The sequence below is a fragment of the Narcine bancroftii genome, chromosome 4, assembly GCF_036971445.1.
Source record: "Narcine bancroftii isolate sNarBan1 chromosome 4, sNarBan1.hap1, whole genome shotgun sequence".
NCBI classification, from domain to species: Eukaryota; Metazoa; Chordata; class Chondrichthyes; order Torpediniformes; family Narcinidae; genus Narcine; species Narcine bancroftii.
This window is the reverse complement of record NC_091472.1, coordinates 6,571,045-6,778,104: the sequence shown is the minus strand read 5'-3', so window position 1 is coordinate 6,778,104 and position 207,060 is coordinate 6,571,045. Positions and strand designations below refer to the sequence as shown.

Below are 207,060 nucleotides of genomic sequence, written 5' to 3'. Positions count from 1 at the left end.
ATTATCATTTACCGGTAGTGTAAAAATAAACTGTACACAGTGTGTACATGCAAACAAATGAAGAATGGTAAACAGATAACGAATGTAAGCAAACTGACTCTGCAATAGAGCGAGAATTTTAAAAATCAATAAAGTGCACAAGAGTCCTGAAATTGTTCCCTGATTGAGAAATCTGATGGTGGAGGGGTAGTTGCTGTTCCTGAACCTGGTGGTGCAAGGCTTCTGGCACCTATACCTCTTTCTAAATGGCAGCAGAGAGAACAGGGTGTGTGCTGGGCGGTGTGGATCCTTGATGATCGCTGCTGCTCTCCGACGGCAGCGTTCCCTGTAGATGTTCTCAATGGTGGGGAGGGTTTTGCCTGTGACGTCCTGAGCTGTGTCCTCAAACCTTGGAGGGCTTTACGCTCAGGGATATTAGTGTCCCCCATACTGTGATGCAGCCGGTCGGCACACTTTCCCCAACACACATCTGTGGAAATTTGCCAGGGTTTCTGGTGTTATACCAAACCTCTGCAAACACCTGGGATACAGGCCAGGTGGGGATCCGGTTCCCACTGATGCTGCATGACCATCCAAGTTCCTCCTGCAGGTTGTTTTCTCTAACTGTGATCTTGCTACTTCCTCCTCTCCATCCCCTCTATTCGCCCTCCTGGTAGAGACCATAAGGTATTGGAGCAGAGATAGGCCATTCGGCCAATCGATTCCACTCTGCCATTCCATTATGAGCTGACCTGATCTCAACTCTATTGCAACAATAAGCCAACTTCATACACTGCATAAGCTCTTACAAAAATTTGGGTTTTTCATTCAATATTACAATAATTGCCTAAGCCACTCTTCATTATGTATTACCCCAAATTCACAAACTCATTCCAAAGCCAGCCAATTAGTGTTAAATTGAGGACTGTTTTTTTTTTAACAAAAGAAAACACGTCTCTCTTCTCATTTCCACCTTGAATCATAAAATAATTGAGGAACCAAAATTTCATCCCTAAGGTCCAAAGTAAGAGTGAAGGCGATTTAACCAGAGATCTGAAAAATTGCAGAGGATAATCTTTTTAACTGGGCCTGTGGCCATGATTTGGAACAGATGAGAAGGGTTTGTGAATTCAAAAGTAACTTACAAGGAAATTTTTTGGGATAAATATTGGAAATGGTGCAGGTTGAGAGTGTAGAGTAGGGGAATGGGATGGTTTGGATAGTTGGCCAGTTGACTTGGTATTACTGAGGCAGATCTGTGCTGCAATCTTGACTTCCCCTCCCTTCTCTTAACCTGGATCTGGGCTTGCAATCCAGAGTGCGGCTACTCCTTGTCCTTCCCTCTAGCCATGAACGCCAGATGGAGCATTATTCATCCACGCACCATCTAATAATTCACTTCTGTGTGATATCACGCCCAATCCCTTCTGTATTACAAATTCCTCTGGAAATAAATCACTCCCTCCTTTGTCTGAATCACACAATCCATGACTGAGAATCAGACCATTCAACCCATAATCTTCCTCCCAACGCTTAAGTTTTAGCTTATTCTAAGATGGTGTTCACTTCAAACACAATGTCACACCACTCTCTGGGTAAGAACTATGACCTTGGTTCCCCACAGGGTATTTGGCAATATCCTTACCTAAGTGAGAAGTAACCCTGGGCACGGCTGGCGTAGTCCAGTGCCAGCAAACGGGACCAGGGTTTGAACTGGCACTGTTGGTAAGGAGTTTGCACAAATTCCCCGTATCTGTGTGGGTTTCCTCCGGAGGCTCCAGTTTCCATCCTCTGTTTGGAAATATAATGGGGGAGGGGGGGGGGGAAGGGTTGTTGAAGGTTAATTGGGTGTAAATTGGGTGCCATGGATTCACGGGTCGAAATGGCCTGTTATTGTTTAAACTTAAAAATAATTTAATTTTCTCTTAATTTATCAATCTTCAGATTCTTCAGTATATTATCCCTTAACGTAGTCATACAGTGTTAATGTAAGCTCTTTGGCCCAAACTGCCCACATCAACCAGAATGTCTCATCCTACAACCCCACCTAGAGTGGAGGTGAGGGGGGGGGGGGGAGTGTCACAGCACATTGAAGTAAAAGCCTTGTTTTCTTTTTCACCTTGTGCAACATAAATGTTTTTTTTAAATGTCGTGGTTAGAAGTACAGAAGAAATCAAATCTTGACTCCTTCACAGGGAAGGGGGGCCATAAACTGTGAGCAGAGTCTTAAGTGTCATTCCCCCCCAAAAAAGGTTGAGAATGGCTAAAAATGGAGGACCAAAATGTTGCTTGGGATGAGGTTTAAAGAACCACCTGAATGAGGAGGTCGAGACATCAGAATTCCAAACTTAAGATCTTGGCACCTGGCAGCAAAGGAGGCCAAGATGAGAGGGAATGCTCAGGTCAACAAGCCAAACCCATCAAATGTCCTGACTTGTTTGATTTAGCCTTTTGGAAGATAAATTGCATCATCAACCCTCAGTGTTCAGGTTTGTATGCTGTTTCTTTAGCCAAAATAATACTACTCGATATCTGAGACCGTACAGCTCCATTCCATTCCAACTCCACCTTCAAATTTGCCAACACCACCGTAGTAGTGGATAGGGCATCAAATAACACTGTTTGAATAGGGGAGATTGAAAGTCTAGTGGCCTGGTGCCAACAACCTCTCTCAACGCTGCTAAGATGTAGGAGATGATGACTGACTTCAGGAGAAAGGGCAGAGCAGGGAGTACAAGCTGACAGTTTCATACAGGCTTTAAATAGTCTATGAAAGAGTCAGATGGAGTCGTTTTTTAAAAAAATCCAGAGATTATGGAGGTCTGTGCCAAAAATGGCTTACTACGGGAGGTGTCAGACTCCAGTGGAGCTGTGGACCGGCACAGAAAACCAGGATCGGGGAGGACACCTGCATTTAGGAGAAACACAGGAGGCAACCTTTCAAGACGGTGACCACGGCGGCAAGGGGCTCAGTGGCTGAAGGGCTCACTCAAGCTGCGGCCGCAGTTGGGGCATCTGCACGGGCTGCTGGAGACTGGCTCATGGGGATCAGATATTGGAATTTGGATTTGAGAGGGTTCCGGAAGTGAACCCACACCTGGTGTCTCTGAAAGCACTCTCATTTGCTTCTCTTTCTCATATCGATAGGGGTGTCAGGCAATGCGCCCAGCAACTCTTTGTTTGCCCTACAGCGGACAAAATTGAAGTATATAATTTTTCATGTATTATTACATGACAATAAAAGGAACCTCTGACACTACATGGATGGATCGTCATCTCTTCGTCACACCCCGGACACTCTCTCCTCACTCCTCCCATCGGGGAGAAGGCAGAAGAGTGTGAAAGTGCTCACCAAAAAGCGTAAAGATGGCTTCATCCCTGCAGGATCCTGAATCACTCCCATAACAGAGCACTTGTGCTGCCCTTGCCTGATGCTCATCCATCTTCCTTCTCATTACAATCTGCAAATTGTGCTCTTTCCACGGCTAAATGTAATGTTAGAGATAATCTGCTGATCTGTTGGCAGGGAACCCTCAGGTACCTCGCATTCCTTCTGGGCACACTCTGACTGAATGGCATTGACATCGACTTCTCTCATTTCCATCACCTACCTTTCCCTATGTCCCTTCCTCCAGCTCTGCTTCCAGAGCCAAAGACACAACCCCCACTCCCCCAGTCAATTCTCCTCTCTCCCGTGACCCTTCCATATCTAATTAACACCTGTCTGTTGGTCTGAACTCCTTCCCCTCCCATTTTTGCACTGCAGCCTTTAAAAAAGGCCCCAAATTAATGCAGCACAGTAACAGGCCCTTTTGGGGTGGGCAGAAACTGGAGTTGCCGGGGAAAACCCACGCAGACACAGGGAGAATGTATAAACTCCTTACAGACAGCGTGGGATTCGAACCCTGGTCCCGATCGCTGGTGCTGTAGCAGCGTTCCACTAAGTGCTACTGTGACAGAGTATATAGATATGTTATTTGGAGAGAAATTGGGAAAGGTTTGTTAGTGTAGGTCACATACAAACACTTCAAAACAGATCTTATTTAAAATACTGGAGCTCTGCTCATGCTAGACATGTTGGGGCCCCAGAGACTTTGCAAAACCTTTGGAGAGTGCCCAAGAGACTTCACTAATAGATTGTTGTTTACAAAAAGCCAACAGATGAAAGAACTTGTTAGAGCCACCTTCTGTCTGGAAAGGAATTGCTGTTCTAAGAGGGTCTTGTGGTTTTGCAAGCAGAGAGAGTAAAACAGGCTTTCTCTGAGTGTGTGAGAGAGACAGAAATCAGTTCTACAGTGTGACAGTCAGCAACAACAGCTGGGACTGGAACGGGACAAGCTGGCAAGCTTGTGGAAAACGCCATTTGGAAGATAGGTTTTGAGTGTTTGGTTCAGCCTGGTCAAAGTCCCTGTGGTTCATGCAAGAGGAGAGAAACAAAAAGGCACTCTGTGATGACCTGAAAGAAAGAGGTTATCATCTGGAGAACCCTGAGGAGGGCAGGTTTCATCAGCAAGACATTGAAGTGACTGATTAAAAAGGAATCAGCTGTGGATCTCCTGGAACAACAAATCTCTGAAAACCAACAAGAACCTTCCTGAGCGGTAACCATTTACTTTTCAAGCACCAAAGCCTGGTGAACTTTATCAATGTTAAATTCTGTGCACAGTATAAGAATTACCTGCAAACAGTAAACTTGGAGGAATGAGAAGGAAGATTGGACTGTGAACCAAAGAACTTTTCTGAACTTACACACACCCGACATACACGCGCGCTTAGAATTAGAAGGGGGTTACGTAAGTCAACAGTGATAAGCTAAAGTGTGATTCTGTTTCCATGTTTAAAGATGATTAAGAACAACTTTTGTTTCAGTAATCATGTCTTGGTGAATATCTATTGCTGCTGGGTTTATGAGTTCTCTGGGCTCGTAACACTATGCTTACCGGACCGCTCCGAGATGTTGGTTTTATATCTTAACTTCTTGATGGACATTGTGAGACTTGCTGAGTTGCTCAAGCATTTCTGTGTTTTTAACTGCAATCACAGCTTCTGCAGAGGTTCGTGTTCTTGTGACAGGTAAATGTAAAGAAATAGATAAGTTTATGTGCAGGTGTTCCATGCACTCAGTCCTTTTTATTCACTTAGTTTTAATTAGCTTTATAAATTACACTAAATAAAGTTTGCATTTTCAGTATCAAACATGAAAATAGCAATGGCTCTACTTTCTGAAGATCAGGAGATTCGGCATGTCTATTAAACTTCCACATGTGCTCTGCGGAAAGTGGCCTGACTGGATGCATCACAGCCTGTTTCAGGAATTTGACTGCCTAGGATCGCACTTCTTCTCGTTGCTACCTTTGAACAGAAGGTACAGAAGCCTGAAATCCAGCACCTCCAGGTTCAAGAACAGTTTCTTTCCATCAGCGATCGGGCTCTTGAACCTCCCCTTGTTACACTAATGAAGGGCTGCTCCGACACCACAATCTCTGCACTGTTGCAAGAGACTTTGCTTTTGCACGAGGAGAAGTGTAAATATTTATTACATCTCTTGATCCTTAATTTAATTCAATTATTTACTATTATAAGTTATTTTTACAAATACTTGTTTGGCTGCAGCAGGAATTTCAGTGCATACACACATTGTACAATGTGCATGACAATAAACTCGTGTCCCAATAACATTTTGTGCATTGATATCAGTGTAAAACATGTTTATGTCTGTATACCCCTCTTGAGACTGAGAGGTAGAGAGTGGGGATAAAACCTGTGCAGTGCAAAGGATGTTGCATCCTGCTTTTGGAATTGGGAGACACATCAGGAGGGTGAGATTTTTGATGCATTCTCTTGCAGCCTTCAATTGCTGTCATTTTCCTGTGATTATCTCTGAATTCACAGTTGGCATGAACTGGGTCTTCAATTCCACTGTCAGTCAGTGGAACACTGAACATCACTAAACATCCTGCCCATTTCCTTGTCTTTTAACCAAGTGGCCATTGCCCTGAATGTTTCAAGTCCCGGTGTCGCCACAGCAAGGTTATTCCTTCTTCCGTACTTTTGATTTTGGCGCTGCATTGGAAAATAAATGTTTTTTTTAAAAAAAACTAGTAGTTTGATTAGAACCAGCACAGAAATAACCCCCCTTCAGCCCATCTTGTCTCTGCCAGACCATTACTCTTCCATGCCCTACTGACCTGCACCCAGTCCATATCCCACCCATCCATGTACTTCTCCAAATTGTTCTTGAATGTCAAAATTAAGCCTGCATTCACCACTTCAGTCATTCCACTCTGCGAGAAGCTCCCCCTCATGTTCCCTTTGAACTTTTCTCCTCTCCCCTTAACTCATGTCATCCAGTTCTTTTCTCATCCAACCTCAGTGGAAGTAGCCTGCTTGCATTTACTCCACCTTTGCCCCTCATAATTATGAATATCAAATCTCCCCTCATTATCTGACACTCCAGGGAATAAAGTCCTAACCGGTTTAACCTTTCCCTGTGACTCAGTTCCTCAAGTCCTGGCAACATCCTTGCAAAGATCAAAATAAAGATTAAACCTCTGAAGGACAAATGGGAAATACAAACCATTGGGGTTTTCTGCTTTGTAAAAAGTTCTTAACAGCTCCACAGCTTCCTCTGCCTTGTATCCTCCGATGCACTGCAAGATAATTGGAAGGATATTTATCTGGCATCTTTCAATCGTGGGACATCCCCAAAGCATTATGTAGCCTTGAAGTTTAGAGACTGCTGTAATGTAGGAAATGTTGCAGTCATATTTCTGCCCAGCAAGTTCCCACAAATGTAAATGATCACGTCACAATTTGAGGCACCGTTAAGGGCATCTGCAGAACTCCTTTGCTCTTGATCAAGTGATGGAATGAAACATGAAAGTCTGTTATTGCAGTCAAATCACAGAAATGCTGGAGGAACTCAGCCTGTCTTGCAGCTTCCAGAGGTAAAGATATATTACCGAGGTTTCTGGCTTAAGCCTTTCGTCAAGGTGTGAGGAGAAAGTAGGCAGGTGTCCGAATTAAAAGAAGGGGGGGGGGGGTGGAGAAGAGTACAGACCAGCAGACAAAAGACGATCATTGGATATAGATGGGACAGGAGAAGAAAGGTGAGAATTGATGGGGGGAAGGACTGGGGTGGGGGGGTGAGTTTGGCCCTGTGAATGCAGAGCTGGGGAGAAGGAAACTGATTGATCAACTCAATCGGTCTTATCAGTTATTTAACATGCTGAACAATCTTTCTGAGTTTACTGTAGACACTTCATCCTCAAGGACTTTATGTCTCGTCGCCCCGCTTATTACTGACGGATGCTCTCATCTCACATCCGAAGTTATAAATTCAACTTGCTTGTAAAAGTATCCTTTCCTACACTTGGTAGTGTTCAGCCTTTCTACCAACAAGATCCCACCAAAACTCATCAAACCACTGTCTCACACACTTTCTCTGAATTCATCGCTTCTGGTCATCTCGCTTGCATGGCCTTCAACCTCACTGCCTGTTTCTCCCTCCTAGCCAAGAGCCACAAACCCAATTGTCCTGGCAGATCCACCAACTGGTATCCATTTAACTTGGCTCCTCCCTAGTTCAGTCCATCCCTACCTTCATCCACCATACTGCACATGCCCTCCATCACTTCAACAACTTCCATTTCCCTGAATTTGACTGCTTATCTTTACCAAGGACACCCATAGAACCATAGAACACTACAGCACAGAAAATAGGCCACACAACCCTTCTAGTCTGTACTAAAACATCATTCCGCTAGCCCCACTGACCTGCACCCATTCCATAACCCTCCAAACCACCCATCAATGTATCTATCCAATCTATTCTTGAAACTTAAGAGTGAGACCGCAATCACTATACACCTCCATCTTCCTTACCGAATGCCTCGAAGCACTTTGGTTCTTTCTTGACAAGAAACCCAACAAGTCTCCTTCCACCACCACCTTCCTCTGGCTGGCAAAACTTCTCCTTTGACTCATCCCACTTTCAAGGAAGAAGGGCTCAGGACTGAAAGCTTGGTAATATACCTTTACCTCCTATGGACACTGTGAGACAGGCTGAGTTCCTCCAGCATTTCTATGTTTTGAACAATAAATTAAGCAGCTGGAGAAACTCAGAAGATCAGCCTGTCCACCTGGATCCTGGTCAGAATGTGGACTGAGGAGGGTCATGTGGCCTGTCCACCTGGAACCTGGTCAGAATGTGGACTGAGGAGGGTCATGTGGCCTGTCCACCTGGAACCTGGTAGGAATGTGGACTGAGGAGGGTCATGTGGCCTGTCCACCTGGAACCTGGTAGGAATGTGGACTAAGGAGGGTCATGTGGCCTGTCCACCTGGAACCTGGTAGGAATGTGGACTGAGGAGGGTCATGTGGCCTGTCCACTTGGAACCTCGTAGGAATGTGGACTGAGGAGGGTCATGTGGCCTGTCTACCTGGAACCTGGTCAGAATGTGGACTGAAGAGGGTCATGTGGCCTGTCCACCTGGAACCTGGTCGGAATGTGGACTGAGGAGGGTCATGTGGCCTGTCCACCTGGAACCTGGTAGGAATGTGGACTGAGGAGGGTCATGTGGCCTGTCCACCTGGAACCTGGTAGGAATGTGGACTGAGGAGGGTCATGTGGCCTGTCCACCTGGAACCTGGTAGGAATGTGGACTGAGGAGGGTCATGTGGTCTGTCCACCTGGAACCTCGTAGGAATGTGGACTGAGGAGGGTCATGTGGCCTGTCCACCTGGAACCTGGTCAGAATGTGGACTGAAGAGGGTCATGTGGCCTGTCCACCTGGAACCTCGTAGGAATGTGGATTGAGGAGGGTCATGTGGCCTGTCCACCTAAAACCTGGTCGGAATGTGGACTGAGGAGGGTCATGTGGCCTGTCCACCTGGAACCTGGTAGGAATGTGGACTGAGGAGGGTCATGTGGCCTGCCCCCCTGGAACCTGGTAGGAATGTGGACTGAGGAGGGTCATGTGGCCTGTCCACCTGGAGCCTCGTAGGAATGTGGACTGAGGAGGGTCATGTGGCCTGTCCACCTAAAACCTGGTCGGAATGTGGACTGAGGAGGGTCATGTGGCCTGTCCACCTGGAACTTGGTCGGACTGTGGACTGAGGAGGGTCATATGGCCTTTCCACCTGGAACTTGGTCAGACTTTGGATTGCAGAGGGTCACATGACCTCTCCCCTGCAGCCAATTCGGAGAGGTCACATGATCTGGGTTAGATCTGCTCACCTACAAGGCTGATGCATGATTGGCCCTGGCAGGTCACCTGGACAAGACCTGCATTGAAAAGCCAAGCACGTGCAGTCTCTGTGTCTCTCTCTTTGTTTGCTACTGTCTTCAAACCGTCTCAGAAGCCCAGACTGTAGGCAACTCTAGAGGGCCAACTGCAATGGGCCAGTCCTGGATCCCGAGCTGTGGTCGATGCTGGAAACCAGATTTATATGTGTGCACTTGGTCATTGTGACCATTGCTGAGTTCCAGGTTCTAGAGGGCTGATTGAAAAGGGCTTGTCTTGCATCCCAAGCAGGAGCTACACTGGAGACCAGGTTTAAGTGTATGTACTTCCTTATAAGTTTCTCACTATACCGTCTCTATGGGTGCTGGGTGCTGAACAGGATAAACCCTCGTTTCTCAGTATACCATGCCTGTGGGTGGTGGGTGCTGAACAACTTAAACCCTCATTTCTTGGTATACCTTGCCTGTGGGTGGTCGGTGCTGACCAGTTAAAACCTAATTTCTTGGTAATAGCGTGCCTGTGGGTGGTGGGTGTTGTAAGGTAAAACATCATGAGATGGGAATGTGTAAGGAGTTACCCTGTACAGGGCTGTAACAAGATGTGAATGCATCCTTGTACTTACAAGATAAGAAAGACATTGATGGATTGAGAGGCAGGAAGCTAGCAGGGAAAGGATAGCAACAGTTTTAGTCATTGGACAAGTAATGATATGATGATGTTCTAAGCATGTATCCAAGGGTATAAAAAATCACCATTTTGCTGATAACGGCAGAATGCATTCTCCGACTAACATGGTTAGTCGCAAGTGTTACAATCCGGTAATAAAGAACAAAGAACCCTGATTTCGACTCAGTCTGGTGTTTGTCTCACTCATTCATGAACAAAGCAGACCTAACAGTGTTGAGCAAGTTAAACCCTCCTTTCTCGGTATTACGTGCCTGTGGGTGGCGGGTGCTGAACAAGTTAAATCCTCGTTCCTTGATATACCATGCTGTGTGCTGCGTACATTAGTCTGTCAGTGTGTGCCCTTTTTGTGAATTGCCCAATGTGTAAATAAAGACTGTGCTGGGTAGGTCACGTCTCCAGAATGGAGGACCATCGCCTTCCCAAGATCGTGTTATATGACGAGCTCTCCACTGGCCACCGAGACAGAGGTGCACCAAAGAAGAGGTACAAGGACTGCCTAAAGAAAGCTCTTGGTGCCTGCCACATTGACCACCGCCAGTGGGCTGATATCGCCTCAAACCGTGCATCTTGGCACCTCACAGTTCGGCGGGCAGCAACCTCCTTTGAAGAAGACCACAGAGCCCACCTCACTGTCAAAAGACAAAGGAGGAAAAACCCAACACCCAACCCCAACCAACCAATTTTTCCCTTGCAACCGCTGCAACCGTGTCTGCCTGTTCCGCATCGGACTTGTCAGCCACAAACGAGCCTGCAGCTGACGTGGACTTTACCCCTCCATAAATCTTCGTCTGCGAAGCCAAGTCAAAGAAAGAAATAAAGACCACTGTTTGTTCATACCAAGTATCCAGCCATGATTCTCTTTGAACCCATCGAACCTAATCTTGAACACAACAGAGGGGTAATGGGACATTGCTTTGAAGCCTCATCTAAAAGACGCCACTTTTGACAGTGACACATTCCCTTTCTACTGCAGTTGGACAGCCCAGACTGTCTGCGCAGTAGAAGTCTGAAACCTACCACCGATTCACTTGAAAGCAAGAGTGTTTTGCATTGAACAAATGCTGATAACTGGGGTACAAACAGCACACACAATACTTCACAGGACATTTCTCAACCTTGCCAAGAAATCTCAATTATTTATCTAGAATCTGAACTTAAAAACTCAGCAAGTCAAACAGTGCAAAGATAAAGATACATAACCAATGTTTAGGGATCGAGAACAATGTGGGCAGGTGCCTGAACAAACTGGGGGAAGGGAGAGGCAGGGGGAGAAGCACAGTCCCCTGGGCAGGAGGTAATAAGTGCACAATGGAGGGAGGGCACAAGACAAAACAGAGGGAGGGGGAGGGGAGAGGGCTCTGTGAATGGAGAGAGAAGAGGATGGAGAGCTGGAAGAAAGAAAGAGAGATGGGGAAGAGAGGGAGAATGGGGAGTTATTGAGTAGAAATTGATGTTAGTGCCCAGACAGAATATTAGGTGCTGCTCCTCCAATTTATGGGTGCCCTTGGTTTGACTGTACATGAGGTCATGGACCGACATGTCAGTGTGGGAGTGGGGTGCAGGATTAAAATGGTTGGCCACTGGGAAATTCCTGTCATTGATTGATGCGGACAGAGCGAAGGTGATCAGCAAAGTTAATGGAAAGGAATGAGTAGGTCTTTTTGGGATTGACAGTCAACAACTCGTGTGGTAGACCATCAAATCTCCTCTGCCATTCGAATCATGGCCTGAAGCATTGGTTATATATCTTTATTTCTTCTCTATAAAGTAGACCAATGGTTCTCAACCTTTTTCTTTCCACTCACATACCATGTTAAGTAATCCCTATGCCATCGGTGCTCTGAGATTAGTAAGGGATTGCTTAAGGTAATATGTGAGTGGGAAGGGAAGGTTGAGAATCACTGCTCTAGACCTAATTGTTACTGAAATATTTTGCCTGAGAAAAATTGTCATTGACCCATTTCCTTTGGAGCTCTGAAACCGTGCACATAACGAGTCAATGAGGGACGGTTAAAACAGTGGTTTTCAAACTTTTTCTTTCCATCCACATACGACCTCAAGCAATCCTTTACTAATCACAGAGCATCTATGGCATAGGGACGACTTAAAGTGTATGAGAGTAGAAAGAAAAAGGTTGAGAACGACTTAAGTAGACTGTTTGCGCTGCAGAGTTTCTCCAGCATTGTGCTTTTACTTCAATCACGGCGTCTGCATACTTTTATGTTCTACTTTTGGCATCTGAACTTGTCAGGAAGTTAAAGGATTTGTGGGTTGATCTCCCCAGACCAAGTCCCTGGAGGAAAACCTCATGAAATAGTGCAAGAGTAACAACCTGAGTCTCAACATGGACAAGATGAAGGAGATGATCATGGACTTCAGGAGGACCAGGAACGACCACCCTCCCCTCCACTACACATCAACAACTCTGCAGTGGAGAGAGTGGAAAGCACCAAGTTCCTTGGAGTTCACTTCACTAGTGACCTATCGTGGACCCTCAACATCTCCTCACTTGTCTGGAAGGCGCAACTATGTTTGCATTTCCTGAGAAGACTGAGGTGGGCAAGGCTACAGGCAACCATCTTCTACAGGAGTCCTGGCTGGCTGCATCACAGCGTAGTATAGTTGCTGCAGAGAAATGGATCAGAGGTCAATCTACAAGACCATAAGAGGGGATCACTGGGGTCTCCCTCCCCCAATAGACATGATCTACCAGCATCATTGTCTGAAGAGGACCCCTTCCACCCCATACACAGCATCTCTCAGTTTCTCCTGTCGGCATCTTTCAGCTGCTCCCTTCAGGAAAGAGTATTAGAGGCTGCACTGGACAGCCCGAGGAACAGTTCCTTCTCACAGGCAGTGAGAATGATGAACGACCAAAGGAACTATTCACATTAACCATCCGAGACTCTAATATCCATGAAACAGTATTTATTTATTGTATGAATACTTGTCCAGCAGATGTATTGTATGTGAGTTATGTCTGGTTGTGTGTCTGCGTGTTTTGCACCGAGGACGGGAGAACGCGGTTTCATTGGGCAGTAAATGATAAATAAACTTGATGTGACTTGAAATGACACCGGCAAAGCTGAGTACATTTCTGCAGCATTGTAAATCAGTCATCGGGTTCATTAAATGGCTGTTGGTTTACAGTCACCTCAGCAGAGAGTGAAGCTGGGCCTTTGGCCAACTGGGGAGTGCTGGTGTGTGCCTTGGATGGCTGGACCCTTTTGTCAACCTCAGCAGTCAGATTCAAATCAGCCAGAGCAGGATTTTCCATGCTCTCGGCTAGAATGCAAGTCAGGAAGCAGCTCATTCCCAATGGAAGAAACACCAATTAAAAAAAAAACAGTTGACTGGCTGCTTCAGTGGCTCTAAGGATGCAATAACAACCCCATCCGTTGACTTTGGGTATTGCAACATAGGACAACAAACACATTACACCGCCACAAGTTATCTGAATGTTACTTCTAAAAGTGGAACTTCATCTCCTGGAACTGAGGTAAGCAGTGGAATTAAAGGTTAATAACGCAGTCGGGGATTCTGAGAGCATCAAATGTGGGCATTGAAAATGTTGCCGATTAGTGAACTTCCAGGTTAAAACCATTCATGGGCTCAGATCAGAATCAGAATTTATTGTAATGAATACATGCCACAGAATTTGTTGATTTGAAGTGACATATTAGTTATAAATTATATACATCAGATCGAGTTAACAGTGTTCTCAGGAGAGAGGGTGAGTAGCCAAATGACATGGTCCACGTAGGGTCAAATGATGTGGATAGGAAGGGTGAGGAGATACTGCAAGGAGAGTTCAGAGAGTTAGGTTGAAGGATAGAACCTCCAGGGTAGTGATCTCAGGATTGCTACCCATGCCACGTGATAGGAAGATAATGCAGCTTAATATGTGTCTAAAGGTTTCTGGATCATGGGGCTCTCTTCCAGGGAAGGTGGGACCTGTTCCGATGAGACAGCTTGCACCTGAACTGGAGGTGAACTAATATCCTTGCAGAAAGGCTTGCAGGTGGGCTTAAACTGGATTTGCAGGGGGGATGGGAACCAGAGTGACAGGGCAGATAGAGGAGTGAAAGTGGGAAAAGACAATGTAAAAATTGCATTGACTGTAAGAAGTCAACAGGGTAGGGGTGGGGGGAGCAGGAAATGAAAGGGGGAGAAGTGGCATTGCTCGTCTGGGAAAATATCACAGATGTGCTCAGGCAGGACAGCCCAGAGGAATCGTCTATTGAGGCTATAAGGGTGGAGATGAGAAATGGGAAAGATATAACCATACTCATGGGGTTGTTTTATAGACCACCCAATAGTCAACAAGAATTGGAGGAGCAAATCTGTAGAGAGATAGCACAGTTGCAGAAAACCTAGTAGGAGATTTTAATTTTCCACATATTGACTGGGACTCCCACACTGTAAAAGGGCGAGATGGCTTAGTGTTCATTAAATGGGGCACCACGCTGTTACAGTGCCAGCGAATGAGACCATGGGTTCGTATCCTGCACTGTCTGTAAGGAGTTTGTATGTTCTCCCTGTGTGTGCCTGGGTTTTCCTCGGGTGCTCCAGTTTCCTCTTACCGTTCAAATCATATAAGGGATGTAGATCAATTGGGTGTGATTAGGCAGTATGGGCTCATGGGCCAAAAGGGCCGGTTACTGTGCTGTATGTCTAAATTTAAATGTGTTCAGGCAAGTTTATGAAATCAATATATAGAGGTACCAACTTGAGAGGGTGCAATAGTGGATCTCCTATTAGGGAACAAGAAAGGACAGGTGACAGAAATATGTGTTGGGGAACATTTTGGATCCAGTGATCATATCATTAGTTTCAAGTTAATTATAGAGAAGGATAGGTCTGGGCCTCGGGTTGAGATTCTAAACTGGAGTAAGGACAATTTTGAGGAAATTAGAAAGGATCTAGTATGCATGGATTGAAATAAATTGTTTTCGGGCAAGGATGTGCGAGGAAAGTGGAGGATCTTCAAAAGTGAGATTTTGAGAGCACAGAGTTTCTATCTTCCTGTCAGGATCAAAGGCAAGGTTAGCAGGAATGGGGAACCTTGGTCTTTGAAGGTTATTGGGGATCTGGTCCGGAAGAAATGAGAGGTGTATAGCAGGTATAGGCAACATGGAGCAAATGGGGTGCTTGAGAAGTATAAGTGTACAAAAAAACCTCAAGAAAGTTATCAGGAAGGCAAAAAGAAGACATGAGGTTGCTTTGGAGGCCAATGTGATGGAAAATCCTCAGCGTTTTTACAAGTATATTAATAGCAAAAGGATAGTAAGGGACAAAATTGGTCCACTTGAAGATCAGAGTGGTCAGCTTTGTATGCAGCCAAAAGAGACGTGGGAGATCTTAATTTTTTTTCATCAGTATTCACTTGGAAAAAGGGCACAGAGTTGTGGGAAATAAGGAAAACAAGCAGTGAGGTCATGGAACCAAAATAAATTAAAGAGGAGGAAGTGCTTGCTGCCATAAATCTCCAGGGCCTGACAAGATATACCCTCAGACCTTGAGGGAGGCTATTGTAGAAATTGTAGGGTCTCTGGCAGAAATAATTAGAATGTCCTTAGACATAGGTGTGGAGTTCACATTCTTCCATTGTTTAAAAAAAAGCTCAAAAAATCACGGTGGAGATTATAGGTTGGTGAACCTGTCGACAGTTGTAGGTAAATTATTGGAAGTTGTTCTAAGAGATCGGATATACAATTGTTTGGATTGCCAGAAACTGATTACGGATAGTCAACATGACTTTGTGTATGGTAGGTGACGTTTAAACAATCTTAGAGTTGATGCTCGCATTTTGGTGACAGACATGGCATTTAATTTATTATAATTTTCATTAAATAAAATAAATATTAAGCATTGATTAAAATTGTTTCTTGACAACAGGAAACTGGGGGGGGGGGGAAAGGGGTGGGTGGAGGGGACTGAGGGAACCAGGTGGAGGAGACTGGGAGTCAGAGGAGGAGAGGAGGGCAATCAGGGATCATGAGGGGATTGGGGTCCAGTCTCTGACAACGGGACAACCTCCCTCCATTACCCTTCCACCATCTGCCACCGTCGCTTATTCATCACCAAGCACTGGAGCCTTCAACGCCCGTAGTGCCGTGTCAGTCAGCTCCATGTGAAAGAGTGACAAGTGCTGTCCTGAGTGCAAGGTCCCGCACGACAGCTCAAACTGCCACTCCTCACTTCATAATAAGTATAATAAGTGAATAAATTGTTGTAGCCTAACTGTTAGCGCCAAAATGTACATCACCACACTATGGACGGAAAAATGTCAGGCGCCAAAATGTGGAGGCCAAATGTCCAAGACCCTCTTCAGTGACTCAAAATGGTACCCTGTATTCCAAGTGAGGTCTCACCTTTACCTTATGAAACCTCAACATCACATCCCTGCTCTTATATCCTCTAGATAGGAATGCCAACATTGCAATTGCATTCTTCATTATTGACTCAACCTGGAGGTTAATCTTTAGGGGATCCTGCGCAAGGTCGCCCAAGTCCCTTTGCACCTCTGAATTTTCTCCCCATCCAAATACTAGTTTGCCCTTTTATTCCCTCTTCCAAAGTGCATAACCATACACTTTCCAACATTGTATTTAATTTTCCACTTCTCTGCTCATTCTACTAATCTAAGTCTCTCTGCAGCTCCTCCATTTTTCCTCACTACCTCACCCTCCACCTATCTTTGTATCACTTCCTCTCAAAGAACACTACAGCACAGTACAGGCTCTTCGGCCCTCAATGTTGTGACAACCCATATATTCATACATTATTACCCTCTATTTTTTTCATCCCTGTGCCTAAGAGTCTCTTAAATGCCCCTAATGTTCTAGCCTCCACCATCATGAATAAAGACTTACCCCTGATGTCTCCCCTAAACTTTTCTTCCTTCGCTTTCTAACTAATGCCCTCTGATATTTGCTACACCCACCCTGGGAAACAGGCACAGGCTGCCTACCTTATCTACGTCCCTCATAATCTTGAATACCTCTATTAAGACACCTCTCAATCCTTCTTCACTCCAAAGAGAAAAGTCCCAGCTCTGCTAACCTTGCCTCATAGGACTTATTTTCCAATCCAGGCTGGTAAATCTCCTCTGCACCCTCTCCATACCTTCCACATCCTTCCTGTAATGAGGTGACTAGAAATGAACACAATACTCTGTGTAGTCTCACCAGAGATTAATAGAATTGAAACATTACCTCTCTACTCTTGAAATCAATCCCCTGACTAATGAAGCCCACCATTCCGTAGGCCCTCTTAACTATCTTATCAACCTATGCGGTGACCTTGAGGGATGCCTTATCTGTTCATCCACACTCTTAAGTACCCGACCATTAACCCTGTACTCACCCTTCAGGTTTGACCTTCCAAAATGCTTCACCTCACGCTGATCTGGAATGAACTCCATTTGCCACTTTTCACCCAACTCTGCATCATGTCTAATCTAACCTACGACAACATTCAGCACTATCCACAAGTCCTCCAACCTTCGTATCACCTGCAAACCGATTGACCCATCTTCGTCCAGGTCATTAATAAAAGTCACAAAGAACAGGGGCCACAGAACAAATCCCTGTGGAATCCACTAGTCTCTGACCTCCAGGCAGAATACTTTCCTTCCACTACTACTCTCTGCTCTACTAGTATTCTCCGCTCTGCACGTGCGCCCTGGATTATTGGCTTGCCAGACCTCACCATCCTTTAACCATGTCTTAGCATTGGGGAAAATATTGTGGTCAGTACCCCCATGTTAACTGAAGCTTCGACTTCATCTACTTTACTACTGATTCTTCTTCTCATCCAATCTATGCAATTTGAGTTCACTTGTTCTACCGAATGGACTTGCAACTATTTCAACTGCACTGCTCTATCTGAGCCACACTCTGAACCCTTTGCCCTTTTGGGGGTTAAATGGCCTCTTCTTATGTCATCATAGCTAGATGCAACTCCTCTATCTTTCCATCACCCAGCCTGAGATTTAAACACTTCTTATCAAGTAAATTAGCTCCTTACTACTTACCCTCTAAGCCTCTGTCAGAGAATACAGCACGGAACAGGCCCTTCAGCCTAACTTGTACATGCAGACTAAGCTGGTATCCTGGGCTAATCCCATTGGTTAAATCCAGAGCTTGTTAATCAAGATTCCTTTCATAGTACAGAGCATATATTACCCTCTGCCTACCATAAGAGTCGCCATTAGAGTTGCTCAGTGCCCCATGCCTTAAGAGAGAAAGAGAAGCAAAAGAGAGTCCCTTAAGAGTCAGGGGATTCACCATCAGTGCTCAATATAGACCCCTTCTCAATTCATCAAAAGTAAATCAAAAAAATCTGATTGAACACAAAATGCTGGAGAAGCTCAACAGGTCAAACAGTGTCCTTTATGTCCCAAAGGCAGAGATCCAGAACCGACGTTTCGGGTTGCACCTACCTCATTCCTTGATGAGAGGCTCAAGCCCGAAATGTCAGTTAAGTATCTTTGCCTTTGCGACATGAAGGACACTGTTTGACCTGTTGAGCTTCTCCAGAATTTTGTGTTCTCAATTCAACTGCAATCCAAGCTCTAGATCCAAACCTCTGACACGATCAGGAAGCCTGCAGTGTCCAAGGCCCTTTGGGAGTTCTTGCCCTCAACACCCACTTGAATTCCGGCACCGATATCTGGCTCCCATCAGCCTGCAGGTCAATGTGAGTTCCTGACTGCAAGATGCCAATCGCCTGCAGCCCGAGACGGTCCCTCAGCCCCTGAGCCCCTTGCTGGTCTGCCGCCGTGGTCGCTGTCTTGTAGGGTCCTACTGCAACCTCCACCTGGATTAACACAGCTCCACTCAGACCATTTCTAACTGCAAATCCATAATATTCATGCAATTTAAAAGCAAGTCTTGAAACAAGTCAATGGAACTAGCCCTCGGATGACACTAGTTACTGCTGAAGGTAGCATAATCCTTCCCACGGGTCACCAAAAATGTCAACCCAGGATTAATTGAATTAGTTTGATGGCTTTGGCTCTTTCAGGTCCTTACGAATTACTGACTGGCACGAAGGCATACAAGACAATGCAGGTGAGTTGGTACAGTACTTCTCTCTACAATCTGCACTCCTTGACTTACTGTAAACACCGAACCCTGCTGTACTTCAGAATGGGGTGTTTTGCTCAGCTCAGCAGCTGAAGGACCCACACAGGCTGCAGGTGACTTGCGGTCGAAGGATTCGCACAGGCTGGACACTGGCTCATGGAAGTGAAACACACAAGTCTGCAGATGCTTTTATTGTAGTAAAAAAACACACTGAAATGCTGGAGGAACTCAGCAGGTTTCGCGGCATCCATAGGAGGTAAAGATAATATAACCTACACTTTGGGCCTGAGCCCTTCCTCAAGGAATAAGCAAAGAACAGGAAGGATAACTCAGGTGAAGGAAGAGAGACAGAGGGAAAGAGAGAAAAAGTGTGAGGTGAATCTTCGTTTGTTCAAGATTTCCAACAACAATTCTACTTCTTACACCTTCTGTCCTATCACCACAGGGGTCCTCCCGAACCTTTTCCCCTTCCCCTTAGTCTTGATAAAGATTGAATATGTTGACTGACAATTCCTATCCATGGATGCTGTCACCACTCTTTGCCTGCTCAAGATTCCAGCTTCTGTGGCTTTTGGCATGACTAAGGGAGAATGATCGAATTGAACTGTTTTTTTTTGTCACGTGCACCGAGGTGCAGGGAAAAGGGAGCTCGCAAAATAGTTGCTGCACTCCGGTTCCATTTTGGATTTTCAAAATAATAAGTTCCCAGGAGAGCACAAGACAATTCATGACAACAGTGGGACGTAAACTTTAACAAGCCAATCGAATTTAATATTTAAATCCTCGAGATGGGAAGACAGCAGGATGGTGGCTGTAATTAAAGAACAGGAATGAAGTTGCATCTAGGGAGGTTGTGCATTTGGACTTTCAGAAGGCCTTTGGCAAAGGTTTAACAAAAGATTGGTGTGTCAAATTAAAGCACATGAGATTGAGGTAATATACGAGCATGGTTTCAAAATTGGGTAATGGACATGATTTTAAAAAATGGGTCATTGTGGGCTTGACAGTCAATGACCAGTGTGGGAGACCATATGACACGAGCAGAATTAGGCCATTTGGCCCATCGGATCTGCTGGGATCAGTGCTTGGAATTCAGCTATTTGTAATGATCTCAAGGATCTGGATGGGAAACATTTTGAAGTACAAAATTTATTGTCAGAGTACATTCATGACATCACATTGAAATAGCAGTTCTTTCTTTCTTCAAGTACTGATTTCAGCTACCAGTATAAAGAATTAACCAGAATGATTCCTGGAACGAAGGGATTAACAAATGAGGAAATTTGAACTGTACTCTTTCAAGATCAGAAGAATGAGAGGGGATTTCACACAAGTAATAACAATTTTGAAAGGCCCGGACATAGTAGATGTGGTAAAGTTGTTTCCCACGGTGAGAGGGTCTAGGACAAGAGGGTACAACTTCAGGATCGAAAGGCACCCATTTAAAAGAGAGAATGGGAGGAATTTCCTTATCTAGAATGGTGAACCTATGGAATAAGCTAGGGTGACTGTGGAGGCCAGATTGTTGGGTGTATTTAAGGCAGAGATTGATAGTTATCTGAATTGACAGGGTATCAAAGATTATGGGGAGAAGGCCGGGGAGTGGGTCTGAGTGGGAGAATGGATCAGCTCATGATGGAGAGGACTGGATGGGCCAAATGGTCTACTTCTGCTCCTGTATCTTTTGGTCTATAAACCTAGCCTGCAGAAAAAGACTATCAGGATTGTTTGAGATGTTACATATGCACACTGATAATAAATTGGAACTTTGAAGTCTGTTGATAATGCTAAACTGGAAGGGACTGTTAATTATGAAGAGGGTTCAAGGCTGATTAGCTGGAATAAACAAGTGGGCAAAAATTTGACATGCAAATCATGCAGAATATGGATAAATGGGTAGTTTTCCAATTTAGTAAGATCAAGACGAGGAGGCACATGACTTAAATGTTAATTTTCAAAGACTTGGATATTCTTGTGAACCAGTCAGACACAGTTAGTGTAGGGGTTTGCACAACGCTGTTACTGCGGCAGTGATCGGGACTGGGCTGTCTATAAGGAGTTTGTACATTCTCCCCATGTCTGCGTGGGTTTCCCCCGGGTCTCTGGATTCCTCCCACCGTTCGTAAACGTATCGGGGGTGTCAGTGAATTGGGCAGCTACGGGCTCGTGGGCTAAGATGACCCGTTACCGTGCTGTATGTCTAAATTTTTTAAAAATTATCTTTTAAATTGAAAGCAAACGTGGGTGAAACAAACAGTTAAGAAGACATATGGTAACCAGGTGTTCATAGACAGCAAATGAGGACAACATCAAAGATGTCTTGCTTTAATTATAAAGGACCTTGGTCAGGTTTTACATCGAACACTTCAGCACAGTACAGGCCCTTCAGCCCCTGATGTTGGTGTGACCTATGTAACCCGACTCCACAAAAGAATCTACTCCTTCTGTAGCTCACACCCATAACCTTCAGGAAATAAATGGTGGTGTTGCCAGGGCTGCTGTAACAGCAGCGGTGCCACGGGTGTAGGCCCACAGAGAGCCGGGAGAGGATACAGAGCACCCTCCGCAGGGTTCTACTGTCCAGTCCAACGCCCGATGGCTCCATACAGGCTTTAGAACAGCCTGTTAACAGAGCTGACGCTGGTTTATTTTAAAATCGTGCAACCACGGGGTCTGGGCCCAAGATGGCGGCGCCTGTGTTGGCGGTGGCCTCAAGGGGTTGCAGACTCTAAGGAAGCAGAAGGCTGGCCCAGGGCATTAGTAAACGGGGAGACTACCCCGTGTTTGATGAGGAGCAGCAGGGAAGATGACCATCGCAGCGTTCAACCGAAGGGCTCTGTGGCTGAAGAACACACAGGCAACAGGCTGTTGATGACTCGAGGCAAGGAACCCATTGACTGCGATCAAAGGACTCACACCAGGCTGCAGAATGCTGGAGAATGGCTCGAGACTGACTGAAGGGGTACAAGGTATCAGAATTCTGATGTGCGAGGGAGCCGAGGGTGCTGAAGGCTTCTTAAGCATGTTGGAGGATTGGATTTGAATCTTGGATTGACGATGGTTTGGACTGATGGTTTGTAATATTACATGTTTTATTACATGACAATAAAAGAACCTTGATTATATTTATTTTTACATCCATATGCCAATATAACAGTATTTTCAATGTCCCTATTGAACCAGCCTTCACCACCACCCCCAGCAATGCATTCCATTCACCCACCACCTTCTGTGTCAAAAAGGCTTACCTCTGACAGCTCCCCTAAACCTTACAGATGTCCTCTGGTATTAGCCATTGGCGTGCTGAGTAAATCCTGTCACCTTGGATGGTTTGCCTTTGTGAGTATCGCAAACTATTGTTTGAAGTGCCTCAAAGGGCTTTAGATGTGACCTTACAGCATAGAAGAGCAAGTCTCTAGTTCAAAAAACCCAAGAGCAGAAGTAGGCCCATCGAATCTGCTCAGCCATTCTAATCGTGAGCTGACGTACCTCCCGGCTTTCTCCCCATAACCCTTGGTGCCTTGACTAACCAAATTATGGTCAATCTCTGCCTTAAATACACTCAACGACCTCTTTCCACAGCCGCCTGTGGCAACAAGTTCCACAACCCTCTGACTAAAGACATTTTTCTCATCTCTGTTTTAAACTGTCACCCTTTTAACTCTCTTGTCTGACTACCACGGGAAACAACTTTGCCACATCTACTCTATCCAGGCCTTTCAGCAATTGAAATGCCTCTATATCCTTCTATATTCCAACGAGTACAGTCCAAGAGCTGACAATCATTCCTCATCTTCTCTGAACCCTCTCCAACGTCAGCATGTCTTTTTCTCAAATAAGATGCCCAAAACTGTACCCAAGTGAGGTCTCACCAGTGTTTGATTGCCTCATCATTACAATTTTTAAAAATTTTAACTTTAGACATACAGTACGATATCAGGCCCTTTCAGCCCATGAACCTTTGCTGCCCCAAGTACATTCAATTGGCCTACAACCCTGGTATATTTCAAAATCGGAGCACCTGGAGGTAACTCACGTAGACACAGGGAGAACTCCTTACAGACAGTGCTGGATTTGAACCCTTGTCCCGCTTGCTGGCGCTGTAATACTAACTGTGCCTCCCACTGCTGGGTCTTCTTGCGTTCCTACAGTAGAAAGTTCTTATATTTTGCTCCAGATTCCACCATCCACAGTCCCTTGTGTCTCCAGTACTCTAGTTGGAGAATGTAATAAAGCAAAAGCATTAGGAAACCATTCCAGGTGGAGCCTTGTAATCAGGTTACCTGGAAGGGTGCTCCAGTGTGTTGCAAATCGTCTGCGGGAATGTTCAGGACTGAACCGCAGCCTCCAAAACGCTCATTCTGACAGCCGTAAACAACCAGTGGAATGTCTGCACCGCGGTTCAGGAAAACAAAGTAGTTTTGTTCCACCTCATTACAGGAAGGATGTGGACTATGGAGAGGGTGCAGAGGAGATTTACCAGGATTGGAAAATAAGTCTTAAGAGGCAAGGTTAGCAGAGCTGGGACAATTCTCTTTGGAGCGTAGAAGGATAAGAGCAGACTTAACAGAGGCCTACAAGATTAAGAGAGTATTGATAGGATGAACAGCCAGTGCCTGTTTCCCAAAGCAGGAATATCAAACACGCAAAGACATACGTAAAAGGTGAAGGGAGGGAAATTTAGGGGAGACATCAGGGATAAGTGTTTGGTTTTTTTTTTTTTTTTTTTTTTTTTTTTTAAACACAGAGTTGTGGGTTCCTGGAATGCCTTGCCAGTGATGGTGGAGGAGGCTGATACATTAGGGGCATCATAATGTTGTATACAGATACATAACCATTACAACCAATACATAACCAAAATACATTTGTCTATACCTTGATGAAGGGCTCAAACCTGAAACATTGGTTATATATCTTTGCTCTATAAAGTACACTGTTTGACATGCTGAGTTACTGCAGCATTGTTTTTATTTCAACCATGGTGTCTGCAGACTTTCATGGTTTACGTAATGTTGTATACCTCTATCAAATCTCCTCTCATTCTTCTGTGCTCTGAAATGGTGTGTGAGCACTTGGTAGGGGGTGGGAGAGAGGTGGGTGGGCTCCAATGGATGGAAGAAAAACAGTGGGTTACAGGGTGGGGGTTAGTACTTTTTTTAAGGAATATATAGGTTGGCACAACATCAAGGGCCCAAGGGCCTGTACTGTGCTCTAATGTTCGATGTTCTAAATCAAAGTGGTTGGAGCTCACCCACTCATTTCATAAAACATTTCCTCACATTGCCAATCATTCTGCTCCCTTAGTCAACCAAAATAGGTACCATTATTGATGTTTACTCCATCGGTATTATTGAACTCCCTTCCTTTGAAGGGAATTCTGTGAGATTCTATTTCACTGATCCCCCTCTGTAATCCCTGCTGCTCTCAAGTTCTACAATCGTGTGATCTCTTTTGTTTTCCCCCCACCTTTTTATTCAGGCACCTGCCTGTGTTTGGTTAGACCTGATGAATGGCCCAGGTCCAAAACATTGGTTACCCTTTACCTCCCAAACATGATCTGCTGCGTTTCTCCAGCACCTTTGTGTATTACTAGTTTTGAAGGTTGGATTGGTGCTTGTTGACAGATGGGGAAGTTTCAAAGATCATATCGCAATAAATTATGAGTTAAATGATGTTGGTGAGTTAAATAGTTCACAGTCTTCTCCCCAGGGTCAGGAATCTAAAACTAGAGAGCAATGGTTCTCAACCTTTATCTTTCCACTCACATCCCACTTAAAGTCATCTCTAGGCCATCGGTCCTCTGTGATTAGTAAGGGATTGCTGAAGGTGGATTGTGAGTGGGAAGGGAAGGCTGAGATTCTCTGCTCTAGACCCAATTGTTACTGAAATATTTTGCTTGGGAAAAATTATCATTGGTCCATTTCCTTTGGAGTTCTGAAACCGTGCACATAACGAGTCCATGAGGTACAATTAAAACAGTGGTTTTCAAACTTTTTCTTTCCACCCTCATACCACCTTAAACAATTCTTTACTAATCACAGAGCACCTATGGCATAGGGAATACTTAAAAGTGGTATGTGAGTGGAATGAAAAAGATTGAGAACCAATGAACTAGAGGGGATTGATTGTCAAGTATCAGAAGGGATCTGGTCTGAGTGGAACAAGCCAGAGGGTGGTGGGTGAGCTGCCAAAGGTTGCAGCGAAGACAAACACATAGATTGGAATGTAGGAATTCTTTAAGAGGGAGAGAACCATGAAACACAAGAGTGCAGAAATAGGCCCTTTGGTCCATCTAGTTTGTGCTAAACCTGCTGCGATTGCAGTAAAAACACAGTGACGCTGGAGGAACTCACCCAGTCTTGCTGAGCCTGAGCCCTTCCTCAAAATCTGTGTAAAAGGCTGGGGAAAAAGGGGAAGAATGGGAGGGGTAAAAACACAATGCTGGAGAAGCTGAGAGTACTTTATGTCGCAAAGACAAGGACAACCAAATTTTCAGGCTTGAGCCCTTCATCAAGAATGGGTGGAGTACAGAACAATAGACGAAAGGTTAACGGGATATGATGAGAGAGTAAAGGTGGAAATTGATTTTGGCTCTGTGAAAGGAGACAGAGGGAAAAAAGAGAGAGAGAGGGATGGGAGACATGAGGAAAGATGGGGGTGTCTAACAGAAACTGGAGAAGTCAAGGTTAATGCCATCTGAAGGTGTTGCTCCTCCATTTGGTGGGTGGTCTCAGTCTGGCAGTGCATGAGACCGTGAGACCATGGACAGCATGTCTGGTGCTCTAATAATTTTGTGCTAACAGCCAGGCTTACCCTTCCTCCCATTATTCCAGTACAGACAAATAGGTTGGCCTAGACTGATGAGGCCAAAGGGCCATATTTCCACACTGTAAAACTCTATGGCTCCAGTAGCCTTCCTTCAGAAATACTTAATTGGTAGCAAACAGACTTGGGATGTGCTGACATTCTCAATAATTCTCTTTTTTGTTCTTGGAAATGTTGTACCGCTGAATTCCTCCCAAAGTAGGACAGGAGGTAAAGTAAGCCAGAGAGCTGTGGTAAGATATTCAGATTTTGTTGTGGGAGGAATGGATAATTAGAGCAGTCAGGGAGTTCTGGAGTACTGCACTCCTGGGAAAGAATGAGTGATCGAGATGTAGAGCAGCACAATGTATACTCAAGCTGAATGGCTGAAGCAAGACCTCCTTACTCTAGCCTCCCAGCCCTTGGTGTTTAGGACCCCTCCCTCACTGTCACTGTGGGTCTCATTCGTTCTCCTGAATGGCAGGCGGCTTACACAACGACGTGGATAATTGCTGCTCGACAAATTATGGGTGAGGAGTTTTGCGTCCCACTTAATCATCCCCCAAGTGGCTGCTGTGTCGTGCGACTCAAATGAGTGCCAACACAATGCTGCAATTTATCGCTATAAATAGACCGCTCCGTTCCAAATAGCAGCAGAAAGTGACATTGTGTCAGAATATTTAACAACTCCATAATGAAGTCTCAAGAGCAGGAAAGTGTTCTGGACAAAAGGTAAACATACATTTAATTTTTTTTTAATGTCTTTATCCTAAGAATTCCAATAATTGTTCTTTGGTTTATAAACCTTTAATGCTCACTCTTGGCTCCTGAAGGTAATTAAAGTAATAAAACTCCCTGGGTTAAAAAATATACAGAAAAAGAAATTAAACATGTCTATTGAAAAATAACTAGCTTGAGCCAGTGAAGGAATGGGATCAGAGGTGTTTATAAAGCAAGGAAATAATAGAGTTAACAGACATATCCATTTGATAACTTTTCAATGGAAATAATTAAATCAAGGAATGAAATTGGAAAATTCCAGACGTTTATAACAGCTCATTACCTTGTCAGTAATCATTTGAATTTACTGGGCACCCTTATTGTAAAATGTGCTATCAAACATTCTCCTGTACTTATTAGTGAATATCTCATGGCTTTGGTCACCCACGAGGAATGGAATCATTTTGTTTAAACAATACACATCATTTTTAAAACAGCAATGCACCTCAAACTTTTTTAACAGGAGCTGAAGCCAGAAACAGTTTGACAAGCCCCATACAGTGGCACAAGGAGAGCTGACCAAATGCTCGGACAAAGATGGGTTTTATGAAGCATCCTTAAGGAGGAAGCAGATGGAGTGTTTGAGTTTCATGGAGAGAATTGGGTCTCAGGAGCGAACAGAAAACCACAAAGTAAAGCACACAGTGTTGCACGGACTGAGTGTCACAAGACGGAAGGCTGCAGGAGCATGAGGAAGATAGATGGTGGTGTTGCCAGAGCTGCTGTGACGGCAGCGGTGTTGCGGGCCCACGGAGAGCAAGGAGTGGAGACACAGCGCTCCCGCAGGGTCCAACCATCCAGTCCGACTGCTATCAGTTAGGCTTTAGACAGCCCGTTAATGGAGCTGATGGTGGTTTTATTAAAAAATCCTGGGACTGCGGGGTCTGCATCCAAGATGGTGGCACCCATAATTGGCAGCGGTCACAAGGGGTTGCAAACTCTGGGGGAACAGAAGATTGGTGAGGAGTACCAGAAAATGGGGAGGACCCCCCCCCCCCCCACCACCATTTGAAGAGAAACAGAGGAGATGTCTCATGGGATGGTGACCACGGCGGCGGACCAGTAAGGGCCTCTGCAGTTGAACACACCGGCGGCATTCCAAGGAATGCACGCAGGTTGAGGGCAGATGGAGAGTCCGGTCTAGGGATTCATACCAGGCGGCGCACTGCTGGAAACTGGCTGAAGGGGTACCAGGTATCAGAACTGGCATGCGAGAGGAAGGCTTCCTGATCATGTTAGAGATTTGGATCTGGAGTTAGAGCTGCTGATGGTTTGGACTGTGTGGCTGCAGAGGCTGCAGCAGCGCTTGGAGGCAAATCCACGGACACTAGGTGACTGTGAGGGGACCTCTCTTTTGGTTCTCTTTCTCTGACTGTAAGAGGCGCTTCAGGCAATTTCTGCCGATGGAGAAGCTATCTGCCTTACAGCAGACGAAAATAAATTCCATGCAATATTGCACTGTCTTTATTACATGACAATAAAGGAATCTTGAAGTTAGAAATAAGGAAACGCCAAGAGTATTAGAGGGAGAGGGAGGGTTATTGGGGCTGGAAAGGGTTACAGAAATTAAAATGGTTGTCCCGACTGGAGGAAACCACTGAGGTAGGATGGAGAGAAGAGCGATAGATTTTAACATAGTTTGTATGAATAAAGCTCAATTCTCCTGGTCTGTGATGATCTAAACCACTCAAAAAGGTAACAGATTACCGGTTTACAATTCTGAGAGTTCTTGCTCTCCTTTCATCACAACCCCACGATGGGCAGAAGCGATGCAACTTCATACACAAAGGGAAAGTTCTGCCGGTCATTCCCCATGTCAACACACGACAGCCAAAGGATACTCAGTAGTCGCAAGGCGGCCGCGCACATGATACAGGGTTCCACCGTCACGTACAGCACCGTGTCTTTGAACACCTCCTGCCATCTCCTGCCATTCAAGTGACACCACTCCAGGACGTGGCCAATGGCAACCATCTCCGCATGACGAGTAGCCTGTGTGGACGGAGGAAAATCATGGACCAGGCTTGAAGGACAGAGCCTTACAGGATGGAACACTTTGTTCCACAATCACATTCTCTATATCGTGGACCACTTCCGACACTTGGACCACTTCAGATATCTCTGTCCCCTTTCTGGATCTCCGTCCCCATCTCAGGAGACAAACTATTCACTGGCATTTACTATAAACACGACTTCCAAGCTACCGGGACTACTATAGACTACAGCTCCTCCCCTTCCCCCCACCTTTTTTATTTAGCCACCTGCAGATTTTCTAATTTAACTCTTACACCCCCCTCCCCCCCCCCACCCTGTATCTTGTAAGGGCACCATCCCCTTCTGTTCGTTTCTTCCTCTCGGCCTCATGTCCTCGAATGAGGCATTTCACTCCAGGACATCTACCTACTCAGGAGACATGGTCCTTCATACATGCCTGCCCTAACCCCACAAATAATACATATGCAGGACAAGTATTTTATCTATAAAAATGAATAAATAAATATTGTTTTGTTTTGGCTTGGGAAAGTACCAGAAGAGGTGCAGGTGGGGATGGATTTAACAAACCAATAGAAGAATCATAGAGTTTCTGTGGAAAGAAGACAAGGGTGGTGCGGATAGAATCACATTGTAGGTGGGGCAATGTCAAAGAATGATGTTTTATTTGGAGAACAGTGTTGATCTGATGCCTGGGAAATGGAGGAGATGCAGATGATAGCTCATTCAGCCATTGTGCGCATGTGTGAGCTGATCCATTTTCCCATTCAGCCGAACTCCTCTGCCTTCTCCCCATAAAATCTGATACCTTGACTATTCAGATACCTATCAATCTCTGCCTTAAATAGACCCAACAATCTGGCCTCCACACCTGCCCGTACCAGAGGTTCACCACTCTCTGGTCTTTTCAATGTGGAAACGCCCATTCTACGGTGTTAATGCATTGACTTACATTCTTGGTTTCATTGACTTCATTCCTCCCTTGTCCCAAAATCTCATTGTGGTAAACCATCAGACATCCAACAGGCACCTCACCATTCTCCAAAGCCTCCTTCGCCTGCAAAACAAACAAAAAAATTGGTTCAACTTCAGCATGTGTACTTGCAATACATGTGGTGAAACACTAGCCTGCAGACGCTGTGATTGTAGTAAAAGCACGCAGAAATACTAGGGGATCTCAGCTGGTCTTGCAGCGTCCATAGGAGATAAAGATATATTACCAATGTTTCGGGCCTGAGCCCTTATTCAAGATTTTCATGCCATGAAGAAAGGCTCAGGCCCGAAACATCAGTAATATATCTTTACTCTGTTACAGAGTCCAGAGGACCCCAAAATCCAGCAGCAATAGATATGCACAACCCAGGGTCACTTAAACAAAAGTCGTTTTTAATTATAATTGAACAAGAAAACAGAATTAAACTTTAACTTATTACTTAACCTACCTAACCTCTTAATCCCCCCTCTAATACTAAGTGCGGGTGTCTGTAATGTATAATTAAGATTAGAAAAGTTCTTTGGATCACAGTCCAATCTCACTGGTTGCAGGCAATTCTTGTACTGTGCACAGAAGTTAGTATTAAAGTTCAACAGGGTTTGGTGTTTAACGGAAAAATGGTTACCACTCAGGAAGATTCTTACTGGTTTTCAGAGAGAGATTCCTTTTCCAGGACATCCACAACTAATTCCTTCTCAATCTGTCTTGCTGACGAAATTTGCCTGCCTTCAGGGTTCTCCAGATGATCCTCTTTCTTTCAGGTCACCTTTCAGACTGCCAGCCTTCTCCTTCGACCAGGCAGTCTTCCAAAGTTTGCCAGTTCGTCCCTCTAGAACTGATTTCTGTGACTCCTCTCTCTAGCCAACTTCAGATTGCCAATTGACCCACTTGCAAAGCCGCATATTTTCGCAAAATGCGGCTGTGGGAAGGCCACGTGAATGTGCAGAAGGTGCCTGCAAGGAGAATTTGGTAACCCTCCTCCGAGATGGATAATACCCGCAGCACAGTGGCCTCCCTAGCCATCTGAATACAGCCGCCTAAAAGCGTCTGCATTCGGATGACAGTAAGCTGGCCAGTGCCTGACTGCTCCTCTCCCAGTCCCCACACTGTCGGGTGGCTGGTGCAGGCTGTCAGCGCAGGGACATCCCCACACTGATCCCGCTGCCCTGCTCTCTCCCCACTCACGAAATCAGTCCCCACACTGTCGGGAAGCCGGCGCTGGCTGTCCCCACACTGTTGGGATCGATTTTGGTAGTGGGGAGAAGGGGGCTGGAGTGGCCGGCAGGGGAGAAGGGGTCTGGCCGAAACAATGCCGGTACCTGACTCAAGCGCCTCCTTCTCCCCCCGCTGGCCGCTCCAGCCCCTGTACTCACCCACCAGCCACTCCATCCCCGCACTCACCTGCCGGCCGCTCCAGCCTCCTTCTCCCCCGCTGGTGCTCCAGCCCCCGTACTCACCCGCCGGCCACTCCAGCCCCCTTCTCCCCCGCCGGCCACTCCAGCCCCATTCTCTCCCACCGGTTGCTCCAGCCTCCTTCTCCCCTGCCGGCTGCTCCGGCCCCCATACTCAACAGCCAGCCGCTCCGGCTCCCGTTCTCACCCGCCAGCCGCTCCAGCCCTGTGTGTGGGGAGAGAGCGGGGCAAAGGGATCAGTGTGGGGTCCTTCCACGCGGGACGTCCCCATGCTGACAGCCAGCCATCCTGAATTGACAGCCCAAGGGACAGGAGCCAGAATGCGCTCAGATGCGCATCCCGGCTCAGCTGTCCCTTCAGGTGGTCAGCGCTGCGCTTTCAACGCAGCCACCTGAACTGCAATTTAAAGGGCCACTTCTGCTTCTTCTTAGCGGAGAATGCACCAGAAAAAGCCTTCTGTTTCACACCCTCCCTCTCTGAGAGCAAAACTGTTCTGTCCCTGCCTGCCAAGATCACATGCTCTCCTGGGCCAGCTGTATTCTGCAACTTCGTTGTTCTTTCTGCGAAAAGCACCCTGCAAAATCCTGCAAAAATTGTATTTTAAAATGTTTGTGTGCAACCTGCTCTAACAATTCCTCTCAAACCCCCTCTAAATACTCTGTCACAACTCCCTTTGGATGCTGCGAGACCGGCTGAGTTCCCTCAGTATTTCTGTGTCTTTTTCCTTACAATGCATGCCTGTCCAACATTCCTACTGCAATTGTAAGAGCAAACGAGACAGAAAAGAACTAATAACGTTCCTGGACTTTATTTAAAAAAAAACAAAAGAAAATTACCTTGAAGGAATATGCATGGTTAAGCCCAACCCAACATATCTAATCGCAATACCTCTGGAACCAGCAAATCTAAAAGCTGGTGGGACGGAAAATAAAATCAAATGCCAGAATTTTCAAATACTTTTCAATTTTGGTCATTTTCCAGCTGTATCATAGATAATGAGTTTGAGTAAATAATTCATCCCAGTGACCTCTGTAGAATCCATTACCACTCTTGGCCAAGCCAACAACTAATATTTTGTCAAAAGATCCAGCGGGTAATTCCAATTCTTTCTATTTCTAAAGCCAACACTGACCCCTGCTGAAGGTGCAGTAATTATGTTCCAACACTGCCATCACTTCTCTAAATCTGTTCAGATTTATTGTCAGAGTACATACATGACATGTCGTGCAACCCTGAGACTCCTTTGTACCGTGGGCCCGGCAAAATTACCACTAATTGGTCGTGCATAAAATAAATTGTACACAGCGTAAAATGTAAACAAATAAAAGAACTGTAAAGATGATGAATGTAAACAAATTGACTGCAATAGAGAAAAGAAAGTCAATAAAGTGCACAAGTAAGAGTCCTTTAATAAGTCCTTAATTGAGTTTGTCGTTGAGGAGTCTGATGGTGGAGGGGGAGCAGCTGTTCCTGAACCTGGTGGTGCGAGCCTTCAAAACCCTGCAGAGGATAGTGCAGTCAGCGGAAAAGACCATTGGGGAATCTCTTCTAGCATGAAGGACATCTACTGCACTCAAAGCAGGCGGAAAGCAATAAGCATTGTGAAAGGCTCTGTTCATCCAACAAGTAAACTGTTCTCCCTTCTGCCATCTGGCAGGAGGTACCGAAGCACTTGGGCCTTTACATCCAGAGGGGAAAACAGTATTTTCCCCCAAGCCATCAGGCTCCTGAACTCCCAGTACAGTGCACCATGGACTTTGAGTGTACACGTCTTAATGCCTTAATATTTCAACTGCTTTCCTAACTTCTATCTATGTACCATGCAAGCATGAGTGAAAAAGTTGACTCGACTTTCCTGATGGCAGTAGCGAGAACAGAGCGTGTGCTGGGTTGTGAGGGTCTTCCGTGATTGCTGCTGCTCTCTGACAGGAGCGTTCCCTGTTATGGGGATGATTTTGCCTGTGATGCCTTGGGCTGTGTCAACCAAGGGATTAAGACACGAAGTCACCCTCGCGTGAGGACCCACTGTACAATGTTGCCACGTATGGTACCAGGGAGAGGAATGGCTACATGCATTTAAACAGCACTTTTAATTGTGCAAAAAAAGGATCGAGGTGCATCACCAAAGTACCAGCAAATGATGAAGAATCATGCAAAAGTACTAGGGAAACTCAGCAAGTCAACAGCAAAGGCCGCCGACATCGGGACAGAGTTGTTCATCAGGAGGGTTGAAAATCAGGCAGACACCCAAATAAAGAGGCGGGGAGGAGAAACAAAGGGCTAACAGATAGGTGGTGGGAGGACGGAAGATAAAGAAGCTGAGAAGTGATGGGGAGAGGGCAGAGGGGGCGCTTTCTGATAGGAGAAGGAAGGGAAGGTAGTAGGGAGATGGGTGAAGATGGAGGGGTAGGGAAAAAGAGAGTAGAGCGAAAGTCTGCCGACACCGTGATTGTTGGAACTCAGTCTCGCAGCGTCCATAGGAAGTAAAGGTATATTACTGACTCTTCAGGCCTGAGCCCTTCCGCTGTGAGGCCGGCAGAGTTCCCCCAAAATTTCTGTGTTCTTAAGGAAAAGAGAAGCAGGGACAGGGGGCTAACTGGAAATCGGACGTTGATAATTGGAGACTGCCAAGAATACACGGTGATGTTTCTCAATTTTTGGGTGGCTTCCACTTGGCAATGCACAAGGCCATGGACAGGTATGTCAGAGTGCAATGGGGCGAGGAAATAAAATGGTTGGCCATGGGAGATCCCTGTAGTTACAGCAGACACCTTATATTGTCGGCATCAAAATCATCCTCTTCAATTTCCATTATCCCTCTCCCCGGTCTCTCTCTTTCCCTACCCTTCTGCTTCTTTCCTCAGCTCCCCAAGCCCTTCCCTTCCTTCTCCTATCAGAGACCAACACTTCTTAGCTCTCTGCCCTCTACCCCATCACTTCTCAGCTTTTTCTTTGCTGCTTTCCCACCTGTGTCCATCTACTTGTTAACCTGTGTTCCTCTTTTTCTTTCCTCCTTTCTACCTCCCCCCCATCTTTTTATTCAGACGTCTGTCTGACTTTCGACACTCCTGAAGATGGACCCAGGCTTGAAATGTCCACTGTCTTTTGCTTCCTATGGACGCTGTGTAGCCTGCTCAATTTCTCCAGCACTGTGCTGGATCCCAGGATCTGCAGATTTTCTTGTTTTCCTCAAGATCGAGGCCAAGCCAGCACAAGGCGGCATTTGGGCAATTCAAAACACAGAAATGCTGGAGGAGCTCAGCAGGTCTCACACCGTCTATAGGAGGTAAAGATATAGAACCGCCGTTTTGGGCTTGAGCCCATTTTCAAGGTACAGATGAAAAATAAAAAACACAGGCAGGCACCTGAATTAAAAGGCTGCGGAGAAGGGAAGAAACGGCTGGGGGGCGGAGCACAGACCAACAGACAAAAGGTAAGAATTGAACAAGGATAGAAAAAGTGAGAATTGATTGGGTGACTTCTGTAAATCCAGAGCTAGAGGAAAGGAGGGAAAGGGAGAGAAAAAGAGAGATAGAGACACATACCTGGAGGAATGGAGATAGATGGGAGGCAGCTAACAGAAACTTAGAAAGTGGTCGTCATGGAGGGAGGTACTTTTAATTTATTTGTTCTTGGGCTGTATGTGTCACCGGCAAGTGCTGCATGTTTCCTTCCACAACTTTCCCCTGATCTAAGCAACTTGCTTGGCTACTGGATGTGTAACAGCACTGATTTACAAACAAATAAAGAATACACTCACTCGTTTCTTTCAACACACCATGAAGTTGGCTTTCTTTTATTATTCACTACACAACATTACCTTCTTCAACTCCCCAAACACCACAACTAAACTCTGATCTTCTCATTGACTCACTGCCGCATGGATGATCCTGACACTCTCACTCTCCTCCCGACGAAGGTAAGTATGCGACCGCAACAGCCCCCTCCCCCCTAGCCTCTGAGTCATGCAACGTGGGGTGGCATGATTAGCGCAATGCTGTTCCAGCGCCAGCGACCGGGCTTCAAACCTGGTGCTGGACCCTAAGGAGTTCGTGCATTCTCTCTGTGTCTGCATGAGTTTCCTCCCATCCTCCAAAATATACGGGGGTTGTAGGTTAATTGAGTGTAATTGGCTGGCACAGGCTCATGGGCCTGTTTTATGTCTAAATTTCAAAAGATCCTCCAAAATATACGAGGGTTGTAGGTTAATTGAGTGTAATTGGATGGCAGAGGCTCGTGGGCCTGTTGTATGTCTAAATTTCAATTTAATTATGTAGCATAGAAACAAGTCATTCAGCCCACTGCATCCATGCTGGTTATCAGGTTCCTATTTATACAAAACCCTTTTCCAGAATTTGGCCCATAGCCTTCAATATCATGTCATTTCAAGTGCTCACCTCAATATTCCTTAAATGTTTTGAGAATACCGGCCTCCATCAGCCCCTCAGATACTACATTCAGATTTCAACCACCTCTGAGCAAATAGTCGTTCCTGAAAGTCTCCTAATTCTCATCTTCTAGTAAGAACACAATGCTGGAGAAACTCAGCAGGTCCATGTGCTTGATATAGCGAACATAAAGATGCTTAACCATCAGTTTGGGCTTGAGCCCTTCATCAAGGTACTTCTGCTGAGGGGAAAGATTCTCTCCATCTATCCTCTTGATGCCCCTTAATAATTCTGTCTACTGCATTAAGGTTTCCCTCAGCTTGCTCCATTTCGAGAAAAACAAACCGAGCTTATCCAGTCTCTCATGACAGCTAAAGCAGGCAAGGTCCGGGTGAATCTCCTCTGCATACCTTCAAAGATGGAAAGCATTCAAAAGTGACAAGCTGCCGTGATTGAGCACATTGGCTCTCAGCAGCTAAACTCCTAATCTTACCATGCACGGCTTGGAAACTCCCACCTTGAACTCTGGCAGCCAAACTGTCTGCTTCTGAACTGACGGACTTCCAGTTGTGAAATAGTGCATGCAATCTGAGCTCAACCTCTTGAATGCCGTTAATAAATGTTCAGAATTTAAGAGTCTGAACACATTATTTTAAATCACTGTCCTCCTTCCTCAACAACGTTCAAATGTGATGCCAGAGCATTTATCTGCACTGAATCCTGAGGCAATATTCTGGGCTGATTCATGACTGTTCACACTGCAATCTCTCCTTGGTCACCCTGTGGAATGTCCGCAGTATGGCAAACACAAACCAATGAGCAAGAACTAATAGCACTGACCGAGATGTGGCAGCAAAATGACCAAGGCTGGGAATTAAATATTGCAGGGTACTCAACTTTTGGAAAATGGGGGTGAGGGGAGAAGTAAGTAATGTGGCTATGATAATAATAATTGGGATGAAGTCAAGTAAAGAAAACCATCATGCGTCAGAAAATGGAGCAGAACCGATTTGGTTACCGATTTGATACTCCAAAAAAATTGGAGTATCGAGAGATACTTAAAAAGTAGTATTTGGGAAACATTAGAAAGGGTGCAGAGGGATGGCCCAAACCTCATCATGCTTGAACCTTGAGATTAGATGTAATGTTTTGAAAACTGAAGTTTAATTAAACGTAGCACATTTTTATGGAATATTTTAATATTTAATGAATAAGTGGTTTTGTAGCGGCAGCTCCACTGCTTCTGAAAGAACATACACAACCAGACGGGTTGAGCTCAGTGAGCAGACTAGTTTATTGCAGGCTGCTGGGCTGTACTTGTACTTCCAGCCCCGACCTGGCTGAGAACCGCGCTTGAGGGTGCTGATGTCACCCGGGCATCACGTGGTCCCCCAGCGCGAGCCTCTGAGCCCCGTGCTGGGAGGAAGGGAACACCCCCAATGGCACCATTTTGGCCGGCTGCCCCGCCATGTGGCTTACAAGCGGGGCCGGTTTGCCTGCCTAGTGGTGAGCCGCCACACAGTCTCCCCCCAGAACCAGCGCCAATGTCCTTTTTCGCCAGGTGGCCTCGCTTCTTGGGCTGGGCTACGACCACGGGTTCAATGGGATCGAGGTATGCTGGCTTCAGCCTGTCCACGGTAAACAGCTCCCGCCTGCTGCCAATGTCCAGCATGAATGTGGAGCTGGAACGCTGTACAACCCCTCGTTCGGTCGGTGCAGAGGTGCCGTGGTCGGGCCCTGCTGAACGAAAACGTATTCCACGGAAAGCAGTTTGTCGGGAAAGTGAGATGGGTGGGTGCCATGCCTGGGCGGCGGTGGGGATTCGAACGATGTGAGGAAGTAGTTCGTGCGGCGACCGCTGGGGATTGTGAGGTGAGTTGACAAACTCACCAGGTATTGCCAGCGGCACACTGTAGACCAGCTCAGCAGACAACACCTGCAGATCTTCCTTGGGAGTGGAGCGGATGCCCAGGAGCACCCAAGGCAGTTCGTCCGCCCAGTCGGGACTGGTGAGGCAGGCCATGAATGCCAACTTAAGGTGGCAGTGCAGACGTTCGACCAGTCCATTGGCCTGCGGGTAGTAGGCCGTGGTGCGGTGTAGCTGCATCCCCAACCTGTTGGCGAGCTGTGCCCAGAGTGCAGATGTGAACTGGGCGCCCCGATCGCTGGTGAGGTAACCTGGGGCGCCAAACCGGGCGACCCAACCATGCAACAGTGGTAGGGAGCAGGAGTCAGTGGAGGCGTCTGGCATCAGGATCACCTCAGGCCAGCGAGTGGTGCGGTCCACCATCGTAAACAGGTAACAGTTGCCCCAGGAAACGGGTAAGGGCCTGACGATGTCCACGTGAAAGTGGCTGAAATGTTCCTGGACGTGCTCGAACTCCTGTACGGGCACCCTGGTGTGCCTGTGCACCTTGGATGTCTGGCAATGGGTGCATGTTCTGGCCCAGCCTGCGATCTGCTTCTGCAGCCCATGCCATACGAACCGTTCTGCCACCATCCGGACCGTGGACCTGATGGACGGATGTGAAAGATCATGGATGTGATGGAAGACCTGCCTGCGCCACTGCTGGGGAACCACTGGTCGTGGGGTGCCCATGGAGATATCGCACAGGATGGTGCCTTCGCCGCTCGGAGTCGGGAGGTCTCGGAATAGCAGGCCCATGATGGCGGTCTTGAAGGCCTTCGTCTCCTCATCAGATTTCTGTCCCGGGTGAGCTGGTCGAAGTCGAGGCCGGGCATCAGCGCGCAGATGGCCAGTCGCGAGAGTGCATTGGCAACCACATTGTCCTTCCCTGCCTTGTGCCAAATGTTGATGGTAAACTCCGACACAAAGGAGAGGTGACGCTGCTTGCGGGCTGACCAGGGATCCTTTGCCATCGCGAGAGCCTGGGTGAGGGGTTTGTGGTCGGTGAAGATGGTAAAAGTCCTCCCCTCCATAAAATAGCAGATACGCCGCACCGCCAGGTACATGCCCAGTAACTCGCGGTCGAAGGCACTATACTTGCTTTCCGGTGGGCAGAGCAAGCGGCTGAAGAATCCCAGCAGCTTCCAATGTCCATTCACCTGCTGCTCCAGGATGGCACTGACGGCTGAGGCAGAGGCATTAACAGAGAGTGCCATATGCAGGTCGGTGTGCGGGTGGGCGAGCATGGGGGCCTTCGCAAGGGCATCCTTGGTGGCCTCGAATGCGGTGCAGGCTTCTGGGTTCCAAGCGAGCGTTTTGTGTTTGGCTGCAATGAGGGTGAATAGCGGCTGCATGATGCATGCAGCTCCCGGGATGAAGCAGTTGTAAAAGTTGACCATACCCGCGAACTCACGCAGTCCCTTGAGGCTGTCCGGGCGTGGGAATTCCCTGATAGTGGCGACCTTCGCAGCAGCAGGCATGGTTCCTTCGGCCGTGATGTTATGGCCCCGGAACTGCATGTACTCTTTCCTGAATTGGCACTTGGCTGGGTTGATGGTAAGGCCGAAATCGACCAGCCGAGAGTAAAGGGCCTTGTGTTGCGCCTGGTCCCTGCTGGTGACGAGGATGACGTCCAAATAAATAAAGACGAAATCCAAGTCCCTGCCCACAGAGTCCATGAGGTGCTAGAAGATCTGAACAACGTTCTTGAGCCCAAACAGCATGCGCAGGAATTCGAACAAGCCAAAGGGGGTGATGATGGCCTTCTTGGGTATGTCCTCAGATGCACCGGGATCTGGTGATATCCGCACACCAGGTCAACCTTGGAGAAAATCCTCGCACTGTGCAGGTTGGCCGTAAAGTCTTGGATGTGAGGGATGGGGTAACGGTCAGGAACTGTTGCCTCATTGAGTTGTCGATAGTCTCCGCAGGGACGCCAGCCGCCAGAGGCTTTCGGAACCAGGTGGAGCGGCGAGGCTCATGGGCTGTTGGACTGCCGAATGATCCCCAGTTCCAACAGGTGCAAAAACTCCTCCTTTGCCACCTGGAGCTTGTCAGGCGGGAGCCGGCGGGCCTTGGTGTGAACCACTGGGCCCTGGGTGGGGATGTGGTGGAACAGGCCGTGGCGTAGCGAGGCAGCAGAGAATTGTGGCTTGAGGAGTGTCAGGAACTCATCCAGGATTCGCTGGAACTCGTCTCTGGGCATGCTGATCGTGGTCATCTGCGGTTGCTCCGAGCGGGAGGCGTCAAGGCGAACGGCCTGGAAGGTATGGGCGTCCACCAGGCGCCTACCTTGAATGTCTACCAGAAGCCTGTGTGCGAGGAGGAAGTCTTCACCCAGGATGGCAGTCAGGAGGGACGAGAAGGTGAACCTCCACGCGAAATTTCATTGGCCGATCTGGAAGTGGACTGTCTTGTCTCCATACGTCCGGATTTCTATTGCTTTGGCTGCACAGAGAGGAGGTCCACGAGGTCGGTTCCTGGACTCGACGGCCGTGGCCGGGATGACGCTGATCTGGGCTCCAATGTCAACGAGGAACCACCGGCCGCTGACTGAGTCCCGCAGATAGAGGAGGCTGTGTCCTTGGCCAGCTGCCGCAGCCATTAACAGCGGCTGGCCTGGTTGATTCCCTGGAACGAACAGGGCTGACGACACTTCAAAGCCTTGGCTCCCCAGCACTGGTGGTAGAAGTAGAGGCCTGGAGTGGATGCTGTGGCCTTTGTTATGCTCTTGGGGGCCACTGCAGGGGCCAGATGCTCTACAGCAGTGCTAGGGATGGGTTTGGTGTGGCCGTGCCCATGCCTCATGACCTGCTGGACCACTGAGTCCTCCAGGAATCGTGCAAGCTATAGCTCCTGGGCCTTTGGGCGACCTTCCTCGGGTCGGTGAAGCTCTCCTGGACCAGCAGCGGGCATATGGGCGAGGAAAATGCGCTCAAAGAGTGGGCAGTTGGTGTGCTCACCCATGAGCATGAGCATCTCGTCCATCAGTTCCATTGGGGACCTGTCCCTCAGGGCGTCGAGGTGCAGCACCCGAGCAGCACACTGGTGTCTGGATAGTCCGAGGGACCCAGTAAGCACTCGCTTGATGGTCTTGTATGTCTTCGGCGGGTGGGTGCTGAATGAGATGCAGCATGCGTCTGGCGGTGGCCAGATCCAGGGCAGCGACCACATGGTAGAAATCTGGCAGAGGTGAAACTGAGCCTCCGGGTGGCTGAATCATGTCTCCGGCTCCTGAACCCAGACTTCAGGCAGTTTCACGGTTATAGCGCTGATCCCAGGCTCGCTCATGATGGGTTCAAAGACGTATGAACCAGTCGCGGTCACCAATTGTAGCGGCAGCTCCACTGCTTCTGAAAGAACACACAACCAGACGGGTTGGGCTCAGTGAGCAGACTAGTTTATTGCAGGCTGCTGGACTGTACTTATACTCCCAGCCCGGACCTAGCTGAGAACCATGCTGGAGGGTGCTGACATCACCCAGGCATCACGTGCTCCCCCAGCGCAGGCTTCTGAGCCCCATGCTGGAAGGAAGGGAACACCCCCGATGGCGCTATTTTGGCCAGCTGTCCCTCCGCGTGGCTTACAAGCGGGGCCGGTTCGCCTGTCTAATGGTGAGCCACCACAGTTTATTGTTTTGTATATAATGTACAAAATGTTGATAATCTCTTCTTGAACTTATTTATTTATATATAAGGCAATTCACCAACGTACCGTTACCCTTTTGGCAATTAACAGTGTACCAGCAGTTTTTTTATATTTAGTTTAGAGGGTATAGACTTCGATTTACTTTTTTCTGCTCGATCAAGTGACATAATATTGCTTATCATTAGTTGCAATCATTTTTATTCTAGTATACATTGTAATTACTTTGTACCTGTATGGTATATTTTTCTTGTTGTGTATATATCTAAAATTAAATTAAAAATTCAAAAGAAGGGTGCAGAGGAGATGCATCAAGATGACAGGGTGCAGAGGAGATGCATCAAGATGACAGGGTGCAGAGGAGATGCATCAAGATGACAGGGTGCAGAGGAGATGCATCAAGATGACAGGGTGCAGAGGAGGTGCATCAAGATGACAGGGTGTAGAGGAGATGCATCAAGATGACAGGGTGCAGAGGAGATGCATCAAGATGACAGGGTGCAGAGTTACCAGGACTGAAGTGGTTGAGTTATAGGAAGAGGTTGGATAGGCTAGATCTTTTGGACGGCATGGTTAGTGCAAAGGGGGTTCAAATCCGGCATTGTCTATAAGGAATTTGTGCGTTCTCCCCATGTCCATATAGATTTCCTCCCACCATTCAAAAATAAAACCGTGCCGGTGGTTGCTGGTCAATTGGGTGGAATACGGCGGCATGAGCTTGTGGGCCAAAAGGGCCTGTAACTGGGCTACATGCCTACATTTATTTAAAAAAAATATTCACTGGACCATAGGAGGTTGAGAGGGTGATCTTAAAGAGGTTTATGAAATCATAAGGGGTCAGAGATAAAATGAATGTTCACAGCCTTCTTCCCAGGGGAGATGATTCTAGAACTAGAGGGCACATGCTTAACCAGAGTAAAACTTGAATGTCTGCAGACACTGTGATTGTATGTAGTAAAAGCACACCAAAACGCTGGAGGAACTCAGTTGGTCTTACGCAAAGATACATTGGCGTAGTTTCGGGCCTGAGGCCTCCTTCAAGGAATAAGCAAAATGAGCCAGAAGCAGGAGATCTTCCCTGTCTCCTTTCAAACAGACATAAATAATTCTCTCCCTTTATCGTACCCAATTAACATCTTTTGTTGGTCTGGATTCCTCCCCCAGCCGGCACCGTCTGAATTCTGAGACTTTCTCAGATTCCCCGCTTTTGGTTCATTCTCCTTATTCCTTGAAGAAGGGCTCAGGCCTGGAATGTATCAGCAATGTATCTTTGCTTTTTATAGAGGCAGAAAAGATTGGATGATTTCTTCCAGCATTTTGGTGTGTTTTTACATACTTAAGCAGGTAGGCGAGAGAGTTGAGATGGACCTGACAGGCAACTTGTCGTCTGGATCTGAAATGAGCTGCCAGAGGGCGTTAGAAGCAGATACAATTTCAGGATAGCTGGACAGATAATGCATTTAAAGGTCATGAACTAAATTAAAGCAAATGAGATTAGCCCAGAACAACAATTTGGGCTGAAAGGCCTGTTTATGCCATATAACTACATGAATCTGAAAATGAACAGAGGACAGTGAACCAACGTCAATCTTGCACTCAGTGTCACCAAAACCAAGGAGTTGATTGTTGACTTCAGGATGGGAAAAACCAGAGGTGTATGATCCAGTGATCATTGGTGGAGAGGGTGAGCAAGTGTAAGTTCTTGGGAGTCACTATCTCAGAGATCTTTCCTGGACTCAACACACTAACGGCTTCGTTCAGAAAACACGTCAGCTCCTCTACTTCCTCAGGAGTTTGCACAGGTTTGGAATGACATTGGAAAGCCCGGCAAATTTCTTCAGATGTGTGGAGGAAAGTGTGCTGACCGGCTGCTTCACAGTCTGGTATGAAAACACCAATACTCCTGAACGTAAAGCTCTGCAAATGATAGTGGACACAGACCAGGACATCACAGGCAAAATCCTCCTCACCATCGAAAACAGGGAACGCTGATATCGGAGAGCAGCAGCAAGCATCAAGGATCCACACCAGCCTGTACATGCTCTGTTCACAAGTTAAAGGAGAAGCAGGCCATTAGGCCCATCAAGTCTGTTCTGTGACTCTACACTAAGCTGAATTATGCTCACACCTAGTTCTATTTTCCAGCCTTTTCCCCATATCCCTTGATACCCTTACTAATGAGGTACAGTACTTATCAATTTCCTGTTTAAATACTCCCAGTGATCTGGCCTCCACTGCTTTGTGCGGCAGTGAGTTCCACAAATCCACGACCCTCTGTCTTTCGAAGTTCTTAGACTGTGACCCCTTGTCCTTGACTCGCCCATCAAGGGAAACATCTTCACTCTGTCAAAACCTTTCCATAGTCGAAATGTCTCTCTGAGATCCCCCCCTCATTCTCCTCTACTCCAGCGAATACAACCCAAGAACTGTCAAACGCTCCCCATACGCCAGTTCCAGAATTCCAGGAATCATCCTAGTAAATCTCCTCTGCACCTCTCCAACAACATCACGTCTTTTCTAAGATAGGGGGCCCAAAACCGTACACAGTACTCCAAGTGGGGTCTCACCAGTCTTATTAACACCTCTCTACTCTTATACACAATTCCTCTTGAAATTAATGCCAGCATAGCATTCACCTTCTTCAATACCAATCCCACCTGGGCATTAACTTTTAGACTCTTCTGCACAAGGACGCCCAGGTCTCTCTGCACCTCTGAGGTTTGAATTTTCTCCCCATCCAGATAGTTCTCTGCCTGTTTATTTCCACTGGCCAAAATGTAGAACCGAACACTTCTCAACATTGTACTTCACCTGCCATATTTTTGCCCCGTCTCCCAATCTGTCTATAACCTTCTGCCATCAGGAAAGAGGTGTCGGTGCCACAAGACTCACACCATCAGGTTCAGGAACTGCTGCTCCCCCTCCACCATCAACCTCCTTAACAACAAACTCAATCAGGGATTCGTTTAAGGACTCTTACTTGTGCACTTTATTTGCTCTGTATTGCTGAGTTTATTTACATTATTTGTTTACATACATAGAAACATAAAATATAGGAGCAGGAGTAGGTCATTCGACCCTTCGAACCTGCTCCGCCATTCAACGAGATCATGGCTGATCTTAAAGTTCAGTACCCCGTCCCCGCCTTCTCTCCGTAACCTTTAATACCCTTATACTGAAGAAATAGATCTAATTCGCTCTTAAATATATTTAATGAACCTGCCTCTACTGCCCTCTGTGGTAATGAATTCCACAGATTCACCACCCTCTGGGTAAAGAAACTCCTCCTCATCTCGGTTCTAAATGGTTCGTCTATTATCCTTGAACCATGGCCCCAGGTTCTGGACTCTCTCACCATTGGAAACATCCCTTCCGCATCCATTTTGTCCAGTCCTGCCAGAATTTTATAGGTCTCTATGAGATCCCCTCTCAATCTTCTAAACTCCAGCGAGTACAATCCCAATTTGCGCAATCTTTCCTCCTAAGTCATTCCTGCCATTCCAGGTATCAGCCTGGTGAATCGCCTCTGCACTCCCTCCATTGCAAGAACATCCTTCCTTAGATAAGGTGACCAAAACTGCACACAATACTCCAGGTGGGTCTCACCAAGGCCCTGTACAGCTGCAGTAAGGTATCCTTGTTCCTAGACTCAAACCCTCTTGATATGAAGGCCAACATACCATTTGCCTTTTTAACTGCCTGCTATACCTGCATACTCGCCTTCAGTGACTGGTGCACAAGAACCCCTAGGTCTCTCTGCACTTCCCCATCTCCCAATCTATTGCCATTCAAATAGTAATCTGCCCTCCGGTTTGTATTACCAAAGTGGATAACCTCACACTTATCCACATTGTAGTGCATTTGCCATGTATCTGACCAGTCCCCCAATTTATCCAAATCACACTGGAGCTTCCTGACCCCCTCTTTAGTGCACACAACCCCTCCTAGCTTAGTGTCATCTGCAAATTTGGAGATATTACATCCAATCCCCTCATCCAGATCATTAATGTAAATTGTGAACAGCTGGGGTCCCAGTACAGAGATCCCAACTCTCTGTCTTCTATCTGCCAGCCAGTTCTCAATCCACATCCACTGGCTCTCCACCATCTATTTTACATGTGTATGTTGAGCCTGTTTTTTTTGCACAGCCAATAAGTGGTAATTCTGCCTCGCCCGGAGGAAAACAAATCTCACCTTCTTCAAGGCATGAGCAAAGTGTAGACAGGCGCCTGAACAAAATGGTTAGAGGAGCACAATCCCACAGGCGGGTGGTAATAGGTGGATAAAGGAGGGAGGGGACATCATCAAGCAAGGTGAAGGGGGATGGCTCTGTGAATGCAGAGGGCAGAGGATGGAGAGCTAGAGGAAAGAAGACAGAGGGATAGGGAAAAGAGGATGAATAGGGAGTAGGATAACAGAAACCAGAGTAGATGATGTTAATGCCATCCAGATGGAGAGTGCTCCGATGGAAAATTACTCCTCCAATTTAGGGATGGTCTTGGTTTGACAGAGAATGAGGGTCATGGAGACATTTCAGGTCCCAACTACTGCGCCAACATGCAGGAGATGTATACATATATACACGTACACACAAATAAATATTGTAAAATAAATAAGAGTCTTGGTGGCTTTGTGCAAATAGTTCATCAGTCATTCGGCATTCTCACTGCCCGTGGGAAGAAGCTGTTCAACCTGTTCCAATTAACTTGAGCTAGGTCTCGACATCCCTTCAAAGTTGGACTTGTCCCAATTCCGAAGTTAAACTGGTGTCCTGCCCTGTCTCTCTCCTTTACTATCTTAAACCTAATAGACCCATGGTCATTGGTCCCCAAAGGCTCATCGAAAAACACTTCATTCATTTGCCCTTCCAAATTTCCCAAGACATGATCAATTGTTTCCCTCTCCCTTGTGGGACTCTTTACATATTCCCTGGATTTATTTGAAAAATTCCACAGTCAAAACTTTTTGCAGTACAACTTTCCCAGTCAATATTTGGAAAATTACAACCCTCTAATACAACAACCTTCTTTGACCTACAGCTGCCAGCAATTTTCTGGCATATTAGCTCCCCTAATTCTCATCAATTATTTGGGGGCATGTAATACACTCCCAACAAGGTGATCATGCCTAGCTACTTCCTCAACTCCATCCATCTCACCTCACTAGCCGACCCATCTATATTGTCACCTCTGACCCCACTGCCGTGACATCCTCCGTAACCAATAATATAGCACCCCTACTCTTTTTTTCCTGAAGCGCTTGTATCCTAGAATGTTGAGCTACCAGTTTTTCCCCTCCCTCATGCAAGTTTCTGTAATGGCTACCACATCTCAGTCTCATGTGTTGAATCCATGCCCCAAGATCACCCATCTTAAATGACAATTATTAAATTAAATTGATTTTAAATTCAACACTTTAGATTTAAAATCTTTCCATAATCTCTCTCTCTTTTTGACCTTTGTAAAAACGCTCCTGCTAAAGGATTTCAATGACCCTCCAGTTCTGGATACGAGCATTCAAATATCCCTTACACTACTAACAGCACCGAGCAATATCTTAAGCTACATCTCTCTCCAGTTTTAAGCTTCTCTTTCAACCCTATTTGTTTCATCAAACATTTGATAATGTGCAACACAGAGCTAGATCAGATTTTGTTCAATAATGTTTCTATGAAACAACGTGGGACTCGTTCTGTTAAAAATGCAAGCTCAGAGCTTCCTGAAAGGAACAACATATTGATAGGGTGGTAAAGAAGGTATACAGCATGCTTGCCTTCATAAGCCAGAGGGAGGAATGTAAAAGTCAGGAATTCATGACAGAGCCATATAAAACTCTGAATCAGCCACATTTGGAGTACAGAGAAGAACTCTGCTTCATCAGGTTGTACTTGTGCAATCAGGTAACAATAAACGTGACTTTATATAGCAAAGATAAAGATACATAACCAACATTTTGGGCTTGAGCCCTTCATCAACGTATATGTTTGACCTGCTGAGTTACTGCAGCATTCTGCTTTTACTTCAGTGTCTGCAGACTTTTGCGTTCTACTCTTAGCCAAGATATTGCTTTGTTTATAGTATCATGGTTATAGAAAGGGAGGACACTACAGAGGGAGTGTCCACTGAGTCAGTGTGGGGGAAAGTCAGAAATAGGAAGGGAGCTATCACTGCGCTGGAACAAGTTTATAGGCCCCCAAAAAGCCTTCGGGACACTGAGGAGCAGATAAGCAGGCAGATTTTGGAATGGTGGGAAATACAGGATTGTAGTTATGGGGTGATTTCAACTTCCCTAATATTGACTGGTACCTCCCAACTGCAACAGAGATAGATGGGGCTGAATTTGTCAGGTGTGTTCAAGAAGGATTCCTGACACAGTGTGTGGACCGGCCGATCAGAGGAGAGGCCGCACTGAATCTGGTTCTGGGGAATGAACCTGGTTGGCTGCCAGACCTCTCGGTGGGGGAGCATTTTGGTGAGAGAGACCACAATAGCTATACAAAAGGATAAAAACAGTCAAAATGGGAAAGTGTTTAACTGGGGAAGGGCTAATTATGAAGGGATGAGGCAGGATCGAGGAAGAGTACATTGGAAACAGATGCTTAAAGCTGAAAGCACAGAAGTAACGTAGAGGAAGTTTAGGAACCACTTGTGCAGGGTTCAGGATAGGTTTGTCCCACAAGGACAAAGATGGTAGGAAAAAGGAACCATGGCTGACGAAACCATATATATGTTTGAGGTCCAGTTGGCAAGGAGAGAAGAGGCAGGAGCATGCTGTGCTGAACGGACGTGAGTAGAGTGGTCCTAATTTATCTATTTAAAAACTCAGGGGTGTATTTATTTATTTAAATTGTAAGGGGAAGGGTTTGTTGGTGTTAATTTAAAGTTAAAATTTAAAAGGGGGAGGGGGCTAGTGTGCAGGCGTGTGGTGACGTCAGCAGGGAGGGAGTTTTAAAAACAAATAAAACCTTACCTCAGTTGAGGTCCAGTTGGCAAGGAGCGAAGAGGCGGGAGCGTGCTGTGCTGAATGGACGTGAGTAGAGTGGTCATTTAGTCTTAATTAAGAGTTAGTAATTTAGGTGGGGATTGCTGTTCAGTGCAGAGACAGTAATTGAATAGTGCAAGTGGGAGTAATTAAAGGAAACTGGTTAGGATTGGACAGTACTAGTGGTCACATTGGGTAGCGTATTAAAGTAAAGGAAAGGTTTTTGGGAGCAGCCCAAGCGAGTGAGAGGGAGCACAGATTGAGGACGAGTCACTGCGCATTAAGGTAAGATAGTCTTTATTCTACTTCATTGGGGTAAAGGATGAGTGTTAGGGCTGTGTGTTGTTGGGAGTGCCAGATGTGGGAGGTCCTGGAGTCTTCCAGACTCCCAGATGTCCATATCTGCACTAGGTGTGTCGAGCTGCAGATTCTTAGGGACCGTGTTAGGGAACTAGAGCTGCAGCTCGATGACCTCAGGCTGGTTAGGGAAACAGAAGAAGTCATAGACAGGAGTTACAGCCAGGTGGTCACGCCAGGGCCACGGGAGGAGGAAAGATGGGTAACAGTTAGGAGAGGGACAGAAAAACGTAAGGTGCCAGAGAGGAGCCCTATGACTGTAACCCTCAGCAATAAGTACGCCTCTTTGAGCACTGTTGAGGGGGACATCAAGGTTGGGGGGAGCGACAGTGGCTGTGCCTCTGGCACAGGGTCAGCCCCTGTAGCTCAGAAAGGGAGGGAAAGGAAGAGGAGGGCAATTGTGGTCGGAGACTCCATAGTTAAGAGGACGGATAGGGGATTCTGTGGACGCAGCAAGGAGAACCGGATGGTGGTTTGCCTCCCTGGTGCCAGGGTCCGGGATGTTGCTGCTCGTGTCCCGGATATCCTAAAGTGGGAGGGACAGGAGCCAGAGGTCGTGGTACATGTAGGTACCAATGACATAGGGAGAAATAGAGAAGAGGTCCTAAAAAGTGAGTACAGGCAGTTAGGTAGGGAGTTAAAAAGAAGGACCGCAAAGGGGGTAATCTCTGGATTACTCCCTGTGCCACGTGACAGTGTGAATAGAAATAGAATGAGGTGGAGGATTAACACGTGGCTGAAGGGGTGGAGTAAGGGGCAGGGTTTTAAGTTTCTGGATAACTGGGACCTTTTTTGGGGGAGATGTGACCTGTACAGTAAGGACGGGTTACACTTAAATCCCAGGGGGACTAGAATCCTGGCAGGGGTATTTGCTAGGGCTACTCAGGATCCTTTAAACTAGAATGGTTGGGGGGAGGGAGCAAAATAGTACAGAGCAGTAAGGAGAAGGTTAGAATGCAAACAAAGAAAGTTTGTAGTAAGTATTTGAATATGGATGGGCAGGTGATAGAGAAGGGAAATGCTCTGGAAGAAGATGAAGGGCAATTGGCAGGAAAAGGAAATAATGTTGTTATTAAAGATGAGGGAAAACAGGGATTAAGAATTGGGAAATCTCTGAAATTCATATATTTTAATGCCAGGAGTATTGTAAAAAAAGTGGATGAGCTGAAGGTGTGGATTGATACTTGGAAGTATGATGTGGTAGCGATTAGTGAGACATGGTTGCAGGAGGGATGTGATTGGCAGCTGAATATCCCTGGGTTTCGTTGTTTTAGCTGTGATAGAGTCGGAGGGGCAAGAGGACGTGGTGTTGCATTGTTTGTCAGGGAAAATATTACAGCGGTGCCTAGGAAGGATAGATTAGAGGGCACATCCACGGAGGCTATTTGGGTGGAACTGAGGAGTGGGAAAGGAGAGGTTACACTTGTAGGGGTGTATTATAGACCACCCGGAGGGGACCGAGACCTAGAGGAGCAAATCTGTAGGGAGATAGTGGATATTTGTGATAAGCACAGGGTTGTAATTATGGGAGATTTTAATTTTCCACATATAGATTGGGAAACACATTCTGTGAAAGGGCTGGATGGGTTAGAGTTTGTGAAATGTGTGCAATTTACAATATGTAGAGGTGCCGACCAGAGAAGGAACAGTGTTAGATCTACTGTCGGCAAATGGGATGGGTCAAGTGACAGAGGTTAGTGTTGGCGAGCACTTTGGGTCCCGTGATCATAATGCCATCAGCTTCAATGTCATTATGGAAAGAGAGAAGTCAGGGTCAAGGGATGAGGTTTTTGATTGGGGAAAAGCTAGATTTGAGGAGATGCGAAAGGACTTACAGGGTGTGCATTGGGACAATTTATTTTATAGGCAGGATGTAGTAGAGAGATGGAAGTCTTTTAAAGATCAGATTTTGAGAGTCCAAAAGCTTTATGTTCCTGTTAGGTTAAAAGGAGGGGCAAAAGGTTTGAGAGAGCCGTGGTTTTCAAGGAATATTGGAAACTTGGTTCGAAGAAAAATGGAGGCGTACATTAGGTATAAGAAGCATGGAATTAAGGAGATGTTTGAAAAATACATTGAATGTAAGAGGAATCTTAAGAGAGGAATTAGGAAAGCTAAAAGAAGGTACGAGGAGACTATAGCAAGCAGGGTGAAAATTAATCCAAAAGGGTTCTACAAATATGTTAATGGTAAAAGGAAAGCGAGAGACAAAATTGGTCCCTTAGAGAATCAGAGCGGAAAACTGTGTGTGGAGCCTAGAGAAATGTGGGAGATATTGAACAGTTTCTTTTCTTCGGTATTCACTAAGGAGAAGGATATTGGGAGATGTGAGATAAAAAAAAAAGCAAATTGGGTAAATATGGAGAATATAGTGATTACGAAAGATGTAGTGTTAGGGCTTTTGAGGAATATAAAGGTGGATAAGTCTCCGGAACAGACGGGATCTTCCCCAGGACATTGAGAGAAGTAAAGGAGGAAATAGCAGAGGCTCTGACGGTAATTTTCCAAATGTCATTAGAGATGGGGATAGTGCCGGAGGATTGGCGTATTGCGCATGTGGTTCCGTTATTTAGGTTCAAGGAGGAAGCCTGGCAATTATCAGCCTGTAAGTTTGACGTCTGTGGTAGGTAAATTAATGGAGAAAGTTCTTAGAGATAGTACTTATAAGCATCTGGATAGACAGGGTCTGATCAGGAGCACTCAACATGGATTTGTGAGCGGAAGGTCCTGTTTGACCAATCTGAATGAATTTTTTGAAGAGGTGACTAGGAATGTGGATGAGGGTAGCGCGGTGGATGTTGTCTATATGGACTTCAGTAAGGCCTTCGATAAGGTAACACATGGAAGATTAGTTAGGAAGGTGCAGTCTTTAGGTATAAATTTTGAGATAGTCAAATGGTTTGAACATTGGCTGAAAGGGAGAGGCCAGAGAGTGGTAGTGGAAAATTGTCTGTCAGGTTGGAGGCCGGTGACCAGTGGTGTGCCTCAAGGATCTGTATTAGGCCCATTGTTGTTCGTTATATACATTAACGATCTAGATGATGGGGTGGTGAATTGGATTAGTAAATATGCAGACAATACTAAGATAGTTGGAATAGTGGATAAGGAAGAAGGATTTCAGGGATTGCAGAGGGATTTGGGCTGCTTAGAAAAGTGGGCTGAAAAATGGCAGATGGAATTTAATGCTGATAAGTGTGACGTGCTTCATTTTGGTAAGAAGAATCAGAACAGGACATACGTGGAGGGGCTTGGCAAGATGGCGTAAGGAACAGACGTGCCTTCCAGTCCTCTCCTGACTCTATCTTATTGTTTTGTCTTTAAGTGCCCGTTAAAACTTTTTAAAAAGTTTATAAATAGTATGAGATGTTGAATTAATACCTTATGGTACCTTTGTTTAAAAAAAAGTAAAAGGAAACATCAACAGATTGTTAAAAAATTATATTTTCCGAAATTATCTGAGCCTGCTTGTTTACAAAAAGCCACGACTCAGTGTGAAATGGATCCAGGAAAACAAGCGAAGAATTCGGCCTTGGAGCTCCGTTCTGATTCCGTAAGTCTTTCTGAAGGTCGTTTTCAGCTGCCTTTAGAACAAAGGGCTGGCCGGATGCCAGTATTTCAAACAACGTCTACTGAGACTTTGACTACTGAATTAGCTGGGGCGCCACCAGTTGGAGAGTTAAAGAGTTGTTATTTGACTGCTACACCACCAGTTATAACAACTCTTCCAGATACTGATGTAACGAAGCTTTTAAAGGAGGTTTGGATCAAAGATAACCTTGATCATCAGTCTCCTGATACTTCTGGGGTGGGGGTCTGTGGCAGGGGCTCTTACATGGAGTCAAACTGCAAGAAAAGCTACTAAATTAAAAGAAGGGATAGAAGGTCCTCTGCTTCCACAAGAACAGCAGGATCCCATCATGTCTGGATCTACTGATGTTGATATACTTTTCAAGAGTCTTGAACATAAGATCTTTTCTTCAATGATGCATTTAGGAGATTCTATGAATAATCTTACTTCTAAGATTAATGCATTGGTGGATGTCAATACTCAACAGATGTCTGATTATGGAGCTTTTAAAGTCGAAACTATTGAAAGACTTGAGATGTGTGATCAAGGATTATCTGATGTACAAGATCAATTGCAAGATGTGAATAAAACAATTGAAATGTTACAGATTCAGAATAAAAATTTAGCAAAAAAGGTTGATTATTTGGAGAACCAATCCAGACGGAATAATGTGAAAATGTTGGCTTGCCAGAAGGCATAGAAGGGCCAGATCCAAGAAAAATTTTTACTGAATGGATTCCACAAGTGTTGGGACAAGATAAGTTTTCTGAAGGTTTAATATTGGAACGGGCTCATAGAGCTTTGAGAAGGAGACCTTTTTCAGGACAGAATCCAACCTGTTCTGGTTCGCTGTTTAAATTACTGTGATAGAGAGACTATTTTACGTATGGCTATTAGAAATGCACAGCAAAACAAATCTCCTTTGATGGTTCAGAGTAATCGTGTTTTCTTCTATCCGGATTTGAGTCAGGAAATTATGTTTCAATGACGTGAATTTAATTCTGTGAAAGAATTATTGTGGAAAAAAGGATATAAGGCAACATTTAGATACCCTGCGGTACTGAAGATTTTTCAGGATGGATATCAACCAAAGTTCTTTGATAATCCTAAAGAAGCTATGGATTTTGCTCAGTCTTTACCAATTACGCAATTCCAGGAACGACGTAGTCCTCCACGGTCTCCAAAGAGGGCAGAGCTGCAAGAAGGGAATTTGATTTCTGGAAGAAATGCAAGAAACGGTGGTCGCAATGGCAAAGGAAACTCATTTAATAGATAAGGAACATTTGAAACTCAAACGTGAATGGGTTGGGCACGTTTTTTATTCTTCGTTTAATTCTAAGGCAAAAGGTGTGGCAATTTTGGTACACAAGAATCTACCATTTTAGTTACAGTGAAGAGAAAAATGGTGGAAGATTATTAAAATTAAATTGTACAATCTTTAATGAGGCATGGACTTTGCTTGATGTTTATGCTCCTAATGTTGAGGATACAGCTTTTGTTGTGGATATGTCTTTATTACTTGGACAATCGAACTCTAATGTGATGTTGGGGGAGATTTGAATGTGGTGTTGGAGCCTTTATTGGATAAGTACTCAAGAGTAATTAAGAAGTCTAAAGATGGCAATCCAAGTGATTAATATGATGGCAGATTTGAATTTAATTGATATTTGGCGAAGAGTTAATCCTACAGAGAAAGATTTTTCTTTTTATTCCTCGCGACATAATTCTTTTTCTAGAATTGATTATTTTTTAATATCAGCACATTTGCAGGATAGGGTTACATCTGTGGAGTATAAGGCTAGATTGGTTTCGGATCATTCATTATTATTATTAGAATATTTGAGTTCACAAGATGTTCAGAAAGCTTCAAGATGGAGATTTAATACTATGCTATTACGACGCGAATTTAATTCTGTGAAAGAACGGTTGTGGAAAAAAAAGACATAGGGCAACATTCAGGTATTCTGCGGTACTGAAGATTTTTTAGGATGGAAATTAGCCAAAATTCTTTGACAATCCTAAAGAGGTTATGGACTTTGCTCAGTCTCTACCAATCATGCAGTTTCAGGAACGATGTAGTCCTTCAAGGTCTCCAAAGAGAGTAGAGATGTAAAGTGGGATCCAGATTTTTAAAAGAAATGGAAGCAATGGTGACCGAAGTGGTAACGTTGATTTAAAAAAATAAATCTTTTATTGTTTTTTTTGAGAAGAGTTTAAATAGTTTAAATAATGATGATAGTTTAATGAAATGGGAGTTGGGAGAGGGAACTGGGTGGGCACTAGTTTCCAGAAGTCATCAGCTACCTGTGAGTTATCTCACACCCAATATTTTGGGGGAGTTACCGCTTTGGGCGGTTTCAAAAGGAGGAGATAGTTGTGACCTCCGACCTGTTTTTTTTTCTTTTTAATTTTTGGGTTAAGAAGTGAAGGTGTATTTTTATTATTTTTTTAAAATAAATAATTTTTTTTAAACTCTCTGTTTTGATTGTCATTGAGAGGGAATTAGGAGGTTTTTTTCTCTCATTTTTTTTCTCTTTTTTGGGGGGGGGTTTTTTTCTCTTTTTTCTTTTTTAAGAGGATGATGTCAGAGAAGATAATAAGTCAAAAATTGAGGATGTTGAATTAGATGAAGAGGAAGATGAGGGGAAGGTGATAAGAAGAAGAAAATTAAGTACAAATACATTGAGGGAGAAGAGTTTAATAAAATTAAGTTAATTTCGATAGAGAATTTTGAAGATGTTCTAAATGAAGAATATGGAGAATTTTATAAAAGTTTGATCTTTTTTCCTTTTTTTATATAAGGGGAGGGGAAGGGAATAAAAAGTTTATCTGATTGTTTTTGTTCTCTCGATGAATTATCAAGGAAACTTGGTATTAATGGAAATTCTATATTTATGTATTATTAATTATGATTTTTTGTATAACAGATATGTGGTTGATATATGATTTTAATATTTGAATTTAGTTTTAAAGTGGATTTCATTTGTTAAATACATGAATTATGTTTGATTTAAATATTTGTCTAAGGGTATTATTTTGGCATTGATATTTTTTTGTTAGTAATTTTTTGTTGTTAAGTTTTATCCTTTTTTTGTAAGTGGGGTTTTTTCTATTTTATTTACAACATTGTTAATTAATTCTTCACTCTATTTTGGGGGGGAGGGTTGGATTAATTTTAAATTAGATGATTAATGTTGTGTTATAATTATTGGGGGGGTTAATTTGTGTAGTTTAATGATGTAGTATTCTAATTTTACCTCACTGACAAAAGGCAGAGGAGGAAAAACCCAACACCCAACCCCAACCCACCAATTTTCACCTGCAACCGCTGCAATCGTGTCTGCCTGTCCCGCATCGGACTTGTCAGCCACAAACGAGCCTGCAGCTGACGTGGACTTTTTACCCCCTCCATAAATCTTCGTCCGCGAAGCCAAGCCAAAGATTCTAATTTTTATTATCTTATTTTTTTATTATTTCTTCAAATGTAATTTTTATTTAATTCATGTCATAAAATTTTAAATAAAGTTTTAAAAAAAAGAACAGGACATACGTAGTAAATGGGAGAGCATTGATGAATACAGAAGAGCAGAAGGATTTAGGAGTAACGGTACATCGTTCCCTGAAGGTAGAAACTCATGTGAATAGGGTGGTGAAGAAGGCTTTTAGTATGCTGGCCTTTATCAATCATTGCATGGAATATAGGAGTTGGGAGGTGATGTTGAGATTGTATAAGACGCTGGTGCGGCCTCATTTGGAGTTCTGTGTGCAGTTCTGGTCGCCTAATTATAGGAAGGATATAAACAGAGTGGAGAGAGTGCAGAGAAGGTTTACCAGAATGTTGCCTGGGTTTAAGCATCTAGAGTATAGGGAGAGATTGGACAGATTGGGTCTTTATTCTTTGGAGCGTAGAAGGTTGAGAGGGGATATGATAGAAGTATTTAAGATTATGAAAGGGATAGACAGAGTGGATGTGGATAGACTATTTCCGTTAAGAGGAGGAAAGATTAAAACAAGAGGACATGAGTTAAGAATTAAGGGGCAGAGGTTCAGAGGTAACATGAGGGGGAACTTCTTTACTCAGAGAGTGGTAGCGGTGTGGAATGAGCTTCCGGGAGAAATAGTGGAGGCAAAGTCAATTTTATTATTTAAGAAAAAGCTGGACAGGTATATGGATGAGAAGAAGGTGGAGGGTTATGGTCATTGTGCAGGTAGGTGGGACTAGAGAGGAGTGTTTGGTTCGGTGCGGACTAGAAGGCCTAATGGCCTGTTTCCGTGCTGTAACTGTTATGTTATATATATAAATATCATATCTATATATAACCACTTACACCACAGAACAGGCCAGTTCGGCCCTACTAGTCCATGCCGTAACAAATCCCCACCATCCTGGTCACACTAACCAGCACCCGGTCCATAACCCTCCAGTCCTCTCCTCTCCATGTAACTATCCAGTCTTTCCTTAAATGTAACCAATGATCCCACCTCGACCACGTCTGCCGGAAGCTCATTCCACATCCCCACCACCCTTTGCGTAAAGAAATTTCCCCTCATGTTCCCCTTATAATTTTCCCCCTTCAATCTTAAACCATGCACTCTAGTTTGAATCTCCCCCACTCTTAATTGAAAAAGCCCATCCACATTTACTCTGTCTGTCCCTTTTAAAATCTTAAACACCTCTATCAAGTCCCCTCTCAATCTTCTACACTCCAGAGAAAAAAGCCCCAGTCTGCACAACCTTTCCCTGTATCTCAGACCCTGAAATCCTGTCAACATTCTCGTGAACCTTCTCTGCACTCTCTCTATTTTGTTTATATCTTTCCTATAATTTGGTGACCAAAACTGTACACAGTACTCCAAATTTGGCCTCACCAATGCCTTGTACAATTTCATCATAACCTCTCTACTCTTGAATTCAATACTCCGATTTATGAAGGCCAACATTCCAAATGCCTTCTTCACCACACCATCTACCTGAGTATCAGCCTTGAGGGTACTATTTACCACAACTCCTAAATCCCTTTGTTGCTCTGCACATCTCAATTGTCTACTATTTAATGCATATGACCTATTTAGATTTGTCTTTCCAAAATGCAACACCTCACACTTATCTGTATTAAATTCCATCAGCCATTTCTCAGCCCACACCTCCAGCCTTCCTAAATCACCTTTTAATCTACGGTAATCTACCTCACTGTCCACAACACTACCAATCTTTGTATCATCCGCAAACTTGCTTATCCAATTCTCCACCCCTACTTCCAGATCGTTAATATATATAACAAACAATAGTGGACCCAGGACCGAACCCTGAGGAACTCCACTAGTCACCGGCCTCCAATTGGACAAACAATTTTCTACCACTAGTCTCTGACACCTCCCATCCAACCATTTCTGAATCCATTTCACTACCTCCTTATTTAAACCTAATGCCTCCACCTTTTTTCCTAACCTCCTGTGGGGAACTTTGTCAAAAGCTTTACTAAAGTCTAAATAGACAACATCCACAGCTTTCCCTTCATCAACCTTTTTTGTAACCCCCTCAAAAAACTCAATCAGGTTTGTCAAGCATGATCTACCCCTGACAAAACCATGCTGATTACTCCCTATCAATCCCTGTACCTCCAAATATTTGTAAATACCATCCCTCAGAACACTTTCCATCAACTTGCCCACCATAGACATCAGACTCACGGGCCTATAATTCCCATGTTTGCATTTGGACTCTTTCTTAAACAGCGGAACCACATGCGCCACCCTCCAATCCTTTGGCACTACCCCTGTGACCAATGACATCCTAAATATCTCTGTTAATGGCCCCACTATCTGTCCACAAGCCTCCCTGAGTGTCCTTGGGAATATTTTGTCCGGTCCCGGAGATTTATCCACCTTTATCTTTTTCAACACAGCCATCACTACCTCCTCGGTTATCCTTATATGCTTCATGATCTCCCCACTATTTTTCTTTACCTCAACTGGTTCAACATTTTTTTCCCTAGTGAATACCGAGGCAAAGAAATCATTCAAAATTTCCCCCATTTCCTCAGACTTCTCACTATCTACAAGGGGTCCAATTTTATCCCTCACTAATCTTTTACTTTTAATGTACCTATAGAAACGGAAGGCTTGTTTCTTCTCTGGCCAGGACGGCATTGCAAGGTGAGCCTGGTGGTGATTCTCCCAGAATCACAGTGCGGCTTTCGCGCAAACAGAGGAACTACTGACATGGTCTTTGCCCTCAGACAGCTCCAAGAAAAGTACAGAGAACAAAACAAAGGACTCTACATCACCTTTGTTGACCTCACCAAAGCCTTCGACACCGTGAGCAGGAAATGGCTTTGGCAAATACTAGAGCGCCTCGGATGCCCCCCAAAGATCCTTAACATGGTTATCCAACTGCACGAAAACCAACAAGGTCGGGTCAGATACAGCAATGAGCTCTCTGAACCCTTCTCCATTAACAATGGCGTGAAGCAAGGCTGCATTCTCGCACCAACCCTCTTTTCAATCTTCTTCAGCATGATGCTGAACCAAGCCATGAAAGACCTCAACAATGAAGACGCTGTTTACATCCGGTACCGCACGAATGGCAGTCTCTTCAATCTGAGGCGCTTGCAAGCTCACACCAAGACACAAGAGCAACTTGTCCGTGAACTACTCTTTGCAGATGATGCCGCTTTAGTTGCCCATTCAGAGCCAGCTCTTCAGTGCTTGACGTCCTGTTTTGCGGAAACTGCCAAAATGTTTGGCCTGGAAGTCAGCCTGAAGAAAAATGAGGTCCTCCATCAGCCAGCTCCCCACCATGACTACCAGCCCCCCCGCATCTCCATCAGGCACACAAAACCCAAAACGGTCAACCGGTTTACCTACCTCAGCTGCACCATTTTATCGGATGCAAGGATCAACAACGAGATAGACAACAGACTCGCCAAGGCAAATAGCGCCTTTGGAAGACTACACAAAAGAGTTTGGAAAAACAACCAACTGAAAAACCTCACAAAGATTAGCGTATACAGAGCCGTTGTCATACCCACACTCCTGTTCGGCTCCGAATCATGGGTCTTCTACCAGCATCACCTTCGGCTCCTAGAACACTTCCACCAGCGTTGTCTCCGCTCCATCCTCAACATTCATTGGAGCGACTTCATCCCTAACATCGAAGTACTCGAGATGCAGAGAAAGACAGCATCGAATCCACACTGCTGAAGATCCAATTGCGCTGGGTAGGTCACGTCTCCAGAATGGAGGACCATCGCCTTCCCAAGATCGTGTTATATGACGAGCTCTCCACTGGCCACCGTGACAGAGGTGCACCAAAGAAGAGGTACAAGGACTGCCTAAAGAAATCTCTTGGTGCCTGCCACATTGACCACCGCCAGTGGGCTGATATCGCCTCAAACCGTGCATCTTGGCACCTCACAGTTCGGCGGGCAGCAACCTCCTTTGAAGAAGACCGCAGAGCCCACCTCACCGACAAAAGGCAAAGGAGGAAAAACCCAACACCCAACCCCAACCAACCAATTTTCCCTTGCAACCGCTGCAACCGTGTCTGCCTGTCCCGCATCGGACTTGTCAGCCACAAACGAGCCTGCAGCTGACGTGGACATTACCCCTCCATAAATCTTCGTCCGCAAAGCCAAGCCAAAGAAGAAACCTATAGAAACCCTTTGGATTTATTTTTACTCTGTCTGCCAAAGCCTCTTCGTGCCTTTTTTTGGCCTTTCTAACTTCTTTCTTAAGATTCCTTCTACACTCCTTGTAGTCCTCCGTCAAAATCTCAGCTCCCTGCTCTTTATACCTCTTGTACACCTCCCTTTTTCTCCTAACCAAATTTGGTTAACCAAACAGATCAGGCAACTAGTCAAGAAGAAGGAATCAGACGTTAGATATAGGAAGCAGAAAACAAGAAGGGCTCATGAGAAGCATATGGTAGCGATGAAGGATCTTTAGAAAGAACTTAGGAGAGCTCAAAGTGACCATGAGAAGCCTTAGCATGTAGGATTAAGGTGAACTCCAAGATATGTGAAGAATAGAAGGATGACGAGAATGAAGGTGGGACTGATAAAGGATAAAGGAGACAATGGGGAGATCTTCGATGAATATTTTGAGGTCTTCAATGAATATTTTGCATCAGTATTCACAAGGGAAAAGGATCTTGACCACAGTGAAAAGAAAAAGGTTGAGAACCACTGCTCTAGACCCAATTGTTATTGAAATAACAAAACAAATAACAACAATTACAGCATGGAAACAGGCCATTAGGCCCTTCTAGTCCACACCGAACCAAACACCCCTCTCTAGTCCCACCTCCCTGCACAATGCCCATAACCCTCCATCTTCTTCTCCTATACCTGTCCAACCTTTTCTTAAATAATACAATTGACTCCGCCGCCACTATTTCTCCCGGAAGCTCATTCCACACGGCTACCACTCTCTGAGTAAAGAAGTTCCCCCTCAAGTTACCTCTAAACCTCTGCCCCTTAATTCTTAACTCATGTCCTCTTGTTTTAATCTTTCCTCCTCTTAACGGAAATAGTCTATAGTCTATCCACATCCACTCTGTCTATCCCTTTCATAATCTTAACTACTTCTATCAAATCCCCTCTCAACCTTCTACGCTCCAAAGAATAAAGACATAATCTGTCCAATCTCTCCCTATACTCTAGATGCTTAAACCCAGGTAACATTCTGGTAAACCTTCTCTGCACTCTCTCCACTCTGTTTATATCCTTCCTATAATTAGGCGACCAGAACTGCACACAGAACTCCAAATTAGGCCGCACCAATGTCTTATACAATCTCAACATCACCTCCCAACTCCTATATTCCATGCAATGATTGATAAAGGCCAGCATACTAAAAGCCTTCTTCACCACCCTATTCATGTGAGTTTCTACCTTCAGGGAACGATGTACCGTTACTCCTAAATCTTTCTGCTCTTCTGTATTCCTCAATGCTCTCCCATTTACGTATGTCCTGTTCTGATTCTTCTTACCAAAATGAAGCACCTCACACTTTTCTAAGCAGCCCAAATCCCTCAGCAATCCTTGAAAACCTTCTTCATTATCCACTATTCCACCTATCTTAGTATCGTCTGCATATTTACTAATCCAATTCACCACCCCATCATCTAGATCATTAATGATTTTTCTTGAGAAAAATTGTCATCGGCTACGATTAAGAAAGTGTTTTTCAACCTTTTTTTCCCCACTTACATCCCACCTTAAGTAATCCCTTACTATTATCACAGAGCACCCATGACAGGGATTACTTAAGGCAGTCTGTGAGTGGAAAGAAAAAGGTTGAAAACGATACTCTTGACTGTCAGAATTGTAAGGGCAGAGATAGACTCAAACTGTCTACCTTATCTCAGGGTGGAAATGCCAAATAACACAAGCATAGCTTTAAAGTGAGTGGGGAAAAGTTTAAAGGGGAATGTGCAAGGCAAGTTTTTTTTTCCCACAGTGCCTGGAATGTGTTGCTTGGGGGTTTGGTGGAAGCAAATAAGACTGTGAATTTTAAGTATTTAGATTGGCTTATAAATAAGTAGGGAATAGACAGACATGGTTTGTGTGCAGGCATATGGGACAAGTTTATTAATTAATAGCATATTCATTTGGTATCACGGTCGATACAGGTAGAGGTCTGAAAAGACTGTTCCTGTGCTGTACTGCTATATAGAAACACAACAAAGTGGAGGAACAACACCTCACCATCTCAGCACCCTCTAACCGGATGGGATTGTTAGAAACAATTTCTGTGAAGGTACTTCTGTTTCTAACAAATGGGGGCACGTCCGGGATCCCACTCCCTCCACTGACAGAGTGCCTGACGACGGGGGTAGGTGCACCCCAGCTGATTCAGCTGGACTCATGGACGAAGGGTGACTGGACAGTGGATGAAGCGAGTGATATCCGAGAAGAGGCATTGAGAACAAACAACGAGAGGACGTTAAGGAAGCGCGCTAGAACTAGCTACTGGATCTCGGTAAGAGAAATTTTACTTACCTGTTAGTATGGGAGGTGTGAGTAGTAAGGAAGAGAGTCCTAGTGAAGGATGAGAGGATCAGATAACCAAGCAAAGTCCGTTAGGATTAATGTTATCCTATTGGGGTGTGGGGAGAACCCGTGGGAAGGACAAACAGACCATGGTCAGGTATTCCTGTTTGGAATGGGTTAAAAGTCCGATTAAAGGGAGTTCAGTATATTGGCCAAAGCTCGGATCAGAGGATGACTGGATGTGTCAAGCATTGAACATCTGGCTCTATCAAAACGAAAGAGATAATCTTGAGAGCAGGGAATATGCAGCCTGCTGGCTCAGGGGATCATTTGATCAACTGGTTTTGAATGAAAAGGAATGCAAGGACAAGAAAGATAAGGAACCTTTTGTCCCTGAAACACAAGGATGGGATGTGTTACATTCCCTTCCTCCACCTTGTGCTACTCCTATGCCGGCTCCTATCTCCCCCCTCCCCCTCTATGCTCTTCCCTTCTGCACCTTCCCCTCCTCCCCCACAGCTAAAGAAAGGAGAAGAAAGTAGGGGTGGTATGATGACCCTTCACAAAGTACTCGATTACCACTTCTATTGACAAGAGAGGGCAGAACCCTTTGATTCATTTCCCAGAGAGCAGGAACCTAGACATAATAAGCCAGAAACTAACTTGGTGAGACCTTTACGGGAAGTTCCCATGGGAGGGGTTCTCGGTTTTGTAAATGTGCCCCTAACTAGTCTGGAGGTGCGTAATTTTAAGAGAGAATGCCCAATAAACAGAAAGGAAAGGCTAAGATTTTGATGCAGGCAGTCAAGGAAGTCGTGGAGGGACAGCAAGGAAAGGGTAGGGGCTGTGTGCCAGCTCCTGGACATTGGGAGGAGCTCCAGGAGTGGGAGAGTAGAGCAGAGCAGGGGCAAGGGTAGAGGGGAATTCCGGGGATGAAGACTGTTCCCGGGACCTCGTGGTAATCCCGGTCCTCTTTCTTTGGCTTGGCTTCGCGGACGACGATTTATGGAGGGGATAAATGTCCACGTCAGCTGCAGGCTCGTTTGTGGCTGACAAGTCCGATGCGGGACAGGCAGACACGGTTGCAGCGGTTGCAGGGGAAAATTGGTTGGTTGGGGTTGGGTGTTGGGTTTTTCCTCCTTTGCCTTTTGTCGGTGAGGTGGGCTCTGCGGTCTTCTTCAAAGGAGGTTGCTGCCCGCCAAATTGAGGCGCAAAGATGCACGGTTTGAGGTGATATCAGCCCACTGGCGGTGGTCAATGTGGCAGGCACCAAGAGATATCTTTAGGCAGTCCTTGTACCTTTTCTTTGGTGCACCTCTGTCACGGTGGCCAGTGGAGAGCTCGCCATATAACACGATCTTGGGAAGGCGATGGTCCTCCATTCTGGAGACGTGACCCACCCAGCGCAGCTGGATCTTCAGCAGCGTGGACTTGATGCTGTCGACCTCTGCCATCTCGAGTACTTCGACGTTAGGGATGAAAGCGCTCCAATGAATGTTGAGGATGGAGCAGAGACAACGCTGGTGGAAGCGTTCTAGGAGCCATAGGTGATGCCGGTAGAGGACCCATGATTCGGACCCGAACAGGAGTGTGGGTATGACAACGGCTCTGTATACGCTTATCTTTGTGAGGTTTTTCAGTTGGTTGTTTTTCCAGACTCTTTTGTGTAGTCTTCCAAAGGCGCTATTTGCCTTGGCGAGTCTGTTGTCTATCTCGTTGTCGATCCTTGCATCTGATGAAATGGTGCAGCCGAGATAGGTAAACTGGTTGACCGTTTTGAGTTTTGTGTGCCCGATGGAGATGTGGGGGGGCTGGTAGTCAAGGTGGGGAGCTGGCTGATGGAGGACCTCAGTTTTCTTCAGGCTGACTTCCAGGCCAAACATTTTGGCAGTTTCCGCAAAACAGGACGTCAAGAGTTGGCTCTGAATGGGCAACTAAAGCGGCATCGTCTGCAAAGAGTAGTTCACGGACAAGTTTCTCTTGTGTCTTGGTGTGCCTCAGATTGAAGAGGCTGCCATCCGTGCGGTACCGGATGTAAACAACTGCACGAAAACCAACAAGGTCGGATCAGATACAGCAATGAGCTCTCTGAACCCTTCTCCATTAACAATGGCGTGAAGCAAGGCTGTGTTCTCGCACCAACCCTCTTTTCAATCTTCTTCAGCATGATGCTGAACCAAGCCATGAAAGACCTCAACAATGAAGACGCTGTTTACATCCGGTAATCCCAGTAGGAATTGGGAAACTGGAGCATTAGTTTGCTACCATTGCAAAAGGAGGGACATTTTAAGAGAGAATGCCCAATGCAAGCCAGGGAGACGCAACCTTACGTACTGATGTTTTGGAATATAGGGGTTAATTAATCATAGAAAATATGTAGAATATATGCTTATGTACTATTCAGTTTGTATACATGAATTCAGTACTATGTAACAATTTAATATTTACCTCATGGTGAAGGGAAAGAGTAATGTAAGTAAGGGGCAGCCACAGTATGTAGCAAAGTTGGCTGATTACAGTAGGTTTAGAATTGTCTGCTTCCAAAATACAAGAGAGAAGATATGTATGAAACAATTTAGTAGGAATGTTAAGGAAAAGGAGGTGCTGATTAGCACAAACAAAAAGAATTCTGACAGAGACTGTCAGAAACAAAGAGAATGGAATCAGTAAGAAGCTAAGACAGAAGGAGGTGTTGAGTAGAACAGAAGAATATGGCCAGATGAGAACAAAGAAATAATTAGAAATATCTGGGGTGAATTGATTTCTGATCAAAACAACAGGATATTCTGACCTTGAGGATTAAAAAAAGATGGGAGCGCTACACCCCAGATAACTGCAGAGCAGGAAATTACTTGTGATAAATCTTATGCAAGAAATCTAGCAAAGGAAGCCAACTTTTGTTCTGTATGATAAGGTTGAGCTATATAAACTGTAGAGACTGGACAGTAGAGGTCAGTCTTGGGGAATAGCTCACTGTGCAGGTGACCTATGAACTAATGACTGAACCAGAGCTCTGTTAAGCTTTATTCTTATGCTGTGTAATAAACTGATTCTCCTATCACTTCATTTAACGAACACGCTGGACTCAGATGACACATAGACTAAATTAAGGGTAGGGTAAAGCCAGAGTCTGACAGATGGAAGCAGATTATGAATGGGGGGGGGGGGGAGGTCACGGTTCTCAGTCAATACACGCCGTGGGGCTGCACGGAGAACCATTGGTAAATTTAAGCATAGGACCCCACAGTGACAAGATGACCTTTTTAGTAGGTTCTGGGGCAGCCTGGTCTAGTATTTTACAACCAGCCGTGGGTGTTACGATAGAGGGTAGGAGGAAGAGACTTTACAGTCCCTGTATTAAGAGATGTAAGAATACAAATGGGAGAAAAGATAATAACAGATAATAATTTTACTAGTTCCCCAAGCTGGAGTTTGTTTGTTAGGACGAGATTTACAGGACCAATTGGCCATCGGCACCAGACCACAGGAATCAGGAATCAGGGTTCAATTGTATGTATTAAGCGAGGAAGATCGAGAAATAATAAATCTTGGAGACTCAGACTCAGAGTATGCTTTTGGTGTAGTGCACACCTTTGGGGAGATCTGGAAAGAGCAGGGAATGATAACTGGAAAAGGACAAAAGTTGATCCATGAAAACTTAATTGTCCAATCTCTAGATGCTCTTACATTACCTGAGGAAATAGTTGTAGTTCATGTACGGAGACATCAAAGTGGTGACAGTCCTGAAGCACAGGGGAACAGACAGGCAGATGCAGCTGCCAAACAGGCTGCGCTCATGGAGAAAATAGATATGCAGCTGTTACTGCCCACCCCGGAGTATCCTATTCATTCTATTAAACCTGGTGATTGGGTATATGTAAAAGCATGGCAAGATCACCAACTAAAACCTGTCTGGTATGGCCCCTATTGTGTACTTTTGATTACAGACACTGCAGTGCGAATGAAAGAAAAGGGGTGGACTCAAATACAACGAATTAAACAAGCTGCTGATCCACGGACTAAAGACATTGATAATCTACCCTCCACCGGGCGTGCTGTCCTTCATCCTTCTGATCTGAAAGTTACACTACGCCGGGAAAAAGTGCTGTAATGTTGTTTTTACCATTTACTGTATTGTTTACTTGTTGGTTCCCTGTTTTTGGGACATCCCTAAATTACTCACGATGTATTAAGTCCTCCTGGAATAGGGGCAGCAGAGGTGACAATTATTTACCTTTAGAATGTAGACAGGGCATAGATATAAAGTATAGTCATAGTGGGGTATGGGTTAATATCGGATTCCAACATGGACCAGGGGAACAGAATGGCTCTAGAGGAGTAGATTTGATTTGTATTTTGGCCTCTACAGGTATTAAAAAGAGGAGTTTTAAAGGGATAGCACAAAGGAGATGGTGGGACAAAGAGACAGAATGGTAGTCAGGATTGTACATGTGGCAGAGATAGAGTTAATACATATGCTAATGTTCACAGACAAGCTGCAACTCACAGGTTAAGTGACAAGAAACACCCCTCCTCAACTTGGTCTCCTGTAAAGCATTCTTTGTGTCACACAGACATTCGGAATGTTAAAAAAACCACCAGTGTAAGGGGAGTTCCAGCTGTAAATGAAGTAAGCTGCTCCAGAATATTAAAGATGCTTGGCATTTAAATCGTTTAATCAGACTCCAGGCAGCCTTGGAGATCATCACCGAACAGATAGCAATGGCCCTGAATTTAGGGGCTGAAGAAAAACGACAGATATGAGCCACAGTTCAACAAAACCGCCTGGCTCTCGATTACTCGTTGGCTGCTGAAGGCAACGTTTGTGAAAGACTGGTTAAGGACAATGCTCACAATGGTCAGGCGGTTAAAGACACTTCTTTAGGAGTTCGAAAATCTTCCCATGCCCAGGTTCAGACGTGGTTTGCTCACACCTTGAAGACGGACTCAGGCCTGAAACATAGGTTATAAATCTTTACCTTCTATGGATGCTGTGAGACCTGCTGCAAGTCCCTCCAGCATTTCTGTGTTTTTAAAATTCCTCCAAACTGCTCCTGTCCATGTGCTTGTCTAAATGTCTTCTTAACATTGCCAACACAAGATATTTGACAAAGGGCAAAACAATTATTGGAGTATGATTTAATTTCCCTTGGGAAAATCCAAGAACCAGATGACCAGGCTTGCAAAAGGTTGGGAAAATCTACAAGTGAAAACACAATGCTGGAGAAGCTCAGGTGGTCAAACAGAGCACTTTATATAGCAATTACCAATATTCTGGGTTTGGGCCTTTCATCAAGGTCTGAAAAAAAATGTTGGCAGGTGTCCGAACAAAATGGTGGGGAGGGGAGGGGCAAGGGAAGAAACCCAGTCCCAATAGGTAATAGGTAACAAACGGGGAGGAGGGATGGTTCTCTGAATGGAGAGAGAAGGGTGTGGAGAGTTGAAGGAAAGGAGATAAAGGGAAAGGGAAGGAAGGGAGAGTGGTCAAGCAGAAACCAGAGAAGTCGATGTTAATGCCATCCAGTTGGATTTGAAACTCTATGGGTAAACAGAATTAATCATACTTGAAAATGTACCAGCAAACATTTATATAGGAGACTCCGGTAGAAAACCTGGGCTGCAGCCAGGCCTATTTGCTTATTAAGGAGGCCCCAGTTGGTTTTGTTTGTTGATTTTTTCAATGACTTCTACAAAGAAGACTTCAGTTTTCTTCTGGCCATCAGTGCTAGTACACTGCACTCCATTCGTAGCTACAAAAGCACAGGAGGTAGCAATGATGTGCTGACGTTGGAGAGGGTTCAGAGGAGGTTCACAAGAAAGAATCCGGGAACGAAAGGATTATCACATGAGATGCGTTTGACGGCCTGTACTTGTTGGAATTTAGGAGAATGAGGGGCGATCTCACTGAAACATTTCGAATGTTGAAAGCGTGGATAGAGTAGATGCAAAAAGGTTATTTCCCATGGTGGGAGAGTCTAGGACAAGAGGGCACAACTTCAATATTGAAGGTTATCCACTTAGAAAAGTGTATTTCTTTAGCCAGAAGGTGATGTATCTGTGGAATTTGTTGTCGCAGGTGGTTGTGGTATATTTAAGGCAAAGATTGACAGGTTCTTGTTTAGCCAGGGCATCAAAGGATATGGGGTAAAGGCTGGGCTGTGGGGTGAAGCAGGAAAAATAGATCACCTTAATTAAATAATGGGACGACTTGGTGGGTTGAATAGCCTATTTCTGCTCCTACATCTTATGGTCTTGAACATTTTACTCTCCAACTCATGGGTACTTGACCCTCTGCACTCAAACACCAAAAGAAAATACAGGCATGCAGCACCATCCATACGCTTTATAAGCAGCTGACAGGCAATTAAATTCTTCTGAAGTCCAGACACTCTTGAAATCGAGACATGGAAGCTCAACAAATAATGAGACCATGGGCTGATCAGTGGATAAATATTGACTCCTGACACTGCTCCCCAATGATCTTCAAACGATGCCACAAGACAATAGAGAAATACAAAGACCTCAGATACAAAGAATTGCGAGAGGAATTCTCAGGAGTGAAACATGAAAGTCTGTAGATGCTGTGATTGTAGTTAAAAACACAGAAATGCTGGAGGAGCTCAGCAGCCATAGGAGGAAAAGATGGACAAGAAGTAAAACGTCAAACATAAAACTTTAGCTCCTCTCGATGCTGCTAGACCTGCTGAGTTCCTCCAGCATTTGTGCTTTTTCTACAATCATGGCATCTGCAGACTTCTAATGAGGTCTCAGACCCTCAATAACAGAAAGTCTCGAGACCAGCCATTCTCAACCTTTTTTTAACTATGTCCCTGAGGACTCTGCTTAAAGTTTATGGGCCCCCTTCCCCGTGAAGCAGTCAAGTTTAGTTGGTTTCTTCCATTCTTCTAACTACATAAAAATACATTAAAAATATTTGATGATTTCCATTCTTGCCACCCTCCCCCCCCACCTCAAATGTGCTGTGGCCCCAGGTGAGAGGGGGCATTGAGAATATCTGCTCTAAACTGTGGTCCTTGTGTTAGCTGCACCAAGCCTTAGAGTGTCCCTCTGCATAACCAACGTTTTGGGACTGAACCCTTCTAAACTTTTGAGAGAGAGAGAGAGAGAGAGAGAGGGTAGGGAACAAGAGAGATGGGGGGAGCTAACAGAAAGCAGAGAAGTCGACGTTAATGCCATTGAGTATCTGGACACGGTCTCGTGCACTGTCCAACTGATACCACCAGGAACTGCATCTTATATTCCGTATGGGCACCCTCCAACCATTTGGGCATTACTACGACTTCACCGGTTTATGTTAGCCGCCTCCCTCCCCATCTCTCTTGTTCCCTATCCCTATATCTCCTTTCCTCCAACTCCCTGCCTCTCTCTTTCCCTCTGCCTCTTTTCTTTCCTGATTCTTAGGTTTCCTCTCCTCCCTCCCATCCATGTCCACCTATGGCCTCTTGGCCTTTGCTCCTCCTACCTTTTTTATTCAGGTGCCTGTCAGCTCTTTGCTCATCTGTTTACAAAGGGCTCAGGCCTGAAACATTGTTATAAATCTTTGCCTTCTATTGACACTGCAGGACTTGCTGAGTTTCTCCAGAATTTTTGTGTATTTGCTGGAGGAATTCAGCAAGGGGAACACTATTGATGGGATGAAATGGATAGACATTTTTGGTCCAGATCCTTTATTGTGACTAAAAGGAGATGATATTACATATGTAAAGGTGAAAAAGCTTGGGGAGGGGCAGAGGTGATAGGGTATGGGATGGAAGGTGTGAGAAGAAACACATAGAGTGGGGCGGGTGGGGGAGTGAGGAAAAATTAGAGACAAATAGAATGCAAGAGTAGGTGAAACAGTGAAACCAGGTGGGGGTTGCTTAAATTTGGAGGGAGGGTGGGGTGGGGGGATTGATTCATGCTTTTGGCTTTAAGGCTACAATGCATTGTTCATCCGTTTACATTTGGCCTCATACGACGATGGACTCGCTTAAAAACAGACACATGGGTGTAGGAATGTTTGGGGAAGTTGAAATGGCCGAGCTTCCAACCTCACCCGCCTCCAACCTCACCCGCCTCCAACCTCACCCGCCTCCAACCTCACCCGCCTCCAACCTCACCCGCCTCCAACCTCACCCGCCTCCAACCTCACCCGCCTCCAACCTCACCCGCCTCCAACCTCACCCGCCTCCAACCTCACCCGCCTCCAACCTCACCCGCCTCCAACCTCACCCGCCTCCAACCTCACCCGCCTCCAACCTCACCCGCCTCCAACCTCACCCGCCTCCAACCTCACCCGCCTCCAACCTCACCCGCCTCCAACCTCACCCGCCTCCAACCTCACCCGCCTCCAACCTCACCCGCCTCCAACCTCACCCGCCTCCAACCTCACCCGCCTCCAACCTCACCCGCCTCCAACCTCACCCGCCTCCAACCTCACCCGCCTCCAACCTCACCCGCCTCCAACCTCACCCGCCTCCAACCTCACCCGCCTCCAACCTCACCCGCCTCCAACCTCACCCGCCTCCAACCTCACCCGCCTCCAACCTCACCCGCCTCCAACCTCACCCGCCTCCAACCTCACCCGCCTCCAACCTCACCCGCCTCCAACCTCACCCGCCTCCAACCTCACCCGCCTCCAACCTCACCCGCCTCCAACCTCACCCGCCTCCAACCTCACCCGCCTCCAACCTCACCCGCCTCCAACCTCACCCGCCTCCAACCTCACCCGCCTCCAACCTCACCCGCCTCCAACCTCACCCGCCTCCAACCTCACCCGCCTCCAACCTCACCCGCCTCCAACCTCACCCGCCTCCAACCTCACCCGCCTCCAACCTCACCCGCCTCCAACCTCACCCGCCTCCAACCTCACCCGCCTCCAACCTCACCCGCCTCCAACCTCACCCGCCTCCAACCTCACCCGCCTCCAACCTCACCCGCCTCCAACCTCACCCGCCTCCAACCTCACCCGCCTCCAACCTCACCCGCCTCCAACCTCACCCGCCTCCAACCTCACCCGCCTCCAACCTCACCCGCCTCCAACCTCACCCGCCTCCAACCTCACCCGCCTCCAACCTCACCCGCCTCCAACCTCACCCGCCTCCAACCTCACCCGCCTCCAACCTCACCCGCCTCCAACCTCACCCGCCTCCAACCTCACCCGCCTCCAACCTCACCCGCCTCCAACCTCACCCGCCTCCAACCTCACCCGCCTCCAACCTCACCCGCCTCCAACCTCACCCGCCTCCAACCTCACCCGCCTCCAACCTCACCCGCCTCCAACCTCACCCGCCTCCAACCTCATTTTCTGCAGGAGGTGTGTCTCCTGTGCATCAGAGACCAAATTTAGATTGGGTGACCGCTTTGTTTACATTATCCTCGAATTGATACACAAGTCTCTGCAATGGATAGAAGAGTACCCTGAAAACTCTTGGAGATGAAAAACAGAGAACAAGAACAGATTCACACTTTCTCACCGTGTTCAATGCCTGCTCCATCCAGCAGTGCTGCTCTTGTTGGCTGGGTGACCTGAACTCCTGACCCACATCTCTTCTATCGCAGTAAGCCCCTCGGGTCTCCTCTCTGGGAGACACACTTCCATCCTCTTTCTCACTGCTGTCTTCTCTCACCCGAATCCCAATTTCATTGGGGCATTCAATCCCAAATCTTCCTTCACAAGGATGTGCTCCATCTCCCTAACCTCACGGAGACGCTCTCCTTCCTTCCTCCTCCTTCCCTCACAGGGGCCACCGTCCCCCTCCCTCACAGGGGCCCCGTCCCCCTCCCTCACAGGGGCCCCGTCCCCTCCCTCACAGGGGCCCCGTCCCCCTCCCTCACAGGGGCCCCGTCCCCCTCCCTCACAGGGGCCCCGTCCCCCTCCCTCACAGGGGCCCCGTCCCCCTCCCTCACAGGGGCCCCGTCCCCCCTCCCTCACAGGGGCCCCCGTCCCCCTCCCTCACAGGGGCCCCGTCCCCCTCCCTCACAGGGGCCCCGTCCCCCTCCCTCACAGGGGCCCCGTCCCCCTCCCTCACAGGGGCCCCGTCCCCCTCCCTCACAGGGGCCCCGTCCCCCTCCCTCACAGGGGCCCCGTCCCCCTCCCTCACAGGGGCCCCGTCCCCCCTCCCTCACAGGGGCCCCGTCCCCCTCCCTCACAGGGGCCCCGTCCCCCTCCCTCACAGGGGCCCCGTCCCCCTCCCTCACAGGGGCCCCGTCCCCCTCCCTCACAGGGGCCCCGTCCCCCTCCCTCACAGGGGCCCCGTCCCCCTCCCTCACAGGGGCCCCGTCCCCCTCCCTCACAGGGGCCCCGTCCCCCTCCCTCACAGGGGCCCCGTCCCCCTCCCTCACAGGGGCCCCGTCCCCCTCCCTCACAGGGGCCCCGTCCCCCTCCCTCACAGGGGCCCCGTCCCCCTCCCTCACAGGGGCCCCGTCCCCCCTCCCTCACAGGGGCCCCGTCCCCCTCCCTCACAGGGGCCCCGTCCCCCTCCCTCACAGGGGCCCCGTCCCCCTCCCTCACAGGGGCCCCGTCCCCCTCCCTCACAGGGGCCCCGTCCCCCTCCCTCACAGGGGCCCCCGTCCCCCTCCCCTCACAGGGGCCCCGTCCCCCTCCCTCACAGGGGCCCCGTCCCCCTCCCTCACAGGGGCCCCGTCCCCCCTCCCTCACAGGGGCCCCGGTCTCCCTCCCTCAGGGGCCCGTCCTCCCTCCCTCACAGGGGGCCTGGACGACCTCCTCTTCTCCCCACCTCACCGGACCCTCCTTCTCCTCCCTCGCAGACATGTGGACCACCTCCCAGCCGCTTCCATGCACCGGCCACCGGAAACCGGCCACCGGAAACCGGCCACCGGAAACCGTTTGCTTCACCCGGACCGATTCCGAGATGGACCATCCTGTTGAGGGACGTCCCCCAGCGCAAAGGAAGACCCCGACTCTGACCTCCTTTTATGATGAAGGAGGAAAGAGCCAGGGTAAATATTCTGTCGATGTCACTTCAACGTGTTCGCCGGGTCTATTTTGTTTTGCGTGAAGGTTTGTAGGCGGAACGACTGTTGGGGACGGGGGGAATCCTTATAGTGCAACACAGGAAAACCCGGAGCTGGATCTCACGGTAACGTCGCCATCTCCCTGGATTCACTCGCCATTTCCCGCCGGAGATGCTCAGAACACGATCGAGCGATGCTCCCTGAAGCGATCAATCGCCAAAAAGAGTTGGCACTCGATCCGAAGTCAGCCACACTGGCAGATCCGGATCCGCGGTGCGCTGCGAAACCCGGAGCCGGATCTGCACCCGGAGCGCGGCGCCGCGTCACGCTCGCCCCTCTGTCCGTGCTCGGGCCGCAGGATGTTGCGCTCCATCTGGGCCTCCATCAAACGGCACCGCAGGAAAGTGCTGTTCGTCGGAGCCCTGGTGGGAGGTGAGGGGGGAGGGGAGGGGGAGGGGGTTGGAGGGGGGGAGGGGGTTGGAGGGGGGGAGGGGAGGTGAAGGGGAGGGGAGGTGAAGGGGAGGGGAGGTGAAGGGGAGGGGAGGTGAAGGGGAGGGGAGGTGAAGGGAGGGGAGGGGGAGGGGAGGGGAGGGGGTTGGAGGGGAGGGAGGGGAGGGGAGGGGAGGGGGGAGGGGAGGGGTTGGAGGGGGGGAGGGAGGGGGTGGGGGGGGAGGGGAGGGGGTTGGAGGGGGAGGGGAGGGGTTGGAGGGGGAGGGGAGGGGGTTGGAGGGGGGAGGGGAGGGGGTTGGAGGGGGGAGGGGAGGGGGTTGGAGGGGGGGAGGGGAGGGGGTTGGAGGGGGAGGGGAGGGGGTTGGAGGGGGGGAGGGGAGGGGGTTGGAGGGGGGGAGGGGAGGGGGTTGGAGGGGGGAGGGGAGGGGGTTGGAGGGGGGAGGGGAGGGGGTTGGAGGGGGGGAGGGAGGGGGGTTGGAGGGGGGAGGGGAGGGGGGTTGGAGGGGGGAGGGGAGGGGGTTGGAGGGGGGAGGGGAGGTGGAAGGGAGGGGAGGGGGAGGGGAGGGGAGGGGAGGGGGAGGGGGTTGGAGGGGGGGAGGGAGGGGGTGGGAAGGGGGGGAGGGGAGGGGTTGGAGGGGGGGAGGGGAGGGGAGGTGAAGGGGAGGGAGGGGGAGGGGAGGGGAGGGGAGGGGGAGGGGAGGTGAAGGGGAGGGGGGAGGAGAGGGGGGGAGGGGAGGGGAGAGGAGAGAGGGGGAGGAGGGGGAGGGAGAAGAGAGGGGGAGGTAGGGCAGGAAGGAGGGTGAGGGAGAGGTGGAGGTGGGGTGGAAGGAGGGTGAGGAGAGGTGGAGGTGGAGTGGAAGGAGGGTGAGGAGAGGTGGAGGTGGGGTGGAAGGAGGGTGAGGAGAGGTGGATGTAGGGGTGGGGGAAGGAGGGGTGGGAGAGGTGGAGGTGGGGATGAGGTGAGGAGAGGTGGGTGGAAGGAGGGTGAGGAGGTGGAGGTAGGGGAGGGAGATGTGAGGGAGGTGGGGGGATGGAGGGTGAGGAGAGGTGGAGGTAGGAGGTGGGGAGAGGAGGGTGAGGAGAGGTGGAGGTAGGGGGTGGGGGAAGGAGGGTGAGTGAGGAGGTGGGGGGGTGGAAGGAGGGTGAGGAGAGGTGGAGGTGGGAGTTGAGAGGGCGGGTGAGGTTGATGGGGATGGGGAGGGGATTAGGGGGAGCGGGGAGTGGAGGGAAGAGTGAAGGGGAGAGGGAGGAGAGCGAGGGAGAGGGTGGGGAGGGAGAGAGAGCGAGGGGGTAGGGAGGAAGGGTAGAGAGAGCGAGAGAAGGGGGAGAGAGCGAGGGGGCTGGAGAGGAGGGGTGAGTGTGAGGTGGGGGTGGTTGGAGAAGTTGAGAGAAGCCATGTTCGGGAAGTTAACAAGTGAAGGGGGCTTGGGAGTCACCACCTGCCTCTGAAAGCTGGTGTTTCATCTCCTTTTTTACTGTTTCACTTACCTGTGTGAACACGACCAATACCAATGATATGGGAGGTCATTTTCATCCCGGGTCCTTACCCACCAAGATAGGTGGTTCAGAGCTAATGCGGTTTGCATCGGGTCCAATGGAAAAGGCTTGCCCGCTGTAATGGAGAGATTGTGGCCGCCAAATGGTGGTACTGCCTCCTTTTTGGAGGTGAGGACACATCACCTGCCAATCAAGGTCAGACTCACCCCAAGCCATCAGGGTGACCCTTGCGATTGGCCCATCGAAATTATAAGATGGTGGAGTCCAGGAAGACTTTGCACTGACCTTCACCCAATTGGCCCAGGTTAACCCCTGCACTTGGCTTTGAGCCATTGGCCACAACAAGTGGCCCCAGCCTCCCCCCATGTGATTGGGCCCCCAATACCTGCTACAGGGTTATAAAGGGCTATGCTCCCCTTTGCTCTTTTTCTTTTGGACCCCTCGTGGCACATGAGTATCACCTTTCTCACTGGCTTGGGGTGAGACCTGAGGTTAGGTAGCTAGAGCAGTTTCCGTACCAGTCAGGGGGTGGGGGCATGCAGTGTCACCTTGGTTCTGATCATTGATTGTATGTGTATTTGTGTCATTTCCCCAGTTCTGTCAGTTTTTCCCTTGTTATCCAAAGTGTATATTCACCCCTTGTGTATTGTGTTTAGGTTCATTTAGCATTCCAATCTTGTTGCCCCATTTGCCTCTCCCAAAAGAATCTTGTGCTTTGTACCTCGATCTTGGTCTGGTTCTTAACCTGTGGGACCCACATGAACCCTTCCAACACCCACCTTCCTGTAATGCTGCAGGTCCTGCTTTTTTCTTTTCACTGCTTTTCTTGGTTCAGTGTGAATGCTTAATCACACCCTGCTTTAAACACAGGTCATTGACATGCCAAATTACTGGGATCTCATTGCCAAAGCATCTCCAGGATGTGGGAATTTGGAGGGAAAAAGTTGGTGGGGGTTGGGGGGAGAAGGTGCAGGGTTGTGGGGATGGAGAGTGTGTGGGGCTGCATTTTGTCCATATATCTGTTTTAGTTTCTTTTGAACACTGCAATTGCACCTGCTTCTATTGCTTCCTCTTGGTCCTTGTTCCTGATACCCTCTGAGTGAAACTAGTCTGTTAAATTCCTTTTGAATCTCCTCTCACAATTAAACTCCACTCTGGGTGGGTGGGGGGGAGTGCTCATTTTATCTGAGCCCCTCATGATTTTATATCATGGTAAGGTCACCCCTGACTCCAAAGTCCCAGGAAACAAAGATCTATTCTGTGCAGCCTCTCTCTGTAACTTCATGCACTCAAGACCCAGTTACATATCAGTGAATCCTTTCCAACTTGAATCTGCAGTAAACTGTCACCATCAGATTCAAGTTCTTCTTTCTCTGTAGCTGAATGGTTCCTGGAGTTAATGGATTAGCAAATGAGGAACATTTGACAGCTCTTGGACTATGCTCCTTGAGGGAGATCTCGTAGAAACATTTTGAATATTGAAAGGCCTGGACAGAGCAGATGTGGCAAAGTTGTTTGCCATGGTAGGGGAGTCCAGGACAAGAGGGCACAACTTCAGGATTGAAGGGTGTCCATTTAAAACAGATGTGGAGGTGTTTCTTTAGCCAGAGAGTGGTGAACCTCTGGGATTTGCTACAATGGACTGCTGTTGTGTTCATTTAACACAGAGATTGATAGGGATCTGAACTGTCAGGATATCAAAGGTTAAGGGGAGAAGGCAGGGGACCGGGGCTGAGGGGGAGAATGAATCAGCTTATGATGGAATGGTGGAGCCGACGAGACGGACCGAATGGCCTGCCTCTGCTCATTTGTCTTCTGCTTTTATAGAATTTGAACCTGGAAACCTCTGACTTGGCAGAGAGCAACAAACCTCTGCAGCTTCTGATATGTGAAAACAACCTGGGCGGCATGTTGTTCCTGGGATCCATTTATCTCTGTCAAGCAAACATTAACCACCTGTTGTCTGTAAATTCTGCTGAGCTAAGCCCATTCAGAAAGGAAGTTGATGCTTCAGATCAGTGCAATCAGGCACAGAAACAGCCTGTCAAATAACAAGTGATCAAAGGCTGCTTTCAGCAGAAAAATTTGCGTTTCCCGTTGAAATGTCCCTTGCAACCAAAGAAGCACTTCAGAATATAGCCGTTGTTGAAACATGATTTACTTTAAATGTTGGGAACGGTTGTCCTTTTGGAAGAATAAGGTATGCAGCAGCATTGATTTTGTTACAGAGTTTATAAACCTGATATCGTGTTTTGTTATTGCTCCTAGGTGTTTACCTGTTGGGGAAATATGCACAAAAGAAGATCCGAGATCTCCAAGAGCGTGAAGCAGCTGAGTATATTGCGCAGGCACGAAGGCAGTATCATTTTGAAAGTAACCAGCGCACCTGCAACATGACAGGTTAAAATCTCTCCCTTTTGTTTTTGTCACCTGAAGGAACAGGCAACGAGACTGTCTGCAGTTGTGCAAACATTGCGGCAAGTTCAGGGGTGGGGGGGGGGGGGGGGGGAGAGTTGGTCTCGCAGGAGCAAATTTGCCAACAGGAGTGTCAAAAGGCTAATATTTGATTTCAAACATGTAGCTTGTTGACCATGCATTAAGCTGTGAAAAGTGCACTTTTACAAATAAGGCCATCCCTGTTTCTGTTACCCTTGTTAGTAAGAACGCAAGAAGTAGGATCAGGAGTCGGCCATCCGTTCAGCAAGATCGGCAGTGGGCTCAGCCTCACCATCGCCCTCAATTCCCCGACTGCAAAAATCTATTGATGTTTTAATTCAGTGGTTCTCAACCTTTTTCATTCCACTCACCTACCACTTTAAGTAATCCCTGTGATTAGTATGGGATTGCTTAAGGTGGGATGTGGGGTGGAAACATGAAAGTTCGAAAACCACTGTTCGATCGTACCTCATGGACTCGTTATGTGCACGGTTTCAGAACTCCAAAGGAAATGACAATTTTTCTCAAGCAAAATATTTCAATAACAATTGGGTCTGGAGCCAGTGATTCTCAACCTTCCCTTCTCACTCACGTATCACCTTAAGCAATCCCTTACTAATCACAGAGCACTGATGGCATCTTGATTACTTAAAGTAGGATGTGAGTGGGTTGAGAAAGTTTGAAAACCACTATTTCGATCGTACCTCATGGACTCGTTATGTGCATGGTTTCAGAACTCCAAAGGAAATGGGCCAATGACAATTTTTCTCAAGCAAAATATTTCAGTAACAATGGGTCTAGAGCCAGTGATTCTCAACCTTCCCTTCCCACTCACATCCCTACCTTAAGCAATCCCTTACTAATCACAGAGACCGATGGCATAGGGATTACTTAAAGCGGGATGTGAGTGGAAAGAAAAAGGTTGAGAACCACTGTTTTAATTATATTTAATTAGGCTACTTCCTGAGACCAGAGAATTCCACAGATAGGCTACTGTCTGGGAAAAGCTGTTCATTCTCATCTCCATAAATCTACTTCCCTGAATCTTGAGGCTACAGCCCCAGTTCTCATCTCATGAACAGTGGAAACAGCTTTCTGGTTGCGGAGTGAGGAGCCATCTCTTTGGCCCACCACTCTTTCATGAATGTGCCCTCAAACGACCTCTTCTTGCTCTCCCAAAACTCTGCAGAGTGACATGTTGCAAAAAAACATCTTGCCTCTGTGTTCTTAAAAACAATCGGGTATAGTCAGTAATTGTTGGTGTTTCCAGTTGTGTCCACACATTTCCAGTTAATTTTTAAACGAGTTCATTGACTTTCTGCTTTGATTTTAAAAGGATCAGATGTCATGGCACAGGGACTGTCTTCTTCCATTGCTGACGCAGCACATTTATAAGGGGGGGGGGGGCACGGACTGAAATCATAAGATATTTGTATGTGGTTGGTAGGAGAGAAATACGGGAAAAAAACAACTAAGCTTAGCTGCTTCACAGGGAAGGGCCCTGTTTATAGCCAAAAGAAAGGTTGAGAGTGGCTTTGTAGACAATACTAAAGGGTCATTATCCCATGGGATTTCATGATAAATCTCCGCTTTGCTCATCGTTTTTGGCTTGGATTAGTCAAGAGAAATATAACAGTAGGATGGCTAGCTAAGTTGTTTTTCTCATAAATAAGACTGGCTCCTCACACTTGGTTGCCTTTCCTTCAACAGTCCTCTCGATGCTGCCAACGTTGAGAGAAGCAATCATGCAACAGCTTAATTCAGAAAGCCTCACAAGCCTGCTAAAAAACAGGTAAAATGCAGTCCGAGCAAAGATTTTTCCACGACTGTTGTAAGAATGATCATGGGTTTATTTTCCCATGCAGTGTACCATGTATATATGCCCAAGTGGGCAGTTCTGGTCACCAAATTATAGGAAGGAAATCAATGAGATAGAGAGGGTGCAGGGAAGATTTACGAAGAGGTTACCTGGGTTTCAACATCTGGATTACAAAGAAAGATTGATCAGATTAGGTCTTTATTCTTTTGAGTATAGAAGGTTGAGAGGAGATTTAAGATTATTAGAGGGATAGATAGATAGAGTTGATGTGCAACAGCTTTTTCCAATGAGGGTAGGAGAGATTGAAACAAGAGGTCATGGGTTGATAGTTAACGGGCAAAGGTTTAGGAGTAACGTGAGGGGGAACTTCTTTACTCAGAGAGTGGTTACTGTGTGGAATGGGCTTCCGGGAAAGGTGGTGGAGGCAGGGTTCATTTTGTCATTTAAGGAAGAGTTGGATGAGTATATGGATGGGAGGGGGATGGAGGGTTATTGTGCAGGGAGTCGGTAGGTGGGACAAGAGGAGAGGGCTTGGTTTGGTACAGACTCGAAGGGCCAAAATGGCCTGTTTCCGTGCTGTAATCATTATATGGTTACAAAATCTTTCTTGCTGCAGCTGAGCAGGTACCTGTAAAGAAAAAGTATAATTAGTTAACTAATTGATTAAATTAAAAAGAGATGAGAAGCATGCAAGGTAGATAACAAATAGTCACGGATATTCAGGCCTGTAGCATTTTATCTTTACATCCTATGGATCCTGTGAGACCTGGTGAGTTCCTCTAGCATTCTTGTGTTTTCAAAAAATATACACAGTGATTCTAGTGCAAAAAGTGGCAGAATAGTGCAGAGAGTCAAAGGGGAGGTTCAAGAGTCAAACAGCTATAGGAAAGAAACGTTGAATGTAGAGGTTGTGGTATTCAGACTTTTGTACCTTCTGCCTGAAGGAAGGAGTAAGAAGAGATTGTGATCAGAGTGATGGGGGTTCTTTATGATTTTGGCTGGCCTCTTGGTGGGAATTCAGAGCCTGAGATGGACCTGGCTCTGTTTCTCACCTTCTGGAGCCTTCTGCGTTCCTGGGCATTCAAATTCCCAAACCAGGCTGTGATGCAACCAGTCAGTATACTTTCCACGTTGCACCTGTAGAAGTTTGAAAGAGTATCCGGCAGCATGCCACATCTCCTCAGATTCCTTAGAAAGTAGAAATGCTGGTGTGCCTTTTTCACAATCTCCATATGCACTTCCACCAGGAAAGGAACTCCCAGCAGCTCGAAAGTTCTGACCCTCTCCACCTCCTTTCCATCATTGCAGACAGGTAGTGAGGACCCTCAGCATCTCCTGAAAATCAGCAATAACCTCCTTGGTCTTGGTGATGTTGAGAGCACAATTTTTCTGGCACCATCCAACCAGGTTCTCGTTGTCCATCCTGTATATTGACATCATTTCATTTACTGTGTTGAAGTAGAAACCCCTTGCTATTTAAAGGACACTGATTGACCTGCTGAGTTTCTCAAGCTTTGTGTGTTGTTTTACTTCAATACAGAGTCTGCAAAAATTCATGTTTTACTTTTGACTACTGTATAAATTGGGTGGCACGGACATGTGGGCCAAAATGGCCTGTTGCTGTCCTGTATATCTAATTTAAAAAAAAAATGAAATCTCTCTGAGGAATGCCTACCCTGAAGAAGTTCTCCTTTGCTCTCTGAAGGGAGTTCTGTGTGATTGTCTCTCATTGCACCCCATTGCATAAGTTAAGGGTAAGGGGGAAAATCTTGAGAAATGTTAGAGGATGCTTCTTCACTCAGAGAGTGGTGGCAGAATGGAATGATCTTCCAGAAGAGATAGTTGTGGCAGGGTCCCTTCTGTCATTTAAGAGAAGGTTAGATGTGTACATAGATGTGAGAGGTTGGAGGGTTATGGGCAGAGAGCAGGAGGGGGAAGCTTGTGGAGTTGTTCAAGTGAACCGCAGCAAACTCAAAGGGCCAATGTAGCCTGTTTTCCTGCTGTAATCGGTTATATGGTTATATATATATCTGTAATTCCTGCTGCTCTTAAGCTCTACAACTATATACTCCATCCCTTCTCCACCTATCACCTCCTGCCTTGTGACCACCCCTTCTTTCCCCCCCCCCCCCCCCCGCCAACTCTTTTGTTCGGATGACAACCGACATTTTCCCATACCTTGATGAAGGGCTTGAACCCGAAACATTGGTTATGTATTTTTGCCTTTGCTATATAAAGGACGCTTCTTGACCTGTTGAGATTCTCCAGCTTTGTGTGTGTTTTTTTTTTCATTTCCAGTTATTCAGCCAACAACTGGTGTTGTCAGCGAATTTGTAGTTTAAGTTGGAGCTGAACTTGGTTGTTCAGACATGACTGTACGAGGTGTAGACCAGGGCACTAAGCACGCAGCCTTGTGGTGCCCCTTTGTTGATGGTCAGCGAGGATGAATTGGGGTCTGCCGATGAATACAATATGGGAATAAGATCACAAGACGTACAGTGAAAGCGGAAATGGGCTATGCAACCTATTGAGTCTGCCTCATCATTTAATCATGAGCTGATCCATTTTCTCACTCAGACCCTCTACCTGGCCTTCTCATAACTTTTGATATCCTGGCCAATCTCTGCCTTAAATGCACCAAAGACCTGGCCTCACAAATCCTCAGATTTACCACCTTCTGGCTAAAGAAATTACTCTCTGTCTCTGTTTTAAATGGACACCATAGAACATTACAGCATAGAAAACAAACCCTTTGGCCCTTCTAGTCTGTGCCGCACCTCAATCCTGAAGTTGTGCCCTCTTACCCTAGACTCTCCGACCATGGGAAACAGCCTTTATAACATTGATTCTATTTATGCCTTTCAACAGTCAAAATATTTCTGAGGTTTCCCCCTCATTCTCCTAAATTCCAGCGAGTACAAGCCAAGAGCTGTCAAAATCTCCTTGTATGATAACCCTTTCATTCCTAGAATCATCCTTGTGAATCTCCTCTGAACCATCAGCACATCCTTTCTTAAATGAGGAGCCGAAAACTGTTCAGTGTTCCAAGTGAGGTCTCACCAGTGCCTTATAAAGCCTCAATGTCACATGCCTGATCTTCTATTCTATACATTCATGTGACATTTCTGATACAGCGCGATGAACTGGTCAGATCTCACCTCGATAAAACTCAATGCTGGAGAAACTTGGCAGGTCAAACAGCCTACTTCAAAGATCTCACCTATTTATTTAACTTTTGGGACGTGGTGTTTAGCCTGTGTAACCAATTATATTGTATCATGCGTAACCTCGTGTTTATTGTATTTCTCATAGTTCCGGAGCATAGCTTTTCCCATGTTTCATTCTTTATCTTTATGTTTAGATCTTGTTCCCATTTTTGTTTGGGTTTACCGTTTGTTTCCTCGTTCTCTTTCTCTTGCAGTTTGACGTACATGTTTGTTATAAATCTTTTAATTATCATTGTGTCTGTAATCACATATTCAAAGCTGCTTCCTTCTGGTAACCTCAGCCTGCTTCCCAGTTTGTCCTTTAAGTAGGTTTTCAGTTGGTGGTATGCAAACATTGTACCGTGAGTTATACCATATTTGTACTTCATTTGTTCAAAAGATAATAACTTATTTCCCGAAAAACAATTTTCTATTCTTTTGATCCCTTTTCTCTCCCATTCTCTAAAGGAAAGGTTATCTATTGTAAAAAGGATTGGTTGATTTTGCGTCAATATTAATTTTGGAACAACAGTACATGCAATTTGGGCATGTGAGAAAGTTTTGGGAAGATTTAAATCAGGTATTAAATAAAATCACAAAAAGCAACATACCAAAAAATCCAGAGATCTTCTAAGTAATATAAGAAGTAAAGAACTTGGACTCGATTTGGATGGAGCACAAAAACGATTTATTATGATAGCCTTAGCTGTAGCAAAAAAATGTATTATGTCCACCTGGAAATTAGAAGAGAGCCTGAGAGTACAGCAATGGTAGATAGAAATAAATAAATGTATTCCATTGGAAAAAATAACATATAATTTAAGAAATAACAGCACAGTATTTGAACAAATTTGGGAACCGTACATGGAACACAACAGAGAGGGCCTACCGCAGACCTCCACCCCCTAAAATGACAGAAGGAGAAGACAAAATTAACTGACCCAGTATGTAAAAGTAGATGACACAAATTTCTTGTTTATTTTCATTGTGTGATGACGTTGTTTAATGGGTTTAATGTATCATGTATGTTGAACGTTGAGTGGGTGGGGAGGGGGGGTGAAGGAGGGAGGGGGGAAAAGGGGAGAAAATGACACTGTGTATATTCAAGGGGGAAATGTTTGTGTGTATTTTGGTCAGTGTGGTTCATAGTGTGAAAAATTAAAAAAAATTTAAAAAAGATCTCACCCAGGGCTTTCTTTAATTTTGCTTTCTGCTTTTTGACATCAATTTACAAACTTTGGAGAGGCCATAGGAGGGAAAAATAAGCAGCAGGATTGATCCTTAGTAAAGGTCTGAAAGAAAAGGGAATGGAGTGGGAGCTGTCTGAAGCAGAGGATAAACCTTGGCAAAAATACTGCTTAAATGATCTGATGTACAATTTTAGGAAGCATCAAGGTTATGCAAAATAGTAAACTAGAAAAATAAAGCATCTTTACTTCCACCCCGAACACTCCGTTTCTTTCTCTCTCTCTCCCACATGTTCAGCCCACTGGGTTCACCTTCTCCTCTCCCCTACTGTTCCTATGTGTCCATCCTCACTTCCCCATCTAGTTCCACTCATCATCTTCCATTCTGATCAAATTCCATTATCTGCAACCCTTCATTGCCTCCATGTTTCACCTCCCAGCCACTATTGTTACTTCCACCCTTCCCTCCCCCGTGTGAATCTCCATATTACTGGCCAACACTTGCCTCTTTTCTCTCTCCCTGCATCCTTGCATCTTTATGCTGGCTTTCTCACCTTTACATACTCAGCCGTGATCTACTGTCTAAACCCAAAACCTCAACCGTCCCTTTACCTCTCTAGTTGCTGACTGAGCTCCTCCAGTATTTTTTAGGTATACAGCCATGAACCCCTGCCTTCCAATTGCACCCAAGTGACCTCCAGCCCTGGTACGTTTTCAAAGGTTGGAGGAAACCGGAATACCTGAAGGAAACCCAAGCAGACACTGGGAGAATGTGCAAATTCCTTAGAGTGCCAGATTCAAACCTCATTCGCTGGGGCTGTAACTAACCACTACAATAACCTTGGCACTTACAAAGGATTTAGTTCTGTGAAGGCTGACTGTAGACGTCTTCCCTAGTGCTAGCCTCAACTGAGCCCGAACTGACCTGGCAAGGGAAAGTAGCTGAGCAGAATCAGTCACACTTGAGTGGCAACCATGGCAATGGTTGTGTTCTGCCTGCCTAAATGGATCCACAGTATGCCTGACCCATGGTCATCTTTGCTGAAGGTCCAGCTTCCATGCATATGGCCTCAGCACCATTAACTCGCAGAACACTCCATTTTCTATGAAATCAGAGGGGATTTGGCATGCCCTTGAACACTCTTGTCAAATTTCCACGTCTACCAGTTGCAACATGGCCTGGTATGGTATGGAACACTGAAGGCTAAAGAAAGTGGCAAACCTATCCATGCTTCGGCCTCCCATCCATTAAAAGCACTTGTGTTGACTGCCAACATCATTGAGGTTCCGCTTCATGGTCACAATCCCTTCTTGCCACACCCTTTAGGCAGAAGGTACAAAAGCGAAGTTTTGCACTTCTAGGTTCAAGATCAGTTTTTATTCAACAGCTATTAAGCCCTTGAATCTCCCAGCAGTACCCAAACCATAAACTAGAACAGGAACACAAGGTCTGTCTGTACTATTGAAATACCACTTTTTTTTTCTGCCTGTCATAGTAACTAGGGAATATTTATCGTTGATGTTTATTATCTGTACAGAGTGAAGGGAGGAGCAGGTGGTGACGGCTGGAACAATAGGGTTATTTAAGAGCATCTTAGACTGGCACATGGATGAAAGAAAAATGGGTCGGCACAACATTGTGGTCTGAAGGGTCGACTGTGCTGTAATGTTCTACATTCTGCCTTGACATATTATGGTCATTAAACTTTTGTATTGTTGGCATATCTTGTGTGGCTGCACCAAGCAAGGATTTTGGTTCATCTATACATTGCATTTTTGGACATGACAATAAAAGTACATTGACTTTGAGTGAAAAGGCTACAAAGGGACCTGTGAAATGGGGATTTACTCTCCTGGCAAATATTTATCCCTCTGCCTTAAACAAGGGAATGTCACTGCCTGCTACAACCTATGGCTCTACGGAGCCCATAGCACAGGAGAAGTTATAGTTGCATGCAGGTTAGCTCAGAAAGAACACACTTTTCCCAGGAAGAATGACACAAACCCAGTTGAATGGAGTTTATTGGGCTCACAGCCCTGCTTTTATTCTCAAGCTGAGGGGCGTAGTCAAAACCCTCTCAGCACTGATTGGTGTGTTTGTGATCCACTTTCCCTGATAGATCATTTAAGCTCTTTTGGTTGTGGCCAATTGGAGGGCAGCGCTATGGGCCTCGTGCAGCCTGCTGGACCGTCGCGTTCGTCCTTCATTTTGTAAGGCCCCATGAGGGAGATGCGAAGGGCTGCCACAGGAACATATTTGTCTTGAAGATTATTATCAGAGCTTGCTATGTACAGAAGGACAGTCACAGTTCTTGTGTTATTACAGTGACCATACTGAGTATTTTAATGGGCTTAACTTATTCAAACTATCTTGAGGCTCTGGCCCGCTCCTAATTCTGTAAAAATTTCACACGTCAATAGTAATGTTTCTTTTCCGTCTCTTTTGCAGACCTGCTAACAAGTTGGAGATCTGGGAGGATCTCAGAATTATAAGTAAGTCTGCTTCCTGTTTTGCGTTGTTTTCACGTGAACTCATAACGATTGAGGATTTGCATCTACTGTGATGAAGTGCTTTGAGAGGTTGGTAAGGTACCTAAGTAAAGATCTGGACCCACTGCAATTCACTACTGTCACAGTCGCTCCACAGTAGATGCAGTATCATAGATGATACAGTACACTGGCTCTCCAATCAGCTCTGGACAGCAGCAAGACACAGGTCGGCTACCCTTCGTCGACTACAGCTCAGCCTTTAGTTTTTTTTTAAGGTATGTATGGATTGAAGGACCAGTACTGTGCTGCTGTGTTCGATGCTCGACTGATCTTGCCTCTCCTATCATTCACATATTACAAACAGTGCTGTTCATAGAACATTGCAGTACAGTACAGGCCCTTTGCTCCATGATGTTGTGCCTGCCAACCTCTGTAAATCTACTTCACAACCATCTAATTTTATGAACCTCTCACCCATAACCTATTTTTCTTGCATCCATGTGCTTGTCTAACAGTCTAAAAAGGTGCTCTTTGTTGTACCAGTCTGCACCACCATCCCTGGCAATGCAGTCCAGGCACCCACCACTTTCTAATTCAGGGGTGGCCAAACCGCGGCTCGCAAGCCACATGCAGCTCTTTGACATGTAATGTGCGGCTTACGGCAATACTGTACATGTCATTGAATAGGATTATCGAGTCATCCTATACAAGGGGTCCAAGATCTTACCTTGACGATAAAGTGTCAACACCACCGCCATTTTCCCACCAGCTCTGATGTAACCTTGCACGTACTCTGTTCATTTTCAGTGATCTCAGCCAGTGCTCCTCCACAGGGTCCATCTGACAGTGGTTTATTTTAAAATATCCAAATAAAATTTAAATCTTTAAATTTCAGTGGTTCTCAACCTTATTCTTTCCACTCACATCCCACTTTAAGTAATCCCTATACCATCAATGCTCTGTGATTAGTAAAGAATTGCTTAAGGTGGTATGTGGTGGGAAGGGAAGGTTGAGAATCACTGCTCTGGACCCAATTGTTACTGAAATATTTTGCATGAGAAAAATTGCCATTGGCCCTTTTCCTTTGGAGCTCTGAAACCGTGCACATAACGAGTCAATTAGGGATGATTAAAACAGTGGTTTTCAAACTTTTTCTTCACCCACAGACCACCTTAAGCAATTCCTTACTAATCACAGAGCATCTATGGTGTAGGGATTACTTAAAGTGGAATGTGAGTGGAAAGAAAAAGGTTGAGAACCACTGGATGATAATTTGTTAGTAAAATAGTGTGCTTTGCTATTAACAACATCCACTGGTCAGCGGTAAGTGCCAGATTTGGAAGGGGGGGAGGGGTTCATCTAATTAAAAGGGCCCTGCTCAAAACCAACATTTTAGGTGGAAATTCCATTGTCGTCCTACATAACAGCATTTGTGATATGATATGTTGGCTGTGACAGGAATCATATAAGCTGCTGTTCACAAGGATAGTGGTACTGGGTGTGGCTTGTGATCGCGTGATTGCTACGGCTCTCAAACATCTGAAGTTTAAATTATGTGGCTCTTACGTTAAGCAGGTTTGGCCACCCCTGCTCTAATATCTCCTCTAAACGTTCCTTCCCTCACCTTAAACAGATGTCCTCTGGTCTTTGCTATTGTTATCCTGTGAAAATGGTACTGGCTGCCACCCTATCTATGCCCCTCGTCTTGTATATTAAGTCACCTCTCATCCTTCGTCACTACAAAAAGAAAAGCCTAGCTCTGTCGGCAATGCTACCTATCAGAATGGGGTTTATTGTCATGAACCTATCGTATTGTGCACAACAAAGTGCAAAAAATACTATTTAAAATTTTGTGTAAATAAAAATTTAAAAAAACAAACAAGTAGGGCGAGAAAAAGTAGGGTAGTGTACATTAATTCATTGTCCGTTCAGAAATCTGATGGTGGATGGGAAGAAGCTGCTTTTGTAACACCGAGTGTGTGTTTTTAGGCTGGTATTGTCTGGGTGGTGAGGTTCCCTGGTGATCGATGTTGCTTTCTTGAGGCAAAGCCTCTTAGCAATGTCCTTAATGGAGTGGTCTGATGCATTGGTACCTCCGTACCAGACTATGATGCAATCAGTCAGAATGTTCTCTGTGATACACCTGCAGAAATTTGCAAATCTTTGGAGACATAGCAACTCTGTTGAAGCTCCAAATGAAATGTAGTTCTTCATAATTGTATCAACTTGATGGTTCCAGGATACCGGTTGTCATCAGATATGTCATCACCCAGGATTGAGAAGTTTCTTACCCTCTCCACTGCTGACCCCTCGATGAGGACTGATTTGCGTTCCCCTGGCTTCCCCTTCCAGGAGTCCGCAATCATTTGTTTAGTTTTAATAGCACTGAGTGCAAGGTGGTTGTTCTCGTCGCCATCTTGTGCCCCATGGTCTCTCTCCCTCCTTTCACTTCCTCATTGCCGTCTGTGATTCTGTGGTGTTATTCTGTGGTGCATATTTGTACATGGAATTTGAATTGTGCCTAAACCCCCAGTCATGGGGGTAGTGGGAGTAGATCAGTGGACTGAGCATGCATCATCGAGATGCTTCTGTGTTGATTGTCAGTGAGGAGAAGATGTTTCCGATTCTTCCGATGAGGAAGTCAAGGATCCATTTGCGGAGAGAGGTACAGAGGCCCAAGTTTTAAGATTCCTGACCCATGCTGAGGGAATGATATAGTGCTGCAAGTTGAGCTGTAATAGATTAAAAAGGAGCCTAATATACATGTTACTGTTATCCAGGTGATCCAGGGCTGAGTGGAGAACCAGTGAGATTGCATCAGCTGTGGAACAATTGTGGTGAATTGGAGTGGGTCCAGGTCTTTGCTTAGGTACTAGTTCATTCTGGTCACTACAAACCCCTCAAAGCTTTTAATTACAGGCAAGCTTCTGGAAAATCTCCTCTGCACCCTCTCCAAAGCATCTATGTCTTTCCTGTAATGAGGCAACCAGAACTAAGAACGCTGTGAGACATCACTACTCGTGGCCATTAATTTGAAAAAGCAGTTTTCTCCCATCATTGTCTGTCTCCTATTGCCAAGTAATTTTTGGATGTCGTTTGACAACTTGCTCACAATCCCATGTGGGCCTTTGTCAAAGGGATCACCCTTTCTTTCTCTTTTAACGCACCCGTGGAACCTCTTGCAATTTATTTTTTGAGTTCCGTGTGAGTCTACCCTCGGGTCTTTGCACTAAAATGTCAAGATTATTTTACAAGCAATTAGTGAAATGTTGTTACAAAGCCAGTGATCAGGGTTCGAATCCAGCGCTGTCTGTAAGGAGTCTGTGTGTTCTCCCTGAAGTGCCAGTTGATGAAGGAGACAAAGACGATGCGGTCAGACAATAATCATGGCTTTTATTAGCAGAAACTAACGGTACAATAATGAAAGACAATAGGTGCATATACAGTTATATCCAAGGGGAGTATCCTTAACAGTAGAGATAATACACAGCCATTGAATTCGCCCATCGTTATTGAATGAAGATCTACCAGGACCAATGCCTGAAGAGGGCGCACAAAATCAGTGAACCGGGGCGGACTTGAAAGGCCGTAAATGGTTAGATGGTTAATGTTAGTGCAGCAAGGCTCGCCAGAGGGGAGACAGGCAGCTTGGTGGACATTCACGACAATCCCCATGTCTGATTTCTTACCAGCCTTCAAAAAAATATTGGGGTTAAAGGTCAGTTGGGTGTAATTGCCCAAAAGGGCTTGTTACAATTGCTCTATTGTCTACGTTGATTTAAAAAAAATCTTTCTGCAGCTGCTGATCTAATTAATGGTTCCAGCATTTTCTATTTTTTCTTGCTGTAATATTTAGTCTACAATTTTGAGCGTTTACTGTCTTTTTTGTGTTTTAAAATGCTCGGCTACTATTTCTGGCACTTTTACAAGATTCTAGAGTTAAACAAGAAAATGTCCAGATGCTGTGATTGCAGTTTGCACAAACATGCTGGAGAAACTGCAGTCACGGCATTTGCAGCTTTTCTTGCTAACTCCACTTGCCTGCACCAGTGCGATACTCCCGTCTGCACTTCCTGCTGCTCTCCAGCTCTATGAGCATGAACTCACCCAGACTCGCTTCTACAGCCACAGGTCCTTGGCTACTTGCCTCCATCCGTCGCCATCTTGTGCCCCATGGCTTCCAATTGCAGTTCAGCGCCTCTCAGTTTGACCTTGAGCACCTGCACTGCTTCAACTCCAGTGCCTCAATGTACGCAGCTACTATTTCTGGACCCGACCACCTCATTAGGACATCCATGGCCACTCCCTCACTGTTTCCCACGCCAACCTCAACGTCTGCAAGGCTAACAAGTTGGATTCCTCCGCTGCCAGATCCCTCGAGCTCATAACACAACACCACCACCCCCCCAACACCACCGCCCCTTGCCCTGCCCTATCCCCTCACTCCTCTCCCTCCTCACTCCCCATCTTCTCCTTTGAGCTCCCCCTTTCTTCCCACAATCCGGCCCTCAAACCCTATCATCTCCCTTCCCAGCTCTCCCCCGTCTGGCCTCCCGTGCCACCCCTGCCCCGTCTGGCCTCCCCTGCCTCCCCTGCCCTGTCTGGCCTCCCCTGCCACCCCTGCCCTGTCTGGCCTCCCCTGCCACCCCTGCCCTGTCTGGCCTCCCCTGCCCCGTCTGGCCTCCCCTGCCCCGTCTGGCCTCCCCTGCCCCGTCTGGCCTCCCCTGCCCCGTCTGGCCTCCCCTGCCCCGTCTGGCCTCCCCTGCCCCGTCTGGCCTCCCCTGCCCCGTCTGGCCTCCCCTGCCCCGTCTGGCCTCCCCTGCCCCGTCTGGCCTCCCCTGCCCCGTCTGGCCTCCACTGCCCCGTCTGGCCTCCCCTGCCCCGTCTGGCCTCCCCTGCCCCGTCTGGCCTCCCCTGCCCCGTCTGGCCTCCCCTGCCCCGTCTGGCCAACCCTGCCCCGTCTGGCCTCCCCTGCCCCGTCTGGCCTCCCCTGCCCCGTCTGGCCTCCCCTGCCCCGTCTGGCCTCCCCTGCCCCGTCTGGCCTCCCCTGCCCCGTCTGGCCTCCCCTGCCCCGTCTGGCCTCCCCTGCCCCGTCTGGCCTCCCCTGCCCCGTCTGGCCTCCCCTGCCCCGTCTGGCCTCCCCTGCCCCGTCTGGCCTCCCCTGCCCCGTCTGGCCTCCCCTGCCCCGTCTGGCCTCCCCAGCCCCGTCTGGCCTCCCCTGCCCCGTCTGGCCTCCCCCTGCCCCGTCTGGCCTCCCCTGCCCCGTCTGGCCTCCCCTGCCCCGTCTGGCCTCCCCTGCCCCGTCTGGCCTCCCCTGCCCCGTCTGGCCTCCCCTGCCCCGTCTGGCCCCTGCCCCGTCTGGCCTCCCCTGCCCCGTCTGGCCACCCCTGCCCCGTCTGGCCTCCCCTGCCCCGTCTGGCCTCCCCTGCCCCGTCTGGCCTCCCCTGCCCCGTCTGGCCTCCCCTGCCCCGTCTGGCCTCCCCTGCCCCGTCTGGCCTCCCCTGCCCCGTCTGGCCTCCCCTGCCCCGTCTGGCCTCCCCTGCCCCGTCTGGCCTCCCCTGCCCCGTCTGGCCTCCCCTGCCCCGTCTGGCCTCCCCTGCCCCGTCTGGCCTCCCCTGCCCCGTCTGGCCTCCCCTGCCCCGTCTGGCCTCCCCTGCCCCGTCTGGCCTCCCCTGCCCCGTCTGGCCTCCCCTGCCCCGTCTGGCCTCCCCTGCCCCGTCTGGCCTCCCCTGCCCCGTCTGGCCTCCCCTGCCCCGTCTGGCCTCCCCTGCCCCGTCTGGCCTCCCCTGCCCCGTCTGGCCTCCCCTGCCCCGTCTGGCCTCCCCTGCCCCGTCTGGCCTCCCCTGTCACCCCTCCCCCATCTGGCCTCCCCTGCCATCAACCCATCCACCTCCACCTCTCTGTGGGATCCCCAGCCCTGGTACCCAAACATCCTCCCTCCCATATCCACCTATGATCTCATGCCTGTGGACCTGTACTCCTCTCCCTGTCCCACTGCCATTTTATTCAGGCGCTTGCCGACTTTTTGATCATAACTTGATGAAGGGTTTGGCTGTGTATCTTGATCTTTACAAATGTGTGACCTGGTGTCTTTCTCTGGAATTGTTTTCACTACAATCACAGTGTCTGCATAACTTTCATGTTTCTCTTCATTGACTTGCTCTCTTTGCTTCTCTCATCGACATGCTGAGCTACTCTAGCATTTTTGTGTAAACCTTTCTAAGGTTCATTTGGTGTAATGCTATCTTTAATTTCATTATTATTAACCTCAGCTTTTACTAAATGATGTTTAATAAAAGCTCACATTAATAACTATTAAGCTATCATATTTCAGTGAATCCTAACTTTTTTTTTTACAAGTTCTTTCGGAAAGGAAATCTGATTTATATCTTGTTCAGGCTATTTGCAACGCTACACTCCCAGAAATTGCCAACTATTCTGTCCATGTTGACCAAAATGTCCCACTTGCACTCATCCCACCTGCCAACATAGGCCCATAACCCTCTAAGCCCATCCTATCGATGTTTTTGTCCAAATGTTTCTTGAACGTTCCAATAGTACCTGCTCCAACTTCCTCCCCCCAACAGGCCGTTCCATGCACCCACCACTCTCTTTTTTCTAAAATGTTATTCCTCGAGTTCCTCCTAAATTCCTCCCCCCTCATCTTAAGGGTGAAGGTTCCATTATTTTCATGTAATACTACATTCAGAATGTAACATATATGAAATTTTTTAACTTGTGTCTACCGTAAGGCAGACAGAGAGTTGCCTCTTTGTCCACTGCCCCGTACATAAACCTATAACACCTTGTGTTCCTGCTTGGTCTCCCCTCTAAGTACTGACCAGTCCTGTTGCTGCTTTACCTTCTGGGATCAGACCATCTCAGGCAATTAGGTGCTACGTCTTCTGGTTACCAGTTCCACTACTCCGGGCAAAAGACTATGCATTCACCCAATCTATTTTTTCTGCAGGTATTCAGTTCAATTAGGAACTGACAATCAATATAAAGGCACCAATATTCCTCCAATTTTAAAAATGTTTTCGGAATTTGATTTGTGTGTGTTTTTCGAGGAGTACCTGTCCAAATAGAGCCAGCTTGTGAAGCAATCAAAATAGTACATTACTGTGTACAGGCAAACTGCTTCTGTCTTCACAGGCTGGAACCTTGGTTACTTTTGCCTTAAGTTACAGACAGCTCAGGTAAAAATAGTTGCTCTTTAACTGAAATTCTGACTGCTCACTGTTGAATACTTCCCCACTCAGCTCAGATACTCGATCTATTTTTAAGAGAGACCATAAGGCAAACCATAAGAAATATGGTTCTAAGTTCTCCAGTCCCAACAAATTCTGATGAATCTTCTCTGTGCCACTTCAACTTCTTTCCTGTGTTTATTCATTCACTGCCTTTTCTTTCTCCAGGTTTCAGCCGGAGCATCGTTGCTGTGTATAGTACTTGCATGTTGGTTGTCCTGTTAAGAGTCCAATTGAATATAATTGGAGGATACATCTATCTCGACAACGCGGCGGTTGGCAAGAATGGCACGGTAAGTTGGCTCTTGGAACTTGAAACAAAAAAAAAGCAAACACCTGGAAAACCATGACTGGAAATAACCTGAAAAAGCTGAAAATACCCAGTGGGACCCAAAAAGAACTCAAAAGGAACCCACGAACAACGCTTCACTTGTGAATCTTTTGGGTGTCATCGACTGCATCCAGTGTTCCCGTTGTAGACTCCTCTACATTGGAGAGACTGGATTGGGAGATTGTTTCGTCGAGCACCTTCGCTCTGTCCGCTGCAATTGCAGGGACCTTGGGGAAGAGAGTTAACCTCCCAGAGGCCAACCACTTCAATTTCACATCTCACTCCCGTGTCGACATGCCCATAATCTCGTGCACCCCCACTTGGGCACTCTCCAACTTTGACTCCCCATTCTCCCTCTCTTCCCCATCCCTCTATCTCCTTTCCTCCACATTCCTACTTCCTTTATTTCAGAGACCTATTTCCTCCACCCCTCACCTCCCCCCCATATCCACCTCTTGCCTGTACTCCGCCCCCCCCCTCCACCATTTTATTCAGGTGTCTATCTGCTTTTTGCTCGAACCTCAGGCATGAAAGGTTGGTTATGCATCCTTGCCGTAAAGAATGCTGCATGACCTGCTGAGGTTCACCACCACTTCAGAGCATTAAATAGGCTGACTGCAGTTTGTATTTGGCATAAATAACTGATTCCAGCCACATCACAGCTGTGTTATTTGAAACCAATCCACTGAATGAGATGTTAATAGTGCAGGCAGCCAAAGACAGAGGGGAGATTTAGGGAAGGAGCTGAGGAGCCTTGGACCTTAGCACCTGAAGACAGGGCTGATTTAAATTTACATTTAGATGTACAGCATGGTACAGGCCATTACAGCCCCACAAACTTGTGCCACCGAATTACACCCAATTGACCTACAACCCCTGGTAGAATCGAACGGTGGGAGGAAAGTGGAGCCCCCGGAAAAACCCACGTAGGCACAGGAAGAAATGTAAACTCCTCATAGACAACATGGGATTCGAACCCAAGTCCTGAGAGCTGGTGCTATAACAGTATAATGCTAACTGCTACACCAGCCTTTCTGTTGAAAGGCACACTAGTTCCATGGAAGAAATGACAGGGAGACGTGCGCGACCTTCTGCTGACGCTCACCTCGGCTGCTCATTTGTATAATGCCCCCACCTCCACGCTAATCAGTGCCTTGGCTCGGCCTGATGTCTATCATAGGTTCCAGGGGTAGTTCCGGACCAATTAACAGAATGATTGGTGAGGGGTGATTGTGATGTCGGCGGGTGGATGGACTCGAGGGGGGGGTGCACCTGCTCGCCTCTCCTGTCAAATCACCAACTGGTGGTGGTGGTGATGCTTGATGTCACTTCTGCACGCACAGCCAATCTATGGGCGAAACCCCTATTGTGGCACTCAGTGGGGGTTGTGCCCATCCTTGCCTGTCAGTCAGCAGTCCACTCATCTGCACATGGCCAATCATCTCCAGATGAAGGTTCTCTTCTCCCCCACACCCCCCTAACCATTTTGACATTGGTGGGAGTACAGGCTCCTGCCACCTTGTCTGTCAGTAGCCACCTGGACCAACTACTGAGCGGAGACCACCCCCCACCCCCCACATTGTGACATCAGAGGGGATCCTATTGATTAAGTGTGAATTGGAGGCCACAAAATGATTGCAATGTGGAGAATTGGTGAATGTATTTCCTTTCTTACAATTCTTGTGCAGATACCAGGTCTTTTAAACTAATTGACAAATGGGATTCCACAGTTTCCAAGTGCTCCCCAAAAGGGTTCTGTGAGCTAAAAAGTTTGGGACGCCCTGTGCTACACTAACCATGCTGACCCGTGCTTGTAGTGGGTGATTAAATTGAGGGCAGTTTAATCTATCTGCTTGGATGTCTCTAGAGGGTGGTAGAGCTGGAGGGATGCGATCCTGGAGGGACTTTGTAAACAAGCATGAGGATTTACTGCAACCATGTTCAATTACGACTTTTTGTAGACTGCCTCAATGGAAGGTCTTGCAACTGCGATTTCTAGAATTTTGTCTTCCTTTCATAGATACAGGTCTAAGGATGGATCAGTCTCCAGAAGTAGATGTGTTGCATCCTTGGGTCCTCAAAGAAGCAACGGTAGAGATTGTGGAGGCATTGGTAATGATCTTTCAGGAATCAATAGATTCTGGCATGGTCCCATAGGACTGAAAAATGCCACCCTACTATTCAAGAAGGGAGTGAGGCAGCAGAAACGAAATTATAGGCCAGTTAGTCTGATGCCAGTGGTTGGGATGATGTTGGAGTCGCCTGTAAGCGATGAGGTTACGAAGTGCCTTGCATGGTTTCCTTGAGGGAAAAATCTTGGCAAATCTATTGGAATTCTTTGAGGAACTGACAAGCAGTTTGAAAAAGGGGAATGCGGTGGATGTTGTGTATTTGGATTTTCACAAGGTGCCACACATGAAGCTACCTCATCAGTTCATGGCAAAACAGAAAGCATACTAGTGTGGGTAGAGCACGGACAGATTGGCAAGAAGCAGAGAGTTAGAATACAGGGATCGTATTCAGATTGACCACCCGTCTCTAGTGGTGTTCCACAGGGGTTGGGGTTGGGGCCGCTCCTTTTTATGTTGATGATGGAATGAATGGCTTTGTGGCCAAATTTGCAGATAAATTCCTATCAATAACATTTCTGTGAATACACTATTTAAAAATAATTAGTGGAAAAGAAAAGAAAAAGTGAGGTATGGTTCATTGCCCATGCAAAAATCTGATGATGGAGGGGAGAAAGCTGTTTTTTGTGGGCGTCTTTAGGCTCCTGTATCTCCTTCCTAGTGGTAGCAGTGTGAAGAGGGCATGGCCTGTATGGTTGAGGGTCCTTGAGGGTAGGGTCTGCTTTCTTGAGATACCTCATCTTGTAGCTGCCCTTAATGGAGTGGAGATTGATGGCCATGGTAGAGCTGGCCATGTTCAGAACTCTCTGTAGTCTTTTCCCACCCTGTGCACTGGCACCTCCATCACAGAGAAGGATGCAACCAATCAGAATGTCCTTCTCGGTACTGTTATGAGCCCAGAGGACCCCAAAACCCAGCAGCAATAGATATTCACTAAGACAAATGGTTACTTGAACAAAAGTTGCTTTTAATCATCTTTAAATATGAAAATAGAATCAAACTTTAACGTATCGCTATTGACTTGCATAACCTAACTTAACCCCCTTCTAATTCTAAGCGCACGTGTATGTAATGTGTGTGTAAGTTCGGAAAAGTTCTTTGGTTCACAGTCCAATCTCACTTCTCACTCCTCACTCCTCCAAGTTCACTGGTTGCAGGCAATTCTTATACTGTGAACAGAATTTAACATTTATAAAGTTCACCAGACTTTGGTGCTTAAAAGGTAAATGGTTACCGCTCAGGTATTCAGAGAGAGATTTGTTGTTCCAGGACACCCACAACTGATGTACTTCCATCAGTCACTTAGGTGTCTTGCTGACGAAACTTTCCCCTTCGGGGTTCTCCAGATGATAATCTCTTTCTTTCAGGTCATCACAGAGTTCCTTTCTGTTTCACTTATTCCAAGTGAAACATTAGGCAGCCAGTCCTCTCCTCTTGCATGAACCACAAACACTTTGACCAGGCTGAAGTAAGCACTCACAACCCATCTTCCAAATGGGGCTTTCCAGCTTATCCTGTTCCAGCCCCAGCTTCTATTACTGCCTGTAACACTGTAGAAGTAATCTCTCTTCCCCCCCCCCCCTCTCTCTAAGAGAAAGCCTGTTTCACTCTCTGCTTGCAAAACCACATGACCCTCTTAGAACATCTCCAGACAGAAGGCGGCTCTGACTAGATCTTTCAGCTGTTGCCTTTTGTAGCCAACAATCCATTAGTTAAGTCTCTTGAGCACTCTTTGAAACTCTTGCAAAAGCTGTGGAGCCCATATGTCTAGCATGGGGCAGAGCTCCAGCATTCTAAATAAGATCTGCTTTAAAGTGCTTGTATGTCACCTACTCTAACAAACCTTTCCCAATTTATCTCCCAAAAAACATATTACTCTTGTCACAGTACACCATGTAGAAATTTTCAGTACATGGAGCAATAAACCCTTCGGTAACAGGCCTTGAAAATCACTGGTGATGCAAATGTATTGTAAGCATGACTAAAGATAACCTCAGCAGTATTTTGATACTGCATAATGTGGCACGAGATCACAGTACGTGTACCATACAAAGCCATGCAATATTGTCTGTTACCTGCCCTAGATTTTGCCTCCGCTCCTCCAGCATTTTGTGTGTTGCTCCAATTTTCCAGCATCTGTAAACTTGTTTGCCAGTGAAAACATTATTGCCCACATTCCCTCCCAGTTGTCAGTAACCCTTCCTGAGAAGACTGAAGCGGGCAATGCTACCGGCCGCCATTATGTCGACCTTCTATAGGAGCTCTGTTGAGAGCGTCCTGGCCAACTGCATCACAGTGTGGTACGGTTGCTGCAGAGAAATGAATGTAAGGTCAATCCACAGGTCCATGAGCGTGGCAGAGAGGTTCACTGGAGTCTCCCTCCTCCCATTGACGTGATCTACCGGGATTGTTGTTGGAAGAGGGCGCGCAAAATCATTGAGGACCCCTCCCGCCTGCACATCTTTCAGCTGCTTCCATTGGGCAAGAGATGCAGGAGGATCAGTGCCAGCTCCACCAGGATGAGGAAGAGGTTCTCTCTGGCAGAGAGAATGTTGAACAACCAGAGGAGCTGCTCACACTAACCATCTCAGACGTGTGTGTACAGATGAAATACTTGTTCATCATGTGCATTGTCTGTGTGTTATGTCTGGTTCAGAGTCCAAAGCCAATCCCAGTAAAGAGTGAGCCGCAGGAACTCAGTGGATCAAGCAGCTTCAGTGGGAGAGCAAGAATTCTTGACATTTCGGGCTGGGATCATGCACAGAAAACAGGCCATTTGACCCTTCTAGCGTGTGCTGACCATTATTCTGCTACTCCCATTCTCCTGCCCCCATTCCAGAAACCTTCAGACCTTTCTCGTCCATGTATCTATTCTTAAAACTCAAGATAAAGCCCTCATTCACCACATCAAATGGCAGCCCGTTTCCCCCTCCCACCACTCTTGAGTGAAGATGCTTTCCCCTAACGTTCCCCCTAAACCTTTCCCCTTTCAGCTTAAAACTACGACCTCTTGTATTTACCTCTTCCATCTCAGTGGAAAAAGTGTACTCGCATCCACTCTGTCGATACCCCTCATGATCTTATAAACCTCTATCAAATCTCCCCTCGTTCTTCTTAGCTTCAAGGAATAAAGTCCTAACCTGTAACTCAACTCCTGAAAACCTGGCAGCCTCATCGATGACTTAAACAACTTCAACAACATCCCAACTCCTATACTCAGTACTTTGATTTATAAAGGCTTAGATGCCTTCATCAAGACTCTCCAATAAGCTGGCAGCAAATAAAAAATCAAACTCTGCCCATGCTCGACATGTTGAGCAGGTAGTGAATAGCAAAAGATTAGACTTGCATTGAAAGAGCACTTTGCATGCTATTACTGGAGAGGGCAGCATAACAGTGCAGCTGGTAGTGTCAACTTCTTGATGCCACATTCAATCCTGTCCTCTAGCACTGTTTTTGTGGAGTTTGCAAGTTTTTCCTGCAATCATATGTATTTCCCCCGGGTGCTCTGGTTTTCTTCCCCATTCCAAAGTTGAGTCAAGGGCAAGTGAGGACAACTTCAGGATTGAAGGGCATTCATTTAAAACAGATGCAGAGGAATTTCTTTGGCAGGAGAGTGGTGAACCTCTGGAATTTACTACCACGGGCAGCTGTGGAGGCCAGGTCATTGCGTGTATTAAAGGCAGAGGTTGATAGGTATCTGAATAATCAGGGTGTCAAGGGTTATGATGGAGCGAAGGCAAGGGAGTGGGCCTGAGTAGGAGAGGTATTTACATTTGAGAGTGTAAGTGTAAATGGGCTATTTTTTCCACTGAGGGTAGGTGAAATACAGAGTAGAGGACATGGGTTAAGGGTGAAAGGGGAAAAAATTTAGGGGAACATTAGGGGGGAGTTCTTCGCACACAGTGTGAAGTGAGCTACTGGCTGAAGTGGTGAATGTGGGTTCAATCTTGACAGTTAAGAAACATTGGGATAGGTCCACGACGATCTGGGTGCAAGCCATTGGGACTTGAATGGATAATGGTTCAGCACAGATTAGATGGGCTGAAGGGCCTCTCTGCTGTAGTGTTCTACGGACATGAAGGATATCCTTGACAGATGTTCTGACTTGCTCTGGCAACCCTCCAGCAGTCACTATTACTGTGTTGGTTACTTGGTCCTTTGTGTTGCAGACACCGTTAGCCCCTCCTGAGGTTCAGCAACAATACTTGGCCAGTATACAGCACCTTCTTGGAGATGGTAAGTGTAATCTTTACTTTTATCATGCATCATGTTACTTTCAAACTTTCATGCACAAATCAAGGTTCCTTTTTTTGTCATATAATTATACATTAAAAATGTAACGTGCATGGTTCATTTGAACTTTTGCCTAACATAAGGCAAAGAGTAGCCATTATTATTACCCAGTGCCCCTTGCAGTAAAAAAGACAAAGTTCCTTCAGATGTGCTGAGTGTCCGTGACATTGCCTCCAGCACTCCCACAGCCTCTGCAGCCGAACAGACTCCAGTTCGATCCCTCGGCAATCCAAGCACCAGATCCAAACCTCCAATGTAATCAAGAAAACTTTAATGCCAGCGACCTTTCGGATGCCCTTCTCGCCCACAACACCCTCTTAAAACTCAACAACAATACCTGGCTCCCGCAGCCCATGTGTGTCCCTCAAACGCAAGTCGCCCGCAGCCTGTGTTGGGCGAGTGCCTCAGCTGCAGCACTCCTCACTCACCCACTGCCGTAGTCACTGTCCTGTAGGTGTTTTGTTGGGAAAGTGTCAGTTTCGGGATGGGGGGGGGAGTTCAATCAAATGTAACTTTATTATCACAATAATTAATAAGAGACAATTTATAAGAGAGCTTGGGAACATTCGTGCACAATTTATAAGGGAGCGTGGGAAGAGATTGTAATGGGAAACCAGCGGGAGAACGTTACTACACAATTATTAATTGGCACAGCCGATGCAGACATTCACACACTAAACAGGGGTTATGCACAGCCTCCCGGACCCCTGAATAAGAGGAGGTGGATCTGGTACCACTGTACTCAAAGGGGCATATGCATCCCCTCGGACTCCTGATCAGTTGAGAACTGCGGGTCTGCTGCCAGTATTGATCTATACCTCAGCTCAGCTTCAGTGCTATCACCACAAGACAGAGAGAGGAGTGTCCTCTGTGCTCCAGCCAATAAAGGATGCTAGGTGATTTGAATCAGCCAATGGTAAGGTGTGCACTGACCATTGGTCTGATCTCAATCTTAATCGAATCTCAATCTGCAATTCGTAACTTTGTCTTTAACTTCGTAACTTTGAGCGGAACAAAAAGTATACCACACGCTGACAGGTGATGTGACTTCCAAATGAGTTTCAGGCAGGGAGGCCACGCCTCCTCCAGACACAACAGGAGGGTCATCTTCTCTGATGCCCCTTCTCAACGAAAGTTGGGGGAGGGAGGGTGTTCTTTCCTGCACCGGTTCACCGCTCCCAGGAGTCTGCTCACCCTCGTGATCACTGCTGAGTGCAGACGCCGCCATCTTGGGCCCGGACTCTGCCGTTGCAAGATTTTACTTACCAACCGCATCAGCTCCTTTAACAGGCTGTTTGAAGCCAGTATGGCATTAGGATCGGGCGGTTGAAATCTTCGGAGCAGCACTGTGTCTTGTCTCTCCCGGGTCAATCAAGCGCATTCCAAATCTGCTGATACACAAAGGGTCCATTGGCATTAGAAAACGGCACTCGCAGGAATCTATCAGGTTCGTTGATTGGTTAAGCAGGAGTGGCAGAATTCAGTGGTCTTGTTTATCATATCAATGGAAGCAGCAGAGTGACGGATAGAAGAAAGCAGGATGGAAAGAGGACTATTTATCATTCACATTTAGAACATTGCACGAACGTGAAGTAATAAATGGGGTTATTCAAAGGGAAGATTTAAGTAGACAGATTAAGATGCAGTTACTGGAAGGATATGTGCCATACGGAACGATAGAGATTTAGTTTAATTTGACATCATGTTCAGCACAGACGTAGTGTGCTAAAGGACCTATTCCTGTTCTGTTCAATGAGAAAGTGAAATTAAATATTAAAAAATATGTGAGGGAATCCAATACCTCACTGCTCCCCTTCTGCATACCCTGCTGCTCTCAAGGTATGAATGAAATCCAACCCCTTCCTCCTCCCTCCCCCACCCCCCATCCCCCTCCCACCTTTTTATTCCGGCGCCATTTTGTCCATACCTTGAAAAAGTCCGGATCCAAAACCTTTACTTCCTATCGTTCAGCCATTCATAACGGGGGCCATAGCGCTTTTAAGGGGAGACATGGACTTAAATCATAAAATGTTTTTTATGTAGTTGGAGTACAGACTACTTCACAGGGAAGGGGACCCATAAACTTTGAGCAGAGTCCAAAGCCAAAAGAAGGTTGTGAATGGCTGCTCTAGATCCTGTCCATTACCTGGTGAGTTTCTCCAGCACTTCTGTACATTGAATCTAATGCCATACATTTTTCAGGCAGAAAGGATGTCACAGTTTGTCTAATTTGGTGATTCTCAACCTTTATCTTTCCACTCACCTTCCACTTTAAGTAATCTCTATGCCATAAGTGCTCTATGATGAGTAAGGGATTGCATAAGGTGGGATGTGAGTGGGAAGGGAAGGTTGAGAACCACTGCTCTAGACCCAATTGTGACTGAAATATTTTGCTTAAGAAAAATTGTCGTTGACCCATTTCCTTTGGAGTTCTGAAACCGTGCACATAACGAGTCAATGAGGGACGATTAAAACAGGGGTTTTCAAACTTTTTCTTTTCCACCCACGCACCACCTCAAGCAATCCCTTACTAATCACAGAGCACCTATGGATTACTTATGGTGGTACGTGAATGGAAAGAAAAAGGTGGAGAACTACTGGAACTCCATGTGGTAATTAAAATTCAGTTATTGCTTGTCAAACTTTGGCTTTCCAGCAAGAATGGTTCCCACTGAACTGACGGTTGTCAGAGTGTCTGTGAAGACTGCAATGGTGCACTTTGCGAAGTGGGAAGATGTCACTGACACACCGGCTCCTCTGTTATTACAACCACGAGCAGATGAGTGCCAATGTCACTGTGGGATGTCTTGCCTGGTGGTGCCTGGAATAAGCAGCTGACATTGAGTGAGCCTGGAGTGCAGAATTGGACAAGGCGTTTTTAAATTTAAATTTAGACATACAGCACAGTAACAGGCTCTCCAGCTCTGAGTTTTTAAGGCTGGGAGAAAACCTGAGCTCCCAGAGGAAACCCGCACAGACGCGGGGTGAGCATACAAACTCCCTACAGACAGCACCGGATCGCTGGTGTATCATAACGTGCTGACCGTGGCACCCCAAATGATACCACTGCAGTTAACTTCCCTCCTTCCCCTAACTTTTTATTCAGGTGCCTGCCTGCTTTTTGCTCATACTTTGACAAAGGGCTCAGGCCTGAAACATTGGTTCCAATATCTTTGCCCTGCTATGGACACTGCTGAGTTTTTCCAGCAGTTTTGGTGTATTTAATTCAATCCTGACCCTATATTTAATTCAATCCTGACCCTGAACCCACTGGGTTGTTATTTAAATGCCATCTGATTCACTAGGGTCCTGCGTCGTCTCGAGTCTGACTCCAGATCTAACATGCAGTTCCCTCCTCACTGTCTGATTAAAATGCCCAGATCGAGTGGTCCGCATTCCAAATCTGCTGATACACAAAGGGTCCATTGGCATTAGATGGTTTGCTGCAGCTCGTCCGTGGCAACGACAAATCTTACTGCTATCATAAGATGTGAAGCAAGGCTGTAAACTTGATGACCAAAAAGAAAATAATTAGCAGTAAATGAGAACATCTGCAGATGTTGGGGTCGGTTGCTCTACACAAAAGTGCTGGGAAACTCAGCAGGTCACACAGCATCTGGAAGGTTAAGTAAAAAGCAACTAATGTTTCACAAAAGTGCTGGGAAACTCAGCAGGTCACACAGCATTCACAAGAAGTAAAAGGCAGTGTCAAGATTCCTTTATTCTGCAATAGCACTGACCATGCAATATTGCACAAAATTGCCTTCTGCACGCCGTAAGGCAGACAATATCACTATTCGTGTCACTCCTTACATGTGCGAGAGAAAGAGAAACAGAGAGTCCCTTCAGAATCATTGAATGTCTGTGGATTCGCCTCCTGCAACCTCTGCACAGACTTCTGTTCAATTCACGGGCAACCCGAGCTCCAGGTCCAAACCTCCGACACAGTCAAGAATCCTTCAGCGTCTGAGGCCCTTTGAGAGCCTTTCCTGCCCTCCGCACCCTCTCGATTCCCAGCTCAGATTCCTAGTTCCTATAGGCTAGTCTCCAGCAGCCAGAGCAGGGCCTTCAAAGGCGTGGATCCCTCTGCCACCGAGCCCCTTGCTGGTATGCCATTGTGTAGGGTCATCTCCACCACCTGAGAGCGCTCCTGTGAACAGCAGCCAGCAATGGCAACTTCCAGATTCAGCTACAGAATCTAAGTGCCAGGTACACAAGAGAAGACAGCTGTTCCCCAAGGCAAGAGCAGCAGATGCTGGAGCTACTGCTTAACAGTTCTATCCTTTCAGGGCATTCACCAGACCACACAAACTTCTAACCATGACTTGGTTTTGCTTCTTCCATCCGATTCCCACAGGTTTGAATGAACTGATAACGGTGGTGAAGAAAGCTGTACAGAATGTGATTGGGAGGTAAATATCATGGTACTTGCTACTGTTCCAACTGCGCTGATGGCAGTTTACCTTCACTAACTATTTTTGATTGTTTAATATCATGGAGATTATTGATTCAGCTCTATCATTGTTGTTAAATTAATTTTTAAAAATTAAATTTAAATTCAGAATTTAAAAAAAATTTAGACATACAGCAAGGTAACAAGCCCTTTCCCCCCACAAGCCCGTGCCACCCAATTAACCTAGACCCCTGATACGTTTTGAATGGTGGGAGGAAAACAGAGCCCCTGGGGAAAACCCATGCAGACACAGGGAGAATGTACAAACTCTGTACAGACAGTACGGGATTAGAACCCCGGTCCCGATTGCTAACAGCATTGTGTTAACCGCTATGTTAACCGTGCTGCTCATTTTAGACTATTTGGTGTCACAAGGGCATTTAGCCTTCATGGTTTAGGTGCATGCATTCTTGGCTCTCCTATCACAACTGGGTCTCCGTGTTGACATTCTGTGGCTCTGCTCAGTTAAGCCGCATCCAGTGTGCTGAGGTGTCTCACCACAGAAACTTGTTGATGGTCTCCAACAACAAGTGTATGTTGAATACCTTTGTTCAGTCTATCAATTTCTAGACCACAGACCTGATGATTTGAAAGCACGGTTTAGGACATAAGAATTGTTCTGCACGGAACAGGCCATTGGCCCCAACCCATCTCTACAACCAAATTGGCATTCTCATTCACCTGCCTTTGGTCCTCGTCCTTCAAAATCCATATGTCCAAATGTCTTTTGAATGTCAAAATTATACCTCCTTCTATAGCTTCCTCTGGCAGATGCCGTACCCTATGCCAGAAATGAACCACTCTCTAAGTCCATCTTAAATCTTTCCCCTCAGTGTGAAAAAAAATTACAACATGGTAGAAGCCGATTCCAGCCATTGAAACCCGTGCCCAATTACACCCATTTAAACTACCAACCCTGTATGTTTTTGAGGGTGGGATAAAACCAGAGCACCAGGAGGAACCCCATCCAGGTCACGGGGAGCATGTACAGACAGTGGATTGGAACCTGGATCGCTGGTGCTGTAATAGCGTTGGACTAACCATGTCGCCCCAATGTCTAGGGTAGTTCTAACTTGATCTACTTTGGAGGGAAAATATTCCCAATTCATCCATGTCCCTCATTGTTTTATAAACCTTCAGAAGATCACACCATATCCTCCTAAAATTAAAAAAGCAACAACCATTTCATATGTATAAGTCTTCCAGTTGTGGCAACGTTCTGGTGAATCTTTTTTGCACCCATTATCTTACTGATAAGCTGAACGACCAGAACTACATGCAGTACCACAAGTGTGGTCTCACCAATGCCTTGTACAGCTATACCACAAGGTCCTAATTTTTGTACTCCATATTTGGCACACTTGCAGGGTGTGCCACCCTGTTCACCCGAGTTGCCTTTTAGGGAACTATGCACCTAGTTCTCTTTGTTCCTCAACATTCTCGACGGCCCTGCCATTTGCTGTGCAAGTCCTGTGCTGGTTTGGCTGATCAGAGAGCATTTTAAAAAGTTTTGCACTTTTTTAAAAAGTGCAAAAGCTGCACGTCGCACATCTTGGGGTTAAATTCCATTTACCACTCGTTGGCCCACCTTCCCCATCGATCGAGATTCTGTAAACTTGGATATCCTGCCTCACTGTCCATGTTGTTGGTCCTGGGTGATGGTGTGAAAAAATATTTAAAAGTACAGTAGCAAGGTGGAGAGGATAGTTCTGAGAAAGAGGGAAGGCTATGGATGACGTGACAAGGGGCTTTGGGGCAGTGGGGGTGGAGGGAACCAGAATCAGTGGCCATCCATAAATCCATTCAGGAATTATTGGAAAACCTATCCCAGAGTTTATTAAGAATATGAAGCAAGCACAAAGGGTTAACAGCAGCAGATTTTTGAGTGAATCTGGCTTATTGTTCGAGAGAGAGAGAGAGAGAAATAAAAGACGCGGTGATGCGTGGGAAGAAGCAGGTTTTGAGGATTGTACAGAGCTTGACCATCTGCTACCATTGCAGTGCTACATTTGCTGGCTTTGCTGTGTGTGATGCGGTCGATTGTTAACGGCCAACCCATTTTCCACCACACAGCCTGTCGCTGAAGCAGAGCGTGTCACTGCAGGAGTTGGAACAGTATCTGGGTGAAATCCGGCACCAGGTTGAACGCCCCATCAACTCCACTGCACCAGAGATGGTCGTGACCAAGTCCCCACTGTGCAGCTACTTAATCCCCGATGAGGAAACCACCTTGTCCTCCCAGGTGAGGCTCACTAATTGAGTATTGCTCTTGACATGTTGTACTGATCTCACTGGGAAACACGTACCCACTGTCAGACATTGCTGGTCCTCTCACTTGTTTGCTCTGCTGGAACACCAATCTGTGTTCGATTATCGAGCAGCTAAAGTAACCGTCATAATCCTCCCTGAGGAACTTTAATCCACTGTCATTTCCCTAGCTGGTGGAAAGGATTTTCATACAGTGCAGTCATATAACCTCTGAGAAGCCGAGATCATGCCTACACTTTGACACACATTTACCTTCATCCTGTTTAATTCCCACATTGCCTCCCCTATCCCCAAATTCTACCATTTACCTGCACACAATGACCCAGAAGACAAAGGAGCAAAAGCAGACCATTCGGCCCGTCAAGTTCATTCCGGTGGTTGCAAATTCCAGAATTGCTCCACCGCTGTTTTAAATGGGTGCCCTTTGAACCTGAAACTCCCCCTATCGTGTCTTAGGGATGGGAAAATAAGCCAGAGCACCCGGAGGAAACCGATTTGGTCACAGGGAGAACATGCAAACTCCATATCGACAGCGCCAGAGGTCGGGATCGAACTCGGGTGGCTGAGGCTGTGAGGCGGCAGGCTTAACCACTGTGCCACTGGCTGATCACCAGTTGTGTTCTCACTGAATTACTCAGCTGTCATTGGGGACATCACAGGGAGCGATATTGCACAAATGAGTGATCAGATGCTGCAGCTGCTGTGGGGTGCAGGGGGCTGACCTTTAGCTCTTCCTTCCTTCTGACACAGCATCTTTCCAACCCCCAGCCCTCCTTCCAAGTTTAAACCCAGCCAGATTAACTCATGTCCTCCATTTGTGCTCCCATGCGTTTTCCGCTGAGATCTTGAGTTTTTGTTTCGTACGAAAGAGCAGTGCATTCACCTTGACATCTGAACTCTGCGACATGCACTGACACCTTGAATAGACTTGAGAGAGGTCTACAAGATTTTGAGAGGCAAAGATAGGTTAGAGAGCCAGCACCTTTTTCCTAAGGCAAGAGTGAGGGGAGGAAAGTTTAGGGGCACCTGCAGTGCATTGCCAAGGAGGTGGTGGAGGCTGAAACAGCAGGGTCATTTAAAAGACTTCAAAGTCTAGGCAAGTGGATACAAGAAAAATAGAGGGTTATAGGTGTGAGGTAGGCAAGGTTTAATTTGTTGAATAGGTTTCTATTAGTCGGCATAACATCCTTGGCCAAAGGGCCTGTACTATGGTGTAATGTTCTTGGTTTCTCTGATGCACTCTCCCTTTTTCTTGCTCTTTCTTGATCTTCCTTGACATCAGTACTTGCAGGATACTTTGTTCTTTGAGTATCAGAGTCTTGGTGTGGGTGAGAGAATTTATATTAAAACTCTCCCCCATTTAGCCGAGCCAAGGAAACCTACAGCTTCTGTCTGTGGTCTCCTGCATGGTTGCAAGACCAGCTGGGGGGGAGCACCTTGTCTGTCTGGATGCTTTGTAGCCTGTGGGACGTGATGTCGAATCTTCAAACTTTAGATTACTTTGATTCGTTCTTTTTGCATCAGAAATGGCCCAATTATTAGTTGGAATTTAGGAGAATGAGGGGGAAAATCTCATTGCAATATTTCAAAGATTAAAAGGTGGTTTCCCATGGTGGGAGAGTCCAGGGCAAGTGTGAGTGGAACTTGAGGATTGAAGGGCGTCCACTTTGAACAGTGATCCGGAGGAATTTCTTCTGCCAGAGGGTGGTAAATCTGTGGATTTGTTAGCATTATCAGTTGTGGAGGCTGGGTCATTGGGTGTATTTAAGGGGGAGATCGATAGGTTCTCAATTAGCCAGGACATCAAAAGTTATGGGGGGGGAGAAGCTGGGCAGTGGAGCTGAGATGGATCAGTTCATGATTAAATTGTGGGGAAGACTCGATGGACTGAATAGTCTATTTCTGCTCCTATGTCTCATTATAATGCCATCTTTTTCTTCATACAGTCTGGTGTAGTTGTCAGGTCGCCGTAGGCCAGTCTACACATTGCACAGATATCAGCAACTTCTCCTTTCTTTTTTCTTTTTTCTTTGGCTTGGCTTCGCGGACGAAGATTTATGGAGGGGGTAAATGTCCAAGTCAGCTGCAGGCTCGTTTGTGGCTGACAAGTCCGATGCGGGACAGGCAGACACGGTTGCAGCGGAAAATTGGTTGGTTGGGGTTGGGTGTTGGGTTTTTCCTCCTTTGCCTTTTGTCAGTGAGGCTCTGCGGTCTTCTTCAAAGTTTGAGAGTGAGTGAGGTGGGTGGGGGTTCTGTGAAATGGCAGAGCTGTGAGGACTGCAGCCTCACAGCACCAGAGAGCTTCATTGCTGGCCTCTTCTCCATGTTGTTCTCCTTGTGGGTACCCTCCAGAATATATTCAAACAAGGGGCAAGCTCTTATGTGGAGATCAATGACAAAGAGTATCAGTGTTTGATGGACAGGGGTTTAGGGGGTCAGAGGACAGTCCCGGGAGGGTCTCTGTTGGAGCGGAGGCTGGAGGGGCACTGGTGGCGAATCCACGGACGCTCTGTGTGTCTCTGAAGGGATTCTCTTTTGCTTCTCTTTCTCTCACTGTTCTGGGCACCGGGCAATGCTAATGGTGTCTCTTTGTTTGTTTAACGGCAGGTAAAAGGAAATGTTGTGTACATTTCAGTTTTTATATTATTACATGACAATAAAATTAATCTTGAAACGTGGGAGGGAACAAGTTATAGGGCTCCAGGGAAACCAGTAAAGGTTGATGGGTAATCTGCAGGGAACCGACATGGATTCAGTGAGCTGAATGCCCTTCTGAATGAGTAAATCAGTAAGAACGTTCTTCACTGTACTCGTTCCCCAAACCTGCAACATGGGCCCTTGCACTGCAAGCCCAGGAGTGAGAAGTGATGGACAGACACATTGGGAGGTCCAAACACTTGACCAGGAAATGATGAGTTAGTTATTCTGACGGTCAGTTCCAAGTTCCAGTCACATTCATGGACATCTCCCAGAGGGGAACATCACTCATTCCCTATCAAGCAAGATCAGGGACTCTGGTGACACATGAGAGACGATTGGGGTGGCCGACCTTTTCATTTTTAATTTAGACTTGGAGCACAGAATCAGGCCACTTCGGCCCACGAATACATGCTGCCCAATTAACCGACACCAGCCCCACCCCGGTATGTACTTGTGAATTGAAGTGGCCTGTTTCCGTGCTGTACATCTAAATTAAAATGTAGGCCAACTCTGCTGTAGATGCTCAAATCTGGGATAGCACAGTTAGCTTAACGCAATACTATTACAGCGCCAGCAAAGCGGGTTTGAGTCCTGCTCTGTAAGGAGTTGGTACGTTTTCTCTGTGTCAGTGTTGATTTCCTCCAGGTGCTCTAGTTACCTCCCACCCTTCAAATTGTATGGGAGTTGTACATTAATTGGTGTATTTGGGCAGGGGTTCGTGAGCTGGAAGTCCTGTCTATGTGCTGGATGTCTAAATTAAATTAAGAGTTCCAGCCTGAAGCATTGACCATTCTTTCTCTCCCACTGATACTGCCTGACCTGCTGAGCTCTTCCAGCCGATTATTGCTTTAGAGTCTTGATGTTGGTTTTTGTCCAGAACAGCTACTTCTTGGGTTCGTCTTAATTTCTGCAAATGTAAAGTGCAGACATGGGCCCAGCAATGCCTGCCTGCTTGTTGACTACGTGGAGCAGTCATGTTGATGAGGGAAAGGGAGACTCCATGATACTCCTTGCCACTCTTGTGGTCCATTTGTCTGCAGCAACCGTACCGCACTGTTATGCAGCCGGCCAGGACACTCTAGATAGAAGTCCTGTAGCAGGTTGATACGATGGTGGCCGGTAGCCTTGCCCATTTCAGTCTTCTCAGGAAGTACAGTCGCTGTTGCACCTTCCTGACAAGTGAGATATTGTGTGCCCATGGTAGGTCACTAGTTAGTCCAAGGAACTTTGAACTTTCCACTAGAGTTGTTGATGCGGTTTAAACTAATTTGGCAGGGGGGTGGGAACCTGTATGATAGGGCAAAGGACAGAAAAGATAAAACAGGAAAAGTTAGGTTAGGCAGCAAAAGTAAAAAATCAGAAAGAGCAAGGAGGGTGAAAGAAGCAAATCTGAAGGCTTTATATCTTAATGCAAGAAGCATTCGGAACAAGGTAGATGAATTAGCTGTGGAAATTGAGATAAACAAATATGATTTGATTGGGATTACAGAAACATGGCTGCAGGGTGGGCAAGCCTGGGAACTTAACATCCCGGGGTATACGATATTTAGGAGGGTTCGGCAAGAAAGAAAAGGGGGTGGGGTAATATTGATGGTGAGAGAAGGGACCGACACGATTGACAGAAAGGATATCAACTCGGAAGATGCGGAATCTATATGGGTAGAACTGAGGAATAGTAAGGGTGGAAAACGTTAGTGGGGGTGGTATATAGGCCTCCAAATAGTAGTGTAGAGGTGAGGGAAGGCATTAAAAGAGAAATTAGAGAAGCGTGCAATAAGGGAACAGCTGTCATCATGGGAGACTTTAAATTGCATATAGATTGGACCAGCCAAATTAGTAAAAATACTGAGGAGGAGGAATTCCTTGAATGTTTACGGGACGGTTATCTAGACCAATATGTCGAGGAACCAACTCGGGAGCAGGCCATTTTAGACTGGGTATTATGCAATGATAAGGGGCTAATCAACAATCTTGTTGTACGAGGCCCTTTGGGTAGGAGCGATCACAATATGATCGAATTCTCACTCGACATGGAGAGTGATGAAATTAAAACCGAGACTAAGGTCCTGAATTTAAATAAAGGGAATTATGATGGTATGAGACGGGAGTTGAGTAAGATTGATGGGGTGGTGTTTATGGGGGGGTTGACTGTGGATAGACATTGGAAAGCATTCAAAGATCTAATGGAGAAATTGCAAAAATCGTTTATACCGGTTTGGCATAAAAATAAACCAAAAAAGGTGACTCAACCGTGGATAACAAGGGAAATTAGAGACAGCATTAGGTCCAAAGAGAGAGCATATCAATTGGCCAAAAAAAGTACCGCAACCGAAGACTGGGAGCAGTTCAAGATGCACCAAAGGAGGACAAAGGGATTAATCAAGAGGGCAAAAATAAATTACGAAAGTAAGCTTGCGGCAAATATAAAAACCGACTGCAAAAGCTTTTATAAATATGTCAAGAGGAAAAGATTGGTGAAATCCAGAGTAGGTCCTTTGCAGTCGGAATCAGGGGAATATATAATGGGGAATAAGGAAATGGCAGACCAATTAAATTCTTACTTTAGTTCTGTTTTTACAAGAGAGGATGCAAATAACCTCCCAAGGATGTTGGGAAACATAGAGACTAATGCAAGGGAGGAACTGAAAGAAATCAGTATCTCTAAGGACATGGTCTTGGGGAAATTGATGGGATTGAAGGCAGATAAATCCCAAGGGACTGATAATCTACATCCTAGGGTACTCAAGGAAGTGGCCATTCAGATAGCAGATGCTTTAAGAATTATTTTCCAGAACTCGATAGACTCAGGATCAGTACCCATGGATTGGAGGGTAGCTAATGTTACCCCACTATTTAAAAAGGGGGGGTAGAGAAAAAGCGGGGAATGATAAGTCGGTGAGCCTTACATCAGTAGTGGGCAAAATGATGGAATCCATTATTAAGGATGTAATAGCGGAGCATATGACTAACAGAGAAGGGATCGGACGGAGTCAACATGGATTTACAAAAGGTAAATCGTGCTTGACAAATCTATTGGAATTCTTTGAGATGGAGACAGGTAAAGTAGATGGGGGAGAGCCAGTGGATGTGGTGTACCTGGATTTCCAAAAGGCCTTCGATAAGGTCCCACATAAACGACTGGCATGCAAAATCAAGGCTCATGGGATTGGGGGCAAGGTATTGGGGGCAAGATGTGGGGCAAGATTGGGGGCAAGATGTGGATTGAGAACTGGCTGGCAGATAGAAGACAGAGAGTTGGGATAAACGGCTCATTTTCTGAGTGGCAGGTGGTGACCAGTGGGGTATCACAGGGATCTGTACTGGGACCCCAGCTGTTCACAATTTACATGAATGATGAGGGGATTGGATGTAATATCTTCAAATTGTAGACGACACTAAACTAGGAGGGGTTGTGTGCATTGAAGAGGGGGGTCAGGAAGCTCCAGTGTGATTTGGATAAATTGGTGGACTGGGCAGGTACATGGCAAATGCACTACAATGTGGATAAGTGTGAGATTATCCACTTTGGTAATACAAACCGGAGGGCAGATTACTATTTGAATGGCAATAGATTGGGAGATGGGGAAGTGCAGAGAGACCTAGGGGTTCTTGTGCACCAGTCACTGAAGGCGAGCATGCAGGTACTCTCTCTCTCTCTCTCTTGGCTTGGCTTCGCAGACGAAGATTTATGGAGGGGGTAAAAAGTCCACGTCAGCTGCAGGCTCGATTGTGGCTGACAAGTCCGATGCGGGACAGGCAGACACGGTTGCAGCGGTTGCAGGGGAAAATTGGTTGGTTGGGGTTGGGTGTTGGGTTTTTCCTCCTTTGTCTTTTGTCAGTGAGGTGGCTCTGCGGTCTTCTTCAAAGGAGGTTGCTGCCCGCCGAACTGTGAGGCGCCAAGATGCACGGTTTGAGGCGATATCAGCCCACTGGCGGTGGTCAATGTGGCAGGCACCAAGAGATTTCTTTAGGCAGTCCTTGTACCTCTTCTTTGGTGCACCTCTGTCACAGTGGCCAGTGGAGAGCTCGCCATATAACATGATCTTGGGAAGGCGATGGTCCTCCATTCTGGAGACGTGACCCACCCAGCGCAGCTGGATCTTCAGCAGCGTGGACTCGATGCTGTCAGCCTCTGCCATCTCGAGTACTTCGATGTTAGGGATGAAGTCGCTCCAATGAATTTTGAGGATGGAGCGGAGACAACGCTGGTGGAAGCGTTCTGGGAGCCGTAGGTGATGCCGGTAGAGGACCCATGATTCGGAGCCGATCAGAAGTGTGGGTATGACAACGGCTCTGTATACGCTAATCTTTGTGAGGTTTTTCATTTGGTTGTTTTTCCAGACTCTTTTGTGTAGTCTTCCAAAGGCGCTATTTGCCTTGGCGAGTCTGTTGTCTATCTCGTTGTCGATCCTTGCATCTGATGAAATGGTGCAGCCGAGATAGGTAAACTGGTTGACCGTTTTGAGTTTTGTGTGCCCGATGGAGATGTTGGGGGGCTGGTAGTCATGGTGGGGAGCTGGCTGATGGAGGACCTCAGTTTTCTTCAGGCTGACTTCCAGGCCAAACATTTTGGCAGTTTCTTCAAAACAGGACGTCAAGCGCTGAAGAGCTGGCTCTGAATGGGCAATTAAAGCGGCATCATCTGCAAAGAGTAGTTCACGGACAAGTTTCTCTTGTGTCTTGGTGTGAGCTTGCAGGCGCCTCAGATTGAAGAGACAGCAGGCGGTTAACAAGGCAAATGGTATGTTGGCCTTCATATCAAGAGGATTTGAGTCTAGGAACAAGGATACTTTACTGCAGCTGTACAGGGCCTTGGTGAGACCCCACCTGGAGTATTGTGTGCAGTTTTGGTCACCTTATCTAAGGAAGGATGTTCTTGCAATGGAGGGAGTGCAGAGGCGATTCACCAGGCTGATACCTGGAATGGCAGGAATGACTTAGGAGGAAAGATTGCGCAATTTGGGATTGTACTCACTGGAGTTTAGAAGATTGAGAGGGGATCTCATAGAGACCTATAAAATTCTGGCAGGACTGGACAAAATGGATGCGGAAGGGATGTTTCCGATGGTGAGAGAGTCCAGAACCCGGGGCCATGGTTCGAGGATAATAGACGAACCATTTAGGACTGAGATGAGGAGGAATTTCTTGACCCAGAGTGTGGTGAATCTGTGGAATTCATTGCCACCGAGGGCAGTAGAGGCAGGTTCATTAAATATATTTAAGAGGGAATTAGATCTATTTCTTCAGTATAAGGGTATTAAAGGTTATGGAGAGAAGGCGGGGACGGGGTACTGAACTTTAAGATCAGCCGTGATCTCATTGAATGGCGGAGCAGGCTCGAAGGGCCGAATGACCTACTCCTGCTCCTATCTTCTATGTGTAGTGGAAGATGGTCGTTCCTGATCCTCCTGAAGTCCACCATCATCTCCTTGGTCTTGTCCATGTTGAGACTCCGGTTGTTACTGCTACATCATATCATGAGATTGTTCACCTCTCTCGTGCAACTCATCATTTCTGGTGACGAGGCCAACTACTGTTGTGTCCTCTACAAACTTGATGATTCTGTTGGAGCTCGATCTGGTGACATAGTCATGGGCCAGTAGCGTGAACAGGAGCAGGCTGAGCATACAGCCCTGAGGTGCCCCAGTGCTCAGTGTGATGGTGGTCAAAGTTCTGCTGCTGACCAGACAGACTGTGGTCTTTCTGTTTGGAAGTCCAGAATTTAGTTACAGAGAGGGGTGTTGAGTCCCAGCGAGGATAGCTTCTCCACCAGCCTCTGGGAAATTATCATGTTAAACATCGAGCTGAAGTCGAGAAGCATCAGCCTGGCATATGAGGTTTCGTTCTCCAGGTGGACGAGGATGGACTATAGTATTGTCTGAGGAATGGTTTCTTCTATAGGTGAATTGAAATGGGTCCAATGTTTCTAAGATGCATTCCATCATCAGACACTTGAAGGATTTTATAATTGTGGAGATCAGTGCCTGGGTATCATTTGCCTATCATCTTTCTCCTTGCCTCATTTCACTTATCACCTCTAACTCACCCTTCCCCCTTGCCTCTTTACGGTGGCTCTCTGCCCTCTACACTGTCAATCATAATGCAGTGTCTTGACCCAAAACTTTGACCTTTCTCCCGCTTCACAAAGAAGAATGCTTTTGTTGTGTTTTGTAGTTAAGTACATACTAAGTACAGGCCCTTCGGCCCACAATGTTGTACTATATGTACCTACTCTACAGCAATCTAACTCTGCCCTACCTCACATCCATAACAATCTATTTTTCTTTCAACTTTCCTATTTAAGAGTCTTTTGAATGGGCAGCACGATTAGCGTAGCACTGTTGCAGCGCAAGCAATCGGGACAGGGGTTCGAATCCTTCACTGTCTTTAAGGAGTTTGTATGTTCTCCCCATGTCTGCGTGAATTTCCTCTGAGTGCTCTGGTTTGCTCTCACCGTTCAAAGCCAACTGGGGGTTGTAAGTGAATTGGACGACATGGGCTCAAGGGCCAAAAGGATCTGTCACCATGCTGTTGTGTCTAAATTTAAAGAATCACCCTATTGTATCCGCCTCCAACCCTACCCCTGGCAATGCATTCCAGGTACCCACCACTTTTTTATATATTTAAAAAAAAGCAAATTACCCTAAACTCCTCCTCTAATCTTAAGCAGATGTCCTCTGTATTTGCTATAGCAGGGGTGGCCAAACTGCAGCCCACGAGCCACATGCAGCTCTTTGACCTTTAATATGCGGCTCGTGGAAAATTTGAATATTCTATAAATTTTGACCTCTCGCCCGCCCGACTCGCGCTGCCGGTCTCTCGTCTGCCCGACTCGTCTTTAATAGCCTGACATTTGTAGCATTGTATCTTCATCATAAAAATATAATTATAATGAGACTAATTTTGTAAGGTGGAAATCTGATTAAAATATCTCTTAATTTTTTGGTTGACCTTTTTTTACATATTTGTACCTTTGTGATTACAGAAACTAAAACAAATTAACAGCTTAAAAACTGCAGGCAGGAATGAATATTATTGCATTTAATATGCATTTCTTAACATTTACATAAAATATTTGTAACAAATTGTGTATGTAACAATAAAACGTCTGAGTGAATTTTGTTCTTGTTCTCTCAGGCATCTGAGCTTTATTGTTTGTGGCTCTTACATTAAGCAAATCTGGCCACCCCTGTTCTATAGTCATCCCAGGAAAAAGGTCTAGAACTAAAGGGCACATGTTTAAAGGTAATGGTTCCATTACTGTCGCATAATACTACATTTGGAATGCAACATGCATGAAATTCTTTAACTTTTGTCCACTGTAAAGCACCCCTCAGTGAAATAAGGCCCCAGCAAGGAATTAACTTGCAACCCCTGGTTTCCAAGACGAGTGCTCTAACCACTGAGCTATTGGAGCCAGCTGCTGCCTGTCCATCTGATAAATGCCCCTTATAATCTGGTACACCTCTGTTGTCTCCGCTTATCCTATGTTGCTCTGAAGAGAAAAGCCCTAGCTCTTTCAACCTTGCTTCATAAGACATGTTCTCCAATCCAAGCAACATCCTGGTAAATCTCTTCTGCACCCTCTTTACAACTTCTACATCCTTACTGTAAAGAGGCAACTCGAATTGATAGCAATGTTCCACCACCTGTTCAGCTGTAGCCAATGAGAATTTTGGTGCCTATGTGCAATGTGTTTCAAGCATAAGATCTCACTCAGTATCTCATCGTCATCAGATGCTGCCTGACTTTCTGAGTTCCTCCAGCAGTTTGCGTGAATTTAGGGTGAACCAAAGAGCGGAGTTGTATATGAGATTTATAACAACAGTTTCTGAACATTTGTTTTCTATAGGCTTGTGGTTTGACAGAAACAGATTTGACCACCCTCAGACTTCTCAATGAAACAAGGGATATGCTGGAAAGGTCTGTATACTCAAATTTGGGAAAGCAGTTAGTTCTCTCTATTTCTGCGTGGGTTTTCCTCCTCTTCACCTCCACCCCCCCCCCTTCAAAAACTTTGTTAGGTTTACTGGTCACACGGGTGTAAATTGGGTGATGCAGACTTGTAGACTGGAACCCTGGTGTATGTCTAAATTAAAATAAATGTAAATTAAAGTTAGACATACAGCACAGTAAGGAGGCCCTTTGGCCCACGATCCCATGCTGCCCTAATATCCTAATTAACCTACAACCTCCAGAACGTTTTGAAGGTTGGGAGGACACCGGGGCACCTGGAGGAAACCCACTCAAATAAAGGTTTTAACCTTAACATATCTCCACATGGTTTTGGGGAGTGCAGCACTTGCGTAGGATTTAACGGATCAAGTCCAAAGCATTGCACACAGTTTTGGCCTTGCTTCTCAAGGAATATACATGCATTGGAGACTACTCTGAATCAGTTCACTGTGTAGGATCCTGGATAAAGTAGTGGTCCTGTAGGGAATGATTGAACAGCCTGAGTCAATACTGAACAAGTTCAGAACAGGAGTGATTTTATTCAGACGTGAAGCTCCAGGTGGGTGAGCTTGATTTGGGATATGTTGATGTGTTTGCCCTTTTGTTAGCCATAAGAGCCTTATTCCAATGAAATAGTCCCTGTGACCAAAATTGTCTAAACCCGACCAAGCTAGTCCTATTTGCCTGCTGTCCCTCCAGGCCTTTCCTATCTTTCACCTGTCCTGTGAATCCAGCACAAGGAGTAGTGATTTTTAATGGGCAACTCATTCTGAGTTGAAGAATGTTTTCCCCAAAGGATGTAACGTTTTGGAATGCTGTACTCCAGAGCGCTGTGGAGATTCAAACATGGAATGTATTAAAGGCAGAGAAAAGTCCAATGTGAAAACGAGGGCTGTGTGATGCAGGGAGAAAGATAGAGTAAATGTCAAATTAAGAGTAGTAATGACCTCAATGAGTAGCAGAGCATGCTCGAGGCTGGCTTTAACAAGGGCTGTAAGAACCTAGAACACTACAGCACAGTACAGTCCCTTTGGCTCTTGATGTTGTGCCAGACTATTTACCTGTAATCCTTAAAAAAAAATTTACTAAGCATCTAGAGTATAGGGAGAGATTGGACAGATTAGGTCTTTATTCTTTGGAGCGTAGAAGGTTGAGAGGGGATTTGATAGAAGTATTTAAGATTATGAAAGGGATAGACAGAGTGGATGTGGATAGACTATTTCCGTTAAGAGGAGGAAAGATTAAAACAAGAGGACATGAGTTAAGAATTAAGGGGCAGAGGTTTAGAGGTAACATGAGGGGGAACTTCTTTACTCAGAGAGTGGTAGCCGTGTGGAATGAGCTTCCGGGAGAAATAGTGGCGGCGGAGTCAATTGTATTATTTAAGAAAAGGTTGGACAGGTATATGGATGAGAACAAGATGGAGGGTTATGGGCATTGTGCAGGGAGGTGGGACTAGAGAGGGGTGTTTGGTTCGGTGTGGACTAGAAGGGCCTAATGGCCTGTTTCCGTGCTGTAATTGTTGTTATATAATCCCACCTTACCCTGTAACCCTTCACTTGCCTGTTTTAAGAGTTTCTTAAATGCCCCATAGCCTTGCAAGGCATTCCAGGCCCCCACAACTCTCCATGTATACAAAAAGAAACTTACCCTTCATTTTGTACACGTCCTTTGGTGTTTGCTATTCCTGCCCTGGGAGATGGGCAACAAATGTTGGTCTTGCAGTGATACTTGCATTGTGGTATTAATTTTCAAAACTCATGCCTTTGACAGAGGGAAAGAAAACACCCAACTGCTTTACAGGAGCCTAGCCAGACTCCATTTGACAGCACAGGAATGCTAGAGGAACTCACCAGGTCTTCCAGCGCCCCTAGATAACTGAGGTTTCGGGCCTGAGCCCTTATGAGTGAAAAGCAAATCTGTGCCTGAAAGAAAGGACAGGGGGAGGAGTACAGACCAACAGACAAAAGGTATTAATTGAGTGTGGGTAGAAGAGGAAAGGTGGCCCATCCCATTCCCTTGCCGACATGTTTTCCTTGGTCTTGAATGCTGCCAGACTGAGATCACCCACAAAATCGGAGGAACAATGGCTTATATTCTGTCTAGGCCCCCTCCAACTGGATGCCATCAATATCAACTTATCCATTTGGCATTGGACAACCCACAACCTCCTACCTTCATCTCTCCTCCTCTCATGTCTCCTTTCTGTGAGCCAAAATCAGGTGTAGAAATGCAGCATATACATAATATTATCCCTTCCCCACTTTCTTCTCCACACTAATGGTACACGAATCATTTCTACCCGTGAAAGCTGCCTTACCCTCCGCGTTCCGTTCCTCCAGCAGCACCCTGTTGTCTTAACTAACAAAACTTTTCAAGCCCACGCGACCAGAGTGGATGAAGAAAGGTTCTTTTCCCTGGCGGGAGAGCCTAAGACAAGGGGGCACAACTTCAACAATGAAGGGGATCCAATTGGGACAGAGGGTGAGGAATTTGTGGCCACAGGCGGGTGTGGATGCCGGGTCATTGGGTGTGTTTAAGACAGAGATGGATAGGTTCTTGATTAGCCAGGACATCAAAGGTTATGAGGCGAAGGCCGGGCAGTGGGGCCGAGAGGGGAAAGTGGATCAGCTCAAGATTAAATGGCGGGGCAGACTCGATGGGGCCTATTTCTGCTCCTGTGTCTTATGGCTTATTGTCTGGTAATTATTTTCCATTGCAAACACAAAGGAATGCTAGCAAATGTAACTTACAGTTTCAAATTTGTAATCTGACCAAACTCATGTTTAAACTTTTTAATTATCCTGTTATGAAGAGCTGGAAGGAACTTACTCCCCCTCTCAGTTCCACTCCTCAACTCACTTGAATGAGAAGTGATACCTTCATCCACTATAGAATTATCCATGTTTACTGTTCACTGAAAAAATAACTCGTGCAAAATGTAGGTGTTAAACATCACTTTGTGTAAATGTCACAGTGCAGACTTCAACACAGTTTTAAGTTCCTGTTTGAACCGAGGGTTTGGCCGCCTGCTGGACAATATGGCAGAGTTCTTCAAGCCCTCAGAAGAGCCAGTGATTCAAAATGGAAAGATCAACAGGTCAGTAATCCATCTACGGTGTGGAACCCCCTCTTGGTGCTCGTCCGAGGCAATTTGTGTACCTGTAACTGCAAAGAAACCTCAAATCAAGGTTTGACTGCAAACCAAGCAAGTTGTGCTGCGCTCTGACCTGGGTACCTAGGTGTTGTTCGTTCAGAGGCCACAGAGGAAATTGCAGGTGGAGAATTGTGTGCGAGAGCCTACATTTGCATCAACCCCTCCACCACCAGACTGCTCAATAACAAGCTCAATCAGGGGCTCATTTAAGGATCTTGCCTTATTGATTTGGGCTTTTTTCTCTGTATTGCGCAGTCAGTTCGTTTACATTTCCTTATTTACATGTGTACGTTGAGCCAGTTTTTGTTTTGCACAACCAATAAGTGGTAATTCTGCCTCACCCACAGGAAAATGAATCTCATTGTTGTATGTGATGTCATATACATGTAAAAATCTGTTTATTTATTTATTTTATATATTATATTTTATTTATTTATATGTATGTATGTATATATATTTATTTTTTCTTCTTTGGCTTGGCTTCGCGGACGAAGATTTATGGAGGGGGTAAAAAAGTCCACGTCAGCTGCAGGCTCGTTTGTGGCTGACCAGTCCGATGCGGGACAGGCAGACACGATTGCAGCGGTTGCAAGGGAAAATTGGTTGGTTGGGGTTGGGTGTTGGGTTTTTCCTCCTTTGCCTTTTGTCAGTGAGGTGGGCTCTGCGGTCTTCTTCAAAGGAGGCTGCTGCCCGCCAAACTGTGAGGCGCCAAGATGCACGGTTTGAGGCGATATCAGCCCACTGGCGGTGGTCAATGTGGCAGGCACCAAGAGATTTCTTTAGGCAGTCCTTGTACCTTTTCTTTGGTGCACCTCTGTCACGGTGGCCAGTGGAGAGCTCGCCATATAACACGATCTTGGGAAGGCGATGGTCCTCCATTCTGGAGACGTGACCCATCCAGCGCAGCTGGATCTTCAGCAGCGTGGACTCGATGCTGTCGACCTCTGCCATCTCGAGTACCTCGACGTTAGGGATGTGAGCGCTCCAATGGATGTTGAGGATGGAGCGGAGACAACGCTGGTGGAAGCGTTCTAGGATATATATTTATACACCCTTGACAATAAATCTAATCTGAACAAACAATCAACAGCGGGTCGGACAGCATCCATGGGGAAAACGGTACAGGAACCCTTCGACGGCAGTTTAGATGGAGGGTTCCGTCCTAAAATGTCACAGATTCTTTTTCTCCCACTGATGCTGCTCGACCCTGCTGAGTTCTTCCAGAAGATTGCGTTGTTCTCCTCTAGCAGAGAATGTGGGGATTTTAATTGATGAGGCACTTTTGGAATTATCGGAGCGAATCCAAGGGGGAGAGCACTGGGTGAGTTGTAACACAGTCGGCTCTCAGTTTCTGGAAGGAATCCGAATCGGGTCACGAACCTGTCACAAAATGTGTTGTTTTCCGGCAGCAGTTATTGTGCTAAAAAGTGCTGTAAATTTACAATTCCGAAAACACGATTTTTAAAGATAAATAATGAGGGCCAACAAGGAAACAGAAAAGTGAGGTCATAAATCTGATGGTGGAGGGGCAGGAGCTGCTTTTGTAACGTTGCAAGTGCACCTTCAAGCTCCTGTACCTCCTTCCTCTGGTGGCAGTGAGTAAAGGGCATGGCCTGAGTGGTAAGCAATGTTCCCTCTCATTTTTAATTGTTAGTGGGTGCAAAAATCTAACATTGTGTTCAAAAATTTTTCCTGTGACTAAAGTACGTGCGCACTGAATGCTTGTGCAAATGTAAGCTTGAAAATGTTTCAAGATCATTTGGGCACAGCCTCTCTCTCATGGCCAATAAAACTGTATCGGCCTGTTTTCATGTAATACAAGTATGATTAACTATTGTTTAACCGACTAACAGAAATGGATAGCTAAGAGAGTATTTTCAATAAGTATTATTATTAATTACTACATTATTTTAAGTCACTTTATAACCTTTTGTGTGTACATTTATTTCCTTTGTACGCTGGTTGCAAAACATTTGCGCCTGTGAGCATTCGCAGAGCTTGGAGGGAACAGTGGTGGTGAGGTCCTTGAGTCACCAGTTGCTGCACTTGTTTTGCAAAGGTCTGTTGCCAGGTTTGGTTTCACCAGGTCACTGACTTCTTGTATTTTGTCTTTCTCTCTAACCTTGCAGCTTATCCAATGCTAAGCTTCCCCTTGCCAAGATCATTCCCATCATTAACGGGCAGATACATTCAACCTGCAGCGAAACTCCCAGCTATTTTGTTCAGGTGAGTGATGAGGCTTTCTCCAGTCCCTGCTTTCTCCCTGTTGTATTAATCAACCCAGTATGGCTTCCACGTCTCTCCCCTCTCTCTGTACTGTAATCATCGACCCAGTGCAGCTTCCCCATCTCTCCCCTTTCTCTGTACTGTAATCATCGACCCAGTGCGGCTTCCCTGTCTCTCCCCTTTCTCTGTACTGTAATCATCGACCCAGTGCGGCTTCCCCATCTCTCCCCTCTCTCTGTACTGTAATCATCGACTCTGTACGGCTTCCATGTCTCTCCCCTTTCTCTGTACTGTAATCTGTACTGTAATCATCGACCCAGTATGGCTTCCCTGTCTCTCCTCTTTCTTTGTACTGTAATCATCGACCCAGTATGGCTTCCCTGTCTCTCCTCTTTCTTTGTACTGTAATCATCGACCCAGCACGGTTTCCCCGTCTCTCCCCTCTCTCTGTACTGTAATCATCGACCCAGTGCGGCTTCCCTGTCTCTCCCCATTCCCTACATTCTACAGATTAAATCTTGCCTGCAGTTCCAGACTTGGTTAGTCCTTCTGATGTTTACAATCAGGTTACTCCCAGCACTCAGGGCATCGAGATATCAGTGTGGATTTTCAGTTGAATTAACTGTGGTCATGTTTTGTTTTTCTGGGATTTCCCAAACTTGGCTGCCAGATTTGTTTTTCCCCTTTGAAAAAGCTGAAATTGAAAGGAACATGAAGATATCTATTTGTTACGTTCTTGAGCCAAGAACTGACCACTTCCTCAGATTTTCTCTTTAGCCTTGCGTTGCCAACCAGATCTTCCTCCCTCCTCATTGTAAACACTTGAATTTTATACTTGAAACTCTCCATGGCTTTGCCTGTGAGCCTTTGTGAGCTACTCTTGACCTATAAAATCTACTTGATCTAATCCCTGTGCTGTGTATTCCCTCCAAGCCCCTTACATTGTTAAAGTTGTAGTTTCTATCATCTGGCTGTACATGTAGGCCACATTGAACACACATATAGACATGATATCTAGCACCTAATAATCACATATCCAGAGATAAAATAAATGTTTTTGTATGTATATACTATGTGTGTTTAGATAGTGTGTGTGTATATATACCGTAATGAAGGATTGGGAGAAACTTGGTAAGATTTAGAGTAGGTTACATACATACACACATTTTAAAACAGATCTTATTTGAAAGACTGAAGAATTTTCATATTCAGTAACATTGCAGGATCTATGGAGTCTTCTATGCACAATTCACAAGTAGGTGCTAATTGACATGCCAGTCATGAAATGAATAGACCATTGTTTGAAATTGGAGACAGGCTGGATGGTTGGATAACTACAAGGCTTCTGACCTTACTGCAAAGTGCTCACAGAAAGGTCACTCCTGGGTTTTGTTTATCTAAGACAATAGCTTGACCAAGAAGGAGAACACCTGAGGTTTTCTGAAGAAGGTGGGAGTTTTTGCAAGTGAGAGAGTCACAAGGGCTTTCTGGCAGTCTCAGTTGGAGAGAGAGAGAGAGAGAGAGAGAGAAAAGACCAGCCCTCTCAGCCAGTGTGGGTGACACTGAAAAGAGACTGAACAGTCACAGCTGAAACAACCCAGAAAGAGCTTGGATGGAAACCGAAAATTCCAGAGCAGTGGATGGCTGGAAGTGCTAAGTGTCTGATGTTTCTCTTGGAATAAGTGGAACAGAAAGGAACTCTGTCATAACCTGAAAGAAAGAGGTTACCATCTGGAAAACCCTGATGGGGCAAGTTTCATCAGCGAGACCTTGAGGTGACTAATGGTGGTACCTCAGTTGTGGAAATCCTGGAACAACAAATCTCTCTCTGCAAACCTCCAAAGAATTTTCCTGACCAGTAAATATTTACCTTTTGAGCACCAAAGCCTGGTGAACGTTATACATGTTAAATTCTGTGCACGGTATAAAAATTGCCTGCATCCAGAGAACTTTGAAGAAGGAAAAATGAGATTGAACTGTGAACCAAAGAACTTAAATTTATACACGTGTAACATACACGTGCGCTTAGAATTAGAAGGGGGTTAATTTGGGTTAGTTAAGTATAGATTGAGTTAAGTTAAGTTTGATTCTGTTTTCTTGTTTAAAGTTGATTAAAGACAACTTTTGTTTTAAAAACCACTTGTCTTGGTGAATGTCTGGTCCTTTGGCCTCGTAACAATACGTGTGTGTGCGTGTGTGTGCGTGTGTGTGCATGTGCGTGTGTGTATTGTTATGAACCCAGAGGACCCCAAAACCCAGTAGCCATAGATAGTCAACAAGACCAATGGTTACTTAAACAAAAGTTGCTTTTAATTACCTTTAAACAGGAAAACAGAATCACACTTTAACTTATCACTATTGACTTAACTAACCTAACTTAACCCCCTTTTAATTCTACGTGCAGGTGTATATAATATAACCATATAACCATTTATGGAGCGGAAACAGGCCATGTTGGCCTTTTGAGTCCACACCGGTTCACAGATTTTTGTGCGCCCTCTTCAGGCATTGGTCCCGGTAGATCTTCATTCAATAACGATGGGAAAAGCTATGTTCCAGAACTATGAGAAATACAATAAACACAAGGTTATGCATGATACAATATAATTCAAATTCCAACGTATTGTGTGTAAGTTGAGAAAAGTTCTTTGGTTCACAGTCCAATCTCACTTTTAATTCCTCCAAGCTCACTGGATGCAGACAATTCTTATACAGTGCACAGAATTTAACATTTATAAAGTTCACTAGGCTTTGGTGCTTGAAAGGTAAATGGTTACAGCTCAGGAAGATTTTTGTCCATTTTCAGAGAGAGATTTATTGTACACTGGACACCCACAACTGATTCCTTTTTAATCAGCCACTTCAGTGTCTTGATGATGAAACTTGCCTCCTCAGGGTTCTCCAGATGATAATCTCTTTCTTTTAGGTCACCACAGAGTTCCTTTTATTTCTCATTTCAAGAGAAACATTCTAGCCAGCCAGTCCTCTCCTCTTGCGTGAACCACAAAGTCTTTGACCAGACTTGTCTGGTCAACTTGTCTTTCGAACGGGGTTTTCCATCAGCTTGCCAGCTTGTCCTGTTCTAGTCCCAGCTGCTGCTGACTGTAAAACTATAGAACTGATCTCTCTTTTCCACCCCCCCCTCCCCTCTCTCTCTCTCTCTCTCTCTCTCTCTCTCTCTCTCTCTCTCTCCCTGAGGGAAAGCCTGTTTGACTCTCTCTGCTTGCAAAACCACATGACCCTCCTAGAACAGCAAGTTCCCCTCCAGACAGACTGCGGCTCCAACAAGTTCTTTTATCTGTTGCCCTTTTGTAAACAACAATCCATTAGTGAAGTCTCTTGGGCACTCACCAAAGCTTTTGCAAAGGCTCTGGGGCCGACATGAGCAGAGCTCCAGTATTTTAAATTAGCTCTTTTTTAAAGTGCTTGTATGTGACCTACACTGAAAAACCTGCCCAAATTTATCTCCCAAAAACATAATCTGTCACAGTATGTATAGTTATATGGGTGTATGTGTACGTGCGTGTGGAGGAATAACTTTAGCCAGAAAGCAATAAATCTTCTGCCACTGTTTGCCTCTCCAATTTCTCACCACAACTAATGTTTTCCAACCCAAGCGAGGTTCGAGTGAATCTCCTCTGTGCAACCACAATCTTCCTGCAGCAGAGCAGCCCCAACCACTAATCATATTCAACGATACTCCACCCAATTTCCCAGCCTTCCTTGCAGTCCACATCTTAAACCATCCTGACCCTCTGCTCTGGAATTCATTGCCTCAAACCCTTAAGTTCTTGAAACAAAAAGGGAAAATGCTGGAAACTCTCAGCGTCTGTGGAGGGAGAAACAGTGTTTATGTTTCAGGTTGGTGTTTCCGGCATTTTCTCTTTTTTAGGATTTCCAGCTAACGCTGTGATTTTTTTTTAAATCTCCGAATCCTGGCTTCCTGTTTCATTTAAACCCATTCAGCTGCATTTGACCACCCCTTGCTTGTATCTGTTCATGCCTCTCTGAGTGCTCTCTTGGGCTGGAGGGATGAGGGTGGAGCATGTAAACAGAATGTTGCTGACTGTCTGATTCAACCGGCTCCCAGGATTTACTTCTGATGAACCAGGTAAAGGACTTTGCTGCCAACATTTACGAAGCATTCAGCTCCTCCCAGCCGCTGGCAAAATGACTCCCAGTGACTAAGCGAGCGAGTGAGGGGGGGGCCTTCTGACCTGACTTCAACTTCAGCCTGTCATGAAGTATTTGCCAGTCAACTCCTCTCTCAGCACAGTAGAGGCATCGTGCCTTTATTCACCACACTGTCTCGAATGGCTGTTGGCCGTTAACTTTTTCTGAATCTTTCTGGAAGCAATTACATGAATCTGCCTGTAAATATTTTGTACCAGCCTGTCATTTCCCTGTGTACTTCACATTGTAAACTGTATAGATTGAATCTGGGATTGTGTGGGTATATATTTTTACTGCAGTGTGTATGTGTGTGTATTAGCCTCAAGTGGGATACCCTAAATCAGTTGCTGAGTAGAACCTCTTTTTTTACTCATCATTTTGATTTCTTTGCTTTAATTTGTTTAATCAGTAATGAATTTATTGTATAGAATTAAAGGAACATAAAAAATTGTTTGATTGTCTTCAGCTTACTGATGTCCTCTGGTATTTTCTGTCTCACCCTAGGAGAAAGCTGCCGGGTGTCCATCTGGGGAATGAGATGGGAGGTAAAGGTGGGGTGAAGGGAGGGTAACGTTACAGGTCAGGGTTAGTATCTTGACTGGAAAGGGAGGAAGCTGCTGGTAAGAGTGTCGTCTGAAATGGAGTGGGTGGAAGCCCAAAATGGGAAGGGAGCAATCACTGCTGGGAGGACCTCAGATAGCCCTCATGACACCAGGGAGCAGATAAGCAGGCAGATTTTGGAATGGCGCTGGGAATGTAGGGTTCTTGTTATTGGAGACTTCAACTTCCTTAATATTGACTGGCACTTACCTGACTGTAAGAGGGACAGATTGGCTGAATTTGACAGGTGTATTGAAGAAGAATTCCTGTCACAGTATGTGGACCGGCTGACTAGATGAGAGACCATACTGAATCTAATTTTTATTTTGAAATTTAGACATACAGCACTGTAGCTGGCCAATTTGCCCCCGCACGAGTCCGTGCCACCCATTTTACACCCCATTAACCTATACCCCAGTAAGTCTGAAAGGTGGCAGGAAACCCACACTGACACAGGGAAAATGTACAAACTCGTTACAAGCTGTGCAGGATTCAGACTCTGGTCCCAATCACTGGTGCTGTAAAGACGTTGCGCTAACCGCTACAGCAACCGTGCCACCTATGAATTGTATGCAAGGTGGCAGACCTCTCGGTGGGGGAGCATTTTGGTAAGAGTGACCACAACTCCCTGAGCTTCAGCATAGCTAGGAATAAGGATAAAGCAGACAAAATTGGGAAGTGTTTAATTGGGGAAAGGGCTAATTACAATGGGATGAAGCCAGATCTGACGTGAGTAAATGAAACTGGTGTTCAAAGGTAAAAGCACAGAGCTAATATGGAGGATATTTAGGGACCACTTGTGCTGGGTTCAGGATAGGTTTGTCCCACTGGGACAAGGAAAAGATGGTAGGAAAAGGGAAGCATGGCTGACGAAACAGGTGAGGCAACTCGTCAAGAGAAAGAAGGAAGCAGACGTCAAATACAAGAAGCAGCAAACAGAAAGGGTTCATGAGAAGTATATGGTAGCCAGGAAAAAGCTTAAAGGATTTAAGAAAGCTCAAAGGAGGCATGAGAAGTCCTTAGCCTGTAGGATTAAGGAGAGCCCCAAGGCATTCTATGTGTATGTGAAGAACAGAAGGATGACGAGAATGAAGGTTGGGCCATGAACGGAGGCCACGTGCCTGGCTGGAGGCAGAGGAGGACCCTAAATGAATACTTTGCTTCAGTATTCACAAGAGAAAAGGTCTTTAATCAGGGTGAGTTCAGAATAGAACCAGCTTGTGTGCTTGGATGATGTTGAGATCCAGGAAGAGGAAGTGTTGAATCTTCTTAACATTTAAGATTTGACAAGTTCCCCCAGGGCCAAATGCGATATACCCTAGGTGGCTGTGGGAAGTGAGGGAAGACATCGTTGGGGCAGTGACTATGACCCTTTTAAGTCTTTTTGCCACAGGGGAGGTGCCGGAGGATTGGATGTTTAAAAAAGATAATAGATAGAACCCTGGGAATATAGACCGGCTTCCATTGGTCTTTTTTTTCAATATTTTAATTTGTCATATAAAACCATGAGTTTAAACTGAGGAGAAATTCATTTGGTACATGATATTACATGTTAACCCCTCCCCAACCATATAAGAAAATATATATGTAATATATATATATATATAGTAAAGGAAAAGCAATATTAGAAAAAAAAAATACCTTGGATACCTGGAGTATTGTATTCCAATACCTTGGAATTAAACAGATCTTGTACAGTTATTTTGTTTTAAGGAAAAAGTTAACACTGGACTAAAGAGGCTGGAAGAACGTTTCTACATATTTATACCTAAGGTCTGCGTATATGAGCTCCAAATTTGCAAAAATATAGGATTTTTTTTTTCTTCTCAAACTACATGAATTTTTTTTCTCTAAATGCGAGTCAGATTTGCATGTCAAAGCAATGCATTTCCTCGCTACTGCTAATGCTACCCTTGAATTTCGTTTGATCATTTCAACTTGGGTCGTGTTCTTTCTATGTTCCCAAGTAAGAATAGGTCTGGGTTTAAAGGAAATGTACCTTAACTAATTCTAAAAATTTTCTTATATCAACCCAAAAGGTTAAGAACAGGACCCAAGTCAAATCTCTTCCCCACACCTAAAACATTGATTTGATAAATCTTGATTTAATTATGTTCTGTTAAATATAATTGATGTAAAAAAAAATATACGGAACCAATCTTTATCTTGGAGACAGCTGTGCGGCCGAGGCTGGTGGTTGGGGGAGGCGGCCGAGGGTCTGGCAGTCGGGAGAGATGGCCAGGTGGTTGAGGGACCGCGGTCGAGGGGGTGGCGGCCAGGGGACCGCGGCCGGGGAATGTGACTGGGCGGCCATGGTCGGGGGAGGTGGCCGAGGGATCGTGGTTGGAGGAGACGGCCGAGGGACTGGCGGTCGTGGGAGGTGGCTGGGAGGCCGAGGGATGGGTGGTCAGGGGAGCCGGCCCGGCGGTTGGGGGAAGATGTCCGGTGGCCGAGGGACCAGCGGTCGGGGGAGGCGGTTGGGTGGCTGAGGGACTGGTCAGGGGAGGCAGCTGGGCAGCCACAGTCGGGGGAGGTGGCCAATGGACCGCGGTCGGGGGAGACGGCTGAGGGATCGCAGTCGGGGGAGATGGCTGATGGGGGAGACTGCCGGCCAACTGGAAGGGGGTTGGGGTAGATAGGCAGCACAATTTGGGTGGGCTTTCCGAAATCTGGGGGAGATGGCCAGGTGGTCGAGGGACCGTGGTCAAGAGGGAGGTGGCCGGGGGAGGCGGCCGGGCGGCTGAGGGACCGCGGTCGGGGGAGGTGGCTGGGTGTCCATGGTTGGGGGAGATAGCCAAGGGATCGCGGTTGGAGGAGGCGGTTGAGGGACTGGCGGTCGTGGGAGGTGGCTGGGAGGCCGAGGGATGGGCCCCAAAGGTTCTGGATAAAGGATCGTTTACCTGTATTAGGTATTCCATATTTATTCCTCATTTGTTCAAAGGACATCAATGGTCTTGCTCATAATAATCGTCAATATTCCCAATACTCTGATTGGACCATATGATTAAAAATCTATTATCCTTTGCAAAAGGCACAAGTTGATTTTGAATCAAAGACATTTTAGGTGATCCACTTCCTTGTGTTCCAATTTCATTATTTATCTTATTCCCAATAGTTTCAACGATGATATTTCCTTAACCCCAGTTACTAATTTTGAGTCCTATTTGTATATAAATTCCTCTGGTAATCTCACTACTATTTTATCTAGTTCAATTTTTAACCCATGTCAGCTTTTATACTTTGTCAAAGAAAGAGGCAAGAAATCTCACTGAGCTGCTCAGTAATAATTCTTAAAGTAGGAGAGTTGTAAACCTCCTTGGTCATATTTCCATGTTGGTTTCTCTAGAGAAACTCTTGACATTTTACCTTTCTAAAGAAATTTCCTTTCATGTTTATTCAATTCCTGGAAAAACTTTTGTGGTAATAATATAGGTAAAGTTTGAAATATATATATATATTAATCTTTACACAATTAACTCTTCCTATTAATGTTAAGGCAAAGTCATCCATTTTTAAAATCGTCTTCAACTTTTTTTAAGTTAAGTAATGGTAAGTAATTCAATTTATATAAATTTGTCAAATGATTATCTACTTAAACCCCTAAATACTTAATCCCATCATTTGGCTATTCAAATTGAGTAGTTCTCTGACAAAGAGTGAATCTCAGTCTGTAAGAGGCATAATTTCACTTTTATCCCAATTTTTTTTTATAACCGGAAATCTGGACGGGATTTATGAACATTTGAAGAAGTATACACTCATCTCTCCTAATGATCTGGCCTCCACAGCTGCCTGAGGTAACAAATTCCAGATGTTCAACACTCTGGCTGAAGAAACTCCTCCACATCTCTGTTTCAAATGGGCCCCCTTCAATACTGAAGTTCTGCCCATTTATCCTTGACCACTCTACCATGGGGAAAAACGTTGCTACATCTACTCTGTCCAGGCCTTTCAACATTTGAAATGATCCTGTGAGGTCCTCCCACAAACATTGCATCAGTCCTTCATGCCATTCTAGGAGTGAACAGTAGCCATAGCGGTTAACTTACTGCAGTAGCAAGTAGTGTCCAGCTCAGGGACAAGCCTTTCTACTCATGCTAACCACCAAGTCACTATCTATACTCATTCCATATTACAGCTCAAACCACTTCACCACCCACTTGGAGAATGCATTCCCCATTTTAACCAAACTTCTGTGTGAAAAGAAAATTCTCCAGATCACTTCTAAGCCACCTACCCCTTCAAAGATTAAAAAAGTTTCAAAAGTCCCTTTCAGCGACACAGTTTGGGTAGCAGTTAACGTTATGCTATTACACAGTGTCTTGGGTGTGGAGAAAATGTGCCCTTCCTGCCTCACTGGAATGTACGTATTGCAGATGGTCACGTATCTTCCCAAACTCAATCAGACTCGTACACTTTGAGGTTTTTTTTTCACACAGTTTGTTTATATTCGTTATCTGCTTAAAGTTAGAACCATAGACCTCTACAGCACAGGAAACAGGCCACCCGGCCCTTTTAGTCTGTGCTGAAATACTATTCTGCCCATTGATCTGCAGCCAGTCCAGACCTCTCCCATTCATGTATCCATCCAATTTATTCTTACAACTTAAGTGTGAGCCCACATTTACCATGTCAGACAGCAGCTCGTTCCACACTCCCACCACTCTCTGAGTGAAGAAGTTCCTCTTAATGTTCCCTCTGAGCCTTTCTCCTTTAACCATAAATCCATGTTCTCTTCTGTGGAAAAAGCCTCCGCTCATTTACTCTGTCTATTCCCCTCATAATTTTGTAAACCTCGATCAAATCTCCCCTCATTCTTCGACTCCCCGAGGAATAAAGTCCTAACCTGTTTAATCTTTCCCTGTAACTCAAATTCTGAAGACCTGAAAACATCTTAGTAAATCTTCTCTGTCCTCTTTTAATCTTACTGATCTCCTTCCTGTAGTTTGGTGTCCAGAACTGGACACAATTCTCCAAATTTGGTCTCACCATTGTCTGATACAACCTCACCCTAACATCCCAACTCCTGTACTCAATACTTTGATTTATGAAGCCAAGATGTCAAAAGTTTTCTTTACAACCCTTTATTTCTTCACGTGAGTACGTTGTGTACAGTTGTTTTTACACGACCAATAAGTGGTCATTCTGCCTGGCCCGCAGGAAAAGGGATCTGAGGATTGTCCGTGATGTCACGTATGTTCTCTGACAATAAATCTGAAATCTGAATGTTCCCGGGACTGGGGGCTTTGAATTATAAGGAGAGATTGGACAGGATGGGTCAGGGTGGGAGGCTGAGAGGTTCATCACATCATGAAAGACATGGATAAGGTAACTCGCCTTTTCCCCAAGATGTAAAACCAGAGGCAGAGATTTAAGGTGAGACGGGGAAGGTTTAAAAAGGACCTGAGGGGCATCATTTTCACACATAGGGCGGTGGGGCAAAGGGAACGAGCTGCCAGATGAAGTGGTGAATCCGGGGACCTTTGTAATGTTTTAAGGACATTTACCCAGGTGCAGGTTCAGAGGGGTATGGGCCAAACGCAGGTGAATGGGACCAGCTGAAGTGGACAACATGGGTGACATGGTCGAGCTGGGCTGAAGGGTCGTACTCTGTGGATTACAACTCTGAGTCTCTAATATCAGTGACTACACAATCTCTTCCATAGACGCATTGGATCCTCTAGCACAGCAACAGGTCTTTCGGCCCATCTAGTCTGTGCTGAAGTATTATTTTGTCCAGTTCCACTGACCTACACCTGGACCATAGCCCTTCATCCCTCTCCCATCCATGGACCTGTCCAAAGTTTTCTTAAATGTCAAAATCAAGCCAGTTTTCACCACTTCAGCTGGCAGCTCGTTCCACACTCCCACTACTTTTCCCGAATGTTCCCTTTCAACCTTTCACCCTTGACCCATGCCCTCTGGTTCTTGTCTCACCTAAACTCAGTGGATAACAAGCCCTTGCATTTATTCCATCTATACCATTTGTTCATAATTCTGTGTCCATGTAAGCAGAGTGGTGCAGTGGAAGTGTGCTGGGCCCATAACCCAGAGGTCAATGGATCAAAACCATTCTCTGCTAGATATTCTTTGGGAGTCGCAGTTGGTGTAGAGGTTATCACAACGATTGTCAGCAATTGGGCTCAGGGGTCAAATTACGCGATGTCTGAGGAGTTTGCACGTTCTCCCCGTGTCTGAATTCGTTTTCCCTGGGTCCCTGCCTTCCTCCCACCGTTCAAAGCATACTGGGGGTGTAGGTTAGTTGGGTGGCACAGACACATTGGCCAAAATGGCCTATATGTCTAAATCTATCAGCCTGAATCGTCGACTGCCTTTTTCTTCTGATGGATGCTGCGGGACCTGCTGGGTTTCCCCAATGTAGGGAGGGTCACTGTAGTGTAAACCTTTGGTGGAGTTCTGCTCCCCCCTACTGGGCTGTTACAGTACTGAAGGACCACGGGCGATTGAAAGGTTGAACCCAATTGGTTGTTTCCAAGTTAAGTATTACACATAAATATTTACATTTAGAAATATAGCACGGTAACAGGCCCTTTTGACCCACAAGCCTGTTCCGCCCAATTATACCTGTAACAGGATATGTTAGAATAATATGGGTAAAATATGTCTTTAAAAGAGATAGATTGTGGGGGTTTGGTTGAGGTTACACTTCACGAACTGAGTAACACTTCACAAAAGGCATCGCATTTAAAGTGCAACAGATTGGCTGAAGTGGGACATTGTGTCACCAGTGACTTTGCAGAGACAATGGAACTGCCTGGAGAGAAGATGAACAGGAGGGGCAAATGGAAGATAATGTTGATCATGTCCAGGCTCAGAGTCTGATTATATCCTTTGAAAATTGGTTTTGGACCCCTATAACAGGTCACTTGGTTTTTACAAGCAGAGAGGAAAAAACCTACAGGTGATTTCTCTTTCGCAGAGAGAGAGAGAGAGAGAGAGAGTGAGAGAGGGAGTTGTAGAGTATCAGTTGAGGCTGCAAAATGACAAGCTGGCAGCTTGTTGAAAAAACCCATTTTGAAGACGGGTTGTGGGTTCTAGTTCAGACTGTTCAAAACCTTTATAGTCCTGTCAAGATGTGAGTAGGCTCTTTTGCCTGAGGGTAGGGGAAATTGGAATAAGGGGTCATAAATTAAGGGTTGGGGGCAAAACTTTAGAAGTGACATGAAAGGAAGCTTCTTCATTCAGAGTGGTGGCTGAGTGGAGTGATCTTCCAGACGAGGTAGTTGCGGCAGGGTCAATTCTGTCATTTACGAGGAGGTTAGATGAGTACATGGATATGAGGGGATTGGAGGGTTATGGACAAGGAAGTGGGTAGGTGGAACTAGTGGAGTTTCACATAAATCGGTGCGGACTAGAAGGGCCAATATGGCCTGCTTCTGTACTGTATATTATTATATGTTTTTATGATTACAAGGGGAAATAGCTGGCTAGAGAGTTTGTCCTGAAGTAAGGTGAACAAGAGGAACTCTGTGGTGACTTGGAAGAAGAGGTTATCATTTGAAAAACTCATAATGAGGGAAGTTTCTTTGGCAAGAGATTGAAGTGGCTGATTGGAGGAAATCAGTTTGTGTGTGTCCAACGAGCAACAAATCTCTCTGAAACCAACAAGAATCTTCCTGAGCGATAACCATTTAATTTTAAGCACCAGAGCCTGGTGGAAATTATAAATGTTGAATTCTGTGCACAGTTTAAGAATTGCCTGATACCAGTGAACTTGGAGAAGTGAAAAGTGAATGATTGGACAGTGAACCAGAGGACTTTCCTGAACATGTAGCCATTACATACACGTGAGCTTAGAACTAGATGGGGATTAATTTAGGTTAAATTATTAGTAATTTCTTTTAGATGGATATTTCTATTATGTTTAAAGAATATTAAAAGCAACTTTTGTTCAAGTAACCATTGTCTTGGTGAATTTCTATTGCTGCTGGGTTTTAGGGTCCTATTGGCTCATAACACACCCCATTAACCTATACCCATGGTACGTTTTGAATGGTGGGAGGAAACTGGAGGACCCGGAGGATCCCTACACAGACACGGGGAGATGTACAAACACCTATAGACAGCGCTGATTCGAACCCCGGTCCCACTCACTGGCGCTGTAAGAGGGTTGCACTAACCACTACACTAACCGTTCCACCCCTGTTCATATGAACCTAGTCCATATCCCTTCATCTCCCTGTCAGTAATGTATCTGTCCAAATTTTTATTAAATGTTAATATCAAGCTGGCATTCACCACTTAAGCTGGCAGGTCATTCCACATTCCCTCCACTCTGCGGGAAGTTCCCCCGAATGTACCCTTTCAACATTTCACCTTTCACCCGTGACCCATGCCCTCTGGTTCTTTTTTCACCTAAACTCAGTGGATAAAAAGCCTGCTTGCATTTATTCCTTCTACACCACTCATAATTCTATGTACATGTAAGCAGAGTGGCGCAGCAGAAGCGTGCTGGGCCATAACCCCGAGGTCGATGGATTGAAACCATCCTCAGCTAGATATTTTTTGGGATCCACGGTTGGTGTAGCGGTCAGCACAACTCTTTTACACACCAGCAATCGGACCCAGGGTTCACATCCCACACTGTCTGTAAGGAGTTTGCACATTCTCCCCATGTCTGAGTGGGTTTTCCCCAGGGGCTTCGGTTTCTTCCCACCATTTGAAACATTACTTATGATGGAGGCTGCGGGACCTGCTGGGTTTCCCCAGTGTGGGGAGGGGCCCTGGAGTGTAAACCTTTGGTGGGGTGCTGCTCCCCCTACTGGGATGTTATGGTACTACAGTTTCATGGCTGATTGAAAGGTTGAACCAAATTGGTTGTTTCCAAGTTAAATTTTATATATAAATATTTACATTTATATATACAGCGCGTTAACAGCCCTTTGTCACCCACAAGCCCATCCTGCCCAATTACACCTGTTATAGAATAGTTATGGATAAAATATTTTTTTAAAAGAAATTGTGGGGGTTTGTTTTAAGTTACTCTTCACGCGAACTGAGTAACACTTCACAAAAGACATCGCATTTAAAGTCCAACAGATTTGCTGAAGTGGGACATTGTGTCACCAGTGATTTTGCAGAGATAATGGAACTGCTTGGAGAGAAGTAGAACAGGAGGGGAAAATGGAACATAATGTTGATCATGTCCAGGCTCAGATACTGATAATAATCTTTGAAAATTGTCCTTTAACAGGACAATTGGTTTAACAAGCAGAGCGTAAAAAAACTGACAGCTGATTTCTCTTTTGGGGAGAGAAGTCAATTGTAGAGTATCAGTTGAGGCTGCAAAATGAGAAGCTGGCAGCTTGTTGAAAAATCCCATTTTGAAGATGGGTTATGGGTTCTGAGTTCAGCCTGTTCAAAACCTTTACAGTCCTGACAAGAGGAAATTGATGGCTAGACTGTTTTTCCTGAAATAAGGGAAACAAGAGGAACTCTTTGGTGACCTGGAAGAAGAGGTTTTCATTTGCAAAACCCATGATGAGGCAAGTTTCTTCGGCAAGACATTGAAGTGGCTGATTGGAGGAAATCAGTTTGTGTGTGTCCAACAAGCAACAAATCTCTCTCTTAAACAAACCAGAACCTTCCTGAACAGAAACCACTTAACTTTAAGTACTAGTGCCTGGTGGAAATTATAAATGTTGAATTCAATGTACAGTATGAAGATTGCCTAACACTGATGAACTTGGAGAAGTGAAAAAGTGAATGATTGGACAGTGAACCAGAGAACTTTCCTGAATATGTACCCTTTACATAAACGTGCGCTTAGAACTTGTTCAAGTAACCATTGTCTTGATGCATTTCTATTGCTGCTGGGTTTTTTAATTCAAAGTCAATTTTCAGTGTCAATTCTTTCATTTAAGAATGAATATAGACATGGATAGGAGGGGGTTTGAGGGTTATGGGCAGAGAATAGCTGGGTGGATCTAGCAGAGTTGTTTGAGTGAACTGGCGTAGAAGGGCTGAGATGGCCTTTTTCCATGCCATAAATTGTTATATGATTACATGGGTTTTGCGGTCCTATTGGTTCATAACACACACATTAACCTACACACCTGCTACGTTATGAATGGTGGGAGGACACTGGAGGACCCACTGGATCCCTACACAGACACGGGGAGAACGTACAAACATCTTGCTGATAGTGACAGTTTGGCCTCCAGTCCCGGTCGCTGGCACTGCAAGTGTGTTACACTAACCTCTATGCTAACGCTCCACCCCTGTCCATGTGAACCCTGTCGATATCCCTTCATCTCCCTCCCATCCAGGGACCTGTCCAAATTTTTATTAAATATTAAAATCAAGCCAGCATTCACTACTTCGGTTGGCAGCTCGTTCCGCACTCCCACCCCTCTCTGTGGAAGAAGTTCTCTGAAAGTTCCCTTTCAAAATTCTAACTTTCCCCCTTGACCCATGCACTCTGGTTCTTGTCTCTCCTAAACTCAGTGGATAAAAAGCCTGCTTGCATCTATTCCACTCATAAATCTGTGCCCATGTAAGCAGAGTGGTGCAATGGAAGCGTGCTGGGCTCATAATCTAGTAGTAGATGGATCTAAACCATCCTCTGCTAGATATTCTTTTTGAGCCATGATTGGTTTAGCAATCAGGATCAGAGTTCAAATCACGCGCTATCTGTAAGGAGTTTGCACGTTTTCCCCGTGTCTGAGTGAGTTTTCCTCCGGGGACTCCAGTTTCCTCCCACCATTCGAAATATACTGGGGGTGTAGTTTAATTGGGTTTAAATTGGGTGGCACAGATTCGTGAGCCGAAATGGCCTGTTACCGCGCTGTATGTCTAAATCTATCAGCCTGAATCGTCGACTGCCTTTTACTTCCGATGGATGCTGCAGGACCTGCTGGGTTTCCCCAGTGTGGGAAGGGTCATTGGAGTGTAAACATTTGGTGGTATGCTACACCCCCCCCCCCCCCACTGGGCTGTTAGGGTACTGCAGGGACATGGCTGATTGAAAGGTTGTGCCAAATGGTTCTTGCCAAGTTAAATTTTACATATATATATATTTAAATTGATGCACAGAGCACCTGATGAAACTGTTGGGGCTGGAATTTGCATTGCAGTCATGGGTCAGTGGGACTCGATAAGAAAAAGTGATGTAGAATAGACTAGAGGGGGCGAGTGGCTTGTTTCTGTGCTGTAATTGTTCTATTAAGAAATGGATGTGGTGTTTTGAGGAATATCTGATGCCCAAATGTAAATGTTTTGTGTCCAATGATGGTTTTGGGAGAAGTGGAGGCTCCTGTATTAAAATCCAAGGTCTGTGTTTTTTAGGAAAGTGCACAGTGTTTTTATAAAAAAAGAAAAGGTTGTATTTGTCAAAAATGTGTGGTCTTTTTGAATAAAAACCACAACTTTATTCTGCAATAATGTATACGGTTTTCATTTGAATAACCCAAATTGTGATTTACAAATTGAGACGATGAGATATAGGAGCAGGAGTAGGCCGTGCGGCCCATCAAGTCCACTCCGCCATTCCATCATGAGCTGATCAATTCTCCCACAGACCCACCCCCCTGCTTCTCCACACAACCTTGGTACCCTGACTATTCAGAGAGGTGGGAGTGGAAGAATATGGCAGCAGTGCCGGAGCTCCTGTAAGGACAGCGCTATCAGACCCATGGAGAGCGGAAACACAGCGCTCCGACGTGGGGTCTTACCATCCGGTCCAAATTCTGTTGGATCCATAGAGTCTTTAAAAGGCCTGTAAATTGACCTGGTGGTGGTTTGATTTAAAAATACTGCAGCCGCAGAGACGGCCTCCTGGATCACAGGGCCTCTGATCGGCAGCAGCCAGGAGAGGCTACAGTCTCCGGGGAAGCGGAGGACGGGCACAGGGCACCAGAAAATGGGGAGCCCACCCCACAGTTTAAGAAGGAGATACAGAGGAGGTGCCCCATGGGATGGTGACCACATTGGCAGACCAGAGAGGGGTCCTGCGGTTGAACACACAGGTGGCAAACGATTCAGGGAAAGGAACCTACTCAGACTGTGGTCAAGGGATTCACACCGGGTCGTGGACTGCAGGAGACTGCCTCGAGACTGACCGAAGATACCTGAACCAGGTTGTGCGGGGGTGCCGAACCCGCTGATGGGCTACTAATCATGGTGTGGGTTCAGATTGGGACCTTAAGCTGCTGATGGTTTGGACTGGACTCTGTCTGGCTACAGGAGCTGGTGGGAGGGTTGGAGACGAATTGATGGACACTCAGTGACTCTGAGGGAACTCTCTTTCTCTGGCACTTCAGGCAATTTCTGCCAATGGCAAATCTGTCTGCCCTACAGCAGATCAAAAACAAATTTGAGTAATTTTGCACTGACTTTATTACATGACAATAAATTGAACCTTAACACTTGGAAATGTAAGAGAGATATCTGACCTTCTGTTTTATATACACAGAGAGTGGTGGTGCCTGGAATGCATCGTCGAGGGTGGTGATAGAGGCTGGAACAACCGGGACATTTAAGACTCTTTGACAGGCAGATGTAAGGATAATAGAGGGTTATGGGTGTGAGGTGGGGAGGGGTTAGATTGTTATGGAGTAGGTTTACATCGGTCAGAACAACATCGTGGCTGAAGGCCAGGTCTGCGCTGTGTTCAATGCTGTTGGGCTCATAAGGATGAATCCAACAGTGGCAGTCTGGATGGTGATACAGATGGGGAAAGATGTGGGCTTCGCTGAGGCCCCCTCCTCCCAACAAGGGCTGCACACGATGTACATGGCTGAATGGTAATAGGTAATAGGTTCTCTCATGGTCTTGTGCTTACTTCCGACATGAAGGGAGGGGGCTTGAGCCCTGCTTCCCTATTCCCTCCCAACAACTGATAATATTCCTCGTCGTATTTTTGCAGAATCATTGCAATTAAACTCAGTTTTAATTTCCAGACCTTACTGTGGCATTCCCTTAAAAAGTGATGTGCTGCCATTCAGATCAGAAAGTTTCCCACCGTGGAAACTGGCCCTTTGGTCAAACTTCAGATTTATGGTCAGAGTTACGTGCAGGAAGTCACATACTTGAGATTCTTTTTCCTGTGGGCGAGACACAGTCACCATGTCTTGGTCATGCTGAAACGAACCAACCCAGCGTACGCACGGAAACAAATAAAGAACAATTGGAAACAAATGGTGCAATACAGATTCCGATTTATTGTCAAGTGCACACATGTCATCACATAAAACCCTGAGGTTCATTGTTTTCTCAGAGCCAGACACAATTACCACTTATTAGTAGTCCAAAAATACTGTATATTCTGTAAACAAACTGTTCAATACAGTGGAAAAAAAATGAATAAAGTCCAAACATTTGAACCCTTTAATGAGTCCCAGTTGGGTTTGTTGTTGGATGGTGGAGGGGTAGCAGCTGTTCCTGAACTTCGTGATGCGAGTCTTGCGGAAACTCTAGCTCTTTCCTGATGGTAGCAACGAGAACAGGGAGGCGCAGAGTGTTGTGAATCCTTGATGATCGCTGCTGCTCTCCGACGGCAGCGTTCCCTGAAGATGTTTTCAGTGGTGAGGAGGGTTTTACCTGTGATGTCCTGGGCTGTGTCTTCTACATTTGACAGGGCTTTACATTCAGAGGAGTTGGCGTCCCCGTACCAGACCGTGATGCACACATTCCACCACACATCGCAGAACAATACAGCGCAGGCCTTTCATCCCTCAAAGATGTGCTGACCTATATATTCCTACCTAATAAAGTACTAAACCCTCCCTACACTCTTTCCCTGCCTCCTGACATTTCGGGGTGACTGCCACCCTGAAGCTCCTATCACAAACTTTGCCTCCCTTAAAATCCGACTCCAGCTCTAGGTCCCTACGTCAGTTTGTCAGGAACTGCAGCCTGATGCACCTTTTACAGGTATTGTCATCAGGAACAAATTTGCTATCCCTGACTTCCTACATCCTACAACCAGAGCAATGGACGGCCTTAAACACTGCTCCATTACCGACTCCAAAGTTCATTAAATTTCTCAAAGAAACTCACCTCTCCAGGAGCAAGCTCTTCCTCAGCCTTGAGGGGTTTACAAATTGGATTGTAACACAAGTTTAACCTGCCAATTTGGCAGGTTTTCTTCCTGTGTGCAGGATAATTTGTGGGTAGAATTATAAAAACTGCACAGAAAATGACATCCATGCTTGCGGGGCCTCCAGTGATGTGGTTAGTGTGTGGCGTGTGTAAGGTAAAACATCATGAGATGGGAATGTGTAAGGAGTTACCCTGTACAGGGCTGTAACAAGAAGGGGAGGTGTCCTTGTACTCCTGTTAGGTAAAACATCATGAGATGGGAATGTGCAGGGCTGTAACAAGATGTGAATGCATCCTTGTACTTACAAGATAAGAGAGACATTGATGGATTGAGAGGCAGGAAGCTAGCAGGGAAAGGATAGCAACAGTTTTAGTCATTGGACAAGTAATGATATGATGATGTTCTAAGCACATATCCAAGGGTATAAAAAATCACCATTTTGCTGATAACGGCAGAATGCATTCTCCGACTAACATGGTTAGTCGCAAGTGTTACAATCCGGTAATAAAGAACAAAGAACCCTGATTTCGACTCAGCCTGGTGTTTGTCTCACTCATTCATGAACAAAGCAGACCTAACACGTGTCACTGACCATTCCTTAAAAGAGGGGTGTGCGCCCCTAAATTGCCACTTCGGTAACGTGGTGAGTGACGTGTCATGCACACACCGTGCCACCTGAGGTCCCACAGTGAATCCCCTGTTCCTTGCGTTGACCTCCAAAACATGTGGTCTGGGTGGGTGCAGAATCGGGACGGAGTGGAGCGCTGTTGGGGCTAGGCCAAGCTTGGAGTTCGAATGCTGTCAGAGCTGGAAGATGAACACAGGATCAGGCCAAAGTGGCAACGCTGTCGATGCCGGGGAAGAACGCTGTCGGGGCCAGGGGAGAGAATGCTGTCTGCACAGCTATCGGGCCAGCAGACAAATGTTGTTGGATTGGTGGTGAGTAGAGTGGGTTGTCAGGGGAGGATAGTGCGCCAGTGGGGAATGGTGTTGTGGGAGGTGCAATGGCTGATTTCTTACCCATAATCCACAATGCTCCAGGTACCGCTCTGACGTTCCTGTTCCGTGGAAGATTATGGGTAAGTACATTAGCATTGATGTCATTTTATGTGCAGATTTAAAAGAAATTCAAACCACCAATTGGACTGTGCACAGGTAGATAGCCTACCAAATTGGCAGGTTAAACTCACATTACAATCTAATTTGTAAACCTCTACTGTATAACCCTGAGTTGATTTTAAAGGCACTTACCCTCAGGAGGCTCCCAACAAGCCCATCTCACTCACCTCTCTCACCTCCTCTTAGTCAGTCAATGGCCCCGAGAAGATTGCATCCGTAGAAATTTACCAGGGTTTCTGGTATCATTCCAATCCTCCGCATATTCTCTGCACCTTTAGGGCCCAGTTAATCTAGGGCTGCTACAATTGACGGCCGTTTGAAACAGGAGGATGCCATGTCCTGCTGGAGTGAGATGTTGAAGATTCCTGTGAATTACGTTGGCAAGTTTGTCTGCACAGAGTTTAATCTCTCTAGAAAACCACAGCTCCCATGAACATTTGGCCTTGCCTTTTGTCCTGACAGGAATATAAAGATTCTGCACTCTCAATATCTCACCAACTCTCCACAACATCCTTTCCAGAAAAAAAAATTAGCTGTAACTACTCTCTGCAATTCTCTTCTCATCTCTGCAAATCTCTTCAAATCTGGCTTTCCACCACTCAAATACCTTCATCTTTGGACCAGACCTATCCCTTTCCAGAATTCAACTGAAACTAATGGAGATATGATCACTGTTTCCTCAGTGCTCCCCAACACACACCTCCATCACCTCTGCTATTCCATTCCCCAACAGTAGATCTAACACTACCCACTCTCTAGTCGGTACCTCAACATATTGATGCAAAATGCAATCCCGCACTCATATTACAAACTCGAAGCCATCCAGCCCACTCACTGTCTGTGACCCCGAATCTATGTTAGGAAAATTGAAATCCCCAACTAACTCCACCCTGTCCTAACTGCACATCCCAGCTATTTCCCTACACATTTGCTCTTCTAGTTCCCTCTCCCCATTTGACGGTCTATAATACAGCCGTATAAGCGTAACCTCACCTCTTTTCCACCCACACTGCCTCCATTGACAAGCCCTCCAATCTATCACGCCTCAGTACTGCTGTAATATCCTCCTTGTTAGGTAATGCCATACCCCCCTTACTCCTTCAATTCGATCACACCTAAAGCAGTGAAATCCCGGAATATTTAACTGCCAATTACAACCCTCCTTCAGCCACGTCTCACTATTCAGCACCACGTCATACTGCCAAGTGTCTATCCACACCATCAGCTCATCCCCCTTCCTTACAACACTCCTTGCATTGAAGTCAACGCATCACAGAGATTTCCTGCATTTTCCCTCTGACTATTCCCCATTCTGCCATCCACACTATTATTTGTTACTAACCTCCATTCCCCATCTCAAAGCATCTTGCTCTTTCCTCCTCAATCAACTGCTGTTCCACCCCCAAATTTTGTGAATAAGACTTATCCCTTATCCCTTCACCTACAGTACCTCTCTCTGCTGTCCTTCCTTATGTGGACCCCTTTCCCCAACCATACTAATTTAAAGCCTCTCCCCGGTAGTCCTAGCAATCACCCCTTCCAGGAAACTGTGACCTCTGGGATTCAGATGTAACCCGTCCTTACTGTATAGGTCCCATCTATCCCAAAAAAGGTCCAAGTTATCCAAGAACTTATAACCCTGACTTCTACTCAACCCCTTTAACCACGCATTCCCCCTCCACCTGATTCTATTTCTGCCCTAACTATCACGTGGCACAGGAGGTAATCCAGAGATTACTTCCTTTATGGTCCTTCTTCTAAGCTCAATACATAACTGCCTATATTCATCCTTTAGGACCACATCCTACTTCCTCCCAATGATGTTGGTATTAACATGTACCACGATCTCTGATTCCTTACCTTCCCCTTTCAGGATGTCATGGACTCATGACTCACGTAGTTATTCCCCGGACACTGGCACCAGGGAGGAAAATCACCATTATGACTTCCCACATCTGACATTCTGAGCAGCAAACTGCCCTCACACTCATCCCACCTCTTTCTTCTCTCACGTTACAAGAAAAAAATAAAAAGATATATAAAATTTAATGTGACCATCTTACCTTAGCCCTGATATGCTCATCGAATCCTCCAGCAGAAGATTCATACCACATCCGGCAGGAGATCCATACCACATACGGCAGGAGGTCCATACCGCATCTGGCAGGAGGTCCATAGCACATCTGGCAGGAGATCTGTACCACATCTGATAGGATGTCCATACCACATTGGCAGGAGATCCAAACCACTACTAGTAGGATGTCCATACCACATCCGGCAGGAGATCCATGCCACATCTGACAGGAGGTCCATGCTACATCTGGTAGGAGGTCCATACCACATCCGGCAGGAGATCCATACCACATTTGGCAGGAGGTCCAAACCACATCTGGTAGGTGTTCCGTACAACATCTGGTAAGAAATCCTTACCACATCTGGCAGGAGATTCATGCCACAACTGGCAGGAAGTCTATACTACATGCGGTCGGAGGTCCGTATCACATCCAGCAGGAGGTCCATTCCACATCCTTGAGGTGGATCGTTATTTTTATGATTCTTTTTCAATATTTTCAATGGCCTTTACAAAAATAGTAAACAAATAGAAGCAATTAAACAATGGTAATATATAAAAAGGAATATGCAGATAAACAAAGTTATATAATGAAAGTAAATCTATTAAGTACAACCACAACATCATAACATGTAAATCAGCAATAAAGGTGGGAAACACTTAAACAATTAGAGCATATGGTTAATTGTAAACAATTTTAAAACATACATATTATACCATACTAAGAATACCTTCCCTTGTCTTCTGAAGTCTCTGGCATGTACATATAGTTTCACTACCATTAAAAGAATTCTCAATCTCGCAAATCAAGGTCCAGGTGATAAAATAATTTCCAAAAATAATGAATTAAAGGACCCCATATAAATAGAAAGTTTAAATATGAAACAGTGGAAGAACATCTGATTTTATACAATGTTAGGCATGCGACCGTATCAGATAGCCATTGAGTATTTGAAGGAGGGACAGCATCTTTCCATCTCTTCAACATTTAACGTCTAGCAACAGTGGGGAAAAAGAGACCACATGGGATTGAGACATAGTTAAATTCAAATAGGTTTTCTCAGTTAATCCAAAAAAGCCCAATTAATGGATAATGTATTAAACAAACTTTGAGAACTAAAAGTTTCTCTTCACCACCTGTAGCTTGCCCTTCAGCACCATTATTCCCTCAATGCTGGCCAAGAAGCTATTAACTCTAGCCCTCTGTACCCCACTCTGCCATTGGATCCTTGACATCCTCATCAGAAGACAAATCAGTGCAAATTGGAAACAAAATCTCCTCCCCACTGATTAACAACACGGGTGCATTCCAAGGATGAGTGCTTAACTCACTGCTCTACTCATTATAAACCCATGACTGTGTTGTCAGGCACAATTCCATTGCTATCTTCATGTTTGCGAATAACTGCATAATTGTTGTCAGAATCACAAATGATAATGAGAACGTTTACAGGAGGAATATAGATCAGCTGTTTGAATGTGTTACAACATCAACCTTGCCCTCAATGTCAACAAAACAGAAGAGATGATTGTGGACCTCAAGGGGACTTCAGCAGAACATGACCCATTCCTCATGAAGGGCTCAGTAGCACAGATTTCCAAATTCCTGACTGTTAACATCTGTTCTGGAGCTCCATGTTGATGTATTCCCAAGGAAGGCTCGCCAGTGAATACACTGTTTAAAGTGTCTGAGCAGAATCAGTATGTCATGGAAGAAACTCATTAACCTCCACAGGGGTACTGAGGACAGCATTCTGAGTGATTGCATCAATGCCTGGTAGGGAAGCTCCAACTCTCTTGGAAAAGATAAACTCCAGAGGGAGGTTAATTCAACCTGTGATATCTCCGGCAGGAAGCCCATTCCACATCTGGCAGGAGGTCCACTCCACATCCAACAGGAGGATCATTCCAAATCTAGTTGGAGGTCCATTTCACATCCAGCAGGAGGCCCATTCAACATCTAGCAGGAAGCTCATTCCACATCCAGCAGCAGATCCATTCCACATCCAGCTGGAAGTCCTTTCCACATCCAGCAGGAGGTCCATTCCACATCTAGCAGGAGGCCCATTCCAAATCAAGCAGGAGGTCTATTCCACATCCAGCAGGAGATCCATTCAACATCCAGCCGGAAGCCCTTTCCACATCCAGCAGGAGGTCTATTCCACATCCACCAGGAGCCCCAATCCACATCTAAAAGTGTCCATTCCACATCCAGCTGGACATCCATTCCACATCCAGCAGGAAGCCCATTCCTCATCAGTAGGATGTCCATTCCACATCCAGCAGGAGGTCCATTCCACAACCAGCAGGAAGTCCATTCCAAATCTAGTGGGAGGTCCATTCCACATCCACCTGGAAGTCCATTCCACATCCACCTAGAAGTCCATTCCACATTCAGCAGGACGCCAATGCACATCTGGCAGGAGGACTATTCCAAATCTTGCATTTGGGAGGATGCCCAATTTTTATGTTTCTTTTTCAATAATTTAATTGGCCTTGACAGAAAAAGGAAACAAATAGAAGCCATTAATCTATGGTAATATACAAAGAGGAATATGCAGATAAAAAAAAAAACTGTTGTATAACAAATTAAATCTATTGTGGATAAGCTCAATATCATAACATTCAAACAGAAATAAGGGTGGGAAACGCTTAAACAATTATAACATGGTGAATTGAAAACAGTTTCAAAAAGTACATATTATACTGTATTCCAAATTCTATTCCTTTCCCATCTGAAGTTCTCTGAAATGTCCATATAATTTCACTAGCATTAAATGAACACCTAAACTCAGAAAGCAAGGTGGTAAATGATCTTATAAGATACGAAAATAATGAATAAAAGGACCCCATAAATATAGAAAGTTTAAATGTGATTCAGTGGAAGAACATCTGAGTCTAGACAAAGTTAGGCACGCCACCATATCAGATAGACAGTGAGTATTTGAAGGAGGGACAGCATCTTTCCATCTCATCGCAACAGTGGGGAAAAAGAGGCCACATGGATTTGAGATGTTGTTAAATTCAAATAGATTGTCTCTGTTGATCCAAAAATGGCAATTATAGGATTACGTATCAACCGTATCTCGTCCTTAACTACCATTTTTCCCTTAGTGCTGGACAAAAAGGAAAACCTCTAGCTCTCTTTACCCCATTCTTCAACTGGATCCTTGACATTCTCATTGGAAGACCACAGTCAGTACAAATTGGAAACGATGTCTCCTCCCCACTGATTCTCAACACAGACACACACCAAGGATGAGTGCTTAACTCACTGCTCTACTCATTCAACCCATGACTGTAAGGTGATGCACAATTCCATTGCTATGTACATGTTTGCTGTTCACTCCACAATGGTTGTAAGATGGTTATAACATGAATGTGTGCCCCAAATCCCAGAATTTCATGACGTGTCCTTGACAATAAATTCTGATTCTGAATCTGAAAACCTTTGAGAGATATCTTGACTAGAAAGGAGAGAGAAGAATGGGACTAAAGCACATTTACCAAACTACCTTGTTCATTCGGAGGCCCATTCCACATCTGGCAGGAGGATCATGCTTTTTATGTTTCTTTTCCAATATTTTCATTTGCCTTTACAGAAACAGGAAACAAATAGCCACCTTTAATCAATGCTAATATATAAAAGGGAATATGCAGATAATAAACAGTTGTATAATAAAAATCAGTCTGTTACATATAACCACAATATCTTAATATGTAAACAGAAATAAAGTTGGGAAATGTTTAAAAATTATAACATAGGGTTAATACAAAATTTTTTAAAAGGGAACATCATACTTCACTCCAAATTCCTTCTCCTTCCCTTCTGAGATTCTCCTGTTAGTGTATATCATTCCACGGGCATTGAAAGAAAACACAAACTCACAAAGCAAGGTCCAAGTGATCTTATAAGTTACACAAACAACGAATAAAAGGATCCCTTAAAAATAGAAAGTTTAAATGCGATTCAGAGGAAGAACATCTGAGTCTAGACTGTCACATTTGTGGCCCAAAATGTGAAATTAATAACACCATCACCACATGCTTTACCAGTTGAACATCTCCGTGTCTTTATTTTCCTGCTTCCTTTATTCCACCATTTCGCGCCCCCCTACCTCCAGTGCATACCATCTGACTTCCGGTCAGGATAATACATATCATGCATATTCATTATCACGACATCCCTCCTTTCACCAGAAATAAACTTTATATCTTTATGTTTAAATGTAAACACTTTAACACTATCAATAGCATTTTTCTGCCTTCTGAACCAACAAAACAACTTCAAATTCAAAACAAAACCAACTTCAAATTCCCTCTTCACAAAATGTAACATAAACATGTTATAACCCAATGTAATATAATAGCTCATCTGTTCTTCTGTAATTATACTAATACAATGCTCACCTCATATGCAAAATGTAAACATTTAAATTTATACACCTCACATGTTTAAATTCCAATACTTTTGTTTTTTTTTCATGTAATACCAAATAGTCGACTAAACAAAAATGCAATTCATACAGTACTCATACATGTACTTTATGATGTATTGATCAAATCACTGTCCAAATGTTCCCATTATCATTTCTCTTCCTTGGTGAGCAACATTACTGCGCTTCATTGAAACTCATTCCAACTATCACAAACTTTCACTTTCGTGATAATGCGGGCGCGATTAGAAATATGGCACAAAATCTTCATATCGCTTAGGTGGTTTTCTGTCCCGTCTCGGCCTTCCTGCAATGCTACTGTCGCAACTTGGTTGTTCACCCTCAGCACCGGAAACACTGCTCGCTGCAGCCTCTGGTGTTTCTGGTACTCTGGCCACTTCATCGGGAATGCTGGTAACTACCTCTGGAACATCAGCTGGTCCCTCAGGTTGAGCATCTCGTATTGGACTTCCAACCACTTCACTTGGTGTCACTCTGGATTGGTACTTTTTGACACCAGACACATTTGTACAGGACTCCAGCTGGAGACTTGACTGTCACCATACTGCCGCTTCTGGATACAACAGTGCAGGGTTGAAGGTAATAAGGTGTGTCTAGCTTACCACCACTCTCTTGCCTCACCAGAACATTATCTCCAGGCATGATATCTGAGTACCTGGCCCCACGCCTCGAGTCTGTGTACTGCTTTGCTGCTCCCTTCTTTTCAGCATCGTGAACCCTCATCTCCTGGTCGTCCCTGATTTCCTTTATTTCGGGCATTTTTGTGCGGAATTTCCTCCCGAAAAGTACTTCTGCAGGACATTTTCCGGTGGTTGCATGAGGCGTTGCCCGATAGACAGCTACATAGGATAGCAATGCTTCTCTCCAGTTCTGTCCTTCTGCATGAGCAATCCGTAATCGTTTTTCGATGGACTGATTTTGTCTCTCTACTTCCCCATTGGCTTGCGGCCATTTCGGAGTTACTTTATGATGGTGGATACCTGTGGTCCTCATGTATTCAGCAAATGTCTCTGAGATGAACTGTGGACCATTGTCAGAGTATAGCGTAACAGGCAATCCATATCTTGCGAAGATCTCTGCTAATGCTTGTATTGTTTTTTCAGTGGTCGTTGACCTCATCACAGAGTACTCATCGTATCTGCTGTAGTAATCTACCACTACCATGACTGACTCACCAGTTGGTAAAGGTCCGAGAAAATCAACAGCTACATCGATCCTCGGTCCTGTCGGGAGTTGCGTACTCCGATTCGGCTCTGGAGGATTACTCCTACTTGTGAGTTGACACCCATGGCAGGTTTTGACAAATTTATCTGCGTCTTTATCACAACCTGGCCACCATACTTTACTCCTGAGGTTTTGCTTGGTACCAACAATACCTAGGTGTCCTTCATGAGCTAAGGATACGATCTTCGGTCTCAACCTCTGTGGTATCACCAATCTACACCCCCTCAATACACACTGCCCGATGCAACAAAGTTTGTCTCTAATGGGAACATATGCCTTGTGAATGCACTTGTCCCATTTTCCACTTTGGATACATTTTCTAACTTCCATGAGTTCTGGGTCATGTTGGGACTCTCTCTCAACTTCCCTCATTGTCACAGCTTCCGGTGTCGACTGAATAGCTACGAAGCGTACAAAACTCTCTGCTTCTGTCCCCAATTCTGACTTGGATTGTGGGCATCCATCTTTCAATAATCTGGACAGCGGATCATCAATGTTTGCTTTCCCGGCAATGTGAACTACTCTGTACTTGTACGGTTGGAGTCTGAGCACCCATCGTTCTATCCTGGCACACGGTTTGGACCTGGCGGTTTAGATCACCTCCAATGGTTTATGGTCCGTGATGAGTTCAAATTCAATGCCATACAAATATGCATGGAACCTCTCACAGGCCCATACAAGTCCGAGTGCTTCTTTCGCTGTCTGAGAATATCTCCTTTCCACATCTGTCAAATATCTGCTGGCATAGGCAATGATTCTTGGTCCCACATCACGCATCTGGACCAACACGGCTCCTAAACCAACAGGACTAGCATCCGCTATGACTTTGGTTGGTGCAGCCGGATCATAATACCCAAGAGTATCGGCATTCGTCAGACTTTGTTTCAGAGCTGTGAATGCTTCCTTCTGCTCATAGCCAAAATGGAATGGTACACCTTTCCTGGTTAGTTTCCTCAGTGGTTCTGCCACTGTAGCAAAGTTAGGGATGAACTTTGCGCAATAATTGACCAATCCCAGGAAACTCCTCACCTCCGTTGCGTTCTGAGGTGCACGTGCATCTGCAATAGCCTTCACCTTGGCCTCTGCTGGGTTTAGTCCTTCCCGTGTAAGTCTGTGTCCCATGAAGTCCATTTCTGACACACCGAACTGGCACTTGTTTCCATTCACGGTAAGGCCTGCCTCCTGTAGTCTAGATAGTACACGCCTCAACCATCTGTCATGCTCTTCCTTTGTAGCCGCATGGACTATGATGTCATCAGGAATGTTGGCAACTCCAGGAATGCCTTGAGTAACTCGATGGATTTCATACTGGTAGATCTCAGAAGCTGCATTGATGCCGAACGATAGTCTCTTGTACCAGTACAATCCACAGTGAGTCACAAATGTTGTCATGTCCCTGGATTCTGGGTCCAGCTCTAATTGATGATAGCCCCATTTTAAATCAATTTTTGAGAACACCTGACTGATAGTTAACTCCTGAAGTACTTCCTCCACTGTTGGTATGGGGTGTCGTTCTCGAATTATAGCTTCATTGACCATCCTCATATCAACAACCAGTCTTATGTCACCATTTGGTTTGGGCACGATCACTACTGGGCTGACCCATTGTGTTGAATGTTCTACAGGTTCAATAATGTCTTGCGCGATCAACTCTTTGATTTTGGCCTCGACTTTCCCACGAAGTCCAAATGGAGTTTTGCGCACTGGTTGCGCCTTGGGTTTGACTGTTTTGTCCACTGCTAGCTTTAGTTGTCGACCTTTCATCTTTCCTCTTCCCTTCTTTAGCTTGGCTTCGCGGACGAAGATTTATGGAGGGGGTAAATGTCCACGTCAGTTTCAGGCTCGTTTGTGGCTGACAAGTCCGATGTGGGACAGGCAGACACGGTTGCAGTGGTTGCAGGGGAAAATTGGTTGGTTGGGGTTGGGTGTTGGGTTTTTCCTCCTTTGCCTTTTGTCAGTGAGGTGGGCTCTGTGGTCTTCTTCAAAGGAGGTTGCTGCCCACCAAACTGAGGCGCCAAGATGCACGGTTTGAGGCAATATCAGCCCAATGGCGGTGGTCAATGTGGCAGGCACCAAAAGATTTCTTTAGGCAGTCCTTGTACCTTTTCTTTGGTGCACCTCTGTCATGGTGGCCAGTGGAGAGCTCACCATATAACACGATCTTGGGAAGGTGATGGTCCTCCATTCTGGAGACGTGACCCACCCAGCGCAGCTGGAACTTCAGCAGCGTGGACTCAATGCTGTCGACCTCTGCCATCTCGAGTACTTTGACGTTAGGGATGAAAGCGCTCCAATGAATGTTGAGGATGGAGCGGAGACAACGCTGGTGGAAGCGTTCTAGGAGCCGTAGGTGATGCCGGTAGAGGACCCATGATTCGGAGCCGAACAGGAGTGTGGGTATGACAACGGCTCTGTATACGCTTATCTTCAGTTGGTTGTTTTTCCAGACTCTTTTGTGTAGTCTTCCAAAGGCGCTATTTGCCTTGGCAAGTCTGTTGTCTATCTCGTCGATCCTTGCATACTCCTTGGAAAACTGAGGGGAATTCTTGCTTCATATCCTCGTATGACTGAACTGAATTGACACGAGCTCCAATATGAAGTATTGCCAGGTCGTGCACCATGTGTCTACTCAGCAATGGTTCTCCCCTCTCGTCTATGACAACAAACTCTGCTTCGGTGTACTTGTCACCAGCTTCAACAGTCGCAGTGAAACATCCAATGGTCTGCAATGGCTTGGTTGCTGTGTATGGATACAGTTTCTTTGAACACTTCTTTGATGTACAAATTATCTTTTTTTTTCAATTTCTCCCATAAATGTCGGTCAATTACATTACTGCCTGAGTCTACAATGACTGGAACTGTCACACCACCAATTATCACTGGGACTTTCTCATGATGGTCATCATTCAATGTAAACTGATAGTATTTCTGCCCATCCTGGTTGTCGTCATCATCGTCACTTTCTGGGTCACCTTCGATATGGCGAATAGTGCCTTTCTTTCCAGGAGACTTTCTTTTCCCCCAAGCTTTGCCCTTAGAAGCTGTACTCTTCCCATTCTGGTTTGCATTTGACTTACTTTTGCACTTCTTTGCAAAGTGGTCCTTACCTCCACACTTTCTACAAACTTTGCCTTTTGCTGGGCAGCATGGGTCTTTTCCAAAATGACCTCTGTTTCCACATCTGTAACACTCCAAGTCATGTGTCGGCATATTTCTTGGCTGGCTATGGTTATGCGAGAGCCTATTTACTTGTTGACCAATTCTGTCTTTATTGGGCTGGCTTGAGTTGTCTTTCAGTTTCATGGTATGAAATTGCCCCTCAACAGCCTCTAATGCAGCAGCCATTGTTAAAGCATTGGTAAGTTTCAACTCACCCCCTTTTTCCAGCAGTCGCCTTCTGAGTTTGTCTGATCTGCAGTGCTGCACAACTTGATCCAATAACTGGTTGTCCAAATCAGCTACCACGTAATTGCATCCCACAGCCAGTTGTCGCAATCTCGTCATGTACTGGGCAACCGTTTCTCCATCTTCTTGTTTTGTTTTGCGAAACAAATGGCGTTGAAATGTAGAATTCGGTGTCACCATATAGTGTGCATTCAATGCATCTACGGCTTTCTGGTATTCCTCCTTCCTTCCAGTATTCAAAAGCGTCTTAAAAGTTTCCCGAACTGCGGGTCCTGCGGTGAAGAGAAGTAACGCCCTCCGCTGCGCTTTCTGTTCCTCCGTACTGCTATCGAGAAATAGGCCACGACTGTCGGCATAGGCTTCAAATTCTTCCAGCCATGCCTTCCACTTCACACTCACAGTGCTTGCATCACCCGTCGGGTCAAAATGAGGAACACCTCGAAGTGCTGGAAACTCAGCTCCTGTGACTGCCATGAAGAAAACCTTCCAGCTCAAAACCACCGATTCAAAATCCAAAATGTTTATCACCTTTAAAATCTAAAATGTTTATCCTCGTCGCCAATGTCACATTTGTGGCCCAAAATGTGAAATTAATAACACCATCACCACATGCTTTACCAGTTGAACATCTCCGTGTCTTTATTTTCCTGATTCCATTATTCCCCCATTTCGCGCCCTTCCTACCTCCAGTGCATACCATCTGACTTCCGGTCAGGTTAATACATATCATGCATATTCATTATCATGACATAGACAAAGTTAGGCACGCCACCATATCAGATAGACAGTGAGTGTTTGAAGGAGGGACAGCATCTTCAAACTCAGCAAGATTGAATGTCTAGGAACAAGGGAGGCAAAAGAGACCACATGGGATTGAGACATAGATAAATGCAAATAGATTGTCTCAGTTGATCCAAAAATGACAATTATAGGATTAGGTGTCAGATTGACCCTCAGAACTAAAGATGGTCTTGAACACCTGTCGCTCGTCCTTCGATACCATTTTTCCCTCAGTGCTGGTCAAGCAGCTACAAACTCTCGGCCTCTCTATCCCTCTCTGCTAATGGATCTTGACATATATTTATTTATTTTCCATTTGTGTCAAAATGTACAATATTTATCCATAATAAAATCTAAATAACAAAGTAATAGAGTTTTTATATATTTTCTCCCCCCACCCACCCTCCTCCATTTCCACAAAAGTGGGAAAAAAGGAAAAACAAAAGGCTGTCTAATAAACCTATCTCTTTTAATTAAATAATTGCAGTTTACGTAATTATAATCTTAAGGCATAACTAATGAGGGCCGGTTGGATGGGCAGGCGTGGCGGATACTGCAAGTAAATTCGTAGCAGTAAAATCCATCCAAATCTTATCAAACTTTTCTGGTTGATTTTGTAAATTATACGTTATTCTCGCTAATGGTATACAATTTAATAATTCCGGTCGCCATCTATTCAAGGGGAGGGGAAGTCATGTGATGAAGTAGTGTCTGTTTGGGGAAAACCAGCCCTCTACAGAGAAAAGGAAAAAAGAAGAAAAAAAAAAGCTGAATAAAGAAAATTTAGAGAAACTGCAAGATAAATTAAGCAAGAAGACACAGAAGATGGCTCCAAAGAAGGAGAAGATGAGAGCGATAGAAAGAGGAAAAGAAAGAAACACATCAGAAAGAAAAGAGGAAGGCCTTACCTGCACACGGGAGCAGGGAGCTCCCATCAAGAAGATTCAGGATTGTTTTGAAAAGGGACAGTTTCTTTCTTTCAATCATTTGAGGGGAAAATATGGAGCCCCTGTAAATTCTTTATTTGTGTATTAACTTTGAGCTTTGAGAAGGCATAATTAGGGAATGGATATGAGTTTACCTGACTTAATGAAGTTTGAATCTTTGAATTCTTTTGCACCAAAAAGGGCTTTATTTCAGATATTTATAGGTTGTTACAAAAGAATACAGAAAAGCCGAATTTGGTGAGATCTAGAAATAAATGGGAAAGTGATTTATCTCATGATATACCCCAGGAAGATTGGGAGGTTGTGTGTTGTGAAAGGATAACTAAATTGACCAATGTAAAGTTTGGTTAATTATAATGTTAGTCATCTGTTGGATCTGATTCTTGAGAAATTGAAAAAATATGGATTTAGTGATTCGATTTGTGCTTTAGATGTGGGTTGAATATTGGAACTTTTTTCATGTAGTCTGGTCTTGTGATAAGGTACAACCATTTGGGGAAATATAAAAGTATTTTTTGAGAAATTATTTAAGATTAAATTACCGTTAGACCAAGAGAATTTTTTGTTGGGTTATATGGTTTCTTTGACTGGTTTGGGGTTGGACAAGTTTCAGATTGCTTTTGTTCATTTAGCGTGATCAGTGGCAGGGAAATGTGTAGCTATTACTTGGAAATATAATGTAGAAATTAATATAACTCATTGGCAAAATGAATTGAGATCTTGTACAGGTATTATATGGAGAAAATAACATAATTTACATGATAATTATTCTACTTTTGTTCCAATGTGGTCGCCTTATTTAGAGTATATGGGTTTAGAAATATCTTTAAATGCTGTGTTGTTTATTCATATTTGTAAATTTTTTTGGTTCCCCTTGCGGGGCTGGCTGAGGTTGGTTGGGGAGCAACGAGGGAGAGTTGTTTGATGATTTGTTTATTGTATTTTTTATGTAATTCTTTTATATTATTCTTAATAGTTTCAAATTAAGTTTAAAAAAATCGCCCGTCCCCTGGAGGCGGTAAGTGTCCATCAGGATGACAAACCTCTCCCGGAACGGACTGCAAAAATGGCTCACAGAGCCAGAAAGATATTAGATAGAAGACGCCAAAAGTTAGTTATCCCTTCACAACACACAACCTCCCAATCTTCCTGGGGTATATCATGAGATAAATCACTTTCCCATTTATTTCTAGATTTCTCCAAATTCAGCTTTTCTGTATTCTTTTGAAACAACCTATAAATATCTGAAATAAAAGCCCTTTTTGGTGCAAAAGAAATCAAAGATTCAAACTTCATTAAGTCAGGTAAACTCAAAAGGAGATGGGCCCAGTGGCGGGACACAACCAAAACAACTGAGAGAGCCGGGGAGACAACATTGAGGGAAGAGGAGGCACTAAGAGGACAAGAGAAGGAGCCAAAGAAGGAAGAAAAACAAAAAGACAAAGACTCGCACGGAAAGCAGAAGGTAAAAAAGATAAGCAGCTTATATTTAAGGATTATGTTGATGAACAAATGAAGAATTTGTGACAGAATTTAATATAATTAAAAAAAATGGAAAATGCAGAAGGCAGAATGCAGAGAATGGAACTGGCTGTGGAAGATATAGGATAAAGAGTAGACAAAGTGGAAGAAAGAGAGGCAGTTGTGGAAATAGAGATGAATGTACCAAGAGAAAAGCTTGGTTGTCTGGCAAGTAATCAAAGACAACCCAATACGGGGGTGGGGGGGATGGTTAAAGTTATTTCGGTTAGGCGTAAATTTTGAGTTAATCCACAATAACCCTGGAGAAACGATCACCAACAACAGGAATAGGTTGCAATGGAGCTACTGGAGGACACTTGTTTGGTTTCCCCACAACCTAACAAACGTTACATGTCCAGCACCAATTTACAACATCTTTCCTCAAACCAGTCCCAAAAAAAATTCTCTCAAAATCTCATGCATGCTTTTCCTTCCACCAAGATGACCACCCAAAGGTATACTGTGTACAACATTTAAAATTTCATGCCGGTAATTTCTAGGAAGAACCACCTGATGAATCACCACCATCCTCCCCACTCTTCATTAACAGGAATACCAAGAAGTCTCCATTTTATCAACAATTCACTCTTCATGGAATATCCCCAAGCCATTTCTTTACTCTCCTGTTCAGTTACTGCTTTGTCCCTTAAGACAACAAGATCTGTATCTGATTTCTGCTGTTGAATTCATACTTTCCTTGTCAAAGAGAATTCTTTACTCTCAAAATTACCCTGCTCTTTCAAAACTATTTCAGAAGCGCTGGGCAAGTCTCTTATCAACTAGATTTTCCGCAGCTCTCATCATTTTCTTAGACACAGACCATGTTACAGCACATACAGGATATATCTCACAATCCTTTTCAACCTCATCCTTACTAAGTCGATTCGTTAACCTCAAAACTGGCCCAACTTTATCCTCTGCCAAACCATTCCCAAATAAAAATGAGACCCCTGCATGGATAATTTTGAAATTACTCCTTCTACAACAGGTCCTTTAACTAATTCTGAATTTAGCCCAATATAGTGAAGAGATTATAGACTCTGTGACAAGAGTATTTAGAGGTGGTTTTGGAGGAATTGTTAGGGTAGCTTGCACACACATATTTTAAAACACAGAATATTTGCAAGACTTTTGCAGAATGCTTTTAGCAAGAGACCACAGAGTATCGGCAGCAGTTTGCCTGGGAGAGCATGTGATCTTTGCAGGTTGAGGAGAACGGTTTTGCTCTCAGAGACGAAGGGTGTGAAACAGAGAGAGTGGAGACAGAAATCAGTTCCAGAAGGACAAGCTGGCAAACTTTGGAAGGCTGCCTGGTCAAAAGAGGAGATTGGCAGTGTGAGAGGTGACCTGAAAGAAAGAGGATCATCTGGAGAACCCCGAAGGGGACAAGTTTCATCAGGAAGACTGGTTGAGAAGGATTCAGCTGCGGATCTCCTAGAAAAGGGATCTCTCTCAGAAAACTAGGAAGACCCCTCCTGAGTGGTAACCATTTGCCTGTTAAGCACCAAACCCTGGTGAACTTTGTTAATGCTAGTCTTTGTGCACAGTACAAGAATTGCCTGCAACCAGTGAGATTGGATTGTGATCCAAAGAACTTTTCTAATCTTAAATATACATTACACACATCTGCACTTAGTATTAGAGGCAGAATTAAGTAGTTAGGTAGGTTAAGTAATAAGTTAAAGTTCAATTGTTTTCTTGTTCAAATATAATAAAAAACTACTTTTGCTTAAGTAACCCTGTGTTGTGGTGCATACATATTGCTACTGGTTTTAGGGGTCCTATGGACTCTGTAACAACTCTACATCACCTCCAACACCTTTAATCAAAGTTGTCTCCCCTGTGTCAGTCCTTTGATCGAGAGTTAAAATACTTTGCAACAACAATGACTGAGCAGCCCCAGCATCTGTAAGAAATTTAACTGGAACCTGTGATTCTCTCTCCTTTACTGAAACCAAGCCCTCTGGCACAAAAGGTTTGAAAACATCCATGACACCCTTTTCAGGTTTGGAACATCTGCTCTCCTCAAATTCCACTGTTTGAATACATGTTTCTGGTAAAACCTCCTTTTCTTGTCTCTTTTCAATACTAGACAATTCACAATAACAGGTCCAGGTTTCTTACAAAAATGACATACAAATCCAGAAGTTCTGTCCTTTCCCACCTTACCTTCATCTTTTCTCTTAATATTCTCTCCAGACTTAATTTCAAGTTTACTCGTCTGCTCCACACTAACCCGATGAACAGGCTTATTCATCTTTTCCACGTTAAAACTCTGAAATGGCCATCTATTCTGAAATGAACGTTTGAGAATGTCCCCATGTCTCTCTCATCCAGATATAATTTAATCCCATTTTGAACACACTTTTTAATTTCCTCAATGAACATCAATTCTCTCAATCTGACAAAATCATTATTTATTCCTTTTGAGACGCACCAATGGACAAAACACACAGATTTTCTCAGAGAAAAATCCATATAAGATTGATTCCATGTTTTCATCAAACTCCTACATTTTTGTCTATATGCTTCTGGAACCAACTCATGAGCTTTCAATCCTGCTTGTTTAACAGGATCATAATTTGCCACTTGCTCTGTAGTCAAGCTAGAATGTGCAATTTGTGCTTTTATCTTCAATGCACTTTGGAGCCAAAGAGGCCATTTTTTTGGCCATCTTGAGTTATCATCAACCTTTTTAAAAACCTGAAACTATGTATCTATATCTCCCTCATCCAAAGGAGGAACTAGATTTACTGCTCCACTAGCCGAAAACCTCTCCCCAGCAGTTACAGCCTCAATACTCTTACTTCCCTCCATCTCAATTTTTAACTTCTCTAATTGAAACCGTCTGTCCCTTTCAAGCTTTCCCGAGTCATATTTTCTTTGTCTTCCATTATCCTCCCTCTGTTTCTCAGCCTCTTCTCTTTCCTTATCAGCTTGGGCCTGCCTCCAACACCTGTTTCTCAGACTCCAACACCTTCCATTTCTCTCTTTCATCTCCCACCCTCAATTTCTCCAATAAACATCTAGAAATGCACATTGTACATAAACATTTACCTTACACCACTGTGTTTTATAGGAAAGATTAAAAGAAAATAAAGGAAATATGCATGCTCTAACTCCACCTGTTTACCAAAAACATCCCCTCTTGCCTAATGAATTGAAGAGGTCCCGCTTGCCCGCTGAAAAATTGAACGGCCGCGGTACCCTGACCTTGCAAGTGTAATCACTTGTCGTTTAATTGAAGACCTATATAAAAGGCATCACTAGAGTTTATCTGTCTTTATTTTGCAATTAATGAAATTAATCTTCCCATGCAGAAGCGAGAATTGTAATGTAAGACCAGAAGACCCTATGGAGCTTTAAACACTTAAATTAACAAGTAATTACGTTAAACTACGGACTTTAAAAAAAAACATAATTTAATATGTTTAGTTTAGTGCAACCAAGGGGTACAAAAAAAACCACTCATTGATTGAGTACAAACTACTTAAAAAAATGGACAAACATTTCTAATTTACAGAATATCTGATGGAACATGACCCAACAATTATATCTTCTTGATCAATGAACCAAGTAATCCTAGGGATAACAGCGCAATTTTTTCGAAGAGTCCATATCACCGAAAAGGTTTACGACCTCGATGTTACATCAGGACACCTAATGGTGGAACCACTATTGACGGTTCATTTGTTCAATGATTAACAGTCCAACATGATCTGAGGACAGACCAGAGTAATCCAGGTCAGTTTTTATCGATAAAAGTATTGTCCCTCGTACCAGAAAAATGTAGCTGATGCCCTAAGCACGCTTCACTTTCACTTAGTGAAAATACCCCAGAGGTTCAAATGCTCTCCTTATCTATGCTAAACCACCTCCTCTCTTACATTATTAAACCACTCATAAACATCATTCCAGTACCTCTAGCCACAGCCTTCCTAACACTTCCAGTACAAAAAGTACAAGGTTATATACAACTACGAAAAGGACCTAACATTGTTGGACCCTACAGATTTCTACAACCCATTACAGATGGTCTAAAGCAGGGGTGTCAAACTCAAATTCACGGAGGGCCAAAATTAAAATCTTGGACTAAGTCGAGGGCCGAACTAAATATTTATTGAAAATTTTCAACAACATCTGCATGTTTTCTCTTCTTTCAACATATGTAATGTTAAACTTTTTCTTATTAAAATAAATATTTAATAATAGTTTTGCATAAACTCTTTCCAGAAGCATTAACAAATGAGAAATAAAATATTCAATAAATAATATTTCTCTATAGAGGATTTGTCAAATGTTGCTAGTGTGCTGTCGAATAGTAAAATCTGAGGGCTATTGAGAATGTGGGAGAATAACATGATTCCTGAAACAATCCAATGGGTGACTGATTGTGGGCATGAACTCTAGCAGGGTTATTTGCCATGCCCTTTTTCCATTGGTACAGATATCCTTTGATTTACACACTTTTCAAGTTTTATGCCTAATGAGCTTGTATCCAGGTGCAGGACCATTTTTAACCAGGAATATATTGATCACTGTGACATGAAACTATTGGAAGATCGTTTTATCCTGAGATTAAAGTTCATAATCCTTACTCAGGCCTGTGTGCGGGAGGGCGGGGTTTGCGGGCGATCGGGTTGGACAATGACAGTGCGGGGGCATCGGCTCTCGCTGCAGGGCGGCATCTCGGCGGATCAGCGGCCCCGTCACCGTGAGTCGCGGGTCGGCCTGCGGCAGGGAGGGGGAGTGGGCAACGGTCCTGGCGAGGTCAGGCCCCCCCTGAGTTTCTGCCGGACCCACCTTGACCTGCTGAGTTTCTCCCGGACCCCCCTTGACCTGCTGAGTTTCTGCCGGACCCCCCTTGACCTGCTGAGTTTCTCCCGGACCCCCCTTGACCTGCTGAGTTTCTCCCGGACCTCCCTTGACCTGCTGAGTTTCTCCCGGATCCCCCCTTGACCTGCTGAGTTTCTCCCGGACGCCCTCCCCTTGACCTTCTGAGTTTCTCCCGGACCCCTCCCCCTTGACCTGCTGAGTTTCTCTCGGACCCCCCTTTGACCTGCTGAGTTTCTCCCGGACCCCCCTTGACCTGCTGAGTTTCTCTCGGACCCCCCTTTGACCTGCTGAGTTTCTCCCGGATCCCCCTTTGACCTGCTGAGTTTCTCCCGGACCCCCCTTGACCTGCTGAGTTTCTCTCGGACCCCCCTTTTGACCTGCTGAGTTTCTCCCGGACCCCCTTTGACCTGCTGAGTTTCTCCCTTCTGGTGTTTTTACGAGAACCACAGACTTTCGCTCATACATTGATGAGGGGGATCAAGGGCCAAACATTGTCAGGTACCTCTCTGCTGGATAAAGGATACAGTTTAACCCGCTGAGTTTCTCCAGTGTTGGGTTTTCATAACGTAGAGTCAAAGGGCCGAAGGGCCTGTTTCTGATCTGTAATGTTCTACGGACCCTGCTCTTCTTTCCGTGCCGGTGTCCCAGGACCTTTCCAGGGCAGTCTCCACGCTCAGAACAGCGCGGCTAATCCCGATCCAGCCCACACCACTCCTGAGATTGGCGGGGGGTTCCACCCTACCTGCCCGAACAGCCTCGCTCTCCACGTATACTCCGGGCACCCATCCCTGGTCCGGTGGGAAGGCGCAGGGCGGCCGGTGGCCGGCGCCCCCATCACCCGGCGGGGAGCCCCAATCTTCCCTCCAGCATCCCGACTCCATCTGCAGCTCCAAGAAACGCTGTGCCACTGGGGTTCCGGGCGCTGGGAAGCGGCCTTGGCTTCCCCTGACACCGGCCAGGCCGCGCTGCGGTGGGGGGGGGTGGGCGGGGGGACACGACAGCGTGTTTATAAAACCACCCACCATTACTTTTCAAGGACCAGGATTTTTCTCTCTCTCTCTCACCCTGGGACAGAGCGGTTACTGTGCATGCGCTATACTGGCGTGGCGGCCAGCGGGCCACCTCTAATACATTTTTGATATGATCTTGCGGGCCAAATATAATTATATCGCGGGCCAAATTTGGCCCACGGGTCAGAGTTTGACATGTGTGGTCTAAACTATTTACAAAAGAACCAATCTGACCATCATTTTCACCAGAAGAACTCTTCCTTCTGGCTCCAACCATAGCACTAACACTAGCCCTCCTAATATGGATACCCTTCCCCAGACCATATGCAAGTCTAAACCTTAATTTAGGCCTACTCTTTATTTCAGCCATCTCAAGACTAACAGTCCATACAATCTTCGCCTCAGGGTGAGCCTCAAACTCAAACTATGCTCTTATAGGAGCCCTACCCACAGTAGCACAATCCATTTCCTATGTAATTACTCTTGGACTTACCGCTTTACCTATAATTATTATAACAGGTGGATTTACCTTCCATGTATTTAACTTATCCCAACAAACCATCTGATTAATTCTTCCAAGCTGACCCCTGGCCATAATATGACATATCTCAACACAAGCAGAAACCATTCGATCCCCCTCTGCCCTCACCGAAGGAGACTCAGAACTAGTTTCAGGTTTGAATATTGAATATGCTGCAGGACCCTTAACCCAATTCTTATTAGAAGAATATTCAAATATTATGATAATAAATACTCTATCAATTATTATATTTATAGGAACTTCGTATAACCCAATCTCACCAGAACTAACTACCTTTAACCTAATAATAAAAACTGCTTTATTAACAAGTCTTTTTTTAAGAATCTGAGCTTCATACCCACATTTCCAGTATGATCGACTCATACATCTAGTATGAAAATAATTTCTCCCCTGAACATTAGCACTAATTCTATGACACATTACCCTATCAATCTCCATAGCAAGCTTACCCCCGTAAACAGCAGCCCCAATACCAACCCCTGCGGAACACCACTAATTACAGTCAGCTATCCATAATTTCAACCCTTTGCTTCCTGCCAAAGGAAGGGTGCCTGAACTAAAGGGTCACTTTTGATAGAGTGAATAATGAATGTTAAAAATCATTCCCCTTCCTAGAGAAATAGGACTTGAACCTACACCTTCAAGATCAAAACCCTAAGTACTTCCATTATACGATTCCCTAAGTAAAGTCAGCTAAATAAGCTTTTGGGCCCATTCCCCAACCATGATGGTTTAAATCCTTCCTCGACTGATGAAGCGCCCCCCCCCACCCCAATTTGACCAGTACTAATCCTAAGCCTATTCACAGGAACCCTAATAAAATTTTGCAGAACAAACTGACCATTAATATGAATAGGCCTAGAAATTAATACCATATCCATCATCCCATTAATAATCTATGAACAACACCCTCGTGCAGTAGAAGCTGCCATCAAATATTTCATTACACAAGCCACAGCTTCAGCCACACTCTTATTTGCAGGAACCCCAAATGCCTGATTAACTGGTCAATGAGAACTAACTCTAGTAGCAAATCGAATCTCAATTACACTTATCACACTTACCTTTGCCATAAAAATAGGACTAGAACCTCAACACTCCTGATTACCAGAGGTTCTTCAAGGCATTAGCCTTCGCACAGGCTTAATCTTATCAACATGACAAAACCTCTCACCCTTTGCCATTTGACTTCAACTTCACCAAATACCTCATCCCCACCTATTAACATTCTTAGAATTACTGCTGTTACTGTAGGTGGATGAGGAGGATTAAACCAAACGCAACTGCGGAGAATCCTACCCTACTCATCTATAGCACATCTAAGTTGAACAGTTTCTATTTTACACTATGCACCCAATCTAACACTACTAACTTTAATTTTATAAATAATTTCTACCACATCCATATTCTTAATATTCATTAATGTTAACGCAACTATCCATCACACCCTCAGTTATAAAAATACTACTAATATCGACCATCCTCTGAACCTCTCCCCTGTCATTATTATCTGGCTTTATACCAAAAATGATTTATTCTTGAAGAATTGACGAAACAAAATATAATACTAATAGCCTCCATCATCGCTTTAGCAACACGACTGAGCCTATTCTTTAACTTCTGCTTGTGTTATATACCAACCCAAACTATTTCCCCCAACCTAACCCTGTCAACATCTACCGGACAATCACCAACACCCCAATCAAATATATTTTTATTCACTTCTGCAGTCTCATCATCTTTACTCCTCCCTCTAACCCCAATAATATTTACACTTACCATATAAGAAGTTTAGGTTAAATAAACCAAAAGCCTTCAAAGCTTTAAATAAAAGTGAAACTCTGTATTAATATTTGAAAGATTTTATCTCACATCTTCTGAATGCAACCTAGACATTTTAATTAAGGTAAAACCTTATGAGAGAGATAGGCCTCGATCCTATAAATTCATGTATAAATATATATAACAGCAACGTTCAATTTAACGAACATTCATCTAGGCCTCACCCGCCGTCAGATGAAAAAGGCAGGAGAAGCCCCAGGAGATCCTTTCTCCTTTTGACAATTTGCAGTCATATGTAAATATTATACTATGGGACTAATGATAAGAAGAGGCCTTTCTCCTCCCTCTACAGAGCTACAATCTAAACTCAACCATCTGACCTGTGGCAATTGATCGCTGATTATTCTCTACAAATCATAAAGATATCGGCGCCCTGTATTTCATCTTTGGTCCTTGAGCAGGCATAGTAGGAATGGTTTAAGCCTATGAATTCGAACCGAGCTAAGTCAACCAGGAACACGCCTTGGCGATGATCAAATTTATAATGTCATTGTTAATGCCCATCCCTTTGTTATAATTTTCTTTATAGTTATACCGATTATGATTGGTGGTTTGGGTACTGGATTAATCCCATTAATAACTGGTTCTCCTGATACATTCTTTCCACAATTAAATAATATAAGCTTGTGACGGCTTCCTCCTTCGTTCCTCCTTCTCCTTGCCTCATCAGGAGTCGAAGCTGGAGCTGGTCCAGGATGAACAGTTTCTCCTCCTCTTGCCGCCGATCTTGCCCATGTAGGAGAATCCGTTGATGGAACCATTTGTTCTCCATATTTAGCTGCTGTTTCCTTTATCTCAGCACCTATTCATTTTATTACCTCAATATTCAATGTCAAATCCCCATCCATTCCACGAAACCAAACCCCACTTGTTGTGGGATCGTTACTTGGAACAACCATCCTTCTACTTTTATCATTACCAGTTCCAGCAGCAGGATATTACAATACTTCTAACCAACCAAAATCTTTATACAACATTCTTTAACCCCTCAGGAGGTGGAGATCCAATTCTCTATCAACACCTATTCTGATATTTTGTCACCCTGACGTCTACATTTCAAACTTACCAGGTTTCGGAATAATTTCCCATGTAGTTGCTCATTACTCCGGAGAAAAGAACCACTTGGTTCGATAGGCCCTGTCTGGGCAATAATAGCAATCGGGTTATGCGGCTTTATCTTATGAGCACATCATAAACTTACTGCCGGAAAAGATCTTGATACCCCAGCCTACTTCACTTCAGCTACAATAATCTCACAATTCCTACTGGAGTTAAAGTATTTAGCTGATTAGCAACTTTCCATGGAGAATCTATTAAATGAGAAACACCCCTATTTTGAGCACGAGACTTCATTTTCCTATTCACTATTGGTGGTCTAACAGGAATTGTTGGAGCCAATTCATCTCTTGATATTGTTTCACATGATACATTTCATTATGTCTTATCTATAGAAGCAGTCATCCCCATTACAGAGGGTTTCATTCACTGAACCCCACTAATCTCTGGATATATACTTCACTCCACCTGATCTAAAATACAATCCTTAGTAATATTTATTGGGGTAAACCTAACATTCTTTCCACAACAATTTTTTTAAAATATTACATTTGTGCCTGGATTTCCCAAATCATCTGGTAACTCGTTCCACACTCCCATCATGTCCGTGTGAAGTTCTCTCAAATGTTTCTTTTAAACTTTTCCCCTTTAATCCTAAACTAATGTTATCTAGTTTGTATCTCACCTACCCTCAGTGCAAAAAGCCCCCTTGCATTTACCCTGTCTATGCCCATCATCAATGTGTGCACCTCAATCAAAATCCCTCTCATTCTTCTAGGATCCAGGGAATAATGTCCTAACCTGTTTAACCTGTCCCAGTAACTCTACTCCACAAATCCCGCAACAAATTCAGAAATTTTCTTTACATTCTTTCAATTTTATTGATATACCTCCAATAGTTTGGAGACCATAAAACTACACACAATACTCCAAATTTGGCCTCACCAATATCTAAAACAATTTCGTCTTAACATCCCAGCTCTGACACTCAATAGCCGGTGTGCTATGTGACAGACTACATAGATTCATTTTTGGAAGATAAATTGGGAAAGGCTTGTTACAGTAGGTCACATACAAACACTTTTAAACAGATCGTATTTAAACTATTGGTGCTTTGATTCATGGTAGACGTATCAGCACCAGAGCTTTTGCAAGAGATTTTCAAAAGTATTCAAGAGACTCCACTAGTGGATTGTTGTTTACAAAATGCAACAGATGAAAGAGCATGTTGGAGCTACTGTTGTCTGGAAGATAATTTTCTGTTCTGAGAGGGTCATTTGGTTTTGAAAGCAGGGAGAGTAAAACAGGCTTTCTCTCAGAGAGAGAGAGAGAGAGAGAACAGAGATCACTTGTAAAGTATTACAGCCAGCAGACAGAAGCCGAGACTGGAACAGGACAAGCTGGCAAGCTTATGGAAAGCCCAGTTGTAAGACAACCTTGTCATACCCCTAGTGGATCATGCAAGAGGAGAGGACTGACTGCCTAATGTTTCATTTGAAATAAGGGAAACAAAAAGAAATTCTATGGTGACCTGAAACAAAGAGGTATCATGTAGAGAACCCTGAAGGGTCAATTTTTGTCAGTAAGACAATGAAATGGCTGATTGAAAAGGAACAACAAATCTCTCTCTGAAAACTGACAAAACCCTTCCTGAACGGTAACCAATTACCTTTCAAGCACCAAAGCCTGGTGAACTTTATGCATGTTAAATTCTGTGCACTGTATAAGAATTGCCTGCAACCAGTTCTATTTTCAAGTTTACAGATAATTAAAAGCAACTTTTGTTCACATAACCATTTGTCACGGGGAATATCAATTGCTGCTGGGTTTTGGGGTCCTCTGGGCTAGTATCAACTAAAACAGTACATTCTCTTTCTATGGCTCTCCCTCTCAATAGAACACCTCCCTATTTCTCTCTGGGCCACCTCTGCTCCTCTCTGAGACACGGGTCCTACTCTCTCCATCTTCCCCTCTCTCTCTTTCTGGCATATCTCCCTGTCTCTCTCTCTGGCACATCACTCCCTCCTTCTCCCTCTCTGGCAACCCTCTCCCCTTCTCCCTCTGTCTCTGGCACATCTCTCCCTCAGATAATTTTACCTCTTTCCACCTTGGACTAAGCCTTCTCTCTTTTACATGACAACTCTCTGTCTGCCCGTCTCTCTCCCTATCTCAGACATCACCAACTTATTCTTTGTGGGACAATTCTCTCTCTCTCTCTCTCTCTCCCTCTCTCTCTCTCTCTCTGTCTCTCTATCTCCCTCTCTCTCTCTCTCTCTCCCTCTCTCTCTCTCTCCCTCTCTCCGCTCACCCATCCACCCGTGACAACACCTTCTTATCTATGGGACAACCCCCTCTCTCTCTGGGCTGGACAGATCTGCCTTGTTGACTCTGGAGACGGGGCTCCCTTTCAGGTGTCCGGAGATCACGCACCGATACTTGAGGTGTCGTCTGTAGTTCCAAAGATGTGCTCTGGTGCTCGATAATCCCGGGAGCAGATGAATGTGACGTTAGGTTCACCTTTGACCCGCGGCTTCGCTCTGTGATCAACGTCCACTCACGTTAAGTATCCTCACCTGCAACACTGCCTCAAGCACAGCCCCAGTTGCCCCCCTGTGACATCATCCCCCGCTGTGACATCATCTCACTCTTTGTGACATCATCTCTCCCCCTTCTGTGACATCATTCCCCCTCCAGTGACATTATCTCACCCACTGAGACATTATCTCACCCTCTGTGACATCATCTCCCCCTCTGTGACATCACCTACCCCCCCGTGACATTTCTCACCTTCTGTGACATCATCTCCCCCTCCCCAGTGACATTATCTCACCTACTGAGACATTATCTCATGCTCTGTGACATCATTCCCCCCGTGACATCATCTCACTCTTTGTGACATCATCTTCCCCTCTGTGACATCATCTCACCCCTCTGTGAGATCATCCTCCCTGTGACATTATCTCACCCTCTGTAGCATCATCCCCCCACTCTGTTACATCATCTCCCCCTGTGACATCATCCCCCCCATGACATCATCTCTGCCCCTGTGTTCTGGATTTGCTAATTTCGGCGAATATCCCGCCCTCCTATTGGTTAAAGATTTTTAAAAATATTTTATATTCAGTAACAGGCCCTTTCGACCCACAAGCCCATGTCACGCAAATTCTCCCAATGACCCTCCCCGTACGTTTTGAATGGTGGGAAGGAACCCCGGACCCCCCTGGGAAAACCACTCAGACACGGGGAGAACCTACTAAACTCCTTACAGACAGGGCGTGATTCGAACCCCAGGCCCCATCCCTGGCTCTGTAATGAGTTGTACTAACCTCTACACCAACCGTGGATGACCAAGAATATCTAGCAGAGGATGGATTCGATCCATCGACCTCTGGGTTACACACACACACACACACACACACACACACACACACACACACACACACACACACACACACACACACACACACACACACACACACACACACATATATATATAAATATATATATTTATATATATATATATATATATAATTATGAGCGGTGTGGATGGAATAAAGCCACGAACGGGGCTGCCCAAGTTCTGATTCAAGTTGATTTATCATCCGATGAAACATCGATCTCTGGTACTCGGTGTAAAATGTGCAAACTCACAGACAGACATAACACACATACAGACCAGATACACATACAGATACATATACAGAACCTACCTACAGAGAGAAAAATCAATAAATATTGTTTCATTAATAGTAGAGTTTTGAGTGGTGAGTGTGAACTCATTCATCGTTCTCACTGCCCGTGGGATGAAGCTGTTTCTCAGCCTGGTGGTACTGGCTCTGATCCTCATGGATTTCTTCTCCCAGTTGAAAGATGCTGTGTTCAGGGTGGAAGGGGTCTTCAATGATCTTATGGACCTTCTTCATTCTAATAGTCCTGTGGATTGACCTCCGATCCAATGCCCTACAGCAACTGGACCACACTGTGATGCACCCGGCCAGGATACTCTCGATAGCTGCTGTAGAAACTTGACCTGATGGTGGCCGGTCACCTTGCCTTCTTCAGTCTTTCAGGAAGTGAAGATTCGGTTGTACCTTCCTGACAAGTGAGGAGATGTTGTGCGTCCAGGATCGGTCACATGTTCAGTGAACTCCAAGGAACTTGGTGTCCTCCACTCTTTCCACGACAGAGTTGTTGATGTGTAATGGAGGGTGGTCGGTCCTCGTCCTCATGAAGTCCACGATCATCCCCTTTATCTTGTCCACATTTTCCCCTCCTTATCAACTCATCTTTGTTGCTGTTGTGTCGTTTACAAACCTGGTGACCCTGTTGGAGGTGGATCTAGCGTTGCATTCGTGGGTCAGTACATGAACAGGACGGGGTTGAGCACAGCCCTGATGTCCCAAGATTAAAAGATCACAAGATATAGCAGCAGAGTATGTTGTTTGGCCCATCGAGCCCATTCTGCAATTCCATCATGAGATGATACAATCTCCCTCTCAGCCCCACTCCCCTGCTTTCTCCACATAATCTTTGACACCCTTACTAATTTTTGGATAATTTAGACGCACACATGGTAACAGGCCACTTCAGCTCACAACTCCGTGCTGCCCATTTATTGCCTTTTAACCTACATTCCCAGGAAGGTCTTGAAGGGTGGGAGGAAACCCATGTAGACACGTGAAGAATGTTCAAACACCATAAGGACAGCGCCGATTTGAACCCCAGTCCCAGTCACTGGTGCTGTAAGAGTTTTGCACTAAATACTACGCTAACCGTGCCACCCCTATACATATGAACCCAGTCCATATCCCTTCATCCCCATCTCATCCAGGGACATGTCCAAATTTTTATTAAATGTCAAATCCAGCCTGTTTTCACCACTTCAGCTGGCAGCTCGTTCCACACACCCATCACTCTATCAGGGAAGATGTTCCACTGAAGTTCCCTTTCAACATTTCACCTTTCACTCTTGACCCATGCCCTCAGGTTCTTGTGTCACCTAAACTCAATGGATAAAAAGCCTGCTTGCATTTATTGCATCAGGACCACTCATGATTATGTTTCCATGTGAGCAGAGTGGCGCAGCGGAAGCGTGCTGGGCCCATAACCCAGAGGTCGATGGATGGAAACCATCCTCTGCTAGATATACTTTGGAACCCACGGTTGGTGTAGTACTTGGCACCCTCTTTTACAGCGCCAGAAATTTGGCCCAGGGTTCAAATCAAGTGCTGTCTGAAAGACGTTTGTACGTTCTCCACGTATCTGTGCGAGTTTTCCCCCGGGGCTCCGGTTTCAAAACGTTAAATTGTGTAGAACAGACTCGTAGGCCAAAAGGGCCTGTTACCGCACTGTACGTTTCAATCTATCAGGCTGAATCGTCGACTGCCTTTTACTTCCGATGGAGGCTGCGGGACCTGCTGTGTTTCCCCAGTGTGTGGAGGGTCACTGTAGTGTAAACCTTTGGTGGAGTTCTACTCCGCCTACTGGGCTCATACGGTACTGCAGGGCCACAGATTATTTAAAGGTTGAAACTGATTAGTTGTTTCTCAATTAAATTTTATATTTAACTATTTACATTTAGACATACAGCTCAGTAACCGGCCCTTTCGACCCATGTGACCGTGCGGCATAATTACACCTTTTACAGGGTAGGTTTGAAGAATTAAGCATAAAATACGTCTTTAAAAGAGATTGTGGGAGTGGTTTAAGTTACGCCACAAACTGAGAAACAAAAGACATCGCATTTAAAATGCATCATCTTTGCTGAAGTGGGACATTAGAGCTGCTTTCAGGTCGAATCGCCTGGAGAATGCGGCTCCAGAGCAGGCTGCAAGGGTCTGTGAAGAGACATTTGGGTGGCAGCGCTGCAGGAGGTGATCTGCAATCTGAAAGATCTGAAATGGGGAGAGGGTCCACCGTGGAAACAGGCCCTTAAGATATCTGGTAAGAGTTACATGCAGGATGTCACATACAACCCTAGATTCTTTTGCCTGTGGGTGAGGCAGAGTGACCACATATTGGTAATGCTAAAGAGAAACAACTCAGCGTAGGCATGGAAACAAATAAAGAACCATTGGAAACAAACGGTGCAAAACAGATTCTGATTTATTGTCATGTACACACATGGCATCACATCAAAACCTGAGATTCATTTTATCTATGGGCTAGACACAATTACCACTATTAATGGTCCAAATATACTGTACACAACGTACACGTGAAAAGCTAATCAAGATCTGTAAAATGGGTTTGTTGTTGGATGGTGGAGGGGTAGCAGCTGTTCCTGAACTTCGTGATGCAAGTCTTGTGGATACTCTAGCTCTTTCCTGATGGTAGCAACGAGAACGGAGAGGCACAGAGTGTTGTGAATCCTTGATGATCGCTGCTGCTCTCCGACGGCAGCGTTCCCTGAAGATGTTTTCAGTGGTGAGGAGGGTTTTACCTGTGATGTCCTGGGCTGTGTCCTCTACATTTGACAGGGCTTTACATTCAGAGGTGTTGGCGTCCAAGTACCAGACCGTGATGCACACATTACACCACACATCGCAGAACAATACAGCGCAGGCCTTTCATCCCTCAAAGATGTGCTGACCTATATATATTCCTACCTAATAAAGTACTAAACCCTCCCTCCACTCTTTCCCTGCCTCCTGACATTTCGGGGTGACTGCCTCCCTGAAGGTCCTATCACAACTTTTGCCTCCCTTAAAATCCGACTCCAGCTCTCGGTCCCGAAGTCAGTTCGTCAGGAACTGCAGCCTGATGCACCTTTTACAGGTATTGTCATCAGGAACAAATTTGCTATCCCTGACTTCCCACATCCTACAACCAGAGCAATGGACGGCCCTAAATACTGCTCCATTACCGACTCCAAAGTTCATTAAATTTCTCAAAGAAACTCACCTCTCCAGGAGCAAGCTCTTCCTCAGCCTTGAGGGGTTTACAAATTGGATTGTAACACAAGTTTAACCTGCCACCTGGTGGTGAGTAGATTGGGTTGTCAGGGGAGGATAGTGCGCTAGTGGGGGGGGAATGGTGTTGTGGGAGGTGCAATGGCTGATTTCTTACCCATAATCCACAATTCTCCAGGAACCGCTCTGAGTTTCCTGTTCCGTGGAAGATTATGGGCTGTATTTGGTTGTACCCAAGCATTGGTATCATTTTATGTGCAGTTTTTTGTTTAAATTCTAATCACCAATTGGCCTGTACACAGGTAGAAAGCCTACCAAATTGGCAGGTTAAGCTGGCATTACAATCTAATTTGTAAACCCCTACTGTATAACCCTGACTTGATTTTAAAGGCACTTACCCTCAGCCCATCTCACTCACCTCTCTCATGCTCCTCTTAGTCAGACAATGGCCTCGAGAAGACTGCATCCGTAGAAATTTGCCAGGGTTTCTGGTATCATTCCAATCCTCCGCAAACTCTCTGCACCTTTGGGGTCCAGGTGATCCAGGGCTGCTACAATTGATGGCTGTTTGAAACAGGAGGATGCCATGTCCTGCTGGAGTGAGATGTTGAAGATTTCTGTGAATTACGATGGCAAGTTTGTCTGCACAGAGTTTAATCTCTCTAGAAACCACGGCTCCCATGAACATTTGGCCTTGCCTTTTATCCAGACAGGAACATAAAGATTCTGCACTCCCAATATCTCACCGTTAAAAGTTCCCCAACTCTGCACAACACCCTTTCCAGAAAAAAAAATAGCTAAAATTATTCTCTGCAAATTCCTTCTCATCTCTTCAAATCTGGCTTTCCACCACTCAAAGACATTTATCTTCGGATTAGACCTATCCCTTTCCAGAATTCAGCTGAAACTAATTGAGATATGATCACTGGATCCTCAGTGCTCCCCAACACACATCTCCATCACCTCAGATATTTCATTCCCCAACAGTAGATCTAACACTACCCACTCTCTAGTTGGTTCCTCAACATATTGATGCAAAATGCAATCCTGCACTCATATTACAAATTCTAAGCCATTCAGTCCACTCACTGTCTGTGACCCCGAATCTATGTTAGGAAAATTGAAATCCCCAACTAACACCACCCTGTCCTAACTGCACATCTCAGCTATTTCCCTACACATTTGCTCTTCTAGTTCCCTCTCCCCATTTGGGGGTCTATAATACACGCCTATAAGCGTAACCTCACCTCTTTTCCACCCACACTGCCTCCATTGACAAGCCCTCCAATCTATCAGTACTACTGTAATATCCTCCTTGTTAGGTAATGCCATACCCCCTTACTCCTTCAATTCGATCACACCTAAAGCAGTGAAATCCCGGAATATTTAACTGCCAGTTACAACCCTCCTTCAGCCACGTCTCACTAATCAGGACATCCTACCGCCAAGTGTCTTACCACACCATCAGCTCATCCCCCTTACAACACTCCTTGCATTGAAGTCAATGCATCACAGAGACATCCCGCATCTTCCCTTCTGACTATCCCCCACTCTGCCATCCACACTATTATTTGTTAAAAACTTGCATTCCCCATCAAAACATGTCGCCCTTTCCTCCTCAATCAAATGTTGTTCTACCCCCAAATTTTGTGAATAAACCTTTTCCCTTTTCCTACAATACCTCTCTATTCTGTCCTTCCTTATGTGGACCCCTTTCCCCAACCATATTAGTTTAAAGCCCCTCCCCGGTAGTTCTTGCAATCACCCACACCAGGATACTGTGACCTCTGGGATTCAGATGTAACCCGTCCTTTCTGTATAGGTCCCATCTATCCCAAAAGAGGTCCCAGTTATCCAAGAACCTGTATCCCTGACTTCTACTCCACCACTTTAACCACACATTCATCCTCCACCTGATTCTATTTCTGCCCTCACTATCACGTGTCACAGGAGGTAATCCAGAGATTACTCCCTTTATGGTCCTTCTTCTGAGCACAATACATAACTCCCTATATTCATTCTTTAGGTCCACACCCTACTTCCTCCCAATGATCTTGGTACCAACATGTACCACGATCTATAATACCTTACCCTCCCGTTTCAGGATGTCTTGGACTCACGACCCACATCGTTATATCCCAGACACTGGCACTGGGAGGAAAATCACCATTAAATTTTTTATGACTTCCCACATCTGATATTGCGAGCAGCAATCTACCCTCACACTCCTCCCAACTCTTTCTTCTCTCATGTTACAAGTGAAAAATAAAAAGATATATTAAATTAAATGTGACCGTCTTACCTTAACCGTGATATACTCATCCTCAGCCTCTACTCGTCGAAGCCTCCAGAAGGAGATCCATACCACATCGGGCAGGATGTCCATACCACATCTGGCAGGAGATCCATACCACATCCGGTAGGAGGTCCATACCACATCTGGCAGGAGATCCATACCACATCCGGCAGGAGGTCCATACCACATCCGGCATGAGTTCCATACCACATCTGGTAAGAGGTCCATACCACATCTGGCAGGAGAACCTTACCACATCCGGCAGAAGGTCCATACCACAGCCGGCAGGAGATCCATACCACATCCGGCAGGAGGTCCATACCACATCCGGCAGGAGATCCATACCACATCTGGCAGGAGGTCCATGCCTAATCCGGCAGGAGGTCCATACCACATCTGGCAGGAGATCCATACCACATCCGGCAGGAGGTCCATACCACATCCGGCAGGAGATCCATACCACATCCGGCAGGAGGTCCATACCACATCCGGCAGGAGGTCCATACCACAATGGCAGGAGAACCAAACCACTTCTGGTAGGAAATCCATGCCACATCCGGCAGGAGATTCATACCACATCTGGTGGGAGGTCCATACCTCAATGGCAGGAGATCCATACCATATCTGGCTATTGGTCCATACCACATCCGGCAGGTTTTCCGTACCACATTCAGTAGGAAATTCTTACCACATCCGGAAGGAGATCCATACCACAACTGGCAGGAGGTCCATACCACATCTGGCAGGAGATCCATACCACAACTGGCAGGAGGTCCATACCACATTGGCAGGAGATCCATACCACATCCGGTAGGAGGTCCATACCACATCGGCAGGAGATCCATACCACAACTGGCAGGAGGTCCATACCACATTTGGCAGGAGGTCCATACTACAACTGGCAGGTGGTCCATTCCACATGCGGTCGGAGGTCCGTATCACATCCAGCAGGAGGTCCATTCCACATCCTTGAGGTGGATCGTTATTTTTACGATTCTTTTTCAATATTTTGAATGGCCTTTACAAAAATAGTAAACAAATAGATGCAATTAATCAATGGTAATATATAAAAAGGAATATGCAGATAAACCAAGTTATATAATGAAAGTAAATCTATTAAGTTCAACCATAACATCATAACATGTAAATCAGCAATAAAGGTGGGAAACACTTAAACAATTAGAGCATATGGTTAATTGTAAACAATTTTAAAACGTACATATTATACCATACTAAAAATACCTTCCCCTTGTCTTCTGAAGTCTCTGGCATGTACATATAGTTTCACAACCATTAAAAGAATTATCAATCTCGCAAATCAAGATTCAGGAGATCAAATAATTTCCAAAAATAATGAATTAAAGGACCCCATAAAAATAGAAAGTTTAAATGTGAAACAGTGGAAGAACATCTGATATTATACAAAGTTAGGCATGCGACCGTATCAGATAGCCATTGACTATTTGAAGGAGGGACAGCATCTTTCCATCTCTTCAACATTTAATATCTAGCAACAAGGGGAAAAAGAGACCACATGGGATTGAGAAATAGTTAAATTCAAATAGGTTTTCTCAGTTAATCCAAAAAAGTCCAATTAATGGATAATGTATTAAACAAACATTGAGAACTAAAAGTTTCTCTTCACCACCTGTAGCTTGCCCTTCAGCACCATTATTCCCTCAGTGCTGGCCAAGGAGCTACTAACTCTAACCCTCAGAACTCCACTCTGCCATTGGATCCTTGAAATTCTCATTGGAAGTCCAGTCAGTGCAAATTGGAAACAAGATCTCCTCCCCACTGATTATCCACACAGGTGTACTCTAAGGATGTATGCTTAGCTGACTGCTCTACTCATTATAAACCCATGACCATGTGGCGAGGCACAATTCCATTGCTATCTTCATGTTTGCCGATAAATCCATAATTGTTGTCAGAATCACAAATGATAATGAGAACGTTTACAGGAGGAATATAGATCAGCTGTTTGAATGTGTTACAACATCAACCTTGCCCTCAATGTCAACAAAACAGAAGAGATGATTGTGGACCGCAAGGGGACTTCAGCAGAACATGACCCATTCCTCATGAAGGGCTCAGTAGCACAGATTTCCAAATTCCTGACTGTTAACATCTGTTCTGGAGCTCCATGTTGATGTATTCCCAAAGAAGGCTCGCCAGTGAATACACTTTTTGAAGTGTCTGCGCAGAATCAGTATGTCATGGAAGAAACTCATTAACCTCCACAGGGGTACTGAGGACAGCATTCTGAGTGATTGCATCAATGCCTGGTAGGGAAGTTCCAACTCTCTTGAAAATGATAAACTCCAGAGGGAGTTTAATTCAACCTGTGATACCATCCTGCAGGAGGTCCATTCCACATCCAGCATCAGGCATGAAGCCCATTCCACATCCGGCAGGAGGTCCAGTCCACATCCAACAGGAGGACAATTCCACATCCAGCTGGAAGCCCATTCCACATCCAGCAGGAAGCCCTTTCCACATCCAGCAGGAGGTCTATTCCACATCCACCAGGAGGCCCATCCAAAAGTGTCCATTCCACATCCAGCAGGACATCCATTCCACATCCAGCAGGAAGCCCATTCCTCATCAGTAGGATGTCCATTCCACATCCAGCAGGAAGTCCATTCCACAGCCAGCAGAAGGTCCATTCCAAATCAAGTGGGAGGTCCATTCCACATCCAGCTGGAAGCCCATTCCACATCCAGCAGGAAGCCCTTTCCACATCCAGCAGGAGGTCTATTCCACATCCACCAGGAGGCCCATCCAAAAGTGTCCATTCCACATCCAGCAGGACATCCATTCCACATCCAGCAGGAAGCCCATTCCTCATCAGTAGGATGTCCATTCCACATCCAGCAGGAAGTCCATTCCACAGCCAGCAGGAGGTCCATTCCAAATCAAGTGGGAGGTCCATTCCACATCCACCTGGAAGTCCATTCCACATCCACCTGGAAGTCCATTCCACATTCAGCAGGAGGCCAATGCACATCTGGCAGGAAGACTATTCCAAATCTTGCATTTGGGAGGATGCCCAATTTTTATGTTTCTTTTTCAATAATTTCATTGCCCGTGATAGAAAAAGGAAACAAACAGAAGCCATTAATCTATGGTAATATACAAAGAGGAATATGTTGATAAAAACAACAGTTGTATCACGAATTAAATCTATTGTGGATAAGTGCAATATCGTAGCATTCAAACAGAAATAAGGGTGGGAAAAGGTTAAACAATTATAAGATGGTGAATTGAAAACAGTTTCAAAAAATACATATTATACTGTATTCCAAATTCTATTCCTTTCCCATCTGAAGTTCTCTGAAATGTCCATATAATTTCACTAGCATTAAATGAACACCTAAACTCAGAAAGCAAGCTGGTAAATGATCTTATAATATACGAAAATAATGAATAAAAGGACCCCATAAATATAGAAAGTTTAAATGTGATTCAGTGGAAGAACATCTGAGTCTAGACAAAGTTAGGCACGCCACCATATCAGATAGACAGTGAGCATTTGAAGGAGGGACAGAATCTTTCCATCTCATCAGCATTGAACGTCTCGCAACAGTGGGGAAAAAGAGGCCACATGGATTTGAGATGTAGTTAAATTCAAATAGATTGTCTCCAACAGTGGGGAAAAAGAGGCCACATGGATTTGAGATGTAGTTAAATTCAATTAGATTGTCTCTGTTGATCCACAAATGTCAATTATAGGATCACGTATCAACCGTATCTCGTCCTTAAATACCATTTTTCCCTTAGTGCTGGACAAAAAGGAAAACCTCTAGCTCTCTTTCCCCCATTCTTCAACTGGATCCTTGACATTCTCATTGGAAGACCACAGTCAGTACAAATTGGAAACGATGTCTCCTCCCCACTTATTCTCAACACAGACACACACCAAGGATGAGTGCTTAACTCACTGCTCTACTCATTCAACCCATGACTGTAAGGTGATGCACAATTCCATTGCTATGTACATGTTTGCTGTTCACTCCACAATGGTTGTAAGATGGTTATAACATGAATGTGTGCCCCAAATCCCAGAATTTCATGACGTGTCCTTGACAATAAATTCTGATTCTGAATCTGAAAACCTTTGAGAGATATCTTGACTAGAAAGGAGAGAGAAGAATGGGACTAAAGCACATTTACCAAACTACCTTGTTCATTAGGAGGCCTATTCCACATCCGGCAGGAGGATCATTCTTTTTATGTTTCTTTTCCAATATTTTCATTTGCCTTTACAGAAAAAGGAAACAAATATACACCTTTAATCAATGCTAATATATAAAAGGGAATATGCAGACAATAAACAGTTGTATAATAAAAATCAGTCTGTTACATATAACCACAATATCTTAATATGTTAACAGAAATAAAGTTGGGAAATGTTTAAAAATTATAACATATGGTTAATACAAATTATTTTAAAAGGGAACATCATACTTTACTCCAAATTCCTTCTCCTTCCCTTCTGAGATTCTCCTGTTAGTGTATATAATTCCACGGGCATTGAAAGAAAACACAAACTCACAAAGCAAGGTCCAAGTGATCTTATAAGTTACACAAACAACGAATAAAAGGATCCCTTAAAAATAGAAAGTTTAAATGCGATACAGAGGAAGAACATCTGAGTCTAGACAAAGTTAGGCACGCCACCATATCAGATAGACAGTGAGTGTTTGAAAGAGGGACAGCATCTTCAAACTCAGCAAGATTGAATGTCTAGGAACAAGGGAGGCAAAAGAGACCACATGGGATTGAGACATAGATAAATGCAAATAGATTGTCTCAGTTGATCCAAAAATGACAATTATAGGATTAGGTGTCAGATTGACCCTGAGAACTAAAGATGCTCTTGAATACCTGTCGCTCGTCCTTCGATACCATTTTTTCCTCAGTGCTGGTCAAGCAGCTACAAACTCTCGGCCTCTCTATCCCTCTCTGCTAATGGATCTTGACATATATTTATTTATTTTCTATTTGTGACAAACATATACAATATTTATCCATAATAAAATCTACCACACAAAGTAATACAGAATTTATATATTTTCTCCTCCCACCCACCCTCCTTCATTTCCAAAAAAGTACGATAAAGGGAAAAACAAAAGGCTGTCTAATAAACCTATCGCTTTTAATTCAGAAATTGTAGTTTATGTAACAATCTTAAGCCATAACTAATGAGGGTGTGTTGGATGGGGGCAGGCGTGGTGGATACTGCAAGTAAATTCGTAGCAGAAAATCCATGTAGGGTTTCCGAATCTTATCAAATTTTTCTGGTTGATTTTGTAAATTATACGTTATTCTCTCTAATGGTATACAATTTAATAATTCCGGCCGCCATCTATTCAACCCCACGCGATCACCAGATTAGTGATTCTATCGATCGATTTCTTTCCTATTGCTATTGCCAAACGTAAAAAATAATTTTGATAGATATCTAACTTCAAAAAACATTTTCTGGGATCCTCCAAAATTTGCGTCTTCAAAACTCGACCCAATAAAATTCTTATATCCTTCCCAAACTTACCTAACTTTTCACATTGCCAGTCAGCATCCAGGAAATATCCTACTTCTTTATTACATCTAAAACATTGAACAAAATAACAATTCAAGTGAAATACACACAATTTGTATGGAGTTTAATATAACTGATGTAAAAAATGTATTGCACCATTTGATATCTAACATTAATTGTATTAGTTGAACTTTTGATCCTTTACATTCTCATTGGAAGACCACAGTCAGTACAAATTGCAAACAAGGTCACCTCCCCACTGATTATCCACACAGGTGTACTCTCAGGATGTGTGCTTAGCCGACTGCTCTACTCATTATAAACCCATGACCATGTGGCGAGGCACAATTCCATTGCTATCTACACGGTTGCCGATAACCTCATAATTGTTGGGAGAATTACAAATGTTAATGAGGAATCGTACAGGAGGGACATGGATAAACTGGTTGAATGCGTAACATCAACAACCTTTCATTGCTTGTCACCAAAACAAAGGAGACGAATGTGGACACCTGGCTAAAGTCAGCAGAACATGACCCAGTCCTCATGGAGGGCTCAAGAGTGCAGGTCTTCAAGAACCTCCAATTCCTGAGTGTTAACATCTCCTAAGATCTGTCCTGGAGCCTTCATGTTGGTGCATTCACAAAGAAGTCCCACTAGTGTCTACACTGTTTGAGGAGGCTAACGAAATTTGGGATGTCATCGAAGACACTCGTTACCCTCCATAGGTGCACTGTGGAGAGAATTATGGCTGGTTGTATCACTACCTGGGATGGAAGTGCCACCTCTCAGGAAAAGAATAAATCAAGAGGGTGGTTAATTGAACCTGTGATTCCACAAGCACCAGAATTCACTCCATCAACAACATCTACATGAGGCACAGTCTTAAAAAAGAAGCCTCTATCATCAAAAACACCCACAACCTAGACCATAATCTCTTCACTCTGCTACCATTGGGGGATAGGTACTGGAGCCCTAGGACGAGCAGTCAATGCCACAAGGACAGCTTCTTCCCCGATGCCATCAGATCCTTCAATAATCAATGAGCCAAAGACACGGCCTTGCTTTTTGGTCCACTATTATTTTCTCTTTGTATACTAATGTTGTAGATGGTTATAACGTGAATGTTTGCACTGTTAGGCTGCCCCAAATCATAGAATTTCATAACTTGTTCTGGACAATAAGTTCTGATTCTGAATCTGAAAAGCAACGAAAGATATCTTCACAAAAAGTGGAAAGAGAGACTGAGACCAAAAGATACGTAAGAAAGAACTGAGTCCAGCAGGAGGCTCATTGCACATTTGGTCGGAGGACTTTTCCACACCCGGCAGATGGTCCAATCCACATCCGGCAGGAGGTTCGTTCTTTTTGTGTTTCTTTTCCAATATTTTCATTGTCCTTTATGAAAACAGGAAACAAATAGACCCCTTTAATCAATGGAAATATATAAAAAGGAATATGCAGGTAAAAATCAGTTGTATAATAGAAATCAATCTATTATATATAGCCACAATATTATAACATGCAAACAAAAATAAAAGTGGGAAACTCTTGAACAACTATAACATTAGGCTCATGGGAAAAGATTTTTATAAATCAACATTATACTATACTCCAAATTCCTTCTCCTTCCCTTCTGAGGATCTCCTGTTAGTGCATAACACTTGCACTTGCATTGAAGGAAAACATATCCTCACTAAGCAAGGTCCAAGTGATCTTATAAGTTTGGAAATTAATGAATAAATGGCCCAATAAACGTAGAAAGCTTCAATGTGATTCAGGTGAGCAACACCGGATTTTATGCAAAGTTAGGCTCTCCACCATATCAGATAGTGAGTATTTGAAGGAGGGACAGCATCTTTCTGTCTCATCAACATTGAAAGTCTAGCAACAAGGGAGGAAAAAGAGACCACATGTCATTGAGACGTCGTTAAATTCAAATGGGTCGACTCTGTTGATCCAAAGATGGCAATTATTGGATGAGGTATCAGATTGACACTGAGAACTAAAGCTTCTCTTTATCACCTGTATCTTGTCCTTCAATGCCATTATTCCCTTCGTGCTGGTCAAGCAGCAACGAACTCTAGCCCTCTGTACCCAACTCTGTAACTGGATCCTTGACTTTCTTATCGGAAGACCACAGTCAGTACGAATTGGAAACAATGTCTCCTCCCCACTGATTCTCAACTCAGACGCACTCCAAGGATGTGTTTAGCGCACTGCTCTACTCATTATAAACCCATGACTGGGTTGTGAGACACAATTCCATTGCTATCCACAATTGTTGGTAGAATTACAAATGTTAATGAGGAAGCGTGAGGAGGGACATGGATAAGCTGGGTTAATGTGTAACAACAAACTTCCCTCAATGTTACCAAAACAGGGGGAGGGGAAGTCACGTGATGAAGTAGTGTCTGTTCGGGGAAAACCAGACCTCTACAGAGAAAAGGTAAAAAGAAGAAAAAAACAAAGATGAATAAAGAAAACTTAGAGAAGCTGCAAGATAAATTAAGCAAGAAGATGCAGAAGATGGCTCCAAAGAAGGAGAAGATGAGAGCAACAGAAAGAGGAAAAGAAAGAAACACACCAGAACGAAAAGAGGAAGCCCTTACCTGCACACGGGAGCAGGGAGCTCCCATCAAGAAGATTCAGGATTGTTTTGAAAAGGGACAGTTTCTTTCTTTCAATCATTTGAGGGGAAAATATGGAGCACCTGTAAATTCTTTATTTGTGTATTATCAACTTTGAGCTTTGAGAAGGGATAATTAGGGAAAGGATATGAGTTTACCTGGCTTAATTAAGTTTGAATCTTTGATTTCTTTTGAACCAAAAAGGGCCTTTATTTCAGATATTTATAGGTTGTTACAAAAGAATACAGAAAAGCCAAATTTGAAGAGATCTAGAAATAAATGTGAAAGTGATTTATCTCATGATATACCCCAGGAAAATTGGGAGGTTGTGTGTTGTGAAGGGATAACTAAATTGACCAATGTAAGGTTTGGTTAATTATAATGTTCGTCATCTGTTGGATCGGATTCCTGAGAAATTGAAAAAATATGGATTTAGTGATTCGATTTGTGCTTTAGATGTGGGTTGAATATTTGAACTTTTTTCATGTTGTCTAGTCTTGTGATAAGGTACAACCATTTGGGGAAATATTGGGGTATTTTTTAAGAAATTATTTAAGATTAAATTATCGTTAGACCAAAATAATTTTTTGTTGGGTTATATGGTTTCTTTGACTGGTTTGGGGTTGGACAAGTTTCAGATTGCTTTTGTTCGTTTAGCATGATTAGTGGCAGGGAAATGTGTAGCTATTACTTGGAAATATAATGTAGAAATTAATATAACTCATTGGCAAAATGAATTGAGATCTTGAACAGGTATTATATGGAGAAAATAACTGTTTACTGGCCCCCTCTCTTGGCTGCGCACATGTCAGACCAGATATAAACTCCGCTTTCCCAACTTACCTGAAGATCATTGCAGAAACCGGCTGTTAACTTAAGCTAATAAAAACGTGTTATCACTCCTCGCAAGTCTCTGAGCTTGAAAAAAGTGCTGGCACCCCCCCCCCACCTAAATCTAAGCCCCTCATAATCCTACATACTTCTATTAAATCACCTCTCATCCTTCATCACTCCAAAGAGAAAATCCCTAGTTCTGTCAACCTTGCATCTTACGACATGTTCTCCAATCCAGGCAGCATCCTGGTGAATCTCCTCTGCACCCTCTCTAAGGCATCCTTATCCATTCTGTAATGAGGTGACCAGAATTGTACGTAATGCCCCATGGGTGGTCTAACCAGAGTTTAATGACTTTTGGGCTTCTCCCCCTTCTCTGTCCCCTTGTCAGGACGATTCACAAGTGAGAGATCACAGATTTGAGGATCCACCGTTACCAGACAACTGAGCCTTTCAATCATGAAGTGATGTTGAACAAGAAAGTTGCAGACTTTGTGATTGTTATAAAGAAACAAATGTGCTGGAAAAACATAGCAGCACAGACCAACAGGTGACCATAAGATATAGCAGCAGAAGTAGGTCATTTAGCCCATCGAGTCCATCCCGCCATCCATCTTGAGCTGATCCATTCTCCCACTCAGCCCCACCCCCTGCCTTCTCACTATAACCTTTCACAATTAAAAAAAAATTAGACATTCAGCATGGTAACAGTACATTTTACCGGACGAGTCCGTCTCACCCAATTTACACCCCATTAACATTGAAACTCCGATATTTAGGCACAGAGCACGGTAACAGGCCCATTCGACACACGAGCCGTTCCGCCCAAATACACCTATTACAGGATATGTCTTTAATAGAGATAGATTGAGGGGTTTGGCTTAAGTTACACTTCACGAACTGAGTAACACTTCACAAAAGACATCGCATTTAAAATGCAACAAATTTGCTGAAGTGGGACATTGTGTCACCAGGGAGTTTGCAGAGACATTGGAACTTCCAGGAGATAACTTGAACAGGAGGGTCAAATGGAACATAAATTTGATCATGTCCAGGCTCAGATACTGATAATATCCTTCGAAAATCGCGTTTGGACCCTATAACAGGTCACTTGGTTTTTACAAGAAAGGAGGAAAAAACCGACAGATGCTTTCCCTTTGGAGGAGTTAGTTAAAGAGAGAGAGAGAGAGAGAGAAAGAGAGAGTGAGAGAGAGAGAGAGAGACGGAGAGAGAGGTCAGTTCTATAGATTCAGTTGGGGCTGCAAAATAACAATCTGGCAGCTTGTATAAAAACACCATTTTGAAGACGGCTTCTTAGTTCTGAGTTCAGCCTGTTCAAATGATTTGTTGGAAAAAGAGATTATCATTTACAAAACCCATGATGTGTTAAGTTTCTTCGGAAAGGCACTGAAGTGGCTGATTGGAGGAAATCAATTTGTGTGTGTGCAACGAGCAAAAAATCTCTCTCTGAAATCAACAAGAAACATCCTGAGTGTAAGCAATTTAACATTAAGCACCAGAGCCTGGTGGAAATTATAAATATTGAATTCTGTGCACAGTTTAAGAATTGCCTGATACCAGTGAACATGGAGAAGTGAAAAATGAATAATTGGACAGTGAACCAGAGAAATTTCCTAAACATGTACCCATTACATACACGTGTGCTTAGAACTAGAAGGGGGTTAATTTAGGATAAGTTAATAGTAATAAGTTTTAGATTGATATTGCTGTTATGTTTAAAGAATATTAAAAGCAACTTTTGTTCCCATTGTCTTAGTGAATTTCTATTGCTGCTGGGTTTTGGGGTCCTCTGGGCTCATAACACATCCAATTAAGCTCCACCCTGGTACATTTTGAATGGTGGGAGGAAACTGGAGCACCCGGAGGGTCCCTACACAGACACGGGGAGAACAACCAAACACCTTACAGACAGAGGTGATTCGAAGACCAGACCCCGTCTCTGACGCGGTAAGAGTGTTGAAATAACAACTACGTTAGTTAATAACCACTTCCCAAATATGTCACCCGTCTATATGAACCAAGTCCATATCCCTTCATCCCCCTCTCATCCATGTACCTGTCCAAATTTTTCTTCAATGTCAAAATCAAGCCGGCATTCAACACTTCAGCTGGCAGCTCGTTCCACACTCCCACCACTCTCTGCGGAAAGAAGTTCACCTGAAATTTCCCTTTCAACATTTCACCTTTCATCCTTGACCCATGCCCTCGGGTTCTTGTGTCACCTAAACTCAATGGATAAAAAGCCTGCTTGCATTTATTCCATTTACACCACACATAATTCTATGTCCATGTAAGCAGAGTGGTGCAGTGGAAGTGTGCTGGGCCCATAACCCAGAGGTTAATGGATAAAAACCATCCTTTGCTAGATATTCTTTGGGAATAATGATTAGTGCAATTCTTTTACATCGCCAGGGAGTGGGTGCAGGGTTGAAATCACGTGGTGTCTGTAAGGAGTTTGTACGTTCTCCCTGAGTTTCCTCCGGGGACTCTTGTTTCCTCACACCATACGAAATTTACTGGGGGTGGAGGCACAGATCCATGGGCCAAAATAGCTTGTTGCCGTGCTTTACATCTAGCTCTATCAGCCTGAATTGTCGACTGCTTTTTACAACCGATGCAGGCTGCAGGTCCTGCTGGGTTTCCCCAGTGTGTCACTGGAGTGCAAACATTTGGAGGAGTTCTGCTCCACCTACTGGGATATTATGGTACTCCAGGACCATGGCTGATTGAAAGGTTGTGCCAAATAGTTCTTTCCATGTTAAATTTTAAATATAAATATTCAAATTTAGACATTTTAAAATCAAGACAGCATTCACCACTTTAGATCGCAGCTCGTTCCACACTCCCACCCCTCTAAGCAGGAAGAAGTTCCCACGAATGTTCCCTTTCAACACTTCACCTTTTACCCTTCACCAATTCCCTCTTGTTCTTGTGTCACCTAAACTCAATGGATAAAAAACCTGCTTGCATTTATTACATCTATACCGCTCATAATTATTTTTCCATGAAAGCAGAGTGGCGCAACAGAAGCACGTTGTGCCCATAACCCAGAGGTCGATGAATCGAAACCATCCTCTGCTAGATATTCTTTGGGAGCCACTGCTAAACCAACCGTGGCCATTTGGCACAACCTTTCAATCAGCCATGGTCCTGCAGTACCATAACAGCCCAGCAGGGGGTGCATAACTCCACCAAAGGTTTACGCTACAGTGACCCATCACACTTCCACTGTGCCACAGGATTTTCAACTGGCTGAACTCAGAACCCACAACCCGTCTTCAAAATGGGGTTTTTCAACAAGCTGCCAGCCCCGTACTCACCCACCAGCTGCCCCAGCCCTTCAGTCCTGTGCCGGAGGGCTGTCAAGCAGCTAGGAGGGGGTTGTCAGGCAATGAAGAGTGGACTGTCAGGCAGCGAAGAGGGGGCTGTCAGGCAGCGGGTAGGAAGTTGTCAGGCAGCTGGGAGGTGAGCTGCCAAACACTGCCCCTGTTGGACTCTGGAGCCGGTGTTTGCTTTGTGGACCCACTCCCCATTTCAGATCTTTCAGATTGCAGATCACCTCCTGCAGCGCTGCCACCCAAATGTCTCCTCACAGTCCCTTGCAGCCTGCTCCGGAGCCACATTCACCAGGCGATTCCACCTGAAAGCAGATAATGTCCCACTTCAGCAAAGCTGTTGCATTTTAAATGCGATGTCTTTAGTTTCTCAGTTTGTGGAGTAACTTAAACCAAACACCCAGAATCTCTATTAAAGACGTATTTAAGTCTCAGTTATTCTAACCTATCCTGTAACAGGTGTAATTGTGCCACACGGGCTCATGGGCCGAAAGGGCTGGTTACCGAGCTGTTTGTCTAAATGTAAATAGTTAAATATAAAATTTAACTTAGAAACTAATCAGGTTCAACCTTTCAATCAGCTGTGGTCCTGCAGTACATATCAACCCAGTAGGGAGTGCAGAACTCCACCAAAGGTTTATACGACAGTGACCCTCCCCACACTGGGGAAACCCAGCAGGTCCCGCAGCCTCCATCGGAAGTAAAACCCAGTCGACGATTCAGGCTGATGCATTTCTATCGCTGCCGCGTTTTTTATTCAAAGTCAATTTTCAGTGTCAATTCTTTAATATAAGAGGAGGCTGGATATATGCATGGATAGGAGGGGGTTGGAGAGTTATGGTTGGAGAATAGGCAGGGGGATCGAGCGGAGTTGTTTGAGTGAACCGGCGTAAAAGTGTTGAGATGGCCTTTTTCCATGCTATATGCCATATGTGGTTATATGGTTTTGGTTACATATTGGCTCATAACACACAAAATTAACTTACAGCCCTGGTACGTTTTGAATGGTGGGAGGAAACTGGAGCATCCGATGGATCCCTACACAGACACGGGGAGAACGTACAAACATCTTACAGAGAGTGGCAATTCGAAACCCAGGCCCAGTCTCTGCCGCTGTAAGAGTGTTAAACTAACTGCTACGCTAAACGTTCAACCCCAGTCCATATGAACCCAGTCCGTATACAATCAACCCAATCTCATCCAGGAACCTGTCCAAAATTTTATTTAATATTAAAATCAAGCCGGCATTCACCACTTCAGCTGGAAGCTCATTCCACACTCCCACCCCTCTATGCGGGAAGAAGTTCAGCCGAAAGTTCCCTTTAAACAATTCAACTTTCACCCTTGACTGATGCCCCCTGGTTCTTGTTGCACCTAAACTCAATGGATAAAAAGCCTGCTTGCATTTATTGCATCTGGACCACTCATAATTATATCTCTATGTAAGCAGAGTGGCGCAGCGGAAGCGTGCTGGGCCCATAACCCAGAGGTCGATGGATTGAAACCATCCTCTGCTAGATATGCTTTGGGACTCTTGGTTGGTGTAGTAGTTGGCATCCTCTTTTACAGCGCCATAAATTGGGCCCAGGGTTCAAATCAGGCGGTGTCTGTAAGAAGTTTGCACGTTCTCCCCGTGTTTATGTGAGTTTTCTCCTGGGGCTCCGGTTTCAAAACATTAAATTGTGTGGCACAGACTCGTGGGCCAAAAGAGCCTGTTACCGCACTGTACATTTCAATCTATCAGCCTGAATCGTCGACAGCCTTTTACTTCCGATGGAGGCTGCGGGACCTGCTGGATTTCCCGAGTGTGTGGAGGGTCACTGTCGTCTAAACCTTTGGTGGAGATCTGCTCCCCCTACTGGGCCCATACGGTACTGCAGGGCCACAGCTGATTGAAAGGTTGAACCTGATTAGTTGTTTCTCAATTAAATTTTATATTTAACTATTTACATTTAGACAAACAGCTCGATAACCGGCCCTTTCTACCCATGAGCCCGTTCTGCACAATTACACCTGTTACAGGATAGGTTAGAATAATTAAAACTAAAATACGTCTTTAATATAGATTGTGGGAGTTTGGTTTAAGTTACACCATAAACTGAGAAACAAAAGACATCGCACTTAAAATGCAACAGCTTTGTTGAAGTGGGACATTAGCTGCTTTCAGGTGGAATCGGCCTGGCGAATGCGGCTCCGGAGCAGGCTGCAAGGGTCTGTGAAGAGACATTTGGGTGGCAACGCTGCAGGAGGTGATCTGCATTCTGAAAGATCTGACATGGGGAGAGGGTCCACAAAGCAAACACGGACTGTAGAGTCCGACAGGGACAGAATTTAGCAGCTCACCTCCCTGCTGCCTGACAGCCTCCTAACTGCTGCCTGACAACCCTCTCTTCACCACCTGACAGTCCCCTCTTCACTGCCTGACATCCCCCTCCTTGCTGCTTGACAGCCCTCCGGCGCAGGACTGAAGGACTGGGGCGGCATGTGGGTGAGTACGGGGCTGGCAGCTTGTTGACAAACCCCATTCTGAATACGGGTTGTGGGTTCTGAGTTAAGCCTGTTCAACACCTTTATAGTCCTCACAAGAGGAAGTGCCTGGTTGGAGTGTTTCTCTTGAAATAATGGAAACAAGAGGAACTCTTTGCTGACCTGCAAGTAGAGGTTTTCATTTGCAAAACCCATGATGAAGCAAGTTACTTCGGCAAGAGATTGAAGTGGCTGATTGGAGGAAATCAGTTTGTGTGTGTCCGAGCAATAAAACTCTGAAATCAACAAGAACCTTCCTGAGCGATAACCACTTAACTTTAAGCTCCAGAGCCTGGTGGAAATGATAAAAGTTGAATTCTGTCTACAGCATGAGAATTGCCTGATACCGGTGAACTTGGAGAAGTGAAAAGTGAATGATTGGACAGTGAACCAGAGAACTTTCCTGAACATGTACCCATTACATAAATGTAAGCTTAGAGCTTGTTCAAGTAACCATTGTCTTGATGCATTTCTATTGCTGCTGGGTTTCAGAGTCGTTCTTTAATTTAAGAGGAGAATGGATATATCCATGGATAGGAGGGGGTTGGAATGTTATGGGCGGAGAATAGGTAGGGGGATCGAGCGGAGTTGTTTGAGTGAACCGGCATAGAAGGGCTGAGATGGCCTTTTTCCATGACATATGCCATATGTGATTATATGGTTTTGGTGACCTATTGGCTCATAACACACAAAATTAACTTACAGCCCTGGTACCTTTTGAATGGTGGGAGGAAACTGGAGCACCCAATGGATTCCTACACAGACATGGGGAGAACGTACAAACATGTTACAGAGAGTGGCAATTAGGAACCCATGCCCAGTCTCTGCCGCTCTAAGAGTGTTACACTAACTGCTGCGCTAAACGTTCAACCCCTGTCCATATGAACTCAGTCCGTATCCAATCAACCCAATCTCATCCAGGGACCTGTCCAAACTTTTAGTAAATATTAAAATCAAGCCGGCATTCACCACTTCAGCTGGCAGCTCGTTCCACACTCCCACCCCTCTATGCTGGATGATGTTCCCCCGAATGTTCCCTTTCAACACTTCACCTTTCACCCTTGACCCATGCTCTCTGGTTCTTGTCTCACCTAAACTCAATGGATAAAAAACCTGCTTGCGTTTATTGCATCTATACCGCTCCTAATTATTTTTCCATGGAAGCAGAGTGGCACAACAGAAGCACGTTGTGCCCATAACCCAGAGGTCGATGAATCGAAACCATCCTCTGCTAGATATTCTTTGGGAGCCACTGCTAAACCAATCGTGGGCATTAGGCACAACCTTTCAATCAGCCATGGTCCTGCAGTTTCAACTGGCTGAACTCAGAACCCACAACCCGTCTTCAAAATGTGTTTTTTCAACAAGCTGCCAGCCCCGTACTCACTCACCAGCCGCCCCAGCCCTTCAGTCCTGTGCCCGAGGGCTGTCAAGCAGCTAGGAGGGGGTTGTCAGGCAATGAAGAGTGGACTGTCAGGCAGCGAAGAGGGGGCTGTCAGGCAGCGGGTAGGAAGTTGTCAGGCAGCTGGGAGGTGAGCTGCCAAACACTGCCCCTGTTGGACTCTGGAGCCGGTGATTGCTTTGTGGACCCTCTCCCTATTTCAGATCTTTCAGATTGCAGATCACCTCATGCAGCGCTGCCACCCAAATGTCACTTCACAGGCCCTTGCAGCCTGCTCCGGAGCCACATTCACCAGGCGATTCCACCTGAAAGCAGATAATGTCCCACTTCAGCAAAGCTGTTGCATTTTAAATGCGATGTCTTTAGTTTCTCAGTTTGTGGAGTAACTTAAACCAAACTTCAAGAATCTCAATTAAAGACGTATTTAAGTCTCAGTTATTCTAACCTATCCTGTAACAGGTGTAGTTGTGCAGCACGGGCTCATGGGTCGAAAGGGCCGGTTATCGAGCTGTTTGTCTAAATGTAAGTAGTTAAATATAAAATTTAACTAAAAAACAACTAATCAGGTTCAACCTTTCAATCAACTGTGGCCCTGCAGTACCGTATCAGCCCAGTAGGGGGAGCAGAACTCCACCAAAGGTTGATACGACAGTGACCCTCCACACACTGGGGAAACCCAGCAGGTCCCGCAGCCTCCATCGGAAGTAAAAGGCTGTCGACGATTCAGGCTGATAGGTTTAGACGTACAGTGCGGTAACAGTCTCTTTCGGCCCATGAGTCTGTTCCACACAATTTAACGTTTTGAAACCGGAGCCCCGGGGGAAAACCTGCACAAACACGGGGAGCACTTGATTTGAACCCTGGGCCCAATTGCTGGCGCTGTAAAAGAGGGTGCCAACTGCTACACCATCCAAGGCTCCCAAAGAATATCTAGCAGAGGATGGTTTCGATCCATCGACCTCTGGGTTATGGGCCCAGCACGCTTCCGCTGCGCCACTCTGCTTACGTGGATACAGAATTATGAGTGGTCCAGATGCAATAAATGCAAGCAGGCTTTTTATCCATTGAGTTATCCATTGCAGCGCTGGCACAAGAACCAGAGGGCATGGGACAAGTGTGAAAGGTGAATTGTTGATAGGTAACATTCGGAGGAACTTCATCCCGCATAGAGGGGTGGGATTGTGGAACGAGCTTCCAGCTGAAGTGGTGAATGCTGGCTTGATTTTAATATTTAATAAAAGTTTGGACAGGTCCCTGGATGAGATTGGGTTGATTGGATACGGACTGGGTTTATACAGACTGTAGTTGAACGGTTAGAGCAGCAGTTAGTGTAACACTCTTAGAGCGGCAGAGAATGGGCCTGGGTTCCGAATTGCCACTCTCTGTAAGATGTTTGTACGTTCTCCCAGTGTCTGTGTAGGGATCCATCGGATGCTCCAGTTTCCTCCCACTATTCAAAATGTACCACGGTTGTAAGTTACTTTTGTGTGTTATGAGCCAATAGGTCAATATAATCACATATGGCATATGGCATGGAAAAAGGCCATCTCAACACTTCTATGCCGGTTCACTCAAACCACTCTTCTCGATCCCCCTCCCTATTCTCCACCCATAACCCTCCAACCCCCTCCTATCCATGCATATATCCAGCCTCTTCTTATATTAATGAATTGACACTGAAAATTGACTTTGAATAAAAAACCCAGCAGCGATAGAAATGCATCAGCCTGAATCGTCGACTGGGTTTTACTTCCGATGGAGGCTGCGGGACCTGCTGGGTTTCCCCAGTGTGTGGAGGGTCACTGTCGTATCAACCTTTAGTGGAGTTCTGCTCCCCCTTCTGGGCTGATACGGTACTGCAGGGCCACAGCTGATTGAAAGGTTGAACCTGATTAGTTGTTTCTAAGTTAAATTTTATATTTAACTATTTACATTTAGACATACAGCTCGGTAACCGGCCCTTTCGACCCATTTGCCCGTGCTGCACAATTACACCTGTTACAGGATAGGTTAGAATAACTGATACTAAAATACGTCTTTAATAGAGATTATGGGAGTTTGGTTTCAGTTACTCCATAAACTGAGAAACAAAAAACATCGCATTTAAAATGCAACATACTTGCTGAAGTGGGACATTAGCTGCTTTCAGGTGGAATTGCCTGGAGAATGTGGCTCCGGAGCAGGCTGCAAGGGCCTGTGAGGAGACATTTGGGTGCCAGCGCTGCAGGTGATCTGCAATCAGAAAGATCTGAAATGGGGAGTGGGTCCACAAAGCAAACATCGGCTCCAGTGTCCGACAGGGGCAGCGTTTGGCAGCTAACCTCCCTGCTGCCTGACAGCCTCCTACCAGCTGCCTGACAGTCCCCTCTTCGCTGCCTGACAGTCCCCTCTTCGCTGCCTGACAACCCCTCCTAGCTGCTTGACAGCCATCCGGCGCACGACTGAAGGGCTGGGGCGGCATGTGGGTGAGTACGGGGCTGGCATCTTGTTTGCAAACCTCATTTTGAAGACGGGTTGTGGGTTCTGAGTTAAGCCTGTTCAACACCTTTATAGTCCTTACAAGAGGAAGTGCCTGGCTGGAGTGTTTCTCTTGAAATAATGGAAACAAGAGGAACTCTTTGCTGATCTGGAAGAAGAGGTTTTCATTTAAAAACCCAAGTTTCTTCGACAAGAGTTTGAAGTGGCTGATTGGAGGAAATTAGTTTGTGTGTGTCCAACGAGAAATAAAACTCTCTCTGAAATCACCAAGAACGTTCCTGAATGGTAACCACTTAACGTTAAGCTCCAGAGCCTGGTGGAAATAATAAAGGTTGAATTCTGTCTACAGTATGAGAATTGCCTGATACTGGTGAACTGGAAGAAGTGAAAAGGAAATGATTGGACAGTGAACCAGAGAACTTTCCCGAACATGTACCCATTACATAAATGTGAGCTTAGAGCTTGTTCAAGTAACCATTGTCTTGATAAATTTCTATTTCTGCTGGGTTTCAGAGTCGTTCTTTAATTTAAGAGGAGGATGGATATATCCATGGATGGGAGTGGGTTGGAGGGTTATGGGCAGAGAATAGGTAGGGGGATCGAGCGGAGTTGTTTGAGTGAACCGGCATAGAAGGGCTGAGATGGCCTTTTTCCATGCCATAAACTGTATGTGAATATATGGTTTTGGTGACCTATTGGCTCATAACACACAAAATTAACTTACAGCCCTGGTACCTTTTGAATGGAGGGAGGATACTGGAGCACCCAATGGATCCCTACACACATGGGGAGAACGAACAAACATCTAACAGAGAGTGGCAATTCGGAACCCAGGCACAGTCTCTGCCGCTGTAAGAGTGTTACACTAACTGCTGCGCTAAACGTTCAACCCCAGTCCATATGAACCCAGTCCGTATCCAATCAACCCAATCTCATCCAGGAACCTGTCCAAAATTTTATTTAATATTAAAATCAAGCCAGCATTCACCACTTCAGCTGGAAGCTCGTTCCACACTCCCACCCCTCTATGCGGGAAGAAGTTCAGCCGAAAGTTCCCTTTAAACATTTCACCTTTCACCCTTGACTCATGCCCCCTGGTTCTTGCCTCACCTAAACTCAATGGATAAAAAGCCTGCTTGCATTTATTGCATCTATACCGCTCATAATTATTTTTCCATGAAAGCAGAGTGGCGCAACAGAAGCACGTTGTGCCCATAACCCAGAGGTCGATGAATCAAAACCATCCTCTGCTCGATATTCTTTGGGAGCCACTGCAAACCAACCGTGGCCATTTGGCACAACCTTTCAATCAGCCATGGTCCTGCAGTACCATAACAGCCCAGCAGGGGGTGCATAACTCCACCAAAGGTTTACGCTACAATGACCCATCACACTTCCACTGTGCCACAGGATTTTCAACAGGCTGAACTCAGAACCCACAACCCGTCTTCAAAATGGGGTTTTTCAACAAGCTGCCAGCCACGTACTCACCCACCAGCTGCCCCAGCCCTTCAGTCCTGTGCCGGAGGGCTGTCAAGCAGCTAGGAGGGGGTTGTCAAGCAATGAAGAGTGGACTGTCAGGCAGCGAAGAGGGGGCTGTCAGGCAGCGGGTAGGAAGTTGTCAGGCAGCTGGGAGGTGAGCTGCCAAACACTGCCCCTGTTGGACTCTGGAGCCGGTGTTTGCTTTGTGGACCCACTCCCCATTTCAGATCTTTCAGATTGCAGATCACCTCCTGCAGCGCTGCCACACAAATGTCTCTTCACAGTCCCTTGCAGCCTGCTCTGGAGCCACATTCACCAGGCGATTCCACCTGAAAGCAGATAATGTCCCACTTCAGCAAAGCTGTTGCATTTTAAATGCGATGTTTGTGGAGTAACTTAAACCAAACTCCCACAATCTCTTTTAAAGACGTATTTTAGTCTTAATTATTCTAACCTATCCTGTAACAGGTGTAATTGTGCGACACGGGCTCAGGGGTAGAAAGGGCCGGTTATCGAGCTGTTTGTCTAAATGTAAATAGTTAAATATCAAATTTAACTTAGAAACAACTAATCAGGTTCAACCTTTCAATCAGCTGTGGTCCTGCAGTACCGTATCAGCCCAGTAGGGAGTGCAGAACTCCACCAAAGGTTTATACGACAGTGTCCCTCCAAACACTGGGGAAACCCAGCAGGTCCCGCAGCCTCCTTCGGAAGTAAAACCCAGTCGACGATTCAGGCAGATGCATTTCTATCGCTGCTGGGTTTTTTATTGAAAGTCAATTTTCAGTGTCAATTCTTTAATATAAGAGGAGTCTGGATATATGCATGGATAGGAGGGGGTTGGAGGGTTCTGGGTGGAGAATAGGCAGGGGGATCGAGCGGAGTTGTTTGAGTGAACCGGCGTAAAAGTGTTGAGATGGCCTTTTTTCATGCCATATGCCATATGTGGTTATATGGTTTTGGTTATCTATTGGCTCATAACACACAAAATTAACTTACAGCCCTGGTACGTTTTGAATGGAGGGAGGAAACTGGAGCATCCGATGAATCCCTACACAGACACGGGGAGAACGTACAAACATGTTACAGAGAGTGGCAATTCAGAACCCAGGCCCAGTCTCTGCCGCTGTAAGAGTGTTACACTAACTGAAACGGTAACCGTTTAACCCCAGTCCATATGAACCCAGTCCACATACAATCAACCCAATCTCATCGAGGAATCTCTCCAAACTTTTATTAAATATTAAAATCAAGCCGGCATTCACCACTTCAGCTGGCAGCTCGTTCCACACTCCCACCCCTCTATGCGGGAAGAGGTTCACCCGAATGTTCTCTTTAAACAATTCAACTTTCACCCTTGACTCATGCCCCCTGGTTCTTGTCTCACCTAAACTCAATGGAGAAAAAGGCTGCTTGCATTTAATGCATCTGGACCACTCATGATTATATTTCCATGAAAGCAGAGTGGCGCAGCGGAAGCGTGCTGGGCCCATAACCCAGAGGTCGATGGATTGAAACCATCCTCTGCTAGATATTCTTTGGGAGCTACGGTTGGTGTAGTAGTTGGCACCCTCTTTTACAGCGCCAGAAATTGGGCCCAGGGTTCAAATCAAGCACTGTCTGTAAGAAGTTTACACGTTCTCCCCTTGTCTGTGCGTGTTTTCCTCCGGGGCTCCGGTTTCAAAACGTTAAATTGTGTGGCACAGACTCGTGGGCCGAAAGGGCCTGTTACCGCACTGTACGTCTAAATCAATCAGCCTGAATCGTCGACAGCCTTTTACTTCCGATGGAGGCTGCGGGACCTGCTTGGTTTCGCCAGTGTGTGGTGGGTCACTGTCGTATTAACCTTTGGGGGAGTTCTGCTCCTCCTACTGTGGTCATACGGTACTGCAGGGCCACAGCTGATTGAAAGATTGAACCTGATTAGTTGTTTCTAAGTTAAATTTTATATTTAATTATTTACATTTAGACAAACAGCTCAGTAACTGGCCCTTTCGACCCATAAGCCCATTCTGCACAATTACATCTGTTACAGGATAGGTTAGAATATTTAAAACTAAAATACGTCTTTAATAGAGATTGTGGGAGTTTGGTTTAAGTTACTTCACAAACTGAGAAACAAAAGACATCACATTTAAAATGCAACATCTTTGCTGAAGTGGGACATTAGAGCTGCTTTCACCTGGAATCGCCTGGAGAATGTGGCTCCAGAGCAGTCTGCAAGGGTCTGTGAAGAGACATTTGTGTGGCAGCGCTGCATGAGGTGATCTGCATTCTGAAAGATCTGAAATGGGGAGAGGAGCCACAAAGCAAACACCGGCTCCAGTGTCCGACAGGGGCAGCGTTTGGCAGCTAACCTCCCTGCTGCCTGACAGACTCCTACCAGCTGCCTGACAGTCCCCTCTTCGCTGCCTGACAGTCCCCTCTTCGCTGCCTGACAACCCCTCCTAGCTGCTTGACAGCCATCTGGCTGGGGCCGCATGTGGGTGAATACGGGGCTGGCATCTTGTTTGCAAACCCTAGTTTGAAGACGCGTTGTGGGTTCTGAGTTAAGCCTGTTCAACACCTTTATAGTCCTTACAAGAGATAGTGCCTGGCTGGAGTGTTTCTCTTGAAATAATGGAAACAAGAGGAACTCTTTGCTGATCTGGAAGAAGAGGTTTTCATTTGCAAAACCCATGATGAGGCAAGTTTCTTCGACAAGAGTTTGAAGTGGCTGATTGGAGGAAATTAGTTTGTGTGTGTCCAACGAGAAATAAAACTCTCTTTGAAATCAACAGGAATCTTCCTGAATGGTAACCACTTAACGATAAGCTCCAGAGCCTGGTGGAAATAATAAAGGTTGAATTCTGACTACAGCATGAGAATTGGCTGATACTGGTGAACTGGAAGAACTGAAAAGTGAATGATTGGACAGTGAACCAGAGAACTTTCCCGAACATGTACCCATTACATAAATGTGAGCTTAGTGCTTGTTCAAGTAACCATTGTCTTGATAAATTTCTATTTCTGCTGGGTTTCAGAGTCGTTCTTTAATTTAAGAGGAGGATGGATATATCCATGGATGGGAGTGGGTTGGAGGGTTATGGGCAGAGAATAGGTAGGGGGATCGAGCGGAGTTGTTTGAGTGAACCGGCATAGAAGGGCTGAGATGGCCTTTTTCCATGCCATAAACTGTATGTGAATATATGGTTTTGGTGACCTATTGGCTCATAACACACAAAATTAACTTACAGCCCTGGTACCTTTTGAATGGAGGGAGGAAACTGGAGCACCCAATGGATCCCTACACAGACATGGGGAGAACGAACAAACATCTAACAGAGAGTGGCAATTCGGAACCCAGGCACAGTCTCTGCCGCTGTAAGAGTGTTACACTAACTGCTGCGCTAAACGTTCAACCCCAGTCCATATGAACCCAGTCCGTATCCAATCAACCAGGAACCTGTCCAAAATTTTATTTAATATTAAAATCAAGCCGGCATTCACCACTTCAGCTGGAAGCTCGTTCCACACTCCCACCCCTCTATGCGGGAAGAAGTTCAGCCGAAAGTTCCCTTTAAACATTTCACCTTTCACCCTTGACTCATGCCCCCTGGTTCTTGCCTCACCTAAACTCAATGGATAAAAAGCCTGCTTGCATTTATTGCATCTATACCGCTCATAATTATTTTTCCATGAAAGCAGAGTGGCGCAACAGAAGCACGTTGTGCCCATAACCCAGAGGTCGATGAATCAAAACCATCCTCTGCTAGATATTCTTTGGGAGCCACTGCAAACCAACCGTGGCCATTTGGCACAACCTTTCAATCAGCCATGGTCCTGCAGTACCATAAAAGCCCAGCAGGGGGTGCATAACTCCACCAAAGGTTTACGCAACAGTGACCCATCACACTTCCACTGTGCCACAGGATTTTCAACTGGCTGAACTCAGAACCCACAACCCGTCTTCAAAATGTGGTTTTTCAACAAGCTGCCAGCCCCGTACTCACCCACCAGCTGCCCCAGCCCTTCAGTCCTGTGCCGGAGGGCTGTCAAGCAGCTAGGAGGGGGTTGTCAAGCAATGAAGAGTGGACTGTCAGGCAGCGAAGAGGGGGCTGTCAGGCAGCGGGTAGGAAGTTGTCAGGCAGCTGGGAGGTGAGCTGCCAAACACTGCCCCTGTTGGACTCTGGAGCCGGTGTTTGCTTTGTGGACCCACTCCCCATTTCAGATCTTTCAGATTGCAGATCACCTCCTGCAGCGCTGCCACACAAATGTCTCTTCACAGGCCCTTGCAGCCTGTCTGGAGCCACATTCACCAGGCGATTCCACCTGAAAGCAGATAATGTCCCACTTCAGCAAAGCTGTTGCATTTTAAATGCGATGTTTGTGGAGTAACTTAAACCAAACTCCCACAATCTCTTTTAAAGACGTATTTTAGTCTTAATTATTCTAACATATCCTGTAACAGGTGTAATTGTGCGACACGGGCTCAGGGATCGAAAGGGCCGGTTATCGAGCTGTTTGTCTAAATGTAAATAGTTAAATATCAAATTTAACTTAGAAACAACTAATCAGGTTCAACCTTTCAATCAGCTGTGGTCCTGCAGTACCGTATCAGCCCAGTAGGGAGTGCAGAACTCCACCAATGGTTTATACGACAGTGTCCCTCCAAACACTGGGGAAACCCAGCAGGTCCCGCAGCCTCCATCGGAAGTAAAACCCAGTCGACGATTCAGGCAGATGCATTTCTATCGCTGCTGGGTTTTTTATTGAAAGTCAATTTTCAGTGTCAATTCTTTAATATAAGAGGAGTCTGGATATATGCATGGATAGGAGGGGGTTGGAGGGTTCTGGGTGGAGAATAGGCAGGGGGATCGAGCGGAGTTGTTTGAGTGAACCGGCGTAAAAGTGTTGAGATGGCCTTTTTTCATGCCATATGCCATATGTGGTTATATGGTTTTGGTTATCTATTGGCTCATAACACACAAAATTAACTCACAGCTCTGGTACGTTTTGAATGGAGGGAGGAAACTGGAGCATCCGATGAATCCCTACACAGACACGGGGAGAACGTACAAACATGTTACAGAGAGTGGCAATTCAGAACCCAGGCCCAGTCTCTGACGCTGTAAGAGTGTTACACTAACTGAAACGGTAACCGTTCAACCCCAGTCCATATGAACCCAGTCCACATACAATCAACCCAATCTCATCGAGGAATCTCTCCAAACTTTTATTAAATATTAAAATCAAGCCGGCATTCACCACTTCAGCTGGCAGTTCGTTCCACACTCCCACCCCTCTATGCGGGAAGAGGTTCACCTGAATGTTCTCTTTAAACAATTCAACTTTCACCCTTGACTCATGCCCCCAGGTTCTTGTCTCACCTAAACTCAATGGAGAAAAAGGCTGCTTGCATTTAATGCATCTGGACCACTCATGATTATATTTCCATGAAAGCAGAGTGACGCAGCGGAAGCGTGCTGGGCCCATAACCCAGAGGTCGATGGATTGAAACCATCCTCTGCTAGATATTCTTTGGGAGCTACGGTTGGTGTAGTAGTTGGCACCCTCTTTTACAGCGCCAGAAATTGGGCCCAGGGTTCAAATCAAGCACTGTCTGTAAGAAGTTTACACGTTCTCCACTTGTCTGTGCGAGTTTTCCCCCGGGGCTCCGGTTTCAAAACGTTAAATTGTGTGGCACAGACTCGTGGGCCGAAAGGGCCTGTTACCGCACTGTACGTCTAAATCAATCAGCCTGAATCGTCGACTGCCTTTTACTTCCGATGGAGGCTGCGGGACCTGCTTGGTTTCGCCAGTGTGTGGTGGGTCACTGTCGTATTAACCTTTGGGGGAGTTCTGCTCCTCCTACTGGGCTCATACGGTACTGCAGGGCCACAGCTGATTGAAAGATTGAACCTGATTAGTTGTTTCTAAGTTAAATTTTATATTTAATTATTTACATTTAGACAAACAGCTCAGTAACTGGCCCTTTCGACCCATGAGCCCATTCTGCACAATTACATCTGTTACAGGATAGGTTAGAATATTTAAAACTAAAATACGTCTTTAATAGAGATTGTGGGAGTTTGGTTTAAGTTACTTCACAAACTGAGAAACAAAAGACATCACATTTAAAATGCAACATCTTTGCTGAAGTGGGACATTAGAGCTGCTTTCACCTGGAATCGTCTGGAGAATGTGGCTCCAGAGCAGTCTGCAAGGGTCTGTGAAGAGACATTTGTGTGGCAGCGCTGCATGAGGTGATCTGCATTCTGAAAGATCTGAAATGGGGAGAGGAGCCACAAAGCAAACACCGGCTCCAGTGTCCGACAGGGGCAGCGTTTGGCAGCTAACCTCCCTGCTGCCTGACTGCCTCCTACCAGCTGCCTGACAGTCCCCTCTTCGCTGCCTGACAGTCCCCTCTTTGCTACCTGACAGTCCCCTCTTCGCTGCCTGACAACCCCTCCTAGCTGCTTGACAGCCATCCGGCGCATGACTGAAGGGCTGGGGCGGCATGTGGGTGAGTACGGGGCTGGCATCTTGTTTGCAAACCCCATTTTGAAGACGGGTTGTGGGTTCTGAGTTAAGCCTGTTCAACACCTTTATAGTCCTTACAAGAGGAAGTGCCTGCCTGGAGTGTTTCTCTTGAAATAATGGAAACAAGAGGAACTCTTTGCTGATCTGGAAGAAAAGGTTTTCATTTGCAAAACCCATGATGAGGCAAGTTTCTTCGACAAGAGTTTGAAGTGGCTGATTGGAGGAAATTAGTTTGTGTGTGTCCAACGAGAAATAAAACTCTCTCTGAATTCAACAAGAACGTTCCTGAATGGTAACCACTTAACGTTAAGCTCCAGGGCCTGGTGGAAATAATAAAGGTTGAATTCTGTCTACAGCATGAGAATTGCTTGATACTGGTGAACTGGAAGAAATGAAAAGTGAATGATTAGACAGTGAACCAGAGAACTTTCCCGAACATGTACCCATTACATAAATGTAGGCTTAGAGCTTGTTCAAGTAACCATTGTCTTGATAAATTTCTATTGCTGCTGGGTTTTTTATTCAAAGTCCATTTTTCAGAGTCGTTCTTTAATTTAAGAGGAGGATGGATATATCCATGGATAGGAAAGGGTTGGAGGGTTATGGGCAGAGAATAGGTAGGGGGATCGAGCGGAGTTGTTTCAGTGAACCGGCATAGAAGGGCTGCGATGGCCTTTTTCCATGCCATAAACTGTATGTGAATATATGGTTTTGGTGACCTATTGGCTCATAACACACAAAATTAACTTACAGCCCTGGTACCTTTTGAATGGTGGGAGGAAACTGGAGCATCATATGGATCCCAACACAGAGATGGGGAGAACGTACAAACATCTTACAGAGAGTTGCAATTCAGAACCCAGGCACAGTCTCTGCCGCTGTAAGAGTGTTACACTAACTGCTACGGTAACCGTTCAACCCCAGTCCATATGAACGCAGTCCGTATCCAATCAACCCAATCTCATCCAGGGACCTGTCCAAACTTTTATTAAATATTAAAATCAAGCCGGCATTCACCACTTCAGCTGGCAGCTCGTTCCACACTCCCACACCTCTATATGGGAAGAAGTTCACCCGAATGTTCCCTTTCAACATTTCACCTTTCACCCTTGACCCATGCCCCCTGGTTCTTGTGCCACCTAAACTCAATGGATAAAAAGCCTCCTTGCATTTATTGTATCTGGACCACTGGTAATTATGTGTGCATGTAAGCAGAGTGGCACAGCGGAAGCGTGCTGGGCCCATAACCCAGAGGTCGATGTATCGAAACCATCCTCTGCTAAGTATTCTTTGGGAGCCACGGTTTGTGTAGTACTTGGCACCCGCTTTTACAGCACCAGAAATTGGGCCCAGGGTTCAAATCAAGTTTCAAATCAAGTGCTGTCTGTAAGAAGTTTGCACGTTCTCCCCGTGTCTGTGCGAGTTTTCCCCGGGGCTCCGGTTTCAAAACGTTAAATTGTGTGGCACAGATTCGTAGGCCGATGGGCCCTGTTACCGCACTGTACGTCTAAATCTATCAGCCTGAATCGTCGACAGCCTTTTACTTCCGATGGAGGCTGCGGGACCTGCTGGGTTTCCCCAGAGTGGGGAGGGTCACTGTAGAGTAAACCTTTGGTGGAGTTCTGCTCCCCCTACTGAGCTGATACGGTACTGCAGGGCCACAGCTGATTGAAAGGTTGAACCTGATTAGTTGTTTCCAAGTTAAATTTTATATATAACTATTTACGTTAAGACAAACAGCTCGATAACCGGCCCTTTCGACCCATGTGCCCGTGCGGCACAATTACACCTGTTACAGGATACGTTAGAATAATTAGGACTAAAATACGTCTTTAAAAGAGATTGTGGGAGTTTGGTTTAAGTTACGCCACAAACTGAGAAACAAAAGACATCGCATTTAAAATGCAACAGCTTTGTTGAAGTGGGACATTGGTAGCTTTCAGGTGGAATCGCCTGCGGAATGCGGCTCCAGAACAGGCTGCAAGGGTCTGTGAAGAGACATTTGGGTGGCAGCGCTGCAGGAGGTGATCTGCAATCTGAAAGATCGGAAATGGGGAGAGGGTCCACAAAGCAAACACCGGCTGCAGAGTCGGAGAGGGGCAGCATTTGGCAGCTCACCTCCCCGCTGCCGGACAACCTCCTAACTGCTGCCTGACAACCATCTCTTTTCTGCCTGACAGTCCCCTCTTCGCTGCATGACAACTCCCTTTTAGCTACTTGACAGCCCTCCAGCGCAGGACTGAAGACCTGGGGCGGCAGGTGGGTGAGTACTGGGCTGGCAGCTTGTTGAAAAACCACATTTTGAAGACGGGTTGTGGGTTCTGAGTTAAGCCTGTTCAACACCTTTATAGTCCTCACAAGAGGAAGTGCCTGGCTGGAGTGTTTTTCCAGAAATAATGGAAACAAGAGGAACTCTGTGGTGACCTGGAAGAAGAGGTGTTCATTGGGGAAACCCATTAAGGGGCTAGTTTCTTTGGCAAGTCATTGAATTGGCTGATTGGAAGAAATCAGTTTGCGTGTGTCCAACAGGCAACAATCTCTCTCTAAAATCAACAAGAACCTTCCTGAATACAAACCAATTAACTTTAAGCACCGGAGTCTGATGGAAATTATAATTGTTGAATTCTGTGCACAGTTTAAGAATTGCCTGACACCGCTGAATATGGAGAAGAGAAAAGTGAATGATTGGACAATAAACCAGGGAACTTTCCTGAACATGTACCCATTACATAGACATGTGTTTAGAACTAAAACGGGTTTAGTTTAGGATAAGTTAATAGTAGTAAGTTTTAGATTGATAATGCTGATATGTTTAAAGCAAATGAAAGCAATCTTTGTTCAAGTAACCATTGTCTTGGTGAATTTCTATTGCTGCTGGGTTTTGGGGTCCTCTGGGTTGATAACACACATTAACTTCCATCTTGGTATGTTTTGAACAGTGGGAGGAAACTGGAGCACACGGAGGATCTCTACACAGGCACAGGGAGAACGACCAACACCTTGCAGACAGTGGTGGTTCGAACCCCGGTCCCACTCGCTGGCGCTGTAAGAGTGTTGCACTAACCACCCCTGTCCATGTGAACCCAGTCCATATCCCGACATACTCCTGTCACACAGGTACCTATCAAAATATTTCTTCAATTTTAAAATCAAGCTGACATTCCCCACTTCAGCTGTCAGCTCATTCCACACTCCCACCACTCTCTGTGGTAAGAGGTTTTCCAAAAATTCCCTTTGAAAATTTCACCTTTCACCCTTGACCCATGCCCCCTGGTTCTTGTCTCTCCGAAACACAGTGGATTAAAAGCCTGCTTGCATTATTAAATCTACACCATTCATAATTCTATGTCCACATAAGCAGGGTGGCACAACGTAAGAGTTATGGGCCCATAACTCACAGATTATCATTTGCAAAACCCATGATGTGTTAAGTTTCTTCGGCAAGGCAATGAAGTGGCTGATTGGAGAAATCGATTTGTGTGTGTGCAACGAGCAAAAAATCTTTCTCTGAAAGCAGCAAGAAACTTCCTGAATGGTAATCATTAAAGCACCAGAACCTGGTGGAAATTGTAAAAATTGAATTCTGTGCACAGTTTAAGAATTGCCTGATACCAGTGAACATGGAGAAGTGAAAAGTGAATAAATGGACAGTGAATCAGAGAACTTTCCTCAACATGTACCCATTACATACACGTGTGCTTAGAACTAGAAGGGGGTTAATTTAGGATAAGTTAATAGCACTAAGTTTTAGATTGATATTGCTGTTATGTTTAAAGAAAATAAAAAGCAATTTTTGTTCCCATTGTCTTAGTGAATTTCTATTGCTGCTGGGTTATGGGGTCCTCTGGGCTCATAACACATCCAATTAACCTCTACACTGGTACATTTTGAATGGTGGGAGGAAACTGGAGCAATCGGAGGATCCCTACACAGACATGGGGAGAACGTACAAACATCTAACAGAGAGTGGCAATTCGGAACCCAGGCCCAGTCTCTGCCGCTGTAAGAGTGTTACACTAACTGCTGCGCTAAACGTTCCACCCCAGTCCATATGAACCCAGTCCGTATACAATCAACCCAATCTCATGCAGGACCCTGTCCAAACTTTTATTAAATATTAAAATCAAGCCGGCATTCACCACTTCAGCTGGCAGCTCTTTCCACACTCCCACCCCTCTATGCGGGAAGAAGTTCACCCGAATGTTCCCTTTCAACACTTCACCTTTCACCCATGACACCTGCCCTCTGGTTCTTGTGTCACCTAAACTCATTGGATAAAAAGCCTGCTTGCATTTATTGCATCTGGACCACTCATAATTATATGTTTATGTAAGCAGAGTGGCGCAGCGGAAGCGTGCTGGGCCCATAACCCAGAGGTTGATGGATCGAAACCATCCTCTGCTAGATATACTTTGGGAGCCATGGTTGGTGTAGTAGTTGGCATCCTCTTTTACAGTGCCAGGAATTGGGCCCAGGGTTCAAATCAAGTGCTGTCCGTAAGAAGTTTGCACGTTCTCCCTGTGTCTATGTGAGTTTTCTCCCGGGTTTCAAAACATTAAATTGTGTGGCACAGACTCGTGGGCCGAATGGAACTGTTACTGCACTGTACGTCTAAATCTATTCCCTGACTCGTCGACAGCCTTTTACTTCCGATGGAGGCTGCGGGACCTGCTGGGTTTCCCCAGTGTGTGGAGGGTCACTGTCGTATTAACCTTTGGGGGAGTTCTGCTCCCCCTACTGGGCTGATACGGTACTGCAGGGCCACAGCTGATAGAAAGGTTGAA

General features: G+C 45.3%; 2 protein-coding genes, 2 long non-coding RNA genes, 1 other non-coding gene and 3 pseudogenes across 9 annotated transcripts; 4 read left to right on the top strand and 4 right to left on the bottom strand.

Annotated features, from left to right (window-relative positions):
- Positions 1-5,071: 5,071 nt before the first annotated feature.
- adat2 (adenosine deaminase tRNA specific 2) lies at positions 5,072-72,647 on the bottom strand. Of its 3 annotated transcripts, XM_069930707.1 has the most exons (7): positions 71,299-71,567; positions 66,677-66,775; positions 29,532-29,636; positions 28,429-28,579; positions 23,287-23,393; positions 6,557-6,629; positions 5,072-6,042 (listed from the first exon to the last, which is right to left on the bottom strand). In XM_069930707.1, exons 3-7 carry the CDS (start codon positions 29,589-29,591, stop codon positions 6,011-6,013), a joined length of 423 nt encoding a protein of 140 aa, XP_069786808.1. In that variant the 5' UTR covers positions 29,592-29,636; positions 66,677-66,775; positions 71,299-71,567; the 3' UTR covers positions 5,072-6,010. The 3 variants fall into 3 exon arrangements, with proteins under 3 accessions (XP_069786808.1, XP_069786806.1, XP_069786807.1); XM_069930705.1 differs by lacking the exons at positions 66,677-66,775; positions 71,299-71,567 and adding an exon at positions 72,567-72,647; XM_069930706.1 differs by lacking the exon at positions 66,677-66,775.
- A 279-nt stretch (positions 72,648-72,926) lies between these two features.
- Positions 72,927-127,273, top strand: pex3 (peroxisomal biogenesis factor 3). Of its 3 annotated transcripts, XM_069930703.1 has the most exons (12): positions 72,935-73,231; positions 77,015-77,146; positions 78,893-78,974; positions 85,844-85,887; positions 93,303-93,427; positions 99,767-99,833; positions 104,248-104,302; positions 106,417-106,585; positions 117,164-117,234; positions 120,245-120,367; positions 122,554-122,650; positions 126,741-127,273. In XM_069930703.1, the coding sequence occupies exons 1-12, from the start codon at positions 73,159-73,161 to the stop codon at positions 126,822-126,824; spliced, it is 1,122 nt and encodes a 373-aa protein (XP_069786804.1). In that variant the 5' UTR covers positions 72,935-73,158; the 3' UTR covers positions 126,825-127,273. The 3 variants fall into 3 exon arrangements, with proteins under 3 accessions (XP_069786802.1, XP_069786804.1, XP_069786803.1); XM_069930701.1 differs by lacking the exon at positions 120,245-120,367 and having other exon boundaries at positions 72,927-73,231; XM_069930702.1 differs by lacking the exons at positions 72,935-73,231; positions 77,015-77,146 and adding an exon at positions 76,778-76,946.
- Positions 93,260-94,999, bottom strand: LOC138760306 (uncharacterized). Its single transcript, XR_011355527.1, has 2 exons — positions 94,867-94,999; positions 93,260-93,352 (listed from the first exon to the last, which is right to left on the bottom strand). It is a non-coding gene; the product is annotated as an uncharacterized lncRNA (long non-coding RNA).
- Positions 127,274-140,601: 13,328 nt separating the features above from the next.
- On the bottom strand, positions 140,602-168,890 carry LOC138760303 (uncharacterized). Its single transcript, XR_011355526.1, has 4 exons — positions 168,725-168,890; positions 148,191-148,269; positions 146,510-147,170; positions 140,602-145,182 (listed from the first exon to the last, which is right to left on the bottom strand). It is a non-coding gene; the product is annotated as an uncharacterized lncRNA (long non-coding RNA).
- Positions 160,873-163,853, top strand: LOC138759772 (NADH-ubiquinone oxidoreductase chain 1-like; annotated as a pseudogene).
- On the top strand, positions 164,189-165,182 carry LOC138760222 (NADH-ubiquinone oxidoreductase chain 2-like; annotated as a pseudogene).
- On the top strand, positions 165,558-166,835 carry LOC138762490 (cytochrome c oxidase subunit 1-like; annotated as a pseudogene).
- Positions 168,891-192,725: 23,835 nt separating the features above from the next.
- Positions 192,726-192,797, bottom strand: trnam-cau (transfer RNA methionine (anticodon CAU)). Its single transcript has one exon. It is a non-coding gene; the product is annotated as a tRNA-Met (tRNA).
- Between the last annotated feature and the right edge of the window lie 14,263 nt (positions 192,798-207,060).

Bases quoted from the DNA above. Each gene is read 5' to 3' on its own strand.
- adat2 (XM_069930705.1), bottom strand. From the start codon at position 72,596: ATGTCTGCGAGGGAGGAGAAGGAGGGTCCG. The intron at 23,394-28,428 runs GTATCCTTTGGC...ACCGCGGTGCAG, and splicing joins GGCCGCCTTGCGACTACTGA to ACATTCCACTGGTTGTTTAC. The intron at 6,043-6,556 runs GTTTGTATTTCC...TTTCCAATGCAG, and splicing joins CAAAGCAGAAAACCCCAATG to CGCCAAAATCAAAAGTACGG.
- pex3 (XM_069930703.1), top strand. From the start codon at position 73,159: ATGTTGCGCTCCATCTGGGCCTCCATCAAACGGCACCGCAGGAAAGTG. The intron at 77,147-78,892 runs GTTAAAATCTCT...TTCCTTCAACAG, and splicing joins GCGCACCTGCAACATGACAG to TCCTCTCGATGCTGCCAACG. The intron at 117,235-120,244 runs GTCTGTATACTC...TAAATGTCACAG, and splicing joins ACAAGGGATATGCTGGAAAG to TGCAGACTTCAACACAGTTT.